At 41.6% G+C, this 282,148-nt stretch overlaps 29 protein-coding genes across 36 annotated transcripts in view; 16 read left to right on the top strand and 13 right to left on the bottom strand.

Annotated features, from left to right (window-relative positions):
* Positions 1-3,148, top strand: part of LOC108088735 (cytochrome P450 306a1) — a 3,246-nt gene extending 98 nt beyond the window's left edge. Inside the window, exons 2-4 of the mRNA XM_017186685.2 lie at positions 501-1,079; positions 1,135-1,283; positions 1,825-3,148. Of these exons, the coding sequence (XP_017042174.1) occupies positions 698-1,079; positions 1,135-1,283; positions 1,825-3,069 (1,776 nt within the window). The 5' untranslated portion in view covers positions 501-697 and the 3' untranslated portion in view covers positions 3,070-3,148. The remainder of the gene's footprint in view (positions 1-500; positions 1,080-1,134; positions 1,284-1,824) is intronic.
* A 429-nt stretch (positions 3,149-3,577) lies between these two features.
* On the bottom strand, positions 3,578-7,899 carry LOC108088716 (cytochrome P450 18a1). The gene is given in 6 exon segments (XM_017186660.2): positions 3,578-4,372; positions 4,374-4,734; positions 5,175-5,439; positions 5,543-5,972; positions 6,048-6,169; positions 6,991-7,899. Coding segments are annotated over 6 exon segments (1,617 nt in total). The 5' UTR covers positions 7,382-7,899; the 3' UTR covers positions 3,578-4,324.
* Positions 7,900-26,177: 18,278 nt separating this feature from the next.
* Positions 26,178-58,602, bottom strand: LOC108088556 (cholecystokinin receptor). Its single transcript, XM_043207385.1, has 6 exons — positions 58,532-58,602; positions 47,128-47,627; positions 33,432-33,632; positions 32,481-32,804; positions 26,720-27,059; positions 26,178-26,661 (listed from the first exon to the last, which is right to left on the bottom strand). Exons 1-6 carry the CDS (start codon positions 58,600-58,602, stop codon positions 26,244-26,246), a joined length of 1,854 nt encoding a protein of 617 aa, XP_043063320.1. The 3' UTR covers positions 26,178-26,243.
* LOC108088733 (probable cytochrome P450 308a1) lies at positions 28,272-30,806 on the top strand. Its single transcript, XM_017186683.2, has 4 exons — positions 28,272-28,462; positions 28,691-29,227; positions 29,340-29,810; positions 29,881-30,806. The coding sequence occupies exons 1-4, from the start codon at positions 28,272-28,274 to the stop codon at positions 30,164-30,166; spliced, it is 1,485 nt and encodes a 494-aa protein (XP_017042172.1). The 3' UTR covers positions 30,167-30,806.
* LOC108088734 (mitochondrial import inner membrane translocase subunit tim13) lies at positions 45,471-46,410 on the bottom strand. The gene has a single exon (XM_017186684.1). The coding sequence runs from the start codon at positions 46,283-46,285 to the stop codon at positions 45,839-45,841; it is 447 nt and encodes a 148-aa protein (XP_017042173.1). The 5' UTR covers positions 46,286-46,410; the 3' UTR covers positions 45,471-45,838.
* Positions 58,603-64,227: 5,625 nt separating the features above from the next.
* LOC108088585 (cofilin/actin-depolymerizing factor homolog) lies at positions 64,228-64,859 on the bottom strand. The gene has a single exon (XM_017186435.1). It carries the CDS (start codon positions 64,798-64,800, stop codon positions 64,312-64,314), a length of 489 nt encoding a protein of 162 aa, XP_017041924.1. The 5' UTR covers positions 64,801-64,859; the 3' UTR covers positions 64,228-64,311.
* Positions 64,860-74,484: 9,625 nt separating this feature from the next.
* LOC108088555 (pheromone-processing carboxypeptidase KEX1-like) lies at positions 74,485-74,978 on the bottom strand. The gene is made up of 2 exons (XM_043207384.1): positions 74,769-74,978; positions 74,485-74,697 (listed from the first exon to the last, which is right to left on the bottom strand). Exons 1-2 carry the CDS (start codon positions 74,976-74,978, stop codon positions 74,485-74,487), a joined length of 423 nt encoding a protein of 140 aa, XP_043063319.1.
* Positions 74,979-75,507: 529 nt separating this feature from the next.
* LOC108088577 lies at positions 75,508-76,704 on the bottom strand. The gene has a single exon (XM_017186427.2). The coding sequence runs from the start codon at positions 76,651-76,653 to the stop codon at positions 75,676-75,678; it is 978 nt and encodes a 325-aa protein (XP_017041916.1). The 5' UTR covers positions 76,654-76,704; the 3' UTR covers positions 75,508-75,675.
* A 14,137-nt stretch (positions 76,705-90,841) lies between these two features.
* LOC108088737 (cholecystokinin receptor type A) lies at positions 90,842-100,603 on the bottom strand. Its single transcript, XM_017186688.2, has 6 exons — positions 99,803-100,603; positions 92,769-92,969; positions 92,409-92,708; positions 91,777-91,827; positions 91,608-91,734; positions 90,842-91,533 (listed from the first exon to the last, which is right to left on the bottom strand). The coding sequence occupies exons 1-6, from the start codon at positions 100,332-100,334 to the stop codon at positions 91,053-91,055; spliced, it is 1,692 nt and encodes a 563-aa protein (XP_017042177.1). The 5' UTR covers positions 100,335-100,603; the 3' UTR covers positions 90,842-91,052.
* Positions 100,604-102,081: 1,478 nt separating this feature from the next.
* LOC108088686 (coactosin-like protein) lies at positions 102,082-108,588 on the top strand. The gene is made up of 3 exons (XM_017186627.2): positions 102,082-102,486; positions 107,937-108,260; positions 108,323-108,588. The coding sequence occupies exons 1-3, from the start codon at positions 102,436-102,438 to the stop codon at positions 108,437-108,439; spliced, it is 492 nt and encodes a 163-aa protein (XP_017042116.1). The 5' UTR covers positions 102,082-102,435; the 3' UTR covers positions 108,440-108,588.
* A 261-nt stretch (positions 108,589-108,849) lies between these two features.
* LOC108088685 lies at positions 108,850-110,962 on the bottom strand. Its single transcript, XM_017186626.2, has 4 exons — positions 110,728-110,962; positions 110,130-110,662; positions 109,301-110,063; positions 108,850-109,241 (listed from the first exon to the last, which is right to left on the bottom strand). Exons 1-4 carry the CDS (start codon positions 110,802-110,804, stop codon positions 109,160-109,162), a joined length of 1,455 nt encoding a protein of 484 aa, XP_017042115.1. The 5' UTR covers positions 110,805-110,962; the 3' UTR covers positions 108,850-109,159.
* Positions 110,963-111,375: 413 nt separating this feature from the next.
* Positions 111,376-131,622, top strand: LOC108088639 (serine/threonine-protein kinase S6KL). Its single transcript, XM_017186557.2, has 9 exons — positions 111,376-111,889; positions 113,322-113,425; positions 113,487-113,703; positions 113,762-113,885; positions 113,952-114,050; positions 114,113-114,271; positions 116,695-116,783; positions 130,921-131,211; positions 131,272-131,622. The coding sequence occupies exons 1-9, from the start codon at positions 111,692-111,694 to the stop codon at positions 131,377-131,379; spliced, it is 1,389 nt and encodes a 462-aa protein (XP_017042046.1). The 5' UTR covers positions 111,376-111,691; the 3' UTR covers positions 131,380-131,622.
* On the top strand, positions 114,281-116,445 carry LOC108088642 (autophagy-related protein 101). Its single transcript, XM_017186559.2, has one exon. It carries the CDS (start codon positions 114,757-114,759, stop codon positions 115,411-115,413), a length of 657 nt encoding a protein of 218 aa, XP_017042048.1. The 5' UTR covers positions 114,281-114,756; the 3' UTR covers positions 115,414-116,445.
* Positions 117,738-121,308, bottom strand: LOC108088641 (protein bangles and beads). The gene is made up of 3 exons (XM_017186558.2): positions 121,282-121,308; positions 120,925-121,110; positions 117,738-119,833 (listed from the first exon to the last, which is right to left on the bottom strand). Exon 3 carries the CDS (start codon positions 119,830-119,832, stop codon positions 118,516-118,518), a length of 1,317 nt encoding a protein of 438 aa, XP_017042047.1. The 5' UTR covers position 119,833; positions 120,925-121,110; positions 121,282-121,308; the 3' UTR covers positions 117,738-118,515.
* Positions 131,623-131,964: 342 nt separating the features above from the next.
* LOC108088638 lies at positions 131,965-138,190 on the top strand. Its single transcript, XM_017186556.2, has 13 exons — positions 131,965-132,737; positions 132,796-132,845; positions 132,912-133,107; positions 133,181-134,186; positions 134,459-134,593; positions 134,661-134,872; positions 134,934-135,005; positions 135,085-135,365; positions 135,440-135,620; positions 135,680-135,928; positions 136,004-136,447; positions 136,728-136,904; positions 137,000-138,190. Exons 1-13 carry the CDS (start codon positions 132,702-132,704, stop codon positions 137,150-137,152), a joined length of 3,192 nt encoding a protein of 1,063 aa, XP_017042045.1. The 5' UTR covers positions 131,965-132,701; the 3' UTR covers positions 137,153-138,190.
* A 601-nt stretch (positions 138,191-138,791) lies between these two features.
* Positions 138,792-162,886, top strand: LOC108087590. Of its 3 annotated transcripts, XM_043207372.1 has the most exons (11): positions 138,794-139,524; positions 149,609-149,908; positions 150,342-151,380; positions 151,448-151,544; positions 153,075-153,990; positions 154,261-154,773; positions 155,153-155,260; positions 156,424-156,732; positions 156,816-156,968; positions 157,607-158,704; positions 158,886-162,886. In XM_043207372.1, the coding sequence occupies exons 3-11, from the start codon at positions 150,733-150,735 to the stop codon at positions 158,944-158,946; spliced, it is 3,903 nt and encodes a 1,300-aa protein (XP_043063307.1). In that variant the 5' UTR covers positions 138,794-139,524; positions 149,609-149,908; positions 150,342-150,732; the 3' UTR covers positions 158,947-162,886. The 3 variants fall into 3 exon arrangements, with proteins under 3 accessions (XP_043063308.1, XP_043063307.1, XP_043063309.1); XM_043207373.1 differs by lacking the exon at positions 149,609-149,908 and having other exon boundaries at positions 138,792-139,524; XM_043207374.1 differs by lacking the exon at positions 155,153-155,260 and having other exon boundaries at positions 138,795-139,524.
* Positions 162,887-163,474: 588 nt separating this feature from the next.
* On the top strand, positions 163,475-164,956 carry LOC108087600 (zinc finger protein OZF). Its single transcript, XM_017185038.2, has 2 exons — positions 163,475-164,034; positions 164,156-164,956. The coding sequence occupies exons 1-2, from the start codon at positions 163,554-163,556 to the stop codon at positions 164,731-164,733; spliced, it is 1,059 nt and encodes a 352-aa protein (XP_017040527.1). The 5' UTR covers positions 163,475-163,553; the 3' UTR covers positions 164,734-164,956.
* Positions 164,957-165,625: 669 nt separating this feature from the next.
* LOC108087598 lies at positions 165,626-181,094 on the top strand. Its single transcript, XM_017185035.2, is given in 7 exon segments — positions 165,626-165,889; positions 174,602-174,892; positions 177,904-177,985; positions 178,055-178,078; positions 178,491-178,867; positions 178,869-178,976; positions 180,412-181,094. Coding segments are annotated over 6 exon segments (927 nt in total). The 5' UTR covers positions 165,626-165,889; positions 174,602-174,649; the 3' UTR covers positions 180,505-181,094.
* A 385-nt stretch (positions 181,095-181,479) lies between these two features.
* LOC108087586 (pneumococcal serine-rich repeat protein) lies at positions 181,480-195,866 on the top strand. Of its 2 annotated transcripts, XM_017185017.2 has the most exons (6): positions 181,480-181,859; positions 182,331-182,936; positions 183,004-184,279; positions 188,426-193,891; positions 195,121-195,372; positions 195,436-195,866. In XM_017185017.2, exons 1-6 carry the CDS (start codon positions 181,854-181,856, stop codon positions 195,624-195,626), a joined length of 7,797 nt encoding a protein of 2,598 aa, XP_017040506.1. In that variant the 5' UTR covers positions 181,480-181,853; the 3' UTR covers positions 195,627-195,866. The 2 variants fall into 2 exon arrangements, with proteins under 2 accessions (XP_017040506.1, XP_017040507.1); XM_017185018.2 differs by lacking the exons at positions 181,480-181,859; positions 182,331-182,936; positions 183,004-184,279 and adding an exon at positions 188,228-188,243.
* On the bottom strand, positions 184,609-186,963 carry LOC108087587 (sulfite oxidase, mitochondrial). The gene is given in 3 exon segments (XM_017185019.2): positions 184,609-185,540; positions 185,610-186,404; positions 186,407-186,963. Coding segments are annotated over 3 exon segments (1,713 nt in total). The 5' UTR covers positions 186,510-186,963; the 3' UTR covers positions 184,609-184,725.
* A 145-nt stretch (positions 195,867-196,011) lies between the features above and the next one.
* LOC108087588 (L-xylulose reductase) lies at positions 196,012-197,754 on the bottom strand. The gene is made up of 2 exons (XM_017185020.2): positions 197,369-197,754; positions 196,012-196,490 (listed from the first exon to the last, which is right to left on the bottom strand). Exons 1-2 carry the CDS (start codon positions 197,674-197,676, stop codon positions 196,070-196,072), a joined length of 729 nt encoding a protein of 242 aa, XP_017040509.1. The 5' UTR covers positions 197,677-197,754; the 3' UTR covers positions 196,012-196,069.
* A 630-nt stretch (positions 197,755-198,384) lies between these two features.
* On the top strand, positions 198,385-200,272 carry LOC108087592 (U4/U6.U5 tri-snRNP-associated protein 2). The gene is given in 5 exon segments (XM_017185024.2): positions 198,385-198,501; positions 198,565-198,615; positions 198,685-199,837; positions 199,903-200,003; positions 200,006-200,272. Coding segments are annotated over 5 exon segments (1,479 nt in total). The 5' UTR covers positions 198,385-198,479; the 3' UTR covers positions 200,158-200,272.
* A 103-nt stretch (positions 200,273-200,375) lies between these two features.
* On the top strand, positions 200,376-201,847 carry LOC108087594. Of its 2 annotated transcripts, XM_017185028.2 has the most exons (3): positions 200,376-200,683; positions 200,741-201,172; positions 201,295-201,847. In XM_017185028.2, the coding sequence occupies exons 1-2, from the start codon at positions 200,471-200,473 to the stop codon at positions 201,149-201,151; spliced, it is 624 nt and encodes a 207-aa protein (XP_017040517.1). In that variant the 5' UTR covers positions 200,376-200,470; the 3' UTR covers positions 201,152-201,172; positions 201,295-201,847. The 2 variants fall into 2 exon arrangements, with proteins under 2 accessions (XP_017040517.1, XP_017040515.1); XM_017185026.2 differs by having other exon boundaries at positions 200,741-201,847.
* Positions 201,848-201,851: 4 nt separating this feature from the next.
* Positions 201,852-204,408, bottom strand: LOC108087593. The gene has a single exon (XM_017185025.2). It carries the CDS (start codon positions 204,300-204,302, stop codon positions 202,842-202,844), a length of 1,461 nt encoding a protein of 486 aa, XP_017040514.1. The 5' UTR covers positions 204,303-204,408; the 3' UTR covers positions 201,852-202,841.
* Positions 204,409-205,176: 768 nt separating this feature from the next.
* On the top strand, positions 205,177-220,214 carry LOC108087589 (zinc finger SWIM domain-containing protein 8 homolog). Its single transcript, XM_017185021.2, has 8 exons — positions 205,177-206,830; positions 212,986-213,228; positions 213,296-213,459; positions 213,701-214,011; positions 214,077-218,936; positions 219,421-219,759; positions 219,841-219,990; positions 220,067-220,214. The coding sequence occupies exons 1-8, from the start codon at positions 206,596-206,598 to the stop codon at positions 220,131-220,133; spliced, it is 6,369 nt and encodes a 2,122-aa protein (XP_017040510.1). The 5' UTR covers positions 205,177-206,595; the 3' UTR covers positions 220,134-220,214.
* Positions 220,215-227,390: 7,176 nt separating this feature from the next.
* On the top strand, positions 227,391-231,228 carry LOC108087595 (ubiquitin carboxyl-terminal hydrolase MINDY-3 homolog). The gene is made up of 6 exons (XM_017185029.2): positions 227,391-228,016; positions 228,989-229,122; positions 229,185-229,926; positions 229,995-230,154; positions 230,211-230,370; positions 230,506-231,228. Exons 1-6 carry the CDS (start codon positions 227,665-227,667, stop codon positions 230,650-230,652), a joined length of 1,695 nt encoding a protein of 564 aa, XP_017040518.1. The 5' UTR covers positions 227,391-227,664; the 3' UTR covers positions 230,653-231,228.
* A 2,734-nt stretch (positions 231,229-233,962) lies between these two features.
* Positions 233,963-239,401, bottom strand: LOC108087596 (fl(2)d-associated complex component). The gene is made up of 5 exons (XM_017185030.1): positions 238,543-239,401; positions 237,417-238,059; positions 236,061-237,228; positions 235,207-235,615; positions 233,963-234,793 (listed from the first exon to the last, which is right to left on the bottom strand). Exons 1-5 carry the CDS (start codon positions 239,240-239,242, stop codon positions 234,198-234,200), a joined length of 3,516 nt encoding a protein of 1,171 aa, XP_017040519.1. The 5' UTR covers positions 239,243-239,401; the 3' UTR covers positions 233,963-234,197.
* A 722-nt stretch (positions 239,402-240,123) lies between these two features.
* LOC108087601 (succinate dehydrogenase [ubiquinone] iron-sulfur subunit) lies at positions 240,124-242,798 on the top strand. Its single transcript, XM_017185040.2, has 3 exons — positions 240,124-240,497; positions 240,795-241,650; positions 242,112-242,798. Exons 1-3 carry the CDS (start codon positions 240,248-240,250, stop codon positions 242,317-242,319), a joined length of 1,314 nt encoding a protein of 437 aa, XP_017040529.1. The 5' UTR covers positions 240,124-240,247; the 3' UTR covers positions 242,320-242,798.
* Positions 242,799-247,390: 4,592 nt separating this feature from the next.
* On the top strand, positions 247,391-258,982 carry LOC108087597 (dual specificity protein phosphatase 3). 4 transcript variants are annotated; one of them, XM_017185032.2, is made up of 7 exons: positions 247,391-247,547; positions 247,709-248,000; positions 254,644-254,703; positions 256,264-256,427; positions 256,517-256,645; positions 257,023-257,120; positions 257,802-258,982. In XM_017185032.2, exons 2-7 carry the CDS (start codon positions 247,983-247,985, stop codon positions 258,005-258,007), a joined length of 675 nt encoding a protein of 224 aa, XP_017040521.1. In that variant the 5' UTR covers positions 247,391-247,547; positions 247,709-247,982; the 3' UTR covers positions 258,008-258,982. The 4 variants fall into 4 exon arrangements, with proteins under 4 accessions (XP_017040521.1, XP_017040520.1, XP_017040523.1 ...); XM_017185031.2 differs by having other exon boundaries at positions 256,996-257,120; XM_017185034.2 differs by lacking the exon at positions 254,644-254,703.
* The last annotated feature ends 23,166 nt before the right edge of the window (positions 258,983-282,148 follow it).

The raw sequence follows: 282,148 nt of genomic DNA, 5'->3' as shown, positions 1-282,148 counted from the left end.
AAAGATATCTGGTAAATCCGAAAGGTAGCTGAGTGTTGAGGTCTCGGTGATCCGTTGAGTGGGTGTAATGAATGTGCATACGATATAAGATCGGGCAATGATTTCGTTTTCAAATTTTACTTTCGCACTCGCCTTCTCCTTGGAGGTCGCAAAAACGAAAACTCGGGATTTGGTGGAACATCTTGGTATATTGATGATACCATACCATCCCATTCCATACCTATACTATACTATATAGCATGCCATATACGATACCATATAGCATGCCATATACCATACCATATACGATACGATACCATTGTCTGGCGGCCTTCGGCGGTCGCTCTTCCTCTTCCCTTTCCTCTTTTCCCGTTGCTGACGTAGACACGTTGACAGCTCGCCGCTGCCCTGTTTTTTTTCCTTTTCGTTTTTTTCCGACTTTTTTTTCGGTGCTCTTTTTTTCTTTTTTTTTTTGCATTTCTGCGCCGCGAGACTCGTTTCAAATTCTAAAGAAATTCCAGTAATCGCAGAGCTCTGCTGGCGACTGGACGTCGGGATTCGATACCATACGATACGATACGATCGGAATTGAGAGCCTCTAACAGGGTAAGCGGAAAACACAAAAAAAAAAAAAAACGCTCATAAGTAAAGGCCAAGAAGAGAAGTAAGGCAACAGAAAGAGCCGCAGGAAAGTGAGAGCGAACGGAAATCGAAAGTGATGTCGGCCATCGAGTCGGAAATTGGCGGCACAGGTTGGTGGCCCTCGGCGGAGGTGCTGACTGCCTTCCTGGTGCCCGGCGTCCTCGTCCTGGTGGTTCTCTACCTGTGCGAGCACCAGTACGACGATATCCTGGGCGTTCCGCCGCCGGGACCCTGGGGCTTGCCCTGGCTGGGTTACCTTCCCTTCCTGGACGCGCGTGCCCCGCACAAATCGCTCCAGAAGTTGGCCAAGCGATATGGCGGCGTTTTCCAACTGAAGATGGGCAGTGTGCGGACCATTATCCTTTCGGACGCGGCGATGGTCAGGGAGTTCTTCCGCCGCGAGGTCATGACCGGCCGGGCTCCACTGTACCTCACCCACGGCATCATGGGTGGCTATGGTGAGTTGCAGATGCCTTTTACTTCCTTTCTCCAAATTAATTCCCTTCTGGCCAGGAATCATTTGTGCCCAGGGCGACATTTGGCATCATGCCCGGCGAGAGGTGACCGCCTGGCTGAAGGCCTTGGGAATGACCAAGCGACCCGGGCAGCTGCGTGCCCAGTTGGAGAAGCGCATCTCCAGGGGAGTGGACGAGTGCCTCCGAGTAAGTAACTCCGAAACCCCATTCCCCATTTCCCTTAACCCTTTCCTTACTCTTTTTACTCGGAAAACTAGGACATTGCATAAACTTTGCATTCGCCTTAGCGATTTCCCTTTCTTTTCTAACCAAAAAGCTGAATATAAATGGATTTTATATTTGTTTAGGCTACATATCTTCATTTCAAAGTTATAAGAAATTATTTAAATATGTTTGTCGAATCATAAGAAAAAAGTTAGGATCACATTCTATGCTCTACTTTATTTGATTGATATTATAAGAATATTGGCTTTAAAAAAGTTTCCTAATGCCTTGTTTTTAGAACACTTAGTTCATATTTTTTTTACTTCTAGTATAACATTTGATTGCCATTATCCTCTGTCGCAGCTCTACGAATCAAAAAGTTAGGATCACTTTTTTATGCCCCACTTTATTTGATTGATATATTAAAAATATTTGCTTTGAAAAAGTTTCCCTTCTAGAACACTCAGTTCATATTATGTTGACTTGTAGTATACATTTTAAATGTCATTATCCTCTGTCGCAGCTCTACGAATCGGAGGCGGCGAAGAACTGCAACGCGGAGGTGAACCCCCTGGGAGCGCTGCACCACTCGCTGGGCAACATAGTCAACGACCTGGTGTTCGGGATCACCTACAAGAGGGACGACCCCGACTGGCTGTACCTGCAGCGCCTCCAGGAGGAGGGCGTCAAGCTGATCGGCGTCTCCGGCGTGGTGAACTTCCTGCCCTGGCTGCGCCACTTGCCCGAGAACGAGCGCAACATCCGCTTCCTGCTGGAGGGGAAGTCCAAGACGCACGCCATCTACGATCGGATTGTGGAGGCGTGTGGCAGGAAGCTGCAGGAGAAGCTCAGGCTGCACAAGGAGCAGCAGGAGCTGGTCAGGCAGGAGAGGCTGAAGCTGAAGGAGATGGAGAAGGAGCAGAAAAAGAAGCTGGCGGAGGATCAGCAGGAAGTTAGAGAGGAGGAGAAAGATCCCCAAGATCTTCAGGAACAGAAGGCGCAGGAGGAGGAGGAGGAAAGTGAGGAGGAGTACGAGGAGCAGTACCAGCCGCATTGCATCCTGGAACAGTTCCTCATCGCTCGCCATCCGGACTCGCAGCTCTATTGCGACGATCAGCTGCGTCACCTGCTGGCCGATCTCTTTGGAGCAGGAGTGGACACCTCGTTGGCCACCTTGCGCTGGTTCCTCCTCTACTTGGCCAAGGAGCAGCGATGCCAGCGTCGCCTGCACGAGGAGCTGCTCCCGTTGAGTGGAGCACCCACATTGGAGGAACTGGAACCACTCACCTACCTGAGGGCCTGCATTTCGGAGACACAACGCATTCGCAGTGTGGTTCCATTGGGGATTCCCCATGGCAGCAAGCAGAACTGCACCATCGGCGATCACTTCATCAAGAAGGGCTCCATGATCGTGGCTCTGCAGTGGGCCATCCACATGGATCCGGTGGCCTTCCCCGAACCGGAGGAGTTCCGACCGGAGCGCTTTCTGGCCCCCGATGGATCCTACTTGGCGCCGCCGCAGTTCATCCCCTTCTCCTCCGGCAGTCGAATGTGTCCCGGCGACGAGATGGCCCGCATGATGCTCACCCTCTTCGCGGGCAGGATCTTCAGGCGATTCCACCTGGAGCTGCCGCAGGGATGCGACGTGGACATGGAGGGCGAGAGCGGCATCACCTTGACCCCCGTGCCCCACAAGCTCAGGTTCAGCAAGCTGCCGGGGAAGAGGATTCGCCAGGAGCCGGAAGGCGCTGCGGGATTAGCTAAATAGCCTCCTTTTCTATTCCAATTTTTTTTTACTTCCTCAAAACCCACATTATAAACTATATTATAACCCTTTGCGTATGGAATGGCCTAATGTGTTTTATTATTCCAACAAATCAAGTTACTGGAAATGAAAATATCGATAAATATGGAGAAAAAAAATATTTTTTTTTTATAAAATTGGAAACGGATTTACTCATCTCTTTTAAATTTTGATAAAAAATTCTTTAAGTTGAATTCAAATGTTAAAAAAAAAAATTTTAAGTAAACATTTTTTATATTAATTTTTGATAAAGTAGATATGAAATAATAAAATGATTGAATTTAAGTACCCAAAATATTACTTTTAAATAAAATATTTTTGACTACCCATTTTTTTGGATACAGTGCATTTTTAATTCCATTTTTTAACTGTTAAAATTCAAGAGGATTTCAGGATTGCAAAAAACCCAATCCCCTTGAAAGCCAGAAAATGTTAACCCCCAAAAAAAATAGTTGAATAGAAAGCAATTGTCTCAGTTTTGTTTAAGGTTTTTTCACAAGTTTTTCTTTATTTTCGAATTGTCTGCCTATTTTTTGATGTGTGCTTGTAAGACTAAACCACAGTTTGTTTTGTTGTTTGTTGTTTTGTTGTTGTTGTTTGTTGTTTGGACATTAAGCTAGCACTAATACTAGGAATAAACAAGAACGTTAGCTAACTACACTTAGGGCTAATCGGCCTGCTGGCTGTACACATAGCAATATCGTAAGATTACCGATAATAAAAATAATAATAATAATAATAATAATAAAAATAATAATAATAATAATAATAATAATATTAATAATAATATTAATAATAATGAAAAACATAAACATTATAGATAGAATCGTAACTAGGCTAAAACTAGGGGTGTAATTACAATTAGTTGAACACAGCTTCTTGGGGGTGAAAGAATAGAATTGTTTGCAGTCCTCGTTGTGGTTGCTTGGTCACAGCTTCCGGCTGCTCTGCTCTCACTGCTTCTAGCCAGGATCTGGCCAGGATCTAGCCAGGATTTCTGGCCAGGATCTAGCCAGGATTTCTGGCCAGGATCTGCTCCTCCCACGGGCGGATAACTATAAGCTTGAATGGCTAAACGGATCGCTCCGATTGGAGGTGGCGCATCTCGCTTTTGTGTTGTGTTGTTTTCATCTTGTTGATTTTTTCTCTGTTGTTTTTTTTTTTTTTTCTTTTGTGTAGGAACAAAACCGTGCTCTGTGGCGCGAACCGAAACTCCACATTAGTTGGCGCCCACGTTGCGCATGTGATGGGGATCCGCGGCAGTGGGGAGCCAATGGACGCCGCTTGAGGCAAACCTTGAAGGACTCCGGCGTGATGGTGGCACCCACATTGCCCTTCAGGCTGGGCAGCGGCTGGCCCTCCGGCAGTGCGATGTCGAAGCAGTGCATGAACGAGGCGAAGAACAGGAAGAGCTCCATCCTCGCCAGCACGTCGCCCAGGCACATCCTCCTGCCCACTCCGAACGGGATGAAGTACTCCGGCTTGCGCACCTTGCCCTCCGTGTCAATGAATCGCGAGGGGCGGAACTCCTCCGGCTTCTCCCACAGATTGGGGTCCATGTGCACGCTGTTGATCAGCGGGATGACATGCGAGCCGGCCGGTATGGTATAACCATTCACTTCCACATCCCTGAAAGCAGCAGGAGCAGAAAAGAGACGGGGGGGAAATTGTGATTAGTTTTATTTGCTTTTCTTGGCTCAAGATTATCAGCATTGCAAGTAGGGGCTGGGCCCACTGCGCATTGCCACTAATCACCAATCACTAATCACTAATCGAATCGAATTGAAAGTGGGCCACGCACGCATGCTCTTCAAGATTGGGGGGCTGTTGGTGTTCCGGGGGCACTCGGCTGGCTCAATGGAGTGCCACGACAATGAATGGCAATCGCCGTGGATCTGGTGTGAATGAACGGACCTCGCGGCATTTGCGTAGATCTCTGGAACGCCAGTGCGTAAGCACTCCATCTGCTGATTACCCGAGAGCACCCAGAGCACCCACAGCTGCCCCTCCAATCCCCCCCTGAAATCTAGCCACAATCTATCATCTATAATCTGTGTGGAATAGCTTACCTTGTGGGCGAGTGAGTGGTGGCCAAGGGAACGATGCTGGAGCGGCGCATGGACTCCAGAATGGTGGACTCCGTGATGGGCAGGTACTGCAGATCCTCGATGGTGGGCAACCGATGGCGACCCACAACCTGGTCCAGTTCGTCCTGGACACGACGCATCTCCTTGGGATTGCGCAGCATGAACACATTGATCCAGAGGAGGGTGGTCTTGATGGTTTCCATGCCGGCGGAGAACAGATCGATGATTACCTGAACCAGTTGTTCCTCTGCGAGATTCAAAGGAAAAACAATTAAGGGTTAGGAGGAGTTGCAAAGCCAAATGAGTTACTTATAAATACTAAGTAGATGAAGTAAGGGACTCGAACTCACCATGATTCTTGCCATCGAAGAGCTCGGCATCGGTGCCCTCGGCCTTGGCCTTCTCGATCTCGCAGAGGTAGAAGTCCACCAGATCCCGAATGTTGCTGGGATCGAAGCTGCGCTTGTGATCGTCGATCACGTCCTGGTAGAATCTCTGCATCTCGGCGCGATTCTGGGCGATCTTGTTCTTGGCCGTCGAGATGCTGGGGAAGCACTGCATCGTCGGTATGTAGTCCACCGTGTGGATCTCCCCGAACAGGCGCATGCCCTCCTCGATGAGGAAGTTAAACCTGCGGAACTTCGGGTCATCGATGCTGAAGCGCGTGGACATCATCAGGCTGCAGATGACATTGCTGACGGCCACCGAAATCACCGGTGACATGTCCACCGGTTGTCCGTCGCTGGCATGCAAGTGGCCAATGAACTCGTGCACTTCCGTCTGATCAGAAAGTAATGAGAGAGCAAAGGTCAGGGGTTGCTCCTTTGATTTCTGGCTGGGATTAGGGGGACTCACCATGATGCGCTTCTGCATCTGCTGCTTGCCATTGCCCATGTAGGTCATCCCGAACTGGCGGAGTTTGTCGTGCAGAAAGCGTCGCTGGTCCTTCCACAATTTGCCAGTGCTGTTGATAATGCCTGCAAATCGGACAAGAAATCGGTTTAAGCAACGGATTCGGGCTTATCTTTTTATTTTATTTATTTTTATTTTTTTTTTTAATTTTTAACACCGCAATCTTTACGCGCTTTAATTGAGGTAGGCTCTTGCCCTACTTCCCCCAAATTGTTTGGGGGCTTCGGCAAAAGCGAAATACCAGAAAAGAAATCACAGCGAAAAATGCAGAAAAACATACAGAAACAAAAGCCAGAAACGTGATTTTGCGGCAGGGAAACAAAAAGAGCCGCACTGCCTTATCATTGGCAACAATATGTGTTTAATAAGTGCAGCTAAAGGCAATCAGAAGTAAAGACAAAAAAGTGCAAAAAGTGTTTTTTTTTTCTTATTTTTAATTAAAATACAGAAAATAAAAACAAAATCGAACATCGAAAATCGAAAATCAAAGAGAGCGGAAAGAAAATAAACCGCCGACAAAGAAATGCCAGCGGAATTTCATCGCTTAATTGGGGGCTTTTAGGCACTTTTACGTTTTGCACTACATCGGGTACTATATAGGCATATTTCGATTATATATTTATAAATATATATATATTGTAAGTTCCTGGACTTGATGTGATGATAAGTTTTCGCTTTCGCAGCGGTTTTTGTGGGATATTTTCCAGAGTACAACGTCTATTTACTACATACTATTTCGTGGTAGTAAACAGAGTTGTAAAATCTAATACTGGACAACAGGTGAAGGTTATCTGGGTTCCTAGTTTATAGTTTACACCTTATAGCTTATATAGAACACCCCCTATTTTATATTTTCTATAATCCCACTGGGTTTTTCCCGACTTACCATAACCATTGAGGGTCTGCATGAAGGGCGTGTCCGGGCGACCGGTGAACTCCTCCCGCCGGAAGCACTCGCGTATCATCTTGTAGTCGCTCATCACGACCGTGAGCTGGCTGCCCAGTCTCGTGGAGAAGAGGGATCCGTACTGCTTGGCCAGCTCCATGAAGCGGGTGTGCTTCTCGCTGCCCATGAAGAGCAGATAGCCGATGACTGGCAGTCCCCAGGGACCCGGCGGCAGCTTCCGCAGCTCGCGGTAGTTGCGCACCAGCCACTGGAGCAGGCTGACCAGCGCCAGGAGTCCCAGGAAGACCATCAGCAGGTGCTGGGCATCGCCGTCCTGCTGCACCTGCAGTTGGCGCAGCAGGAACTTGATCAGGTACGAATCGGTCAGCATTGTGGCTCCTCTTCTCGATCCTTTGCTCTGTCCTCTCGATTGATTTCTCTGTGGGATTCGGTTATCCTCCTCCTTGCTAACTTCTTGGCTTTCTGCCTTTTGGCTTGGATTGGTTTTTGGGTCTCCTATTTACCGCACTGCTCCATTGGCCATTGGTCACTTTTGCTTTTCTTCGCCTTTTTCGGACTGGCACTTGAACCAAAAAAAAACAAACAAATCCTTCGGGCTTTCGGTCGAAATAAATTCGAAAAAAAAATAACAGTGTTCCGAATTTATTTGCAGTAATCGGTTGTGTATCGGTTCAGTATCGGTTGGCGTTAACGGTTGCGGTTATGCTTTAGGCTTAATGCTTAATGCTTAATGCGTTTAGCTTTTAGCTTTATGCTTTATGTTTATGTTGACGGAGACGGAGACCCGGAGACGATTTCGCGTCGAGCGTTTATAGTTTTCGACTAATGGCTCGACCGTATGTCCTTGCCACTTTTATAACAACTCGAGCCCGCTTCGAGCGCGCGAGTGAGCGAGCGAGCAGAGCGCGAAGCGAAACGAGTGATCGACGGCGATCGAAGCGCGCGGCGCGGCGCGGAGCGGAGCTGAGCTGAGCTGGGCTGAGCGGATCCGATCGGAGCGGAGCGGTTCGGAGCGAAGCGGCTCGGCGCACCGCGGCGCGGCTTATTGTGGTGCTGCTGTTGTGCTGTTGTGCTGGTGGTGGTGGTGTGCTGGTGGTGCTGCGGTGTGCTGCTGCTGCTGTTTCTGTTGCTGTTGCTGTTGCTTTTGCTGTTGCTGTTGCTGCTGCTACTGCTGCTGTTGCTGTTGCTGTTGCTGCTGCTGCTGGTGCTGCTGGTGGTGCTGCGCTCGGTTCGGTCCGGTCTCGGTCTCGGCTTCGGCTGCTCGGCGGAGCGGCCACAGCTCTTCAGCTCTACAGCTCAACAGTTCAACAGCTCAGCCGCCCAGCTTCAGCTTCAGCTTCAGCTTTAGTTTTCCAGCTTCAGTTTTTTAGCTTAAGCTTCAGTTTTTAACTTCAGCTTCAACCACACCTCTTCAGCTCCTCAGCAGCTCTACTGCTCTACAGCTCCAAGCGACCGACGACGTCTGTTTGGGGCTCGCTGCGCTCTGTCTTCTGGCTCTAAGGCGACGTCGGCAGAGGAGCTCTAACCCCAACTCCCCCTCCCCCATAGAATCCCACTGAGATTGGGGAAGTGTGATGGTGGGGGGAGAAGGGGAGGAGGGGGAGGTGGAGGTGGAGGTCACAAGCTCTCTAGACGAAGCAGCGCCAAACAGTTCAACAAGTTTCCCCCCGAGCAGCGCAGCCTCTGTCGGCGGCGATATACTATCAGTCGGTTCGATCGGACAAAACGGTTTGAATCCAACAGGTCGAGCCAATCCGAGCACTGGGCAGTGATCCAACTTCGAGCCAAGCCGGTCGAACATGTTTGAGTGGAGATCGGTTTGAGTGGAAAGAAGCAGCGCAGAGCACTCAAGAGATACGAGGCGGCACTCTCACTCTCTCTTTCTCTTAAGTTTGCAGGTAATCAGGGGATTTATTTTGTTAGCTGTTACTATAAGATAGTGATCCTATAAGCCGAATATTTTTGTAAGGCTTTACAGAAATCACTAGAAACAAACTAGTCACATCCTTATTTATACTCTTGATGAAGCAACTTTCATACTTTTAAAAGGGGATTGAAGATTTAAGTGGCTATACAATTTTCAAAAACTTTTCATTAATAATTAACAATTCATCTTGAATAGCTCAATTTTGATGTAACGATTATTTTTATTATTTTTATTGTATTTAATGCAATCCTATTTTATTCATACATTTAACATTCTGTTGTTTCCGTTTTTTGATTTCATTTTACATTTCGATTGTTATTGCGTTATTCTTCTGAGTACATATATAATTTAATTAGGCAAACCAAAACCACACGTTTCACTACCCAAATAAATCTTTGTTAAAATCTGTTAAAAACTGTTAAATACATATCTTAGGCAGAGAAAAGCATTAACACCCAAGCTCAAGAACTCAGTAACGTGAATCATCAAAGATAAGGCTTGAGGATATTATTTACTACAAAGTGCACTTGCTCTTGAAAAATGCCATTAATGAAGCTAAGATTAAAATAATTGTTCTTTGTAGAAATGTTCAAGCTTAAGACTTCAGTAGCGTGAATCACAGCAAAGATTTATGAATTGAATGCACTCATCGCTTAGAAAATTCCAAATTTAAAGCTATGAATGCGATTATTAATTATTAATCATTATTATTAATCATTGTTCTGTTTGCACATATTTTTGGATTCTGGAGAAGTAACTTCCCAACACAATTGCCGTTCGCAGCAGCCAAAAGATGCGGATACGGAGATACAGATACAGATACAGATACAGATACGGATATATGGAAATGGATACGAATCGGTTCTCTAAGCGGCTTCTTGTGGAAGACAGTAACCCAGAGCCGGAAGCTGCTGCACTGGGTGATCTCCAGTTCTTCCACTCCATCCACCGATGGTCTGCAGATCTTGGCAAGCGGAATCGAACGACCGAAATCCGATGCAAATTTGCATTTTGGGTCAATAGCGAAGCCTTCGGCGAGTGGCTATCGTCGGCCGATCTACAGATTCAGAGGCTCAAAAGTATTCGCTTTTTAGGGGCAGGGGGAGGGGAAGGGGGTTGGGTGGAAATGGGCGTAATGGCACAATCCCACTCCCACAAAGTGACGAGCTGCTCAACGGGTTTCTGGATACTCCACTCGAATATTAGTCGTTCAATTTGGCGATGTGACGTCAGCAGCCTGCACCGCATTCAAGTTCAGAAGCGATATTAAAACAATCAGCATAACGACAACAAAATAAACCATTGAATCGAATCGAATCGAATCGAATCGAATAATAACAACCCACCAGCAACCAACCAACACCTGAGCTCATTTTCGGAATCAAAATCAAAATTCAAATTCAAATGGATGCATCTGTAATCAATTCTGCAGAAGTTTCTGTTTCGATTTCAGTTTCTGTTTGTGTTTTTGTATCTTTGGTATTGTATAGTATATGGCTTTTGTTTGTTTTGTGCTTTGCGGCTGTTTTGGCTTTTAATATTTATCTGTTTGTGCCGGTTCTTTTGGCTCTTTAAGGACAAGGTCCGACCCTCAATTTAAAACTGACGTCGGAATACGGAAAATACACAGGCAGAGACGTCAAGAAATTTCGAAATATTGATATGCATATGAAAATGTTGTCATTGGAATTGGTTCGATTTCGGATAGCAGATGGCCAATTCAACCGGAATTTCCATTGCGTTGGGTAAGAAGTGGTCGCTGAAGGTTGTAATCGGTGGAAAAGCCGAGAAATTTCGATGCCTTTGACCCAGTTCTTCTACCTGGAATCGCTGAAGGCCATCGTACTTCGTTTATTTTAGATCCATGGCGTTAAAAAAAGCTAGGATCCGGTTGGTTCTGGACCCAGCAATTAGCAAATATTTATGCAAATTGCAGCTGGTTAAACCTTTTGCTCAGAACAATTTATAAAACGCTCTGCGGCCAATGAACTAATTTGCATCTGCTCAATTTTGAATCGCGTCTCTGTTCCAATCGCCATTAGAATACCAACGTATGGTATGACCCCCCAAGTATATCAACCCAACTCGCATCGAGTCATCTCATCTGATCTGTGAGCGTTGTCAGGGGATTCGGTTTAGATTCAATTCGATTCGATTTGATTTCGATTTCGATTTGGATTCGAATTGATTTCAATACAAGATGGCACGAGCCAGGGAGCTCCGTTGATTCCCGATTCGCAAAATGCAAAATGCCAAATGTGAAGATGCAAATATCAAGGCCAACACGCGCCGGAGAAACTCACTGAGAAACTGAGAAGTGGAGAAGTTGAGAAGGCAGCTAGGGAATATCTCTTGATAGTAGTTGCACACGCAAGCCAGTTGGCTTTAAGGATCAGGTAGAGATCAGGTAGTGGTTTGGGATGGTCGTTGAACCCTAGGACACTCGGAGGCAGGTTAACCAGTAACCAAGTGAGCGAGATCCACTCGAAGGCGAGACAATGGCCCCGGGGTCAATGAATGAATGAATGGTTGGCTGGTTGGTTGGTTGGCTGGTTGGATGGCTGGCTGGCTGGCTGGCTGGCTCTACAGGTCCTGATCGCCAGCCACCTTAAGGATCAGCAGCAGTGAAGCGCGATAGCGATATATTGAGTAAATGAAAAACGAGAACAGGAAAACTGTTTCGGCCTTGGCAACGGTCGTTGTGCAGAGGTCTCGCTTCCAGGAACCCAGGAACTGCTGCCAAAAGGCTAATGACTCTGCTAGTCGCCCTGCGATGCGATCTCCGCTCTCGATTTCAGCTGGCAACAGACTCGAAATGCGAATGATACCGAGAATGAAGATGGTGAGATGGTGATCCCAATGGAATGGTTTCTAGGCGTACAGTCATGAGAGCAATTCAAGGATTTCGTCCGCCGAACGGATGACTCACTGCTGCGGAATGCCTTGAATAAGGAACTCTGCGGATGGCTGAGGAATGCAGAGATTGCAAGTTATGGAATCCACGAGTTGCTTGACTCAAAGGGAAGCTTCCGCTTGGAAACAGAGATCACTGGCTGGATTTCCCATCACTTGGCCAGACTTAGATCGCCAATTGCCATCCGATCGGAGCGATCAAACACATCCGTTTTGATAACGTGTTTTCGCCACTCGCACTGCCATATCACTCGGCACGATTTATGCATACTACGGCTATATAGTATAGTAAGTAACGTGATTCCACACACAGCTCGTACGCCACAGTATTGTATGTGCAAACATTGAATTAATGCGCAAGTTAAGCCCGCCGGCGATTGCGAACGCAATTCTATCAATATATTCCGATGCGTATTATCTTGAGGGTACCCTCTACAAAGCGTATTGGGACTTAACCGAAGATAAGAAACAAGAAGAAGAAGAAATAAGAATTCTTTAGCTCCTAAGTACCATAATGAGAAACCGAAATTAAAACAATATTAAGACAATAACGTATAACTAAATAGTCCAAGCATGCTATCTATCCTATCTAATTATTTAAAATTAAAACCTGAAAATTTCTCATTTGATAGCTTTTCTAGTTGAGAGTGGCATTCTGGATTGAAAAATCATTGTATATAAGGTTGCTGTAGATGGAACTCCCCGGAAATTTCTCCATTCCCTGCAGGGTATTCGCATCTTCGAAGACTCTTTGTTCCCCGGCTCGTGATGCAATATTTAGAATTGTTTTCTGATGCTGACGGCGCTGCCTTAATGTGCGGCACGACCTTGGGAAAGCGAACAAAGCACCATTCTATACTTAAACACAAAACGCAATAAATAACAAATTTGCCACCGCCGAAAAAAGCACACTCGGAATTAACTACCACAAACGCAGATTGAAATCGGAATTGAGATGGGGATGGGAATGATAATGGGGATCGGGATCGGGATGGTATCAAATGGAATCAGGTGGAGTGGAGTGGAAGAAAGCGTACTGGACTCAATGAACTGAAAAAATAACAACAGTAAAGAAAACAATAATGAACAAAATACGTGCAGTCGCCACAGAACACGAACAAATGCAAAAACAATCATCGAGTGATAGTGATAATTTTGGCCAATATTTCCATATTTGCTGTTTGCATTGACAAAGCGAACCCCTCACAAAAGTGTTGTTTCAAGGAGCACAAATACCTGGTTTATGGGAGTTATTTTTGTATAAATTATATTGTTCACAAAGTAATGTTTAAAAATAGAGAGATTAATCTTAACGTCATATCTGCATAATAAAATTCTGTCACTGAACATCAAATACTCTCAACAATATATCTGCATTACCAAACTTCACTTTCTCAACATCATAACTATGAAGTATGATGCTTGAAAAAAATTACATAACAGCAATAAACACTTTTAATTAACCGAACATTAATAACGAGATTTTAAAGCTTATTAATAAACAATTAGGCTTTATTGATTCAAGATTAAAATGCAAGTCTGCTCCAATAAACAACAATGGGAAACTGAGCTAACCAATTCGCTGAATTATGTTATAAAAAAAAAGAAAACAGAGAGAAAATACTGATGCACACAAATTGAATTAAGCCACAAATTAAAAACAGCGGAAGGGGGTTATGTTTAATTGGCAGAGTGTGTTATTCATAGTTAACCAAACAAAAGGAGCTTAACGACCTGCAAAAATCGAATGGGGAAAAGCAACAAAAAACGCAATACATATGTTATGTTTGCATTCAACAGGGCATCAATTTTTCCACTTTAATGGATCTTTTGTTATCAGAATTCCAGCGAAGATTGATGTAGTTTCAAACGCGTTTGAGAGCCAAATCATTAAAGCCGCGTTGCCATGTTTTCGCATTTGGGGGAGCGAATCTATGAATCCTGGTGGCCAACCTTGAACCGGAGACTCTGTTGTTTGTTATTATTATTATGTATTAACCGAGGGTATGGGCGATGACCTCCCATTAGAAAAAAAAAGTGTGGAATTTGCCGGGTGACAAGTGTAAACAATTTTTTGCCGCGCTTCCCGAAAGTTCTGCGCAGAAGAAAGAGCCCCACAATACAAAAAAACAAGAAAACAGGCGATAGTAAATGGTCAATGGTCCTACCAAATGGCCAATGGTATGGTAAGGTATCTAATGGCCAATAACAATCGGCTCATACGTAATAGTGGAATATGCGAAATATGCTAAGCAGCCAGGCAGCAGAAGCGGCAGAAGCAGCTCATTATCGAGGTGCTCTTGAACTTGAAAAGCGACTCCAGCGAACTCCTCCTGGCCAGCAACAAAATCGTAAACAACGAAGAATTAAAGAGAAATATACAAATAATACAAATACGAGATACGAAAATAAACGCGGTGGCCTCATGACAACCAAAAAAAAAAAAGAAAAAAAAAATTAAAATGTCGCAGGCGGGTGTTTCTGATCTCTGGACATCGCGGAACGGGAATCGAGTGGAATATTATGAAATCGGCGACAAAATAACAATAACAAAAATAAATCACTACGTTCGATCCAAGCGAATCCAAACGAATCCGAATCGAATCCGAATCGAATTGGAATCGAATCACTTTGCTGCTCATCTGCATATTTAACCCGCAACCCGCATCCCGCACTCTCACCCAAAAGATAAAAACCAAACGCCGCTTCAGTTCATCCTTGTGGCCTTGAGCATTCATTAGTTTCCATTCACCCAAAAGCCAAAGTCCGCAGTCCAAGAGCCAAAAGAACCGAAAGCCAGAAGCCAGTAGCCAAAATCAGAATCAGAATCTTAAAAATGCCGCCACTCGAGACGTCTTGAGAATTTCATGGCATTTGAGCGGACAAAAAATGTGAAGAGCTTCGTGATGGCATGCCATCAGGTGTCGCGATTATACAATCACCAGACACCGCCTAGAATAATGCCGATTTCCCAGCAGGTGGGGGGTGTGAACCTAAGAAGGGATCCAGTGGCTATAAGGGTGTGTCCTTTGATTTGTTTACTTACGATAAATGATACATCCTATTAACGGAAATGTGTGACTATCTAAAGATTATTTCCTTAGCATACATTTATTATAAGTGCTTTGGCTTGTCCCATTTTGTAATCAGGTATAATCCATAATTAAACCAATAATAATAACAAATATATGTTTATGTGGAGATTGTTTGCAAGCAGTTGAAGAAATTGCACTTAGCCTTTTTTGTAACATAATAGCATTTTATATTTTAAATACATACCAAGGAACACCCATTACCAGCCCATAAAATTTAATTTATTTCAACAAAATAGTAATAGTAAATTAGAAATAAACATGGTGAAAAACCAGATCTTGTTTTCCAAGTATTGGTTTCCCTAATCCATACTATAATATCATAAATCACCGAGAACATCAGCGCCTCGCACTGTGCAGATTATTTGAACTACCTCCTGGGGTAGAAATTTCCCATTTCAGACAATAAATTCTTCTGTGGAGATTACTTTACCGAAAACATACTTTATCATGCCAAGTTTGTTTTTCCCAAGCTGGAAAAAAATATGGTGTGGAAATGCCCGAGGTTCCCAGATAAGCGCTGATTTTGCGGAGGTTATTTCCCCCAGGTGATATACCAACCCCAACCCTTTCCTTCTTTTGGCAACTTCCCAAGCCAAAATTAAAAAACCAAAAACCAGAAACCAAGAGCCAAGAGCCAGCGAAATCGGACACCCGCCTGGATTCGGTGGCCAAAACAAATCGGTGTCTGGAAGTGGAAGATATATATTCAATGGTGTTGTTTTACATAAGTCAAGTCATTCATGCCGGGCGTGAAAGAACCGAATTAAATAAAGTGCACGATCATCAAAATCCAGCGATATTCCTTCTGCATTTTGGCAGAGTTCTGTTTGTGGTTTTGCATTTTGATTTTAGCTCTTTTCCAAAACAAGCTAGGAATACGTGTGAAAATGCCTGCAATTCATTGAACTCGTCTGTCTGGGCGATGAATACGAATAAAAAAACCGTTTGCGCGGCATTATGCAACCAAAAAGTTCTGGTGGTGGGGGTGGGATCCACTGCGTCGTCCACAATTCCCGGCTAAAAAGTGAAAAATATAAAAAAAAAAAACACAAAAACGAAAATAAAAATAAAAACAGAAACAAAAGCAAAAAGAGATTCAAACAGAGCGGTACGCTCGTAAATATGCACAGAATATTGCGGTTCATTAAACTGGCAGCGACTGCTGCTAGCTGGTTGATTGGTTGATTGGTTCATTGGTGGATTGGTAGATCGGTCGATCGGCGTTAAGGGCCCGGCTAAAACCGTAAACAAAAACCGTGACTTCTCGAATGGCCAGAATCAGTTGAGAAGGGCTTGTTTGTGGAGGCTGTGGAACGGGGAACTTGGCTGGGGATAGACGTCACTGTTTTTAACAACCTGTTGTTGGCTTCGGCGTGACTGAGCCATGACTCACGGGGGATCCATTGGCCCTTGTGTCTGCGCGGCCTTGAATCTCTGTTATCTGCGCATCTGTATCTGCGTATCTGTATCTATTGGATGCCAAAAAGAATGGGAATTCAGAATTCGAAATGCGCATCTGAAGAAAGTGAACGCGTTCCCGGGAGAAAGGCCAATCGGAATTCGGTATAAAAGGTAAACACTTTTACCTTTTACCTAAAGTTTAAATATTATTTTGTTTGATGTTGACCCAGGGTCAAAATCTCATGATTCCCAGAACTTAAGAATTTAATTTTAAATTAATGTAGAATAAAATAACAAAGCCAAATGTATCGTGTTTTTGTCAATCAATTATCAAATTCAAATTAAAAAGAACAAAGTGAATCTGAATGTCGCATTGATTTTAAGAACACTTTGTATTGTAAAATATTTATTTTCGGTATTGATTTTTTCGGAAAAATTCCAAAAATATATTTTTTAAAGCTAATGACGTTTTTCTACTTACATTTAGGTTGATAAATTACGATGTTGATAAGTTAAGATAACAATTTAATTGTTAAGGCCTTAAAGTTCACCTATATCATTAAAGTAATATTTCCCAAATTATTTATGCACCACCGTATTTTATTTATTTAATTACAATTAATTTACTTTAATAAGAAAGATTGTTTTTTTTTTTCGTATCGAATCTGTAAATTCCGTACAATGTGTTTCTGTGAGAAATCTCATGTGAAGTTTGTGGTGGACTTGAAGCCTTTGATCCTTGGTCCTTGCAGAGGCGTTGAAAATTATGTGATATGTGAACCCCCTTGGGGAAGTGGGGGCAACACCCTAGAGTACAGGTTCTGCCACCTGCCACGTTTTGGAATGCTAGCCCCCTCCCACTGGAAAAAGGGCGCGTGTCTGGGGTGGCAATGAACTCTGGGAGGGCGGCACCACCCCCTCAAACCCCCCACCAACCCATGAACCAACCCACCAACCGACCCACCATTCGTAATTATTCGAAACGGGTTCGCGCTTCGTGCCGAAAGACCCATTATAATTACCAAATGAACTGCCGCCGATTATATAATATAATGGCAAGCGATGCAATGCGCCGCGCTCCATAGATATGGATACAGCCACAGATACAGATACAGATATAGTTAGACATATGGACATACTATACTATACTATATAGACATATAGAAGCACGGCCTTGAGCGCGGTTGCTGACACCTCCAGCCATTTGGAGCCGGACACCGGGCATCACCTCCGCCGCTTGGCTCGAGCGGTCTCCTCTCCTCTCCTCTCTTCTGCTCTCCTCTCCTCTCCCTCTCCTCCCCTCCCCTCTTCTCTCCCTTACCACCCCTCTTCTCTCTTCTCTTCTCCTCTCTTCTCGTCTTGCGCTGAATCGCCAGCTTGTGCTTGAAGAGAATGAAGAGAGGAGCAGAGGAGCTGGGGAGCTGAGGGGGCCAACGAATGCTTCATCATGCTTGAACCATTGGTGGCCAGAATTGGCCAGAGTTGGCAACACGTCAAATGCCCAATCTGAGCCGCAATCTCAGGCGGTTCGTTTAGCATTCTTGCCGTGGTTCTCAAACTATTGCGCCATAACCGTTGGAATATCTTGGCTGGAACCGATTTCAGTTTTTCGGTTCCAAGTTCTGGGTTGGCTTTCGAATGGGAGGCTCCGTCTCCAATCCCCCGATCCCGCCAAAAGCGAGGTTCAAACACCTTTCGGGGTGGCATTCCCTCCCCCGGCGACAAAAAAATAAGAATAAAGAGCGCCAAGCAACTCGCATAAATTTTAGGTATTCCGCAGAATCTGTAAAGCCGTTCGATTTGCGTAAATGGAACCGAATAATATAAAAACACCCCGCGATCATCAAAGGCAGCGATCGGATAATGGCGATCGGACGTATAGTCTAATCGAATATATAATGCGAATTCTTCGCTTGCTTTTTTTTTTTTGCCAAAACAAATGACATCCAATTTCATCGCGCATTCCTGTTTTTCCCGCCTCGCCGCGACAAAACATAAAACAAAACACGAATGGATGGAGTCTGATATGTGAATTTGATCACCTGTGAATGAGATTCGTAGATTTCCGGATTACGACCAACGTTCTCGGGCGGGCGGGCAGGTGCCATTTGCAGGTTCTAGCCATTCTAGCTGGTCATTCTGGCCATTATAGCTGGCCATTTTAGCCATTCTAGCCACCTGGCCAGCCCGCCAAAAAGATGACTAGATGACTGAAATGCTCTCTGGGTTTTTTGCCATATTCTTTGAATGGCGCTCGTAGAACCGCCTCCACCTCCCTGCCCCCCGGAATCCGCTTAGAACTAGAAACGATTTGCGTGCGTGCTCCATTGAAACTGCTCGTATTCTATTTGGTTGTAAACAAGAACAAAAAATTAAAAAATAACGAAGAAAAAGAAGAAAAAACTATCCGCTAGGAGACCAAAACAGAAAAGAAACCGCGTGGACAGCGATCGTCTGTGATGATGATGATGATGGTTATGTGATAATGATGATGGTAATAGTGATGATGATGATGACGATGGTCTGAACGGGTCTACGCATATCGAGTGTTTACGTTTTGGTTCTGATAGTTTTTTGGATTTTCGGCATTCAAGGTTACTCTTGTTTTCATGTCCATTGACCTATTTGGTTTTACAGGCATGCAAATGAGCTTTGCTTCTGACTTTGCCTGCGTCTTTCTTTTTCTGTTTTTGGGTTGTTTGCGTGTTGCCATTCTGGGTTCTTGGTTCTCAGTTCTGGGAATCTGGGAGTCTGTGAATCGACTTTGCCCAAAGGGGGAATAACCAGCCGACAGGAGCAGCCAAGAAACCCTTTCGAGGATGATGAAATTCTGCAAGGTTCTTGGTGATATGAGTCATGGGAAGCATAAGTAGACGGAGGGCAGTTGCACTCGAGCAAGTTCTGGAAAATAGACCCTTAGTCACTTAGTCACTGCGAAAGGTGCTTGGCTCAGCAGAAAGTGTCCGATTGCATTCGCAGTGGACATGGACAGTCCAGGTATATTTAGCTCTCAACTCGAAAGCCTTTGTTTTGGTTTATCAACCGCAAACACGTTCAATTGGCAGGTAATTACGCATCACTAGTGGCTTTTAATTTCGAGGGGGCAATTCGTAATCCCCCTGCTCCCAATCGGCTATCACTTTCATCTGCGTTATCATCTGCTCAGAGCTAAAAAAAAAAACAAACCAGGAACGTGCGTCAATAGTGAGTTTATGGGAGAGCCATTTCATGATATCATTTTATTAAGTGATGGAAAAGTTTGCATGAACGCTATTTCAGGTATTTCCTTTAATATGAAAGCCGACTATGAATTACTATATAGAAATTGTAATTCTTGTAGGTGGAGCTTACGCAATTATTTAATACAATCATTTTCTGCAATCTTTTAAAGAAATGAGCAAAGAAGTATGTGCATAAACGCTTATTCATGAATTCGCTTAAACACAAGCAACCAATTAAACTATAAATAAAATAAGTTGAACGACCATCTAAGCACAAAAATTAATCAGTTAAAGATTACCTAATGCAAATTTGTTTCGGATTTATAAACTAATATATTTTAAATATGTATATTGCAATAGTATATTTAGTCGCAGATTTTCATTTGATATTAAAAGCTTGGGATTTCTAACAATAATATTTAATGAATTGTCTTTATCACATAAACGTTGGCTATTTTGTTTTCACGAATTTAAGAATTGATAAGACTCAAAGCAAAATCAAATTATCTGTTAATTTATACATAAATATTTGCTAATTATGTATTACTATCTATTATAAATTCGTAGACTTCGCATACAAATTAGCTATTCAATAATTCATAAAGCTCATAGCATAAAGCAAGTAATGGGGTTCATATTCCCCAGTCATTATTCACTTAATAATCACCTTTTGGCGGCGCAAAACAGTCTTGGGAGTGGCAAGTATTCCGAGAAATGGCCAAACTCAAGTTTGGTGAGTAACCCGGGAGTCGCATCGAAGGTTGCTCCTTTGGCCGTCTGAGCCTGGCAATCCTTGGATTGCTCTGTTTGCTCCTCCTAATCGGATTATATCGACATGTGAACTCGTCCCTCGGTGCAAACACAATGCACACAATGCCCACAATCGACTGTCGGTGGCCAACAATTTAATTAAATTTCTATTGCAGACGATTGCATTTTTACAACAGCCCCAAGGGCCAACAATTTGACACATAAGCACCCCGAAATTAAATGATATCTGCTCTTAATTGGCAATTTGTTGCTGCTGCTTCTGCTTCTGCTTTTATCAGCTGCCTAAAAAGCAATGTAAACTTAAACAGGAGTGGAAGTGTCCATCAACATCACTCATACGCAGCGTTGAACAAGAACTGATTAAATTTATACCAAAAACACTGTGTTTAAAGTGTAAAACTGTCCAATATTTATCTTATTCTTGCACTTTAAATCCTTTGCCAAAATAAACAGCAACGAAACTTAAATGTGAATGTGAATATTTGAAATAAATTCTCTCCCCCCTTAGGAAAATATTTCACATCAAACTCTATCAGAGGAATTTCTTTTGCTTTACATTTATTTCTCTGAATAAATATTGCTTCTAAAATAAACATTTCACCTCGAGATAAAAACAAATGTTGGTAGATTTTCTATGATTTTAGGGGCTTCTGGCTTATGTTTTTCTTTGCCGAAAAACCCTCAACTGTCAGTTGAATTTCTATAAAAGGACTTGCAACATTTCAGCAATTCCCTTCAACAAACACACAGCGAATTGTGCAATTTAAAATGAGCTCCTTGATATCAAGCTTAAGTTCCAGTAGCTTTTAACTTATTTCCTAGAAAACACCTAAAATGGGTTGGTTTTAACCATTTAAGAGGATTGGGTGGTAAGCAAAATATTAGAGAAACTATTTATTGGAATTTCTTTTCAATTTTAAATTTAACTTTACAACTCTCTGTCAATAGCAACATCAAAATAAATAAATACACAAACGAAAAAGGAATTGAATTGAATTCCATAGGCGGTAAACAGCTCAACTGCAGATTCCATTCGCAAATTACAAACGTAAATTAATCCAAAGATAACTGTCTATTTCAATAAAACTGAAATTCCTTAACTGGAAAACATTTTGAAGTAACTTTGAAAATTCGAGCTGAATGTTTACTAATGTTTAAACATTTAAATAACATTAAACAACTCTTTATTTATAATGCGGAAAAAAGCTAAGGAATTGAATATTTTTAAATAAGGTTAAAGAATTGTATTATATTATTTGTTAATCTGTTTTCAATCGGTTGAAGGGAGGAGATCGTTGGAGAGCTTATTGCACGTGTATAATGTCACGTTCTACAGGTTCTGATCTCGGCTGCAGAACGTCCGCTTCACTAGTTACGCTTTCCGCCCGACAGGGGGCGCTGTGGCGGGGCAGGGGTTCTTCCCCAACCGACTTGGCCTCCACTCCACTCCACTCCCTCGAACCTTTATGCAATGCCACACCTTTGCAGGCAGGTAGTGTGGCATCTGGTTAAATACTTGTAGGCCTGAAAACTTTCACCGAATTTTTCAAGTGACAAGCACTCGGACTCGGAATTCATGGATCAAAGACGACAAATAATGGGTAGAGTGCACATATATAATATATAAAAAAAATATAAAGGCAACTATACACGTCTCTCCATTGGCAATTTCGCTTGTCCGAAGGTCAGATGAACACTTTGCTGTCGCAAAACTTCTCTCCCCCTTAAATAAATAAAAATAAAATAAAATGAAAAAAAAACCAATACGATATCGTATAGTATAGTAGATACTGGCGAGCAGCATTTCGAAATTCGGGCAGATAAACAGCATAATTAATATACAATTCGAAACCCGTTTCAACTGCGGTCCGTTAAGTAAACGGACCGCCAATTGTATAATTTTCGGTCAAAAAGGGCGTGTGTGCATTGCGCAAATCCGTCTTTGCACTCGCCTTCACCGTTAAAAAGAAGAGAAAATCAACTAAGGCAACCCAAAAAATACAAAAATACAACCAAAAAAAACAAAAAACAAAAAAAAAAAAAACCAATCGAAACCTGGTCAAGGTCGAAGTGGGTTGGAGCAGCCCTATATGTGCGGAGTACCAAACCTAAGCCCAAACCCAAGCCCATACTCAAATGCAAACCCAAAGCCAGACATGAGATACCAAATTCCAAATAGCAAATGCCAGACACCTAAGCTCCAAGCTCAATTAGCTGCGATTCGATTGTGGCCGACTTTGGCGATTAGTGTCTGCATGTTCGAGGGTCCGATTAGGTCGGCTCCCCCGAAGGTTGAGAAGAGATCTCCATCCTGGAGTCCATCGATTGCGAAGGGCAATCGGCGCAGGCATTGACCTGCTGGATGGCATGGATTTCCAAAATTTCGAAACTGCGACGCGGTTGCATAATCACATCGCTGCCTTCGTGCTCGTAATTTCATTTGGGCTTTGTACTTTCGGGCAGGCGGGCACGTGTGGAGCGGTTCCATTGTCCCTGGAGTTGGCCAAATCGGATGTGGAAGGTCCACGGTGACACCAGTGACAAAATAACAACAAATGGAGGCGCGAAAGGAGAACAAAGCACTCCGGCGTAATTATGAAAAACGAGAGTTTGGCCGGAGTTTAAAAGGTTCTCTGGAATTCATTATACAACACGTGGCGATGGAGTGACTTATGTGAAGCGAACAAAGACTTCTTCTGCATCCACATTACATTAAATGAGCATTTGTTAATTTAAGAACGTATTTTCCATCTTATTTGTTATAAAATATTTGTTTACAAAACCATCAGCGGTTTGCTAACCCCCATTAATTATTGAACGGCCTGTCAGACGAATTTGATCGATGTGCTCTAGGTTGAACACCTCCATGAGATAATGCTGGCATTTTCTATTAATCTCTGTTCCAATTTTTCCCCTCATTTGTGTCCGAATAATACCAGATTCTAAACTGGTTTACCTTTGAAAATGGGTAGTGTAAGTCCTAATTCATAGGAAATAATAATGAAGTAGCCTATAGCTTCTATTTTATATAGTAATGAACTCAGCCTTTGTGGTTCTACTCTCTGTTAATCTCTAATAAACTGTTTGAATTCCTTTCTTTTATTTGAAATAAATTATAATGAAAATATCCCAAACAATATAAATTGACTGAGCAATCGTTTTATCCCATTCGGCCAATCCGCAAAGCGACTAAAATTTCAAAAAAAAAAAAAACAAAAATAAATAAAATGAAAGCAAAAACAGTGCGGTCGAGGAAGTATCTGCTGTCAATATTTTTATTCGTTTAATAAATCGGATTAAGTCGGGCAATCTGTTACAGGGGCTTAGCAACAAGGAGATTGCTCTCCGCTAGAGACATTCATTTCTCAAACAGCTTCCCCAGTTGGAGTACATCAATGAAATTGCTCCCAGGAATCCAACAGAGAAAGGGGAATGTGAATGGGGATTGGGGATTGGGGAATGGAAATGGGATTGGAGTGGAGGCGCAGTCATCTGCGATTTACAGCCCCATCAGTGTCCCTCCTCGATGGCAGTTGGCACAACAATAAATACCTTATAAACTTCGGGGGAATAATGCCTGTTGTTTATTAGGAGCCGCCTGTTGTGTAGTTGGCCAACCTCCGATCGCCGGAGAGGAATACGTGACCCGAAAGGCGTAGAAGCCAGTTGACCATGATCCAAATGAAGCTCGCACTGAACCCAAAACATGGCCCGAATGTCAGATGGATAGATATATAGTACCAAATGGTGTTCCCTTTATTACGTTTAATGGCTGCTGCTTCAACTGTCACGTAGCAAAAACAAAGGAGGTCCTTTTCCCTGAAAGGGTGTGTGTTGCTTCATAAAACCTAATACCTGAAACCTGAAACCCGAAACTCATCAGGCGATTACATCTGCAGTTGCACCTTGCTTGTTGGCCGGTTGGCTGGCTTGTTGGCCCACAAGCAATTAGGCATTCGGCAATCATGAGTGATTGCCTGGCTGACCGCAGAGCACCGTGATTGCAGAACAGGTGAAATTCGCTACGGATATTCCCCGTCATTTTGCCGCACCATCACCCTTCAAATCGTAGTTCATCAATCAGGGTTCTCCGGCCGCAGAGCAATTCATTTGCTGTCCTCAAGAGTGGCAATTGATTTATCCCAGCCTATCGAGACTATCGATCCGGGCTCTGCACCTCCGCCGCCTTTCCCGTGCACCATTATCCTTATTTATGGGTGGAGATGTGACTTCCGGACTCCCGACTCCGGTCTCCACTTTCTGCAGCTGACAGCTCAATAACCAGCTGACTGAAATGGCCAACTCATTAGCAGCAAATGGCCAACAAAGCGGGGGATTTGCATCGCCTTTGCCACAGGAACTAATGCCGCTTGAAGACAAACAGGCAGGTAATCAATTAGCCTCTGACATTGGCTATAAACTGGATTTCCTGGCCAACTTGGAGAGCCAAAAGCAGCCGCCCAAAAGTATACAACACCTGGCATTTTTGGTGAACTCGAATTCAAATGTCGTTTTATTTTAGATTTGATGTCATCTTATTTACATTAAAACACTGAGATCTATACGCTTATATAAATATCATAATAATTGCAATTGCCAAGTTCGTTGAAGAGTTTTCATGTGTGAGTGCGTGTGTGTGTGTGTGTGAGCAGAAAATATATGTTTATTATTTATTCGTTATTCTAGGATTTGCCAATTTACATGTTATGCATTTTCTCGCTACATTGATCTACTTAAAATTGGATTTTCGACCCGGACCCACTTCAATTTTCGTTTGGGTTGCGGGTTTCTTAATTTATTTTTGGACTTGGAGTGGCTGGCACTCCACAAGCTCCGTCTGACAACCTTTTTTGAATGAGAGAATTCCGTTTGGAGTCCCTGTCTACCCTGTAAAATCAGCCTGCTGTCAAATGCTTCTTGATTCGTTGAAACCTTCCACAAAACTGTGGAATTTCTATTCTTGGGTAAAATGGATGGCCCATAACTGAATTTTTGCAAATACAGGTTTTTCTGTTGAGGTTTGGATGCAGCATAATGGGCAGAGTAGCTCATATTATGTATAGTTCTGTATATAGTTAATATTACGCATACGACACGTAGGACAGTCGCGATTTAATTTGAGCTGTTTTGAAGTGTTTATGCTATTGTTTTGGAAACAGTCAGGTATTTTGGTAGCATAAATAGGGTTTTTATGAAGGTTTGGATGTCTTTTAAGGCAATAGAATTTTATGAAATATTTTAGTTGGATCACTAACCATTAAAACCATTGTGCGAACTCCAAAAACCTATGTTTTTGTTATTTGATTTGTTTAAACCTTTTTATTATCAGTTGAGTGATGATCAGAATTTAAATTGGACTGACTGATTATCCCCACCTATACGATAGTTATGCACAGAATGCACAACGGTTTTAAAAGATTGTAAATAGTAAATATTACTCATACGACGCGTGGGATAGTTGAGATTTAGTTTGATCTTCTTCGAGCTATTGGTTTAGAGAGTGTATTAAATATTAAATATTTTTTTTGGTAATTAGAAGTTTTTAATAGAGTAAAAACTTTTCAAATGTTTAAATAACGATTTATAATAATTTGAAACCATTGTGCAAGCTGCAAAGCCAAAAAAGTAGTAACCTAGTTTTTATTAGATGTTTACCCTATTCCATAGCGTGTGGTGTTTTGAATAGACTGATTGCAGTTACTCAAAGGTGAACACCCTACTAACTCGCACTGAATAACGCTATCAAATACTAATTGGGAAGAGCAGGGGGCTTCCAAGGGGATGGGGAGGTGGAAAGGGGGGACAATCAATTTTTTTTTACTGCATTCTTACATTGCATCATCACAAATTGCTGCGTGACTAAAGTGACTCCGTCTCCGCGAATTGCTGCCTTCGGCTGCGGTCTCAGAGCCGCGGACTCTCCAGAATCGTGTGGCTCGACATAACCGAATTGGCCAAGGCAATCGAGTTCCCAGCCACCGAGAGGTTCGTTTCGTTCTTGGATCTCCTCCGCCAGAAGCAGCATGGAGCACACAACCGATCGCAGAGCCGCATCCCCTTGAAGGTGTCCACAAAGGCGCGTCGGAAGTTGGCGTTCATGAAGCAGTAGGTGATCGGATTGCAGCAGCTGGAGGAGTAGGCCAGCAGCTGGAGGAAGCTGATGGCCGTGTAGTCCACGTACTCGTATACCGCAGGTCCAAGGAGCATGGTCATCGTGTTGATCACGTACAGTGGCGTCCAGCAGATGAAGAACTCCAGCACGAGGACAAACAGCATCTTCACCACTCTCTTCTTGCTCTCCAAGCTCTTCGTTTCGTTGGATCTGCGATGGATTTATCACCTTGTAGGTCACCTAAGTGCTTCTGGTGGGGATTACTCACCTTCGCAGGCCCGCCTCCGTGATCCTTAGGCTGGGTTGCGACAACGACTTTCGCCGGGATTCGGTGTCGCCCATGTATCCTTGCTGCTGTTGTTGTTGTTGCTGCTGCTGTTGCATTTGGTGGCGCATCCTTTGCATGCGACTGCAGCACTCGGTGGATCCCACTCCAGATGCAGTTCCTCCTCCGTTGATCTGCTGCAGGCGCTGCGACTTCACGGAGGCACTCCTCATGCAGTACAAATGCCTTCGTCCTTCACAGGATCCTGTGAATCCCCCTCCACCTCCTCCTCCTCCTCCTCCTCCGATCAGCCTGCGTTTGCTGCCACAGTGCGTGTAATCAGCTGCATAAAAAGAATATAAAAGAGTATAATAAAATAAAATAATTTCCTGACTATATTGTTATTATACCCTTGCAGAGCAAAAGGGTATTATAATTTCAGTCAGAAGTTTGCAACGCAGTGAAGGAGATACCTCAGACCCCATAAAGTATATATATTCTTGATCAGCATCACGAGTAGAATCAGAATACGTCTGTACGTCTGTCCGTCTGTCCGTCTGTCCGTCTGTCTGTTTCTCTTTAAACTAGTCTCTCAGTTTTGAAGCTATCTTGCTGAAACTTTCCCAAATGGTATGTAGTTATTGCACGCAGTATATAAGTCGGAACGAGCCGGATCGGCCGACTATATCGGATAGCTCCAATACGAGAGAATGAAATAAAAAATTCTCACGCCTTTGTTTTTGATTAGATCGACTTGAATTCTTTCAGATGGCGTTTTCTAACTACTATTGAATTTCGGATTAAATTTTATCAAAATCGGATAACTCTATCGTAAAACTGCCATAGGAGAGATCAAAAAATATATATAGAATTATCGGAAATAAATTGATAACATCGTTGTTTTTTATCCCATGAGCATGATTTTTTGAATATCAAGTTTTTTAACAACTCTTATATTAAGAAAAAATTTTCATAAAAAATCGAACAACTATATCTTATTGCTGTCATAGGAAAGATCGAAAAATCTATATAGAAATAACGGAAGTAAAATTATAACATCGTGGTTTTTCATCAGACAAGTATGATTTTTGAAATATAGAGTTTTGTTACGACTCTTAAATTACGAATTAAATTTGATCAAAATCGGACAACTATATCATATAGCTCCCATATATAATATTTCGCACATCTAATAGCACGTTTTGATGAGTTTTCTATTAATCTAATAATTATTTACCGATAGTTCCCATCGCATATATTTATTCATTGTTTCAAGCCTACTAATAAAATTAATTGTAGAGAGCAAAACAGAGAACTTTGCATAACAAATTGAAACATTTTCACAGAACAGTGTAGTTTTTCAAACATTTTGTTTTGTGGCTGCGTTTTATCTTGCGTGATTGAACGACTTAAACAGAAAGATCACAAGTCAGTTGATTGATATACAGCTAATGAGCCGGAATAATGGAAACACGCAAGTTCGAGATCAGCTGCTTTTGAGGTAAATGCCAAGTAGAAATCATTTGGGACTGCATTTCGCATTGGAAGCTCGTCGATGTTGCTGCCACTGATTTGGAGCCTCCTCTCGGTGGCCACTCTGCTGCTCCTGTTCCTTTTCTACTGGCACGGAAACCACTGGCGAAGGAGGGGATTGAAAGGTCCTTTTGGCTGGCCTCTGGTGGGAAATATGGTGAACTTTGCCCTGGCTCGACGTTCCTATGGCGAGGTTTATGAGAAAATCTACAGGTGAGCTGGGTAACTCTTGAATTTTCGATATAGCTGGATATAATTCAATGTGCCACTTTAGCTGACCCATTTTATAAATGTTTTTTTGATACTTTCTTATAAAAATCTGACACACATTTAATAATATTTTAATATTGTTTTTTTTATAATTTGGATTACTATTATTTGCACATTTGTACATTGAAAAACAACGAACATGATGTTAGTAAACCTATTTTTTTAATACAGACAGAACCCTACATTAAAGTACGTGGCGTTCTATCGGCTATTCAATGAACCCGCAATTTTGGTTCGCGATCAGGAGATCCTGCGCCAAATCCTGGTGGGCAATAGTTTCGTGGACTGTGCGGATAATGTTGTCAATGTGGATCACCATCGAGATGTTCTCGCCAGTCACAATCCCTTCATTGCCAATGGAGAACGCTGGCGAATCTTTCGAGCCGATTTGGTGTCTCTCTTTACGCCAAGTCGAGTGCGACAGACTTTGCCCCACATAACCAAGGCTTGTCAGTTGCTAAGAGAACAAACCTCCGCGGAAAACTTTGAAGCCAAAGATCTTGCCACCCGCTATACTTTGCAGGTGATTGCCTCCGTGGTTTTTGGACTGGATGCTAATTGTTTGGGTGGCCAAAAAGTGGACAAAACTGGGAGTCAAAGTCGCTGGCTGGAGTGGCTGGCTCCACTTTTTCAACCAACTGTTTGGAGTTTGCCGGAGACTATGGCCTTGTTGCATTCCCCTCGACTGGGAAGACTTATTGGCCACAGGTGGGTATAATATTGATGATTATATTGACAACATTTTCATATTTTCTTTACCCCATTTATTGTGCACTATAAACATTGACTCTGATCTCTGATGAGGCACCTATTTTTGTAGATATGTACCCGAAAGCTTGCAGAATTGGTTCAGAGAATTGGTGGCAGCCAGAAGCCATGGAGATAACCTCCTCCAATGGCTTTCCGAGAGCAAAAGGACTTTGGAAAAGGACGAACTGGCAGGACATGCAACCACTTTGCTTTTGGAGGGTTACGAGACATCATCAATGCTTTTGGCATTCGCCCTTTACGAATTGGCCATAAATGAGGATATACAGAAACAACTTCAAATCGAATTGGATAAAGTGGCTTTCAATCACGATGGTGGTTTACTTGATCAAGTGGCACTGGGAAAACTGCGTTATACGGAAGCCACTCTTCTCGAAACCCTTCGAATTCATCCAGCTATGCAAGCCCTGCAGAAACGCTGCACCAAATCCTTTGCAATTCCTGCCCAGAAATCTGGTTGGAAAGGCGAATTTGAAGTCCAAATGGGAACGGTTTTAGTGGTGCCCGTTCAGGCCATTCACCTGTGGGTATTCCCTTACAAATGAGTTTAAATGACGAATAATTTATATTATATTTATATTTGAACCCTTTAGAGATCCTGAATTTTATCCACAACCCAACCAGTTTCAACCGGAGCGCTTTCTGAACCAAATACAAATGGGTTGTAAGTTCTTGGCTTTCGGCGCTGGACCTCGAATGTGTCCAGGAATGCGACTTGGTCTGCTCCAAACGAAGGCGGCTCTGGCCACTCTCCTGCAGGATCATCGAGTCCTTGTGGCGAATCAGGATCAAAAGCGGTTGCAGATCTCCCCCCTCACTTTTCTCACCGCCAGCAGACGGGGAATTTGGTTACGTTTTGAGAAAAGAACTCGGGATTAGGAAAACCGAATTCAATTTCAGTTGAAAGGTTAAGCCAAGGAAGAGTTTAATTAAGTTTATCCTTTTGCCACACAAATAATAGTGCCTTGTATATTCGTGTTAATTAACAGACTTTCAAGCTTCTAAAACCAAGAAACAACAAACAAATTTAGTAATTGCGCTACGAATTCAATTCACTCAGTGAAATAGTTTCCATGCATGTGTTATTTTGCTTGAAATTGAATTGTTAATTAATTTAAACAATTTTCGGCACAATTATACAATTGTATGAGACACCTTTTATTTAGAAATCATTTCAGTTAGCACAAAAGCACAAAGCCAGTGGTCTTGTGTGCACTTCATTTAAATTTAATTATCTGCAGATGAAAGCATATTTGTGATTTCCAATGTCCTTAAACAGCTTCGAATTCAGAATTAAATTGTATGGCAAACAATTGCTGATAGAAAATGCAACTGCCTAACAATTTAAATAATTTAAACGGGAATCGAGTGAAAATGAAGCGAGTTGAACTTTAATGGCAACGAATTGCGAAACACATCCTTCTGCAGTTTTATTGCCGCTTTGCGGTTGGAAAATAGTTAAGAGGAGCATAAAATAAATAGGCATTAAACGCGCAGTTTGTGTTTAATAGCATGCGAATTCTCAGTCCGTGTTGTGATGGGGTATTTAGAGCTTTTAATAATGCGGCAATTGCCACGACAGTGTTCGGTGACAGGACATTTTGCGAACCACACTCAGGCCTTTTTTCCACCCGGCCAGCAATTTATGACAGGGTGAAAATGCCAAGCGATGGCAAAAGTTTAAAAATTTAATCAAATTTATTGTCACACAGCAGCGTTGCTGGCTGGGATGTGTGCAAATATGAGTGGAGCTTTTCTTTACACCCTCCCCCCCACCCCCTTTCTGTTGGAAAATTCTGGGGGGTAAGACGGAGGTGGTAATAACGACATTTAACGAGCGCTTAAATGCTCGTCTCGTGCATAATTTACGGCACTTAAATTGACCTTTTCGGCAGCGCAGAGTGTCCTGCGGTCAGGCGACTAGAAGGATGCCCCGGAAACGAATCACTCCGTTGACCTCTGTGGGCAAAAGACCAAATGACCCCGCAGCTGTGATAATAGCACGTTCCCACTGCCGCTTCATGCTAATGCGCATTTCTCATTTCCGCCAAAGGGATTCGATGCGGTACCCTTTAATGCAAATGAGTAGCAGTTCCTTTACCTCCTCTTCCATTTCCCCCTCCCCCTCCTCCACCTTCTCCCTCCCCCAAGTTAATTGAACCAAGGACAAGTGTAGAGCATTCTCAAAGATGAAAGTGTCGACTGTCGCAGGCTGAGGGTGTAATTTCCACGGGGATTCCACGGATGACTTCTCTTAGTGAGCGTGCATTTATCATACGCCTCACGTTATCAGGCGAAAGGACTCAAGGACCAAGGAACAACAACGACAACGAAGATTCTCCACTGGGACTATGTTCTATATATAAATATATAGGGGCAGTCATTTGTGTCTATATCCCGCTGACGACATTCGCACTTTAAGTCGGTGGCATTAAAGGCGAATCACAGGAATTGATTTGCCTTGGGTGCCGAATGGAATTCCTGTGCCCATAATCTGGGGATTATTCGCAGCATTCGCATCTGGAAAGGACATCTAGCCACGGGGAGTACTCTTAAATGCAAATGAAAGTACATAGAAAAAAAAACAAGCTACACAGCAACAAAAATGGGCTGTAAAATGCAGAGCTTAAGGTTCAAAAGCTGAGTTTAAATGTTTTTTACAGTAAAGAAAAACACTTTAAAAGGGTTGAATATTAAATTTTTGTATTTGGCCTTCAACTTTCTTTTTATTTTATCTGTAGATATTGATTATATATTCACAGCGAGTTCATTTTTGGCATTAAATTATGAAATATTGATACTTGAAATTGGGTTTCTTCCACACTTCTTTTTCTTCTGGTTTTTATTCTTTAAGTAAAATTTCATAATAATTTTTTTGTTACTGTGTAAAAACGCCCAGAGCTCTCGTTTGGCATTGTCTTTCATTTTTGGGAAAACTCTTGGTTCCGCCAGCCTCCGATTTCGAGCCTCCGAGCAGTGAGTTTCGCGATTTAAAAGGTGCTTCTCGTGCGTGGCAAACTTTGCCGTGCAAATTGCGTGTGACGCAGTTTGGGGCTTTTATTCCCCTGCTCGTTGAACTAATCTCGGAGGACGCCTGCCCCGAGACTTAGTCGCAACTAATAAACCTCCGCCGCGCAAAACCCTTTCACCCTCGAAACTAAAATGTGAAAACTGTGCGTAAAAAACCACTCACCGTAGTAAAATTGGGAGTGCTGGTGGTGCTGCTGCTGCTGAAGTTGCTGATGGCTCGGCATCTGCTGGCTGCCATTGCCATTGCCAGCTGCAGAACCGGAAGCGGAAGCGGAAACGGAGGCGGCGCTCACTTCCGGTCCGCTGCTGCCGAAGTTCATGGCCCGCTCGTTGCGCATGCTCACGTACAAAGTGCGCGTGATGAACAAATAGGTGAAGCTGAGCGCCATCAGCGGCAGGACGAGCAGGGCCAAATCCAGGAACAGATTGTACGCCCGCTCGTAGTTCAAGCTGTCCGCCGGCCACTGCTCGCGGCACTTGCGCAGTCCTGCGGAGAATCAGAAATGGGAAACTGAATAGTGAATTCAATTCAACCAAAAAGGTTAGTTTAAATGGGAAAAACACCCCATCAAACTAAGCAACCACATCAATACCATCAGCTATCGAAATCGTTTCAAATATAAAAACTTTTTAAATTTGTGTATTATTCCATTGTTTTTCTACTTAAAATTTATAGAACCAAAGCTCATTCGTAAAGTGCTATTTAACATTATTTAGTCACCAGTTTTAGGTAGCTTATTAATTTATTAGAAAAATTTTTTACAAAATCAAATGTTTAATTTGCGTATAATATGTAGTAAGTAATTTTATTCTTATACCCTTTCAGAGAGAATCATAATTTCAGTCAGAAGTTTGCAACGCAGCAAAGGAGACACCTTTGACACCATAAATTATATTATATAAATTCTTGATCAGCATCATTAAATTTCTTAAAAATCGGACGAATATATCATATAGCTGTCATATGAACAATCTTTCTTGTTTCTATTTGAAAATATGAAAAGAACTCAAACATGTATACAAAATATAATAAATTGAGTTTCTTTAGCACTTTCCTTATTTTATATTTGTACTATACAATGTTGATTGTTTTGTTTATGCAGAACACACTCACCTGGTCGACTGGTCGGCATCAGTTGGCTAAAAGCGGCGATGGGCGTCATGCAAATCAGGCTTCCCAGCCAAATCATTGCGATGATCTTGTTGGCGTGGTTGATCGTCTGCCAGGTTCGAGATCTCAGCGGATGGCAGATGGCGTAGTAGCGTTCGCAGGATATGGCCACCAATGTCCAGGATGACACGGCCACTGAGGCAGCTGCAAGTGAATTCATAATTCAAGAAATATATTTTACAACGTTGAGCAAGAAACCGAAAGAATAAAGATATTTCGGGGAACTCAAGGTTCCGTAAGTCTTAAAATAATCAAATCATAATCATTAGTTTGTTTTTTAAAGTAATAAAATCACAATCATTTCTTTAAAGTTCTTCAATTGTTGGTATCAAAACTTGGACATAATTGCATACTTAAAAGAGGACATTCTACTAAGAAATTATTTATTCCATGTTAAAACTGGTTTTGGGATAACGAGATATTCATCCCATTGCTGATTATTGAATTGAAAATAATCCAGATGAATTATAAATATTCAATATATATTTTATTTTGCTCAAATGATTAAGAAACATGATTAATTATTATTAGCCAATGCAATAATTTTGTTAGCCATTTGAGAAGTGTTTATTTGCGAGTAAAAAAACCAATAATATCTAAATAGCTGAAGCAACACTTATTAATTTTGTTTATTTCCTGGAATAAAACCATAATGTGGAGGAGAGAAATGCGTTGAGTGAATTTGCGGGCGAAATCAAAAGTGTAGCTAATCAACGCTCGCTATTTGTTCGTTCATAAAGGCCAGCGTAAAGTTTGGACTTTTATGGTTCCGATATTAATGGCCATTTCCTGGCCGCCCTCCGTTGCCCCCATAAAGTTTTATTCGAGCACTCATTGGCAATTGTTCCGCTTGCTCCACGACTCCATTGCGACCCGGGAACAATTAAAATGTTAATGTCTCAGTCGGCTCCAACTTGTTACTGTTTTTGTTTTTGTTTTGGGGATAGATTGGGGTTTTTGGGAATGGTAAATGTGGCAGTGTGGCAGTGGGAGTGGAATGATAGCAGCAATGGCCCAGAAGAGTGGCGCATTTAATCAAAGTCCCCGCCGGCCTTCCAGCCAAAGTTCTCAAGTGTTTCCGGCAATGGGCCATCGTGGCTCTAATCGCCATCACAATCGCAGACCCGATCCCGATTCCCCGAATAATCCGGCACAATAAAGGCCAAAATAAACATACATACATAATATACATACATAACTTGGTAAGTGGATTCCTGGCAGCACCTCAAAAACGGGTTGAGTCGACGGCTTTTGGTTGGCCCCATTGGCGAGATGATGAAACGGGCAGAGCTCATTAACAAAATTAAATTTAGCTCCGCCATACGCACCCTTTTCTTTTTTCTGTTTTGTTTTTTTTTTTATGAAAGAGAGAGAGAGGAAAACCCATGGGGGAAAAACGAACTGTGGACCACGTAGCACGGCTCAGTGATTTCGAGTCGGCAACAAAAATGTAAATTTTATGGAAATGCTGAAAATAGAAGCCGGACCGCAATGTGGCATCCAACAATGAATTGAATGGAAAGGCAAATACTCAAATACTCAACAGCCCGTGGAAACTGAGGGGGTGGAAAGCTCTGGGAAAAGTGTCGCAAATAGAATCGTTGATTGAACGCAAACATCGCCAGCATCGCCAGCATCGGGAACTTTGACTTGACTAATTTTTTTCCCACTTCACTCTGAGTTTGTGCTCCTCCACACGAGATTTTCCATAATGCCGGCTAAGTCCGAACACATCTACCCAGATATCAACGATAATCGCCGTCCCGGAAAAGCAACCTGCTTTCCTTTTTCCATTTTTATCACGGGATTATTTCGTCGCAGTCATAAAACAAGCTAAGCTTTTGGGAGTCGGGGAAGCATAAAAATATTAAATATGCATTTCTTATCTGGCTGACACGGCTGTCAGCGACCTATTTCAAAAACCCTGACAAGTCGACCAAAGGAAAAAGAAACGAGAAACTTAGCTTGTTCTTGAATTGTGTTTTCAATTGTTGTTTAGTGATAAATATTTGCTGGATTATTCGCAGCAGCTTAGAAGCTGAGGATTATTCGTGTCGACACTAGACAATAACTTCGAACGAAATCCCACTTTAATGGGAACATTTTTTGGACTTTCTCATTCGAACACAAAATAAACAAGTGGCAAACCTTGTTTCTTTTTAAGTTGTTTGAAGTGCAGAAACAACAAGCTTTGTTTTCCCTTAAAAGCCATTTTTCCATATTGTTTTTTGTGAGAAAGATTTATAAGATTTATTTAAGGAGGCTTAAGCAATAAATGTTTGTAAGATCATTAAAGGAATTTGAAGTGATCAACTATATTTGTGATAATAATCTGATTATAAAAAAATATTACAAGCAACATCACTTACTTCACTTATTAACAAAGTGATATTTTAACATTTTAATGGACTAGTTAAAATCAAAAAGTGTTTGTTAGTTAATAAAAGCATTTCAAGATGTCAAGGACTACTTGAGTTGTTATTAAAAAATTATCCTGATTAAATGAAAAACCCAACAGTGATGTTAAATGAAATTTTTAACATTTTAAATGCCAAGGTGAAAGTGGTATACCTTTGCGTAAAACTGAGAATTTGGTGACTTTGTTAATGCCTGTGTCTACCTGTGGTTCTCAGGTGTTCAAAGTCAATGTCTTGGGTCAAAAATCACAATAGGTCGGGACTCATATTTCCCCCGTGACTAGATCATATCCTGGCGTATCCTTCCATCTCCACCCTCACTTTATTGCGTGTTTGAGTGACAAACTTCAAATGGCTTCGCCCTGCAGAAATATCCTGATGGTTATAACTTTATGCCTGTTGCAAGTTGCGGGTAACCGAAAGGAAAAGGAAAATAGCCGCCCTCTCGAAGGGAAAATCTGGCATTTTAGTTTCTTTGTTGCACATTCCACTCGGAGAAAGGAGAAATGACTCACAATTTCGTGGCACTTTCAAACATTCGAGCAATTTGGCTTGAGGTTGCAAGAGTTTTTCTGCCAGTTTTTCTGGTTTCCAAACTAAAATGGCACATCCCATACCTTGAAATCCATCTGTATATTGTCGCCCGAGGCTTTTGGTTAAATTATCTTCTTCCGAGAACTCGGCAACCGCAGTGATGAAAAGTTGGGGGAAAATGCGGTGCGAACTCCTCGAAAATGAAGTTTCAACTTTTCATAGCTGCTAATTGTGATGCCAGGTTGCCAGAGTTCAACACTAGCCACCTCAAAAAAAAAAAAAAAAACAGCCAAGTGGCCTCTCTGTCAAGCTTTTCCCACCCGGCTATTTGCCTTTCAATCTTTCACAGATGCCAACTCCCCCTTTTCCCTTTTCCCTTCAGCCTCTCATTTCCAGTTTCGCCCCCTAAAAGTTATACTAAATTAAACTAACAACCGCAAAAGCATAACTGGCCTTTGCCCAGGAGAACTGCGGCTGCAGTTCGACAGGATTCTTGTTCCTGGAAAGCCACCACCACCTGCCACGGGCGATTTGTCTGCACTTTCGGGGGGTCGGAGGTCAGCTACACACAGACAAAATGGGTAGGGTGACCCTTAGCAACAGTTATACCCCATTAGGGTGCTGTTAATTTGAAAAGTGCAGTCTACAGGCGATAAATACCTACATGTATAAATGTATTATAATCTAAATTAATGTTATAATATCGAAATACTAATAAATTTTAAATATAATGGTTATTAGATTTAAATTGGTAACTCAGTGAAATCTTTTCTTATAAAACATATTTTATCGGCTGTTATCATAAGCTGCAAAAATCTTTGATATTTGGATTTTTATTGTATTGCTTTTTGAAATTGTTTTCTTTTTAAGAACCTGGCACATCCTCAAACTGTTTATAGTGGCAGATAACTATTCTGTGGTGGCTGGTTTTATGCCTCGATGAATCGTAACTATTTTATCGGTCTGATTCGCCAGTGGACTTTTTAGTGTGCACATCAACAGCTGAACTGCAAAAGTAAAATGAATAAACGAATCCTTCGAGTGCGGTCCAGTCTCTTAAGCTTTTTAAGTGGGAAAAAAATCCAGAGACTTGTAATGAATGTAATTCACTCCCAAGCTGTGAGGTCAAAGTGGAAAGTTGAGTATTAATTAAAACTACTGACACTTCCAAGGATTCCCCTCTTCCATTTGCACCGATTTAAAATTATAATCCCGGACTGCATTAAGGTTTCGCCAGTTTAATGAGTGTAACTTTATGCAAATAGAGTTACGATGGATTTACCGAGCACAATGCTTCACCAACTAATTGCCAGCCCCTTGCTTAAGTAGCGAGGGTGGCTCAATATGTTCCCTGAATTTTGTGGTTTAAAAAGGAATGCCTCACAACTATTTAGATCAGCCTCCGAAATGTGATTTAAATGAGTTCCATTCGGACTGCGTAAATATTTGGCGAGCAAATAGAGCGCTCCATTGCGATTTGTTTGAACAGGATGCACAGAGGAGTCAACACGCAGGATACGCACTATATGCGCCACCAATAGCGTAAATATTTAATGCAATTTATATGCCAGAATTGCAATGGAATAGAGGCCTCATAAATAATGGTTATCAAACGGGAGGATGTGACTTTAAGCGGCGCATGCAAATCGGATGCCGAACATGGGCCATTTTCAATTTCCAGCCAAAATAAAAAAGCAATCCTCTACCACCGATTTTGAATGGTGGTCTTCGAATCCCCAAATCAAATCCAATCCAATTCCGGATTGCCCTCTGGTCGTTGTTTTTGATTTAGCGCCCCATTCGCTACTCAATGACAATAAGTCCATCTTTTGCCATTTCCAGTTACACAACTCGCCGACATAACCGAAAGTGGATTTTTATGGACTCACTCCGATACATACACATATATATATATATTCCTATATATATGTGTTTGTGCGATGTGCGTGCCAGAGTTCCCAATAAAAATAATTCCAAATTTGAGACAACAATAAAAAACGCTTGGGCCAGAAAAAGTTTTTGCCAGCCGACGACGCGGACAAGATTGGAAAAGCGAAAAAGCACAAGGATCCCGTCATGATATAAGCAAATCCCTACCCTCTACAGCCAAAAAAAAAAAAAAAAAAAAATACAAAAAATGATAAGATGTCCTTCCCGGACAGACAATGAGTATCAGATGGTCGATTTGCCCGTTTATTGTTATTTTTCCGGACTTCTTCCTTTTGATTTCGCCTCGTTCGCTTCGAAATGGTTAAATTATATAAAAAAAGATTGCGAGTCATTGTTTTCCCGTATTGATACGTCAAGTTATGGCCAACGAAGTGAGGCAGGCGGCTTTTCCAACTTTTCCGCCCGGGGTGCCACTGTCTATGTGAAAACATAAAAGTGCCATAAACTGAGCGAATTCGAGTGAAAACCCCAATTTGTTAAGGGAAAATTGCAGAACGCAACAAATGAAAATGTTGGAAGGAGTTCGTGGCCAGTGGGTTTGTTTTTAGTGGCTTTGCATTTTAATTGGAAAACCAGAAGGGCCAAAAGCTGTTGCATATTTTTCGGAGTAATTGCTCGAGGGAAACCAATAATTGTGGCGCATTTACCGAGAAAAGAAACTGTGCGAAGTCTTGGAGTTTACAACTAACAGTTTCCTTTCTAAAAGGGTGAAAACAAATCATTAAAGATTCACTGAGTTCCGTGAAAACTGCATTAAGTATGCATGACCTGTCCGTGTGAAAAATGTTAAGAGCTGGGAATTATAGTCACAGGTGTTGAGAGTGTTGAAAGTGTTGCAAGTGTTGCAGGTGTGGCAAGTGTCGTCCGATTTACAGACACTCAAATTGTCGCCTCTCTGAGCTTCAGTTCAAGTTGCTGTCGCAACTTTGCGTAAAACTCTTGAACTACGATTTCCTCTTTTGCCTTTCAGCGCTGCAAAAAAGACATTAAATTGAATAATGCATTTTCCCCATCCAACGTTCCGGGTCAAAGTTCACGGGACACCTTTATTTTGGCCATTTAACAAGTGGGATTACCCCGCACACAATTTATTGCAACATTTTCGAATTTCCGTCGTTTGCGGTTCGATTCCCTATTAGTCTTCATTAAAGGTGGGCTCCTAATTTCGGGTCAATTTGCTGCCCTTTTTAATGATGTGGTGACTCGAACCCTGACTTAATTTAAAATGATTTTAGTGTGGTTTAGTTCAATATAAATAGTTAAAGTAGCTTTTAGTGGAGGGTTGATTATTTAAGGCCCAACTTAATTTTGGGTTCATCTTTTTAAGCTCAACTAAAGTAATTGGGCTTCTCTTTGAAGTCTTTTTTTGTGTTTTTATTATTAGAAAAAAGCTAGCTAAAATAAAAGTAAATATTTGTTTTTTTTTATGGCTTAATTTATTGATTTGTTTTTTTTTTTTTTTGTAAAATGTTTCTTATGTGTTTTTATTTTAAAGATTTAAAAATAAAATAGTTGATTTTGGTTGCCCTTTTTTTATGAACTCTTTTTTTCTAAATTTATAATATGTGTTTCTTGTGTGGTTTTAAATAATTGAATTAATTAATTTTTTTCTCTTTATTTTTTAATATGGTTTTAATTTGCTCATTTACGATTCATAAAAAAAAAAAAAAATTCGCTTTGTTTTGTGAAAAGCACTAATTGAGCTGAGCTGCGACACGTACCTTATAGAATTCCATTATGTGTCATTCTTTTAGCCCAATTACGGTGCTCCGAAGAAAGAAGACTTGCCAATTTATTATAGCTTGGCCATCTTAGCTGAAGCGAACTACGAAAAATAAAAAAACAAGACGCTTTGCTCTCAAACGGAAGCAGATTTGCATCGCTGGGCAAAGTGGAGAGGCCGACTTAAACACGCCGTAATTGTTGCCATGGCACTGTTTTTTCAATCTCCAATTTTCCCCGCTTTGAAATGCCTTCATTGTACACTTTTTCCCCCGCGATAAATTGCAAAATAAATTGGGTCCAAGGAAATTCGCGGCACTTGCTGGGGGAAAATATGATGGCAACTTGACCCGCAACAAATAAAGAAAAAAAAACAAAAGTTATGTGTGCGGTTGACATCAATGCAATGGCATTTCCCAACGAGCCATGTTGCATATAAGCCATGTTAATTTCACATTAGAGCCTGTCAACCGCACTTTATGGTCGCCTAAAATGGTTTTTTTTTATTCCAAGGGAAAAGGAAAAGGGAGAAGTGGAAATCCTCTGAGGCGAAAAGGAGCTGAAAAATCACCTTCCATTTGTATTCCCTTTGTGCCGTGTTGTTCGCCCTTTAAGATGTTACCACCCACTTTTTCCTTTTTTCCCACATTTCCCTTCCCTCAGACTCATTAATTCAGCTCAAAAGTATATTTCATTTGGCCCTCGCACACACACAAACACGCACACACACACACGAACAACCATCGCACGCAAAAAGCGGAATTAAATACGATTTAATTTGCCTGGTTTTTAATGGTTTTCGTGCATTCCGCTTAATGGGTGACAGGTGTGATTATAATCTTGACAAATATATGCTTTACCCTCGAAATCAATAAGAAATTGAAAATTAAAGCTTGTATTTTCCATATCAAGGATGGTGAACCGCAGAAAAAATGTTTATTAGACACATTTTCATTTGGCACTTCAGTTTTTTCCCCTCCCCTCGCAGTATGCAAATTGCCAAGTGAAAACAATGTTTTATGGTGTTTTTATATTTGTTTTTTTTTTTGCGCCAGAAACAATGATGAAGTACAGCAGGGGTCATCAATGGCAGCAGATGCTTTTCCCCTAGTTGCAGAAATATTTAAATAATTGAAAATCAATAGCCATTTCAATTGTCTGTTTGGAATGGAATCAATTTCCCTGTGTGGTAAAGCGATTTTCACATTCAGATGGAGAGTGCGAAGGTCTGTGGACATAAAGTTGCATGATCTGTGGACAAACAGAGGGGACAATCAGTTCATTACGATTGAGTGGGATTAAGTTGAGTGCCGCATTCGCATTCGCATTCGCAATCGCAATCGCATTCATATTCATTGCTTGCTTCTGGAATTCTTGGAGTTCTCGCCCAGTTAACTCTCATTAAGCGGGGGAAAAAACCACAGAACATGTTGAGCACACACATAATTTCGAGTAATTGCTACCCCCGTGCAAATAAGGCACTTTCTTGGCATTTTCTCAGCAAACTTTCGAGCCAAATAACATGGGAGGTCAACCCCACTTTTCCACCCACAAAACGAAATAAATAAATAAGTTGGAAATGAGGCGAAGGAGGAGAAAAGGAGTGGTTAGCTTTTATTTCAATTCGCTTTTCCACTTATGCCATTTGGCCAAGTTTCTTGAGTATGTGTGTATGTGTGTGCGTGTGTGTGTGTGCATAAATCTGCTCATTACAACCATGCTTTTGCCCCTTGAAAAAGTGGCAAGAATTGCATTGCGGCATCTGTGGCAAACTCAAGACTCAAGACTCAGAGCTCAAGACCTAAGACTCTTTTCTCCGCCGCCTAATTAATGATTTCGTCTGCGTAGCTCTGATTTTTCTGTGGCTGGGAAAAGCGCGGCAATAAAAACAAGGTGGTTAGCAAAAAAAAAAAAAAGCCAGCCGGCCGAGAGGAAATTCAATTAATCATTAATTTGCTGAGCTGTCAGGCAGTTGGACAAGGCGGTTGAGAATCCACTGTATCCACAGGTCAGGGTTCAAGGCCGAATTCCAAATTCCGAATTCCGAAAGGGGCAACAAGTGCAGCCAGGTCGAGAGAGAAAGACCTCAATGGGAACGTGACCTTCGACCTCCGCAATAAAAGGCAAGTGGAACAAAATGGAACGGCTTGAAGCCATAAATGCTGTCAATTTGACCCTTTTTTCCCCGGACGTGAAATGTCGTTTTTAAATGGATTTGCCTGAACAAAGTGGGAAGCACAATCTTTACATAGACCTTTTCCTCTTTTGTTAATAGGTTTAACTGCTTAAAGCATCTTAATTGCTCTTCAAACTATGTTAATTGGATTCCGGTTTAAAGGCACATCCTTAACATTTAAGTTACATTTTAGGCAAAAATGTTAAAGAGTTTCATTAAGACAAAATCCATTTTAAATATGGTAAGTTTATCCAAAATGACATTTTGCAATCTCCGATCAGAATTATTAAAACATTCTTAATTGCCAGGAACATTCATACATAATCATGAGGTCTTTGATTAGCCAAAAACAAATCGAATTACCAACTTTGACAGTTTCCAAAATGCATTACCGTAGTTAATTAGACAAATCCGTTTTGCTTTATTTTCCTCACATAATTCAACAAGCCACAAAATTGGTCACCGAAAAATAACAAACCAAAAACACTAAATAATAAGAATATAGAAATAAATAAAATAAATACATGATATATATGAATATATGAAATAAATATATATGAATACTAAAATTCTAAATAATTCCAATAATTGCATACACAATAAGAATGCAAATTATTATTGTAATCAATCACAATATACGAGTATAGACCTAACTAGAAATTGTTTCTTGGAAAATCGGACAACAGTTCGCATGAAACGATTGAATTGAAACTACTCTCCCTTAGCAATGTCAAAGGTCATTCCAACATGTGGTGACCTATTGCCCACATGGATTTGCAGGAGTCGTCCTTCGATTGGAATTTGCATAATTAATGAGCATTGCCAGGAAAACTCTGGCAAGATGATGATGATGAAATCCATGATGTGAGTGGAAAGCCGAGTAAATGCCACTGGCCACAAATGCATAATTACGGCAATAAATCAAATGGTGTGGTCACATTGCCCCAAGGAAGAAGCCAGGAAGCCAGGAAGCCAGGACACCAGGACACTAGGACACCAGGATGTAGAACCCAAAAAGGAGCAAAGGGACACTGCAATTCCGAGCTGCACCTTGAAGTGATGATGGCCATAAATTGGCGCCGCAGTCGAGGGATGACATTTTCAGATTTACGAGCCAAGTCGACGCCCCGTGCAACAGATGGGGTGTCCTTGGGGAAAGGGGGGGGAAAAGGGGGTGGGAAAAGGGGGTGGGAAGAGGGGGTGGGAAGAGGGGGTGGCTGAGAAAACACAGAGTGCTTCACCCAACAAATTGGCATGTATGTGAGTGCGTGGAATGCGTGTTTGCGAGTTGAGTTGAGCACTCCAACTTGTTTGCCTGCCATTGTTATTATGTTGTTAATAAGTTAGTGCGGGGGCGGACAGGCCAAAAGCGGGCCAAGATGCCGAGAGCATTACCGGCATGTCTAAAAACACACGCCAGGAAACAGGAAACATCCTCCTCTTCATTTTTGTTTTTTTTTTTTTTACCAAGAAGGCGCTAAAGGGGGGAAACTGCGCGGATTCATATTCCACTCACAAATATTGCGATGCTGAAAAGCAAATGCTTAGGAAGGCTCAGGATCGATGACTCCATCGACTGGCAAATGGAAATTGGCAACAGAATGCCAAAGTGAACATTCCGGGTGATTTGCATGGGAAATCAGCGGATCAGCAGGGATTAAATGGGAGTATGGCACACTCCAGAATAGAATAGAATAGAATAGAAAGATATGCCCAAGGATAACCGGAATGTCCTCTGACATGCACTTTGATTAAATAAGCAAATTAATGCCCCTCACCTGTTCACCGGCTACTAAATGAACTGGCCAAACTGATGGGCATTTGTGACAGGTGTCGGGGCCATTTCACCCATTTCTACCATTTCCACCGTATCTGGGGCAACAGGACATGAAATCACGCCTCTGGCAAAGGCAAAGTATCACAGATGGCTGAACCGAGTTCATCGGATGGATATTTTGTGTGCTGCTGTCTCTGCCGGGGACACAAATTAATGTCTGTTTTCTCGCCGGACTTTCTCAAGGACCGAACTTGACTCAACGGGATTTTAAATGGTTTTAAAGAGTCTCCCCTTTCACTTACCCTTCACTTTCACTTTCACTTCAGACTCACACACATGTATGAAAACATGTTCGTGTGTGTTTTGTTGTGTTGACTGCGTGGGCCTATTTAATCTTTTGAACCCTTGAGGAACCCAAAACCGAAACCCCGACTGTCGTTACGCAGATGCGGGCCACCATAAAATACGACCATTGACAGGCGGATGCCACGTTGAGATACACATAGTGTACTCCTGCCACAGCTCCCTCGACTTTTTTCAGCGAAATATGATTTGGGCCATAAATAAGCGCGGAAATTGTGCGTAAAATCGATGGGAGACACAGTTTCGTTGAGTGGCAAGGCGATGTGCATAAGCGCTCGCAATCAAACTACTTAGTATGGTTATCTGAAAACTTACGCAACGAACATTTGCCATTTTGGACTGAGGAAGCGATTCCAGAGAAACTTCGAGGCAAAACGACTTTTCAATTTGGTTACAGCACACTCGAAAGTGAATGGTGATGCTTTTCTGAGTTTCGGAATTAAATTTGGATAAAGTTCAGTTAAAATAAAGAAGCGCCCTAGGGATTTTTATATAAATTAAAACAAAAATATGTTTAAAAAGTAAAGTCATTTTTTTTTTAAACTGGAAAATTTGTTATTAAGATAAATATAACATAGGAGATAAATGAAAAAAGAATAAATAGTTATTTAATTTATTTGTGTAAACGAATATTTATATTATTTTAACTTTAGAAAAAAAATCCAATGTAATTTAGAGCATTTTAATACGTAACGCAGCTCTACTAGCAAAATATGTTCTTGATTATTATGAAATTAAATAATTTTTTCAGTGGCCAACACTAATGCATATTTAAACTATTACTCCAGCAAGACTCCAGCTTGGCAGCTGTTACTTTGCGTAAATGTTAACCCGCGTTTAATAAGCATTTAAACAGACTTTAAGAAAAATAACCAACACAGTCAAATGTAATACAAAAAATTTGTTATATTTCACGCTTTCTGGAAAATAGTTTCTATGTAGAGGGAATTTCTTCAGAATTTATAGGAATTTAAAAAGCTTTACCTTTTCAGAGTGTAAATGGTTCCCCCGAAAATTCCCTTAAAGAACACTTAATGGCCGCATGGGAAGTAGAAAGGACAGCTTTATTTAGTGTCAATCTCCATTTACGAATGACTCTACTAGGATTTGTTAAAGACCAACACGAAGACATCATGAGCGGAGCCGCCAGAAGTAAATCCACTTTCTACTGCCCGCCGCACTTTCCCTTTTCTATTTCCATTTCCATTTCCATTTCCACCAATGTGGGAAGTTGCCCAAAGGAAAAAGGGGTGAAAATTGTTCAACAACTTTTTGGTTGACCTTATCCGAATCCCAGGTGGGCAATGGATTCAAACCGAGAGGTCAAAGGATCTGCGGTTGGCCAAACCAAACGGGGTTATCTGCAGACTTTTATCAGTGGGTTAATCCATTTTTGAAAGAGGAGCAACCATCATGTTCCCTCATCTTCTTTTGAAGAACTAGATGAAGATGCAGATGCAGATGAGGATGGGGATTCAGATGAGGATGCATTTGCAGATTCAGTTGAGGGTGCATTTGCAGATTCATTTGCAGATGCAGATGCAAATCCAGATTCATTTGAAGATGCACTTGCAGACTCAGTTGCAGACACGAATGCGGATGGGGAGGTGGACAAGCGGAGCTGCTGCTGGCGGTTCCGGCGCCGGAAGTACTGGCACGACACCACCTTCACCGAGTCCATGAACCGATCCATGCACGTGGACAGGCAGTCGCGTTCCGCGGAGCGCAGCTCGCATCCTGGCAATGCCACGCAGGCATTGAAGCACCGCCGCGTCATCTTCTTTAGCAGCTCCTGGATGTTGGCCAACACGATCTGCTGGCGAATGCGCTCCAAGTCGAGTTGGTGGTTGGGCGCCATTCGGTTTCGGATTCGGTTTCGGGTTGGCGGATGGACTGAATGATTGCCGGATGGATGATTCACAGTTGTGAGCGATGGAACAGCACCTTAGAATTTAGAAACGGACCAGACATGAATGGACAGGCCTACTTACCCGTCCAACTGACTAACTATTATTATCTAGTCTATGCTATAAGATTCAGGAAGTCTCGATTGCGTGGAATCGAAAAATCGCATTTACGAAAAAACCTAACACATGACAATTAAGTCACAATATCAATATCAAATTTAATTCAAATTGTTTTTAGTTCTTTTGTCACCACCAAATCGTACATATTAATATTTACCATTTTAACTGCTTGAAGAATTATGGTCAAACAGTCTTAAATTATTTCATGTTTATATTAAGTTGGCAGCCCTGTTTATAAAGGGTTAAGTTGGTTGTGCCTAATTTCAAGGTCATCCTCTCATGTTTGCAAATTTTTAAGAAATGTGCTAATGCACAGTTTCTTTTTGCTCATTGAAAAAAGTTGTTATACTTAATGACTACTACAAGTGCTCACAATATACAATTCCCAATATTTGAAAAGTTATTGTTATTCAAAATTCGTGTGTGAGTGATTTCAAGAAATAACGTGATTTATGTCCTGAAATTGCTACCGCATAAACTTACTACGAGAAGCTGCTGACTAGTCGCAATATTTAAACTCTAATTTACAATCAACTTTTGTGTTGGCAATTTCAGAATATACATAATGTTTATGCACGCACTTTCTTGTCCACAACATAAATTGATTTTGGCGGCATGAAGGGGCCACCGCATAAACATGGAGCATGGAATGTGGCAATAGAGAAGGACTCACCCTGTGCGAACTGGATGAGCTTGCAGAGCAGCTCGCCGAAGATGAAGTGCCGGAGGAGGGTGCCAACCAGGGTGACCGGCATGCAGAAGACGCCCAGCAGGATGTCCGAAATGGCCAAATTGAGCAGGAAGACATTCGTGATGGTGCGCATGCGGCGGTTCTGGACGAGGGTCAGCACCACCAGCAGATTGCCAACGACGGCACACAGCAGAATGGCCGAGTAGCAGGGCACCACCCAAATGGGCACATCCGCACTCACCCGCACCACGCTCCTATTTCCCGTTCTAATTAGTGGAGCCAGGGTGGTGGTGGTGGTGGTGGTGGTGGTGTCAGTGGTCAGGCCCAAGTCCAGGCCCAAGTCCAGCTCCACCCCGCTGTAGTTGAAGGTGAGATCGGTGCGGAAGATCTCCTGGCTGCCATTCCGCGGGATCACTGCCTCCCTGGCCAGCGGCAGCGCCTGGCGCAGGAAGCGATAGAAGGCGTCAATCGTGAGGCTGAAACTTCGGTTAATCACCACCAATTCGGATCGGATCCCCTTTGAATCGCACTTGTTACCCGCGGCACTTTGTCAAAACTTCACGCAACAAAAAAGTAAGAGAGTGTGAGTGGGCTTAGCTTGGGATTCAATTCGCTCACAACCGATTTCAGTTTCAGTTTCAATTTGAAGTTCGCGTTTCGCGTTCCGCGTTTATGTGTCGCGCCTCGCAATTCTCGCGAAGCACTAACTGGCAATCGGCGGCGGGTTTTGTGACCACCAGCCGGCGATGGGCGGCCGCAACATGCTGCCAAAGGAGGCGCCGCAATTCACCACACGATTCCCCGCAACATGTTGCCAGCGGACTTGTTGATATTCGCAGAGTGGATATGCTGTTACCCCGAAGAATCAAGACCTGTTTCGCAATCGTAATCTTTAATGGAAGAACTCAATCGATGTCTTCCATTATTAATATTTACAAAAAAGTGACCTTGATTTAGCTTTGTAACATCTGTCTTTCTCAAATAACGAGCAAATGGCCTAAATTGTCTCGCAAAAACGGAGACTTGATTGCGCCAAATCACCCAATTATTACTCCTTGTGGGAACACGGTGTCGGCTCATAAGCATTATCATTACCAACAAACAGCGACGGCAGTTTGGCTATCAAAGAGTCTTAGTAAAGGGGGCTAAACTGTAAGCTCAATTTAATAAGCACTTAATTTGAATCGCTCATGTGTTAGAAGAAGAATCAACAAAAGTCCCCTGTGATGTAAAAAGAAAGAACATAAAAAAAATGCTTAAATATATTCTAAAATAAATTTAAAAAAAATAAGTTTTCTATAAATAATATAAAAAAAATGTTATTGTAAAACATTATTAAAATCAAATAAAAATAACAAAAAAACCATAATAAATTTGCAAAAATTAAGATTGAAAAAGCGTATACTTGATTTTACGCGTATACTTGATTTTACGCGTATACTTGATTTTACGCGTATACTTGATTTTACGCGTATACTTAATATTAGTTTGTCCAAATAAAAGATCTAAGTTAGAAAAGGTATTAATTTTTCCCATACGAACTTTAAAAAAAATCTTTAAATAATGTAAGATACATAAACAAGTACGAAATCACCAAGTGTAGAATACGTATACTTAATGAAAAATCACATTTCCTGCTGTATTGATCTTTGATTATTATTTAATCGAGTGGCTAGTTTTTTTAATATTTTTAAGATCAATTTCAAAAGCTAAAAAAATCACTAGGAAAATAGAAAAAATAAATAATAAATAGTTTAAAATTACATTGGAAATACGTATACTTAATATTCTTTTTTTTTTCCTATGCTTTACCGCCTTGCCTCTTTTCATATTTAATTACTTTTGGGTAATTTTCTAAACAGTTTGCCCACTCTTAAGTTCATCAAATGCTAGAAACTTTCCAGCCGAGATTTGTCTAGAAATAGCTCAGGTTGGTACCAAAAAAAAAAAACGTAGCATACATTCCGGGGCAAGCGGACTGATTGAGCTGCCACAGTTTTTGGCAATCTTCGGGAGGCAAAAGGGGAGCCACAGTTGCCGGGTGAATAATTTGCATGGCTCCCCGGGGAACTCGGGGAATCCGAATCAGACAAGAGCGGAAAAGGCAACGAAAGGCCACATTTGTCAACTTAATTAGCGCACCTCCGGCGCCTTCGACTTCCACCTGCTTACACCGTTGCCTTATTATTTAAAGACTTTGCCGCCGTTTGTTTGCCTTGCGACCCGAGTGAATAAATCAGGAGCCATAAAGTGAAACCGGAGGAGCAGGCCTTAGGGGAATTTCCCCTTTCCCCCTTACTCCATCTTTTGGTGATTTTTGGCTTTGGAAGTTTGGCCACGAATCCACGCCTCTTGCAACCACAACAACAGGTTGCAAGACTGCAAAACTTTACTTCGGGGTAATCGACTTTGGCCAACCAAATGAAGCACTGCAAACGCATTCCTTGGCCAGGAAAGTTTCCGCGTAACCACTTCATCTGTAACTCTTGTCAAGAAACTCTTGCCGAAGATCGCTGGCGAAAAAGTTGACCAAACGAAGGAATGAACGTTTGCCTAAATTGATTAATTCAATTTCGGTTTTCGAGGGCCGCGCGAAAGACAAACTTTGGCGGGCGAATACTCGTAAATAATGCTGCAACATTAATTAAAGTCGCCGGAAGCGGCGGGCGAATTGAAAATGAGGGCTTTTCGCTTGCGGGTCGCCAGCACTTCGGCCTCCATTTATTTATTTACTTTGGGCTTTAATTAATTTTAATTATTGTATTTGCATTTGCTATGGTTTGCTCGTATTTTTGTTGTTTTTTTCTTGTTTTGGTTTTTAAAACTTGGTGGAGTGATTGCCAGCTGTTAATGCAATTCAGGCTGCCGAAAATTACAGTCGCCATCGTTAATGGCCAGATACACAAAGCACAAACAGAAACAAGGTTCAAGATACAGATACAGTTACAAAGTACAGATACAGATACAGATACAGCTACGGGTAATGCCAGTGATTTTTCCACTAAGAACAGAAGCAACAGATACATTGTGAATGCATAATGAGTCCGACGGCGAATGCGACTGAATAATGAATTAATCGCCCATTTCAGCTGCTCGTTCCCGCGATCCAAAGCCATTTATTATCGAGAACGCTTAGCCGGTGGTTCGGGTTCGGGTTCAGGTTGGACAGGCACCACTCAACCAACCACCCACTCAACCAACCACCCACCCAACCAACCACCCAACCACCCACTGAACCACCCAGCAATCCAAACAACCATCAACACTCCGGGATGCCGTCCCGCCTTAAGTTTCGCTGTAATAGTCCGAGGACACAAAAACCTGTAATAAACGAGGCGCCCGGAGTTTGCCATTTGTAAATTGATTGCTCCTCGCCGGCGCAAAAAAGTTTATGGCGTGAGTCATGTCAAAGCTGAATGTTCCGCCCGATTGACAACATCCACAAAGCCCCCAAAGTTCGCAGGACTTCCCATGAAAAAAAGGAAAGGACACGGGGAGACACACAGGTACTCAAAGCGAGTTCCAGTCACGTGTAAAGGGATTCTCAAAGTGTCTAAAAATAGTTGGAGTTCCAAACTCCTTTAAAGGCTTTACTAAGCTGTGTTAGAAAATTATCTCAACTAAAAATTTTTAAAAAAATCTTAAAGTGTAAAGGAAAACCTATAAATCTACAATACAATAGTTAACAAATTAAATAAACAAATTTCTTAGCTTTTTTTCCCCTTAAGTCGTTGGTAAATTTCTTTGGTCTACTTAATATTACTTACAAATTAATGACACTCAATTCGTAATTCAAGAATACTGCACATTTTTGATTTTTATTTATGTTAAAAAAATACTTCAAATTTGCATTCAGCCCAAAGTTGTAAGATCATTAAAAGGATATGGCAAGTGAGAAATGCCTCAACCGATTCGTGAAAGTAAAACAGGAAAGACTTCGGCGGGCACGCGACCATAATTAGACTCTAGTCGGCATTAAGAATTAAGGATGACCCAGTGGACCATCCCGGTGGCGGGAAAAAGCCCAGGAACGAAGGTCGCGCTCCTTCGACGGAGGATAAGCCATACCGGGATTCAATTGCGACTGTTGTCTGTGTGTGTTTTGTTTTGTTTTGTTTTTTTTTTTGTTTTTTTTGTTTTGTTTTGAGTTCCCGCATGCCGTATTTTGTTGTGTCCCAGCTGTGGGGGCGTGACAGCTGCGCCCCCTTCTGCTTATGCTCAGCATTACAATAAGCATTAGGAGCCAGGATCCAGGATCCGGGATCTGGGATCTGGGAAGGGAAAGGAACCAGCAACCAGAAGCTGGACACACCGAGCTCCTGGCAGGCGGCTTAGGGACACGCACTCCTGGCAGGAAGGGCGAGATAATTATGGCAAATGCTTTGGATTTTCCCACACAGCACAGCACACAGTATACAAAACACAGCACACAAATGGATATTAAATTTTTGGCCAAGTTCTGGGCTAATGGAACGCACATCTGGGCCCACGAAGAGTTTTTTTTTTTTTTTTTTCCCTCCGGGAAAAAAAGGTTTAAAGGTGTCCGGCGGACGTGGCTCTTCACAGCCGCGTTAATAATATGACCTCTTTCCTTCTCTTTATCTCAAAATAAATATCATTAGCCAGTTAATTTTATATATTTACCAAGGGCAGTAATTAGGCAGGTAGATGGTAGAAAGGTCAATACCCACAGACCAGCTCAAAAACCAAGTGATGGGTTTCATTCCCTCAACAACAAAAAAAAACAAAAACGGCCGACTCCTCGAAGTCCTTTTTAGCATTCCACCAACTTTTGGTTTATTGACTTGGGCGCAAATCCTTTTTGGCTTTCGCTCGAAATTCCTTCTTAACGCCAAAAAACTTTTATTTCACTTGGCACATTGTTGTTGTTATTGTTGTTGTTTTTTAGCTGGCTGCTGCAATATTTTACGAGCCCTTTGTTGCTCTAAACTCGAATTACGTTGAAATGAGCAATTGGCGAGCAGCTACTTTGCAGCTTCTTCTTGCTTCTTATTTGCTTTGTGTTCCTTGGCATTTGTTGTTATTATTATTGTTGTTTTTGCTGTTGTTAAACACATAAATCGAGCGAAGAAACAAAGGGAAGGCCCGCGGTGGAAAGGCAATCTGCAATGCGCCGGAGAAAAGACTGAGAAAGTGGAGGAAAGCAGAAGGAAAGCAGGAGGAAAGCACTCAGTTAGCCAGTTAATTAGACCACGATTGATTCAGACACAACCCAGGGCGGCATTCCCATGCAAATATCCTTTGGCGGGAGGCAGAAAAGGCAGAAGGACATTCCAAACAGGACATTCCCCCGCACATTTATTGATTGGGCAAAGGTTCGCTTTAATAATTCAAAAACATCTGCTAAACGACGACGGCCAGCCAAATCGAATCGAATCGAATCGAATGGAATGGCCAACCAAAACTGATAGATATTAATTGAGCAATCAGGATGCCAGCAAGGATGCTGACGGGTCGCCGCCAGGTTGGCCAAGCGCTTAGCTCGTCCTGTCAATCAGGAAATATATAAATTGGCCCTGCTCAGCGGTGGTCCAGCATCCCAACTTCCCAAACCAAAAACCCCGAAACCCCAACCAAAAACAGAAAGTAAACAGAAAAAAAAACAAAAAGCAAAAGAAAAACCCAGCTCGTTTTGGTGCTTTCTATAAATAAGGACAGCCTGTTGGCAAAATGTATTAATACCTGCGACATGGCTGCCATTTGTAAACTGTTTTCTTTTGCTCATGATTTATTTTTGGCAAGCCAAGGTAAATGTTGGTCCAGTTACCCAGTGCCCGTCACTCGGCCTCCTATTATTTTTGATTCGGGCTCTGTTTTCCCCATCACTGTTTGGTGTTTACTGTTTTGCCAGCCTTCTGCGGTGGAATGATTAATATTTGTGCACGCCCACCGCCCGCTTCTCAGAAATCAGGAGGGAGCCATTCTAATTCTGATTCCAATTCCAGCACTCGGCCTTCAGCCTCCAACATCCAACATCGAGTAACCAGTAAACCAGCATCGAACTCGATTCCTGTGCTGGCCAATTGGTCCTTTTTCCGACCAGATATGTCCTTTTTTAAACGGATTTAGGCGGAACAAATCGGAGAACATCAGATGCCCGTTGGGGCTCTGACTAATTTATTACCCCAGTCAGTTGAATATTCTGAAAAATGAAATATGGCTAATGGAATAGGATTTAAAAGTTGAAAAGGTTAGGTAAATCTTTATGATGTAAAAAAAAGAAACCAATAAATACTTCAAATAAAAATTTTGAGACTAAAAAGATTCATCAAGTGGATTTTTTTTTAAATATCTGCCATTTTTGAAAAAAGGACTTGCCGCCTGAATATTAAATTCTGAGTTTAAAGTTGCTCTATAAAAAAAATAAATGAACACTCTGAATCTTAAATAAATTGATTTGACAAAACCCGAAGAGTTTTAGTTATATTTAGCATTCATATAATTTTAACAAAATTAAAGTGATGAAGAGGTTTTTAAAAATGATATGATACCTACAAACTGTATAAAGATTGATTACGAATAATATTCAGAATACGCGTTTATTTTTAAAACGGAACAACAATGAAAAAGTAATTATAACTCTGAATCTAAACAAATATTGGTTAAAAAAAGCTAAGAAACTTTTGTTTATAGCATTCATAAATTGGTAATGCAAGAATGTGCAACAAGCTAAAGTGTTGAAATAGAATTTCAAAAATCCCTATCCCCATGTAAAATGCACAAAGATTGGTATGAAAAAATGCCGCAAAGTACGCGTTCATTGATAAAAAAAGTAGCAACTACAAGTGGATGTTTGCACACATTGTTTGTAATGAAATTTATACACTGCTTCGTCTTCCGATTTTTCGTGGCTGACGGATCGGCACTGTTCGGAAGTTCGAATGGCCACTTGGCAGTTGGGACACGTCTGATGGCCTACACACTTTCCTGTGCACGAGTGGCGGGTGATGTGGACGGGATATATCGGCACTCTCACACACACACACACACGCACAATCATACAGAAACATACACATGAAGCCCACTTTGTTTGCTGTGAGCCCTTTAAATTGACGTTACGCATCCGCCCTGTTAGCCGGCACGCACTGAAATCTTTATGAATGGGCTGGCACAGTGGAATCAAATACTCGAAATATTCAATGCTAATAATGGAATTCGGTATATCAAGATATCACCCACTGTGCCGCAGTTCATGTGTGATGGCAGTCATTTGCATTTCGCTTTCATATTTTGGTAAAAAATTACAATGTGTGCGACATGTGGCTGAAATAAATCAAAGGAGGGCCCCCGCCGTCGAGGGCCAAATTATGCGATGCTCTGATTTGTGGCCATTAGCTTGAAGCTTGCCAAGCAAATGTCATAAATTTCGGGCTCAAAATTAATGAAAAAGCTGGCAATTTATGGTGGCAAAGGTCGTGCAGAACAGCCGAAGATTCCTTCGATTCGATTCGGCTGCAAATATTTCAGCAACGTTGCTGATGTTGATGCTGCTGCTGGGCAGCAATTTGATGTTTAGAATAGGTGATGCGGTAGGCGGAATCTGGGTGTGGGTGTTGAAATCCTGGTCGAAAGACAAAGGCCCACTCAGGTGTCACCGGCGAAACGACAGCTCATCAAAAAGCCGGAACAAAAAACAAACAACAGCCATTTAGGCGTGTCATCGATGGGTGCTTTGATTCTAATTTTGACTGATGACATCGGTGTTTTTGGTGTATTTGGTGTAGTTGGTATATTCGGTAGATTCCTGCCATTCAACCAGAAGTTTTTCTCGGTTGCCGGGAAACACAGCTTCGATGGCTTAACGCTCATCATCCTCTCGCCGCGAAACTATTTGGCAACCTTTTGGTTACCAATCTCGGAAAATAGAAAACCGGAAATCCATTGAAATCTATTGTGATCTGATAAGCAGAAATAAAGCAAGTGGTTGGAATGGAATGAAACATTTACCGAAATAGAAAACTCTGCTTTTTTTTGCCAGTTGAATAGTTCAATCAGTGTTGTCTTTACTTTCTGCCAGTTCAGCATTTAACAAAAAACATTGGTAGTTGGTATTTATTTATGCAATATCCCATTGCAAATAGTATATATTTGTATATCTCTAGAAATTTATCTTAATCAATTGGTTTCCAAATTAATATACATTCTTAACTGATTTAAAAGATTATATTTGATGCAAGATTCGGAACGCTGAAGCCAGCTTCCTTTCTTGTTTTTGGTGATTCCAATTATGCACCCTCAACTTTCGGATTTTTAATTAAATATTTGTTATTTATTTTAAAACATAAATGTTCCCTTGCCTGAAGTAAGAACTCGCAGAGCCCAACAACCCACTGTTTTTGCACACCTATCAATTCCTGTCCCTTAATCCAATATAATCCGATTGTTGACCATGTATTTTTGGAATTTCGTTCACCAATCCGTTTATTTTAAGGGTTTTTATGTGGTCACTTGCCCAAAATGCAACCCACAAAATCCAATCGATTCCCATTATTAGCTGGCTGATTTGCGTAAATAAGTTTTTTTGTCCTTTTGCTGGTTTTAATAAAGCTTTACAACATTTATTTATTTTTAATTATGCGAATATGTGTTGAATAATGCCTAAGCCCTTATGAAAAACAACCCCTCGCCTGATTTATGGGCTTTGGGGTTTCTAATGGATGAACTTCTTTTTTATTTGTATTCCCCAACTCAACTCCCCTTTTAGCCCAGATTTCCAGTCTGATAATGCGATTAGTGGGAGAGTGCTGCCAGTGAATTTGGCGAGCGTTTTTTAAACCGTTTAAGAGCCACCAGGAGCTCCGTTCTGCCATCCCACCATCCTCACGAACATCCTTATGACGCCACTAAAGTGCAATTCAATTTCCTTCTGTGCTGACATGTGTGTCATGTGTGCCACACACAAACACAAACATACAAAGCACACACACACACACATACAGGCACAGCGAATCTGCAGCATCATTTCCCTCATCTCCCGGCTTTTGTTTGAGATTCGATTCATAACTTTCGCAGCGCGGACCAAAAATAAAGCCGTTCGACTGCGAAAGAAGCTTCACCGAGAAGCTCAACTGGTGCAAACAAGGAGCACTTACGAGGCGCCACTCTCCACTTTCCAATCCCCAAGCCCCACTCCTCAATCCACAATCCCCACTCCTCAATCCTCCAATCTTCAATCTCTACTCTCCACTTCGGCTGTGGCATCGTTATCTGTGTTATCCTTATCATTATCCTGCATGCCATATCCTGCAAACTTTCGAATGGAGCAAACAATGAGGGGAGAGACTCGACTCGTGGCTCCAGTGCAATATTTGGCAGCATTAATTTAATGTCTGTACATTGTACATAAGCAGAGCAATAAAACTTTGACCAGGAGCCACCTTCCATTCCATTTGGAGCCTGCAGCTCCTGCGGCGGCTTATCAATGTTTAAACAGAGCTGCACGACGGCCCAAAAAAACAAAGAGCCATTAACCACCGCCAAAATGGTTGCAGACTTGAGTCTGTTTTAAGACCGCATTTTTATTATGCCAAAAACAGCCAACGAGCGAAAGGGAATCGTTTCGGAACTTCGGTGGTATAAAAATTTAATAATTTCAGTACTTAACGGGGACAAATCGGCAATTAATTAGTTAACCCTCTACTTGGTTTCTTTCCTGTGAGTTCTCCTCTGTGTGTGCAACATTGTCTTCATGCGTTTTAAATAAACATAAATAATGTAAAACACATATAATCAACATGTAGTCTAAAATAAAACCATGAACTTAAATATGCAACTAAAATATTATTATATTTAATTAGTTAACCGTAATACTAAATAATGTAAAAGTACTTTTATTATTGAGCAGCAAAAACGAAAAGGAAAAATCTCAGCTTATAATAAAAAGCATGAGTGTTAAAAACTCCAATACAATCCAGCCACAATTAAATTGAAAACTCTTCACTTGATTACTCTCCAGTTAACTAATTAGTGGTTTCAGCTTCAATTAGTCACTATATGCATTCAAATTTAACTTACCTTACAATTAACTTGCATTCAAAAAAACCCTTATTTTAACAGCCTCGAATTATGATATTTAAATAGTTAACTCGCCCACTTGGTTAATTCTCCTGTAAGCCAATTAAAATCAGCGTTTACTGCACTTCAACTGCACTCGTGACTCTTACATTATTCACGAGGCTAAGTCAGTGACCTTCGACCCCAAAGGACGGCGGTGCATCATCCCAGCCATCAATTGATGGTTGACCACCTTTGTGGCTCGCAGTTCGCTGCCGGTAATTGAATCTGTAAGCCGCTTATGGGTTTCCTTATGGCTTCTGTCAATTGGCACGTGTCGTCACACACACACACTCATACACCCAGAACGACACACACACACACACACATTCGAAGAAACACACACCCACTTGAGGGAGAGAAATTTCCGAGTCGAAAGTCTGAGATTCCTGATTCCGATTCCCTGCAAAAGTTAATTAGTTGTTGACTCCCTGCTAATTAAAGACAGCAGTCGAGCATTTGAACATTCGAGCAGTCGAACAGAAGAGACAAATGCCGGCTGCCTTGGGAAAGAAGCCTTCTGGGCCAGCAATTTGTTAAATTTTAATTAAATTCCTGTTGGAATAATTGCATTGGCTGTCTGATTTTCGAGCACTACAAATCAAATAAAATAAAGTTTCGACTTTAAGGTTACTAAACATCTCATCCCACTTTGGCAACTTGAATGGCGATGCCAAGTGATTGGCATTACTTCAAATGCAATGGGTTCTTTTTTTTTCTTTGGGGTCAAAGGAGCACGCGTATTACTCAAACGGAGATGATGATGGTCGATTTATATTACAGGGCACGGAGGCAAATACTCAAACAAGTCCACACAACTCGCCATTCCAATGGACACGCAACAATTCCATTTGGCCTCGAGTCCAGCTCTTAAGCCAGTTCGGCTTGGCCAGCTTCATGATTCATTAATCTCGTGTGCACACGAGGCCATGTAAATTGGGGGCCCTTTCGAAAAGGAAGAAACCACGTGACGCGCACCCCTTGAACTTTCGCTTCAGATGCTCAAGTTTGTTTGCTGATATGTTGGATTTGCTGGATATGCAGCGTGTTTTTTGCGAATGTAAATGGAAATGGGACTAACGCGTAGCGAAAGTTTAATTGCTGACAGATCCCGGGGGACAACTCTTGGTCTAGATGATCTCCAGCTGGCTGGCAGGTCTATCCTCGAAGGATAGGCAACCCCAACCAAACGAAACGTTTCGAAGGACTTCCACTCGATTGGTCCTGCGGTTACGTGTGACCCCAATAGGGGGCGCCACATGGACGACGGCATGCGTAATTTGCAGACAGTTTGCTGACCCCCAAGGTTCACCGACCCCTCTTCTTCACCTCGAACTGCGAACTTGGTACTTGGAGCTTGGAGCTTGGAACTTGGAACTCCATGCCCTTCGGTCACATACACACATTTATCAGACTCGTGACCACATTTTTAGGCATTCGTCGGACCAAATATTCGCCGGCATATTAAATATTTAAGCGTCAAGCCGTAACAATGCCAATTTTCAAATATATAATATAAATGAACTTTCTTCTTCTTTTTCCTCTACTCGTTGTCTTTTTTTTTTATATTATTTGTTGGTTGGTTGGTTGGTTGCCTTTGGCCAGAATAACATTCACATACGAGCATGTGTATGGAAAAGTAGATGAAGGGGCAGTTTTTTGGCCTTGGCTGTGTAGCTTTTTCATCTGGCATCGCTTTGCAATTCAAATTAAGCTTCGAGCGGCTCACGCAGCTCCCCAAAATTTTTGTTGGCTGGCAGACGAACGTCTGGAGCAGGACATCTCGGGTCTGCCAGTTGCCAGACCGAATTCCGAACCTTTCCCCTTGCTCATCATCACTGCACATTGGGTCCAGTTTCCCAGTTTCCCAAATGTCCGAGAGCCCAGAAGCTCAGAAACCCAGAAACCCAAAACAACCAGCGAACAGCAGCGAACCTTTTTCCGAATAAACAAACATTATTTACATAAATTAAGCCTTTCGGGTTGTTATTTCATAACTTGGCCAATTAAATCGCGATTTCAAAGTGCTACATCTCCGAAACTTGATGGCTTAGTTCTCTATAAATCAGCATTAAAGTATAATATATAATCTTTGTTTTGGGCGCCTTTCTTCAGGAATTAGTCGAGTTGAACTTTTTCTTAAAATATGCAGGAATAGTGTTATTTTAGGTTTTAATGGGAAACGTTCTACGTAAGTTGAGTTGGCTAAGTCGCGCAAATCTTTTAACTGACTACATAGAAGTTCGGATATACATAAGTTCAGGTTATTTAAAGTTTAGTATAAGAGACTTACAAATATTCTTCTTAGAGCTGCGAAACTGGACTTCCAAGCCCTTAAATGCACTTTTGTAATTTAAAAGTATATAAATATTAGGCAGAAAAAAATAATAAGTTACTTGAATGAATGTACTTGCATATTTCAATTTTATATAGTTGTTCCTCTTCCTGTTACTTTGCTAATTTAACTTTTGAATAGGGAAAGCTTATGTAATCAATTAAAAGCCAATTTTATTTATCAATTTCTATAACTCAAAGAGTTGAGTTACATAAAGTTGAACAAACCTAGCTCTAAGTAAATTCGCCCACACGTTCCTCAACTTTGAAGCTCATTCTTGTCCTATTACCTGTCAAGAAAGGTAGCTTCCATCAAAGAGGCACACTCAAACCCCACCTTCACCCCAATTTCCTCCGGCTTAAGGTCAATGTGCTGGAAAGAGAGACGAGAGATCCAAATAAGGGGCATCCTCCATCGGAAACAATTCCGTATCTGCTGTCACGGCACTTTGCATACACTTAGCATATTCGAATTCGCATTCGCATTCGCATCTTCGATGGCTCCTCGGACTTTGGACAGGAATTGATCCTGGCGGGGAATTGGCCTTGTTAGAAAGGACTTATAGCATCGACGAAGAGCCAATTTGAGTGCTATTGAACGGCGTTCCTGGAATTTAAAACTTGCTAACAAAGCATCTTGAGGGGTGCGCCAGTGAATAAAGTTTTCTTTCAAGAATTCTCTAAATATTTTTTATGGTAAATGCAAACCATGTTGAATGCACTTTAAAAGTGATTTTCTTTTAGGAGTTTGCAAAGAAATATTCTGGATTTTATGAAATATAAAGCTAGGTTTGCCGTAAACTAAAAACATTTATTCCAATTAAACAAAAATTGTATAGTAAAGAACTTCAATCATCCAATTTGTTTGTTTGTAAAACCTTTCTAATAAATAAACTCAACCAAAAGTGTTACTTTTTCCATTCCAAATATTCTACGTATTTTCAGTTCTCACTAAAACATGGTTATTTGGTTTGGCCATCAATTAAACCCATTAAAACTTAGCTTTTCAGCTATGCCATAAATTAGAAATATCATTTTCAATTAAATGGTAGTTTTCAACAAAAGAACTTCAATCAGCCAATTTATTTGCTTTGCCAAAACGTTGAATTTCGGAGCTGCGTGTGCGAAAATTCCCACATGGAGCGGGAAAAATCGCATCCTTGCAGTTGTTTGCCAGTTGTTTGCGTTCCAAATTAGAAAAGCCAGAAAGCGGCAGACCTGCAGAGCTCGCAGTTTTGTGGGACATGTGGACAAGATGCCCCAGATAACTGGCTTACACGGGGTAAACACAACTGCGAACAGCGAGTGGCTGCAACATTTGAGCCGTGCTTTTGGCCGCCCAAAGGCAAAAACCCGCTTATTTGGTTATTTGCCTTGGCATAAAGCTTGTGTACTTTCGCGATTTGCCTTTGAGTGGAAAGGATGTTTCGAGTCAAGGATAAGGAACCCGAACCAGCCATTAATGGCTGAATAAGTTTGCCACGCGATGAGTGGCCAAAGGCAAAAGTTTGACAGCAAACATCGACTTTGGCTAACAAATTCAATTTCATTGGCACAGCAAGCATAATTAAATAGAAGACAGCGGCTGGAAGGGAAAGTGAAAGTGAAAGGGAGGTGAGGGGGAAGGAAAGTAAGGGAAAGTGAAGTGGTGCACTTGCAAATTGAGATTGGCAGTGGGGATCCTCCGGAATGTGCGATTCCAGGGAATCCTCGCTCCTGGTGGCCAACGACATCTGTCTCGGATTTTGCCGGCATTTAAGCCGCTTAGCTGGCTAGAAATGGACCACTCTCTCTTTCTTTCTTTTTTTTTGCTTTTCGGCTCGAGGCAAATTGAAAATAATAACGAAAAACGGCGAACGGCAAAGCAAAGTTTTGGCCATTGACAAACGCATTAAGAGTTAAATCGTCGTCGTTTGTCGTCGACGTCCCACTGATCCGTCTCCCAGCCAATGACTAATTACATTGCCAACAAGATGTCGCACATTACTTTTCAAAAAGTGGTTTCCCCATCAACTGTGAGCTTAGTTTCCAATTCCTCAGCTCAAGTTGCAAAATATCGCAATTTTTAAAACGGCCAATATTTGTATTAGTCCGACTTTATTTAGTTTAAAGTTAGAAAATAAAATAAAAATGTATATTTTAAGTAAGAATAGTGTTTTGTTTTTATTGAAGCAATTTAATTAGTATTTTTACAACTTAATTTTATTTATGCATATGCATATCGACCAGTAAAATTTAATTGATTTGATTTTGAATAAAAAAAAAGCCAAATATAAATACTTTAAATTGTATTTGAAGAGTAAATAGCAATTTTACTACACAGAATTCTAAACCAGAATAATTTCGAATTAAAATGCATACTTGAATTTGTAAAATATATATTAAGTTGTAAATCGAGAACTAATGCAATTTAACTCTAATTGAAGAATTGCAGAAACAACTGCCAAGTTTTGAACTCAGTACTTTCATTCTTTTATTGTTCTCCAACTTAAGCATTTTTGATTTAAGTCCGGATACCCACTTCGTTTAAGTTCATTTTCGTATGAACGTGCTTGGAATTCGAGGCACCAGATTGCAATTGTGCTCCGAATGCATGATGTTTTTCCTAAGTGTATACAGTCCCGTTTTCGACCATCAGCTTCTCAGGAAATTGGTAGATAAAGGGGAAGCTCCTATGACTGCATTTCACGGAACTCTGCAGGAGTGGCCAAAGTGGCACTTTCTTGGCCAACTTGAGGGCCAAAACCCAGATGCATTTGCATGCAGGTGGCGCCCAAAAAAGCTTCATATCCTGTCCAGGATCGAAGGTAAACTCATTTCCGCTGCCAAAGTGCGAACTCGCCGCGAATCTGATGGCCAAAATCTTAAAGGGTTTTTAGCCACACTCCTTCGTTTCTTGGCCAAAATGTGCGTGCCCTTTGCTTTTGCTTTCCGATATTTTCCAACGTTTTCCGCCTCTAACGCCTCGCATAAATTGGCAAAATTTTAATTTTCCACTAGATTTGCGTGGATTTCCTCGGGTGTCGCATTCGCTCCTCCACTCTGTTGTTTCCCTTTACTTTTCCTTTTTCCTTTCGCTTCGCTTTGCTTTGATTTTGCCACATTTGTTGTGGCATAACAAAAAAAATAAGAAAAAGATTGAAGGAGGCGGCAAATTTATGACTGCATCTCTTTGAGGTTTCTTTTTTTATCTTTCTGTTTGCCTTTCACTCGCTTCATTTGGAAAACTTTGCCTCGGCTCGCTTTTCCTGGTTGCCAGTTTCCCACTTCCCCCCTTCCACCTTCGGTTTCTTCGAAGGACATCGGTGTCCTTCCAGCACCGCCTCCTTTCGCCAAGTGATATCAGTTCCTCCTTTATATTACCCGGGCATATGACGAATATTTGCACCGTTGCCAACGACAGTTTGGGCACGCCGATTAAATTGCCAGGACAGTGACGACCGTTTGTCCTTTTTCCGGTTGGAAATGTCAGGTTTTCAGTGGTTTCCTTTCTCAAACGAGAAAATGGTTGCACTTGTTATATAATTGTGACAGTTTAATTTGCATAATTGCGAACCACAGTCCTTTTACGTTGTGGTCATAAAATTTAAAAATTCAGACAGGCGATAGTACTTTGTTTTAAAAAAGTAAGCTATTTTATGTGCCTACCTGTAGCCTACTTGTAATTATTTTAATATTACAATTGCCATTTACGAAAGAAAAGATAAGGAAATAATAACAAAATCAATTTTAAAAAATATATTAATATATATTAGACCAGCAAAAATTAAAGCAAGACCTAAACCACAAAAGGATAGAAGTAATTTTTGGTAAAATCTCTTTTCAATCGAAGCTTAACATCTTTTGTTCAATAAAATATATTTTTTGCGTGAAGCTAACTAATAAGTGAATCATCTAAAATCGAAAGTCATTCATTGTAAGAAGAACTTTACAAAGTACTCCTTGCAGCTTAAATCGCCAATTTGTTAAGTGTCAGCCTTTTTTTGAGGTGGTGGCCATCTCTATCAGAAGGAGTCCTTGCAAGGACGATGTCCGTGCAGTCGATGCAAACTGCAGCAGGAGGCAGAGCGGGAGATGAAGGCTCACAGAATGGACTGTGGACTGCAGTCCGATTGAATTGAGTGAATCAATAAGCAGTGCACATCCAATTCGAAATCCTGTTTGAAATATGGCAATCGAGGCCGGTGACGTGCTCCTCGTCAATTTGATTAATTCCCAGACCCCCAAGCCAAATGATATGGAAAGCCGCGAGTCAAGGGAACGAAAAGAGGGCGTTTTTCAACTTGGCCGTGATTTATGGACGAGATAAAAAAGTCTGAATGTCGAAAAGTTTGCCCTTACAGAGAATCAGAATCAGAATCAGAATCAGCGGCAACAGACTCTGTAGCATTCAACCGAGGCGAAAGTATTTTTAGCCAGGCCAGGATAATGAGGCTCGGAGTTTTTGTGAGGACGAGGGGACAAAACAAATTACAGCTGATACCCGTGGCAGGCAAGTCAAGAGGCATCCATATGCCAAATGGTCTCATTAGATGCCCGGCCAAATCAAATTAAATCGGAGCCCGTGGCAACGAAAGTCGAAACGGATGCGGATGCGGATGCCAATGCGGATGTGAATGGACAGCAACTTTTTGGAGGCGCCACAAAGTCAGAAGAACCCGACACCGTAGGCAATTTAAACTGGTGGGCCGGACTGATTGGCTTTGCTGTATTTCAAGGAATTCAATGGAGGAATGGGGAATCGAAAATAAATAAATACTATTCCCTGTCCAAGGATCTCAGCTGCTCCTCGACGGCATTGCGGCATGCCTCGTCCAAATCGGTGGCCTGAATGCACTTTTGCACGCCGGGAAACTCGCGTTTCAACACTGCAAATGTGCTGGAGTACAGCATTTTATCCTTGATCCTGGCGAGCGTGGGACACCAGAGCATCAGGAAGAGTCGCTCCTTGAGGCAGGTGGATGAGGCGCCCTGGCACTGATGCTGATACGAATAATCGTAGACTGCGAAGCGGCACTGATTGGCGCCCGCTCGGCGAAGATCCTGCAGGAAGTCGTCGTAGCTCGCCTCCCGCACTCCCAGCCACTCGACCTTGATCTCCCGCTCCTCGCGAATGTCGAAGATCGCATAGCGATGCCTCTTCATGCGGCGGATCTGGTCGAAGATCTGCTTGCACTCGCGACTCACATCGATTCCGGACGCCATCCTCGCCAGCAGTTCGTTTCGTGTGGCAACTCCTACGAGCATCCCAGCCGGGCCAGCAATTTGGAATTCAAATCGGAGTCAAAACGGGAAGCTATCGAACGCCGCCGGCTCGGCCAACTGCGAGTTTGAGTTGAACACGGATTGAAAAGGCGATATCATGTGATGGATTCCCTTGGAAATGCAATGTGTTGCCACGAATTTCACTTAATATGCAAACAATATTGTTTCACAATTTTAACACAAGATAATTAAGTTAAATACGGAAACAAGTATGTGAGAACTGTAAGTATTTTACTCTTTCATTTGCCACCCTTAATTAAATTGTACACAATTGTGCCAACGTCCATTGTGCATTAAACAATTCATTTTTCACAAGGAAATAAAATGTTGCAACTGTAAAACTTTGGGACTTTCAACTTGTATTAAAGCTTATTAATTAAATTTGATACAAATGTATTTGTTGCCCTTAAACCTGACAACAGGAGAGGGAGATACACCATAATAATCAAAATTTAAGTACTGCAAATAATAACAAAATAATAATAGCAAAACAATAATAGCATTAAAATAATAAATCCTATAAAATATTGTAGCATCTAAAATATGTTTTTTACGTATTTATTTATTGCTAAGAGAATAAAAATTTGTTGATAATAAAAATATCGTTAAAAACAAAAGCAAATAAAACAACGTGAAATTTATCCATAGTCACCGAAAAATAATTTCTATGAATATATAACTTTATTTTCGCTGCATTTCTCGCTGTGCACTTAAACTGGGCCATGAATATTTATGGGTCGAGCACCTTCTGCTGCTCCTGGGCGACAAACTAATCACATTCAAATAAATTTAGAACTGTTTCAAAGCACTTTTTGGCCCGTGACCAGGATCGAGAGCACATCCTGTGGATGCAGCCACAACGGATGGCTGAGCGCGTGTTTGTGCATGCAAATCTGCTAAATACCTTTTGTCCACCGAAACAATGGATACTAAAAAGGGGGGAAGGGGGGCCTAAAAGGGGGAAATAGGGGTTAAAGGTCGGGGGAGGGGTAGAGGGAGTAGAGGGAGAAGTGGGAGCGGAAATCGGATCTCTTTGTGTATAGTTTAAAGCATCATTTTATTCCGACTGCCGCAAAAGTGGGAACATGCGGCAAAAGGACTCGTTGGCAGGACACACACATATGTGCACGTATGTAATGTATTTGTGTGTGTGTGTGTGTGTGTATGGCTAGCGAGTAGTTACGACCTGCTGAGTGACAGGAACACAAAGGCGGTGGGCCGCAGGATGTCAGGATCGCAGCAACTGCATCTGGCGGCTCCCGGAACGCAATGAGTATTAATGGTTCCAAATGGGGGAAAAGATGGAAAACGAGGGAAAAACAGAGCACCCACGACCCCAATGAATGAGGACATAAATGTTCATTAGTGCGGAATATACCATAACAACTTTCCGGATGTCGAGTTGACAGATTCGCAGACACATTCTTTTCACACGCCATCTTACTTCAAAATGTTTCCAAATTAACCAAGACTTTCTATTTATAATCTATCTTGCTTTAAAATATTTTATTTGAAATTTATATAAATATTCTTACTTTAAATTTTTTACTTAAGAACTGCACTTCATAAATAATTTAGCAATCTTTGTCAGAAGCTTCTTTTTTAGCGCCGTTTATATTAATTAAGTTTGAAAAAAGCTAATGTTCCTATTTACCCAATTTTAAGCACATTTAAAACTGAAATGTATTTTTTTCCCCCATTTTAAACACCATTGTCAAAAGAAAACCATTCATTTTACTTTCTGAACATATGACAAAAGATTAAAATTGAAGTTAGTAATAAAGAGTCTTCTTGAATTCTGAAATTGAATTTTGAAATTGCATTTCTAGTTCTTCTTGTTTGACTTCCGAATTTTAATTAGTAAATAACGAAGAGTCTCTGCAAGGAGACAGTTTTGCTATCAACCAAGTCTAAAAATTAATAAAGTGACAAAAAATTTTCATCTCCCATCGTATATAAATACATATATTTTATTTACTACCTTATTTTATTCCCTGTAAGGAATTAACCTCTTTTGCTATCGAATAAGTCAGAAAATCTCCCAACCAATTTCTGAGAACATTCTCAATGTAAATCATTGAACTGCCAAATTTCAATTAGCAAATAATGCCGGAAATTAACCACTTTTGCCATCGATTAAGCTTGAAAATGTCACAGACCTCGAGTTACGCTGCGCCTGCATTAAAATATTTGAGTTTGAAACTTAATTAGTAAATAATGGGCAGTCTGCTGGCGGGAAAGCGCACCACTTTTCCCATCGATTAAGTCTGAAAATGCCACCCAACTCGAGACTCTCGCTCTCAACTGACTGGCGAAACTCGAGTGCGGCGTTTGTCATGCACTTAATTTCCTAATTAATCTGCAAAAGAGCCAAGGGGATAAACATTGAGGGTGCCCGTGAAATAATACCACTTCCCCCTTCCCGTCCATCGAGGAATGAGGATCCATCTTGAGTTGCGACTGGAAATGTATTTAACTTATCCACTTTAACCCCACGAAGCTGGCAGACTTGATTCGCATTCAGTGCCTTGGCGCCACTTGCGAATACTTCTGGTTAACTTCTTGGAACGCCAGATACTAAGGATACTACGGTGGATATTAGATTCCTTGAGGGCGCTCTATGCGTTTTAAATTCAATGCGCTTTCGGCTCATGCATATTTAAGCGTCGTTGCCGCGTAATCAACATGTATGGCTTATACTTTTATGCCATTAAGAGCAGGCAGCACTTCCTCGAGCGCTGAATTCCCCGGGGAGGTTGAGCTGTAAATTAAATAGAAAATAACGTAAAATACACTTGAGGCAGCCGCAAAGTACATATACGAGGGGAAAGAACAACAAGTTATGGGCGTGGCGGGGGTGGCATGCCCCCTTCCCCTCTCTACTCTCCACTTTCCACACTTTCTACTTTCTACATCCACTTTCCACTTTGGCTCGTTGCTGCAAAAGCCGCCCGGCGGCCATTGTTCAGCGGAGATTTCGTTTTTATTACGCGTAAATGAAAGACATTTGTCGTGAATGTCGTCTCGGTTGGGGGAAGGCGGTCCAAATAAGGAAGGTGCCCCTCGGGGCGGAGCTCATCTCCACTCTGGGTGCTCCAGAGAAAAATGCCTGGGTATTATGTCTACACTAAGAACAATCGAATCAATACCACTTAGCGTGTGATCTATTGTGCTGGAAATCAAGGAGGTTATAAATACAAACTAAAGATCAAAAGGTCAGCCTCTTGAAAATCGAAATTCGCCTACTGAACAAATTACTACAGCTAAATAAAGTTTTGATATCAACACGAACAGTTATGTGATGATCTTATAAAACGTAAAATTAAATTACATGTAAAGTAAAGTAACATGCATACAAATGCAAAAACTAAATGAACTACGAGTAGTATTAAAAACTTTAATTAGTTTATAGTCAACTACAGAATTACAAAGAAATATATTTTTAGCTAGTTTCGCTGCCTTTGTACTTGCGTTTTGTTGTGTTTATGCCAGCAGAAATCATTTCTTACCAATTGCCTAAGGGATTTGGAAATGCCAAGCAGTTACGTAATCTTGCCACAACTTTAATAGGTTTATGAATAATGTTATCCCTGAGCGGAGGAGAACACTTGCATAGAAAACATTGGATTGATATCACTTTATTAAATTTAAATATAATTGTCTATTTTTTTCTCTTTTTGTTTCAATAGGATTTGCTTACAAATCGAACAACAAAACCAAAAAGCACTTTTAATTATAAAAATTTCTAATATATTTGCCTAATTAAACAGTATTTGTATGTTATAGTTTGATTTTAAATTCAGCAGTAAAATATTCTAATTTTATCCATTTAAAGAAAGCACTTAATAAATATATTCTTTTTACTAAAAAGTTAATCTTTCTCGTGTAAAAAATACAACAATCATTTTTTTCCCAGTGTGCACTTTGCATAAGGTTCCTGCGAAGCTAAGGCGATAAAATCGCTTTACGGCTGGCGGCGTCGTGTTGGCCTTCATGGAGCAGAAGACATTGTTGACCAACATGCGAATGATTAACAAGCAATCGAAGCAATCACGAGGGAACCAAACCCACCACCCACCGCCCAACGCCCACCGCCCACAGGCCACGCGAAGGATTTCCCCTGACAAAACCTTGGGGAAACTATTTTAATGGAAAGAGCGTGTTTGTGCCGCTCGCAACTTAGAGGTGGCATGTGGCAGGGGCAAGGGGAATGCGGGGGGCTAAAGGGGGCATGGAAATGAAAAGCACATTTTTGATTTAATTATTCTGGAGAAATTCATGCAAAGGCGAGTTCATCCCGCATTTTATCCATTCAGCAACCATTTGCTTACTCAGTTCCATTGATTTGAACAGTTTTACTCTTTCATCGTTGTGTTGTTGTTATATTTGATTGCCCTCCGGAGAATACAGAATCGAAACAAAGGAATCTGCGAAGGGCTGCCTTCATTGTTTATATTATATGCTTTGATTTCAACAAGGAGGAACTCGCTGATTCAAATCCAATTAGTTATGAAGACCCCAACAAAAGCGGGGCGAAGAACATGCTGCCGCAACATGTTGCTTCCTTGGGGCGTTGCCAGCCAACGAGTTGCCTTATGGCCAGGATCCCAGCAAAGGGAGCAGACTCGGGAATTGTAAAGGGTACAGAAAGAGGCTCTGTTCCTCGCTGCTGCACTCAAAACACACAAAACTTTCGCCAGCTGCATGGCAAAAGAGCAAAGTTTACGACGGAGGTGGAGCAGTCAGCCAACCACCTTCGACGGCACTTAAACGGATGATAGCCTCGATAATGACTCGATGGCCTGCTCCTGTCGCCACACTGAGAAAATTCAAGCCTTGCTAAATTCAGTTCCCTAATACAGTTCCCAAATTCAGTTTCTAAATTTGGTATAAATGTTTTTGAGCACGAAAATTGCCATCACATTTACAATTAAATTTGGAATAGAAAAACTTAAAAATTGAATACCCTTACACAGGTTATTATAATTTCAGTCAGGAGGTTGCAATGCAGTGAACGTGATACCTCTGAAGAAAAAAAAAAAAAAATTATTAAAAAATTAAATTTAATTAATTGTTAGAGACTTAAAAAACAAACTTAAAGAGGTATGCCACTTTAAAATCTGATTAAAATTAGAAAAGCTGTGGACTTAGAATTAGTGAATTTTTGTAACTTTTCAGCAAACCCACTTTTTGGGAATGGTTAATTTTCTCTCAGTGCACCTGTGACCACAGGGATGGAGCGGGCTCGCAGTGCCATCGTCACTTTCCTGTCGACACTTGCCAACTGGCGCAACTTCAGTGTCGTCCATTAAAGCCGCTCGCTCGAAGTGAAATGAGAAAGTGCCCGCAACTCGTTTCAGTTTACTTTCACCCGTGGAAGACTTTCACTGTTGGCAGGAACAATGGAAGTCACGGGTCGATGGATCCTAGACCAGGTCAAAGCCAGCCATTCTGCACACTGTTTGTGCTCCTTTATGCATAATGCATGCATGTGTATACACATAGAGTATGTACATACAAATATGAGCATCAGCCGTGTTAGCGACATCAAAGCCCATCCGAAACGGCTTAAAAACTCATAAATTAGCCGCAAATGTTGGGCCATTTGAATTCAAGACGCGAATTCACATTACTTCTGTGCGAATGCCATGGGTTTCCGCTTCCGCGACGCGAGAAACTCAAAATTGCCGAAGGATGTCGGCGGCAATTGATGCACGGGAAATGAGAAACGGCAATTAGCGATTCACGGCTGCCAAAAGAGCAGATATCGATTTTGAAACGCTTTTCTTTTCTTGGTGACATGAATGGATGGATGGATGGATGGAAAGATAGATAGATGGATGGATATCCATTCCGAGACACTTGATTGAAGAAAGACGAGTGAAGGGGAGGGGAGGGGAAAACGAGCGTGAAGATGACAGGCTGTAAATGTCCAGGGAGCAACGGTGCGTATGAGCAATTCGAAAATAGTTTGTGTCCCAGGCACGTGCCACATGCCCTCGAAAGGGCTCCCAAGAGCTCACTTGCCACAGAAGCAGCACTGCAAGGGCGAGTCCGGCATATTTGCAGCAACTATTTGGCCTTTTGAAAAGTTTCTCTTGGCCAACAAACCAGCTGTTTGCTCCTTCACTCGAAACTAAGCCAAACGAATCGAATCGAATGGCCAATTCGATTGCGACTGCTTGAGGCTGCATTCGAGTGGCCCAGACTTTGACCAGCAATGCAAATTACTGCCCAACTGGGGCGTTCTATAATTGGCAATCCCTTCGATCGATTGCCACACGCAGTGGCGCCACGGCACGACACCTGGCTACCTGGCAACCTGGCTACCTCTCTCCACCTGGTTGCACTCAATCCTCGGGATTGAAAACCGGAGTACGGAGACTGGAAGACCGAAAGAGCGCTGGAATTGGTCCACTTCGGCAGTAACTGCTCCAATGGAACCCAGACAACCAAAGAGCAAATGAGAATTCGAGCACTTTAAGAAAAAGTAGCCTTGGGAAAATAATTTACTTCTTTTTTGCTTGTACGAATTTTTAGAAAATGGGAAAAGCTTCAGTTTGACGATTTGATATTATTTTAAGATGGTAACATTCATTTATTAAATTCCTCAGTAGTTATATTTCAGAGCACATAAACATACCTTTGAGAAATTAAACAAAATTCCTGTGGTATTCCAGATTATTGCGTACCTTTTCCATCATATCCCCCAGTTTTTTCTGCCAGTGTCGCTTTCCCAGGCAGATCCGATAAAGGGAATTGCAGCGCATTAACACAAGCGGTGATTAATGCGTATTGCCTGGCAGTAAATACTTTAATCGCACCGAAATGAGTTGCTGCCCTTCATCAGCTGCAGCAAATCAACGAGGACTCAACAGATGGCCCTTGATTACAGGAATGGTTCTTGGTCCTTGGATTGCAGCAGCTTTTTCAACGATTAAGTAGGATACTTCGGGACGTCATCCTCCTTTCCTTCCGCCTTTGGGAGACTAATCAAAATGTAACAGCTATGGAGCAATTAAAGTCGCAATGGCAGACAGTTGCCGCCTTCCATTTGTATTCATGAATTTCATCCGAAAATGCGCCGTGCTCCTGGCCCCGTTTATTTGGCACATCATCATCTTCTCGACGCCCCGAAGTGTTTGCCTTTGCCAACGTTTTTTCCTTCTGGTATGCAAATGAATGACATGGCGATGACACGGCAAGTTTAGTGACTGCCGCAGACGGTACAACTACTACTACAGCCACGATGGCTATATAGTACCTACATACTCTATATATGTATACTCGCATATAGAACACCCAGTATCCTCATTCGCACATCCTCGTCATTCCCGTGAAAATCGTCTCCTTTGCCGTCAAATAACTGCGACAGTTGCTCACTTTTGCCGCCATTAACATGCCAGGCACAAAGAAGGAATAACAGATATTCAGTTGGGATATACGCAGCTGATATGCCCTATTTATATGGTTTTGTACTTTGATTTAATTTAGTACTTATAAATGAAAAATATCAACAACTTTGCATTGAAATCATAGATCTATTATTACGAATCCATTGATGAATTATTTACAATTTTGTCTGACTTAACTTTCATTTAATAAAGTATCAACAATTTTGAGAACCCAAAAACTTTTACTGAAAGGATTTGTAATGCATTTAAAATTTCTAAAAATTCCAAAATATAAAATAATATTATAAATTATTAAGAGACTGTGTAGTTATAGATTATATTTTAATTGTATAATTATATTTCAAATCAATAAATCAAATCATATTAATACCTTTACCAACATCATACTTGTTTGACTAAAAATAGGATTTAGAACCCTCTTATAGATTAGTCTGTCAAATAGTTTAAAGGGCAATTCAGCTGTGGTTAGAATCAGTTACCCAAACCTTTCTTTTCCAACCCTTGAAACAGAAAATTAGCTGATAAATCAGCTTGTGTGTGGAGGACTTCAGGTGAATTAACACTTTTGCGTACATATTTTGTTAGCGGTTGATGAAAGAAAGTTGAACATGATGACTTAGCCAACAGACAGTTTGGTTTTCTGTACTTTCCCTCGAACCTGAGTGTATAAACACCTTCGGGGTTTTCGGTTCTCGATAGAGTGCCAGTCATCGTGTCCTTATCTGTTGACTGGCATGCCCAAAAGTTCCCTAGATATTCGCATTCGCCATGAAGAGGCGGAAATAATAAAATGCAAAAATATTATTTTTTAATTAAGTCATAATAGCAATGTCTGTCGAACAGGACGAGGGCTAATCGGGGGATCTGGTCCCCTGATTCCCTCCATCGCCCCAAATGCCCGGGGAATGCTAATGACCTATGCTGGAAAACCGGCAGGAATAATTCTGTTTTTAGACTCTCGCCAAATGGGAAGACAGCCGAAACGTGCCCACAGTTTTTTGGAGAACGCGCACGCAGTTTGCATATTTTCACATCATTTTGCATTTCTTCAAGGACAAACTGGAGTTCCGAGTGGGCTTGAACTGAACACAAGGATTGCCTCAAAATTGCAGAACCATTACGCGATAAAAGCCAGATGAAATGCCATGAAATGCGATGAAATTTCTTCTACCATAGTAACTACGTATTAACCAAAGTGAGTAGCCATCAAAAGCGTAATTACTTGTATCGGACCGACTCGAAATGGCCAAGAAAATCGAGGGACTGCGAGTCCTTTTTGGCCGGGATATTCGTCACTCATTTAATCAATCAATTAATCAAAAGTTACCCAGCAAAAGCTGCGGGGATTGAAGCGATTGAAAAGATAAGGACGGCACTTAAGGGGTTTATTGAAAGAAATTAAATTAAATTCTCACGCTAATGAGCACCGCTTTTCGGGTTTCGGGAAGTGGGTGAAGTGGTTGGGTGGTTGAGTGGTTGAGTGGGTGGGGGGTAATGTGGTTGAGGGCCTAAACTGTTGCCTAATCCGCCGTATGTGCACTTTATGCGAGTAATTTCGTAATTTGTTCTGGCAGCCAAAAACTAATTTCGTCGTTGGTTTTTGCATTTGCGGCAAGAAGAGTTTGCAAGTTAGCAAGTTGGCAAGTTGGCAAGTTCGCAGCTTGGCGTATAGACTTTTCATCATCATTCTCGGCTAATTCATAAATCATGGCTGGACGAACTCGTGGCGCTCCTGCCGTATCTTTCCACCTCATTTGGCCAGGCTCGGGAATTAATCAAACTTGAAGGAAGGAGCACTTTGCACACGGCGCGGCAGAGAAGATGTCCTTCAACAATTGTATCGAAGGCACCAAAGGTGAGATAAGGAGCAAAAACACATACTAACCCAGAGGAAAATAATTAATACAACTTAAACAAAAGAGGAGTTTGTTTACATTATCTGTTTGTTTGTCTATACATATGTTAATTCTTGAGCTAAAACCACTCTGGAAATGGGGAACTTATTGATCACATATTTGAACATCAATAATAATAACAACAATAGTATTTAAAGTACATATGTTCGGATAAGAAATAAATACAAATGAAGCAAAAATAAAAAAAGCTAAGGAATCTCGCTCCGCTTAAAATGAAATACCATAGGCATCCAATCAAAATTTATTGAAGGAAATATTGCCACGGCTTTAAAGAGCTATCCATAAAATTAAGTTATCCATACTATTTACAAGAAACAATATATATTTTGCAGCTCTTAGAAGCTGTCGTCGTCTTCATCGTCTGTATACAATTCATATTCCTCGAACTCGAATTCCCCGTCACTGGTTTCATCATCATCATCATCAACATCTTCAGAGACGGAGTCGGATTCGCAATCTTCCACGTCCTCCAAACCGTACTCCTCATCAAAATAATCACCTCCTTCCTCGTTGTGGGTTTCCTCGCCATCGCCGTTATCCTGATTTTTCTGGGATTGGGATTCGACTTCCTTCTCATCGTTGGCCACGTTGTCGTCGACGTTCTTCTGATCTTCTAAACCTTCTTCTTTTTCTTTTTCTTGCGCTTCGGCTGACCATCATCACTAAGATCATCCTGCGATTCGGAATCCGATTGATCCTCATCCTTGGCCACGTTCTCGTCGACGTTCTGCTGCTCTATTTCATCCTGGCTATCATCGTCACAAACTTCCAGCTTCAGCCTTTTGAAGGGATTATGGAGTGACTTCACCGAGATGTAACGTGCATCCATCACTTCGATTAGGATATTTGTATACTATATATTATCCACAATTTTTCTCTGCTGTTCAGCTTGTCAGAATTTTTAAAACTTTCTCGACTGTTCAACTTCAAATGACAGAGTGTGTGGCCGAGATTATGAACAGAAAAAATACCTACTGCGATTTAATCAGTTTCAAAGGTTTTTGAACCATCACTTCGATATGGTGGGAACCCTTCATATTGAGGTTTTTATCAATTATATAATATATAATCGTAGGAAAAGGGAAGAAACACATAAAGGTTATACCCGGGTATAAATTAAAAAATATTTTCAAGAACTTTTAAAGCTTAAGATATGCGAAGTTTAAGTTATTTTTATAAGACAAACTTTTTAGTTAGATAGGTAAAATTGGTATCGTTTTTGTGTTGTTGTTTTTAACTTTAAGACCACATATTTTATTGGTAAAGCCCAAAAAAATAATTATTACATATTTAATCATAATAATAACACAATACTAACTTGCTTGCCTAGATGACTAATAAGAAAAACAACTGGAAAGTTAAGGAAACCAGTTAAGGCATATTTTATTTTAGCAATTTAGGGGTCCACAACCTGCAAGAAATATCGCCAAAACCTAAAATTTGCTTCTAATAACTTGGGTAGGTAGCACTTGATATTCTTGCTTTAAACAACAACGGAAACAATTCAATGACTTGGGGAATGGTTTCTAAAAAATATCTGGAGATGGTTCGTTGGTTCGGGAGGATCGGTGGCGTGTTGGCAACTTCGGTCGGTAATCCTGTCCAGGACGAAGGGAGCGCTGCTCCTTGCGCACATTCCAGTGCATATTATACAGATCCTCATCCTCAGATTGCACTTCTCCCAGCGAAAGTTGAGCCATTTTGGAGGTTGTTGGCTGCTCACCACGACGATTCCTGGATAGTTGCTTTGGATCCAACTTGGTTTTGGACACCGAGTCGCCAGGACGAGCCTTCAGTAGTGGTGGCGTCTCGGAAAGGACCTCAAACGAAGTGGCAGAAGCCTTTCGCTCCAGCACACGATTCCTAATAATATCCTTTTGTATTTGCGAAATCGAAAGACGCGGCATGGTGAAGTTGAGTGGCTTCATTTGTGCCTCCGCCATGCGTTTCTTAACCATTCCAAAGATGCTCGTTTCAGAGCGATGATGATCCTCCGAGGATCCATCGTTCGCCTCAAATTTGGCAAGGGACTTCTGTCTGAAGCTCGACCAGAATTTTGCATATCGCTCGGCGGTGGAACTAGTTTCCGATTCAGTTTCCCGATTCGATTCTGGTGTCTCCAAATCAGCCGTTGAGTCGAGAAAAGCGAAGCTGTCGATGTAGAAGGGCTTTTCCGGTGGCTTCTCCACTCCGGGAGTTATCTGGTACTCGAGCATTTGCAATTTGTAGACATTTAAGTGATACCGCATCCGGCGCATTTGGCTGCGAACGAATTCGGCACTGAGGTGGCTGCCCAACTGGCCGGCAATCTCCTCCCAGGCGATCTGCTTCAGCTCCACATCCTTGTACTCGGACGAGGAGGTCTTCCACAGGCAGGGACGCTCCTTGTAGAGCTCCACCAGCCGCAGGGTGAACTCCTGCCTCTGGGTGGAGGGCAGCGATGGGGCAGCACTTCGCATCGCCAACAGGCGCTTCTGCCTTTCAAGGCGTTTCTCCTCCATCATTTTGGAGCCGTCTGTCTATCAGTTACTTTGTTACTTTCGGGGGAAGGGAGAAGTGTTTGCCATGGCCTTCCATTTTTAGGACAAATTATCGAGCTCATCGCATACTATTCACTTTAGTAGTATTTTTTTTTTTTTTTGAGAAAGTGCAAATTGGCTGCGGTAGGGAAACGAGATAAGTCAAGAACACAGAGCTGATGGTTTCACAGGTAAATGTTGGATGCGGAGGAGATGTGGAGGGGGCGAAAATTGCATGCATACCCGATGCCATCACTCACATTCCCCACTGCATCCGCATAATTTGTGCTACAGAGCTTGTGGCTCAAAGACATAAGAATGTGGTAAACTGTGGTAAAAATGTGGTAGTCGGCAGAAAGGAAGGAAAGGAAGGAAGACGGCACAGGCGGATGCAAATGCATCCCATGAAAGCCCCCACAAAAGGTGCCACCCACGAAGGGAATGAGAAGGAAATGGGAAGGGAGTGGAGAGGAAATGGGAAGAGAATGAGAGGTGAATGGGAAGGCAATGAGAGGTGAATGGGAAGGGAATAGAAAGCAATGGGAAGGGATTGGGAAGGGGAAGGCTCTGAGAAAACCTGCCAGTGCTGTCAATTTCTCGTTTTAATTTTAATATGCAACCCAGTACCATAAGTACATGGGAATTTATGGTTTTTTGTCTTTTGTTTGCAAAAGCATAATAATGTTATGAATGCATATTATGCATATAATAATGTGCATTGAACAAGTTGCTCTCTAGTTTTAAGGCACTCGTTGGATTTGGGTAGTACATATTCTTTACAAGCTTTCTCATTATAAATTTTAAATGAAAGTACCATATAATATATAATATAATATATATTATAATAGTCTTCTCAATCAACTAAATAAGAAATCAATAATAAATAAGTATAATTACTTTGCTTTAAATTTTTGTATACACAATTCAAAGCTAAGTTTGCTAATTCGAATATCATTATTCTATTAATAGTCCCTAATCTAGCCATCTGTTGTCATCTCTACGGCTCACAAGATTAGGTAACTCGAGTGGAATTAAATCGCTGCTCAGGCCGAATCCGTCAACGCCAAGCATTTGTTGTCCTGTCGCATTGACGCCTGAAGGATCCATGTCCGGTAACTAATCCTGGTCGCCTGGGGTGGTGAACTTCAGAAGGAGAGGGGAGGGCATTTAATTAATTTCCACCACCACCGCCACGCGACGCCCACACGTGCGTGGCACTATGGTATAGTATTTGGAGCGGACACCCACGAAATGCCAGAGATTGCGACACTCCGGATTGGCGTCGTTCGTCAAATGCAAATGTTACGCACTTTACGGCAAATTTGAATAAACAAAATGTTTGCCAATTAAGCGGAGAAGCGAAGAAGTGGAGAGCCAAAGGGAAGTGCGCCGAAGTTATTTGCTGGAATTTCGTATTCGAATTCGAATTTTGCAACTGTGCCGCCTAACGAACGTGAGTAATTAGGCCTAATTGGCGTTGGGCCTTCCACGTTTGCATAATTCAACAATGAATATTGGCCAAACAATCGTCCGGGGAAAACTGACAGCATTTGATTTGATCGCTTCCACAAGAAATCCACTAATTGCCCACAGCTGGAAGATTTTACTAAAATTTTAAACAGAAAATAAATGAAGTAAATTACTTGAGACTTCAAATTATTTTTTTGCAGAAAGAAATGTTTGCTTTTGCTGTTTCGAAAAAAAAAACCAAATATTAATATTCCAAATTTAAATAAATATATAGAAGTTAATAATCATAAAAATATTTAAATATAGAAAAATGATAAAGAAAACTAAGTACTATAGAAATTAAATAAAGTAAATTACTTGAGACTTAAAATTATTTTTATGTAGAAAGAAGTGTTTGCTATTAATAGTTTAATTTTCCAAATTTGCTATTAAAAAATGTAAATTTTCAAAATTTAAATAATAATGTAGAATTTAATTTAAAATTATGGTAGAAATCAGGCAACTTTTTATCAACAAAACAAATTTTTGTATGCTAAACTATTCCGTCTTGCGAATTCCTGAGTGTAGGTACAGGCTTTGACAGATTTATCAGATTCACCGACGTAATTAATGTGTATTCAAGCCTCGAAATATCACCGGTTGAAGGAAAGTCTCGTTCCAGGAGCAGAATGATTTCACGTTGACAGTTTTGGGTTTGAAATATGCACACGAGTGATTAATGCAGGTTCGCATGGAGCGTGAACTTGGCGGCTGATTTGGCCACTTGTGGATTGAATGCCACCCACTGTGACGCTAGATGTCAACTGGAATTGGCCTGGCAACCCAAGGAACTCATTTGCCAGGTTGGATAACTCATAAGCCGGATAGAGTGCGGCTCCATTGAGCTGGCTTCTGCTGGCTTGCCAATCAGGGACATCGGAATTAGTTTTCTCTCAGTTAATTACAATGCACAATCAATGCGACATTGTATTTTGCGGTTACGACTTCTATAAGCCGATTAAAAGGAATTCCGTTTGAAGAATTTAATTGGCCAAAACATTTCGATTAATCGTATGGTCAATTTCCGATGGACAAAATCACTTTGTTTTTGATGACAAGGATTTGCATGGCCAGCCAATTATCTAATTCACTGAACCATTTAAAAGGGCAGCTGGAAAAATAGAAAAATTAGAGAAAACATTCCTTGAAATTTATATGGCCGGAGAAAACCTTAAAAACTTAATTGAAAGAGAAAATGCAACATAGAGGAAAAATTGAAAGACAAAGCTGCAAATTGAGTGCAGTGAATATAAAAATGTAGAGGATGGAATGCAGATATGTTTTAGCGGAAAAATATTGCGCTTCTTTATTAGTGAAGATACTCTTTTCAATTAAGTAACGTTTGACATTTAGCCACGACCTCTTTACGAAGAGCTGGAAAACTTTATTTCTTCTATATATAAATATACTTTTTTTGTCGACTTTTCAGCTAGAAGTTTTGGCCAATAATTTGACCGCCAGGTTGTGTACATAATGCCCAAACCCTCGCTCCTCGTTGTTCCGGAATTCCGAATAGACAAACGAAAATTTAATAAAGTCAGGCCCAAAACAAGTGCCCAGTGCGGTAATTGAGTTTTGATGGTCGAATGTCAGTCGCCTCGTCCTGCCACATCTGCTGTCAGCATGTAAATAAGGGCCTGGCCGCAAATAGCCCATCACAGATGCCCATCCATGGCCATCCCATCCAGTTCCAGTTCCAGCTCCGGTTGCCTAACGACCACCATTTGTTGCCATCGGTCCGCAATATTCAAGTCATCGTGGGGTCGGGTCGCCCGTTCGCCCATTCGCATCCCCAATTGCTGAAGGGCTCGTGGCCAGTCATGCTCTCCAAATGAGTGCGAAAAATGTTGCAACTCTTGTGGCGACTCCAATCAGCCAGGGCTCCCTCCAATCCTGCCCAGCAACCAGTGGCCACAGCAGAGGCATCCGGATTCGGTTCCCAAATGGGCAAATATTGTGTTGAGTGATCGACAAAAAAATTACCACCTGCTACTACAATTTTTTGCAACTGAAAAAGGTAAATGTTTTCACTGAATTTTTATGTAATACGTTTTTTAATATACTATTTTAAGTACGGCACATTTTTTCGCTAAGAATGTATTTTATTTTCATCGCAGACGGTACAACCCAAACATTTTATTTTTTATATTAACTAACCTTTTTTTTTTGTGATAACACTTTGTAATGTATTACATCGCAGACATCAATCGTGAATTTTTCAACAGTTTTTGTCATTTCGGGATTATTAAATTACAAAGGTTTTCTTTTTTCTTGATTTGTTAACTAGCAATTGATTTCAATTTAATCTCAGACCGATTAATACTGTTCAAACATTTTAGCCCATTAATTATTTGTAGGCCTTTAAATAAAATATAAATAATACTTTTTGTTAATATTTTTGCAGGTTTTATATTTCTCACATTAATGTGAAGCTTGCAAAGGAAAAGTCACTTTTGAATTGCAATGCTACCTTAAAACGTATTTAACCATTAATTTATTATTAGGGAGCAACGACAATGCATAATCATAAAAATAAAATAAATTTAATATTTATCAAACAGGTTGCATCCTGGTTAATTTTCTTTCTCTCTGTGTAGCTGTGTGTATGTGTGTATGTGTGTATGTACTCCCGGCGGAGAACGAGGAGAAGGGAGGCTCGTGTCCTGTTTGCACACAGCAAATTGTGTTTAGAGTTGATGCAGTGCGTCACAAGGGATTCGACAGCCATTGCAAATGCATTCGGGCAGAAATCAAGCGATTTCCCGGCTCCATTGTGCGGTGTACCATATTTACTCGTGTCGGTTCCATTTTCATTAACAGTTCTTGTGGCTGCAGGGCAGCCGACGGGAAAAGATTTAGAGTCTAGACCAAATAAACGTTCATAGGGTGCTGCACTTAGAGAAAAATGTCTACCTTTACGTTTTATACTTTTATTTTAACTATTTATTTCAAATATTTAGAACTGCTTAAAAAAACTCATTTAAATTCTGGTTTAAGAGTGTTGTAAACAACACCACAAAGAAATTAAAAATATTATAAAAATAATTTAATTAATTTAACCTTTTAACTAAAATTACTGAAATTAAAATGGGCTAATTTAATTTCAGTAATTTTAGTTTTACAACAAGGTTTTTTTAACTGTACATAAATATTTGCTGTGGCTCTTTATGATTTCGTTGCAATTTGGCGAAATATTCGAAAAGGTCATTAAAAAAAGATGTGGGTTCACTTGTATTAAAAACCTCATCATTTGCGATACGCGGATCAAAGGCTTTATTTTCCATAATATTTTGCAAAAGTCGGAGGTCGAATCGATTCATTTTCCAGCATAAAGATTCTTTTCTGCTATCGAGATTATTGGGTATCCATTAAAGCCGCCCTTTAATGATTAAGTGGGGAGCTTAAGTCTTCAACCGAAACGACTTCCGAAAGCCTCCTTCGGTTTTATTAAAGTAAGCCCTGTTCTGCACCGATAATTGGCATATATACACCATTAGGCCATACGGAACGGGAATTGAATTTGACAGCAGACAGAGACCTCCACGCCAGGTGTTGACCCAAAATGGAGGAAAAAAGGGCGTTTTTTGATAAGGGGACCCACCCAAATCCGAATCCATGGCAGGAAATCAAAAATACTCCCAGCTGGCACCTTAAATGAGATAACAAGTTTGTAATTTCGGCATAATTGTGGCCTTCGAATTCAGAGGAGAGGAGAGGAAACATCGGGGGAAATTCTGGGCAGGATGAGCCATCCAGCTCGCATTTTCCCATTCCACTTTGCCGGAGTTGCTGTATTAATAATATTAAAATCAAAATCGCATATTTTTGTGTCTGTCGCTGACTGCTGCTCTCCGCACACCGAATTGCCAAAAAGTTTGTTTTTCGTTTGCGGGTTTTTCGGAATCAGAATACAGAATTCAGAAATCACGGGGTCGGAGTTCGAGGTTGGAGGTTCGTGATTCGCGTTTCGAATAACACCGAGTTCACACACACATGCTGCCAACAAACCAATTAAGCAGGAACAGCGAATTAGGTTGGCAAGCTGTTTTAACCAGGCTAAATGCTCGAATATTTGATGGCCCACAAAATTTGACAGCCTTTTAGCCAATTTCAGTATTATCAACAACCACGAATGTGCAATGAACGCATTTGTATTAGATTTGGATTGAATTTGATTGTGTGTTTGATTTGAGTGAAGTTTCAAAAGAAATTACCATTCAGTAAATTATTATTCAAGTAGTGCATAACTTTATCTTAACTGAAAATACTTTAAAGACTAAAGTCCAATTGCAATATTGTGTAATATTATTATTTGTATATATTTGTAAATGAAGTGCATTAAATGTGATTGTGAGGATATGCTTTTGATTTAAGTTTAGTTCCAAAAGAAAATAATTATTTAATTTATTACCACTCAAGTACCTTACTTTATATTAACTAAAGCTATTTTAAAGACTCTTTCCTCCGTAAATGGTAAACTTTTTCACCCAATCCCCAGCTCAAGTCAGTTGATTTCCATTTCAGTGCGTTTCGTACACTTCGATCCCACTTGATGCCATTAAAAACTTTAATGAAAACTGTCTTTGCCGACAGCTAGACAAACAAGCCAATAAACATTCTTTGACCCCGGCGATTCAAGTTTTTCCAAGCTTTTCTTAACGCTTGTACTTTTCGCAGCCTTCGTTGTTCTTTCTTCGTCCTGCGAAGGAAAACGCATCAATGGCAAAGGACACTTTCAGCCATGGGCAATCGCCAGAAATATTTATTATATTGTAAATATAATAAACAGAAAGGCCTTTGTGCGCATTGTTCGGCAAAATCAAAGTCGACTTTCTCCCCCCCAAGGGTGTGTACATATTGTGTATGTGTGTGTGTGTGTGTACACACACATTCTCCAAAAAAAAAAAAAAAAAAAGAAAAGAGGAAAAGAAAAGGTATTTCTGTTGTTTTTACGTCGCAGCTGGCATCATCGCCCTTCACATGCTGAAATTGATATGTCATTGTGCGGATTTGCTGGAGATTTTCGAATTTAATTGCGCTTAGTGTGTGCGAAATGTGCGAACCCGATCCGCATTTTCAGCCACTTCAGTGCAGCACCCATTGAGTTATGGTATCACCTACATAGTAATTAAGGGAACGCCATACAATTAAATGAAATAAAAAAGTGAGCGTGAGTTATTTCCCGCAAAACGATTTATTGAAGCTCGTGTGGCGCTTTTTTTTTTTTTTGGTCGCCGCTGTGTGTTAGGATCTCATTAAAAATTCAATAAATTTATAAAAAAAATATGGGGATGTTTTTTTTTTTTTTTTTTTGTGATGTTTATTTGGCCGCGGGGCAAAGGGCAAGAACATTTTTGCTCGCAATAAACGAAAATAAATTGTATCCCACCAACCAACAACTCGTTTAAGTCCTTACATACACACACACACACACACACACGCACAGGCATTTGGCATTAAAGTCGTGGCAAGTGAAAAGGAAAGGAAAGGGAACGGAAATGAAAGCCTCTTGGTTACCAAACAGCGAAAAGCTGATGAAAAGCCAAGCGACAGGCAGTGAAAAATATCGACGAAAAAAAAAAAAAAATAACACGATTTTGATTCCGCAGACAGTGTTTAACGATGATGATGTTGATGTTGATGGTGTTGGGTGTTGATGTTGCTCTTCATGTTGATGTTCATGGTGATGTTGATGTTGATGTTGATGTTCGTGTTGATATTGATGTTGTTGTTGTTGTGGTTGTTGTTGTTTTAGATGGCCAGAACACGATGGTCTTCCATCCCAAAGTTGATTTATCGTTCTGCTGGCACAAAGCATCCGTTGGTCTGTGTCAAATGCTCGCTGGCCAATGTCCCAGGAAGCCGCACATTGGTTCAAAGGCTCAAAGGAAGAACCCAATCCCCTTCCCCCCCCCCTTGTCCCTTCCCCCTTCCACTCACTTGCAAACTGCCAAGTTAACACAAAACTGGCCATAAAACCACATCCAGCGATGAAAATGTGTGCCAATAAGTACCAAAAGTAGCGAAGTACACGCGACAGTGGAACAACTATTTCCTCGGCATTTTTATCAAAGGCTTCTTGGCCAAGTGTGCCGACTTCGTTTTGGCCATTTCCGCTTCCGCCTCGCTGGCTTTCGGCTCTTTGGGGCCACTGGCGAAAAATACATTTTCGTCCCGGGCGCGCATAAAAATGTTGTAAAACAAAGCGGCGACCCAGAGAAAAGCAGTGTGAGGTTGTCTTCCGGAAAGAACCATCAACTAAATGCCTACAACGTGACGTAACAATGACAAACGGACTTCCATTCCAGCGACAGCGATTTCTGGCCCCTAACTTTGCCAATTGAAGGCCTTTCCTGCTGGGTTCCACTTTAAAGTTTTTCATTCAACTCCCTCAGAAGTTTAACTAAAATCTTTGGTGCCTAAATAAGCCTTTGGAACAAATATTTAAAAGTTTGAAGAGGCTGAATCGAAATACTTTAAAAGCATTAGAAAACTGTACTTTGAAAGTTCTTACAATAAAATAATTATTACCAATTAATTGTATTGCATGGTGTTAAAGCCATCAGATTGAAACACAATTCATTAAAATGGACACCTTGCTAGTTTCTTATTTTTCACTTGCAAAAATTGAAACTTAATTAGTTCGAATATAAAACACATAACAAAATCAATAACAAAGAAATGCCAATTAAAACCTGTGTGGTTTTTAGCTCTAATACTTTTACACAAAAAATATTGCTGCCAATAAAATAAACTTGCCGAGTAAACATTCTGAAAATAGAAAAGCAAATCTACCATGGTTATGATATGTGGCTGAATTATTTAATTTCGTTTCAACTGTTTCCCACACTTATTACATTGTGTTTTCCGCAAAAAAGAGGTGGAAAACAAGAAGTGAAAACCAGGCAAAAAGCCATCATGTAAATCACGTGCCACTTAGTTGGCAAAACCACAAGTCCGTCGGTCATTTTGTTCAGAAGGCGTAGAAAAGCGTTTTGTCCGGATTAAAGCACTTGCACATATGTCACAAATGTCCGGCAAAGGATACATGCTATATATATATCCTCCTTTGCACTTAATACAGTGTTTGCTGCACAATTACAACTTCCTTTAGTTCCTTTACTTGGTTTATTTAATTGTTTACACTGGCAGTTACCATGTTTAAGTTTGTAAACTCTTATTGAGCAAAATGCAGTCACAACACAAGTAACTTCAGGTTAGTTACATATATATTTATCTCTGTAAATCCAGGCATCCCTTCGCCTGCAGTAACTCAATCTTCGTAAAAATTTGTCGCACTGGCATCTTACTTATTCTGTTCACTTTGACTTTGTTGTGGTTGGCCATCAAGAGCAAACCACCACCAGCCAAACACAACCCACAAAAAAACTAACGAAAAACGCCGACGGCGAAACTATTTCTCAGAACCCTTGCAAAACGAAAGTTGAAAACTTAGGATAAATCGTATTATTTGCAGCCGAAACTTGCCAAACTTTGATCCAATTTAGAGACCAATTCAATTGTTTAACTTCGAATATTCCAGTCGATAAACTGATTAAGCCAAGAACCACTCGATTTCGCCACCTGCAAAACAAAAAAGGTATAAAACTCATTGACAGCTGAGAGGGGAAAAGAGGATGCTTGTGGATGGGTGAGGGATTTATCCTTCTGTCTGCGACTGCGAATTAAAAATCCATTCCCCGTCGTGACTTTTCGAGTGGAAGAGCCCCTCATTATCGAAGTTGGGGACTGCGGCTTCAAGTGCACAATCAACAAATGCGAATCAAATTGCATGGACGTCGATGCCCCCGAGGAGCAACCACTGGCCACTTGGTTATTTTTTTCTATTTTTTTTTTTTTTGTTTTTTTATTTTTTTAGCCTAGACAACAATTGGGGTTCATCAGCGGTGGCTCTGCGTTGGTTCGATAACCCCTCGCACTAAGGTCAAAGTACTCATCTTGAAAAAAGGTTACAACAATTAATAAACAATGATGACGTGGCCGCAGGACTTCAAACAAAGTGTCCGAAAATTAGCCGGATGTGGCATCTGGCATCTGGACACCAATTGAATTCAATCAAATGGCATCTGATTCCGCCGCCGGCGACACTAAAGTTATTCCATTTTATTTTATTGCGTTTATTCTATTTATTATTAGAACGGTGGCAAAATGGGGGGAGCAACGGGGGAGCGAGAATTGTCCTTCATGGTGTCAGGCCAAAGACATTAGGCCGCATTATTTAGGCTTTGGCTTTACATAATCCCCCGCCTGTCTCTCATCGCCAGTTGAATTCTCCAGTCTGCGTGGCTGCGTTGTATCTGTCGCCTTTTGCCAACGGCTGTCAGCTGTGTGCGGCTCCTTCTTGCCAGGGAATTCCAAGATGGCCAAGAGGGAAGTGAGCACGAGGGCACGGGAAGGGGGATATGAGATGTGCGTGATGTGCCGGGGAAACTCCGACTTTGGCGAGGCACAAAACACGTCAGCAGTGTCATGATGGGATGGCCACCATATCCGGAACAATGAGCCGACAAACCGGATCCCTATAGCACCACCCCTACCCACAATCTATCCCCTCTATCTATCTCCTCTTACAAGCTGGATAAATTAACAACCCAGCCGAGATGTTTGATGGGGACCACAAGCCACGGGAACCGCTGATGAAAAATGCCCCTAAAACGAGAAGTGAAATATGAAGAGGGCGCTTTGCTGTTGGCTAAGCAATCAACAAGGAAAGTCTCCTTCAAGTTCTTATAATAAATTCATCGATTTGCGACTACTGCTGAAAGATTTGTTGAGGAAACCATTCCCCCCCCCCCTTCCTTTCCCCCAAAGAAATGGAGAGCGCTTTCATGAATATTCAATCATTTGGCAAAAGTTCATCGAAAGGCAACAATTCGATTATGCTCGTTATTATTATATTTCCTCGAACCGGATAAGTTGAACTGGAATTACGAATAGTTATGATGATTTTGGCCTGGCCAGTGAAGAGGATAATAGGGAATAGCCCACGCCCAATTATCCTTGGGGGGGATGGGAAGTTAATTCACACAACACTCGCTTGTCTCCCATTTTTTTATGCGAGAGTAATGGCCATCACTTGTCGGACGGCAAACGATGCAGGAGGCCCATCACTCCACGGGGGAAGTACGAAACCTGTTCAGGACACGCTGTTACCCAATCCCCATCCTCACCCATTGTCCTTGCCGCCTGGCGGGGCTTTAATCAGGCTTTTATAGCCGAGAATCCTGGACGCCCGGGGGCCACAAAGCTCACGTCCGTCGTCATCGAAAGTGAAATTTGCGTGCGGTTTTGATTGTTTGCACCACTTGACCCCTTGACCCGCCCGTGTCATCATCATCGCCCTCATCGCCGTGGGTGGTCCTTCCACAACCTGTCTCACGATTCTCCGACTCTCCCGATTACCCTTCCCTCCCGTCACGGATCGTCAAAACAAACCACTGAGCCACTGAGCCACTGAGCCACTTTCACGGACAGCCATCCATACTGTGTGTTGTTTGTGTTCGTTGGCAGAGGAATGCCGATGGCCAACGGCATTCCACTGGCCATCCGGCCAGGTCAAGAGCGTGTCGTGAATATTTATACGTGTTTGATTGCAGTCTCGCCGGAGAAGGGAAACAGGAGACTGGGAAGTCGACCTACCCGAACATCTGCAAGTTTGATTGGATCAACTCCCCCGACGCTGATGAAAACTGAATTTATCGTTTAACGTTCGCTATAATTGAGAGGCAGTCGTCTTAACTTGGCGACGCCGCTTAAAGTGACATGTTATGACCCAGTTTTTACACCAGTCACCTCGAAGGCTAAAAGGGTATACTGTATTTGCCCATAAGTATGTTACAGCTAGAAGAAAGCACTTCTGCATATCATTGTGAATAATAACGCAGGCTCAAGTGGTAAATAAACGCAGCGGAAGGTGTTTTTAAGCATATGCCCCGCCCATTTTACGCGCTCTCGATCTTGAAAACTAAATGAGTTTGAATTATGGGATAGGACGAACACATTCTAGTTATATTTATGCAGCACAAGTTTGTTTCAAAATAATGCCACGCCCACTACACCAAATCATAAAATTCTGTGGCACCCACAGTTTTGATAGTACAGCTAAAGCATTTTGTATTGGCTATACAGATTGTAATAATAAAGGTGTCTTCCACATTCATTGAAACAGCAACTCAGAGTAGCAGGTACCTGATAGTCTATTCACTCGAGTTAAGCTTTCCTTCTTGTTTTATCCTCCCTTTTCTCCTTTTTTTAGATAGTCAAGAGCAGCTACTCACCTAGGAGTTGCCGCCTTGAGTAATCCTCTGTCAAAACTGTTTGAGGCTGCCAGTTGCAGTTTGACAGCGAAGACACCACCAACCCGAACTCACGTATCCTTGGAACGTGAAAGTTGCCGCCGCCTTAACATAAGAAGTCATGAATAAAATAGGACGGCAACCCATCATCATCATCATTGGAGCTCCTTACCGCCCCCCAAACCCCCCCCTTGAATTCCCCCGCTTCACCAGAGAAGTTCCTCTTGTCGGGGGCGTCACGAGACGAGATTGGTTCATGTCAAAGTCGCCGCACAACTACGAGTTGAGCATGGCTATAAAATAAATTAAATAAAGCCAAACTAGACGCGGTCCGGTAACGATGTCATATGTATCTGGTCAGTAAGGATATCCTGGGAAATGGAAAGTGTTTTAAGCTGGCTAACAGAAGAGTACAAAACCAATTTGGTTAAATAAATATACATGTTATTTACATATAAGTAACTTATTCGCCCTACAATCTTTTATTATCAAGACCCTCTATAAAATATTATAGATATAAGATACATATAAATAAATTCTTACAAGATCTATATAAATAACTAACAGATACTAATTCATTAAAACAAATAGCATTTCTCATACATTTTGTTTATATTTTTATGATCCTGGGTATCCCTTAGGCGAACCTTTTGGATTTTTTTTTGGGCTGTGGCTGATTATAAGGATGTGTCTCGCATGTTTTGTGCGGGCAGGCGGTGCAGAGCCTTCTGCTGAGGGATTCGCCATAAATTAAATTACCCAAAAACCCAAAGCAGATTTGCTACGAACCGGCTGACAACAGCTCGTTTAGGGCCATACATCTTCCGGATCTTTCGGGCCATTCGGATTTCACGAGCAGAATGGAGGGACGAACAGTGGATGTTGGATGGTGGGTTGGTGGGTTGGTGGTTGGTGGATAGTGGGGAAGATGGTGGGTCGGGTTGTCTTCTTGGCGACTTTTCTGCATACGACGGCAGTTTCGCCGATTGGATGTCAGTGCACATTTGCCTTGGCAAAGTCAAAGACAAAGTTATGTGCATGAATAAAACAAATTGCAGCTCTTCGCTCCGCTTCATTACTCTTCGGCCACGTTTTTAGCCAATTTCCTCTTGGTCGTGAAAAATCGCATGGAATTTCTTTTCCGCACGCTTCCGCATAATGCGATAATAATTAAGCTGTCAACTCCCTATCGCAGCCACAATTAATGCAGCATTAAAGGGGGCGTATAAATATGTATAGAGTAAGAAAAAATCTACTTTAAAAATAAAGCAAAAAAAGTATATATATATTTATACATAATAAATGGTAAATAACGCGTTTTAATTAAATGCATCATAGGAGTGTAGAGTATTATAGAATATTAAAATCAAATCATGTATAAAAAAACGTGCAACCTTCTTTTGTTTGTTTTTATAAAAGGAAATTAAGTTGATAGTATTGATAAACATGAAAGCAAAATTAATTATTTAATATGAAAAATGAATGCTGAATGGAACCTTAACAAAAAAAGCCCAATACCATAATAAAGTTAATAATAAAAATAAATTAAATACGTTATAAAATGTTTAATGCAAAGAACGCTTGTTCCTTGGATTTATTAATAAAACTATTAATGTTGATACAAAAGAAAAAAAGTTACAATATTATAAAAAAGAAAGAGCAGAAAGAGTTCATTAAATTTTTGTCAAGTAAACAGAATACGTAATCATGCTTTAAACCTCAACTTATAGCGATTATTATAATTTATTTACATATAGGAACAACCAAATAAATTTAAAATTTATGAACAGTCTCTTCCTCGCAAATAAACACCATAAAAGGGTCGAAAAAAGAAGATGGTCTCGCCCTTTGCACTTCCACTTTAAAATAATCACGATGGCCCTCGTTTTGGCCAGGATGCGGTGGCTTTAAGCCTTAATTGTCGCCTCGGTTGCTCTGTGTGTGTGTGTGTGTGTGCGTGTGTGTGTGTGTGTGTGGGTGTTCTAGAGAAGGCGACGAACCGAGAGGAGGAGCAGCTCATGTAGGACAGCACATTCACAGCAACATAATGAGAGGACGACCCATGGCCAGGACTTAAGCGGCTTCTGCCCAACTCAACTCAACTCAACTCAACTGAAATCAACTCAACTGTCGCCTTTTGGTGGTGCAATTAAAACGCTCTCCGGGGTCCCATAAATTGCGAACGAACGAGCACTCCTCGCCGCATTCAGCTGGCCAGAACCGAAAAGCCAAAGCCCTTTAACGAGTTCCACTTAATTTCTAGATACTTACTTACTTAAATAAGGGCTCCAACTACAGAGGCACTCGAAGGGATGGCATAAGTTTTACTTTCTGTTTATTTGCGGCAACCTTAGGAAGTTCAATTGAAACACCAAGTTATTTTACGAGTACGATCAAAATCACAAGTAGGTAAAAAAAATACTAATTAACTCTGGCCTTACACAAAAAAAAAATACATTCAAATACACATTGTTTTTCTTTTTTTTTTTTTCTTTTTGTTATCATACATATTTACACCGATCCATGGATAAATCGAATCCATTTTATTGAATCCACAGCTTAAAGCTGCGGACTGTCGACAGCAACATTGCTATTATTTGTGTGCACCACCGAATTGAGGAGCTCGTGACGGGATCTGCTCCGCCAAGTGCCCATTCCCATGGCCAGGCCGGGATTCAAGCTGATGTTGGTGGCATTCGGATAGGTTCCCACACCCGCCTGACTGGCGGAGAGTCCGGCTGCCGCGGCATTCGCTCCTCGCCGAAACGGCAATCCCTTGAAGGTGTCCACGAATGCCCGTCGAAAGCTGGCGTTCATGAAGCAGTAGGTGATTGGATTGCAGCAACTGGAGGAGTAGGCCAGCAGCTGCAGGAAACTTATTGCAGTGTAGTCCACGTACTCATAGACCACTGGGCCAATGAGCATGGTCATCGTATTGATCACGTACAGTGGTGTCCAGCAGATGAAGAACTCCAGCACGAGGACAAACAGCATCTTCACCACTCTCTTCTTGCTCTCCAATGTTTTGGCCTCATTGGATCTTTAAAGAGGGGAAAAGAAAACCAAATTGGGTTTCGTTCTTCGGGATTCCCATTGGATCACATTGCATCCCACCTGCGAAGTGCTGCATCGTGAACTCGAATGCTCGGCGAGGAGTTCTTGGCCAGAGTAACAGTTGTTGTGGTGATCACAGTTGGATTCGCCGATCTCGTTGTCAAAGTTGTCGTTGCCGTGTTGTTGGCTGTTGTTGTTGGTGTTGTTGTTGTTGTTGTTGCTCCTCCGCCGCCGCCGCCAGCAGATCCCTCTGCATTGCCGTTGTTGTTGTTGCTGTTCTCTGGTAAACAACAAAATCAAGCATCAATTAGAGAGCTATAGAAACCACTTTAAAGTATTGTCAAATTAATTATCAGCAGTTTGCTTAACAGAGTTTTCTGGGGTAAAAAGTTGGTAATAAAATTCTGCCTACTAATTGCATACTTACTATATTTACCTATATATTTTCTGATTACTTTTTATTTTTCATTTGAAATATAAAACAATAATAAACCAATTTAAATTGTTACAAAAGTATGTATGTACACATTTTTTAATTTATTAAATATTTTAATATAATATAAGTACGGGAAACTTTCAGTTTGAAAATAATCGTCCTCTTAAGTTTTTATTTCATGTAACGTTTAAAAATCAAGCATTGACTCGTAATCAATAATTTATTTTGTTACAACGAATGCATATTAAATTAGCTATTAAGCTTGATTGAACCTGAAAGATAATTTTTGCATTTAAAAAAAATAATTTTGATGCTCTCGTAATTTTTAGATTTTTCTTGGCTGAAAAGGCATACATTTTAAATGTTGTCATTTTTTTAAAAACCCAAGTACACCACATTTTTTGTTCGGCTTAAAAAAAACCTACCATTATAGACAGCCGTTTCGGTGAGGACCAAGATGCAATTGCTGCTGCTGCTGGTTCCCGGATTTGTGGCTCCTCCTCCGCCGCCGCCGCCGCCGCCAGTTGTTCCGGCGGAAAGTGGCACTGCCTGCTGCAGGATCCGCCCGCTGTCCTTGGCCATGCCCACGTAGAGGGTCCTTGTAATCAGGATGTAGGCCACACAGAGAACGAGCAGCGGCAGGACGAGCAGCAGGAAGTCGAGCAGGATGTTGTAGAACAGCTCGTATCCCTGGTCTGGCCAGGTTTCCCGGCACTTGCAATAACCTGTTGCGATTTTTGTTTTGAGGGGGAAATAGCAAAAGGAGGAGTGAGTGCACCACTCACCTGGTCGACTGGTGGGTATCAATTGACTGAACACCGCAATGGGAGTCATGCAGAGGATGCCGCCCAGCCAAATGAACCCGATGATCTTGTAGGCGTGGCTGATCGTCTGCCAGGACCTAGAGCGGAGTGGATGGCAAATGGCGTAGTAACGCTCGCAGGATATGGCCACCAAAGTCCACGAGGACACGGCCACAGAGGCAGCTGCAAAAAAGGACACACAGAGAAACGTGAATCCTTGAAATACAAACTCTGGAATAGCCGCACCCATTCGCAAGGATAATGTCTTGTCCGCTTTGGTAATAAATCGCTTTCATTAGAAAGTCCTTTCACCCGCAAACGTTGCATTTTAATTACACAATTTGCATATTAAAACGCGACAGGCTCTCCCACACAATTGAACACTTTTTGCTGCTCATACACAATGCAATTTGCTGGAAGTGCAATTAAATGATTCCCTCGCCGCTCCTTTTTCCTTTCACCTTATCTACTTTGGTGTCCCTGTCCCCCCTTTTGGTGTAAACCTATTAGGGAATTCCCTATCATAAAGCAATTCATCCCCACACATTCCCCCGCGATTCCGAGTGGTAAGTATCGATGGCACGATACTCAAACCAACGCCATTGCATATTCATGAGGAATAAAGTAAACTTGTAAGATATTTTATGGAAATGCTACATCTGAAAATGTTGATAGAACACTGCCAGAAAAAGTGAGAAGATGTTGTTCATATTTGTAATAGTAAAAGTATATGAAATTCGTTTAATTGATATCCCAATGATTGATCGATTAATGCATATTTCAGAAAGTAATTATTCGATTTAATAAGTCAACGAGATATATTTTTGGAAATAAAATGTTTACCTAAATATAGATTCAATTTAAGATTTTTTCTTGTGAGAAAATATACTCGATAAAAATCATATAAAATAGGTTTAATTAAACAACAACATTCGGTAGATTAAAGCTTCTCTAGCAGGATAGTAATTAAATTTGCTCATTAATAGGGAAATCTTTCTTTAAAGACAAGGCAACAATGGCAAATTGCAAGACACGAATTCAATTTGTCTGGGCAAGAACCCCTCCACGATTTGAACCAGTGTCCGATCGAATTTTCCCGGACCTCGTGCTGCATTGAGACAATTGTCTCCCGCCGAGCGGCGTTTGTTGAGTTAAACCTCTGAAATTGAAGTTTACTTTTGATTGACGTCTGCTGTGTGTAACGCCTTGAGCCAGAAATACTTGCATTCCCGCGCGTTAAACTTAAAACAAACACCCAATTCCAATTGCTTTCTGGAGTGAACTTTAAGGCTTTTCGGCTGAGCGGCTTTGATTGATTCACAGCCGCCTTGGCAGCCGCGAAAAGTCTTGACAACTAAATCGAGATGATTCCGGGATGCCAACACACAGCACACACACACAATCCATCGGGGGCTTTCCACATTCACATGTGTGTGTGCTGTGCCGCCACCATTCCACCAAATGCGTAATTCAATTGGCAAATGCAAAACTGACGGCAAATAAGCAGCGTCGGCGGCAAATGACGAACCCAAATTGAATTCGATGCCAGCTCCCTTCGACGTCCAAGATGTTTTTCTTTTGGCAACTGATTGAATTTGATTTGTGCGCGGAGAGTGGGCAATACGCCTTTAAGGCCAGCAACACAGAAAAAAAAAATAAAAATAAAAATAAAAAAGGACGAACTGAGAACTGTGGAGCAGAAGGATGTGGATCCATCCGGGCAGCAGACGTGTTGAGCATATTACGCATACGACACGCAGTCCTCAGTCCTCAGCAGCCCCGCATAAATATGCGACTCTGACAGTCCGGAATTTATAAGCGTCAGTTGGGTGATAAAATTTGATTGCCGCAAATAAAAAGGGCACACTCAGCAAAAACTAAAGCGATACTCCGACACTGGCCTTCATTTGTGCAAAGCGGCTTACTTGTTTTTTGGCCTAAAAGATTTTTCTTTCATTTAACAAAGCCATTCTCTGTTCTTGTCAACTGAAATTGAGAAGAGAGAAACGCTAGAAAAACGTTGGCTTTAATTCGTGTCAGTTGATATTTTCAGTCTCTGGTCGGAAAAAATATAAATGAGGCGAAAAGACAACAGACAAATGAAATTTTAGAGGAAAATTTGTCATATAAAAAAGAAAAAGAAGAAAGGAGAAAGCGCATTAAATTATTATACTTTTTTTTGATGCCAAAAAAGCAACATAAAACTTGGGAATCCTTTGAGAGATTTTTGGTGATATTTCCCAAAAATTTGGTGTCAATACTTTTTTTTTGAGTGCAAAGACCTGAGTTCTGGCAGACCGCAAAATCTCACTTTGACCATTCCCAAAGTGAAGTAAATACAGTGTATACATATATATATTATATATATATTTATATATGGAGTACAGTGGATTGCGTGCCTGTCGCTCACTTGAAAGGAAGCTGGTCCTGTGATTACAGCTGCAGGCGTTCCAGGATCCTGTCGCCTGTCGCTCGACTTAGCAGATTGAGTGTTCCTCTCGGCTGGTGTAACATATTGCCAAATGTCCTTCCGCAGGAGGTATTGCACAAATAACAACAAAAAAAACAACCTGGCCAAAAACGAGTGGCAAAATAAGTACTTCTCGAGGCGTTCTTTTTTTTGGTTGTTGTTGTTGTCCGGTAAGTCTTTAAATTAGTTTGGCGTCATTCCGATTGACTGACAACTGGATGCGGTCGATGATGGAAAAGTGACAGGATGGAAAAGCAGAGATTTACCAATCTGACATGACCACACTCAAAAAGTTGTTGCCCAAATGTTCAACTGCCAAAATACAAAATGCCAATTTCCCTTGCTAATTCTGCAGAGTGTCGACGAATTTGTAGAGTATCAGCGCTCGCAATTCAATATCCCTTGGTAACAAACAACTTTTGTTCTGGGGCGAGGCTCATTTAAATTCAATGATTTGGGCTCTCAAATGCATTCGTTTTAATGCGGGGATTTCCACACGCGAGAATGAAAAAGTTTGATGAGACGAGACGAGACGAGGCGGGACGGGAAACGAAATCAGAGTTTGCCCCAAAAATTCTATTTAAGTTAAAAGTGAAACAAAGTTGCTTGCCTTTTTATTGAATTAAGTACTCCAAAGTGGCTAGAAGGTGGGCGCCACAACTTGGCTAAGCCAACATGAAGGTGGGCAGAAGCCTCATCCTCATCCTCATCCAATTTCACATGTCTGAAGCAGATTCACTTGAGTATCTCCTATCTCGTATCTCCTATCTCGTCGGTGATATTAATATTGTTTTCAAGTGTTTCATTCTGAATCTTTGCCGCTCTTTTGCACACGGCTTTTGGCTCGAAATGAAAGTGGCCGGATTCCCGGGCTCCGAATGTGCATTAATTAAAAAACTTCATGCCCAACAAATCCCGGGGGCACAAAAAGTTTTCTCTAACAAAGCCAAAGCGACAAAACTTGAGCCAGTTGTGTAGGTAAGTTTTGTCGGTCAAAAAGGGAGTCCTTTTTTGGGAGTTTTCTTTATGGAAAACACTCATTCTTATACAACAATTAGCCAAAGAGTAGTTAAGTGTGTTTGTGTGCGTTTGGCCTTTGGCTGTGGGCTAAAAACTCATCAGGCAAATGGTGCAGCAGGAATTTCTCATGCAGGCCGAAATTCCCAGCTCGGCCAACCGGAAAACTTGCAAATTCCTTCAACGGACAGGTGGCTTCCGCACCTTCCACTATTTCTCGTTTGAAACACGAAACATGAAGCGCCGAGGTGCAGGACACTTTTTCCCAATGTTGGGCCAATGTGTACATAACGCCCAGAAAATGCTGTCGAACACATGTCCCGCAGCTTGTACAGCCCAAAACGAATTTTAAGGACCAGCCACAAATGGCTAACAAAAAAAAAATGGAAAAAAAGGAGGAAAATTCGGGGAAAAAACAACGAACTGCCTTGAAATTGGTTTTTGCGCTTAACATTAAATTTGACTTCGTTTTTGGGGAATGAGTCAAAGGACATGCTTCCCAAAATGTGTCCTTGTTCCTTGTCGATCGCACTTGAAACCGTTTAAGGTCCTTCTGGCCAAAAGTCAAACCTATTTCCCGATTTTATTGCCAACGACAACTGTTTCTAGCAGTGTTGCCAATAAGAAAGAACAACGAAAGTCTGACAAGTGTAACAAAAATTGTGCAAAAATAACCGAAAGGGAGGAGAACATAGTTTCTTTTTGGCAAACAACAACAGAAATTCTTTGGCTTGCTTTTGCTTTTGGGTTCAAACAGTTGCAGTTCAACTTTCCTCGCTCAAAGGCAAACTTGTTTTTTTGGCCATAAGTGCACGAGTGCGTGATGCATGATTTTTATTTCCAACATTATTTTGTTGCATGCTTCAAGTAAATTAATGTTTATCTGGGTCAATTTGAATGTGTTTTTCTTATAAAAACATTTTCTGATGCTCGTATTTAAATTTTAAGTTTGTGGCAAAATTAAATGAATTCAGCAACAATTGGTTGAAACAAATTAAAAAGTCGAAAACTGGTTGTTAATTAACTTTTAAGGAAAAAGTTGGAAATTAGGAAAATTTAATTTAACAAACTGAAATAAAATAGAATGCAAGACTCAATGAAAGAAATAAAAATAAACCGATTTTTCGCCATTTTATGCAAGTTTTTCCGAAAAAATGTGCAAAAAAATGAAAAAGTCGATTTTGCAAAAAAATCAATATCTAAATTCTCTAAAAAATCCTTTTATTTTATAGACGAAAAGTCAAGCAGTCACCACTAAATGCGAAAAACTTCGTCACGAAGACAAGGACCTTCATAAAGTTAGGCACTTAAGAATGTACTTTATGTGTATTTTGTTGACATCATTTATTCATGAATTGAAAATATGTAATATGAACAAATTTTGAGATTTCTTTGATTTTATCAGAAAAAGGACAAATAGGCGGCACTGTTTGGAAGCAAGGATCTTCAATCGAGTAGACCTGATTTTCCCAGTTCTTCAGCATCGTAAGAATTTACTGTACGTATATTATTATATATTATATACATATATATATAATAAGAAGCCTGTATTGCAATTAAGTAAAATGGAACAAGAAATTGGAAAATTTGTAAGTGAAACGTTTGAACCCAATCGCAAAAAAGGGACAGACAGTCATCACACCAACTTAAGTGGAAAGATCTCTATCAAAGGGATATTGTTTTACCAGTCCATTCGCTTCTTATGAAACGGTACCAAAAGTACTTAAAAATATATTTTATGTATATTCGCTAGACATCATGAATAAACCCAATTGAAACTAAAGTGGAACAGCAATTTAGGTGAAACGATTAGATCTTATCCCGGAAAAGGACAGACAGGCTTCGCTGGTCTTTGAAGGCAAGGACCTTCCACCGAGGAGGACTCATTGTCCCACCAGGCTCTAAGCTCTACCCACTGGCTCCACATTTAAGCACCGCAATTTGGGGAAAAGGTCCGGACTCCGAACTCCGGAAAAGGTGACGTCCCATCGGCGTCACCCACGCATCGTTTGCGGCCCAATGAGCTCCGCTCTTTGCTTAATTCCGCTCACATCTCCCACGGGCATCCAGGTTGCCATTAGGATAGAGGTGGTTCCACCTGAAGTTGCACGCCAACCGGAAGCTCCTCCCGCTCCCCTTTGACCTTTGTCGCATGCAGCATGTTGTTGCATGTTTCCCAGGTGCGTGGCGCTTGTTTCGAATTTCAGATTCCGTATGGCTGTCACCACCGGGGTATTGTTGCTCGACCCACACACATTTGTGAAACCGCCTCCGCAAAGTCCTGCTGCTCCATATTTATCCACCCCCCACCAAAAGCAGCGATTCATCCTCTGTGGCTATTGAAAAGCGAAAATGTTTATTTAATTCACAAACTGTTGCGGCGAACAAAATCGGGAGCAAAAAGTATGCAACGCCCTTTGCTCACGAAACGCTTTAAATTGCTCAGCGGAGTATGCTACGCATTTGCGTTTGTTTCGATTCTATTTTGTTGATTTTCCAGCAAAGTAGTTAGTTTCCCTTTTCGGGTTTTCCTTTGCCATTCGAGAGCACCATTTCCACCATCGCCATTGCCATCGCCATCACCATCCATCCATTTCGGCTTTTCCTCCTGGCTCTTTACGCAATGAGCCACAATTTCTTGTTGCCAGTTCGTAAATAAAATTTCCCTTGTCCGAAAAATCCTGAAAAGTATACACAACCAAACACACACTCACTCACTCACTCACATATTTATGTGTGTAAGAGGAGGCTTTGCTGCTAATGCGCCATCCACATAAACGTAAAGAACGAGGAGCTGGCCGAAATTCCATTTAATTGTCCCCAGCCTCTAAATAACGCCTACAAATGTCTTTTTAATCACGTCCAACTGTTGTCCTAACAACGTTTTTTGATTCCAAGTTATGTAATGGCAGGACTCCATCTCCATTTTCCTTTTCCTTTTGGATGCAATTATCCTGTCCGCCAGACAAAGGAGCACTTTCCTCCAATAACGTATCCCCCCAAAATATTATGATTTGAATTTTTTTTTGCGTCGCCGGGAAAAACACGCAACTATCTATAGATACAAAGAGGCAAGAACCCATTAAAAAAAAAAAAGGGGGTTAACAAAAACCAGGGAGAAACCAGGACAATGTATGCCCACCTTGGCTTGATTTTCCTGGCTTTATGAGCTTTTCCCCAGAACAGAGAGCTAATAAAACGATCCACATGCGGCGATAATCGTAAAAAATTATTTTTAATGCTCCCCCCAGCCGAAAAGCAAAAAGGGAAAAGGTGGAAAAACGCCACTGGATTCCTCCAGTCACACGCGGCATTAAAAGGGCCAACTCAACTTATGCATTTGTAATTACGGCTAATTGAAGACTGCTGCCGAGGGCCAATAATTGGGCCAGCTAAGCTAATATTAGAATATTATTTTTATTGTGTTTCCTACGGGACGACAGGTTGTTATATAAAACCGACGTTTAAGGAGGCCACAAAAAAAAGCCTTTATTGAATTTGTTTTTTTTTTTTTTTGTGTTTCACTCACCTTGCGAGAATTGGAAGAGTTTGCAGAGGAACTCGCCGAAGATGAAGTTCCGGAGGAGCGTGCCCACCAAGGTGACCGGCATGCAGAGGACACCCAGAAGCATATCCGAGATGGCCAGATTGAGCAGGAAAACGTTCGTGATGGTGCGCATCCGACGGTTCTGGACGAGCGTCGAGATGACCAGGAGATTGCCCAGAACGGCGAACAGCAGGATGACACTGTAGCTGGGAATCAGCCAGACGGGCATCCCAGTGGTGCTGCCACCACCACCGGAGGATCCAGGACTCGCTGTGGTGGAGGAGCTGGTGCTAAAGTACAGCGACGCCTCCGTGGCGAAGTAATCCTCCGGGAAGGAGGTACTGTTCGTGCCCACCAAATAGGATCCATTCGAACCCGTTTCGTTGTAGGGACCAGCGGTCAGGGACACTATATGTCCCGATGCACTGGGCGCATTGGCATAGTAGTCGAGCAGAGCTCGATACGCAGCCGCCACCTGGTCGGCATCGCCCTGCTCCTCGTTGATGAACTGCATCCCGGATAACGGGACACGATGATCACTGCCTGTCGGTCATTTCCCTTTTCGAACACCCGAAAAAAAGTAAACAAATACGGGAAAAGCGAAGGTAAAGTCACTGCAATTCGCGATTTTTTAGAGACTGCGACGCTTGCGCGCTGGAAAACTCGAACTTTTCTTTTTGTGTGCGGGGGCGAACACGAGTAGGCGGCGGCTTTGGCCAGGAGGAGATTGCTCCTCGGCTGCTACCGTTGCGAGGAACGCGTCGTGGGCAACTGACGGCCGAGGGCGACTGATGCCTCCGCTCCACTGAGGCGATGCCCCAAACATGTTGCGTGGGCGACGCCAAGCGGCGCAAACTCACCACGGCAACTTGTTTACCGGCAGCATGTTGCATGTGTTGCATGTTGCCGTGTTGCCCGGCGGAAGAGCCAATGTTGCCATAGGCAACTTGGTCCTCCGTCATTCTAATTGTGGACAAATTAACGGAGCAACTGCATCCCAGGAGGGGAAAAAAAAGAAGAACGCAGCAGAAGCTACTGCGCCCACGCTTCGCAGCAAATCATTGAATCAGCCGCATTCCAACGGCAGTTGAATCCAAGAAAATAGCTCCTCCATCTGCCCCCTCTCCAAAAAAAAAAAAACCCGGCTTCTTATTTGTACAAATGTTCTGCGCTAATTCCACGGGTTGCATTCCCAGCCGACGGCAACGAACAGTGCTGGCTTAGCCGTATTTTTTGGATACATATACATATATGCACATAAATATATATATTTACTAGATATACATATATCTAGCACTTTCGAGGAAACCTTACATGATTTTCAGATTATACCATATAATACCAACTTATTCTTTTGTTTGCTTATTTTATGAAGTGGTGACCCCGAGTTCTTATAAATTTGCACATTTTTGCTTTATAACTGAAGCTAAATTTGTTAAAATTTTAATTCTAAAAAATATAGAATGTTCTTTTGAATAAAGAAAAAATTATTGAACACCCGTATGACACCTTTTTTCAAGACAATCAATAATTTTTTTAAATCCGAGGACTAAAGTATGTTAATAAAATTAATTCTTATGGGAACTGGTATTCTTTTTTCAAGTTTATGATTTGAATTTAAAATCAAACACAACTTAAAATTTTTGTTTTCAAAGTTTTTAAATTTAAGCCGCAAGCTTCTAATTCTCAACTTTTTGATGTTAATTAATGAATTTTTATTTTTTAATGATTTCCTAAATCCAAACTGCATATTATCATTATTTTTTGGAAAATTTATTGTTATTAAATGTTATTTTTTATCATGCTTATAAAGAAGATTAAAATGTTTATATATTTGTTTTAAAGGTATTTATAATTGTATAACTTTTGATATAGCTTTGGACAAGTTTTAATATTCTGACGATGGTGTTTGGTAACCCCGATCTATGATTTTTAGTAACTTATTATTTAGAATTTTTTCGCAGTGCATGCCTATTAACACTAGCCAACATCTGGCTTTTTTTGGTGTTCCCAAATGGCCTGCACTGAAAATGAAATTGAAAATAAAGCCAAATGTCTCTCTTTCTCTCTCTCTCGCTTGCTCCCCACTCTGCTATCTCTTTCCGGCCCGCTGGATTGTAATCAGCTGCCGTTGGGGCCTCTGCCGGAATCTCTGCCGCCACCTCTGCCGACGCAGTGCATCTCGCTCGCACGCATTGCGACTGCGCCGCCGACTTGGACGGTCGGCACTTCGTTGGAGTTGCAAACGCCGGCAGCGCCGCATTCGTGAGAAACAACTCGTGGTAAACGGACCGAAAGCAAAACTCAGCGGCTGCTCTGAAACTCTGGAACTGTGCTGGTTCTGTTCCTCCTCCTCGTCTTTGTGCCTGCCTGCCTGCCTGCCTGTTTTTTTTTTTGTTAGCTCCCTGCTCTCTGTGTGTTTTTGTTTTCGTTGTCACCCTCGGCCACTTTGTTACCCCGCCGGATCAGTCCGCCACGCCTCCCCCGCCCTTCGCCTTCCTTCGAGAACCCCACTCGCGCAGATCCGAACAACCGAAGAAGAGGGCACCAGCATCCACATCTAAATCCAAGTCCAGAACATCCAGTACTCCCGACCCAGAACCCAGAACACCAGCATGTCGGACGGCATCGAGGTCGAGCAATTGGTGGAGACCAAGCCAAGAAGGGTGAGTAAAGGGGCGAAGGGGGAAGAGGGAGGGAGGGGGAAGAAGAAGAAGAAGGGGGAAAGGGGTAGGGGGAAGGGGTAGGAGTCCTGCGCTCCAGGGTCCACGAAATGTGTGTGTATACGGGCAGGGGACGACCGAAAATTAAGAATTACAAAAGATCGAATGGGGCAGACTGAGAGACCAGAGAGCAGATATCGCTGCAAATGCACAGAAAGAAAAAATGCATGCAGAAAGGAAGGATTTAAAGCCATTGCAAACTCCTTATAAGCAGCAGCATTTAAAATCAAAATTGATTTATTACGATACGAATGATCGAACTTTATTATTATTGTGATTTTAAATGTTCAGGTTAAAATTGGATACTTAAATATTTAAATTGATATATTGGGTATTAAACTGTTTGAATTATTTTAAGCGAAAATAATCTACAAATTTAAATATACATAGTTGAACTCCCGTCAAATGCACAGAAAACAGTTAATATATAAAAGTTGTGCAATTGAGCACCGTAAAAGAAAAATGTTTTCAATTTTTATTTTAAAATGTAACAATTTTTATTGTTTAGTTTAAATTGCAGTACATTTTAAACGACCTTCAGTCATATGCAAAAATTCTAATAATTTAATATTAAATTTTAATATTTGAAAAAATATCGGGTTTTTCTCTCCGTGTGGAGTTGCTGTAGCCCATGGCCCCATGGCCCATGCGGCGTGTGTGTATCTCTGTGGGCATGCGTGAGTGTCTGTAAATAACTCTGACATTGGTTCGCCGGCGACTCCGCAAGAACCGGCTAAGAGTGCTGGGGTCCAAGGAGAGCAGGAGGATGGAAGGGGGACCCTTGTGTGGACTGTGGGGTTGAAAGGGGAAGGGATGTTGGGTTTTTTCTTTTTTTTTTTTTTTTTTCGAGAGAGAGAGACACATGCACAGTCGCCGCGTCACAGTCACAGTCGCCTCAACTCGGAAACGAGATGAATGCGCGGGGGCGGATGCAGATTGCGGGGGCGACTCCAACGCCTTCGACGCGACGCACTCGATGGATATCAAGTTCAAGTGCGTTTTCGGTGCGGTGGGGAATAAACCGCTGCACTTGTTCGAGCGATACTTGGCCGAAGCCAAAGCCAAAGCCAAAGATGCCCTGTGGTTAATGCGGCCGCCTCGTCTCCCTGGCAAACACGTATACTTTTCCAGATTACGCTGTTTAATTTTGAGTGCCCGAAGTGGGGAAAACAGTTGCAATTGGCTGGCCCTTATCTTCCTGCGGGGGGTTCAGCTGATCGCGCAGATTCATGTGACTCTCGAGAGCAGTACACTCTAAACCCCTAATCTCCTGGGTTTCCAACAAAGAACTTTCCCAACCATCCCATCGATTTAAAAAAATATGCATGCCAAGTGGCAGACCGAAAAAAGATTATAAGTATCGATTGGATGCATTTGGTTTGGTTTGCTTCCCGACGCGCCAATTTTGGTCATCCACTCCCCAAGTCGTCGTCACCTTCGGTCGGCATGAATCACGCAACCCCATCCCATCCCATCCCATCCCATGCCATATACTCCTCCCTCCGCCATCTGAAAAATTCCCCAACTCTGGCGACTTTTGGGGCGTGAGCGGCGACAAAAACAGTTTGCTCCTTTGTTTCCTGCACTGCAGTGAATAAATAAAAGCCCCGCGAACTGAGAATTGAGAACTGAGAATGGAGAACTGAATACGGAGAACTGAGAACCGAAACATCAACGACTAAATAAAAAAAAAGAAATAAAGAACATTGGCATATCGGCGGAGCAAATACGTCATTGCGACTGCGCCAATGACAACTGGCAATTTGTCACTACACATCAGTATTATTTATTTTATACATACATATATCCTTTATATTTTGGCCTGGCCAAGGCGAAGCGGTTAATAACCGATTCGAGGTCCGATTCATTGGTCATTTTCTAATTGAACTCTTCGTTCTGTGAGTCAGTTGGATTTCCACTTCTCGCCAAGAATACATACCGCATTATGCAGATACAGATACTGTATCTGCATCGGCGTCTCCTTTTGCTTCCTTCTTCGATGCGAGCGCATTATTTCGAGTTATTTTCTGTTGCTTATCTGAAATTCATTAGTCAACATAAAACAATTTCAGTCCACATGTACATAACGAAAACGAATAAAACACAATATGAACATTATGGAGTACTAATCGAATACCCTAACTCTCTGTTCATTCACACTTTATTGGGTTCGTTATGTGCACAATCGGAGTTATTTTGACATAATGCCACAGAATATTATGATAGATTACGCAAAGCGAAAGTAGATAGGAAAGTAAAGAAGGGAAGGTTGGTTCTGCTTGGTTCTGATAAAATTGGGACTTTTTGTTTCTTTGATTCATATTAGGTCACGGAAGTATTTTCATTTCTATTACTGTTTTTCGTTGGAAAATTACCTGAGGTTTTACTTTTTCTGATTAAAAATATATTACGGACTTTTGTATTTATCAAATCATATGAGAACTTCAAAAGGTTTTAAGTTTGATAATTATTTCTAGCACATACATTTATGTATTTCTTTGTTTACGATATCTAAGATTCCTTGTTCAATACTTTTCCCAGCTCTTAATATTTTCGAAATGTATTATCATCATAAAGGCGTTCTTACTTATAATTCCCTATATGTTTGCGATGCTTTAGCTTCCCTGTTCAATGGATTTCCCGGAATTGCGATACCTTTGGCAAGGGTATCCACATTGGGCTGCGCGGCAATTTCAGTTTTGAGCACCTGGCTCGGATTCAGTTTCAGTTTCGTTTTCGTTAGCAATTTTTATTTGCAGTGGCGTATGCTCGGTTACGTTTAGCTGCAGTTTTAGCCATGTCGATGCAACGTCTGTAGCTTCATTGCCAGCTTTACAATACGGCTGATATTGATAGATACAGAGACGCACACACACACACACCACATAAATTATATATTTGCAATGTGCAATGTGCTATATGAATGCACATATAGTATGGTCATATATGGCTCATTACGTATCTGTCGGACATGGTCGCCTGCCATTTCAGTGGAACGAAATCTGCCAGGCAGATGGCTTTCCCACCAAGGGGGTGGTGGTCAATACCCACATTAATGGCTAATAATTATTTTGGAAACCAAAAGAAGAAACTATTTGATTTCCTGTGAGAAAAAGAAATCTGTTGATTGATTTTTTGAGTGCAAAGATAAAGTATAATCAATAATGGCACTGCCCCTGTTCATCGCTTGCTATATATTTGTAAAGTAAATCTATAGATCGTGACACACGCTGGTTTTCCTTGGAAGCAGGCTCTCATTCCCTCGGAACAAACCCTATATCAATTGTGACTAAGCGCCAACCTCGAGTGGATTTTTATGGTGTGTAAAATTAAAAAAAACACCGAGCCCAGCAGATTGCCAGATTGTTGGGATGGCTCCATTTACTTAACACTAATTGCCCCAAGGAACGGCAATCCTAGGCGAACGATCCCCCAAATAACTTTCCGCAATAAATCAGTTTCGAGGTTTGTAGCACTATTTTCTTATCTCCCAAAGACTTTATTTTTATTTTGGGGCATTTAATAGTGGGAGGGGGGGATATTCGGTTGGATCTTTAAGGTGCAGTTGCCGCAAAAACTGGAGTGATCTAATTTGTCGTGTTGTCAGCGAGTGCGGCTAAAAGATATGGCCGCGTATACTGTTTGCACCACCGTTATCGGGCTTATCGGTTGTTAACTTAATATCAGCTAATTTTAGCCAACAAATTGGCTCACGTACACCTACATACTCGTACATATGACATATGTATCTCCTATCTGGTTTTTGGTTTTTTCTTTTTTACTTTTGGTGGGGAAATTCTGATTGTTTGGCGGGTCATTTGCTGCAACGGTTTTTTTTTTTTCGTCGTCGAGCCATCCGCTCATTTTTGGCACAGTTCTTCGCATTCGCATCTTTTTCACATTTTTTTTTTTTTTTTTTTTTTCATTTTGCCTAATTAATTCACAAGCACGAAACGGGAGCTTCCGAGCTGTTCTATAGTTCTATGTATATATATACTCTATATATATGTTTAGCCGGTTAAATACTCTGCGAACGAGATGCGTTGCGTTGTGAAAGTCGTCGCCCGAATCATCTTTTGGGTTTAATTGTTTGGCTTTTTGATATTTTCGGCAGTCGTCGCTTTTCTAATTGATTTTTCTCACCAGACGCCGTACTCTCCGGTCATTGAACGCATTATAAACCGGGGCTCCACTTCCAACTTCTAAATTCCAACTTCCAACTCGATCTCTATCTGTTTTCGTATCTCTGTATCCGAATCTCTGCTCCAGTCCCCAGTGTCTACTATTTCTTACTTGTATCTCGTCTCGTTCCCGACTCCAAGCCACACACTTTGTGGTCAGTTGGCTTTATTTGTTGTCATCCCGTTCCCCGAGTCGAAGTCACTTATCAAATCTGTGACCTGCTTTCTGTCGGCTGCTGATTGAAAATTGTCACGCGTAAATTGCTTTTAATACAGCGATCCGCTTAAGACAATAAGAGGGGAAAAAATCAGGCGTCTGCTGAACTGCAATTGTTGGAAAGGGGCGTTTTTCGAACCAATTGAAGATTAATACTATATATCAAGGTCATCGATCCCATTCCACACCCTTTCTACGCTTTCTAAATTGGTAGTTGTTTCCCAATTGCATTTCTTAATTTTGAACTGAATGCATTTGAATCTCAACAAGACAAGGGCTAAGTAAATAAACAGATCGGGTTCATTGGATCATAATAATCCCATTAAAAGTAATCTTCGACCATCCCAAATCTTACATTTTGATAATTTGTTGCCCCAGAAAGTAATCACTATAAAATATATAAAAGAACATCCTATCAAACACTTTGAACTATTTTAAATATCAATGAAGCGGAACCCCCATGAAAATCAAATGCGGTTCAACCCTTTGATATGATTATCAAAGCGATATAAACAATATCGTATGCGGGTATAGTTTCCGAATTCATCTCGTCATTAAAAAGCTCTCCCTATTTTACGATTCCAAAATACGTAATGCTATTTATACAAGGGTGGTAATTTTAGTGGTAAGCTGGCATTATGTTCATGAAGCACTTAAACCCCAACAAATTGCTTTCGTGGATCTCCTTGGATAATTGCAAGTGGGCGATGCAGTGGCGTGTGTTTTTTTAAGTTTCCTGACACGGAAACGAATCGAAATGAATTGAATAAAATATATAAAATCGAAAGCGAAAGCCCCGATCGAAACTGACTCATATAGTAAATGAAAATTAAATTCATTGTTGCTCATTACCGTTGGCCAGTGATGAGTCGCTTTGGCGGAACGAGGAGCACTTGGAATGCATGACCAGATGGTTGTTCACATCCGTTCGGGGAACCTGGCTAGCCAGCTTATCAGCCCACTGACATCCACCTCCTCCTCCTCTTCCTCTGCAGATGCCGCTGGCCACTTCGCTGGAGAAGGACTCGATCCGCGAGGCGTACGAGGATGTGCGCTCTGATCTCACGGACACCGAGTGGGCGGTGTTCAAGTTCGATGGCGCCCAGATCATTGTCCATGGTCGCGGTCAGTGCTTCGAGGAGTTCCGACAGCAGTTCGGCGACTCGGAGCGCGCCTTCGGCTACATACGCATCCAAATGGGTGACGAGATGTCCAAGCGCAAGAAGTTCATTTTCCTGACGTGGATTGGCCAGGAGGTCGGCGTCATTCAGCGGGCCAAGATGTCCACGGATAAGGCGCTCATTAAAGATGTGCTTAATGTGAGTAGTTATTAGGTAGATATATCCTTTCAATATACTATATCCTTGATATTTTCCTGCAGAACTTCGCCGTGGAACTGCAAGCGGGCGTGGAGGCCGAACTGGACATTGAACTCTTCCGGGAGGCGTTGAATCGTGCCGGCGGTGCCAATTACGGCACGGGCATCCGGGACAATTGAGCTGCCTTACTCTATACATACTTTTTTTTTTTTTGCATCTCTCAACCGCTTACCAAACTGCTCCTTTCTCTTTAATTATTATGAATTAATTTTATGAAATTTAAAAACTGTACATTTTATGTAAAATTATACAAGCAATTGTAACATTACTGAGCATCTGCTTTTGTCCCTCACATTTTTACTTACTTTTAAGCCAATTTTGGACTTGGCACTTGGGAGATAAGACCACCGAACTTCAGTTCTGAAATCAAGTCACCAGATCTAATTTCACTGGATGCTACATTTTAAAAGAAACGTATTATTTAGTTACCTAAAAGAACAACAAAATAAAACCCTCAGTTAAGCAATATACGTTTTGGGTTTGATAAAATGTTCTGTTTGGGGAAATCGACATTCAGTAGACGAACGGGTAATTTAAAAAAAAAAACACATTTATATTTATGTATTGTTCTGTTTTCTTAACTATTCATTTGGATTCGCAGTCGACTAAGACTTTGATGCTAAAGAAAACCTGTGTCGTATAAACTTATTCAGTTTGCCAACAACGAAATTATGGACTGATTCGTACTAGACAAAAAGCGCCTAAGGAGTAATGATGTTATTTGTTTTCTTAATACTAAAGAGATGATGAATAGAGTAGGATGTGTCAGAATGATTTCAACGGTGTCTAGTGGAGCTGGAAAATTGCCTAGTTGCCTCTCAGTTCGCGCTCGCCACTTCCTAGCGGTCTCGGAAGAGCACTGAGTGAAGCGCATCGATGTCCACCTCCACGCCGGATGAGTTGGTGGTCACGGTGCGAGAACTGTGAAAGAATCTGCGTTAGCCAATGCCCCAGTTGTTGGTATTATTCAGTCAACTCACCTGGCGGAGGGCGCCGAGCGGTGGGAGGAGTGCGGATTGACCAGAACACAGTGCATCGGCTGGTCATCGAACTCACGGTGGTGATAAGCGTCCACGGCCATCTCGGCGTGTTCCAGTGACTTGTAAATAACCTCAGCGGTGCCCGGACGCACCACATGTGCATGGTACATCGGTCCAATATCACTGAAGAGCTCGCGAATGTCCGCGGTGGTCACGTTGGCATGGAGATTGCTAACCAACAGGCGGTAGCCGGGCTTGCTGTTCGATGTTCCCAGCGGCAAAGTGGGAGGCGAGCGGCGCAAGTTCATCGAGCGGGTCAACGATGAGGGACCGGCACCACCTAAGCCACCACCTCCACCTCCACCTCCACCACCACCAGCACCAGCACCAACGGTCTGTCCCCTGTTTTCGTTGGCGTAGATTCCATGGGAAACGCGACGATCGGGCTCACCGCCAAAGAGGCGAGCTCGCAAAGATTCCGGCAGATTGTTGGTCTTTACCATGTTGCGCTGCCGACGCTCGAAGAGCTTTTCGCTGGTATCCGAGCGTCCAACCACTAGTGGACTCGGCAGCGACGGACGCTCGATGCGATTGCGGGCCACCTCGTAGATGGCAAACGGATCGCTGGCTATGTTGTTCTTAAGCGGAGCCGTGGACATCTCGACATCGTCGTCGCGATTCAGATCGAAGCCACCAAATGTGTAGCGAGGCGGCGGCTGCTGAGTGATGAAGTTGCCAAAGTGCAGTGTACGTGTGATCTCCTCTGATAAATAAAAAAGGTTGTTTTGTAAGAAGGGAACCTGAACTGATGTTGATTTAGTGCGCTTACCATCCTCTAAGTCCTGCATATTATCGTGATCAACGTAGCCGTGCGGAGCAAAGGGTTTGCCCGGCTGATTGGGTCTGGAGTTGTAGGGACGGCGATGGCCGCCCGGTTTGTGACCACCACCACCACCACCCAGACCGACGGTCTCCTCGTCGGAGTCCCACTCCGCCTGAATTGTGCCACCCGGGCGGTTAGACATGGTGATGGTACGCTGGCCAAAGTGGCCCATGTGCACCGATCCGCGTGCGTGGCGCGATGTGAGCAATGGTTCTCCGTCAGCACTGGTGGTCGGGCCCAGCGGACGACCCTTCTTTCGCTCGAGGAGCACTTGGCGGGCATCGATGCCCGAGTCGCGCATACTTTGGTTGAGCAAGTCCCGAGCGTCAGCTATCTTGGCACGTGTCTTCTGTATGATCTTGTTACGCGCGTCGAAGGATCGCTGGGCCGGCGGATCCGATAGGGATCCACCTGATCCGCCCGAGGCCTTGAAGGCCGGCTTATTAAGCACCCGGCGTGGCTTGGAGTAGTTCCCATTGCTGTAACGAGAAATGCATGAAGTTGGAACGCCATTTTTTCCGGCTTTGCTGCTATGAGGACTTACAACTTCTTCTCCATGGGACGGCCGCCATGTCCGCGCTTCCGCTCAATAATCTCGTCCAGACTTAGTTCAATATCCATTGCTATCGGATTTTACGTTCACTTTGCGTTTCGCCTAACGCAGTGCAAAAGAAAACAAAAACACTTCCTTTTGAAAACGGATTACAAGTCTATTTCAGCTCCGTTTGTAAAAAAAATATTTCCCGAGCGCTGGCGTTTTAGTGTTGAAAAACACGAACAGTTCGGGGTGGCTGTCTGCACTATAGGCTGGCACTATCGCTTATCCGATTAATTTAATTTTTTTGTTTATTTTGTATTTTAATCATAAAATCACTCTGACAACTTCTGAAAATTTGAAAAATTTCGTAAAAGATACTTCTTTTATATAAACGCTCATGTTGTTTTTCTTGTAATAAAAAATGCCAAATATTTCTTGACTTCCTGAGGAAGAGAGACATTGTAACTGAAAGCTAAATTTCAATAAATACAAAATCAGTTGTGATTGTCAAACTGGCTATAATCTGCACTCTTTCTTTTTGTTAATACATTAAGGGGTTAATATTCCCACTGAGCAAAAATAAACAGGATAGCCCTACTATTTAAGTGTGACCTTTTTCAATATTCATATCTTTTTTCGTTATTGCCCCATGCGCCGCTTGGTCACACCTCTACCTCATTCGACCCGCACAACAAAAACAACAACAACAAAGCGTAACACAGCAAAAAGAAAAACACAGCGAAAAAGAACAAGCTGCCAAATACTTGTGTTTGAATTTCACTTTCCGGCGGAGAAGTGCGTGTCTTAATTGCGATTTTTCGGCTACCCCCACACACACACACGCACGCACACAGTGATTGCGCAATTCCAGTGGAACGAGGTGAGTGTGTGCGGTGTGTGTGTGTAAACAACAAACAGTTGGGACAAAACGAAACAACGGGATTTTCGTGGAGAACGAGTGGAACTTTTGATGGGCAACTCGCAAACGCGGAATTCGAGCAGCAGAAGCCGAAGGCCCCAAGGAGCAGCAGGTGAACTAGGCGCCACCACCGATCATCAGGAGGAACATCAGCAGGAGGAGCATCCAACCCCCAGTAACATCCAACTCCAGGCAGAGGCCCCAATCCAATCCCTTCCAGCCGAGGAGCCACCACTACAATCGCAGCAGGTAAAAACAGTTACGAGAGGTGGAGTGGGTGGTATTATATAGGACAGACTGATAAGGCAAACAGATATGTATGTTTGTATGTATATACAATATATCGACGTAGTGTTGACCATAAATACTGCGTCATTTTCGTTCGAATTTTCCCCTTTATTCAATTACGACGCGGCGGCTTTTGACCCCTGACCCCCCTCATTCCACCCCTAAACACTTTCCCGCCCCCAAAAAACATAACAGCACGTGTGTGTGGGCGCCTTTTTCCGCACTTTTCAAATGCCCCAACTATTTCCGCATTCGCATACGGAATTCATGGTCGTGCCAATTGAGCCTCCCGCTGCGCAAATTCTGGCGCCCCGCTCTCAAAACACACACACACGCATATGTAAATGTGTCTCACTAAAAGCCGTTATCAAAACCACCCTCCCGCATCTTGAACTGATTTTGAACCTGAGGATCTCGCATTGCCCACATGGAGATCCGGATCCCAAGAGTTCTGTTTAATGTGCGTGTGTGTATATAACCATACGCAGTGGTGACCCTCAAGCAAAGAAAACGCTAGCCACAGTCTTGGGTAAAATTATTGGTACACCATAATGACAACATATCTACTTATGTATGTATATATTATGTGAAATTCAACAGTGGTTCCAAAGTGTATACAAAAAATACTCACCACTAGAAACAATGTTTATACAGGTATCAAAAATAAATTGTACATACATACATAGATAAATGTACATGTGTTTAAAAAAAAGGTTTCGGAAAACATATCGGCATATACCTTCAACAACATACAATATACCTGTAGATTCAATTGTTTAGGAACTACAAATCCGGATTTCCCAAAAACTCGCGTTTTCCATGTTGAAATATGTTTGTATTTGTTGGTAAACCAAAAAAAAAGTTTTGTATGTGTTTTTAAACGTTGAATTTTGACTTTAAAAATGTGTATTTTAAAAGGAATATTTGAAAATTAAACTATCACATAGGCCAATATTAGTGGTCGCCACTGTATGGGCTGATTTCGATTCGCTCTCTCGCTCTCTTTTGCGATCCAGTCCCAGCTGTTCGATCATCACTGGCGTTATTTGTTTGCAAATATTCACAGGCCATAGCGCACGTGTCGTCGCCCAGTGAACATCGTAGATTCTCCCTACGCCTTCGTAGAAATTCATAGATAGATAGACAGCTTTCTGCAAATTCGTTAGGTTAATTTTCCGGCGAAAACGGGTCGATTAACCGTTGAAAACGACGCAGGTAAGCCGTAATAAATCCGCTGAGCCGCGTTTGTACATCGGCAGTTTTGGTTGGCTTCAGCCATTCAGCAGACAGCCCGCCGCGTGTTCAGTTTACAGTATTTCTGTACATGTGTTTACCCGGACTACAAAGAGCCAGTGCTGTTCCCGAGTCCTAAAGATTTGTCTTGTTTCTGCAGCTCTCCACCTGGAGTCTTGGCAGTCTTAGCGGAGGACGACTCAACTGGAGTTTCTCCGGGGTCCGCAACTCGTTTCGTCATCGAAACAAGGCCACACGAAAGAGGTAGAGTCCCTTTATTATTGTTTTAGTATTCGTTTTTAACAGCAGTTTCATTATCTTGCAGCTTGACATCGCTTCATGGCTCTCGTCGCGGCAAAACTCAGTGGCACCGGCCTCTGACCAACTCAATATTCAATTCGCACTTCAAGGAGTCCAGCCGGAGCGATCAGTACCGCATCGAGCATCTGGTGGCCAAGGGAGCCTTTGGTGTGGTCTTCAAGGTGTGCAATAAGAACGACAGCAATCTGTGCTACGCTTTAAAAGTTCTTAAAAAGTCAAAGGTTGTGAGAGTGTGTTTATATGCCCGAGGTTATTTAATAACACCTACTATGTTTGTAGCTCATCGAGGACAATAGTGTGCGGCAGATTAAGGACGAGGCGGATATACAAAAGGTCTGCGGCCATTACCCGTTTATTGTGAGGCAAATTGATCTGTGGCAGAACCGACACAACCTTCACATTCGTACGTCATTTAAGGGATTCCCCATTACTATTTAAAATGTATACTAAATACATAATTTAATTGCAGTATCGGAATACGTCCCCAACGGCGAGTTGTTCTCAAAAATAACCCACTTCTCAATCGATCTGGTTCGACTGTATGTTGGCGAGATAGCACTTGCTCTGGGTGAGTTGACAGGTGGTAGTGCATGCCCTAATCTCGCTTAATACGTGTGTATGGCTTTACAGATTTCCTTCACAACGCCGGCATTATCTATCGCGATGCCAAGCCGGAGAACATCCTGCTAACACATCAGTTTCACATTAAACTTACCGACTTCGGCCTTAGCAAGTGGCTCAAACTGGGTGCTAATACGCGCACCATGTGTGGCACTTTCAAATACATGGGTACGATCTAATCCAACTTAAATATAACAAAAACTTAAGTAATACAACTAGTTGTTAAGAGGCGCGCCGATCCATCGCAATCCAAATCGTTCAAAGGCATTTCGAAAAGAAAGCCCAGCAAAAAGCAACTTAGAAGCAAGGGGAACAGAGCAGTATAGGAAAATAAAGCATATATATATATATATGCATATATAACCACCTGTTATGCTAGGATACTACCACTTAAGTTATAAAACTATGTACATTTGAAAAAAGAGACAGGTTATTTTACTATAAAAAGCAACTGTGAGCGGTGAAAAAAGTTAAAAACAAAACTAGAGCAGATTAACCAGATTAGAATCGAATTAAGTGGGCACAACACAGCAGGCAGGCAGAAAGACAGCAGCAGGGGAAATCAAAGGGTCACAGTCACAATATCGACGTAACACTGTACATAGCCAGCCCGAAACACAAAGCTCCCGAAAGCTCCACACTTCAATCTCAAGATGAACGCGCGCTCGCAGGTCTTCGATCTGACGATGGAGGGTCGTCAGGTGGACGAGGCGGTGGCCACCATCTTTCACACCGTGCTCTTCCATCGCTGCCTGGGCAAGTACATGTACACGGGCGATGCCCAGTACTCGATCGGAACGGTCGGCTACACGGACGTCGACTGCAACTTCATCGACTTCACCTACGTGTGCTGCACCTCGGACAGTTTGACGCACAAGGTGAAGCGGGCCATCAACTCGTTCAGCGAGAAGCTGCGCTCCAACGAGAGCTGCGGCTCCGGCCAGATCAGTCTGGAGTTCTTCCAGAAGAAGAAGAACCGCTGGCTCTTCCCGCAGGAATCGATTCCCTGGGAGGTGTGGACCGTGCACCTGGATCTGATCAAGCACGAGAACGAGGACGAGCGGCAGTTGTGCCGGGAGAATGTCTCCGATTTGCTCACCGAAAAGGTAATCTACATCACCGAGCTGATGAACCGGCACGACTACGTGCCCAAGACGCCCAGCCAGAGCGAGCTGGACCTGATCTTCGACACATCCTTCCCGGACGTGCAGCCGTATCTGTTTAAGTTCGACTACTCCACCTCGGGATCGGCGGCTCCATCCATGGGCAATGCCATGAAGAAGATCATCAAGGAGACGCTCGCAATGTGACGGGCTGATGGAGGCGGAGGAGAAGGAATAGACATCTTGATCCTGGCATCCGAACTAGTTGCCCTCGAGTTAATTTATTTGTACTTTCACTTCTTTTTCGTCCGTGTTCGCATACTGTAGTGTTTTTAGTGCCAGGGATGAGTCATTTTCCAAGGGTGATAAGAAAAACAATAAGCAAGTAGTCCAATAATTATGGCATATCCCTGCTAAAGTAGAGAGTTCGATATACACTTTTTTGTCTGCCTTAATATTTTTTTAGTTGTTATTGCTTTAGTTAAACAATAGGTTACATTGACCACCGTTAGCATGATATGATATCAGTGAATCCTTTTGAATTGGAAACCACGCAAAAGAGCAGGAGGGAAACATGTGTAGATAGACGTGTAAAGTCAGAGGAACAAGGACCACAGGGTCCATCAAAATTCGACACTTAATTGCGGATTGGGTTAGAGGAATAGCTACCATTTAGCTGGCCACCGAACTTTCCCTGCTCGAAGGCAAAGTTATTCCGATCAATCCATGCAAAACGTTCCAAAATCAAGCTTTGAGCACCACTAGCAATCAATTACCTGTCGCCAGAGCAAATATATTGTGTTAATTCTATCTTAATCGCCATTGTGTAAATAGCGAAAACGATGCAAGCTAAGAAAATAATAATTGTGCGGTGTGCAAGAGAAAACAAAAGGCGAACAGAAATGGAAAACCGAATGAGAAAAACCAATAACAAATTGAGAACCCATCAAATCAAATCAAATCAAATGAAATGAAATGAAATGAAATGCTTGAGGGATCGAGGCAAGTAGCGGTGGAGCGGTAGAGATGTATGTATAAAAGATTGTGATTGTACTTGTAGTGATTAAACGATAGTACCGACTCTATGCTGTATCCATAGAGATCCAATATATAGATGTGTATGTATGTAAATCAATGTTTATCTGTATGTCCAAGCTATAAACGTAATCGATAAATGTACTTTACAACTTAACTAATATTGTAAAATCGAATTAAGCAGAATAAATCCTTTGAAGCACACGTTCAAAGTGGAAATGTAATTGGCCTTTCGAGCATTATCCCCAATAAACCATCAACTCATTTTCAATCTAGGTCCGTTCTTCCATGTGTAGTTCTATATAGTAATCTCTATATAGTTATAGCTATACCATCCCTCCCCGTATCATCCGAATTCGGCAGGCCGAAGATCGATCGCATACATTTTTTTTGTCTCTGCACCATTTTGTTTGCGGGTGGGTAAAACGTTCTCCCCATCTCGTCTCGTTTCAGCACCGGAGATTCTGTGCGGCGAACCTTATGGCCATGCTGTGGACTGGTGGGCCTTGGGCGTTATTGCCTGCCAGATGCTGACGCAGAAGGTAAGCGACCAAAGCCGGTAGTAGTCACTAGTCGGTAATTCAATCGGTAATAACCGATCACAATGCGAGCATGCGCCACCTCGGCAAATCGAATTTGTTTTCCATCGCAGCTAGATTAGATGCTGGGTAGGTGCCCTGTACTCTGTAGACCTGGCTGATCCGGGGAACTGGTTTGGCACTGCTTCTATGCATCTATGCATCTGTGCATCTGTGGGGAATACTTGGAATTGGCCAGTCAACAATGAAGCTCTATAATCCAAGCTAACTACGTATATAATTGGCATAGCCACCAGAACTGCATAATCAAGTGTTGTCCAACCGAATGGTATTACGTTCTGTTCAGTTCATAGGGTTCTGCCAATGTGAACACCTTAACTTCGGGCCACTTGGTATAGGGCAGTCAAACAGAATGCTTTACAATCGATTATAAAATATTACCCAATATAATTTATCAACAGATAAGCAATAAATCTTTATAAACCAATGAAATATATAATCATCAGAAGGGAATCATCTGCTGTCTGTTCACAGGGTTTTGGGAATATAATCGCTTTCTTTCGACATTGGATTTCTTGCAATTGTTTATCGAATAAATGATTTGTTTATTAATTTGACACGGTCATCAGATTTGTATAGTTAAGTGCTGTCTATATGCAAATGGTTTACCATTTAGATCTTATTAAATATTGAACAGCTTTTAATTGTCTAGACTAAAATGAAGATTTTCTCTCAAATATAATAGGAAATTTATATTATACAACTCACCAATTAAATAAAGAATTATAATTGGTTTAACCATCTGAACTATGTAATGTAAGAGCTCCTCTATCCAAGTAGTTTTACAATCAAATCAGTCTATCGGTTATTTTGGAAACAGTTTTCCTTATATGTAATATCAATCCCCCCAGTGAAATGTTATTACCCCAAGAAATCATTCAACGAGCCCATGCTGTATTTTAGTTTTTCGATTTTTATTTAAGAATTTTCTCAGTCTATATAAAATCATATATACTTCTTCTCATATATACGTTATAACACTATCGTTATTAAATGTAGTTTCATTATGTTAGAACTCAGATAAAAAAAAAGGATTTCATTTATAAGGTATCATAGGGCGATACGATACGATACTCGAGTGCTGGCTTCGTTCCGGGGTTATTGAAGATGGTTATCGAATGGGACAGGCTGATCTAGGACTCTCGGGTGTGTTTTTTTGCTTTTTGGGGTTGGTGGTGTGTTTGAGGGGCTTGTGGGGTTCGGTTCGGTTGTCTTGCAATGACTAAGATTTAATTAAAATTACATTAATTAAATTATAATTATAAGTATTACTTTATGCCATCTTAGCGGTTTGTCCTGTTTGTTGTGTGTGTGTGTTGTTTGTTTTATATATTTTTTCCTTTTTTTGTGTGTGTTTTTTTTTTTTTTTGCTTTTTTGTTCGATCCACTTGGTTCTATTGTTCCGGGCGCCTCAATGTTCAGCTCTTCCCTTCGTGTTCGGATTAAATGGTTGTGCGACTGCTCCATTTACAACTAAGGATACCACTAACTACGATCGTAATATTAAGACGCTGCCAAAACGTAGCAGTGGTGCGATGTTCGGAAGATTTCTTTCCTGCCTTTCAGGATTCAGGTTTCGGATTTCGGATTTTGGGTCTTGGATTTTGTTTTTTTTTTTTGGGCGGGGAGGAGGGCGGGGGGGCAAGGTGGTTAGACGGTAAAGCTCTTACTATCCCTAGTTCTCCTTCGATTCGCTGCTCTCCTCGGACTCCTTGGACTCCGACGAGTCATCGGCCTTCGAGTCGGTCTTGTCGGACTTCTCCTCCGACGACTTCTTCGGCTCATCGGCGATCTTCTCGGCTTCCGGGCTCTTGGCTTCCTCGATCTTCTTGGCCTCGGGAACGGCAGCAGCGGCAGCTGCTGGTGCCTCAGGTGCCACTGGAGCCGAAGCTGCTGCTGCCACCTCCTCCTCCGATTTCTTCTGCTCGGGCAAGGCCTTCGGTTCGGCCGGCTGCTCCTTCTCCTGCTCCTTGGCGGGCTCGTTCACCTTGGTGGCGCCAGCCGGTGCCAGTGGTGCATTGGTCTTCAGCACGGGAGCGGTCTCGGCCACGGTCTCGGTGTTCTTCTGCTGGTCGACGGGCTTGGGTGCCTCACCGGACTTGGCCTGGGCAGCCTGGGCAGCGGGAGAAGCAGCGGGAGCAGCAGCAGGAGCAGCAGCGGGAGTCGATTCAATGGACTTCTTCTCGGGGGCAATCACCTGGATGTTGCTCTCCGACTTGGCCGGTTCCTGAGCAGGTGCAGCTTCGGCGGACTTGGCGGGCTCCTCAGACTCAGCAGCAGCAGCTTCCTTCTTGGCATCCTTCTGCTCAATCTCATTGATCCTCTCCTGGCGGGCGGGCTGTTCAACGGGAGCAGCGGCGGCGGCGGCGACAACTGTTTCCTTCGCTTCGATGGCAGCGGGAATGGCTGGCTGCTCCTCGGCGGACTTGGCCTCGCTCTTGGGCTCCTGGGGCTTGGCCTCGTCGACAACCTGCTTCTGGACCTCGGCATTGGCGGCCGGTGCCTCGGGGGCAAGTTCAATGGCCTTGGTTGCCTGCGGTTGCGGTTGAGTTGCCTCCACGACGGGTTCCGCCTCCGTGCGCGCAGTCTTCTCCTGTTTCTTGTCGGCCTCGGCGGTGACTTCCTGGACGGGCTTCGCCTCCTCGGGCAGGTTCTTCTTCTCGGGTATGGACGGGGCGGTCTCAACATCCGGCGCACTGGCCTTCAGCTCGACCGTGTTGGCGATCTCCTTGCCGGAATCCCCACCAGCTGCCGGGGTAATTGGTGATTCCGGAACGGAATTGGCCTTGGCTTCGATCTTTGGCAGCTCCGGTGCCTTCTCGGTGTCGGGCTTCAATGGTGCCGGCTCAACGGCCGTGGGCAGCACGGTTTTGGTCAGCAACTCGGCCTTGGCGCCGTTGTCCGGCTGGATGGCCACCTCCTCGTCGGGAACCGGCAACGCCCAAACGCTGGCCAGGCACACGGTGGCCACGAAAAGCAGTTGGCACTTCATTCTACAAAAAAACAAAAAAGGAATATGCCAAACAATGGACTTGATTTAATACATTCAAGAAAAAAAAAGAAAACTGGCACATGGAAACCATAAAAAAAATGCTGCACAATGACCCTCAGTGAAAGATTTAATTTTTTTTTTTTTTTTTTAGCTGGACTTTCTATTCCTCCGCTTTAATTCCCCAATTATCGTTTCGTTTTGGTTCTTTTGTGATTCGATTAAGTGAAATTCTACCTCTGGATTAAATTGACCGTCGACGGGCAGTTCGCAGACCCTGTTTTCCACTCCTGAATTTTGAACCTCAACCTCCTCCCCTTCCCCCTCCCCCTCCAGCATCCCCTTAATTTTCTCTCAACCTTTGGTTATTGGCCCAGATTTACAGCGCTTAATTATTCAAATGCGCGGCACTTAAATAACGATCACTTAAGTTTTCGGTGGCTAACTCGAAATAAAAAGCCATCTGATAACGGCTGACTTGCAAATTCACCTCTTGAAACGGCCATCTGCTTATTTCCTTATGCTAATCAATTCGGCCGTTTAATGGCCTTATCGATAAAGCCCAATTTATTGGCCACAGCCTGGAGCCTAACGGTTCGGGTTCTTTAACCCTCAAAACCTTAAATATTGTGTGCATGTATTATGATTATTTAATACCCTCTATTGTATTGTATTTTGTATTGCTGCCAAACGATTGCTGCATATATTTTGGCCATATTTTCGCGGGCGTTGCGTAACCTTTTTTTGGTCGCGCTGGTCGAGAAGCCGGGTCCCCAAGAGCTCCGAGATACGATCTTTATAATTTACGAGCGGCTCTTGTTGGCCAAAAGAAAAAAAAAATAAAAAAAACAAAAACTGCATTTAGGTCCCCGCGCAAGACTTGGCAATCGAAACTCGTTAAGAAATGCTGGTGGAGATTTGCGAAATCGAAGCCCCACGAAAGAAAAAAAAACAAAAAACGGGTGGGGGGTGGTGCACCACCATTGGGTGGTGGTGGCATTTCAATGCGATGCAGATAAGGCAGGTTTGAGAACCCCAAAGGACCTCTTAAGGACCCCAATACCATTTTCTTTCTTCTAACCTTGGCTCACTCACCTTTTGAAGCTGAAGCAGCAGCTAAAAACGTCGGTTTAAAACTTGTCTTTTTTGCTTTGGCACTGCGTGTATCTCACAGATACACTTATTGTTTTATCGGTTGTTTTTTTTTTGTTGTTTGTCTTACAACGATTTGTCTTGGTTGTATTTGGGGGAATATTCTGTTCTGGAATTTCGTTTCGCGCCCTGCAACACACGCACAAAATTGGATTTTTAGAAACAAAAAAAATGTTTAAAAAAATAAATGGGGGTTATATTAGGGGGAATATTCTATATAGAAATCTATATGGTTATATATGGTATATATATGTTCTTAATCCAGTGCGCTGGATTTGCTGGCCTGCCGCGTGTTCTCACCGGTCAGTTTCAAGAAACACTTTGAGTGGATGCCAGTGTGCCGGGGCGTTTATATACGGTCGTCGTCGGCGGATCACGAACGCCCGACGACGACGTCGACGTCGGCAGAACGAGCGGAGCGGCAGAGCGGTATAGCCATAGACAGCGTGCTAGGCACGAACGTCGCAGCAACAGCAGCAGCAGCCGCAGCAACAAAAAGCCGCAGCAGCAACAGCAGAAGCAGCAGCAGCAGCTAAAATCATCAGCGGATGGGACATCGAGAATGCGTACGTGAGCCTCCTCCTTGGTTTCTTATTATTATTTTTTTTTTTTCCTGCCCGCAAGGATCCCCGCCTGAAGTTGGGATATTTTTAGTATCGCCGCTCTTCTAAGCCAAGAACCCTTTCTCCATAAATAGTCTGTCTATTTTTAAAGCGAATGCAATTTGTAAGTCTTCCAGACCTTCTGCAGACCATCCTATACCATACCATACCATACCAATACCATACCTTAGCAAAGCAACGATTCCAGCAATGAGACCAAAACCAGACCGCAAGAAGACCGAACGATGGGGGATCTATTTATAAAACGAAACTGGCCAGGATCGCTGCTGATCGATTGCCATAAGCGTCATTAAACGCAGCACGATTTTCAAATGCAGTTGGGCGACGATAATATCAGCAATCAGCCAGGGCCAAAGAAAAATGCTTAATTGTGGTTCATTGCAATATTGGCCGGTTGGCGGATGGTGGTTTGCCTGCTGGTTGGTTTGCTGCTTGCTGCTTGCTTTGCCGGATGGTTGTTGGCTAAAAAAGAAAACCGGTATCGAGACAGCATTGAATGCCTTGCTGTGCCTGCTGCCTGTTGCCTATCTGCTAGTTTCCAGCCGGGCCAAGAACTTTAGCAATCGAACCAAGCCAAACCAAAGACAAAACCCAGAGGACCAAGCTGGCCAAAGCCAAAGCCTGCCTGCAGTTCCAGTTCGTTTCGTTTCGATTCGTTTCGAGCGCGGAGGAGCATCATTAACATAATCAAAGCAGGGGGTTTCCGATCGTTGATTATCTTAGAATGATAAATGCCTTTGGGCAGCTCGCCGACGAGCAGGGCCTGCGGATTCTTTTTATAGACTGCCACCAAGATATATATGTACATATATGAAATATAAAGCCGAAAGGATAGATGCGTATCCGTGGAAAGTTCCATTCCAGAAATCTGAATTATATATTTATTATATTGTGGGGGTGAAGCCCTAAATTGACCAGCCGCATTTGTCGCTTACAGAATCCACAACCATCGCTTTTTCGGCTCCTCAAAATTGGGCAACCAAAAGTTAAACAGCCACCAAGACACTTGTGCACCCAAAGAAAACAATTTACAGCATAAATATTTTATAGTTCTGTCCCATTTTGGGAATAATGATTAATTATGATTAAGATATCTTGGTAGATTTAGGAAAGATCATTTAAATTTTAAAATGTTTTTATTCGAGAAAATTCTGATTAGATTCAATTCAATATTTGATAAATCATTTTCATCTCAATTAAATTTTACAGTAAATTCAATTCTATACACTAAAATCATAGGACGTCTTTCCAAATATATAATTTTTAACTCAATGTAAGACAACCAAAAGTATTAGATAAATCTCTAACAAGATTCAAGCAGTAAAGGATCATTTTGCAAGATCCTTTTTCATATTTTCATTTTCTACAAACCTATTAACTTTGTTAATTAATTTATTTATTTATATTCTTATATTAGTAAATACCTACATTAGATAAAACTTTAAATGGATTCAATTCCTACATTTTATTATTATATTCATGATTTTAATTTTACTTAGTCTCTTGATTATATATATAGATATATATTTTTTTTAAATCGTTCTCTCGAAGTGAGACATAAAATCGCATAAAGCGTTATTGCATGACATTTTTCTTTGCGTGTAGCCGTATAAATGGAATGCCTTATAAAAGATACTACTGCTCTAAGGTCGGAAAGACAGACAATCGTTTAGCGGAAAAGTTCTGGGAGAGAGAGCTCTTGGGTTAGACGTGCTCTGATTGGATTTGGAAAGACTCTGATTCGAAAACGAGCATGACACGGCTAATGGTGCGAGATAGTAACCGAGATGAAAACGATAAGCGAGGGAAAGCCACTTTAAGTCCGCTGTCCAGAAAAATATATTTGAGCAGCGACCCATCTGTTTATTTACGACCGACCACCAGTTTTTGGGTTCTGTCATTTGGGTTTTTATGGGCCTATGGATTATCTATCTATCGGAATGCCGTCTACCTGTTTCGTTCGTGTCTATATTTATTTTCTGAACAGGATTCAGTACCGTTGTTGCGTACCTAGGATTGAATACCTGTAAAGATCTATGCAAAAAGGTGATAGCCCAAATACCAAGAACCCGAAAACCATTATGAACCACCAACCAACCACCAACCGGCACCACAATACACCATCAGTCAGTCGGTCGTTTGCTAATTTTGAAGGTCGATCTACGGCGCCGCAGTAGATCTCGTCACGAAAAATGAATCTCATAATCTTTAGATGTTTACGTTTAGAAAAATCATGCATAATTGCAATTATTAAGTTGCTCAATGATTTCCATGGATGACCGGCTGAGAAGCAACAACTTTAGCCAATGTGAACTATGTGTTCATGGAAACAGTGTGTTGCCGCCCAAAGATGACGTACTCCAATGGAGTACGGAGTATTAAGTGCTTGTACTTGGACATAACTTGGTTTCCAAATCGGATTTAAACGATTGAAATGCCAGATTATGTTGAATCTATTTTCTGTTTACTTGTATACCCTCTGAGGTATCTAGAAGCAAGGCAGGTTGCCCCATAAAATACTTTTAAATGTTCATTTGTAAAAACAGAAACCCTTCACAAAATGCAACTTAATAAAAAGAAAATCAGGGGTAGACTTTAACCACTGAATTCCTGGTTTTCTCCTTAAATAAATAATAAATAGCAAATATAGTAAGACGATATTTGAATACCCCTGTAAATATTACAATTATTAAGTTGTCTCAATAATTCTTATTAGCGCACTGATAGTTAAAAAAGAATTATTTCAAGAGATGAACATTTCACAGATTTACAAGACTTCAGAATCTATGATTCTTTGGATTTTTGAATTGTATCCATAACTTTAAAAATGGCATACTGATAGAATATATATTTTTTTTAGAAACATTCTGCGAAATCTTAGCATCAATTCTGGATTAGACACAAATTGGATTAGTTTATGAATGCATAACTATGTTAACCCCTGACCCATAACCCATTTGCAGTGGTGAGCCACAACCTTCGCCGAGTCCCCTCCTCCAGCAGGTATAAACCAGCGAACAAAGTGATAATATCCCAAGCCAATGGGTGTAAAATGGGAGTTCCGAGGAGAGACGCAAGAGGCAAATGCAACTTTTTGGCGCTGAGATGGTGGAAAATTGGCCCGCCACGAGATGGCATTGCTGCTGAAGAGCTCTTCCCCGATTCTCGCGTGTCTCTGGGCTCGAAAGCAAAAAAAAAAAGAATCCAAGTTGGTTAAGAGAAGCTGATGGGGATGGGGATGGGGATGGGGATAGGAAGGAGGTAAAGCACTTGCCTGCTGGGCCAAGTGGTCAGTTAATGGCTGCACTGGTACTGGTCTGCTCATTTTCTTGCGACATTTTTATGCTCTTGACTTGCATAAATATTTGCGAAGCCCGCAAAAGGCGAACGTGGAGCGCATGGACGTAGATTTTCTGCAGGCCGGCTTCTTCGTCGCCTTCACAGCAGCGAAAGCAATAAATTTGTGCGCCGCGGACACGACTTTGGTTGCCTTGCCTCTTTTGCCGCCGACTTTGGTGGAGGTCTTTTCAATTTTCGGTGGGGAAGGGAGAGGGGGAGGGTAAATGGCCACGAACACTTGGATACTGGTCTGCTATCATATAATGTAATATAAAATGCACATGCGTTGCAATCAACATCAACATTGTCCTGGTCGTCAACACAAAGGCGCAAAGGGAGTTGGCCCAGCGGAGCTGGTATAGCATAGCATAGATCGAACCAGGAGGCAGGAGCATTATCATCATCACTATCATTATCATCCTGAAAGGTAATTACACAGGACAACAAAGTCTCTATTTTGAAGTCAGCCAAGGAGGAAACTTAGTTTGAGGTAGTAATTCTATTTAGTTCTTTCCTTTATTTTTGTAATTCGATTTCCAAAAACTAAGAAACCAAATGCAAGTCAAAATGATTTAGATCTAGTAGCTATTTTATTTTGGTTCTAATTTCTATATTTCTTCAGCATTATTATAATCCTGAAAGGTAACTACACGGGACAACCAATCCTGCTGCTTGAACTCTATCTAGAACACAAACTATATTGCGGGGTAGCCTTTTTACTATGAACATCTTCTGTGATTTCGAAAAAGGACTCCCAACGGGGAACACCTTGTTGCCGAGTGTCTGCGGCATAGGCCATTGCTGCTGCATGCCACATCCACGGCGTGGCACATACACACTCTATACTGGTACTTCTAGTAGTAGTAAGCCAGCAGAGCTGCGAAGCCACCAAGCTGCGGCCGAGTCGCCTTTGTATCTCATGGATACATAACTCTTTGTTATTGGCCTTGAATGTCCTAAGCACGGAAAAGAGGTCATTGTCGCATAATACACCGCCTGTCGTCCAGCGATTGCCAACCAACCAACCGACCAACCAACCGACCAACCAACCAAACCGAACTCAACTCAACTGAACTGAACTGGTGGACAATGACAGTGGCGACTCCATATATATCCCATTCCCCCCGGGGGCAAAAATGCTGCGAAATCTATGCGCACTTTTATCCACCTCGGCGGCGTTCGCCTTTTCTGCTGTTCTTTGCTGTTTTGAAATTTGTAATTAAAGTGGACACGCATTTTAATGACTGTAATTGAAAAGGGCCCATCCCGTCCCATCCCATCCCATCCATGGTCATGATGGTGATCGTCGGGTTCTCGAGGCGATCAAAAGAAACCTTTGGGCTTTGGCTTTGGCTTTGGCTTTGGCTTTCCGATTGAATAGATGCAATGTATGGTACATTGGCATGTCCACACACAAATATGGTAAAGAGTGCATTCTCAATTGAATCTGTCTTTAAAGATTTAAAGGGTTTAAACCATTGACTTGGGCAAAACTATTACACCAATCCACCGGACTTTCGAGCCAACTCATCGCGGCTATATCCCGGATCACTTCCTGTCGCGATTTTTTTTGGGCGTTTTGTGGCCTCCACTTTGGATAAAACCGCATTGGTCATATGAAATGAAATCTTGCCGATTGTTTTTCAGTTTTTTTCTGCTGCTGCGCACTTTGTTTTGTCAATCTGTGTTCTTACCGATTGCTTTTTTTTCCTTTTAAATTTTTTCTGCTTTTTGGCTGACTGTGCAAGAAACGATGTACAGTCGATTAAGACAATTATCTCGGGACATTAATTCTAGGAAATATAAAAATAATAATCACTATCAAGCTTTTTTGATCGCACTAAAGTTTAGTTTGTCGCAACGATAATTGGCCAACCGAACACAACTGTCGGCGAAGAAGGAAGGCGAAGGCGGTGGCGGTGGCGGTTGATGACCTATGATAGTTCAAAGGAAAGATTCATTTCAGCAACCCATCACTGGGCCAGGGCCAAGAGATGATGATTCTCTGGTCTAGTTGGCCAAATCAAACGCAGAAACCAAATCAAAACTATTTGCCTACACAGCAAAAAAGAATTGGCGCTTGTGCCTGATTTGTTATGGGTGTAACAATTATAATAACATTATGTTAAAAATAAATTGAATAGGTCCCAGATCAAACTTATTAATTCTAACCATTCGCCACAATTTAGGGATTCTTTAAACAAACCAGATCACTATTTAAATGGGCTCTACAATTTAAGTGCTAACAACTACAAGAAGGTAAAAGCAAGTACCACTCTTTAGGCAATCTAACTTAGTAGGTCTTAATATTGAAACCTTTTACTAAAAACGTATCTAAATTTTCATGTTCTACAGTTTATTTTATGCAACAGTAAATTTGTAAGTAAATATGGGGCAAAAATAACAATTTTGGCAGCGTTAATGTACGTTCTACCTTTCAACTTTTGACCATAATAAGGTAAACACTCGAAACGAAAACAAAAATAAATATAACTTTGTCAACTTTTGATGGACGATTAAACTGAATTTGAATGCATTTATTGCGTCGTTGGGGAATGGAGTGACACTTAATTATACATACTTAATTTATTTGGGAATTTTTCAAGTAAATATCAAGTAATGATTCAAAAATATTCAACTCAAATATTCTTTCCAAATTCATGAGCCCTTGCAATTTTTCACCATAACAAATCAATAGACAAACAAATCACCAAAATAAATAATAATAATAAGACACCTTGAAAAATATATCAATTCTTTTGTGGAATATGCCATTCATTCAATAGTTTTTGATATAAATTTAAGGTAATAATGCTGATTAATTCTGAGGGACGCATTTTCCACTTCAGTTATCCCTCTTGTGTGTGTAACCTTTGACTGCTCCAATCTTTATTCAAAATAGACACTTGTCACCTTTGGATGGGCATTTGAAATCGATCCAAATTCTTTTGTAGTGTAGTTTGGGGTTCTGATGGCGGTCAGGCCAGCTCGGTCCGACTCACGTGCCGGCAATTACAATTACCATGCGTCACATTGCCAGCGATAAAACAGATATACATAATAATATGGGCAGCGATTGCCAGCGTCTGCGGGAACCAGAGCAGAATCAGTGGAGCGCTCGTCTCATTTCGCAACTTGTTTTCGAATCAACGAACCAGGAAGGTGGCATGGTCGCAGTAGCAGTCGCATTAGCAACAGCAGTAGCAGCAGTAGAAATAGCAGTAGCAATAGGAATAGAAATAGCAAATAGCAAATCCCTGCTCTCCGTTGATCATTTACCTCATGATCATCCCCGACCCGCTTGGCATCATCCCCAAGAGTCGTCTTTGCTTTGCTCGTCTGTGATTTAATTTAATTTTTCTAAGCACAACCCAAACTGTTTCACTTTGTCAACATTTTCGTTGTTTGTCAGTTGGCGGCCGCAGCCGCAGCAGCAGCAGCAGCAGCAGCCGCATTGATTAAGCTTAATTTGTTGCTCCAAATGCAGGTCAAACCTTTCGAAATCTCAGCGACATTCGAAGCCAGCGTTCACTGCATCCTAACCGACTCTGGTTTCTCCGGGGCAGCGATGAACTTTTGCGCCTCATATATACATATGATATTAAACGGCTACCTTGAATCTGGAATGACATTTTCCAAATGCCACCTGTTGCATTTTTCCGTCGTGAAACGTGTAAGTTTCACTCTCGGATCACCAAATGCCAGCTGTGTGTGTTCCGCCTTTTAGTTTTTGGGTCATGTTCGAGGGGAACACCCGCACTTCCAGATCCGAGTTAAGTTCAAGTGCGTGCATTGCTCGGACTCGGAATCGCACTGGCATCATCCCAAATCCCAACCCCATCCTCACCCATCATCCATCCATCCATCATCCCCATCGCCATCGCACATGTACGAGTATTCAAGTGCAGCAGCTGTAATTAGCAGCTAGTCAGTGTCAGTAAGTGGCTTTTACATGACAATTGCGTTTGTCAAATTAGATTTGCATGATTTTCGCTATTCTATTCAGCAGGGAGTTGCTGTGGGTTTCTACGAACCTATATGATCGACTGATCGAAGTGATATATACTGTGTTTCCAACAAAGGAAATCTTTTGAAACCCCCCAAAAAAAACTATATGGTATTCTAGAGATTTCCATGACAGACACATTCTTCTGGCGATTTCTCAACCTGTTACCCCCTACCCTCGTTGAGTTGCTTGATAAGTATTTGCCCGTCGATTCACCATATGTATCCCCGTACTTCCCCCAGTTTTCCCGCAAATGGATCCGCAGATTTAGAATGTACTCGGCAAGTGAGAGTGCGAGTATTACAGCACTCTCCATGGCGACAAACGACAATAAGTCCAGCATTAGCATCCAGTATCCAGCATCCACCATCCAGTATCCAGCAGCATCAGCAACTCAACGAAAATTGTCTATTTCTATTTTGAAAAGTAGTCGGTCGCTAATTGAATCCAATTTGCATGCATTAGCGTTCGTGGAGCCGAGCTGAGATTTGACGGGCTAGTTGAGCACAGAGCCGATCTTAGAAATGGGCATTATTATAATCCAAGTTGAGTGTCCAGATTTCCACCGCCATATATGTATATCTTTTCGTAATCACCCTAATTGCAGCTTCTTTTGCAGACTCATTGCAGCCATTGATTGAAATAGAGCATTCGAAATACACAATTCTGAAATTCTAATGGGGTACTAAATGGAAAATGGAAAAGTTTACTGTTATGCGCTTCCTGATTAAATCACTTTTCTTTATGATTAACTTGCCTTTATAATATGGTAACATTTGCAGACTTATGTAATGATTAAACTGCAATAGGTTTGGCATTTCGTAGCGGAGTTATAATGAGTTTAAGAAATTAATTGGTGACCCCAATTTTTGTTTGGAGCTTTCTAGAAAGGTGGAATTTTTCAAAACCCTGTTTTAAATGGAAATTCTAATTAAGAAATGGAAATTTTATTTAAGTTTGTTGTGTTCTTGGTGACCACAAACTTGAACCTCTTTGCACTACTTAAGGTGACCCAAATTTTCATTTTCGAAAGCCAATTTCGACTATTTCCCTCATTAAATATAATTTAAATGTTGAAACAATTTTGAAACATTAAAGCAAATATTTATTTGTCAGGTTTACAGTGCACATATTACATTAATAGAAAATTTATCCAAGAACTAAAAGGCAACCCTTTGTAAATGATGATTATGTATCATGTTTACCTCATGCACATCATGTTTTTGTTTGTAATTACTGTCGTTAGACACTGTTAAATGGATATTTGTTGCCTCCCCTCATTTTGAAAAGCGAGTGATGCAATTCTGCAAAATGTTGCACAAGCAGTATCAAAGTCCACGGATAGCTAAACCGGCAAGGGTATCCAAAGTCTCGTTTCCCGTTTCTGTTTATTCTGGCCTATGTGGTTGGCTCTGTCAATGAGCCGACGTTTGTGATTTGCGTATTTGCGTGCTCATGCGTCTGCTCCAAATTGTTTGGTTATTTAGATATGATTCAGGGCGCCATTAGCATTGTTTGGCTGATCGTGTTGTCACCGGACGCTAATTATTATTTTTTGGAATAGCTGACAAGCGGAATAAACAAACAGAGATGCCTCATCGGCTCGGTGGCTGTCACATAATGCCCGCAAACCTTGAAGATACAGGTGTTCAGTAATAGAAGATAGGTATTTTAGATGTTTACGATTCTGGGTTCTATTTGATTTGTAAATATTTTAGAACACATTCGCAAGATGCCGGTTAGCAAAAAGGTTTGCGACTTCGCTACTTTGGGATACGCACAAAAGTATACTTTGAAAGAAGGTTTTTCTGGTTTTCTGATCTTTTGATTATTAATCTTATTAGAACATTTAGTATACTGGCTTGCTGAAGTCCATTTCAAGTGTAACCATTGGTAGAAGGTTTTTCTGTTTATTATTTGCTGAGGAATCTCTAAAGATATATATGTATTAAATATAAAAACTTGTTGCAGTCGCCAAACATAAAACGTCATCTTTTGCGACGCCGTAAGGAAAGTTTGGAACCGGAGGACGGGCTGTCCAATGCCCCCTCCATTGCTCAAATCAACGGCTGTCTGCAGGACAGTGACGCCGACAGCGAGGACTTTCTGCCGGAGGAGGTGCAGGACCTCTGCCACGAGGGCAAGGATGTGCTCCGCAAGCTGCTCACCATTGAGCCGCGCCAACGAATCCGAAGTGTGATGGCCCTTCAAAGAATCGCCCTGTACAAAGGCTACAATCTGACCTCCAAGCAACTCCTTAGCGTGAGTTTCTATTTCTTAGCTGGGTATCCTTGCAATTTCGTTTCACTTCCTTCCTTCCAGCTCTCACCACGAGAAATCATTGCCAAGGATAGAATAAGGATCTATGAGGATAGACAATACGATCAGGTAACCAGTCGATGTGCCATGAACGCATTCCTGGACTTCTAGCAACCGAATCGAAAAAGCTACTTAAACAAAACCAGAAGAACAAAGTGTTCAGCCATATTTACTATCCATTCCACTTGTTTTTGGTATCACTAAACCCGCAACCTTCCATTTAAATTGCAATTTGTGAAAAGATGTTTTATTAATGTCTTTATTTTGAAAGTATTTATTCTTAAATTTTAGAACAAATGTTTTGGTAATTGTAAAAAAAAGTGATTCAATAAATTATGCCTTATTCGATGATAATATTAAATCTAAAAACTTACAGTGATACAAATTAAATTATTTGAAATGCAATTAATATGTTAAATACCGTTTGAAGCGTGTCCACTAATTTTAATTCGTTTCGAACTCTACGAGTAATTTTAAAAAACGATTGATGGAATCCAAAACGCCAAAATTAAATGTTGTTGTTGTACTTTTAAATAAGATGTGGTATTAAATTTGATATATGATAACCCAACCCACAAATCAAAATAAAACAGTAACCTGCTAGCAGCCATTTGTTCCTTATTTCCATTTCCAAGTCATATTAGTCTCTATGAAACGAAAGATTCCCCGTATGAAAATGTTGTGTGAAAATCCGTTACGTCAATAGATAGCGGTAAATGCGTTTCCTGTCGAACGTCATGAGGTGCGTGCGTGGTGCTCGCCCAAACATTCCACGGCAGAGTAAATGAAAAGCTCGAGCACGAACATCGGACGTGGGTGGCTATGGCTAGAACGGTACATATGTAAACCGTGCCACCCACGCACATTTACCGCTACTCCCCAGAGCTTTGGTGTCGCCAAGCTTTGTCAGCTGGCTGCAAAGCTCGTGCGGTTTTGCGGACGTCAGGATGTGAGAACAGCCGGGAGGAGCGAGAGAGATTCGCCGCTGCAGGTGAGCGAGGGAGCAGGCGAGCGAACGAGAGCGAAAGGACTCGCTGGAATCCGTGCAGAGGAGGCAGCAACAGCGGCAGCGCAGTTACAGTTATTGGCAACAACAAATACATACACACATGCACACTCGCACATCGATAACCGTATCCAGAAGAGGTCCTTTCTAAAAAGGCAAACGCGGAAAAAGTGGACGCGACTCCTTGGAGCATCGGGCGGAGCATGGAAATTGGTCACTTGAGCGGTCCACCGCTGTCCCAGTGACTCGCAGGACTTGGACAACAACTGCAACCCACACAGAAAGCACAGGAAGCCCACACACAAACACACGCACAACACCCACTGGAGCCCACACACATACACTGGCAGAAACACACACGTACACATGGTCAGGATACATGGACTCTGTGCAAGATTAGGCAACTAGCTGGTCAGGAAAATCCGCCATGGCACTGGTGCACACATTCCTGGGCACTTGGGAGGTGAGTTACTTGGCTATATAATCGGAAATACATATATATTATAATATATACCCTTCAGATTGTCTGTTGCACCTTCGAGGGAAAGCGGGAACTGTCCGGCTTGGAGGGGTGAGTGTTGCAATCCTTTTAAGAGGAAGCATGTTCCTAAAGTCCACACTCCACTTCCTCGATTAGCATTAAGTTTCGGTTGGACGACACTAGCGATATCACCTGGTACAATGACCTGGTCAGTCCTCTGCCGGAAAGCAAGGACTGCGGCACCTTCTGCGAATCGGCCAGTGTGCTCTTCAGTTGCGAAACCTTCGATGTGCACGAGATCAATCCGCGTCTTGTGTTCGGAGCCTTTGCCGGTCACAGCATTGAGTTCAGCGTGAGTACAGGCCAAGATCTTCTCCAGGAAATTGCAATGCCCCTTATATAAATCTGAAATCCTCTCCTGACAGACGAACACCCTGACGCCCACGGATACGCTGGTGTTGAGTTGCGAGAATTGGTACGCGGTCGAGTGCAAGCGATTGCAGGATGGCCAGGCTGCCGGCCAGGAGAAGCAGCTGAGCTTCGCGGAGGCGCTGCAGGAGTCCTACTTCAGTGACGTGATGGTCAAGAGCTCCAGTGGCATGGAGTACGCTCTGCATGCCTCCATCCTGCGGCTCAATGGCTTCGATTGCAGCATGTGCGTGAATAGTGCTCCCGCTTCGGCTGCTGCCCGTCAAGGATCAGCCAGGACATGTCACAGTGGTCCGAATACGCCGAACCCCATCAGGATATCCGTGGCTCCGGCCAGCGATGAGGGACACGACAAGTCGCTGCCGCGTCTGAATCTCTCGCCCATTTACCTCCAGCCGCCCTGTGACTTCCAGTCGATGCCATCCTCCGGTTTGGGTTTGGGCGCCCAGCGAGTGCATCAATTCAGCAGCAGCTTCAATTGCCTGAGCAACGGCAATGACGGCGATTCGGATGCAGGATCGGTGGGCAGAACCGCCGGCTTGCTGAGCTTGGAATGCGGCGGTGGGATGTACCGACTGCCGCCCACCTCGCACTCGGACTCGCATCTGGAGACGTCGCAGTCGCACTGCAAGAACATCTTCAACTTCTGCCAGGATCTGATACTGCAGCCCACGCCCACGCCATTGCCGCCGGCCACCGGATTGGCCATCTGCAGCATCCGGCGACCGCCGTTGTCCCCGTACCGTGCCCGCAGCCCCTCGCCCTTCCCCAGCTCCATGGACACCCCGCCCTCGTCCCCGCTGACGCCCGTCGGTGTCCTGTGCAACCTGCCCACCTTCCTGCTGGGCCCCATCCTCCACTGGCTGTACACGGAGTCCCTGCTCCCCGATCTCGACGAGGATGTGTGCGAGAAGCTCATCAGCTTCGCCGAATCGCAGCCTTCGCTCACCAAGCTGGTGGAGCCGACTCGCAAGTACCTGCGACTAATAAGACTCAAGAAATGTAAGCGTAAAAACTATACTAGGAAAAAGTTAGTTGGAGCACTCCTATAGTTATTCCATTCCGAATGAGAGTACCTTCAATATAAACCTATCCAATTAAGAAAGGTCAAGTTGTGCAAGTTATCTAAAGTTTAAGGTATTCAAATAACATTCCATTGATAATGAGTTTTCCAGTATACACGAACCATTAACAAACTGAGAAGTATTTTCGGGGTTTTATAGTAAAACATTTCATATTAAAATAATTTTCTTAATGCCTGGGCATAATTTCAGTCGTGGTCAACGTAACTATGGATCTGCATGGAATACTAAATCGGGTCATACAGTGCTTAAACCCCGGAAACATAACCCGCGATCCTGCGCAGCTCTATGCCACATTTCAGGATGCCCTGCGGGAATGTGCCATAGGTGAGTAACCAATTTCTAATTTTAGTTAACAAGTTACACTGAATTATTACTGAATTATTTTGGGAAGGCTGCGCCAAGGTGCTCCAGTTCTGTAACATTTTTATTACGGACGCCACACACATGACGCGATATCAAAAGAATGAGATTGTCAAGTACATTCGAACCCGCATCCCAATTTTTATGTCACAAGTTCAGCAGCTGCTTCGCAACGTACTTGGGGTCTTTGTGGGCCTGAGTGTCGATGAGAAAGCCGACTTGGTGAACTATCTAGTACCTGAAGTAGGTTATCACTCGGTTGAAAGTGATGAAGCTATTAAAACTAATTGGCATTATCCAACAGATCGAATCAACCTTATTTGTATTGACCGCTGTGATAGAGGAAATCAAAAACTCATTGGAAATCATGTGTAAGGTGAGTTGGCATTGCAGTTTTGGAGGTTTTTTCTTCATAGCATAAAACTATGTATTTGATATTTTCGATATTTTTTAAGGACCTTAAATGCTCCCACTTGGATCTTCCACTGCAACAACAGCAGGCTGAGGACGCTATTGTCATGCAACTGCAGATCGCGGATGCTGGCGGCGAATCATCGCCACGTCCTCGTCGCGGTGCTCCCGTGGGCCTAACGCTCTACGACAATCTCACGGATAAACAGCGCCTTAGTTCGGCGGAGAATGACCTTAAGTTCGTGCTCTATATGTACGAGGTCCGGAAAATGCGAGACATTTACGGCCGAATTGTGGCAGCACTGGAAATAATCAAGGATAAAAAGTGAGTGCGAATGCGGTGTTGGGTGATCACTGATCACTGATCAGTTATTATAACCTCTTCTATTCTTCCAACAGGAGTACATTCTGCGAAATGGATTTTCTGAGCAAAAGTAGTACAATCAATCAGAATCTTGAGCAACTAATCATGGACATTCCCGCTTACATCTTCATTGTGGAGAACTTATCGGATCGACTGGACGACAAGCTGGGTTGGAAGGAGTTCAAGTTCTGCTTCAAGCTGGCCACCAGTCAGATAGTGAGTAACCCAGACCCTGGTTGCATCTTTATCATTTATCCTGATTTTGTACCCTGCAGAATGGCGTTATTGCCAAGTTACTGGATCACAAGGATGCCCTGGGCGATGCCATTACACAAATCTGTTTGCTGGTGCGAAAGCAAGAGTTCACACAGTCCGTAATTGAACTGGGATTACTAGATGGGTCGAGTCGAGTGACGAGCAACTTGAAAATGGCCGATCATGAGAACAACCTAAATCAAGGGCTGGGCGACAAGGAGGCGATCTATTTGGATCGTAAACAGTATTACGACTACAATAGCATCAAGGTAATATAGCGTCGTGTTAAGTCAAATAATAATCCAATTGCTTTGACTAACAACTTGTTGTTATGTAACCCATAGCTAAACCTCATTCGACATCTCTGCGAGCCACCGATTGCCGCCAGTAGCAATCTGTCGAAGAACGCCCTGCGCCTGCTGCACTCAACCCAACTGGCCGACATGGAGTTCGAGGTTCACACCTATGCCCCAGCTTCGAGTGCTTCGAGTGCTAATGGGAAATCGGAAAATGCCTCCGCAGAGGCGGCGACGAAAGCCCTTCAGGTTCATAGCTTCAAGGCTCATCGGGTGATCGTCGCCGCTCGCTGCGAGTGGTTCAAAAAGGCTTTGATGTCCGGGATGCAGGAGTCGATCAACCGGAAGGTCATCATCACAGACACCTCACCCGTAATATTCCGCCGCCTGCTGCTTTATCTCTACGGTGCTCCCATCGATAGGACAGTCGGCGCCGAACAGGTGTGCGAGCTAATGCTTCTGGCAGATCGCTACTCCATCGATGATCTCAAGGTAGGACATTCAAAAGAAGCTTTACAGATAAGTCAAGCATACAGATAAGGATGAAACAGTTAGGTGGTACGATTATCAGATCATTGTAAAGAGATTGAATAGGGGTAAGCAATCTCCAAGCTAACTTACTCAACATTATGAGTGATAATGAAGATTTGATGATTGAACCCCATAAAAACAAGTCAAAACGATAATATAATACCTTTTAAAACTGCTCAAGCTAAATCAAGCTGTTTCCTTATTATTTTTCTACTCTTTCATGCAAAAAAAAAATCACCAGGAATTGTGCGAAAATACCCTATACTCTTTAATTGACGAGGACTCCGTTGTATGCCTTCTGGGAATTGCGGATCGCTATATGGCCACCGCTTTGAAGTCGAAATGCCTTTCTTTTCTCTCGCAACACGCGCAACTGACCAAGTGTGAAATATTCAAGGAATTGCCTCAGACACTTCAAGTAAGGATATCTGAACCTCTACAGGATCATTAATAATTAACTTTATTTTATTATTTATTTCTTCCTTTTAATATTTTTTATTGTTACGCTTTCAGCTGGAGGTTATGGATTTGATTCACTGGTTTGGACGCGTCTCCGAGCCGTGGAACGATCGCGGATTCAAGCCGCGGAGCAGCTCGCGTCACAGTTTGAAGAGTCCTTCGAAGCCGCGCTCGCGATCCCGCAAGTCCTCGCCCTCCTACATGTGACGCCGACAAAGCGCCATTGAACACACGAATGCCAACTTCTTGTGATAATTTTAGAAGACTTCGCATCCAGACGGATAAAATAGTCAGTAAGGAAGGAGGAGCATATGGAGTAGTATATGGAACGAGGATATCGCGCGAATATGCCATAAGACCTTTACAACGGGGCGAGGAGATTGTCAAAATCAGTTACAGGAATGACCGGGACTCTGACTCTCGTATCTGTTTCGATGGATTATCAGCGGAGCAGAAAGACTAACCACAATATCAAGCCAAATAGGAAAAAGGCAAACATGACCTGATTTTAATGAGTTTTACTTAGTTCACTAGTAGATAGATAGGAATTTGACGTACGACTTACATTTACATTTACATTTCTCTCTCTATCTCTCTCTCTCTAATTATTTGTGTAGGAAACCCTTTTTTCGAAGTGTTGTAAAACGACTTGAATATTTTCAATTTCCGGTAACCAAAATTTTAACAGCAAAAGATCAAATAGGTTTTTAGGACAAGGATCGGTGTCACAACAAGCAATTGTCAGGTTCGTTATGTAAATACACAAATGAGTAGTTTAGAATGACTTTTCGAAACCACTTCTTTTTTTTTTTGTTCGACACTCTTCGTTTTGTGGTCCACTTGTGAGGTAGGTTAGTTGTACACTTGTAGTCTGACGGGTAGGTAGAATTTAGTCCTTTGGTAGAGCCAAAGTGTATAATTGTTTTGTATTGGGCGAACGGAATATTGACAAATTGCATAATACCTAAATTTCGGTCCACCGAAGATTATACGGTACACTATTGTAAACTATTAGTGTATTTTGGCATATAGACACGTATTCAATTTAACATTAGACTATTAACCGCGTGACGTATCCTCATATAGTGTTTATGGGTAAAGGGCGGATTTTAAGTAACGACAGCAGCGTATTTTTTCATTCGATTTGAAAGCATATTAAATTAACAAAATATGTGTACAAATATTATGTGTAAATTATATTATTGTACTAATTCAATACATTTCTTGTTGTCTTTTTAAAACATATCACAAATTAACTCTTTTTATTAGATACCGATAATAAAATGTACGTATGTAAGTAACGGATGTAAAAAAAACCGAGTTGTTACAAATATGGTTTCCCCGGTAAGCAAATGGTTCACCAAAAAATCAAAAACCAAACTATTTATTGTTTTCGCCGTTACCACTATTTAAATTACTAACGGACATGGTTTGGTAAAAGTCTGTAACTAATCGTTGATAGTAATGTTACGAGTACTAACTCGTTAAATATTAATTCAAAGCTCACAGTCAAAATAGTTTTTCTAATTTTTATTTTTCTTTTACCCTGCAATTTAAAGTTGCATTGTTCGCCATCAACAAAAATGTCAAAAAAGTTTTTAAAAAACTACTTATTTTTATGAAAATTGTGATATAAGTCCAAGACCAAGGGTGTGTTATTTGTGAACTTAAAATAAATTCAATGTTGCAGAGCAAATCCTTTAAGGGAGTTAGGTTTTATAATTTTGTTGACATAACATTTTTGAGCTTACCAACGGTCAAGTTTAGAGATTGGCAATAACGAGTAGTATAATTGCCATAGAGATGGTCGGTGAAGCGATAGTCACAAGGAGCTGTGTTTTCTTGCCGATTCTCCCCGTTCCAGTGCTAAAGTTTCGGGCTCCCTCGTTTTCCAGCGGGTTGCGGGCAATGAATTTCCCGACAGCGTTGCCAAAGGGCTGACCGCAGCTTTTCCACCCAATTGCGCGAATAGGGAAAACTTGACGCTCTCGCTCGCTCTCCCACACTCTCTGGCGGCGCCATTCTCTCACGTTTTTACTTTAGCTTTGCTCTCGCTCGTTGGCTCTCGTATCGGAGAACTGCTGGTGGCGCAGGAAAATCCATTTTCCATTTTCCTACACGCGGACACTGGCTCAAACTATCGTGTGCGGCGGACGTCCTTGTCGTGCGTGCGTCGTTTGCTCGCGCTGACGGTGTTTTTTGGGTTCAGGGAGCACACACATCTCATCGAGCAAACATGGAAACATAACTGGCGAGGCGGAATAACAAGAAAGTCCCCCAGCTAGAAATACTACCTAGAACTCTTCATTTTCGCAATCGCACACAATTCCAATTTCGAATCGATTGAGATTGGTGCTGCATTTCTAATACGACAAGCATAATAATAAGATGCAATTTTTTTTTCTGTGAGATTTTGTCCTATTATTTCCATAATTTTCGGTGAGAGTGCTGTGCAACGAAAGGGAATACGCAGAAACTTTTTTTTTTTTTGTGTTAGAAAATCGCGAGAGTCCACGAAGGAGAAGGCCACATAGAAACGAAAAGGAAAAGCGAAAACGAAGGAAAAGCAGCGCAATAAGGTAGCAAAAAAAAAAAATGTATTTGTTTGTGTGCAAAAAGTGCGAACACCGTTAGTTATGCTAACATTGACAGTGACAATGTCGAAAATATAAAGAAAGAAAAGAAACGTTGAAACGAGAAAAAGTGCCAAATAATACATTTTCACTTGACCCAGACGCTACTGTGTGTGTGATTCAGTGTGTGTGTGTAAGTGAGTGTGCACACTAACACACAATATGGTGTGTGGAGAAGAGAGTGAGAGTTCCGGGAGAAGTTGCGAACCAGCTGCTCGATGGACGTAAATATTTAATTGCCCACTGAATATGTACATACACACAGTTGTATAAAAATACGGAAATGTGTGTACATGGTGGATTTTGTTTATTGTATATTATTGCAAACGAATTTCGACACCGAAAGGTGTGCGATAGTCTAAAAAGTTGACTTAAATTTTAGGCCGACTGTAACTGCAAAAGTGAAATAACTGTTTTGTGCCCAAGTTTTCTGTAATTGTTGTTGTTGTCCAAGTTGGTTGTTGATATTGTTGTTTCACACAGACATCCTCGGAAAATCATCATCAATTACATACCCTCCATAGGAAAACCGGAGTGTGTGTGTGTGTGTTTGATATCTTTGCGCCTATCAAAGCTCTCTCTTCGCCCACCCACACACACACACATGCACCCGCACACACATAGTCCGCCTAGGCGCACTTTCTCTGATACTGTACCGTTTTAGTTTATTAGCTTGTATTTCCCCTCGACAGTGGTCTAGTTGGCCAAAAAGTCTGTAAAAATGAGCGGCGGCTTGTTTGTTGACTCGATCCACAGTGGAGCCTCTTTAATGTGATCAAAAGCCCTGCTTAAGTTGTTTACAAGACCGTGGTTTTAACCAGTGTTAAATAACCGATAAAAGACAGGAAACTCAAAACTTTTTCAAGATTTTCTTTTTCTTAACTGAATCTTTAAAGAAACCTCCTAATCAATTTTAAACAGCTGTCTTACTTACTGATTAGGTCTACAGCGAATTAATCTGATTAATGACTGCATTTATTCCACCTTAGTCTAAAATAATTTAAAAATGCTTCGTGAAGAAGACACAAGAACACATTTAAAGGATCCCCTAAATATAAGAAATAAGCTTAAATACAAACAGCCCAGTCCCGTTTATATAGTCAACAATTTTTATTGTTTCGAATTAAAGGAATAGGTTTATATATAAGAAACAGTTCGAAGGATACATTCCAATATATTCATTTAAATATAATAATTTAAAAAAATCTAAATACATACATATGTATATCCCATTGTTATGACTTCATATGGAGTCCTCTTTAAAAAACAATTTTGGTTTATTCATTTTTAAAATCAGCAAATCAATAACATTTAGCTAGGATTTATATTCGCAATGACATCTTATAATTTAGCAATAATTTCCATTTGAGTTCAGTATCGCCCCTTTTAGACAAATCCCATTTTGATCGACTTTGGGTTTTGTTTATCTTTTCCTTGTACGCACGTGAAATATTTTTCAACAAATTCTGAAATGTGTGCGTGTGTTTATAGGGTATAGGAAACAGACTGTTACTCTTTCTGTGTAAAAGAAATTAAAAGTCTTTAATTTGCTTTAAATTGAGAAACAAAAGACGTACATCGAATCACTAAACCAAATTTTATAGAAGGTCAAAAATGTTTGTCTGCTTAGCCCTAATAATTGATAGTCCATTCGAAAGGGTACAAACATTTTGGCTAAAAGCAAAATCAAAATGTGGAAGTGTTGATGCCCAAGTGTACACGGCGCTGTTATTTTCGCATTTACTGCGTAATTACTCAGCCAGATCATGATGGAAATCGCCGGAGCGATCGCAGCTACATATGTATGTATATATATGTCTGTTTATGACAGCCGTGTTCACTTAAATAGTTCCCTGCCGCCCATATCAGATGACAAGAAGATCAAAAATATACTTCAAATCAATTCGATTTCATTTGACACAAAGGTGTTTTAAACAGTTTCAATGTTTAATGTTCATTTCATTTTTTATTAAACTACATATAAGCATTGAAGCAATATCATTTACATAAAATAAAGCAAGACTATATCACAACACATCTTGAGCAGGTAATTTAAGTATACACTTGAACACTTGATTGTCTTTTCGTGTCCTTTATAGTGGGCAACACAGGTGGCTCTTATTCGGTGATTAACGGGCATAGCTTTGCTAATCAAGGCCAGTTTAAGATGCAAATGTTGGGATTTGTATTTAATCAGGTATTAGACAAGCTTTCCGGAACAGACCTGCTGCAGTGGTGCAGTGGTGCACTTGAAATAACTTGCAAGGTGGGCGTAGTAGGCAGTTGCGCCAGGGTTCCAGCGTTGGCCTTGACCAAAGTAATGTGTGGGAAGATTAAATCCTCAAAAGAACGTAAACAATGGGGCATCTTAAAGTAATCCTTTAACAAAGCCCCCTGCTTATGGCAACTCAAGAGCAGCAAGAACAGCAGCAGCAGCAGCAACAGCAGCAGCAACAGCAGCAACAGCAACAGCAGCAGCAACAGCCAGCTGTAATCGCATCAACTGCGCTGTGCGACTTTCACTGCACCGCTCGGGATGGTAATCAATATCAATGCAAAAGATAATCTCCAACCACTGCGAACCATGGCCGTAGGCATCTTCACAATTCAGTGTTTAGTATTTTAAGCTTCACTGCTTAATCCGACTAAATATGCGTCTTCAAACTTGATTTGCATCGCATGGCTGTGTGTGCCAGGTTTAAAAAAAATGAGTGAGTGCCCCAAGCCTTTTGCCAAGTTGGCTAAGACATATGCACATACTTGGGAATGTAATAAATATAGGAATTTGGGGTCGCAGATAAGATCAGCCTACTTGGGCGGCTAGTTACAAAACTAGTTTTTTTTGGCAGCATATGTCATTATCAAATTGGTAGTTAGTTTCAACTTACAGCTGCCTGTTCTTATGGTTGCCGCTGTACTTATGTATAATATTTTCCATGCAAAGCTTCCAGCTCATTAAGCCTTTATTTATTTGTTCAATCAGTTATTAAGAGGTCCACAGGTGTATCCAGACAAACGAAACGAATATTTGTTTATTGTTCTTGGCAGTTTTTCATTTGCTGCATAAACTTCAAGTCCAGTTGTCGAATGATATAGAAGGACTTGGAAAATATGACAGCAATATAACATAACATATGTATATTACAGAGCAATACAACATTTCTATTAATCGCTTGCGATTAACAAGGAAAAAACCCCTTGGGAAACAGATTTAAAAAAACTTACGTTAGAGTTTTAAAAAATGAATTCATATTTCGTTGAATTCCTAATTCAATTGTTAAAAACTACCATGTCCTGCACATTAAAATTAATTTCGCCCTATTCAACTTAATAACAAACTGCAATAGCAACAAGTATTTAGCTAAAGATGATGACTTTAAACAACAATTATAATATTAAATAATATCAGGACCATGGCCAACGTGCAGCAAATGCATTAACTTTTACTCATTATTTATGAGAATTTCTCATTGGTTGCAAAAACTTCACCCAAAGTCGAAATGATAGTTAAAGGTCAAATTAAATTACGCCAGTTGGAAGTTGAGAATTTTGTCAAAAAACTAACAAATATTTGGGGTGCACATGCATATTTGATAAAAGTGGATAAGAGCGAAATGCAGCTAATTAATCAACTTTTCTGTGCAACAAGCAACGCAGAAATAACAAAAGGCAAGCGAAGAGCCAGAAACTCCAATTAAAGTCGAAATTGGTGAAAAATAATAAGTTCAAAAGTGAGACCAAGCCACATGATGTGGTTGTTCAAAAACTATATCAAAAATTATAAAATAATTGGCTACACATATACGCTTATTTAACAAAAGTGGAAAATACCAATGTGCAGCTAATTAATAAATTTCTGCTGCAATTTTTAATTTGTTGCGAAAACTTTTCTTCACAGTTAATTAAGTTGTCAAAAACAAGACATAATTAAAAAATATTTGGAACTCATGCATATTTAATAAAAAGTTTACAAACCCAGTGTGCAGGACATTTATGTATAAACTTATGCTACCTTGTTGTTCAACTTTTTTCTTCTTCTGTATGAACTTTAATTAAACCGAAATTTGTGGAATGATAAAGTTGGATACACAAGTGTATTTAATAAAAAATTCAATTCCAGCAAATGAACTATGTAACAAACAATTTTGGTTTATTCATTTTTAAAATCAGCAAATCAATAACATTTAGCTAGGATTTATATTCGCAATGACATCTTATAATTTAGCAATAATTTCCATTTGAGTTCAGTATCGCCCCTTTTAGACAAATCCCATTTTGATCGACTTTGGGTTTTGTTTATCTTTTCCTTGTACGCACGTGAAATATTTTTCAACAAATTCTGAAATGTGTGCGTGTGTTTATAGGGTATAGGAAACAGACTGTTACTCTTTCTGTGTAAAAGAAATTAAAAGTCTTTAATTTGCTTTAAATTGAGAAACAAAAGACGTACATCGAATCACTAAACCAAATTTTATAGAAGGTCAAAAATGTTTGTCTGCTTAGCCCTAATAATTGATAGTCCATTCGAAAGGGTACAAACATTTTGGCTAAAAGCAAAATCAAAATGTGGAAGTGTTGATGCCCAAGTGTACACGGCGCTGTTATTTTCGCATTTACTGCGTAATTACTCAGCCAGATCATGATGGAAATCGCCGGAGCGATCGCAGCTACATATGTATGTATATATATGTCTGTTTATGACAGCCGTGTTCACTTAAATAGTTCCCTGCCGCCCATATCAGATGACAAGAAGATCAAAAATATACTTCAAATCAATTCGATTTCATTTGACACAAAGGTGTTTTAAACAGTTTCAATGTTTAATGTTCATTTCATTTTTTATTAAACTACATATAAGCATTGAAGCAATATCATTTACATAAAATAAAGCAAGACTATATCACAACACATCTTGAGCAGGTAATTTAAGTATACACTTGAACACTTGATTGTCTTTTCGTGTCCTTTATAGTGGGCAACACAGGTGGCTCTTATTCGGTGATTAACGGGCATAGCTTTGCTAATCAAGGCCAGTTTAAGATGCAAATGTTGGGATTTGTATTTAATCAGGTATTAGACAAGCTTTCCGGAACAGACCTGCTGCAGTGGTGCAGTGGTGCACTTGAAATAACTTGCAAGGTGGGCGTAGTAGGCAGTTGCGCCAGGGTTCCAGCGTTGGCCTTGACCAAAGTAATGTGTGGGAAGATTAAATCCTCAAAAGAACGTAAACAATGGGGCATCTTAAAGTAATCCTTTAACAAAGCCCCCTGCTTATGGCAACTCAAGAGCAGCAAGAACAGCAGCAGCAGCAGCAACAGCAGCAGCAACAGCAGCAACAGCAACAGCAGCAGCAACAGCCAGCTGTAATCGCATCAACTGCGCTGTGCGACTTTCACTGCACCGCTCGGGATGGTAATCAATATCAATGCAAAAGATAATCTCCAACCACTGCGAACCATGGCCGTAGGCATCTTCACAATTCAGTGTTTAGTATTTTAAGCTTCACTGCTTAATCCGACTAAATATGCGTCTTCAAACTTGATTTGCATCGCATGGCTGTGTGTGCCAGGTTTAAAAAAAAAAGTGAGTGCCCCAAGCCTTTTGCCAAGTTGGCTAAGACATATGCACATACTTGGGAATGTAATAAATATAGGAATTTGGGGTCGCAGATAAGATCAGCCTACTTGGGCGGCTAGTTACAAAACTAGTTTTTTTTGGCAGCATATGTCATTATCAAATTGGTAGTTAGTTTCAACTTACAGCTGCCTGTTCTTATGGTTGCCGCTGTACTTATGTATAATATTTTCCATGCAAAGCTTCCAGCTCATTAAGCCTTTATTTATTTGTTCAATCAGTTATTAAGAGGTCCACAGGTGTATCCAGACAAACGAAACGAATATTTGTTTATTGTTCTTGGCAGTTTTTCATTTGCTGCATAAACTTCAAGTCCAGTTGTCGAATGATATAGAAGGACTTGGAAAATATGACAGCAATATAACATAACATATGTATATTACAGAGCAATACAACATTTCTATTAATCGCTTGCGATTAACAAGGAAAAAACCCCTTGGGAAACAGATTTAAAAAACTTACGTTAGAGTTTTAAAAAATGAATTCATATTTCGTTGAATTCCTAATTCAATTGTTAAAAACTACCATGTCCTGCACATTAAAATTAATTTCGCCCTATTCAACTTAATAACAAACTGCAATAGCAACAAGTATTTAGCTAAAGATGATGACTTTAAACAACAATTATAATATTAAATAATATCAGGACCATGGCCAACGTGCAGCAAATGCATTAACTTTTACTCATTATTTATGAGAATTTCTCATTGGTTGCAAAAACTTCACCCAAAGTCGAAATGATAGTTAAAGGTCAAATTAAATTACGCCAGTTGGAAGTTGAGAATTTTGTCAAAAAACTAACAAATATTTGGGGTGCACATGCATATTTGATAAAAGTGGATAAGAGCGAAATGCAGCTAATTAATCAACTTTTCTGTGCAACAAGCAACGCAGAAATAACAAAAGGCAAGCGAAGAGCCAGAAACTCCAATTAAAGTCGAAATTGGTGAAAAATAATAAGTTCAAAAGTGAGACCAAGCCACATGATGTGGTTGTTCAAAAACTATATCAAAAATTATAAAATAATTGGCTACACATATACGCTTATTTAACAAAAGTGGAAAATACCAATGTGCAGCTAATTAATAAATTTCTGCTGCAATTTTTAATTTGTTGCGAAAACTTTTCTTCACAGTTAATTAAGTTGTCAAAAACAAGACATAATTAAAAAATATTTGGAACTCATGCATATTTAATAAAAAGTTTACAAACCCAGTGTGCAGGACATTTATGTATAAACTTATGCTACCTTGTTGTTCAACTTTTTTCTTCTTCTGTATGAACTTTAATTAAACCGAAATTTGTGGAATGATAAAGTTGGATACACAAGTGTATTTAATAAAAAATTCAATTCCAGCAAATGAACTATGTAACAAGCAACACAAAATTTCAGAAAGGCAGAAAAATGGTAAATAAAGTCAAAAAGGGTCAGCTAAAACTAAATAAAGTTAAAAACTTAAATTAAAGTCTAATTAAATGGTTAAATATGAAACGGTCAAAAACGAGTCAAAGCCACATGAAGTATAAGTTTAAAACTATAACAAAAATTAAAAAATAGTTGGTTGCACTTGAATATTTAATAAATTTTGGACAAAGCAAAGCAAGTTAATAGTTTTATTCTGTAATTTGCCAATTATAATTTGTTCCAAAAACATCAATTTTGTACAATTTGGCGAGTTAAACAAACAATTCGAAAATTCGATAAAGTGACAAAGTTTTCAAAAATTAACAAGTATTGGGTTACACATGGATATTTCGTAAAAGTTTAGAAACGCAGGACATTGACAAACTTCTGCTATATAGTTTAAAAGCTGCATTTAGAATTTAAATGGCAAAATACTAGGTAGATAGATATAAAATCCTGTCGCAGAAAATAAATGAACATTAGCTGAGTAACAAGCTTTTAGAAAAGGCAGCTAAATGGTCAACAAAAATAAACCGAACTCAAGTATCAATTGGCGAATGTTGAGGAAAGTCAAAGCTGAGGCAATGCAATGCCACTTGATGAAAATTTGATCGAAATATAGTTTGGTACTCATACGTACTTAATAAAAAAGATACGAAATCAATGTGCAGGACATTTATTTACTGTAAAGCTTTTAATAATTTTTATTTTCGCTGTAAAAACGCCAATCAGGGAAAAATTTATTGAATGATAAAGACAGTTGAATGCACATGTGCACTTTCAATATAAAATTCAATTGCAGTTAGAGTCAATAACAACCTGAACTCGAGTGTCATTTGCCGAATGATGATGGGGAAAGTCAAAAATGGGGCAGAGCAATATGGAGAGCCACTAGATGAAAACTTTATCGAAAAATAGTTGGATACACATGCGTATTTAATAAAAAGTGGACAAAACCGATGCGATGTGCAGCAAATTAATAAACTTCTGCTATGGAACACAAGCGATGAACAAAAAACAAAAAAAATAAGAAAAAAAAAACCAAAAGGCAGCCAAAGAGTCAACAACAAGAACAAGAAGAAGAAGAACAACAACAACAATAACGAAGGCAGGAAACCTCCCTCGCAAACGGAAACTCATTTGCCAACAGTTTGAAACCAACTTCCGGCCCAGTAACGACGACAACGACAAGGGCAGCCGCCTGCGACAAATGCATGACAAAAGTCACATTTAAAGAGAGAGTAAAAAGCGTGGGAGCGGGTAGCGGGGTGCGGGGGAGAGGCGCCGCCAAAGGTCGTTCGTTGAGTGGAGAGGAGAGTGGGAGAGGGAGAGGCAGAGGCATTGGGAGAGGGGTTCCGTAAAGAGAAGAGAGGTGAGGTTGTTGGTGGGTCGAATGTATCAACAGCAGGAACAAAAGCCCAACAAAATCAGCGCTACTTATCAAAATTAGAACAGCAAATCTCGCCAAACAAATTAAATATAGTAAAGCAAACTTTCTACGTAATGCGTTGTTTCACCCCACGCAGTGTTCCTATATATTCTGTATACTGGAAACTGGACAGGAAACACGTAAACCCCATTATAACACCATAATTCTGGTGAGATATGGCTTGCAATGCGATTCGCGGAGGTATTGCAATATCTAGTGTGTTACCTCTTAAAACAAGTTATAGATATTAAAGTAAAGAACCCCCTTAAGTTTTTACTTTAATTTATTTTAGCCTGCAAATTAAACTATTTCCCCGGAACAATGGGATAAGATAATCAATTTTATAGCTGCGGCGTTTTCCGGAACGTCTCCGGTTAGCGGGCAAATCGCTGTGCGAGTATGTACCCCCAAGTCCAGGCTGTCCTTTTAGCTGTTAGCTGTTGGCTGTTTGCCGGTGAAAGCCTTTCGCTAAGTACGCACAGCACAGCACAGCACAGAACAGCACAGGGTACATCTTACATAATTTAATTAAATCCTTTTTAATTTGCTGGAGGCAGGGACCCCCCCTCTTTGCCTTGCCTCGCTTTGCTTTGCGTACGAACGGCGCCTTCTGTAGTAAAGCTTTGCATGAGCTCGGCTTGATTGACAAATGAATGAATCGATGCGGAAAACCAGCGGGGAGAGAGTGCATTATTGATTGGATTGCCCTGCGGATGTTCAAATTGACTTTAAAGTGCCCCACTCAGCAGGAATCCATTCGCTCGTGAAAGTGCCTTTAAAATGCTTAAAGCCATCTCCCAAACTGACTATTCAATATCTTAGCTTTATTTGGTTGCAACTCCGGTGTAAACCATATTTTGGTGTCGTTGTTAGTCCAACACTTGGTAGGCAGGCGGTCTTTGTTATATTTTTAAATGCTATCATTAAAGGACGCCCAGTAGAGCTGGCACATTCGAGTCGCACGCAAGCGGTTCTACTTCTACTTCTAGTTCTACCACTGCCTTTACTATACTTGGCTAAAACGGAAAGAGGTCGATAGGGCAAAGTGCGTGTGTTAATGACAAAATGGTTACACAAGTTCGCGGCGGGCACGCACAAACAAATAACGAAAAAAATAAAGATAGCTTTGCCAAACAGAAATGCAGATACCCTTGAAGATATAGTATTCGGTATAAGAGAATTTCCAAACTATCCCAGAAATCTGTCTCATTATTTTTAAAGCAATGAAACCTTAAGCAGATTCAATTTTAAATTGAAATTATGTAAAATTTAAAAATCGTATTCAATGGATTTTTATGTTTCATTTACTATAGATTTATACATATGATGGATTACATATTTTCCATCAAATTATAGGACCTTCCACTTGGATATAAAAAGAGTATAAATGCAAACAAACTACTTTACCTATTTTGTTTATATTTTGATTTATATGGGAAGTGTTGTCATTTAAAACAAATAGTCCTACTGCTTAAAAGAAAAACTGCCTTAAACCGAATAATGTACACACAGAAATGCATTGAAGAACTGACTGAAACTCAAGTTGAAATGGTCTCTTGTAGGTTTTCACCTGCACGCTCCGCGCTTAAGGAGCTGCGAAGGGAAGGCCAGCCCCTAACTGGGTGGCGGCCATGAAAGCGTGCTATATATGGATGGAAGAAGTAAAAGGAGCCCCAATCAATTTGAGCATCCATTCAGCGTCTTGCGGTGGCTGCTGAAGGAAGCTGGCCGAGAAAAGGGGCACTCAAGCAGGGCTTCGCCGGCGTTATTGGGGGCGTAACCTTTAACGGAAGGAAACGAGAAGCCAGCCAGCCAGCCAGCAAGCCAGCCAGCCAGCCGACCCGACCGAATCATGAAACATTGTAAGTTCCTTATAATGATGATGATGTGCTAACCGCCTGCTGCACGGCTATTTCCGTGGTAAACAAATTCTGCAGCCTAAGGTTAAGGTCCATCCAAAAGATACTATTTCATTCACTGCAGTTTTTGTGTGCGTTTAATCAGAGCTGCTCTTAATTAATACCCTTGGTATTGCGCAAATTCAATTAAATTCGCAAACATTGAAAAAGGCAGCCCATGATAATTAGGAGAGATTTAATTATGGTTGAAAAAGTGGCTGCCAGTGTAATTGAAAACGAGAAGTAATGTCAATGAAAACAGGCAAATAATTTGCTTAACAATTTCGCACACGACAATTAAATGTAACTTTATTAGCAGCGACTTTTTTAATGCAATCATTTCGCACCTTAAAATAGCATTGAAGGTAATTCGTAATTAAATATGAACTATTTTCAGCAAATATTTCCATACACAAGGACATGATGGAATTCGGATAACTGCAACAAGGAAACGCAACGCAACGCACACAACTTAGAAATAGGACACTTTCACCGAGTACTTCATTTAGTGGCTACAAACAAGAAGCGCGTTCCAGAGACCATGAGGCGAACCGATACTCTCAGCAGTCGAGGAGCGCGTAAATGAAAGCAAACAATCAAAGGCATCAACTTTGATATCGAACCACCCCGAACCGGGACTCTTTTCCCCCCTCCGTTGGACTATCAGAGGTAAGGAGGATCAGGGGAGGAGGGAGGAGGAGGAGCAGCTCCACCAGGACCGGGAAGACCGGCGAGACCGGCGAGGTCCGCTAACGGGACCTTAGAGCGGTCAGGCAAAGCGGTCGGTCATGGAACCACCCGGTGGTCTGCCACCGGACAGGGACAGGCAACTGGTGCTGCGCAATCAGTCGTCGGCCCTTGTGCCCCTCGTGGTTGCCACACCAGCTCACCCATCAGGAGCAGGAGTTCCCCCAACAACAGCAACAACAACAACGGCTAATCCACAACCAAGTGGAACGGCAACGGCAACGCAGCCCAGTAAGCCAACGAGCTTGAGCCTCCAGCCGCATGCCGTTCTGCAGGCGATGCAACAGTTGTCCCCATCGGGGGCGGGCGGGAACAACAATGCCAGCACCGGTGGAGGTGCCACCACGGGTGGTGCAACGAGCAGCAGCAGCGGCAATGCGAACAGCGGCAGCAGTCCCGCCCTGGCCTCCACCGCCACGGCCATTTCGGCCACCACGCAGGCGGCGACCGCCTTCAGTGGCAGCTCGGTGGGTCACCACCACCTGCAGCAGCAGCCGCACCACCACCATCCGTCGTCACATCCCGCCGCCGCCACCGCCGCCGCAACCTCAGTTGCAGTTCCAGTGACCCACCATCAGCATCATGGCTCCATATCCATGGCCGCGGGATCAGGGGGACTCATCGGTTCTGGCAGTGGCAGCCAGCAGCAGGCCATCGAGAAGCTGTCGCGACCCATGGCCTTCGATAAGGTGCGTTCACTGTACTCCATTCCTAATAATAGAACTATATTGTATATATATTTCCGTACTCCATTAGATGGAAATGCTGGTGCGCGAGATGCAGGATCAGGAACACGGCGTGCCCGTCAGGCAGCAGAAAATGTTCCTCACATCCATACCATATGCGTTTATGGGTAAGTTGGCTGGGGAAGCCCTATTTTCAGTACTCCAAGTATATAAAAAAAAATAGAAGAAAGAAGTGAGTAGCAGAGTAAGATTGCTATAATAATCTTGAATTCAAGTAAAACATTGTTTTTGATATTTTAAATAAAAATATTCACAAACAGATAGTATATAGGCTTATATTCTTATATATTGAAATGCATTCAAGATTCGATATCCTTTACCATCTTGTGCCTTAATTAATAAGAAGAATAGGGATAAAATGAGTTCATATAAAATCTTGTTTTCATTATGTCAAAGTCTTCATAAATCTTGAGGAAAAGGAAATGGTTATTATGATTCTTTCCAATAAATGTTATTCTTATGAGGGTTGCTTTCAAGTGCTGCAAGTAATAAAACTCACAATTGACATTTAAAATTAAAGACTTTCAATATTCCAACTTCCTAAGTCATAGAATCTTGTATGTAGGGGAATGTTGTCAGGGTTGGACCATTTTCAGCGTTGGGTCATCTCAATATTTCGAATATTCGTTCTAGTACCTTCTGTTTGTGGGTCTTTAGAAACTTCTATCGGTCACTCGAAACTTTCCACGTGACTACTTATTTCGGGATTTCATTTTTCTACGTGTCGTTGTCCTGTGAAAAATAAGTGCTCGAAAAAGTTTTTTTAATCTGTCCGAAAAGGTGGAATAACACAAGATTACAACATGTCATCCGCAAAGTGAGCATAAAAATACGTTATATAGGTGTTATATTACAAAATACTAAGATATAGTTTCATTGATAGATATAGTTTGGCTATATCATACCATAATAGATTAATACCGCATGTGGTCAGGGTTGGGCCACTTTTGTAGTCAGGCATGGGCCATCAAAATTTGTTTTTTCGTGTATTTTCGATTTTTGTTGTAATATTTAAGTTTTTTGTAGCAAAAATATGCAAAATAAATTAAATAGATTTCCTTAAAAATATATTTCGATGGATTGAAAGAAGATGAATCATTTTTATCTATTTCTTTAGTGTTTCTCGCTACAAAGGAAAAAACAACTCTGAATAATTTGATATTGACTGTAATCCCAAATAATTAAATAAATGAACAAAATTATGTCAGATTTACCTGAATTAAATTTTATTCCACCACGTTACGATATTGTCAACGATTTTCTGAAGGTGGCCCAACCCTGACTACATGGCCCAACGCTGACTACATTTTTTTTTTCAAACGCCTATAACTTTTTTTGTTTTTGTTTTTTTATTCTCTATTTTTGGTGAACCTCTTGCTTGTACCTTTCCAAAAATGTATAAACTTATTCTGAATTGTCATTCGTTCAGAACTTATGGACATAGGTCAAAAAATGGCCCAACCCTGACAACATTCCCCTACTTATTCAAACCTTTTGCCAATGGAATAAACTTGCATGAAACTTCTACGAATGAAGAACCCTAACGAAATCATATAAGTCAGCAACGAATTGCAACGAAATATACTTTTAAAAAACCATTTTAAAGCTGATTCAAGCACACTTCCGCTATCTTTCAGGATACGATTTGATTGAGTGGCTGATGGACCGCCTGCAAATCGAGGAGTCGGAGGCCCTGAACATTGCCAACCAGCTGTGTCTGCACGGCTACTTCTTCCCGGTGAACGACTCGAAGACGCTGACCGTGAAGGACGACTCGTCGCTGTACCGCTTCCAGACGCCCTACTACTGGCCGTGGCAGCACAAGGCGCCGGACAACGTCGAGTACGCCATCTACCTGGCCAAGAGATCGCTGCGGAACAAGCAGCGGCACGCCCTCGAGGACTACGAGGCCGAGGCGCTGGCATCGCTGCACAAGAACCTGAAGGGCAAGTGGGACTTCATCTCGATGCAGGCGGAGGAGCAGGTGCGCCTGGCCAAGGAGCGCAAGAAGGGCGACAAGATCGTGGGCGATTCGCAGGAGCGGGCCTACTGGCGGGTCCACCGTCCACCCCCTGGCCAGTTCACGCCGCTGGAGCCCTGTCCAGTGCCGTCGCGGGATCGCCAGGGCCTCAAGCCGAACAAAAAAAAGACTGTCGATGACATGCAGCGCGACGTTGACTACTTGGCCAAGTCGCTGAATCGCACCAGGATGAAGATGTCGCAGGCCTGCGAGTCGCTGGTCTGCTATTCGGAGACCTTCACCGAATACGATTTCTTTCTGCAGCCGGCACTGCCCTCCAATCCGTGGGTCACCGAGGACATCACCTTCTGGCAGCTGAACAACACCTTTGTCGACATTCCCACGGAGAAGCGGGTCAAGCGCTGGGCCATCTCCATCGAGGAGCTCGTCTCGGATCCCACTGGCCTGCAGGAGTTCACCGGGTTCCTCGAGAAGGAGTACTCGCACGAGAACATCCGCTTCTGGATCGCGGTCAACCGGCTGCGTCGATCTGCCCACTCGCAGGTGGCGCGGAAGGTCAACGAGATCTACGAGTGAGTGTTCCTGTTAAAACCTAGTAATATAATATAATATAATATAATATAATATATATAATATAATATAATATAATATAAAATAATATAATATATATAATATAATATAATATAATATAATATATATAATATAATATATCTTTCAGTTGAGCATAGCCTTAATGCTTATTACCAATCTAAACCATTCCTGATTTCTATCTAGTTTCTATCTTTCGCATACATTATCTTGTTAATCTTTTAATCTCATATCTTTTATCATATATTTTATAGGGAGTTTTTGAAGCCCGGAGCCCCTTGCGAAATCAACATTGATGGCAAGACAATGGAGAGCGTGCTGCGCGGCCTGAAGAACCCATCGCGATTCACCTTCGACTCGGCCTCGGAGCACATATACATGCTGCTGCTGAAGAAGGACTGCTATCCGCGCTTCATCCGCTCGGAGCACTACAAGCGCCTCCTGGACACCGGGATCCAGCCGTCGTACAAGAAGCGCTTCTTCAACTTCGGCGGCGTCAGCGGAGCCAAGAAGAAGATGACGGCGGCGCTGAGCAGTCAACCGAACCTGGGGGATGCGGCCAAGGGACCAGGTGGCGGAGGCACCTCCTCCGGCAGCTGTTCGATGATGCAGGCACCGCCGCCCGGGAATTTGGCACGCCGACGTGGCAGTGATCGCAGCCTGACGGGATCCGCTCACGAGCTGGCCGTGATTGGGGTGAACAAGGATGCCGGGTCCAAGGTACCGCACTCTCATTCCCAGAGCAATCTCAGCGAAATTCCCTTCAGGTAAGTAAAGATCTTCGGACGGCAGGAAGAGGTGTGAGTGAGTCAGTTTTCAAATTATATTTTATTTTTATTGAGCGAGCTAATTTTCTAATGATTTTTCGCCACGTTTCATTTGCCTGAACTCGAAATTCGAATGAAAAAAAAAGCGAAAGAGCCAATCTAAATACATCGTCTTTTTATTTGACAAAGCTTTTAGTTTTCAACATTCAACATATATATACTAACTTTTTCACAATGCGCACGAGACCCCAACCAAAAAAAAAAAAGAAAAGAAAAAACGAGAATAAAAACAAACAACCTGATACCCAATTGAACAATCGATACTATAACAATTGATTACTATATATCATATATGTCATACGTCACACACGCACTGCAGTAGCGATTCAATTTATCGAGGCGATATGCCACAGCGCCACATGGCGATCATGGATATTGGGATATATGCGGCCTACGGGAATCGCGAAAGTAGTTTGCAGGCACTTCCGTAAGACATGTTTATTGATTGGTTTTGCGAAACGCTTACCACTTGTACCACACACAATCTTTCCAAACCCAAAACCGTATTGCTAGTTTAATCTCTCCATCTGTTTTTCTCATCGTTCGATCTGTGCCCTAGTCCCAAATACAAAGTAAAACCTCCCAAAACTTCAGTTACTGCCTTCTGTTTCTCTCTCCTTGTCGCCTTTTCTACCCGATTTTGAAGACGATTAACAGGTCTTTGAATTTAATTTGAAAGCCTGGAAAGACTATTGATTCAGTTAAAACTAATGGGTATCTTGTAATAAAGACTCTTGGCATCTATTTCTTAAAAGAAAGTTATTTAAAACGAAAGGATGTCTTACAATTTCTGGGGAACGGGCGACACCAAATTCTTTTGTAAATTGACTTGTTGTGTAACTTTTTTTATAACCGGTACTTCGGTCTTTCGCGGAGAAATAATAGTCCGAATTCTTAACTCTTTTAATGCTGATCTCAGCCCGTCCAAACCGACTAATCAAAGAGAAAACCTTAGTTCTATACGGGAACCTCTAGAGACACTCAATATATAATTCCTAATTAATGTATAGCATACTTTTAGACGCCCTTTAAAGTGGTTTTAAAATCTCGAACTGTTTTGAAAGGTTCCTTTTGAAGTGAAACTTCTTTTTTTACTAGTAGAGTACCGGATATCTAAAAGTCGGATTCCCCGACTTTGGCAAACCCACCTGTTGTTTCCTGTCATCTGTCAAGCGAATTGTTAGTTGCCCTCGGGCTCTATATATCACCACTGACTGTCACTGCTGCGATCCGCCTCTTTTCTTGACTCTAACAACTGTCTCCGAATATAGTTTCAATCGTTCCTATGCTCGAATGTTTGCTGTTGTTCTATTGTGTGTGTTCTCTACTGTTCTGTACTCGAAAAAAAACAATATAAAACAAAACCATGGCCGATTTGACTGTTTGTTTTCGGATGCTTTTCCCCATGCGCCTCTTAAAACCCTTTTCTGTTACCAATTGTACATATTGCATTCGAGTATATGTAAGTCTTAAGTGTTAAACACCAGCATTCCTTTTGAACACCGTCTAAGTGTAAAGACCAGGCTTCCACTGGCAAATGGTTCTAATGCCTTCTTCTTTTATATATATTATATGTGTGCTGACCCGCAGAGAAACGCCAAAGACGAAGTCCACCGCCTTGGAGACCACGGAGTCCACAGCGTCGTCCACAGCCTTGGTTGTGGCAGCGGCGGCCAGCAGTTCCGTTTGCCCGTGGGACGATCCTGCCGAGGAGCCAGCCGCACCGCCGCCTGTGAAGCTATCCGTGTGTCCCTGGGATCTGGATGGTGGTGGTGGTGGTGGTGCTGGTGGCACCACAGAGCCGGCATCGCCGGCGGTTTCCACTCCGGCCATCGGAGCAGGCGGACCAGCGAAGATCTCAGGCACCGCCGGTCAGGCAACACCACTGCGATTGAATAGGTAGGCGCACCACTCACCCACGGACGCTTCGCCAGCGAAGTTTCGGCCAAGCCAGTAACCCAAACCAACCTTTCAATGCGCAGCACTTCCTCGGACAACAGCGACGTGAACGAGCGGATGCAGCGGAACCTGGGCATTCGCCACCAGAACACCGTGGACAGTGGCGAAGCGGGCGTCAAGCGTTTGATTCCCAACTTCCAGGAGCAGCGCCGGGCATCGGTGTCATTTACACCAAGGTAAGCACTGGGTTTTCAATGGAACTCCTCCTTAAGTGCAATCAAAGTTGAAATAATGTAGAAAAGTTTTCAGTAAGCCATGAAAATTGAAATGGATCAACTTGTTGCTTACTCCAAATATAATATTATATATCAAAAACAGAACATTTCAAGCTCTAGTAAATTTATTTCAGTTCTATTGATTTAAATTAGTTAATTTAACCAATTCACAGTCCGTTGGTTGGAAATCAGTTTCAATCACACTCCTTTCTTGTGTAAAAACCTGGCTTAATTGTATCACTTGAATTCAGGAAAATATACCCTTTGCAGTATGCAACAATTTTTGAATGTTTTTAAAATGGTAAACCAAGTCCAAAGCTATACATATATGATTTGTTATAACCTTAAACCTTACTAGTCAATTCTATATTACAAATATATACATAAATATAGGTTAATTTTTATTGGTTAATAATTTGTTGTTACTGTTAAGAACCTTAATTTTTGTAATGATTAGCATAAGCCCCTTAAACAATACTTTTCCGATTTGAAACCAAAGGCACTTTTGTAGGACTCTAGTCTCATTAGGTCCTTAAATTATGAGTGATGTGGTATGTGTTCCATATCTAAAGGGTTTCCCATTTGCTGTTTATTGCCAGCTGTACTCCGGACTTCCAGCTAGGAAGGACGCCGACGACCACCTCCTCACCCACTGTGATCGCCAGCAGGTCGGCACCACTACAAGCGCGCAGTGCCGTTTACGGAAGTGGCTCGGTCATTGCCAAGGATCCGCCATCCGGATCGGATGTGGATGCCGAGCTGGAGGAGGAGCTGAACAAGCTGTCCCTTGGCGAGTCCTCGACCACGGAGCTGCCGCTGCTGGTAGTACCCACCCCCACGCAGACCCCGCCGCCCATAACCAAGATCACACCGCCACCGGGAGAGTCCGAGTCCGATGACCAGGTGGCCACGATCGCCGCGACAGAGCCGCCCGATCCGCTAACTCCGCAGCCGAACGAGATGCAGCAGGCCATTGTGAAGGAGGTCCAGATCGAGCTGATCGAACAGGAATGCAGCAGCATTAGTGGTGGTGTTGGTGGTGGTGTCCACACAGAACCAGGAAGTCCGCCCACCATCAAAGTCCTGGAACTGGAAGTGATTACACCCGGTTCCGCTGAGTTTGCAGCAGTAACAGGAGGAGGAGCAACAATAGCAGGAGGAGCCATCAGTGGAGTGGACCAGGAACAAGTCGATCAATTGGATCTGATGGCCACCACCACCACCGAGGATTCCCTGCTGGCGGACGAAAGAGAGCGGGAGGCCGGCGAAATGGATGCGCCGGTTCTCGACGAACTCTCACCCACCACCGACGAGTACCAGGAGGGATTGCAGTTCGGCAGCGATGCCAAGGATGCGGTCGACGACTTCGACAGCATAGACGTTGGCTACATACCGCCTGCTCCGACTCCTGCCCCCTCGATGGCGCCACTGGCCGAACTGGATGTGGACACGGTGGACGATGAGCCGTGCGAGGTGGCGCCACCTAGCAGGGAATCGACGGCAGCGATGGTGGTGGCGGCGACGTGCTCCTCGGCCACGGCCACGCCCACTTCCAGCAACGAAGAGGCGCGCAAGAGGCGCAAGAAACGGAATGCGGAGGGCAAGAAACTTAGCAGCTCGCAGGATGAAAAGGATAAAGCCGGCGGCAGCAGCAGCATGGATACTGATCACAATGCCGTGTGTCCCTGGGAAGATGAGTTAGTATATAATACAGTAGAATCCCGATAATTCGTACCCCGCTAAATCGAAAATCGCGATTGATAAATCGAATTCCCGTCTAATTCGTAAAAAAAGTGATCCCCTTGCCATTTCGAATTATCGGGACTCGACTGTATTTCATATATATTATACATTTTACATTTTACATTTCCGCTGTAGAAACGTCACCACCAACGACGGCACCTTCGTGAAGACGTACGCCACACTGGGATACTTATGAATAAAGCCAAATCTGTTCAAGACGGTGGTCAACAAGTTGCTGAAACGGAAGCCATACAAGAAGTAGTAGGGCATGGGTAGCTAAGTTTATTATACGGAGTATCTATTATATAATACGTACATGCAACACATATTATGTAAATGTAAGTATTTCAATAATTGAGTGTATATGTAAATGTTAAACGCTTCTCATGTTCTTGAAACCACCAAACCCAACGAGGCGCAGTGGTTTATTGCTGAAAATTTCAATATAAACTAACAGAAAAAAAAAACACAAACGGTCTACGAACGCTATCAAAAATGAATATATATATATATATACATTTCATTTAAATGAGTATATATATATATATACTTTATCTACAGACGTACATACTTATTTACAAAAAGCAAAACAAAAAATAACTAAAAAACAAACGAAGTGGCTATGGCTAACTAGAATTACGAACAAGAGAGAATCGTTTAAATGAAATGCACAATAATGCGTTAAAAGTTGAACTAACTCCAGTCGAAGAATGCCGCCTTCTGATCAGTTGTAAAAAACGATAAGTGAAACGGAGCTTAGATTCGGCGACAGATACAACCTACTCTAATGTATACAATGTATATGATCTTTCTGCGCATAAGAAGAACCATTTTCCATAGTTTATTCTCGAAGCTACATATTATATATAGCCCCCCTTTCAACCGTCTCAACCGTCTTAACAAGCCAAGACCGATAATAAATAGCCCCCTGATTGTACAATAAAGTTAGGTCAAACTTGAATTAGCACAAAATGTCTGCGATAGCCACATGACTTCTTAGTTCCCCCAAAACAAAAACAAAAACAAAGAAAAACAAACATAAAAACAAAAAAACCCAAACATAAAATTGTGCAAATTTTACCTATAGGCAGGGATGTTGGTAATGGGCAAATTATTATTTAGAATACCCAAATTGTTTTAAAGGTGCCTTGAGCTAAACAAAAAACAAAAAAAAAAAAAAAACAAGAAAGAAACCTGCGATTGGCGGTCAATAATGGGGACAATACCAACCTATGCTATTTAAAATTGTGATGAAGATCTGTTTGCGCACTAAACGCCCTTTGCCAACTCAAAAGCCCCTGATTTATTCAACTAGAAGTACAAAGTCTTAATGCGGATGTGACATGGCCTATAAACTAATACTTATTTCTCTTTTTTCGATTCAGCCGCAGCCAGTCGTCACTCACAAAAACATTTTACCAAAATGTCCCTTGGATAATTAAATGCACAAGTTAAAGCGCAAGTAGTTTCCATTTGATAGCCTTTATTTTTTGCTTTGTTTATTTCTCGCTTTAATAGTTAATATTCGTTTCATTTCACGTGGACATGCCAAAACTCACGAGCCCCTAATAAATGTGCAGTGAAAATGAAACACAAGCTAAAAAATTAATAACTAAATAAACCGATTTTTAAAATTCTGTGCCACCAAAGTTTAGATTTCTCCTGGAATAGATTAACCCAGAAAGTCTTAAGTTTGTTTTTAAAAGAAACTAACTTGCGCCAATAACTTGTGCGTTTTAGATTATAAACTACGTCCTATGACTACTTAGTAATTTTCTCTATTTGACTAGAAAAATGTATTGAGCTGCCCGCCCAAACAATCGCAGAAATCGAGCTATGCTGTATAACACTAACAACTAAAAACAAACAAGCAAAAAAAAATAAAAAAAAACCAAAAAAAGAAAAAGAAAAACCAACATCGATGGAAGTGAACCGTGATGGCCCGCATCTTTAAGATCAAATTACTGTTCCATTCGAACGTGTTAACCTTAACAAAAACCAAAATGATTAGAAAATCAAATTAAGATGAAATCCTGGTTGTTCGCGACTAATACCTTTATATGAATCGAAAGAAGATTAACTTATCGAAGAACTATTACAATCTAAGTATATTTCTATTTTCATTGTGCATATGAATTAGCTACTTACTGTCGATGCCCGTTTTGCTGGTAAACAATCTTTATATGGGATGTCTCTGAATTCTCTTTGTGCTTTCTATGCTAAAAAAAAACAAATACATTTTTCAACTACTTCAATTAACAAAAGCAAAAGCAAAACCAAAAATAAAACCAAAACCAAAAAACTGTATAACGATATGTACCAAAATGTACCAAGAAGCGAGTTAAATGCCGAAAACCTAAGCAAATCAAAGCAAAATGTTGCATAGATATTACGAATCCGAGGGGTACATACCGAGTATATAGAGATATAGGGACGATTTGCCGAGTGTAGGGCGTGCGTACAAAATATGTACATGAAACCACCGTTAACTTTGCTTAATGCGAGCCGAGCAATTAAAGAGTTAAAAAATAAATAAATAAATAAAGAAATAAATAAATAAATAAGATCAGCAGCAGCAATAGTTTCAAATTGTTGTCAAAATATAATAGCAGCTTTTAGAACAACACCAAAGAAGTTGTAGTAAATGCGGAGGAAAATTGTATTGTTGTTGTTTTTTATGTACATTTACTTTTTTGTATTACCGTTGTTGTAAGTCAAATATGCCAAAAAAAAATAGTTTATTAAGAGTTTACAACAAAATTTAAACGCAGGCAAGATATGAATTACTTTATCGCAAATCGCAAGAAAAAGTTCCGAATGTTTTGAGTAGTCAATGGTGAATATCTTTTAATTGCTTATACTACGTGTTCCCATACATATTTATGGGATCCTTGCCGAAACAGAAATCTTTACTAAATATTAAACAAGAGCGGCTGTCGACTTTACTTTTCCCGGTACTCAAAAAACCTGCATCCCATTTATTTACTGATTCAATAAAATGACAAAACACTAAGCCAATTAAATAAACTGTTATTATATAATAATTAATAAGGTAACAAATGAATACGATATGTTACCGTTTATTTAATCTGTTGGCTCTTAGACATTAAAAAAAAAACCAAGTTAATTTATGGCTTACAATTTAATTGCAAAATATTACATATATCCTCTCCTTTTTTTAAATCCATCATGCATATGAAGATGTTCATTGCTTGAATAGAAATATTCATTTCAAAAATTTTGTTTTACCAATCAGTACAGTATTTATGATTTTTGGAGCGATTTAGTTTTAATAATGAATGTTTAAATTCTAACCAAACTTATACTTTAAAAGCAAAAATGTTTATTTAACTGTATTATATATGATTTTTTGAGTGCCGGGTAAATATAGAACTAAAATACCATAAAGGGTCCGATGAAGAGATTAAGCCGCCACAGCGCCATTTTGATAATAAACAAAACAGAATTCGATAACTAATGTATGTATGTTTAATAAATTACATAAGTACGTACTACTTCACGCGACAGGTGGGTAGCATTGCCCTACAAATATTTACTTTAATTTCTGGATAATTAGTGCTCATATCACTGATTAGAGAACAGGAATGCGCAAAACAATATGCTTAATACATAAGATTCCAGAGCTTTTAGTAACGCCATGTAAATTCTGGGTCATGAATACAGTTGTGAAGAGTGTAACCGAGGCGTTTGTTATTATGTATTCAAGTCATTTACTATAAGTGTATACAGCTTATACTATTATAAAAGTGTTAAAAACATGAATTATTTTGAGAAAAACAAAAACACAAAAAAGAATATACAACAAAAATGTTAGTCGGTAAAAAAAAAATCAAATGTAAAACAATTTAATGTAGACTGTACTAAAGAATTCAAGGAAAATTGAATATCAACACTCCATCACGCAAATAACTAAAAGGAAATTCGCAAATTGAATAGAAGTTGATGGGAAAATTATTTGCACAGTGCAGAAAAACGTGTTATAAAATTATTATACTATACAAAAATATATATTATTGAATTATGCTGATGAAATTAAAACCATAAAAGTATGTAAAAAAAATTCAAATACAAAATGATTTAAATGAAGTACAATAAATATTCAAGTGACGAAAATGTAAGCGTTGTTTTAATAACATTCAATAACCCAAATGGATTGGAAATCTTCTTTTCAGAACGAGAACCAGACTTCGAAAAGGTATACCTGTTTTATTTCTTTGTATTTTAAAAATCGAAAAATTTGCTTCAACCTTTTAAATATTATTTGTTTTAAGGTTTATAAACCTTATAGTTTTGGAACAATTTTTAATTTGCAAAAATAGATATTGTTATCAAAACATAGTGCGTGGCGAGAAATATGTTAGGAATTAAAATTAGGAATATATATTTTTTTACATTACAATTATTACATTTAAAACAAAAACAAAAACTTGCATCATTATGAGTTTACAAATTATTTTGGAAAGAATCGAATAAAATTTTAATTTGTTTTGTAGAAGCAACAAAATAAAGTTAAGGAATCAGTTAAACTGTCCGTTTAAGTCGGAATAATTTTATTTTAACAAGTGAAGTAAAAATTTTTTAATTATAGCAGTTAACTTTCAGTCATTGATCCGTCCCGATCCGTTATTGTTTAAATATTTTAGCGCTTGAGGTACGGCCACACTGTGTAACATTTAAGCGCCATAATAGTGGTCAATCGATATCACTTTTAATGTTATCGATAAGCAGCAAGTGGTTTTGTTTTGATGAAGTAGATTTAAATTTATAAATTTATCCCGATCCATGGAACCAGTGGCCATCCGGCCAAAGCCGCCGGGAGCTGGAAATCGTGAAGTCCACCGGCGGGTAATAAAGAAACCGGGAAAGAAGCGGATTTACCACTGCGGCGTCTGTTTGACGGAATTCTCGCGACATTTGGCCACCAAAAAACATGAGGCGCAGTGTGCGGCCAAATTGAGGCGTCTTTTCGTCTGCCGCCACTGCCTGACGCTCTACGGCGAGGAGTCCCGGCTGGAGCGTCACCGGAAGCGGAAGCACGCCGACGGACAGTTCCTGTGCCTGCAGTGCGGCAAGCGGTACGCATCCGCTACCTTTCTGTATCGCCATGTAGTCAGCTGGCACGGCGAGCAGTCCCTCTTCTACTGCGCCATGTGTGCCAACAACTGCAACGATGCCAAGTCCTTCAGTGGGATGCGGGCGCTGCAGGAACACGCCGAGGAGGTGCACCACCTCCGCTCTCTGGAGTCCACGGCCAGCGAGACAGGTGGGCCCAGTCAAATTCTTTCTTGGATAGCTGTTATATCAGTATAATCGGCGTTCCAATTGGCCAGCCACACCAGTTTACTTAAATTCGCATCTGGAATAATGTAATTCAATCTTTGTAGGCAGTCTTATCGACGAAACCGAAGACCTGGAGATGCTGGAGGAGAACATCGAGGACATCCTGCCCAGCGTTGACTGGGACGATGATCTCACCTTCGGCTGGCCCATGGACCTGGATAAAGAGTCGTGCATGGTGGACGCCAAACCGAGCGTTTTTGTTTGTCCTTTCTGCGCCAACGGGTTCTCGGGCAGTCTGGCTTTGGTCAGGCATTTGGAGCAGGTCCACGAGCGGAATCCCTTGGACTGCTGCTACTGTGGAAAGAGTCATGGCAACCGGGAAGCCCTGCGATCTCATCTTAAACGTGTCCACGTTCTAGTGCGTGCTCATGTGTGCACTGTTTGCCAGGCGGACTTCGCCACCGCAGATCACCTGAAGAAGCACATGAATGGTCGGCATGCGGACCACAAACCGTATGTGTGTCCCACCTGCGGCAAGAGCTTCGCCCAGCGGTGCCATCTCACTCAGCACTTGGCCACTGATCGCGGACACGGACAGGGAAAGTACGTGTGTCAGCTCTGTTTATGGCCCTTTTTTCGAGCCATCGACCTCGAGCGCCATGTCAACGAGAAGCATCCGTAGGAGAATAGAAACGCCAGTCCTTTGTAAGGACTTTTAAGGTATCTTCGATTCTATGACTGCCTCTCACCTAAGATTAATATTAATATAATAATATTAGCACAATTTAATTTATTAAACATATTGGATTTATGTCTTCTAAGTCTACAATATTTTCGTTCGATGCGCCAAATTACTATTACTATTACTTTTCACTGCAACATAAATTTTTTATATTATCATCAGACCGAATTAGTTTTTATTAAAACATATATCTTTTTTTAATACCTTAAACTGACTCTAACTAATACCAAGATCAATCAAAAAAAAAAAAAAATAGCTCTTACAATTTAGGTGATGTAAAGGTGCTATATTAAATTATCATGGTTTTTGTTGCTATGTTAATGATACTTGCCATTAATATAAAAGCAAACGTACTAATTAAGTGCTCTTAAAATAAAACAAATAATTGAAATGGATTTACTACCGAAATCAAATGAATCTCTTGAAAAGTTAATAGGTTTTCCAACTTATCTACAACACTTTTATAATAAAAGGGCTTAAGTTTTCAGTTAAGATTAGTAAGGCGCCAAACGGATATTTCTATGTTAAAGTCTATATGCTCCTCAACATATTGAAGTGCTTTAGGATATATCCCAACGTATATTTTTATCCTCTTACGTCTTAATGGGTATCAGCATTAGCAAGTAGATCTATTCCGCCTGTGCAAGAGTTTATAAAATTAAGTCGGGGTGTTGTGGGCTAACAGTGGATCGCGAGCAGCTGCTGTAAGCTATTGGCTGTCAGCTGATTGGGGCTTACAGCAGCCGCAGATCGGGAGAGCGCTGAGCGGCTCGGAGAGAGCGAAAGAGCGCAGCGTTACGGCCGAGCGTTACAGCTGTTGTGATAACTTGGCCCATACCGACGACACGACAGTTTTGAACGGAACTTGCTGGTGCTTGGATCGCAGTTCAGCCGATCTCCGCGAAGTTAACACCAACTCTCGATCGTCGCGCTCAAATATCTGTCTCAAAATACAAAACATTATCTGTGCGTTATTTTTTTTTTTTCTTGTTTTTCACGTTGCATTTTAACCCGATTTGTGCTGGTGATCCCAAATATATATCCATATACAATTTTGTTAAGTGATTTCTCGATTTTCGAGCAGTGTTTGCATAGAGTAAGTTTATTCTCTTTAACTTAAGCGCGTGCAATCGTAACAATTTAGTAGCAAAAACAAATGAGACAGCGACCCTCAGGTTCGGATAACATTTAAACTAAAACAGCTTTTTGTTATTGTTTATATGTTTTTCCACTTTTGCCCCATTGAAGCCGGGCCTCAAAAAAGCTCTTTATAGCAAATAGCCTTTTGTTATTTTTTTCAAACAGCTTTCGACCGAAACCAGAACAGAGTTTTATCATTAACTAATGCAAAAGCAAATCAAAAAGTACAATTGCAATTAACGTTTGTTTTTTTTCGACGTGAATGTTGTGTTATTCCGATAGTACTGTGGAAAACCCCCCGTGAAAATTGTTGCGCTTGAGTTCCCCCTGCGTTAAAAATAATTTATAAACCGGGCTTTAATCGTTATTCAAATCAAACTACGTCAAATCGCGTGCGATTTCAGGATCACTGAATCACTTTCGTATTAGGCCATTAAAGCAGCTGAATTTTATTTGAATTGATATCTTTTCTGCCCTTAAGCACAATATATCAACTTGGCAATAATGTTTAACAATATATTGACTTGTCAATGCGTTATAAAGCACACGTTTTCAAAACGTATATACAAATATAAAAAGAAAAAAAGTATTAAAAACATTAAACACTAATTAAAATACACATTTAAGTTCTGTGCTTCTTCAATAAGACTTACTTTAAAAAGGCACATCTAATACAATATTGTATTTTTATATAAACCATTGTATATTGATTTGCAAAACAAACACGTACACCGTCAGGAAATTGCAGTGGACATTGGTTTTTATATAAATTGAACGTGTTTAATTTAAAATATACCCTAAATATATAATTAAAAGTAAACGAGGCTTAAAATTTAAAGCGGTTTGATGGTTTTTGACTAGGTTTATGTAGATCAAAAGGAGAGAAATTTGTGATAAGTAGTATTTTTTGAAATATATACTTATTTCTTGTGTACTTAGTTCTCAAGAGATTTGTTGTTCGGTTTGAATTTTAATTTTCTTAAAAAACCTTTAATGCAGATCTATGGTATATATGTTCTACTACTTAAAGTTGAAATTGGTTAATCTTTAACTCGCCTTCCAGACGTCTCTCTTAACCCGATCCCTTTGGGGGGCCTCAAATCCATAATTTATCTTGTAGAACATATTGCCCTCCTGTCGTCCCAACTTTTGCTGTTGTTTGTTGTGATGCTCCCCATCAACTGTATTCCATGGGTGCTGTGGAGTTATTATCATGTCTACATATATTGTAATTGATTTGCCTGAGCGAATAGCCAGACGAGGAGACAAGCTCTGGGCCTCTTCCCTGATCTGCCACGCCCCCCCGTCACCGCTGCCGCCCCTCGTCGCAGGCTTATCATTAGCGCTTGGTTATTCCTTTTGTTTTGGAATTCTTCTCGCGGGGAGCAATTGCCTCTTCAGGGCACTCCCTTCGCGTAATTGAGGACCGCCCAAGTGGGGATCCCAATCCCGAGATGATTCCTTTCGATTTCTCGCCTTTTCCCCCTTGATATTATCATATGAATCTTTTATCTTATTCGATATCGTTGTGTGACGCACCTAAAAACAATGTCTCGAAACTGGGCAAATAAGAGTCGCTGACACCTGCACGAGCTAAATTAAGATCGTTTAGGCCATATCTATCGACTATTTGATACCTAATCGGAGTTGTATTAAACTAAAGTTTAAATGCTTATACTGAAAAAATTTGATTACAGTTAGTGTTTGCTATTCTAGTGGTTTAATATATCTACTGTATATTTAATGGAGTATTTAAGAGTGGTTAAAATACTTTGTATACCATGACTACCAATGTTCCTTAACCTTTTTTTACATAGATGCATTCAAAACTAAAAAAAAAATTTGTTAGCTATTTAGTCATTGATTTATTTTGAAATAAGTCAACCCTCCCTTTGTAATTGGAATAAGTGCTGGGTATTAAAAACAATCCGTAAACGCAGTTGCAAAAGCCAGTTGCTTTCGCAATAAGTATTCGCATTCATATTTATAATTTTAAAACGTGCTTAATTTTGTAATCTGTACGCAGTCGGTGTCTCGCTCCTTCCTTCCCCACCCCCTGTTGCTGTCTCGCTCTATCGATCTGTAATATCTGGGCTGACGAAATGCTTCAGTAGCAACAATAGCTGATAACACTTGGCTAGACGTGCAATGTTAACCGTTAAAGCGGGTTAAAGAGACCTTCATTGTGACAGGTTATGCAATCGTTGGCTTAACACAAGGACCATTCATCGATCTCAGGATCGTACCGATTATAGTTTTACTTATTAAAAATAAACTCATAAATAAAACTCCGAAATTCGAAAACTATATTACCAAATTTAAATAAATACCTTTTTGAGTAGTTTACTATTTTTATGTTGTTAAATTTGTTTTAAATTTATTTAACTGCCAAAGAGATCTCTCTTTAAGTTCAATAATTCATTCAAAATTCTCCCGGTATTTGCTGAACCCGCTGTTAAGTTAACCGTAGATTTTTAACATTCAAGTTTGTGCAGCAGCCCGCCCCAAAAAAACACAGAAAACACGAGAACAACAAAAACAACAACAGGGGGGGGCAAAGGAATGTCAAGATGAATCACACAGGTGTGCGTGACACCTGGCAACAGACAGAGAAACACTGCGAGCGCCAAAGAGCGGGAGCCATAATAATAAGAAAAAGAAAAACAATAACAACGGTTGGTCTGTCATATCAATCGGCATTTGCTTAACTGTTAAAAACAGCCAAGAAAAGGGGAAAAAACAGAAAGGAAAACATTGATAGCAAATGTGTCGTGGGTGTGTGTTGATTGCACCCAACAAATAAACGCATACATACATACGTAAACAAATTACACCTAAAACACAAATGCAGAAAAATACACAATTAAAAAATTAAAGAAGCGCACACTCTACTGGTCCCGTTACAAGGCGAGCTTAAAGCTATTTTTAACACCATCCGATCTTCCACTCCATTCCCCATCTTCCCCACCATCCTTCATCTTCCCCACTTTCCGCTATCTCCTTTCCTGTGTTGTTGTTTGCACTACTCTTTTTTCCCTTTACTCGTCTTCGGTAGCCCCTTAAAACACATAAAGAAAAAAGATCATTATTTAAAATGTGTTCTTATTGTATTAAAAAACTTATTCGTAATAAGTATAACTTAGTGGTATTTGTTTTGCTTTTTTTCCAATTATCTGTTACCTACAGAATGCGCATTTATACAAGGTTGCTGCTCACTTTGTTACTGGTTACTGTTTAACTGTTTTTGTTTTTAATCCTCAATTGGTAATCACTGGACTTGCTTGATTATATTCATTTTATTTTAAAAATGGATCATAAGCTGGCTTTTGATGTCAGGTAATATTATTAGATTAGAGTTATGATGTTAAGATTAGGTTTAGTAACCCCAAACAAAATGTTGTTTACCCTTTAAAAAAGGTTACACAGATCAGCAGTTCCAGACCAAACAGTTATGAATGTACATATGTATGTATATACTGTGCATATTACAAATCTGAAAAATGTTTAACCTTCTTCTTCGATATCAGACCAGTCTTTTTATTTTCCATCTTACATTTTCTGCCCCATGGGGAAACCGATTTCTATGTTTACTTCTTCCTTGGCTTCCTCATTTCTTGATTTTTTATTTGCATTTTAATGAATGAATGCAAATGCTGATGTGATTTTACGCTTGCTTATCTTTTTATAATACTTATTTTTTAAGCTGATAAAGCGCCTTGACCAGTCGCAGCTAAAACCATATACATATGTATACATGCATGTATATACATATGTAAGTATGTATATCTGCAACAACAATTACATAGAACCCAGTACTATCACTAAGCGTGCGTTCCGTTATCGACAGCCCAACAACAAGTTGAGCAGCTGAAAGGGAAACGCGAACTGACCTATAATAAGAATTTTCATATTTGACCAGTACGCAAAAAAGAATAAGAACAGGGCAGCGCAAGGGAATGGCGAAAATAAAAGCAATAATAAAATAAATTAAGTTCCACAGCCAAAGTGGAACCTGCACTCGGATAAAAAATGTATCTTGAAGATTTTATACAATTTTATAAAATTGTATAAAATTAGACTGGCTCTTCGAATGTATTTCAATTTCAATTTTGTAACTGCAAATTCTTGAGATTTGGCAAAGATACCGAATCTAATACATACATACATACATATATCCCAATATCAAAGAATTTTGTAGTTAAAAATTTAGATCTTTACAAATGTGTATAGTCTTAAGTTACTTAAAGTTTTACCCAAGTGCACGATCAGTAACTCAAGTTTACTTCGATATTCAGGGAATGTAAAACTCCTTACGCGTTCTGCATACGAAATGCAGTACCAAAGGTTTTCGATGCAGACAGGAAATCGCGTGAAGTTTTGCCCTGAAGACTTCCCACTTGAAACTCCTTGATTGCCGCCGATTATATAAAAATCCTGTCGCCCTTTGCCGGCTCAACGGGCTTTATTGGCCACAAATGTTTCTGATTTATGAGTCAGGGCATGGCCATAATAAAAGAAACGGGCAAACAACCGGCGAACAACGCGGTTCATTCATAGCCAAAAGTGGCAATGCATTGTTTAATACCGTGTAAACATTTCAGATAGTAAAGCATTTTGGTTGGCTGACACAGTTGGTGACACATCTTTCTAGTTTACCCTGCTTATTAGTTTAGTGGATTTATTATAGTTTGTTTTTATATAAAATTCTCATTGAAGTTCATATTTATATTATTAAGAATAATATCCTATAATCTAAGATCTTGACTTTTCTAATAGTTAGTTATGTTGTCGTTCTATGTTCTTTATGAAGTGTCTGTTTCAAAAAACTCTTTTTATATAATGGTCCACAAATCATTACCGCATTACTTAAGTTGCATTGCTGACTTACTTTATAGAGTTCTTCATTACGTTAAATATCTTTATGAGTGAGCACCTAATATATATCTTCATTATAATAAAGATTAATTTTTTAATATCATTTTAAAATATTTATGAGATTTGTAATGAAGCGAAAATGGTGACGAAATGCTTAGGAAATGCTTACAGAACAAGAAATGTTGCACTACTACTGTTCTATAATCATAGCTTTTTATATGTTTATGATTATGATAGGGTCTACTGGCTTTATATAAGGCTGATCGTGAGTAACGTTTGACTTCCTGTCCTTACAACGTTATTGTCAGGCAATTGGCTGGCCGATTGTCTCATTGATATGCCTGACGCACGTTTTTGTACCCTCGAGTGGTGTATGCTTATGATAAGAGTTTTTGTATCAATGTCAAGTTAGCCATAAAGAGGTTTTGCTGCCTCGCTGGTCGACACCGCATTCGTTATTAAACTGACCCCGATTCGAATTGTGAACGTGCCCGCCCACCTACCACCTGCCACCTACCACCTTTGGATACCCACACCTGCCGGCTTTCTCAGGCCCCAAAGAATTGACATTGTAGATCGAGAAGCCAGAACAAGAAAGACAAATTAACCACCGCACAAATATTGTAAGATGACAAGCCCAAGGAAAACAAAACAAATCTCTGACACTGACGTTTTCCCTATTTGCCGTGTAAATCATGTCGTAAATCTTTTCTTGAAGGAACTCCTAAAGAAGACATGTGTCTTCACACTTTTCACCATAAAAATGTTTTCTTTTTTTCATTCGATACGGGACGTTAAGAAATAAATACCCAACTTGTTACACGGAGTAGATGTTTTAGTTTCCGGATATAAAATTCCATAGATAAAAATACAAAACTAATATGACTCACATATGTACTTATCGTTAAATTAAACAATTATCGCATAATTATTCGGAGAATCAAATTTACGTAAAAGAGTTTTTGCTCAAAATATAATGACGAAATACATAGCCCTATAGTTCTGGGAAACATCTGTATACCCTTGCAAAGGGCATAATAATTACAGTCAGAAGTTTGCAACACAGACAAGGAAAAGCCCAAAAAATTAATTAAAGCATTCATGCATTTTGCTCGAAGGAAAAGCCCAAAAAATTAATTAAAGCAGTGTTTCCCAAACTTGTCGGGACCGCGACCCATCTACACAAAAAATTGAAAGATCTATATGGCAATTAGTACCCACCAAAAATCTACACGCGACCCACCAGTGGGTCGCGACCCACACTCAAGGAAATACTTACGATAATTGATATTAAAAAGTTCTATAAAAATATAAAGAAATGAAAAAACTGGAAAACAAAAAAAAAATAAACAAGAAAGTCAGCTATCTTCGGTAAGCCGAAGCTTATATACCCTTGCAGTCATCAAGTATGTCGATCAAAATGCATAAAGGCTAAACAACATCGAAGCTCTGACGATTTTTCTATACATTTTATATATTTTCGTCTATTGTTCATATGACAGCTATATAATAAAGTTGTCCGATTTTGATCAAATTTAATTCGTAATTCAAGAGTCTTTATATTATAGATTTTTCGATATTTCCTATGGCAGCTATATGATAGCGTTGTCGGGTTTTCATGAAATTTTTTTTCTCGATTCAAGGGTTATTAAAAAACTCTATTTTTGAAAATCATGCTCAATCATTTTTCCATTATTTATATACATATATATATTTTGATCTTTCCTATGGCAGCTATATGATGGAGTTATCCGATTTTGATCAAACTTAATCCGAAATTCGATAGGTGTTTAAAATCACCATCTGAAAGAAATCAAGTCGATCTGATTAAAAACAACGGCGTGACAATTTTTTATTTCATTCTCTCGTATGGGAGCTATCCGATATAGTCGGCCGATAGGGCCCGTTCCAACTTAAATACTGCGTGCAACAACTACACAACTTTTGAGAAAGTTTCAGCAAGATAGCTTCAAAACTGAGAAACAAGTTTACAGAGAAACGGACAGATTATTTCGATTCAGATGGTGATGCTGATCAAGAATATATATACTTTATGGGGTCTGAGGTGTCTCCTCCACTGAGTTGCAAACTTCTGACTGAAATTATAATACCCTTTTGCTCTGCAAGGGTACAATAGGGAAATGCCTGCATATATTGACATTGAAAACTTTCATTAAAGTAAAGAGAGTTTTTATACCCTTGCAGAGCAAAGGGTATTATAATTTCAGTCAGAAGTTTGCAACGCAGTGAAGGAGACACCTCAGACCCCATAAAGTATATATATTCTTGATCAGCATCACCATCTGAATCGAAATATGTATGTACGTCTGTCCGTCTGTCCGTCTGTCCGTCTGTCCGTCTGTCCGTCTGTCTGTCTGTCCTCCTGTCGGTTTCTATGTAAACTAGTCTCTCGGTTTTAAAGCTATCTCGCTGAAACTTTCCCAAAAGTTGTGTAGTTATTGCACGCAGTATATAAGTCGGAACGGGCCGGATCGGCCGACTATATCGGATAGCTCCCATACGAGAGAATGAAATAAAAAATTTTTACACCGTTGTTTTTGATCAGATCGACTTGATTCCTTCCAGATGGCGTTTTCTAACTGCTATTGAATTTCGGATTTAATTTTATCAAAATCGGATAACTCTATCATATAGCTGCCATAGGAGAGATCAAAATATATATATATAAATAATGGAAAAAAATTATAATGTCGTTGTTTTTAATGCCACGAGCATTATTTTTGGAACATAAAGTTTTTTAAATACTCTTAAGTTGAGAAAAAATTTCATAAAAATCGGAGTACTATATCATAGAGCTGCCATAGGAAAGATCGAAAAATCTATATAGAAATAACGGAAATATAATTATAACCTCGTTGTTTTTAATCAGACAATAATGATTTTTGGAATATAGAGTTTTCTAATGAGTCTTGAGTTACAAATTAAATTTCATTAAAATCGGACGACTATATTATATAGCTGTCATATGAACAATATGGAAAATTAATAGAAAAATCCTCATAGCTTCGATGCTCTTTAGCTTTTATGTATTTTGTTCGGCATATTTAGTAACTGCAAGGGTATATAAGCTTCGGCTTGCCGAAGCTAGCTTCCTTTCTTGTTTTTTATAAATTTAAGCATACTTATGGTGTTAGTAACAATCAAATATTGCCAGAACGATTGCATATCAATATATGCTTAGTTGGAAAAAACCATGACGTCCAAATTTCTATTAATTTAAAATGATTACGATACCAAATTTGATAAAAAAGAAATGCGATAAAATCGGCATGGAGCTTCATCAATATATAAACCCCAGCAGCCGGCGTTTTAACTTCAGTCAGAAATCTGCATCGCAGTGGCATACACACATTTAACTCAAAAAGCATTCTCATAAAAATCCTTATTTAAAAGGATATCAAGTTGAAACATTACCCAAAGACGTGTTGCGATTGCTTAGTATTATATATATCTAAGCGGCAGTAAGTGATCATATTTTATAAATATATTCCATAGAAAAAATCAAAAAACATATATAAAATTCATAGAACAAAAATTAATTTGTTGTTATTATAATGTGAAAACTCATTACAATGTAATTTAAATCAAAAAATCAAGGAAAATTCGTTTTTTAAACAGTTTTGTGTTCAAATCAAATAGTTAGTATCGATCAGATTGGATCAGAGCAGATCTGTTCCTGATCCTAGTTGTTTTACAGATATAATTGATTTTTATCTTTATAATAATTGTATTAAGAGTTTTTAATAAATTATTTTTTATACTTTTATTACAGATTCCTGAACGTAACTTTAAAAACAGTAAATTAGTGAACTTGTCGGCCATGTCGAGAACGCGAATCCACAGTGCTGGGCAGCAGTCCCTGCTCCTTCTTTTGCCGGCGGTGCTCCTCCTCCTGATGGTCGGAAGAGCAATGGGCACGGGTCTCATAAGTCAGACCAACAAACTGCCATCGCAGCGATTCTTCTACGCCTCCTCGCCGTCGGGATCCTCAACGCAGACGAAGGATGCAGCGAAGGGCAGCTGCTGTCAAGGAGCAGCCGCCGAGCCAGGAAAGCCACTCACGGTAAGGGTTCCCAAAACAGGTCCTTTCACTATCCCCTATTCAAAACTAAGGCAACGATCTAGCGCTCGAAATATTTAAAGAATATTTTTATAGGTTTCTAGGCCTTTATCTTTTGTCCTTTATATTTAATCCTCGTTTAAAGAGGTTTCCACTTATTCAACCTATGAAATTTCTATGGTTTGCAATAATAAATTGCGATTATTAAAAACTTAAAAATAGCAACATTTTAAAATAGACCCCGAATCGAGCATTTTTTGCAACTCATTCTCATACGCGTGCCATAAGCTTGCGCGTACGCCAAGTTTCTTATCAACGAAATATAATTATAAAAATACAGTAGAATCCTGTTATAACGACTCCGCTTATAGTGTCCGTCCGGGTTGTGCGTCGAAAACTCGATGGTTTGGTTGGTCCCCATACAAAGTTATATGAAAGGGCCTCCGCTTAGAGCGTTTCCGCTTTTAGCGACAAACCGCTTATAAGATTGAAATTTTTCAAGAAAATTGAAAAATTTAACCGGATATTGCGTCGTGCCGGAAAAAATACAGTGCCATAGTTCCAAATTTAAGCATCAAAACATGCTGTTAGAAATGTATGTATTTGCCAGTGATCGGCACCCTTGCTTGTGTGCGTAGCAGCGACACGAAGGATCTTGCACTGGCACAACTCTCTGTTAGTTTTAGCTGTCGCCTTAACAACGCTGCTGCGAGAGAGGGAGAGTCGAAGTGCAATGCCGACGTCACACTGTGTGTGCAGACCTCATAGTCTATTCCATGAGATGTGCCGTTATATTTTTAGTTTTTTCTGTTTTTTTCCGAGTAAAACTGAATGTTTTAATTTGCCAAATGCAATATGTGCAATAATAAGCTCATTCAGTTTTCAGTATTTAGAAAAACCTATGTTTTTGAATTTAATTTATTAAATTTTTCATTTTAATTAAAAAATTAATTTGATTTACTTTAAAAACCTATTACAAACACAGCAACCATAAAATAATCAAAAAAAATATTTTTTTTCCTCCGTTTGCTTAGTGCGTCTTCCGGTTATAACGACGAAAAATGGTCGGTCCCTTGAAAGTCGTTATAACCGGATTCTACTGTATTTTAACGAATTCAACGCTTGATTCATTCTTCGTTTATCAAATTTCCGAAAAAAAAAAAGGTTAAGCACTTGAAAAAAAGTTGTCAGAGCGTCTGTGTGTAAATAAGTATTAGTTGCTCTTAGTTCCCTTAACTTTTAATGATTCTTGTTACCACTTTCCGAAAGTTGGTTTAATTTATAGTTTTATTTGCCTATAACCCATGCTGCATCCAGATGGCGCCACTGTGCCGTCTAGAGACATTGCTTATTTGGGTCAGCGTCATCGCTGCTGTTTTGTTTGCAGTTTGATAAGGCCCAGCCTCCCCGATCCCAGCACCCCAGCTTCACAGCACCCCAGCTCCCCAGACCAAAGACCCTAGACCCCAATCCCCGACCCCCAACTCCCACTAAAGATCGGGAGCAACCGGTAAACAGTGGCGTCCGTTCACATCTTCTCACGTAGCGTACAACTGAAATCTAAACTATTATTTCAAAACTAGTACATTTCATCGATTAGACCTCTTCATCTTTAAAGTAACGAAAGTTTTAAATCGAAATTAATTTAAATTTTATTATTCAAAGGATTTATAATATTTCAAAGTCCAAAAGATCTTTGCTTACTAATAAGGGCAGCATAATTATAGAGACCTATTAAGAAATATTAAATCATCAGCTATTAGCAATTTTTGGGCACCAAATAATTCTCTGAATGAGTATACAAGTACCATACAACTTTTAGAAATTGTTAGGAGCTTCTTGATAACTAGCATGAATAATATAAAATCCGGTCGGTTATTCTCTCAGTGAATCCGAGTTCCGAATTTTGCGTCTGGCTCCTAAGCATTGATAGTGGAATTCCAAAACAAATAATTCGCTTACGTCTTTAATTGGGTGTTACTCACCCGAAGCAACACCGATATCGTTTCTACTACCAAACCAGCAGCCAAAAATTCTGTTTGCGTCAATGAAAAAAAAAAGATAAAAGATTTCCTTCTCGGGTGGAAGGGTTTAGGCATTACGATGGAGTCAAGTGTGCTGCGTAAGCCAAACAGAAGTTAAAACAATAACAGTTCCGATATCGAATGATATTTACAATTGCGAGTGCACAAAAATGCGATCGCTTCCTGGAACAGCAAATTGCCAGATTAGTTTTATCAATAAGAAATTGAGCTGGTGGCTAATTAATAATTTTCCTGTAAAAGCCTTTAAGCCATGCCATTTGTTTTTCGGTTTAATTGCTTCAAGAGAAGAATTGAGCAGGTGAATAAATAATATTATTTTTATTAAAACTGAAGCACCAATCATGCGTTTGATAAAAATGCAATATGAACAGCGAGTTCTTTAACTAAATAAAATATTTTTGGTTAAAATCTAGATCAAAACAATTACAGACCGATTATAATGGAATTTCCACTTGCAATGATAACTGTCACTTCCTCTGCGATTGTTTGCGATTCGCCCTTGAACTTTCTCCGCTTTGTGACGCAGCTGGTGTTTGGTATTATTACTATGCTATACCCCTGATCCCTCAGATCGGACAATTAGCAGCTTTAAATCGCAAATGTCGCTAATGAATCATTGCTGGGAGGGACATGGCTATATGGCTATATGGCTACCGTCACATCTACGTGCGAATTGGCCAAATTCTGAGCCGAATCGACGGCGCCGAGAACTCGGCACGTGGCCACGGAACACTTGCTCCTCTTCCGCGCGGAATGACAACCAAGTCGTGTTTAAAATCAGTTAAAATACCTAGATGACGCACCATAGCTTTGTTATATATAGAGTATTTATTCAAACCATTTCCATGCAGTTGACGTCCGATTTTCAATGGAATTTAGGGGGAGTTCGATCCAAATGGGCAGTCGCCTATGACTAAGTTTGAGTGAATGTTTTGGCGTTGGTTAATCTATGTCCCATTTGTATTACAGATTCCGCTGACGGTGGTCGCTGAGTTGAGCAACGTAACCACCAGCGATTACGACGCTTCCGGCGAGAGTCTCTCCTCCAAAGGTTTGCATTAAAATCCTGTTTTGCCTTAGGATAAATCTCTAAACTATTTATTTTCCATTTTATTTGCAGAACACGTCAAGCGCAGCACTAAATGTGAGTCCAGCAAATATCACAAAACAATTTGTTTTTACAGGATTTAAATGGCTTTAGAATTCTTGGGGTTTGTCATAAATCATATGCAGTTAAGCTTCACTGATAGAATGTTACAAAAATGAAACGGAAATTGTTTTATTTGCATCATAGCTTCCCTAAAGAAAAGATAATTTTTAATTCATTTTAAAATTCTTCTTCATTGAAGCTAAGTATACAGATAAAGACTCCCAAATTTTAAAAACAAGCCAAAGTAACTTAAAAAGTAAAGGAAAACAGGAAGTGACTAGCTGTATAAAGATTAATTTCAAACTCTTTAGGCTTGCTCATCAAGGGACAACGCCAACTTTTAAAGCCTTCCTAAATCTTAGTTTCAAATGAGACAATATATAAAATGAAAATATCTTCTCTTTAGCCCCGAGGAATGCGACGCCGGCGACTTGCTCCCCTCAGCCGACGGTGGTTGAACTGAAGCCATCGAATCCGGATGACGAGTTGAACTTCTACTACATTCCATCGTGCACGCGGATCAACCGATGCGGCGGCTGCTGCGGATCGAATCTGATCTCCTGCCAGCCAACGGAAGTGGAGAATGTGGAGTTGCGCGTGCGCCAGGTGAATCGTGGTGGCGGTCGCCAGCCGTTCGTCATCATCAACGTGGAGGAGCACACGGCGTGCCGATGCGATTGCACGACGAAAGCGAAGGACTGCAATGCGTATCAGACGTACCGCGAGGATCTGTGTCGCTGCCAGTGCAACAACAATGACGCCAGGGAGAAGTGCCTCGAGCAGGGGGGACACCAAGTACTGGGTGGACGACAACTGTGCCTGCGTCTGTCGCTACAATCAGAGCTGCACCACCGGCACCTACTTCGATGAGACGCAGTGCAAGTGCACCGACGTGAGTGACTCCGAATAGGAATACACTCTACACCACACCCTTCATCTATCCATCCTGAGCTATTGTCTCTCAGGGATTGAGATTCTGGTCTGGGTATATTGGTTGTGCTCGTCCTTGGTTGGTTTGCGGTTCCTGGTGGCTCCTGGTGGTGGCTCCTTAGCTTAAGGTCTCCTTTCCGCACTGCCAGCTGGGGCTCCTCATCAAGTTCCTTACTTATTTATCTTATTTATCCAGCATAGCACTTAACGTTATTTTTTTTTTTGATTTTAATTAGGACAATGCAGATTGCATTGGGTTTACCCGAAAATATTTATCTACACATATCTAACGAACTCATCGAATACTTCTCAAAAAGTATAAAATATAATCTAATTATAAATATTTTGTAAACCTATAGGTCAGAATATTGAATATATTAATCAAGTATTTTATAAACGTATTTATTATTATAGCTTTTATATATTTTATGCCAAAAACAATTAAACAATCCTTGCAAATAAAAGCATATTTATTAATAAAGTTGTCTCAATGAAATGTAAACTTCCTAGCCTCTCGAATTCAAATATATTTTTAAAAGTGCTGATAGGCTGATATTTTTATTTGAGTTGTACAATTTCAATTTGACTTACTTTTTAACCTTCTTCCAATGGACGTGATTTTTGTGTAGAAACAATTTGTTATGATTAATATTTGATTGATTAATATGGGACTTTTTATTGTACCATTAGCTTGTTGTTTTAGAATTGACCAATTTAAGCACGAAACCTAACACTTGTGCTATCAGTATTCTCGTATTACAGTGTTTTGTTTTTATTTACTCAAGTGTTAAAATCTAACTCCGACTGTTGATATTATTTGTTTGAACAACAGTTTAAAGCTTTTGAAAATTTTACTATGCACACCTTATTTCTTCCACCTAATTTAAGTTTGTCTTTGTCTCCATCACTTTTTATATGTTCTTACTTCTGTTTCTTTCGTGTTTCATTTTAGATCAAAACTTTCGAGTATTATTCTTAGAGTCTTCGAAACAAAGCACACCTACACAGAAATTTGTTTGATTAAAGAAAACTAAAAGCTCCTTAAATTTGTGTGATACTGTTAAATTAACTTTTTTTGGAAAACTAACTCAAAATTACCGTCATTTGTTTAGCGATTGGTTAAGGATACAAATAAATTTGAAATATTTTATGTAAATTATAGCTGAGTTGAGGCAATAAAGGGAGAAGGGAGTTGTATTGTGTGAGTACTCGTCCTGCTTAAATGCTTATTGAACCCGCTTAGAAGTATATATCTGCATGCCTAACCTTCTCCTTGCTAACAGAAAAATGTATATATTACGCCCTCTCCAATTTTCCGCTTAAAAAACTGATATTTGATTACACTAATTAGTTACTTATTATTTTATTAAATTATTTATTTATTTTTCCTCATTTAGCCTTTCGCTCCTGTTAGTGCCTTGGACCGCAAACGCTTCATTGTGCAGGCCGTACAGGTTGACCCCGATAACACCACCCTGTACAGTGTTTAGTGGCATTGAGGTCACCAAGGAGTACGAAGGAGAAACGCCAACTTCCTAGAGGGGAATCCCCGAGTACTAAAAAGAAATCACCCAAGAATGGCACTAAGCTAAAATGCCCATGTACTTTATATTATTTATAGTTATCGATTAAACCTAGGCTATAACCAATACCCCCTTAAAACTAACTCACAGTATTTCTACCTTTTCATCTGCGGCACAAAAAAAAAACACTTCAAGGAAATTCTCAAAAATCGTTGAGGATTCAATATCATTTCTAAATGTTACTTAAATGATAAATTTCTTTGTCTGGATACATTTTTAAATGAATTTAAATCTTTACTAATTTTTGTGCAACGCCTGTATATAATTTTAAAAAAATTTGTTTATATTATATTTTAAGCGCATTCCCTTTGTCGCTGCCTTGTGCACATTTGTTAATTTCTGCTTGTTTAAGTTTTAAATCATTCAAAATCAATTGTCCAAGAATTAAATGCAATCCACCGATTCGCCGTACTTTATTTGTATGTAACTTTTTTTGTAAAAAATGTTAGTCTTAAGTTTACGAAAAGAAAATATAGACAAAGTATTGAATTATTAAATGTAAATGTGTTTTTCATTGTATTAAATTCACTTATTTCATTTGTGAAAACTAAAGCACAAATATAAAAAAAAAACTATCATATTGACAGGACATTTTTAAAAATTTAATTTGCAATATAAAACTCAAGTTACTTGACTTAACAACGTAGTTATTATTATAATAACAAGATATTTTATTTTTAAATTGGAAATTAGCATGTTGAATATTTTATCTTCTATATTGATAATATTCTTAGTTTCTAACGTTTGAGAAAATTTAAAAAACCGTTAAAAATTTGAGTTTGTAAAAGCGCCATCTATGAGTGAGGTTACTATCTAGTATATTTTCTTTACTCCGAGTACGGTAACACTGTCCATGCATTTACCGATAATTGTTATCGATAGTCGGCCGTCTCTAGCGAAAATTTCATGCGCCAAAAACGTAAACTAAAGGAGTTTTGTGGGAATTAATGCGGTTCCACGGACATTAAACTGGTAAATGCACTGCACAAAGTGAACATAAAAGCGAGGACACCAGATTCCCGGAACTGCTGCAGTGCGTCCTGCGGAGAGGCGGAGTGCAGTAAAATATTTCCTCCTTGTGGGTGGTACAGCAGCGCAGGAAGAAGAAGAACGGCAACGCTGCACTCCATTTGATAAACAAAAGTTAAAAACAAGGAAAATAAGAGTTAAATCAACAGCTGGACAGGATGTTCAGCTATAGCAAGTGAGAGTATAGCTTGCACTTGACCCCGAAATAGAAATACATCAAGATTAAGATGCAGGTGAGCAAATACAAACAAAACAAACCATCTCAAATGCCAGTCGATTGCACTTAGTTTTTGTCCCATTTATTGGGAGCAAACCAGGAATGTCGTGATATATTTTATAACCGCGCATAATTCTAATGCAAAATAAATATAATACTTCAATGTTACCTAATTTTCCGAAAATTAGTATTTCGCAACTTCAGTTGTTTCTAGAATTTTATTTAATAAAGAAAACTGTTTTCAGCAAGCATTGAAATCTTTTTCAAATTTGCCAAAGTGACTTAACATTTTGTTTCTACATGAGAAGCAAGTTACTTAGCTTAATCATTGAAATAAATAACCAAAGAAAAAACAAGATGAAGGTGATTCATACTAAAAAAATTAACATTTTCAATAGCTGGCAATTCTTTATATTTATAAAACAGCAAGAACTTACCATCCTTCTAGAAAACACCCCAAGTAACCGAACCATTCTCTACCTTCCAGCAAATGGACGACCCGCCATCGCTACCCGTGGGCACGGAGGTGAGCGCCAAGTACAAGGGCGCCTTCTGCGAGGCGAAGGTCAGCAAGGTGGTGCGCAACATCAAGGTGAAGGTGGCCTACAAGCAGGGACTCGGCTCCGGCATCGTTGCCGATGATGCGATCAAGGCGCCGACGGGCCAGTTGCGTGTGGGTGCCCAGGTGGAGGTGCGTCATCCGGATCGCAAGGAGATCGTGGAGGCGACCATCGCCAAGATTCAGGACTGCTCGCAGTACACGGTGGTCTTCGACGACGGCGACATCACAACGCTGAGGCGAACGGCCTTGTGCCTGAAAAGCGGTCGCCATTTCAATGAAAGCGAAACGCTGGACCAGCTACCGCTGACCCATCCGGAGCACTTTGGCAATCCCGTGGTGGGCGGACGGCGGGGCAGGCGTCGTGGCCACTTAAACGAGGACAGTTCCGAGGACGACGACGAAAGCGATGCCAAGGAGGTGGTCAACGAAAAGGAGGAGAACATCGGCAAGGTGGTCTGCGTGGAGACGGAATCAAAGAAGAAGGACAAGGAGAAGTGGTTCCCCGCTCTCGTGGTGGCGCCCACCGCTCAGGTTAGTCCACTACGATTACAAACCAAGAAGAATCTCCTAAGCATACAATGTTTGCTTGATCTTTTAGGCCACTGTGCGCATTCGCGTGAAGGACGAGTACCTGGTGCGCTCGTTCAAGGACGGCCGCTACTACACGGTGCCCAAAAAGGAGGCCACCGAGTTCACGCGCGAGGTGGCCAGCAAACAGGATGTGCCTGCTGTGCAGGCGGCCCTCGAGTTCCTGGACAGCAGCATACTGCCGGCCCACTGGGACAGGGACTCGCTGTTCGGCCTCTCGAACATCTCGAGTGATGACGAGGGCGAGATCGACTCCGATTCCTCCGACGACGAGCCGCACGAGGAGAAGGATCGCTTTGTGGCGCAGCTGTACAAGTACATGGACGATCGCGGCACGCCGCTCAACAAGGTGCCCTCCATCCAGAGTCGGGATGTGGATCTCTATCGGCTCTTCCGTGCGGTGCAGAAGCGCGGCGGCTACAACCGTGTGACCACGCAGAATCAGTGGAAGCTCATTGCCATGCGGTTGGGATTCACGCCGTGCACGGTGAGCGTGATGAATCTGGTGAAGCAGGCGTACAAAAAGTTCCTGCAGCCGTACGGCGACTTTCACCGCAAGCTGGGCTGCTCCATGCTGATGACCTCACGCAACTCCAACCGCAGCAAGGGGCGCAGCCTGGTGCGAGCCAATTCGGTGGCCTCGCCGAAACCGATGGAGACCACCAAAACGGAGACAATCAGCAAGCTGGCGCAACCCAATCAAACCAACGCAGCGGCTTCAACTTCGAGTTCCGCATCAGCGTCAACAGCTGCGGCAGCATCTTCGGCCACGCCGGCCAGAGCCATATCCACCGCCTCGCAGTCGGCAGCCGAGGAGTCGGGCAACACCAGCGAGTCCAGCGTGGTGGTGGAGCCGCCCAAGAAGCAGCGGAAGGGATCAGCGGCCAGCAATCAGCAGGGCAAGGTTAAGAGTTTGGTGGAGAAGTACGAGGAGAAGTCCACGGCAGCTCCAAGCTCCTCTTCGGCGTCTGCAGCTGGCGGATCCGTAGCCAGTGGCTCATCTGCCACCGCATCAGCAACTTCAGCCGCAACCTCCGCGGCAGCTGCCTCCGCATCAGCAGCAGCCACTTTCGGTGGTTCGGCCGCCAATGCTTCGACAGCTGGTAGCAGCAAGGATACCGAGGCGGATCTGCCGCTGGCCAAGATCAAGGCAGCGGCTGCGGCGGCCGCTTCCACCAGGCACAGTTCGGAGAAGGAGACGAACATCAGTTCGGGTAGCAGTGCCTCCGCCTCCAGCAAAGCGAACTCGGCGGAGTTGCAGCGCAGTCGAGATGCCTCTCCAGCGGGTGAGTTTAATTGGATTAACATTAGCTGCAGCCTGCAGGGTTAGTTGGAATCGGTAAATGGTTTTCATAACACCATTTTCTATTCTCCCTTTTCCTTTTAACTATTTAAAACAATTGGTTTAGGTCAAGCTTAAAATCAGTTAGAATCTTGTTCTCAATCCTCCACTCTTCAATCGCATACAAGCTAAAGATTGCTTGTCAGACCATAAGTCTTTATTTTCCATCTGTTTTATTGAGTTATATGCTAAAATTATTTCTCTATTTGAGTTCTTTTTACTCGAGCTAATTTTCCTTATTTAGAGAAGCTCAGCGATTGTTGAAAGTAAGCATTTGTTTTTTATATATATTATTTATTCATTCGCATTTAGACAATCTCAATTTCGATGCTCCATAAACCTATTGGATCCTTCCCGTTTCTTGAGTTCCTGCAAGAAATTCGCTTCTCTTCAGACAATCTTCACCTTGACCTTGTGATAGGCATTGGCCAAGACGCCACGCAGGTTCCAGATGTGCTCGAACTTCTCCGGCTGAACGTTGTACGCGGAGTCGACGGCCTTGGCCCAGATTTCCACGTCGCCGGCTTGCCTTTGCGCCTCGGAAACGGGAAGTCGAGCGGTCCAGAGGGACCAGCCGTAGTGGCGTCCATCTGGGTTGTCCTCCTGCTCCAATTCGGCCACGTGCCAGCTGACACCCTCGTCATTGGTCAGGTCCACCCGCACTATCTTCCTGCCGCCGCCACTCCACGCATAGCCCCTCACAACAATGTGTCCCTCCTCGTCGTCCACTTTTACTCGCGATCCCGGCTGCGGTGTGCAAATGGCGGAGGTCACCGGCATGGACTGGATCGCGTCCGACTTGCTGAAGTCCACGGTGTCCCAGTCGGTGCTGGGACTGAAGCCCTTGTAGTCGTTCTGCTGCCAATGCGAATCGGACTCCCGCTCCGCCACTACGATCCTCGTCAGCCACTTGACATTGCGGGCGCCCACTGTGCCGGGCACAATCACCCGGATGGGATAGCCATGGTCCCTGCTCAGCGGCTCGTCGTTCATCTCGTAGGCGAGGATGACATCGCCACGGGGATCCAGAGCCTTGGACAGGGGTATAGACGCTCCATAGGGATGGGATGTGGGATCCAGATCGGCGCCTTCGAAAATCACATGTTTCGACTCGTCCGGTTGGACGCCCTGTTCTCGGAGAAGATCGCACAGGCGAGCACCCGACCACTTGGCATTGCCCACGGCGCCAGCACCCCAGGAAAGACCTAAAGGTTGGATTGGATTACAGATTAGATTGAGAAGAGATCGAAGAGTTTTATTAGTTCGATATTCACCCTTTACGGCTTTCACTTTTGTCATCTCCGACCGGCGGTTGCCACCGCACATGATGGCCGCTGTAACGGAGTGCTTCGGAAGGGCCTTGATCCCCGCCAGACTGAGGGACCGCTCCTTGCCGCCGCCCTCGATCTCCAGCTCGTAGTCCTCGGGATCGATCACCGGCACTGGCAGATGGTTGCGCACGTAGAAGAGTTCGTTCGGCGTGTAGAACTTCTCGGCCAGCATTCCGATTGGTGGCTCCGCATTGAAGGGCCTCTTGGAGGCGGGCTTGAGCAGGGCGTGGCGTTGGGGTTCCTGGGACCAGGGCGAGCCCAGTTCATCGTCCACACTGGCCACCAGTTCGCCCTCCAGATTGCCAATGCGAAATCCCTCGAGGAGCTCCAGCACCTCCGTGGTATTGTGCTGCTGGTAGATGGCCCAAAATGGATCGATGGCACTGCCGGCGGCCATGAGGATCTTATCGCCGCCCGGGTGATTCTCGGCAAAGTCGGTCACATCGTAGACACCCAGACCGTAGGTGACCCATATCCGGTTCTCGGGACTGTTGTGCTGCTCCACCTGGTCCGCTTTGTAGGTGGGCAGCTCCTTTCGCAGGGTCACGTGCCAACTGCGAGCCAGTGCCTCCTGCTCCTCTTCGCTGGCGGCTGGGCTCTTCTGCTCCTCGAGCAGCACTTGGCGGTTCCTGTGGGTCAACCAGTGGTAGCCGAGGGTCAGGCCACCTGCCCAAAAGGCGGCATAGAGCCACTGCTCCGCTCTGCTGCCCGGGGAGCTCCACTTGTGTTGCTCCTCCCCCGATCGCCATTGCTCCCTGCTCCAGTGGTGGTGACCAGAAGACGATGGTGCCGCTGCCTCTGATGGTGGAGCAGTCCCACCCAGCTGCGCCTCAGCCAGCGCATGATTATGTAACCGACAGAGCGAACGCCGGCAAAGAAGAACACCCGATTCCGCAGAGGAAGTCCAAACCAATCTCAAGTTTTCCCTCGCGTTGCTGCCGCGAATCTCTGTTTTGATTCGTGATTTATGTGGTGATTCGATGATATGTCTTGTGTTTGCCCACTGGCGACATTGGCCCCTTCAGCCTCTGCCCCCCAAGAACAGCGTCAGTTGTTGGTTTTGTTGATAAGCAATCTGGGAAGGCGCTAATTCGGCTGTTTACCATCTGCTTGTTGACAACCGAAAACGCAGACTGTGTTCCTTGCCAGGCGATACTTCGGTGGCTTGACAACCCTGTTCGCGGTTTGTTTTCATACCCTTCAAAAGGGTTTCATCATTCTGTCGGGAATTTATTACGCATTATAATCCTTATTCGATGGGGTTATGCTCCTTTCTGGATAAGATCACCTGATAAATAGAGGTTTTTAAACCGGCCTTTTAATGGTTTTTCAAAAGTTCTTTAATATTACTTTTAAAACGTTTTACCACTTATTAACCTTATTAATTATTATTAACTGAATTTCTAAAAATTATTCGAACCCACTTTTTGGCGGAAGTGCAGACTGTAACTCCAACCGAAAAACTAAATCAAATTAATTTCTTAATTTATATTCAAACTGCAAGGGTGTACAAGATTCCACTTGCTTTCCTCATTTTTTGAGTACGCACAAAGTAAATTCACGCGACTATAACACCCGCAAGTATCGATACTAGTATCGATACTTCAACAAAAAGAGTCGGCTAAGAGTAATTAATTAAAAATGCAAGATAATAAAGCTACTAAGCTCGCACAAAAACTCCAGTTTGTAAATAAAGAGCTTTGACCAAAGCACTTGTTGCTTTTTTTTTATGTTATTGTGTCTGTAGTTTTTTTTTACAAGAGGAGAAATTATCTGCTATCTCCCTCTGATTCGATGTTGTGTTTATATCTCTATAGATAGATATTGAAAACAAGCGGATCGTAGAATGCTAGTGGTTGTTTAGATACTTTATAAATACACTTTTCACTTGATACCCACCTGTTTGTTATGAGTTTTTGTTTGGGTTTAATCAATTAATCATCGAGACCTCTCTTTCCAACTGGGAGAGCTTTTCAAAATGCCTTTTAATCAAAGACATTTCCGTGTATTATGTAGATATATCAACAATAAAGCAATATACACAGATAATGCTTTTATGTTGTTTAGTTATTTGTTGTCTTTAAACGCAGATTTCCTTCCCATATTTTCTTCTCTTTTCAATCTGCATAGATGCCTCAAAAATGTTTATTTATAAAGTTTTGTAATTCGCAGAGGTTGTGTTTATTGTTTTGGCGTTGTGTGTTAATTTATAATTGAGTGCAATTAATAATTGATAAGAAATTAATACAAATACATTCAATAATAAATAAAAATAAAAATAGGTAAAGATTTGTGTACGATATAGTAAGATTGTTTTGTATTTCGCGATTCCAATTCGTTGAGTTCTGTACTTTCCCACAAACTATATATTTTTTAAGCTTTTATTGCAGATTCATAGATCAATGAACCACAAAATGTTGATGAATTTTCGCTTCACAATAAGGATAAAATAGAAACAAATGTGTTATTTAAAATGCCATCTAAATATTTGGTTACTATTTTTTTTTTGTATTCAAAGAAGTGCTGTATTTTCGCAGAAAATAGATCCTTCCGCATATTATAAATAGGTTCAGGAAAGTAAGAAAATCTTAAGTACAAATATTATTATAAGTTAAGGAATGAACATAAAAAAATCATCATTATTTTTATTATTAGGGAAAGTAAAAAAATCTTCAGAACATGGTTATGATCTCAGTAATATATATATATATTTTCCAAATAATTAAAAACCCCAACTGATTATCCCCTTCTCCTTTTAGTGGCTGCACCGCCCTCGTCTGGCGCAGGGTCATCCGCTCCAGCCACCGCCTCTGCTGCCCAGCCGACGACGACTGGGAAGAAGGAGAAGCACCAGCGGAGCAAGCAGGCGGACAAGGAGAAGGACAAGGACAAGGACAAAGACAAGGAGAAGGATAAGGAGGAGAAGCAGGCGGGCAGTGGGAAGCGCAAGAAGGAGAAGATCAGCGTGGAGAAGATCGACACGGGTGACTTCGTGGTCGGGATCGGGGACAAGCTGAAGGTGAACTACCACGAGAAGAAGTCGCCCAGCTCGCATGGCAGCACCTACGAGGCGAAGGTGATCGAGATCAGCGTGCAGCGCGGAGTGCCCATGTACCTGGTCCACTACACCGGCTGGAACAACCGCTACGATGAGTGGGTGCCCCGCGAGCGGATTGCCGAGAACCTGACCAAGGGTTCCAAGCAGAAGACGCGTACCATTAGCACCAGCAGTGCAAACAGTGGGAGTGGAGGAGGAGGAGGCGGCGGCGGAGGAGGAGGGGGAGGAGGTGGTGGTTCCAATTCGGGACCGGGTTCCCTGCCTCCTGGAGCCAAGGATAACGGCTCCAAAATGCCACCTTCAGCTGGAAATTCGTCGGGACCAGGAGGAGCTCCCTCGCAACCAGGATCCCTGGGAGGAGGTTCCAGTTCCAGCTCCACTCCCTCCCTTCTCTCGACCGTGGTGAAAACGCCGACCACAGGTGGTGGAGCGAAGCGAGGACGCGGACGCAGTGACTCCATGCCGCCGCGCTCCACCACGCCCTCATCCGTGGTGGCTGCCCACTCCGGGCGCACCAAGTCGCCGGCTGCCTCGCAGCCGCAACTGCAGCAGCAGCAGCAACAGCAGCAGATAAAGAAGCGTCCCATGCGCATCGTGCCGGGAGCCACCACGCCACGTCGCGTCTCCGATGCCTCGATGGCCTCCGAATCGGATTCGGACTCCGATGAGCCAGTGCGTCGGCCCAAGCGCCAGAGCGCCAAGGAGACCCGGCAGCAGGCGGGCAAGGCGCCGCCACCGGGAAAGGGAGGACGAGTGGCCAGCAGGGCATCCTCGACGGCTCCCGCCGTCCGCGATGCCAGCGATGATTCCGAGGAAGAGGAGGAGGAAGAGCCACCAACCAGATCCGCTTCCTCCAAGCAGCAGCAGCACCAGCAGAATGCCACAGTGCGGGGATCTCGAGCTGGTGGGAGTCGCGCCATGAGCAGTGGCGCCGCCTCCGCCAAGGGACGCGACTACGATCTCAGCGAGATTCGCTCCGAGCTGAAGGGATTCCAGCCGAAGCTGCTAACGAACGCCGCCTCCAACGAGATAAAGGAGGGCGTGGCAAAGAAGGAGTCCCTGGATGAACCAACCACGCAGGACATCAAGAAGGAGCCCAAAATGGAGTCCAACAAGAGCAGCTCCACGGAGCTCTCATCGGAGACGGAGTCGTACGTGGATGAGGATTCGCAGTCCTCCGATTACCGCAAGCAGGGAAAGGGCTCGGGATCAGGAGCAGCCAAGAAGGAATCAGCAGCCAGTGCCTCCAAATCCCATCACGAATCGGTGACGAAACGGGAGGTGAAGGAGGAGTCACTCAAAGTGGAGCCCAAAACGGAGCCCAAGGAGGAGGAGCTCAAGAGCAAGCCCTTCCTCTCGGGAGCGGACATCAAGCCCACCACTTTGATTGCGCCAGCGAGATTCGGAAATGCCTCAGCTGGCCAAGCAGGTGGTTCCTCCACAGCAGGAGGAGGCTCCACCACAGCGAAGTACACATCGGTGATTGTGGAGAAACCACTCACGATTGGCGGCAAGAAGTCAACGGAGCAGCATGCTCCGCCCAAGAAGGCGGAGTTGCTCAAAAAGCAATCGGGAGGAGCCACTGGAGCGGGCACTTTGCTGGCCAGCCAGCAGGAATCGAAGAAGTTCGCCGAACCGGTGGCCAGCTTAAAGGTGGAACTGCCAGCCGCCTGCTCACCCTCGTCGTCCTCCTCCTCGTCCAGCTCCTTCTGCTCCACCGCCTCGGGCGCGAGTTCCAGCTCGGCGACGCGATCCTTGCCAGACATGAGCAAGCTGGAGATCAGCAGCGGCACTGTTCCAGGAGCCACTGCCACATCGGCTCCAGTGGCCTCCTCTCAGCCGGGGAATGCCACGCAGCTTGGATCAGTTGCTGCCACTAAGGAATCGAAGTACAGCAGCAGCAGCGGAGGAGGAGCAGCAGGAGGAGGAGGAGCAGCAGGAGCGGGATCTGGCATCAGTATGCGCAAGCTGCTCTCCTCGGATGTCTACGAGTTCAAGGACACGGAACCCTTCGAGTTCGAGAAGCGCATCTCGCCGATGGCCTCCGTTGGAGGAGCTGTGGCAGCGGGAGCACCTGGTTCGGCAGCAGGCGCAGTTGGAGCGGGAACCGCCTCGGTGATCACAGCGGTGATGCCCACACCAGGAGGAGGAGCCGCCACATCCGGTGGAGTGGCAATGGCAAGTGCTCCTTCGGCCGTTCCAGTGGCAGTTAGTTCCTCGGCCAGGAAGCTGGCACTCAAAGCGAGCGCCATGCAGCAGAGTCTGGAGCAGCACCAGCTGGCACCGGCGACTCCTGGACACGAACGTGCTGGTGGCTACAGTGGGTTAGCAACGGGTTCCGGTGGCTTGACGGCTGCCAAGGCCAAGAAGCGTGGTTCTCCCTTGAAGGAGCCACCGCTTGGCTTGGAGAAACCGAAGATCTACAAGCTGGACAAGGAGCAAGTGCAGCAGCCAGCGGACCAGAAGAGCCAACAGCTGACGCCGCCCAGTTTGAAGGTGCTCCAGCCGGCAGGTCAACTAACTCCCTCGGCTGGCAATCCAGTGAAGATGCACACGCCACCGGGAGGAGCTGGATCCACCAGTGGAGTGGGAGCGGGAGGAGGATCCTCCGCCAGTACCCCAACCTCGAGCGGCGGCCACTCGCTGCTCTCCACCGCCATCGCCTCCACTTCCAGTCAGCTGGCTCCTCACCATGCCACGCCATTCGATGCCCTCCGCAAGTCGCCCAGCTTCAATCTGAACATCACGGCACTCAACGAGGAGCTGGCACAGACCGTCCAGGAAACCACGCGAGCCCTCACGGACGCCCTGCAGCCACCGACGACTCCCCAACCACCTCCTCCACCGCCACCAAGCTCGATTGCTTCGCCAGGAACGCCAGTGATTACGCCAACTGCCTCGGCAGCCGCACTGAGTTGTCCAAGCACTCCGCCCACGGGCTCCAATTCGGTGCTGGCCTCTCCCAAGTTGAGCACTCCCCCGCAGGCAGTCAATGCTGGGAAACAGCCACCGGCGCCGCACATCGTGGGCAGTCCCTTCATCGAAACCCGCAACGTTTTCGAGCTGAGCACCTCGAACGAGGGCAGTGGCTACAGTTCCGGCGAGTCGAAGGACAACAAGCTGGAGAAGCTGGAGAACGTCAAGATCCTTCTGGCCGGAGCGGCGGGGCCCTTCGATCTGGATGCGGGCAGCTACGAGCAGAAGACCAGCTCCATTGCCGACAAGGTGCTGAAGGCGATTAGCCAGAAGAAGGAGGAAGTGGAGAACAGCAAGAGCAGGCCAGCGCCATCGCAATCGCAATCGCATTCCCAGCCAGCGGTTGTTGCGGTGGAAGGAGCTACAAAGGCGACGCCTTCCGGCGAGGAGCCAGTGGGCAGTGCGAGCGCAACGCCAGCGAAGCTATTGGAGCTCGGCAGCAGTGCCATCAAGCTGGACACACTGAAGCTACTGGGCGAACCACTCAAGATTCAAACGGGTCCGCTGCTGGGCGAACTCTATCGACCTGGACCGGCGACCAGTAGTCCCGAAACGAAGTCCATTCTGGAGTCATCGCTACCGGCGAAGAACAGCGAGCTGAGCGAGACCATCCAGAAGCTGGAGTGCGCCATCCAGCAGCGGAAGACGCCGGTGGGCGGAGCTCTCTCGCTGGCCAGCTCCACGGCGGGCACACCGCCCGCTGCCCACACTCCGAACTCGACGGCGACCGCGGGAGCCGGTGGCTTCTCCGATGAGTCCATGGACAGCACCGATTCCGAGCAGCGTCTGGTCATCGAGGACGTGATTGCCGAGGAGCACACCACCACCACCACGACGGGTGAGCAGAAGAGTCCGGGCTCGGGACACGACGAGGGTCAGACCACCACGGCCACCATGGCGACGGCGATCACCGCGGAGACGGAGGGCACCACCACGAGCAGCAGCACACCACCGGTGTCCGCACCAGTTAAACTGGAACTGGGTGGCAAGGCGTTGCCCGGAATCCAGGCACCTATTCCCATTAAACCCTCGGAGGGCAGCTCCTTTGCTGGCAAGATATCGGCGGTCACCCAACCGCCACCGCTTGCCAAACTGCAACAGCAGCAGCAGCCACCGACGGAGGAGCTGGTGACTGCCGGCGGTGGTCAGGGGAAGGGCATCAGCTCCTTTGGCATTCCCATCGTGCTGCCCGAGATCCCCGCCTCGGTGGTGGTGGCCACGCCCGCTCTAATGGTCGCCTCCGCCGCTGCAATGCGCCAGAGTCCGGGATCCACGCCCAGTTCGCCGGCACCCGTGCTGATCTCACCCAAGGCGTTCCTCACGGCGCCAAAGGTGGGCGAGGTGGGTGGCCTGCTGCTGAAGGCCTACACAGGAGTGGCCGGAGGAGCAGTTCCCGGCGGAGCAGCAGTGGCAGCTACAGGAGGTGTTATAGCAACAGCCGGAGGAGCAGGAGCCGGAGCACCCACTGTCATCTCCAACTACAGGCAGTCACAGCAGCAGGCGCCACAGCTGCCCACCAGCAGTGCTGCAAGCTACATACTGGATGCGGAAATGGGAGAGGCTCCCAACAGCAGCACCTCGCCAGTGGTGGCGCGTCCATTCGTGATGCACGCCGTCGGCAAGGAGCTGTTCAATGTGGTGGCACCGGCGGCCAGTTCGCCTCTGATCAGTGATCCCCACAACGAGTCGATCAACCTGCTGTGCGAGGAGACGATACCAGGCAGTCCGGCTCCCAATTACGGCGGCACTGAGCAGCTGCCCGCCGCCGTTGGCTCCTCCTTGGCCATGGTGGGCATAACCCCGCTCCCGCCAGATACGCCGCCTCCAGGCGCCACTGCAGTGGTTCACCAGCAGCACCAGCAACAGCAGCAATCGCATCCACATCATCCAGGTCAAGCTGGGCAGCCGCAGCAACAGCAGCAGCAGGCTGGAAAGTCAGCGGAGGTCAATCCCTCGGCATCGAACAGCTCACCGGACTCGGCCAGCCAGGATGAGAGTGGCGAGGAGGGCAAGAAGAACGCCGAGCTGGAGCACGACGACGCCACGGGATTGGGTGCGCTGAACAAGCGGAAGCGAACCCGCAAGCCGCTGGTGATGACCGCCACGGCGATCACCAATCAATTCCTCACCTACACGAAGAGGCGGCGCCAGGTGTCCGGAATGCGCAGCCAGAAGAACGCCGCGACCACAGGTGAGGTTCTAGTTCACTTCGGGGTGTACTTCTGCATACGTATTTGATATCTTTAAAATAAGTTTTCGTGGCAGCAATGATTATTATTTTTTATTCATTTTTTTATTTAACAATATTGGAATTCTTAATTGCAACAGCCTTCTAGGCATATAGTATAAACATAAATGTCTCGAAACGGAACTGGTTAAAACAGCATTAGTATTTAAAGAGAAGGAGGAACAAGGGGTTAAATTCGCACGTTAAATTCAATGAACAAAAAATCGTAAAAGCTTTATTGTTCAGAAAAATGATAATAGTTTTTAGTAATATCAATTAAAAATGTATGGCTCACCTAGTCCCTTTTTGGTGGGTAAATTTGAGTCATGAATAAGTTGTAAATTGTTTTTTAATAACCACCCATAAAAGTAAGGACTGCAAAGGAATAGATGTTCACCTATTTGTTTTTAACCAGGGACCGCAAATAATTATTATGAGTTTAAAAAAATTGAAGCCCAAAACAGTCTCCAAAAAAATTGGAAAAAATTGTCATAAGTTAAATTTTCATGGCGAATTCAAAAACAAGATAAATGTTTTTTTTTTCAATTTTTACGAAAAAAATTGATTTTTAATACTTAAAACTAATTTTAATAATAAAAAATTAGTAATAATTATTAAGTATCAATTTTTATATAAAAATTACGCAATAACTTTTATTTTCAATTTTTATTATATAAATTGAAAAATAAAAATTATTCAATAACTTTTATTTTAAAAATTGAAAATAAAGATTGAATCTATATATATATACATACTTATTATATACCATCTGAAAGGTATTGATGTGTAGTTCATATATATACATACACATTGGATCTGGCTTCTACGGATCAAAAGATATATTAGATATATATATAGATTCAATCTTTATTTTCAATTTTTAAAATAAAAGTTATCGAATAATTTTTATTTTTCAATTTATATAATAAAAATTGAAAATAAAAGTTATTGCGTAATTTTTATATAAAAATTGATTCTTAATAATTATTACTAATTTTTTATTATTAAAATTAATTTTAAGTATTAAAAATCAATTTTTTCGTAAAAATTAAGAAATAACTTTTATTTTGTAATTTTTTGCTTTTTTAATTATAACCGTTACAGTCCCTGTTTTTAACCATTTCCTTTAATAATTTAAAGTAGAATATACAAAGACATATTTATTCAAACAAACTTGTATTTAATATTTCCAGCTGGCTCCGATACGGACGACAACTCGGACAACATAGCGCCAACGGCGGGAGGACAGCAGCAGCAGCAGCAGCGACAAAGTGCCCGCCAGCAACTGTTGCCCCAAGGAAACGGGCAGCAACAGCAGCAGCAGCAGCAACAACAGCAACAGCAGCAGCAACAACAGCAACTGCTGCAACAGCAGCAGACGCAACTGCAGCAGGGCGTCCAGTCGGGAGTGCGTCCATGTCCGTACAACTTCCTCGTAGAATTGGGTGAGTGCATCCTTAAGTTGCTTCCAATGTTCGTACTCTAAAGGATACCCCTTTGTCTTCCAGATCCTGCGCTCAGTTCCGATGAGTGCATCACGATCCTGCGCAAGCAGATCCAGGACCTGCGCAAGGCCTACAACACCATCAAGGGTGAGCTGAGCGTCATCGATCGCCGGCGCAAGAAGCTGCGTCGTCGGGAGCGGGAGAAGAAGCAGCAGCAGCTGCAGAGCCAGCAGCAGGGCAAGGTTTGTGCCTAGCTCGAATGGGACTCGCCTGCCTCGCCATCGAACGGGGAAAGCAGCAGCTTCAAGTGACTTTAAAGCCCCCGAAAAAATAAAAACAACATGTGAAGATCGGTTGATCTAGGAATACTTTGAGCGTAATTTGTAAATCTACGAAGTGTTACTTTTTTCTATAGGCTAAGGACAGTATCTGTATAAATACATTTCATAAGATGTATGTATCTCTAAGAATAAAAACGCATTTTATTTACCATACTTTGATCAGTTCATTGAGAACAATTTCAAAAGAACATTTCTTTATTTATATTTGATGATTGAATTTCAAACTCTATAAGAACTACTTTTAAAATCTCGTTTTTATAAGGTTGATATCCTTCAAAACAAATCCCAACACACATTATTTACTTGCTTTATGTTTTATTTAATCGAATTTCGGGATTAGAAGTTAAAACAAGTTGTTAGGAAACAGCATATCCTCCCTCGAGCAGGATGTGGTGTCCATTGACGAAGCTGGACTTGCTGCTCAGCAGATAGCCGGTGGCATCCACGACTTCCTGCACCTCGCAGAATCGATTCAGCGGGATGTGGGCCAGAAGGGGTCCGCTCTTGGCCGGATCCGACCAGTTATCGGCACCCATTTTGGTCAGCACCACGGTGGGATTGACGGAATTGACACGGATCTTGCGCGGACCCAGTTCCAGGGCCAGTGACTTGGTCAGCGAATCGAGGGCCGCCTTGGTGGCACTATACGCCGTGTGGCCACCAAAGGATCGGCTCGAAGCAATCGAGGAGACGTTCACGATGGAGGCTCCATCCTTGAGGCGGGGCAGCAGTGCCTGGGTGACATTGAACACTGCCTTGATGTTCACATCGAAGTGTCTGAAATGGAAGCAAAACATAATATTTTTTTCAAACACCAGAAGTTTGGCAAGAAAACTTTCATTTGGAAAATAACATTTTTAAAAAATCACATAATTAATTAATTCTTCAATGAAAATTTATCAAAATATACTCGGATTGGTGTCAATGCTGGAGGTCAATTGAAGTGGCTTTCTAATTGCCCTTTCGCACAATCTCATCTTGATAACTGTTATCATAACATATTTATACGCTGATCATGATCTGCCAAAAAGTAGTGGAACTTTTCCTCGATAAGAACGCCAGTTCTAATCAATAATTAGAAAGAACTTGACCTACGGAGGCTTTTAGATTGGTAAATGTTTAAACAATACATTTGAATAAGATTTTTACAAAACCAATTGAGATATGCATACATAATCAACACTCGAAGAACTATAAGTTTGTTTAAAAAAATCATTGCCTAACCTAACTCATTTTTTTTTATGTGTATAATCATTTTCTTAGTACTAAAAAGAGCGTTTCAAATAAATAGATTTAAAAATGTTTGTTGGAGTTAAATAGTCGTAAACATTTAGATAAGATTACTGTTATTGTTTTGTTTTTCTCGAGCTATTCAAATTCTTATTTTCTTTTTGGCAAACTTTTTCAGGCTCTACAAAATATGCAGTTGCAATTATAATTGAATAAATGAAAAAGGTATGAATAAGATTCCTACACAAACCATTCAAAGATCAAATATTAAATCTGAACCGAAAGAAAATACAATCTGATGATGAGGATCTATATCATAAAAGAAAATTATAAAATAATGCTACTAAGAAAAGTTTTAAATTATATTTGAATATAAATTCAGGCACTCTGGTATTCCGTTTTTGAAACTGACTCTTGATTCTTACGTATCGAAATCCTGTTCGGTGAGCTCCTCGAACGGCTTGATGATGGCCACGCCGGCGTTGTTGACCAGTCCGTCCAGCTTGGGACCCTTGGCGAGACCCTCGCGCACCGCCTGCCAACCACTGAGGTCCAGCTGGAGCGGCTGGATGTGCACCGGATCGAAGGCGACCAGCTCCTGGAGCTGCTCCGGCTTCCTGGCCACCGCGATCACAGTGGCTCCTGCGCTGGCCAGCTGCTTGACCAGGGCCTGGCCAATTCCGGCTCCAGCTCCGGTCACCAAGATCACCTTGCCCGCGAGATCTGCCCACATGTTGTTTACTATAGTATATCCCTTAATTGGAAAATTCCGCTCCGAGTGCAAGGCGATCGCTGGCAGAACTGAACTGGAAATAATGTTTACACCTTATCGAAGCATTAATCGCCGGCCAGAGCTTTCTTTCCCTCTTTCTCGGAGAATCACAATTCCATGGAGCTTTGGCTCTCTTCGCTAGGGCGTTTAAGGTCGTTTCTCGATCGCAGATTTGCAGCCAAAGATCTCCCACAGTGGGTGCCAAGTGGGGCGGAGTGGAGTGGGGTGGTTGGGTGGCAGTTTTAGAGGCCCCCTAAGCTGATAAACCATTGGTTATAAATAGAGCCACCGATAAGCTCAAGATTCCGGATTCGTGAGCGATACTTCTTCAAGCTGAACCAGTTTCTTAATTAAATTGAGCTTTCATTATAATTTGCTAAACAAGCTCATGATTTAAAATATGATAAGTTGTATACCAGCATTTTCAAATTTCAGAAAATAAAATTTTTCCGAAAATTTTATAGGGGTCCCCCTTGATTTTATTGGAAAAAAAGGGAAGGTATTTCATCAAATACCAATTTCATGACTTTATTTTCTGTTTGCCCAAAATATTTAAATAAAAAAACGTTGAAAAATTTAAATTTAAAAAGTGAGTTAAACGATTAAAAATCGTTCTAATGATCTATCGGTGTGGCTATCTTTGCATGCAACAGTTTTGCAACACTGCGCCTCCGCGAACTGTTCAACACAAAAACAAGCAAGTCAACAATTTTATGTTTTAGCTTAGAATTAAATGAATTACTGACTGAAAGCAGAATTAAGAGATGGCGCAAACGCAACCAGCAGGTAAGTGTTAAGCGATGTCATGAATGCGGATTCTTTTAAGTGCTTTACACAATCAATTATCAGCCAAACGAGTGAAGCTGGAGAAAAAGCCGGTTAACCCCGCCGAGGATGATGGTAAATAATACCTCTAAACCTCATTCCAATGGTTTTTTTTTTGATAATAATAGCCTTAACCATTGACAGAGACGCCGTCCGTGTTCAATCCGAAGTACAGGGTGTGTCCCTACTTGGACACCATCAACCGCAATCTGCTGGACTTCGATTTTGAAAAGCTGTGCTCCATTTCGCTGACCAGGATCAATGTTTATGCGTGTCTGGTGTGCGGAAAATATTTCCAGGGGCGTGGCACCAACACCCACGCCTACACGCACTCCGTAGGCGAGGCGCACCACGTGTTCCTCAATCTGCACACGCTGAGGTTCTACTGTCTGCCGGATAATTACGAGATCATCGACTCCTCCCTGGACGACATCAAATACGTGCTGAATCCAACGTTCACGCGGCAGGAGATCAGCAAGCTGGACCAGCTGCAGCCGAAGCATTCGCGAACCGTGGACGGAGTGCTCTATTTGCCCGGCGTCGTTGGTTTGAACAACATCAAGGCGAACGACTACTGCAACGTGGTGCTGCATGCACTGTCCCATGTCGGTCCACTCAGGGATTACTTTCTGCGCGAGCAGAGCTATGCACATGTCAAACGGCCGCCGGGCGACTCCATGTTTACGCTGGTCCAGCGTTTCGGCGAGCTGATGCGCAAGATGTGGAATCCGCGCAACTTCAAGGCGCACGTTTCGCCACACGAAATGCTCCAGGCGGTGGTGCTGTGGTCCAGCAAGCGATTCCAGATCACCGAGCAGGGCGATCCCATTGACTTCCTGTCATGGTTCCTCAACACCCTGCACCGTGCCCTCAAGGGCAACAAGCAGCCCAACTCCTCGATCCTCTACAAAATCTTTTTGGGCGAAATGCAGATCTATACGCGCAAAATCCCTCCCGTCGAGCTGGACGACACGGCCAAGGCGCAGCTGCTGGCCACCGAGGAGTACAAGGATCAGGTGGAGAGCACCAACTTCATCTACCTCACCTGCGATCTGCCGCCGCCGCCGCTGTTCACCGACGAGTTCCGCGAGAACATCATTCCGCAGGTGAATCTCTACCAGCTGCTGGGCAAATTCAATGGCAGCGCCGAGAAGGAGTACAAGACCTACAAGGACAATTTTATGAAGCGCTTCGAGATTACCCGCCTGCCGCAGTTCATTATTTTGTACATCAAGCGGTTCACCAAGAACACGTTCTTTCTGGAGAAGAATCCCACCATCGTCAACTTTCCCATCAAGTGAGTTTTTGGCTGCGTTACTTATTATGGATAGATAATGCATTCAAATGCTTGCTGCTTTTCAGGAACGTGGACTTTGGAGACATTCTGGGCATGAGACAGCGGGACAAGGACGTGAAGGACACGAAATACAATCTGGTGGCCAATATTGTGCACGATGGCGATCCCAAAAGGGCACCTACCGCGCCCACATCCTGCACAAGGCGAACGGCCAGTGGTACGAGATGCAGGACCTGCATGTCACCGAGATCCTGCCGCAGATGATCACGCTCACCGAGTCCTACATTCAGATCTACGAGCGGTGTGCGGACTCCTCGTGATCCACCTGACTTGCAGTCACTCCTAGCTGTATTTCGATTAACAAACTCCACCATCCAAAAGTAATATATGCTGTAGTCGAGTGTAGCGACTATGAGAGGCCCTTCAATAGGACAATTTTCTGTGTGTTTTAAATGATTATGAGGAAACCAGCGGAATAAGCTACCGCATATTTTAATTTTACAAGCTTTTTATTTAGCGTAAGAACTTTGTTTATTTATAAGCTGTAAGCCTCGGGCATCAGCTGTGCTTCAAAATAGCTAGCGATGCGCATGCGTTGAGCCCACTCCACCGCTAAATTGGCGGATTGGGGCCATGACCAGCAAAAAAATCGATGCCCTGCGACAGTCGTTGGGCGACAGAGGCGTCAGAAGCATGTCGGAGCAGACGGAGAACACCAGCTACGAGCAGGAGTGCCAACGGGCGGAGCTGCTGGGCCTCCAGCCGCCAGATCCCGAGGAGTTCGAGCGAAAGCGCCAGGCGCGACTGGAGCACGAGTTGGCCGAACAGGAGGCCGCCGAGGCGGTGGTACGTAGTGGTTAGAAGGCCAGGTGAATCGCCACCCCACTCACCCTCCCTCTCCAGCTGCTGGAGCAACAAGACGAGAGCCTGGGCAACGTGGGCGGCAAGCTGGGCGAGCTCAATAGCATCCTGTCCAGCACGCAGCAGAAGCTCAATCGCTTCAAGCAAACGGCATGCGGCAGTTTGACGAACATATTTGCTCGAGCCAGCTCGGGTTCCGTGGATCTCTCGGCGGGCGTGGGGGGATCGGGAACGGGTGTAGCAGCCAGCAGCCAGGAGGAGCGCCCGCCTGTCCAGGATCAACCGCTGGCCAAGCCACCGCCAACGGCCGCCGAAGTGGCCGCCGCCAAGGCGGCCAAGCAGAAGCGCATGGACTCGCAGCTGGACAAGTTGGACGCGTTGATCAACCAGGCGGATAATGCCCAGATCGCGATGAGCGAGCAGACCCAGCAGATGCGCCGCCTGGCCAAGTGAAAGGGTTCCAAGGGATATAAGGTGATCCATCAGCACTTCAATATTCACACGAACACCACAACCGAAAAAAAGAAGCCAAGCACTCGCTAGCATTTGTGAAATGAACATCTATGATTCCAACTTTATTTACCCTCACTCTTCAGGTGATCCTCGTCGCCTGATCCTGGCCAGCCTTCTGTCCTCTTCTTTGTTTGGATGAACACATGAGTTTCGCTTAAAACTAAACACAAGTTGAGATTACCCAAAGCGTCTTCAATCACATTTATCGAGTGTGCGGACAGTGCGCGCCATCACTCTTCAATGAGTCCGCAGAGTCTTACATTCCCGGCGCGCACTGCTCTCCCTTACATTCATCTCGTTGACTTTACACATAAATATAATTAGGTATTTATATAGTTTACATCGGAGTTTTCAAAAATATATAGAGTGTTTTCTCGACAATTCGTTGTCATAGTTCAAAACTGAATTACAAATTTGACAATAATAGTTTCGTTAAAGTATTCGTGTAGTTGAATTTATAGTCAACGCTCTCCCTAAATTTTGATTTTGAATACAGTGTTACTGAGTTTGGGTTTCTTGAAACAAATTATAACATATAGAGTATATATACAGAAAGTATGACTTCATTTCATACACATTGATTTTTCTAATTTACTTTTATTTTCATTATACATTTTTTTTGGTAAGTCACATTTGTGGAAAACTTATTTTTTCAGTTCTTTGGATATATAATATTAAATTGAATATTTTGAATATTTCAATTCCGCTTTAAATATTTTGCTACTTTAAAATAAAAAGGGAACGTCAAAGTGTATAAAGGAAATAACTACTTTTTGATTACATGCGCAGTACATTTCGGAGCTGTAATTATCGGCCTTGGCCTTACAGTCACGGGACTCACTGTCTTTGTGCTAGCGTACGGAAGCATTGTCCACCACTTAGAAATTGTTTATCCAGCTAATACTTGTTGCAAACCGTTTGTTAAACTATATCAAAATATATACGAACCGATCGAGAGTCAAGTAATAAAATCAAATTTTTCTCCACAACAAACAAAGGCTGACTTAAATAAATAGTCTAAGAGAAAATGTTCCTTGATACTAATCTAATCCGCTTGGTCTTATCTATCGTTTTTATACAACCATCAACAAAAGCAAAAGATCAGAAGGATTTATCCAACAACTTATAAAGGTATTATAGGATGGATGTGAAAATTATATTCAACGTAAATGTTGGTTGAATTATACAAACATAAAAAGAAGATAGCTTCGGCAAGCCTCGGAAGCTTAAATACCCTTGCAGTCGAAACTAAGATCTAGATTCATTTATGAACTGTGTGTGAATTTATGTACATTTTTCCATTAGACTAGAAACAGCAGACGGACAGATCAAAAATATATACTTGCTGCATTGCAAACTTGTGACAGAAAGGGTCTTTTTAGAAATAACTCTTCTTGAGTAGGATATTGAAACTCATAAGCAACTGTCGCTTCTTATGTCTACAAAGTTAAGGACCAGGACGGTTGGTTAAAAAATATATGAGAGGGTAACTGGATACAAATTAAATGAACTTTCAGAGAACTAATATCCTTTGCAGATGTGTTTGACCAAGTTAGTTTTCAATCAAAGATCAGCAGCCATGACTTTCGACTTACGAACTAAGCAGAGGATTGTAACCAAGGTACTTGCACTACTTATCCTCCGAGGAGGCGGACGAGGAGGAGGTCGACATCTGGAGGCAGGAGCGCGGAGGTGTGGGACTGCGTTTGAGCAAGCTCATCCGCTTGCCAAGCGCGTGGACCTCCAAATCGCTGTCCGTATCGGAGTGCTCATCGTCGCTCTCGCTGGCATGTCCTGCATCCGTCTCGTACTGATCCTCCTGCTGTTTCTTGTCTGGCGCGAGACTCAGGTGCTCCAAGAAGGCATTCGTGGTGATGGCCACACCTTCGGGTTGCTCTTCGTTCTCGTAGAAGAAGTACGACAGCTGCAGCTGCTCCTCGGCGGAGTTCACGCGCCAGGCGTGCGGAATCAAGTGTCCATTGAATTCGAGCCGTTGCTGCAGTGCCAGGAACATATCCGGCGAGATCTCCATCTGGGGCAGCGTCTGCTGGTCCTGCCACTTACTCAGAAGCGGCGAATCACTGCCAAAAACTCCGTAGTACAGCTTGCAAGCGCGATAACAGCGCAATCGTTTCGAGTCCGGCTTCTTGCGACGCAGCACGCGCAACTGCGACTCCACCACGTGCAGGAACATGCACTGCTGCCTGCGACTGGGCAGCGAGGTGACCAGCACCGCGCGACTCGTGCTCAAGCAGAGCTGGGGCATCGGTTGGGGCCACAACGAGTGCAGGAGTCGCTTGACCAACTGCGTCAGCGTGGAACTCTGGAAGAAGTGCCGCTCGGGGGCACCTGCTGTCGCTCCCTCGGGCAGCCAACGCACTGCATCCGCCCAGAGGCGGGCGGCGGCCCCGTTGAACATGGTCAGCCCCAAAAACCGCATGCAACGCTTGCAATACAAGTGCTCCTCTCGGTTGAGGATGTACGGATTGCTTGCGCTATAGTTGATGACCACATAGTTGAGGCCATAGAAGAGATCGGCTTCGGCGGGCACCAAGCTAACTGGTTGAGCATTGCAACCCGCGCCATGGTTGTGGCAGAAGAACTCCCCGGGATCCACCACGCAGCTGGGGAACTCCCTCAGTCGGCGGTAGATCCTCGGCTCCACCAACACCGCCCGGCAGTCGCGGCAATTGAGCGTGACGGAGTCCTCACCCTCCCGGCAGGAGAGAAGCAGCGGCGCCAACGGCACCTCCACGCAGCCACCGTCAACGGCGGACAAATCAATCTGGTTGTAGTTGAAGCGGAAGCTTATGTGGCGACCGCTGACCATTAGGTTCGATATGCAACTGATGTCCATGCCGAAGTGATCGTGCCGGATGAGCAGCATCTCGTCGGGGTCCTCGCTATCGCTCTCCGAGTTGGAGTCCTCCGGATTCTCTCGCTTTTCTGGTTTCTCGCTGATGTAAACATTGCATTGCCGGATGACGATGCGCGTTTCGTGGCCCTGCGAGATCTGATGATCGAATTGCAGGAAGGCAACGCCGCTGCGCAGATTGGGACGCAGCTCGATGCACAGCCCGGTGATGGGCATCTTGTCCTGGGCCCGCAAAAAGCTCGGAAAGATCGGGGAAAGCCAGAAAAATATTGTGCGAATCTTCTAAAGCGCCAAAAACTGTGTTACCGTTTGATTTATGTCTGAAAATACCACAACTTGAGTGCTTAACGGTGCGAGTCTCTGCTTGTGTTCGAAGGCATTCTTCCCAAAATAGGGGTTTCCCCAAAAATATAGGGGAATTTCGTTGGCTTGTAGTGCATTTTAAAATAAACTGTTATTAAAAAATCTGTTTTTAAAGTGGGCCCCATAATTTAATCTGACAAATATCAATTTTGTTTCAGTTTTATGAAAACCACAGAAGGCTTTTATTAAAAACGCACCTGTAAAAATATAAAACAAAATTAATGTTGTATGAATTATTACTAGTGAATTTACTAATGAAATTATTTTTAAATAACAGTGTGCGCTGTTATTTATTAAAGGAATATTTTCATTCTATTGTACACTCTTGACCTAACAACAATCTTTTTTCTTTGATTTAAATATGTACAATTATTTTCAGCAAAAATTATTTTAATTTTAAAACAGCGAGTTATTCAATCGAGGATATAACCGTCATGGAGACTTAGAAAGAAGAAATTTTGACTAAGCCCAGTCAGAGCTGCACTTACAGATTCAGTTAAAGGTGAAGTCAGAATCTGAGAGAAAGCCTGGGAGCAGTCTGAGGAGAAAGACCAGAAATGAGAAAAGGGTTAAAAATCCCTATTATGTTTATTGCACAAAGAATCTTTGAAAACGATCGATGGCGCGAATAAACGGGGCAAGTCCGACCCTTGAACCTTGTGCGTGGAAAATATGGGAAGGATTTTTTAGGGCATTCATTATTGGTCGAGACCACTTGAGGAAAAGCCATCGCGAGTTATGGTAACACTGACCGAAGCAAAAGAGTCGACGATGGGTAAAAACAAAGCCCCGTGCAAAAGTGTCCGAAAACCGTGCGTATCATCAAACAAATCGTAACTCGGCCAGAAAACTCAAGAGCCGCAGTTCTGGTGGCCGCGTGTGCAGTGCCGTTTTAATTGTCGGTAAACGCGTAATCCACTAAAAAAAGGATTTTTTTTTAAAAACGTTCCCCTTAAACGCATTTCGTTCACACTCACTGACACACACACTCGCAAACAGCAGACAAACACAACGCGCAGCGCATATACACACAAAGAAAAGAAGTCAGTGAAAATCGACAAGCGCACGCATGCACACACAAACACACATAGACATACACGCAGGCGAAAAAGTGTTGATATATATCCAATATATTGATGTTGTGTGCACCGTTGTTGTTGCTGCTACTGCTGTGTGAGTGAGCGAGTGACAGAACAGCAAGAGAGAAAGGGGGAGAGAGCGCGCAGGATAAAGCGAAGATGAGCCACAAAGCAAAGGAGTGAAAAAATAATTAACGGCGAAGAGAGTGGAAAGAGGAGTGCGAAGTAAAAATTAGCAGCAACAACAATAACATCAACAACAACGACTAGGGGTCCCCTACAACAACTACAACTTCTACAAAATTGGCCCTCTCATTTTGGCAGTCGCATCGCCCCTCTCGCTCTCTCTTTCGGTGGGGGATACGGATACGAAAAAGTTCTCATGCAACAACAACGACAACAAACAATAGCAGTCGCAGTCGACGCGGGCAGAGGCAGAGGCAGCGACAGAGACCGCGGCGCACTGAACGTATTTTGTACATATAAACAAAAATAGTTTTAAAGTCAAAAATCTAAAGTTACAACTTAAACTAAAGGCCCTAAGCATATATAAATCTACAGTTAAATAAGTAAATTAAAAACGGCAAGCAACTCGAGCAGATTGAAAGGAAGAAACACAGAGAGAGAGTGAAAGAGAGAGAGGAGAACGCTCAAAAGAAATTCGCCTTTTACACGATTTTTAAATTGAGCGTTTTGGCAGAGATCCATTATACATCCATCCAAAAAGAGAGGAGAAAGAGGAGAGGGAGCAAGAGAGAGTGAAGAGCAAAAACAAACAAGGAGCAACTGTAAACACACACAATCTCAGCTTCACGCTGGCGAATCGCAACGGCAGCAACAACAACAGAGGAGGGGGCGGCGACGCTGGGGGCGGGGGAGCAGTGCCCGCCGCTGCCCGCAACAACAACAATCAGAACAACAACCAAAACGGTAACAACAACAACAACAATGGAGGCGGAGGAGCGGCTGCAGTCGGCGCTGGCGCCGATGGAGCAGCTGGCGGTGGCGGAGGAGGTGGGGGAGCGGGACCTGCAGGAGCACCGGGCAACGAATGGAATCCCGAGGAAATGGACCGCTTCAGCTTCGACGACTCCATCCGCTTCGAGGAGGATTCATTGTGCAGCTGGAGCTCCGAGCCCGAATCGCTGTGCAACAATTGGCGCGGCTGGAAGAAGCCCGCTGCGGGCAGCGGCATGGCGGTAGGAGGACCCCTTCCCTTCGTGGCAGGTGCCTCCGGTTCTTGTACACCGGGCGGCACTGCAACGACCATGGGAAACATATCCACCTGCGGCAGATATTATGGTAAGTACGCCTCCCCCTGGGACTCTATATTTATATGTCCATACAAGGTCTTGTATACAATTCCTAACTTGTTTAGTTTACTAGGGATATGTTCTATTAGTTTGTGGCCAGATCAAATTGAAATCCATAGCAAAACAATAAAACAGTAGAAAATAATTATGGTTATAGAACTATTACAGTGTCCACTCAGTTTTTATGAGAAATATCTAAAGGATAATACAGGTCAATAGAGTAAGTTAATACTTCAATTTGCAGTAATTAGTTTGGTAGTCAAAGAAAAAACAGCATGATTGATTTCGATGTTTTAAGAGCTCTCAAATAGTTTCTGTCTTATAAAAATAGATTAAAAGAAGCACAAATAAAACGGAATCATTATCTACTTAAATATCGTTTAAATATGTTGTGGAAGACAGATAAGACTGTTTTTAACCCAGTATAAATACATAAAATTGCGAAATTAAAATTGTGTTAAGGATTTGGGCGCACTTTGCTTGTCTGCAATTATACGCGTTACCTTTTCGCTGTTGGTAAATTCTGTAAAATTGGCTTTAGCACAATAACAACTAGCAGGCTGTAATTGTTGTTGGTCCGTCTGCAATTGTCTTTTTTTTCGTTTTCCCCTCACCTTTCCCCGAAGTCCTCTGCTTATCGCTAAAGTCAAAATCACGACTTAGCTGCCAACGTTTTATTTTCTTTTACCTTGTTTCTTTTTACCTTTTTGTTGCGTCTCCTTTGTCTTTTTGTGGCTTATTACGTTTGTTTGTGTACGACGAGGGCATTGTTTTTTGGCCTGGTAAATTTTTTTTTTTTTTTGCCTTTACACGGTATTCTGTGCGCCGTCGCAGCATTATCATCATGTAATATCTGGATTTCTGGCTGCGACTGCGCAGTTCGTCCTCGTCCTCATCGCTGTTTTTCCTCTATTCTTCTTTGTCATTTACCCATCCACTGCATTCCGTTTGCTTCTTGTTTGCACGAGCATTTTTTCGTTTGGGAGAGAACAAACAGGACTATATTTGGAAGGGGGAGTAAAGGACTACACAGAGCGGGAGAAATGATTCTCGATCCATTAGGTTATCTTCCCCCGCTAGCCAGGGTTGCTAAGTTTCTAATTAAAAGATTTTTTAGAAAAGAGGGACTATTTTAGTTATTTGGATGAAGTAAAACAATATTTTAAATATAAACACTGTTAGTTAATTGAGAATAATATTTACTTTTCTAATCATTAAAACAAACTGGAACGGAATGAATTTCTTTTTCCATTTCTGGAAATGACTATTTTGATCATCACTAATCGAGCATACCATTGCCATTTTTTAAATTGTTAATGCAGAATAATTAAGAACTGAATCATCAACGGTTGAGGGGGCTCCACATAAATTGCTAACGTGATGGGGCTTCTTTTTGGCGGGGAAATAGCTAAAGTGGTAACCCTGCGGCTAGTTGTGTGTGTAAACGCAAAGCCAGCTGCATTTTCATGCTCGAAAGACATAATAACCGCAACAAAAAACTATATAGCCTCAAAACGATGTCGCTGCTGCCAGCTGAAAGACGCTGACGTCGACGTCGACGTCCGATATGCTGAGGCGTCTAGAGCCTCGCTTTGTTGTGTCAAAGAACCTTTTCAAGGATACCACCACAACCTGCCCAGAGGGGATGTAATAAAAATAAAGACGGCTACGCGGACGAGAGTCCATTATTCCCTTCACACCTTGCAGCTCCTCTGCTCCCGATTCCTCTGGCTCCTTAGATGTACGAATGTATATATAGTTGTGGTTCTTATAGTTGACCGGAAACTGACTGATTTGATCCAGAGTTGTCATTTCTGTGATTTGATTTCTGCGGCTGAGGTTCTTTTAGGGTTTGTTCGCGAGTGCGGATATTGAATGACAGCTGTGCTTAAGGATTCCTTTATATAATATTAAATACGAAGGAAAGTGACAAGATCTGCCCTGTTGAAATGATTAGGTTTGATTATCAGTAGTAGTTAATAGTTTGGTGTGTTAACCAAATTTATCTTAAGACCTCTGGAAATCGAAAATTTTATTGCTTCCCTTAGTGTATATAATGTAAAGAAGTTTGTATTCAAATCTAATAAGGTCTAATCTGTTCTTATTAGGATCATAGATGTGTAAGGTTTATTGTTTAACGCTTAATATATGATTTGGTGACCTCGATTTATTTGAACTCAGTCTGCAGCTGTTGCATTAGGAACCCTGATGATTATAGTGGAACTTTTACTTTATTACTTTATGAATGTGCCTTATATTAGGTTTTTTGTGACCCCAATCCGTTTCCATTTAGAATGTAGGTCTTGTAAGACCCCCGGAGCTCACGAATGAAGTTTGTTCGCAGTGTGGGAGCGACGAATTTGCATCTGTATTTAGGCAAGTGATTAAACGCTGATTTTAAAAGTTGGTGATCAAAATCCATTTTGTTTCAATCCATAACTCTTGCAACAAGACCCCAGGAGGTCCCAGAATGAGTTGATTCACAGAACGAGCCCCGCATGAACTTAAAGCGTTGTCGATGCGATGCAATGACCCCGAATAAACCGAAACCGTGGAATGGTCACGCTGCATTGCTGACAATGCAACTCCGTGTCCGTGAGAGAGGTGTGTGCGCCCCAGTGTGTGTGTGTGTGTGTCGTAGTGGTGTGCGTGCCTCGAGTGACTGGCGGCGTTGCCACATGTCATCATCTAATTAGTGGGTCGAGGCTCGGTGTCAATTTCGAACTGAAACTTAAATAGCGACCAGCTGAAGCCGAACCCACGGGGCCTGCAATTTCATTTTTCACATTTTTTCCGCCGTGCATATCAGTTTCATGCACTTCCGCAGCCAAAACAATTGCACCAACATATGCAGCACACACGTGCAGAAATGCTTGTTGGCACTTTGACCCCTTTTTTTGCGTCAGTTTATTTCGTATCCAAGCGAGCTTTTTTGCCCCCGAACAACCTGAATTTTGTCGTTGGAAACACAGCGGACAAAGCCAAAAATATGAGGGCAAAGCAAAAAGATCATTTTCAGCACATTATCATATACAAAAGTCAAAAGAGTCAAAGGACTGGATGGTTTTTGTGCTCTTGACAAAGTTTTATTTACTTTAAACTTTACTTCAAATACCACTCTATATTTTTTTTTAGTGCACGTGAAAAATGCTGGTGACTCAATTTGGTTACCCAAGCTCTTTCAAAGATTAGCCAATTATCATAAGCGTGTGATAAATGATTCTTTCATGGGTTTGAGAAATCTTTTATAGAAAGCAAAATGAAGTGATGATAGGTTAATTAGACTTCGAAGTAAATAAAATGTAGTTTTAAGTATGCGATGTAGGTACAATTATTGTTCAATATTTATTTGAAGAGTCGGTACAAAATAGTTGATGCGTAATGAAAGGTTTATTTTATGGGGGGATATTTAATATTTGCTAAATACGGAGTTGGGGGTCGTAATGGTAACCGGTAACTGGTGTGGCGAATGCATTCGCTGTAGTTGGGCACTTCAGCACCTCTTGCTCAACTTTGGCGAGTTCGTTCAGAAATAACAGAAATAACTGGAGCATGAGGCTGTTTGTTATGTATTCTCCTTTTTTTTTTTATTGTTACATTTTTTGTTAGTGCGATGCACGGAAATGGAAAACAAATTAAAATGCAAACAAAAACTCAAAAAGGGAATGCAAGAGCAAGCCGAGTTCAAGCCAAGAGTAAACCAGTTTGAAGGGGAAGCAATAGCCTTGAATCCGCTAAAAAATAAAAGAGCACGAATAAATACACGAATCGGTTATTAAACCTTCTTCAATCAAATCAATCTGACTCATTCGGAATCGGCTAAGCCCCTTACCTGCGGGCTTAGCCGATATTTCAGCTGAAAAATGCGTTTAATTCAATTCTCTCCCCGCTCTGAACACTAATATAATTAAATAAATTTATGTTTACAGTGAAGATCAGAATAATGTATGTATTTTCGGTAACCATAAAAAAATATATTAAATGTTTATAATCTCTATGTTCTCATTAACCCACAAAAACATTTGTAACAAAGCTCCACAAATGAAGCTTAGCTTATTAATCTTTGATATTGGGAAAACGTTAATCTTTAGTTTGCGGCATCTACTATTTTTTTGACCACAGCTGTAGGTGTATGTATGCATAAAGGACAGGCGTGAGCAATAAGTTAGCGCTTGCGGAAAATGACTTTGAATTAAATGGTGCCATAGTGTCTGAAAATCAAGCGACGACAGAGCGATGCAGGAGGAGAAGTGGGGCGAGGGGGAGCCACGAAGAATGGGAGCCGGCAAACGAGCCGACGAACAAGCGAAAGAAAACAAACAAACAAACAAAACAATGCTCTCTGCCGTTAAGTGCTGGCGATTTGGCTTTAAGCCAATGCCACCTCTAGTTTAATATTTTAAAAATTTCTTAAACATATTTTTTTAAGTATTTCGAATAAAATTTTAATTTAATTATTTTATCACTATAGAATTTTTAAAAATACAAACTTGTATTCTCAAAAGCATGTTAAATTCGAAAGAAATAATTTAAACCATTTCTTCAAAGAAAGATTAGATTTTATATGAACTTGTGGATTTAATTTGTTTAAATGAGTATAGAATTTTACAAATATAGCATCCTTGCTTAGCTAGAACTCTTAAAAAATAAGAAACCATTTTTAGCTTGCACGTTGTTGCTCCAATAAAAGTGAACGCCAAGATAGAATCCTTAACTTGTGGTCGATACCCAATTAGTTGACTCACCATATCGTCCAGGTCTATCGATTTTATAATTGAAAGTGAAATGTGTGGGATCTGGTTATGCTCCTGGTCGAATATTTAATTCCCGTGGGCGAACTTGAATCTCGGTTTTTTCTTGGCGGCTGCATCATCAGCAACACCATATGCACCATATAATAACAAAGCTCGCTATTCTTTGTTTTTCTTTTGGGTTTCTTTTTTTTTTTATATATATATAGTATATTGTGTTGGCTCTTGTGTTTGTCTTTTGTGTTTTGCGTTCTGCGTTTTAAAGGCAATGGGAACGAGACCTTTAAAATGCAGGTCCCCTCTTCCATTGCCATTTGTTTATTTGCATGCCAATTCAGTGGATTTCTGTTTATCTACAGCTCAATTGCGCTGCAAAGATAATGACATTGGTTACGCAGGAGGAAAACTGCGTGGCTAAGATTCTCGGGCATTTCCCACGACTCCATCACTACATAACTGGGAATCGAATAACTTAACTATTGGGTTTATTTACTTAATTACGCGCGCAGTGGGGTAAACATTGAAATATAAGCTGTGCAGATTGCGGTTTCGATTGAAGTCTCAGTTTCCTCGTGAGTTGTAAATTTGTTTGGTTTAAAATTGAAAAAAAAAATATAGGCAAATAGGCATTTCTTATTATTCTTAAAAAAAACTTTTGTATATTTTATGTTAATATATTCGCAAGGATATTCTTTAAAGGATACATCATTTAATGGCAGACTAAAGACTGTTTGTTTGCATTTGAATTTTACCTATGATATTGAGATAACATCACTTTAATCTAATGTGCTATATCAACGCGGTATATTTAAACTAATTTTGTTAGCTTAACTAATTTGCATAGTTGTGCGGTTGTGCTCATTTCTCTGTGACCCTTACAAAAACCTCGTTGTTGACCTCTCTCTTTCGCTGGTCATTGGCCGTTCGCTTCAGAAAAAGTTCTTTAATTAATAAAACGAACGACATGTGTAGAAATGTGTGTCTGTGTGTATCTGTTTGTGTGTGCGAGTGTGTGTGTGCATGTGGCTTTTCCTCGCTTTGTTTGTGTTTAATTATGGTGGTTGAAATATGAAATTAGTCATTTGGCAGCTTCTTTAATTAATAAACATTTCGACTGCTTTCCTTTGTTTGGAAAGGGATTGCTGCCCGGTTAAATGATGTGCTTAATGTTTCAATTTTCCGCTTTTGAGGTAGGAGATTGTTACAAGGTAAACAAATATGTATCTGTATCTGGTATAAAATAATGAATAATGGTAATATAGGATACTCAAGCTATATCCCTAGAATAAAGTGTTCTCTCCTGATACGTTTTAAATAATTGTAGGAGTCACTTCTGCACTTTCACTTATTGTAATTGGTACTATAAATTATCCGTATCTCTTTCCCATTGCAGAAGTTTCCACATTGGCCGAGCTGGCAGCCCGTTGCGTGGCCTCCTACATACCGTTTGAGCTGGTGGAGCACGTTTATCCACCGGTGCCGGAGCAGCTGCAGCTGCGCATTGCGTTCTGGAGCTTTCCGGACAACGAGGAGGACATCCGGCTGTATTCCTGCCTGGCCAACAGTTCGGCGGACGAGTTCAATCGCGGCGATTCGTTGTTTCGGGTGCGAGCTGTCAAGGATCCTCTGCAAATTGGTGAGTATCCAACCTAATGACTCTCTGAATGGATACTTCTTAACATCCAATTCTAATCCCATTCCAGGCTTTCATCTGTCGGCCAGTGTGGCATGTCAGGCGCCGCGAGCCTACTTCAATGTGGCGGTCACCTTCGACCGGCGTCGCATCTCCTCATGCAACTGCACCTGCACCTCGTCCGCCTACTGGTGCTCCCACGTGGTCGCCGTTTGTCTGCATCGCATCCATTGTGTAAGTCCAGAATTGGATAAATACCTACAGATATTGTAGCTTATAAATTAGGAACCCTTTCTAAGAGCTCTTCGACCATTGCACTATTGATTGATTTATTGTTTTGTGCTTGCTCATGGTTTCAAATATTGATTGCACCCAACCTGATTTATTATTAAATTAGATTATTAAATCTAAGCAACCTTTTGCCTAAGCTTCTCACAAAAACGCTTTGTAATAACATTTTACTATGGCATTTCAGCCGCAGGAAGTCTGCTTGCGGGCTCCCGTTTCGGAGTCACTGACCCGATTGCAACGCGACCAGCTGCAGAAGTTCGCCCAGTATCTGATCAGCGAGCTGCCCCAGCAGATCCTGCCGACGGCCCAGCGGCTCCTGGACGAGCTGCTCAGTGCCCAGCCGACGGCCATAAACACGGTGTGCGGTGCACCCGATCCAACGGCTGGGGCCTCCATCAACGAGCAGACCAGCTGGTATCTGGACGAGAAGACGCTGCATAACAACATCAAGCGCATCCTCATCAGGTTTTGTTTGCCCGCGCCGATTGTGTTAAGGTGAGAGGATTGCGAGGTTTACCCTTTGCCGAAACCTTTGATTAACTTGTTTATTTCATTTTTAGTGATGTGAACTATCTGACGAACTCGGCTCCTCCGGCGACGGCCGAGTGGAGCTCCCTGCTGCGACCGCTGCGAGGACGAGAACCGGAGGGCATGTGGAACCTGCTGTCGATTGTGCGCGAAATGTACAGGCGATGCGACCGGAACGCAGTGCGTCTGCTGGAGATCATCACGGAGGAGTGCATGGTCTGCGATCAGATCCTCATCTGGTGGTTCCAAACGAAGCTGGCGCTCATGATGGGCTCACACGGCCATTCCGGCGGGAAGCATTCGAACACGCACTCCAATTCGACGGCTCTGCAGCATGCCTGCAGTTCGCTGTGCGACGAGATCGTGGCTCTGTGGCGATTGGCGGCGCTCAATCCCGGCCTGGCGCCGGACGAGAGGGACATGCTGCACGCCCAGTTCACCACCTGGCATCTGAAGATCCTCGATCGGGTGGTCAAGAGCAGGATGATGCCGTCTTCGTACACGAACAAGCACCAGCAGAATTCGCGATCCGAAACGGAGCTGTTCATCGGATTTAAGCCGGCCATTGAGGCGTGCTACTTGGACTGGGAGGGCTATCCCATTCCGGGTGTGACGCACACCCATGACACGAATCCCATCTATTACTCGCCGTTCACCTGCTTCAAGCACACGGACCTCAAGGGCGAGTCCAGCAATCCCGGCCAGCTGAACGCCACCCAGGCGCTGATGACGAACAACAAGCACTACAACTACTTCAGCGCCTCCAGCGATCACGGGATGCATGCGGGCGCCTTCAAGCAGCGCCTGGACAGACCCTTTCGTGAGTCGCGCTTCTACGCGAATCCCGCTGATCTGGAGGCCTCGGCATCACTGAATGGCGCCGGCAGCGGCGGAGGAGGAAGTGGTTCGGGCAGATTCCCCACGGGACTGGTTATTGTTGGACCCTGTCCCGGTGGCGTTGGCCAAATGAGTGGCGGCGTGGGCAACGCTGTGGGAGGAGCGGCGGCCGAAGCGAATCCCGTGCAGCAGCAGTTGCCCAGCGGATCGGCGGGAGTCGGTGCCTCCTCGGTGGCCAACTCCAAGGTGTCGACGGCAGCGGGCGATGGCAATCGTTCGAGTGCCAGCAGCGAGGGATTCTGCGAGAACGATGACTTCGGCGGCGACACCAGCAGCAGTCACAACTACTGTCCGCCGGGACAGGCGGTTGTGCCCGGCCAGAAATCGGCCCTGACGGAGTCCGATTCGCAGAGCAGCTTCGATGCCGTCTCGCAGCAGAGCAAGGACGAACCACCGGTGGTGGGCGGAGTGGGTGTGGGTGTGGGTGTGCCAGTGGGCGTGGAGCAAACGCTCTCCACCTCGGACACCTCGTCGGCCTCCTCGGCATCCTCGTCGGCGTCAACCGCATCGGGTAGCTCGAACAGCTCCACCTCCTCCATGCTGATGGCCGGACAGGAGGCGACCGTTGGAGTGGGAGGCGTTGGAGTGCAGCAGACACCGCGTCGCCTGAGCAAGGATGAATCCTTCAGCAGCAGCAGCGACGAGTTCAACCAGGGCGGACCAGTTGGCGGACCATCGAGCGGAGTGGGTGGCGGCGGTTCAGCGGCGGGAGAAGCCACACCGGGCGGAGGAGGAGGAGTGCCGGCTGGAGGAGATCTCACCCCAGTGCCGAGCACATCGGCGGCTGCCCGGGCAGCCATGGCGGCCACCGGCTCCTCGGTGCCCGCAATGCCCAGCAGTGGTGCACCTCATCTGCCGGGTGGCGCGGCCGGCGGCTTGGGTGTTCTGGGATTGGGCAGTGCTGCGGTGGATCAACCCTGCAGCTCGACTGCGCACGCTGCTCGAGCTTTGGCCGCTGCCGTGGCCATTTCCAGCGACAAACCGCACGTCTTCTCCAATGTGCGGCCCACGGAGGATGCCTGGGACATACTCCTGGCCAGAGCCGAGGGTCTCCATGCCCATGGCCACGGTGGCGAGGCCTGCATCCTGGCCGTTCGCCTGGCCGAGCAGATGCTGGCCAATCCGCCAAATCTGCTGCTGGAACTGCCGCCCGCGCCGAAGCGCAAGGGCAAGAAGCAGAACGTGAATCCCATCTCGCACCAGCTGACGGTGGTGGCCTCCGCCACGCTGTCCAAGTGCGCCTTCCTGTGCACCGTGCTGTCGGAGAACTCGGAGCACTACCACATCGGGTTTCGGATATGTCTGTTCGCGTTGGAGATGCCGCGTCCGCCGGCGAGCACCAAGCCGCTGGAGGTGAAGCTGGCCAACCAGGAGGCGGACATACTGGCCCTGCTCAAGCGACTGCCGCTGGGCGCCGCCGAGCTGCAGGTGATCCGCGAGCGAGCCGAGCAGCTGCGCAGCGGCACCTTCAAGACGCGCGGCGAAGCCCTGCTGCCCATCAACCTGGCCACGTTCATCTTCGATGCCCTGGTCACGCTCAGTCCGAGCGGAGGAACTGCTTCGGCCGTGGGAACAAGTGGAGTGGCCGCGACCACCAGTGGAGGAGGAGCAGCTGCTGCCACAAGCAAAGCGATTGCCACTCCCGGACCACGTTTGCTGCTCTACAAGCACAACAGCGACGAGAATCTGGGATTCGATGCGGCAGTTGCTGCCCTGGGATTGAAGGCCAACGTCTCGGAGGCGGAGCATCCGTTGCTGTGCGAGGGAACGCGACGACAGCGTGGTGATCTCGCGTTGACGCTGCTCTACCACTACAAGGATGAGCCGCGCAAGATAGCCAAGATCATGGAGAAGCTGCTGGACCGGGACATCCACACGCTCCTTAATGCACCCCTCCTGCCCGCCTACTACTCGAGCAATCCGCCGGTGCGGACGCCCAGCAACCAGCCAACGCGCCGCGAGGAGCACGATTACAGCGGCTCCGGGTGCCCCTCATCCAGCTGCAATCCGGTGGCCAATCTGTGCGAGCTCCTGCCCGCCGACTATGGCAGTGTGGGCGGGAACAGTAGGCCGCATAGCTCCACGAGTGCCGAGCTGGAGCTGAGCATGTGTGCGCTGAGCATGGCGAGCAATGGCAGCCAGTCGGGCGGTGGACAGGGCATGGTGCCCACACCGAATGCGGCGGGAACCACTGGGACACCGAACTCGGGCAGCACCACGGCCAGTGGAGGACAGAATCCCAATGGGAATCCCAGTGGCAGTGGCAACGGCGGCGGCGGAGGAAATGGCAATGGAGGAGGAGGCGGTGGTGGTGGTGGCGGTAGCTCCAGTCGGAACAAGGAGAGTCGCTACAAGGGCAAGCGGGCGTATCCATCGATACCCAACCAGCCGTCGGAGGCGAGTGCCCACTTCATGTTCGAGCTGGCCAAGAATGTGCTGACGAAGGCCGGCGGCAACAGTTCCACATCGCTGTTCACCCAGGCGAGCACCAGCCACAATCACCATGGACCCCATCGTGCCCTCCACATGTGCGCCTTCCAGCTGGGACTCTATGCCCTCGGCCTGCACAACTGCGTGAGTCCCAATTGGCTGTCGCGCACGTACTCGTCGCACGTCTCCTGGATTCTCGGCCAGGCGATGGAGATCGGAGCGCCGGCGATTAGTTTCCTGATCGATACGTGGGAGGCGCACCTAACGCCACCGGAGGCCGCTGGCATGGCGGATCGGGCATCGCGCGGCTGGGACAGCAACATGGTCTATCCCGCCGCCGAGTTGGCCCTGTCCGTTCTGCCGCATGCAGCTGCCCTCAATCCGAACGAGATCCAGCGGGCGATCCTGCAGTGCAAGGAGCAGAGCGATCTGATGCTGGAGCGCGCCTGCCTGACCGTTGAGACGGCGGCCAAGGGCGGCGGCGTCTATCCGGAGGTGCTCTTCCAGGTGGCCCGCTACTGGTACGAGCTGTACATGCGCAACACGCCGAACAACAGCGAGCACGAGCCGCACGACGACACCATGGACCACTCGGCGGTGAGTCTGAGTGTGCTGATCGAGTCGCACCAGCAGCACGAGCTGCAGCAGCAGCAGCAGCAACAGGCGGCAGTGCAGCAGCAGCAGCAGCAGCAACAACAGCAGCAGGTGGTGCAACAGCAGCAGCAGCAAGTGGTGCAGCAGCAGCAACAGATGGGCATGCCCAATCCCGGAGTGCCGGGTGGTGTGGGTGTGGGTGTGGGTGTGGGAGTGGGAGTGGGTCCCGGACCTGGACTATCGGTGCCTGTGCCACCGCCCGTCGTGGGATCCGTGCCAAATCCGCAGGGCCAGTTCCAGCCGGTGGGCGTGGGATCACTGGCCCCACTTGGACTGGCTCCCTATCCGCCGTACAGCTTCTGCCAGGGCTTGTACGCGCACCACCACAACCTCAGCTACTCGCCCGGCCAGATGCAGATGTACATCTCGGCGGGACCGCCGCCACCGCCGCAGGGATACGGCGGTTACCAGCAGGCGCCGCCGCAGCAGCCGCCCAATCCGCAGCAGCAGCAGCAACAGGTGGTGCAGCAGCAGGTGGTGCAGCAACAGCAGCAGGTGGTGCAGCAGCAAGTGCAGCAGCAGCAGGTTCAGATGGCCGGCCAGGCGCCGCCTGGTCATCCCGGCCAGCAGGGTCATCTGGGACAGCCGCCCACCGGCTTCCAGCAGCAACCGCCGCCGGGAGCTTTCCAGGCGCTGCCACCACAGGCCTACCAAGCGATGCAACCGGGTCCGCCGGGACCACCGATGGGTCCGCCGCAGGGCTACTACGGCCCTCCGCCACCACCGCCTCCGAACGGACCCTCCGTGGGAGTGGGCGTGGGCGTGGGAGTTGGCGTAATGCCCATGCGCCAGCACCAGCACCAGCATCCCGTCTACCCGTTCATGCAGCAGGCGCCGCCGCCGCCGCAGCAGCAGCAACAGCCGCCGCCCTCGCAGCCGCCGGTGCGACAGCGACAGCCGCATCAGTTCACGTGAGTAGAAACTCCTTCCCTTCCCTGTCTTCCTTTTCAGTGGGGTGATCAGTGATCACAGTAGAAAAAGGTCCACGACGATTATTTTCGGTATTCAGTCTACAACCAAAATAAAAGATCCAAGAAGTTTGGAAAGAGTACAAAGATCATAGGAGAAGTTACTCTAGAGTGCAAATCCAATTCAATCAATCAATTATTGTATAATTTTAAAACTCCTTAGCATGTTTTTATTTTTAATGAGGAAGTTATCTTCGCTATATTGTATACTTTCAAATTAAAAAAAAGAAGCTGGTTCGGGTAAACATCAGTGTAAGAATGTATTATAGATGGGATACATTGCCTTGATATGGAAATTTTCAATCCATCGTTTGGTGTTTAGATTCATTTAGTAAAGATAAAGAACTAAGACAAAATCTGTAACTGCTTTCAGTTGATCTTAAACCAAACATGACAATGTTCTTATATGTTTATATTTCCTTTGCAGATCCACCCAGCTGCGCTATCTGCTGGCCGCCTACAACGTGGGCATGCTGGCGATGGAAACGCTGGCGCGACGCGTCCACGACGATCGGCCGCAGGCGAAGTACGCCAGGAATCCGCCGTACGGCGAGGACGTGAAGTGGCTGCTGCGGATCAGCAAGAAGCTGGGCACCCAGTACCTGCACCAGTTCTGCATCTGTGCGGTCAACTCGATCGTGAGTCCGTTCGTGCTGCACGACGTGGCCATCGAGTCCGCCCACTATCTGGGCAGGAATAACCACCAGATGGTGATGCAGCACCTGCGATCCGCGCTCACGCCTCTCGTGCAAAAGTGCCAGCAAATGTAAGTGTTTCTCGATTCGAATGTTAATGCAATGACCTTTTACTAAAGTGTGGATTATTTTGTTTTTCATTTGGTGGTTAGGTACATCCAATGCATCCACCAGAAGCTGTATCATCTGACGCAGGGAGACTACGAGGAGTTCGCCAGCATTGTGGTGGCGGCGCGCGCCGCCTTTCAAATAACACCAGAGGGCAGCGCCCAATTTAAGGATTGGCTGCAGTCGATCAAGCGGTAAGATCTTTATTTCCAGAGAGCCAAAAGCTGTTACTTATTGCTTCTCCATATATATATATATTTATTTTTGCAGTTCAAAATCCTGCAAGAAAGAGCTATGGACCCAGATCAATGCGGCGCTGCAGAGCAACTCCAAATGACAAAGACTTGACTCCTGCAATCTGATGACGGCAGTGGCAACAGCGAATTTGGCAACAACGGCAGCAGCGGCAGCACCGGAATGCAAATCAACAGCGACGGCGGCAGTTGGCAGTGGCAGCAACAACATCATCAACATCAACATCAACGCCACTGGCAATCACAATCACCACACTCACAACAACATCGTCGGCAGTAGCAGTGGCCCAAGCAACAACAACAACAACGGCAACGGCGGCAACATAAGCATCGCAGGCATCTCAGACTCGGTGGCCGGACACAATCACCATCATCACCACCATCACCACAGACATCATCATCTGCTCGAAACGCCGGTCAACAGCTCGGCGGGATTGAACGCAGCAGTAGCAGTTGCAGCAGCAGCGGCAGCTGCAGCAGGAGGAGGAGGAGGTGTAGGATCAAACGGCGGACTAGCAACACCAGTTGGCAATCCGCCGGCAACAACAACAACAGCAACAACTGTGGTTGGCGCAACAACAGCAGGAATGGTGGGAGCAGCAACAGGAACATCAGGCACTGGTGTCGAGCGATCGGAGCGGCGACCACCGCTGCTGGGAGCACCGCCGCCAATGTCAGCGATTAGCAATAATAATAGCAATGGGAGATCGGCGGCAGCCGGGATGGCTTACCACTCGCTGATGCCGAATTACTATCCCAGCACACGGCAGATGCATATGCATAATCGGAGCCATGGGCATCCGCAGCAGTCGCAGCAGCAGCCACCTCCGCCACCCGGGCATAATCATCCTACCCACCAGCAGCCGCAACCACAGCCGCATCAGCATGCGCACGCGCACGCCCAACCGCATCCCCACCCGCATCCGCATCCACATCCACATTCGCATCCGCATCCACATCCACATCCGCATTCGCATCAGTACCAAATGCAGGCGCTGAGCCATTACCATCAGCAACTTTAACAACGTGTCGTTGGCACTGCCCTCCGCGGGCACAGGCCTCCAGCGGCTGGTGCGTCTGCTGATCCTGTTGCAGCTCCGTCGCTTTGGCGGACCCAAGCCGAGCAGCAAGTTGGCGGCGACGCCAGCGCCAGTTGTGCATGCCGGCGGTGAGCCTGCGCAGGAGCAACCCATCGCCTCCTGGTTTTGGCTCTGTTTCTGGATTTGGCTTTGGCTGCTGGCTTAGCTGCTGCTGCTGTTCGTGATGCTCCTCCTCTGATCCGCAGGTCCGCTCCCGAGTTCCCCTTCATCCTCCCGAGAACCACCGCACTTAGTTCATGTTAAACATAGTTTTTTATTTTATAAATTGAGTTTTCGTTAGGGTTTTTTTTCGTAATTAATCAAGCTATATATTTATACTTTACATGCATGGTGTGTGTGTGTGTGTGCGTGTGTGTGTTTGTGTTTGATGCGTACTTTTAGACTGATATATTTGCCAACAGCAACAACAACAACAACAACATCAACAACATCGGATAACCACACACAAAAGCATACACACACACACACCCGCGCATAGGAAAACCTATAAGATGCAAAGCTCTGTTTGATTTTTCAGAAATGTGTTCAGTTAAACTAACGTATTTATAGACGATCTATCAAATATTTTTCTACACCTACAGCTATATAAAACTCGGACTTATACATATATGCTTACGATCCTTTAACCCTTTATACCTATTACCTACCTACCTATATATAATTGAAAGTAACGCGACCCCCTCTTTCATCAAAACATCGGCATCGCGGATCGCAAAACACACGAACCTTGTCTAGTTTAGGCTAACGACTTTTCATTCATTGTTTCTATATATATTTTTAGTGTTAAGTAAAAAAAGATGAACGATTTATATACCTATGTACACCCGTATACATATTTAATACCTGTGGTTAAGCAATTTTTTAGGATTTTCAAATTTATTTGACCAACAATATCCAACACACACACACACACACCCAAACACGAGCATAATCGATGCCGAAGAAATTGTCAGCTGTGCAGTTTGTTTTTAATATTTAACTAGCAAAGGATCTCAACGAAAGTTCGTAATAATTTTTTAACTAAGCAAAATGCAACTAGAGAAAATGTGTTTGAAAAATTAGTAAGAAAAAAAATTATACCGAATGTGGGCAATGTGTGGTTGGATAAACTTGAAAGTCGCTTTAAAAATAACTAAAAGGTTTTTAAAACGATTTCACAGAGCCAAGTTAAACGCACGCCCACTGCCTGCAAACAGCTGCATCTGAGGGATATATATCTAGGTCTATACAGCTGAACTATAGATAGCAAATATTTCAGACAAACTGCCAGAATTTCTTATGTTTCGACTGAGGTAAAAAAAATGATACCTTTCCCCTTGTTCGTCTGCCTCTGTCTTACGCAATGTTAATGACAGAGCAAAGACAACAAATCGAACAGATTTCTAGATAACGCAAATCATTATGTTCACACACCCACACCCACACACACTTTTTATGATGTACAACTTTTAAATATATTTTTTGTTGGTGAAGAAAACAAGTTTAGCATCATAGGAGTTTCTATTTTTACAATTAAACAAACAAAAAAAAAAAAACAACACAAAACATGAAAAAAATATGTTTTTCGCTTTACAAATTTTGTTTTTACTTTGAAACATTTTCAATTATTTTTTTATGGCTTTATATAAATCCGTATATAAAACATACATATTATTAAAACATTAGATTCTTTATATTTATACACACAAGAAAAAAAATGCAAAACAACAAAAAAAGATGAACAAAAAAATTTTTTTTTATAATATACAAAAATGCTGTTTTGAATAAATATGGTTTTTTGGATTTATTTCAAAACGCAAATGAAAAGCGACAAAAAACAAAACAAAAACACAAAATAATTAATGTTTGTTTTATTTTCGTAGGTTTCTTTTTTCTGACCACATTTATGCTGATTTATTAAATAATTATTTCCTGCTATGGAAAGGCTTCGTTCAGTCGAAAAAATACAGTTTTCTGTGTTTAATTTATTCATTGCCTTATTATTAAGTTCTTTTCTCGTTCTTAAAATCCACCTCGGTTTTGCAGCCCATCCATTCTTTCCGAATCATTGCATCCAGACTCCATCCTATATTAAAACTATAAAAGGAAACTGCCACTTTCTTGAGGATTCAGTAATGTTACATAAATATTAAAAAATAAATAGTTATACACGATCGCAAGCCCCTTAAAAATCCCTGAGTGCAGGCGGTCAAAGGTTCTTTCAATCCGTGGATTTGTATTCGCCTCCGCCGTTAGAACGCCTCAGTCCCCGCTTTACGGTTGTAAATACGGACGATGTCTTATATAAGTATTGTAACTTCTTTGTGTTTTTGTATTATTACGAGTAGAGAAACCAGAAACCGAAAACCGGAGACCGGAAAACCGATGCCGATCCAGATCGATTCGGATTATTATTCAGATTCGAGTTCTGCAAGCAATCGCGTAATTTGTAAACTTTTAGTAGGCAGTGTTTTATACAAATACCGAAATGAACTTAATCTATTTATATAGTGAACGAACGCAATCTGTAAATTAATATTAACGAGATGTTTTTAAATTACATTATACATAGCTGACTTTTTCCGTGAAAAAAAACCAAAAAAAAAATAAGAAAATTGGAAAGGAGGAAAGACGACTTCTCGCTTTGTTCACCATTAATATTTGTAAAATATCAATAATCCCAACTAGCAAACTGATCGAAGAACGAATTGAAGAATATAAATATAGGAATGCAACCAATAGACAGATGGTGACCATTAACCCATTGACATGAACCACTCAATAACAATAACTTAAAAGCAAAACGAACAAAAACCAATAACATACAATTAAAAGTAATAATAAATGCGAACATAATGTTAACGTAGCCGATTAGCCTTTAGATCACATATAGCGCATATTTTAAACAAGCGTAGTGAACCAATTTCCAAATTAAACTTAAAAAAAACCCCACAAACCCACAACGCACAGATCAGAAATCACCGCCTTCACTATGACCTTGCCACAAATCTAGTGGCCTGAGGAAAACTTCAATTCCATTAAGATTAGCAATTCAGCAAAGAAAACAATAACTTTTTTTTAGGGTATTTATTTAAAGTTTATTTTCTTGCCAATTTTCCTTATTTATTTTCGGAATGAATTTTAATTGATGTTGAACTTAAAGAACTCTACTTTCTAACCATCTTTTTTTCTAATTTTTACATAATTTCAAACTAAATGAAAGATGTTTTGAGAAATACTTTTTTCATGACTTAACTTCCTCGGAAATGGTAATAGGATTTTATGATTCCCCCACACAATCAGCATAAAGATATATGCGCACAAGAAAGGCGTGTATAAAGCCATACACACCCACACCAACATGGACTCAAAATTTTGGAGATGATCGGGGTGTGGAAATTGTGCAAATTAGATTCCCGTTCAGATCTGCACTATATAGACACCTCTCATATATTTACAGATACATATATTTAAATTGACACGGAAATAAATTAATATTAATCTTAAGTCGGAAATAAAGCATTACCTCATACTTTAAAAACTTATGAAGACAGTTACAAGTAGAACACTCGAAAATATATAGATTATATACATTATACACATTAAATATAGGACATTTTTTTGTAGCAATCAAATTTAGGCTTTATGAAATTCTATCATTTATGAAACGAATTTCGAATATAATTTAATTGTTATAAGAGAGAGGGAGAAACGAAGGAAAGTGGAGTGGCACCGATTGAGGGATCGCCCAATTAAACCACAGGAAGAAAAGGACACTCGGTAGAGATCCCTGGCTTTCCTCTCCCGGAAACGGAATCCACCATTTTCTGGAATCGTTGATTGGCTCCATTCGTTACTCGCGACTCTTTGTACATTTTTGCACTGTAAAAACTAAAATATTAAATATATAAATTGCTTGCTAAAAAAAATTTAAACAAACGAATGGAAAACGCGCAAAAAGTTTATCATAATATATATACATACATACACACTTATATATATACATATATATATATACAATGAAGCGTCGTTATTTATATATACGCCTACAGAACATGCAAAAAAAAAAAAAACAAAAACTATTATATACAAAATATATACATACATATAAAAATATATATATATACAATACTTATTTACATTGCGTATTTTAGCGTTTTATTCGACATCAGAAAATAAAAAATAAAACCAAAACCAATTGTAGAGACGCTACAAAAGTGTTCTTTTTAACAAAAAAAAAAGTAAATAAAAAAAAAACGAAGAGCGGAAAATAGAAAATTAAAGTAAGCGACAGAAAATATTTATACACAAAGACGCAGCGGCAAGTTGAAAGCTTAAATATAAACCGATAGGAGAACAACAAATTTTTAGTTTAATAACTGGTTTACAAAACATAACACACCCTTTTTTTTACCAATCGCTGTAAATATCTAGCAAAAAAATAAAACACTTTTCTGGCGGGCCTTTTGGTTTCTTAAGATTTCATTTTGAAACTGTCTCCACTATTCGGCCGCAGCCCCCAGCCACGCCCCCCCGGAAACTGACACCACTACAATGCAAAGCTTTAATTCATTGCCACACACACATACAACACAACACCCACACTCACACACAGCGATGCTAAAGTGCTTTAAACAAACACGAACAATTACACGAAAGTAAATAAATACATTTCTCTTAAGTAAAACTAAAAACTTTTTACGAACAGACGAAAAACACAAGAACAGAAACTCTGCCAAAATCAAGCTAATAAAAAACTAAATTAAAAGCGAGGATTGCAACAGAAATCTTCATAAAAAATAGCAACAAATTGTAAACAAGAATATAATATGGAACTAACTAATTATACATAAATAATTAAAGTACTAAGGAAAAAGCAGTACGAATAATACGAACGGAAATTAAAAAAAGCTTATTTTATATATTCAAACATACAACAATAAAATAAACGAAATGACCATTAATGAACTAAATTATATATGAACAGATTATAAACCGAAATATAGTGTATATGAATGATTTTTAACCATGTAAAAATTGAACGTCTTTTTCGAATTTTAATAGTTTTCAAATGGTCCGAAGAAGGAGAAGAAGCAGCAGCGCACAAAGTTAGTGACCGAGCGAGAGGAGAAAGAGTTAGAGCAGCGCATTATTATTAACTAATTTAATATGCAATATATCTACTATATTAAAAAAAAAACAATACAAATAAATGAAAGAGGAAAATTAAAATATACACCGCAAAGGAGATCATAAAATGAACACATTTTAAAAACAATGAACATGAACGGAAGAAAAACAAAAAACACTCAAATAAAAAAACTGAAGAAAAAAGGAAAAAAAACTTAAAAACGGCTTGTTTTTTTTACTGTGGCGTACAAAGTAAATTTTGGAAAACTTAAATAAACCTAAATATGTATGTTTAATTTTTTGATCGCGAATATTACAGACCAGTAAATCAGTTATAAGTATCTTTTCTAATTTTCCATTAGGATTAGTATTCCTAAAATTTTTAAAGTTCTGCAAAAATATTAATTGGACTAGGTAAATTTATAGGTTAATTACAGTTTTGAAAATGCATACATTCGATAAGCATCGATGTTAATAGCAAATTGCAGAACACTAACTTTGAAATTTCGTATGTCTTTTTATTTGCCGGAAAATGTAAATCTAAAATCAGAATTACGACAGATTAAAATGTCGGGCTTCATTTCCTAATTCTTGTATTAAGCTTAAAAAATGAAACGTATATTTTCTTTTTTTAAACAAGTGAATAGATTTTTATGTTTTGGAGCCGAATTTCTAGGATTTCAATTTAAAATTGCCGTTTCCCAGACTTCCGGCACTATTTATAAAACATTACAAAAATTGGAACAGATTGATGCATCCATTTCATCCCCAAAAAATCGTCGCCATGACTTTTCATCTCTAACTCTGGTTAAAATTAATAACGCGCTCCTAAAAACTGCATTCAACTTTGATTTTATTTTTTGTTTTCCAAATCTAAAAAAAATTTAGTAATTAGTCAAAAATTAGTTTTGGCGCTCATTGTTAAATAATAACAACAACTTATGGAACAGCCCCTGTGTTTCAATATTAGCAAAAACCAATATTATATATATTGTCTTTAAAATATGAACTGCGACTTAGGTTAAAGATGCAAGCAGTTTATTAATAAGTTTTGGGTATATTTGCAGTATATTTCGGTGCAGTGCCGCTAATGACCCGCCCAATCTTTGGTATTTGCCGCATTCGCGCACGTTGGCCACATTAGTCCTACACTGTTGCATTTGCATTTGCCCCCACTGTCGAAAAAAAGCGAAGCGAAAATAAAGCTGAGCGCAGAAAATGCCAACCAAATGGTAGGCTAAACTAACCAACACGAGTCGAATCCCGAACCAGGCAATCCAGCGAACAGAAGGAGCAGAACGAGGACCAGCAGGTGACCACCACTGGAAAAGCGGAGCGGTATAGAGAAGCGCACTTGCAGTTTGCAGTTCGCAGTTGCAGTTGCATTTTGCATTCGCTGGCCGACATGAACGAGGAAATCGTGCAGCGTGAGCAGCGCGGCGGCGAAGAATCCGCCTCCTCCGTCTCGCCCAAAAAAGCAGCGGCAGCAGCAGCGGCAGCGGCGGCGGCCTTGGAATCCCAAATGACGACGACAACGACCGCCAGCAGCAGCAGTAGCAGCAACAACCCTGCCCCCGCGCCCACCACCAGTGGAGCAGGTGCATCTGCGTCTGGATGTGGAGGGCAGGAGAAGCAGCAGCAGCAGCAGCAGCAGCAGCCCCAGCTGAATGCCACCGATATGCGCGAGCTGCGCGATATCAAGCAACTGCTGTGGGGCGACAATGTGCGCGAAGATGTATTCGAGCGTTGGTCTCAAGGTAACCACCCAATCGACCCCACCACCCTTCCCACCAATAACCCACAGTGCAGCAACCCACGCAGTGCATCACCACCCCCCACACCAAGTGTAGACCAAAAAGCGCGCCCTTTTTTTTTGATACTAGCAAGGGGTATACCAAATTCAAGGGGGAACTTGACGCGCGACAGCTTAATTTATGTTTTCACTTCTATCCCTTATTGCTTAAAATATTATTTAATATTGATATTGATTACTGTTCGTGCTTTTGTTTGCTGTACCAATTGCAAATGTTTCCAATTTGAATGCTAATCCAGTGTGAAGGATATATAAAGAATATTTACTAGTCTAACTAGAAAAACCAGAAAGCCAACTGGGAAATTGAAAATATTTTTCGGGCTTAATTAAAATGCATTCCTTGGTAATTCAAGCAAGCAAATAATTAAAATTAAGGGCATACAAATTCGGTTAAAGACTTTGGCCTCATTTGTGTTTACTTCTCCTTGACTGATCAATCTGCTAATTTGAATGCTAATCAGAGTAAAGAGCATGTCCTAGTCGAGATTTTTCCAAGACTATCAGTGTATACATTACCAACGAACAAACGAATCCCAAGCAAAATCCTTATCAAGCACCACTCCAACTTATCCCAGGTCAGGTTTAATCTGTTTCTATTTTCTTGTGCCAGCAAGCAAGTCAACCAATAAAATTTTATAATAAAAATTGCCATTTTCTTTTTAAATTTCATAATCTTGTAAAATAGTTTGTTCAAAAAGGAATTCCTTTGGCATACTTGCATTACTTCAAAGTTATCAGTTTATTCAGTCATGGAATGCAATGAATGATAAATATTGTAGATATATGTACAATTAAGCATGTTATGTTTTCTTTCTTTCTTATCATCTTACATTTATATAGCAAAAGAAACATTCAAGTGCATAAAGCTGAAGTATATACAAAGTAACCTATTAACTGATATTGTATCCCCATTCAGGATTCGAGTTTAGTAAAGTGGAACCGTCGGCATTGGTGCAGAAGCAGGGCGGTCCATGTGCTGTGATAGCGCCGGTGCAGGCGTACTTGCTTAAGATAATTATCATGGACATGCCAGGCGTCAAGCTGTCGGAGGTAAGACTTCTGTTACTATCATAAAAAGAACCCAATATAATCAATCATCTGCTTCCATTTAGATTCCCCACGACAAAAGCCAAAACCTGCTGATCCAGGCCCTGTGCAACATCCTGAAGAACTGTCGGGCGCCACGCTACCGCATTGTCCATCTACTGCGCCGTCGTGGGAATGCCACAGAGAGTGGTTTAACCAAAGAGCGCTCGCCGGCCGCCGAGGCAGGAACTGGACCGGCTGGTCAACTGCTGGACGGCGAGGAGGCAGCCGGCGGTGCAGTCGAACTAGCGGCTGAAGCAACGCCAGCCTCGGTCAACGAGTTGTCCCAGGACTTGCAGCAGGAGTTCGACAACGATCCGCATCGCGAATTGTCACCGGATGAGTTCCACGAGCGCTTGCACACGCTCCATTTCGAGGATATCGCCTCCGTGGCTGTCTTCTATATGGAGAACTACGGCCAGCTGGCGCACACGTACGGCGTTCTGTTGTTCATGTACTCGGTATTCCTCACCAAGGGATCGGAGCAGGTGGCCGCCGACATATCCGACACGTCGGAGCCGCTGATACACAGCACCTACGGGTACGGCGGCCAGTCGCTGATCAACCTGATGCTAACCGGACGTGCGGTGGCCCATGTCTGGGACAATGAGCAGGATGTCGGTGGTCTGAAGCTGCGCGGCATCTGTGAGCAGAGTGACATCGGTTTCATAACGCTAATGGAGCAGATGCGCTACTGTACTGTGGGTTCCTTCTTCAAGAATCCTCGCTTCCCCGTTTGGGTAATGGGCTCCGATACGCATTTAACCGGTGAGTCAACCAGTTGTCTGTCTACCTTTGCTTCTCCACTACAACTCATGGTATTTTCTGCCCCTTAGTTCTGTTCAGCAACGAAAAGAGGCTTGTCTCACCGGAGACGCCCTCGGAGATTGGTCGTCGCATCTTTAAATCCTACGATCCGGAGGGCAACAATTTCATATCGACCACCATGCTGCGCGAAGTCCTTGCCGCACTGAATCTGGTCAGCGAGCCAGCCTAGTAAGCTTATTCACCTTTTCACTTAAAAAATTTGTTGATTAAATGCTTTCTTTAAGTGTGGCACTTATGCAAAAGCGTTTGGATCCGGAGAACTTGGGCATCATTCTGCTGAACGCCTTCATGGACGAGTTCTTTCCGCTGGAGCGTCGCTCCACTCCGGATACCTTCGAGCTGATGCACTACAATGGGATACCGGGCTCCAATGAAAACAATAGGGTGAGTTTGTTAGGTATAAAAAATATTTAAATTGAAAGAAATGGCGAAACTATTTACTCAGTGGCTTAAGCCAATTGAAAAGTTTTTATTTAATAAATGTAAGGTTCATAATTTATATATTATTCTTGCCTGCAGGTGCGTTACTATTGCGGGTCGGCCATTCTGCTAGAGGGAGATCTGAAGTCGATCTGCACCTCGAATCCAATGGTCACCTGCCTGCAGACCAAGTGGCCGAACATCGAGATCAACTGGCACGACGCCCATATGCCCTCCCTGAATTGACGACGTCAAGGGGGCCAAGGAAAACCAAAAGGAAGAAAGGCGCACCCAGGAGCTACTGGGATGGAGAAATTACAGCTGTAGACGCAAATGAATGCGATTGCACACTTTTATTTGAATCACCCTTCAATTGTTTACTTTTATTTATTTGAGAATGTTTATGAAACTGCTGGAGTGGAACGCACGAACCAACCAACCAACCAACCAACTAACAATCCTACAAGGAAGAGCCCGGCAGCTAAACACTAACAAATGCGCTTTTGAAGAGAGCAGCAGCCATGTTGAAGGATCCACAGGAGAATAGAAGATTTACGCCAAGCGTTGACTCACACAAAACATCAAAAAAAAAAAAAAAAACAACAAATATGATGCATAACTGTATGCAACATGGAAAAAATGCAAAAAAAAAAAAAAAAATAAGTGAAAAGGAGGGGAAAAGAAAAAGCATACATCTTATAAGAAACTAAAATTTAATTTCAAGAATTGTAAGTTTAAATTTGCATTGCAAAAACGAAACTCAACTAAAAATACAGGCAACACAAATATACCTTTATGAATAAACTAAAACTAAAGAACAAATCGTAATTGAGAATTAGGCAAAGCGAAATCGAGGCGACGCAGAAAGTGAGAGTATAAACAAGAATTTGTTTTTTGTTTGTAGTGTTAAAAAATTTAATAAAATTAAATTAACACACAGATGCATTAAAAAAACAGGGCGAAGAAGGGGCTAAATATTAACATCAAAACGAAAGAGACAGGGAATAAGAGAGAGCAAAGCAAAGATTACTTCGACATGAAAGAAAAAAAAAACTAAGATTAAACTAACAGAAATAATTCAATTTAAAAATAAACAAAAAACCGAAAATCTCAATAAAATGTTGTGCATTTTTTTGTATTGCGGAGTAAAGTGTAATTTTTACGACCACCTTTCTCAGCCGTTATTTTTGCTATTTCCTATATTTTTTTCTAATATTTCAATGGTCATAAATAGCGTATGTGTATGTACCACAAATGGCTTAATAACTCCCCTGTATTTAAAGTCCTTATCTTTATCGACTTTTGGATAACTACATCCCCTTCTTTTATTTTAGGTATTATACAAGATCGTTTGATTTAATCTACGATAAGCGAACATTTGGACCCAAGACTTGTTTTGTTTTTTTTAGAATAACTTTCCCATTACTTGTGATAACCCAACACCAAACCTAAATTGATTCAGTTTAAGATCGTTGCGCATAAGTATTAATACCGAAAAATTGGCCAGAGTTAATCACGTAACCAAATCAGAGATGAGATCCTAGAACTTCTTAAGTTGTCGTAAAGTGTTTACAAATTATTCCATGTTGCCTGAGTTGCTTATTACGAATAACTAAACATAAACAATAGCCATTCTGAATGTATTTATTGAAATAAAATTGAATTTAACTTTATTTTCGGCAATAGGTTTCTTATAAAACTGTTCCAACAACGATATAATAAATCTACTATTGAAAATACAAAATATTTTCTATCCTTTTTCGCTGTAAGAGCTCTATAGTTTTATTGGTTTTGCGAAAGGGTATACATATGTGTAGGCATTTTCCAGATCAAAAACTTTTATTTAAAACATACATACAATTTGTCACAAAAGTGTTTTCGCGTGAAGATTTTTTTATAAATTTCCCATTCTTATTAAGAAAAAACCACTATGCAATAAGTTTTGAGTAAGATTTTTTTTTATTTTACATTATTTATGTATTTCTTAAGAATACACAAAAAAACAAAACCTAAATTTTCCAACTAACAAAAAAGATATAACAAAATCAAAAAAAGTCTACATAATCTCCACTGTCAAATAAGTGTTTTCGTTTTTACATTTCTGGTGTTTTCTCGAATATTTTCTTCTAGAATATGCATTTTTCTTCTAGAATATGCTCTTAGATGATATAAATATGCACTTTGAGCTTTTCAATGTCAGTTCTCCGTACTTACATACGTTAATAGTCGTATAAATACATAAGTGTTTTACAATGCCGGGCAAAAGAGTTTCTTTTGATGTGATCCAATTGGTATATTACAACCATACCATTGGGAAAAGTACTGCAGACATTGCAAATATGTTTAAATTAAGTATAAGAACTGTCCAAAATATAATAAGTCGGGCAAAAAATGAGAATAGACTCGAAAATAAGCCAGTAAATGGTCGGCCGTGTAAGCTCTCAAACAGAGCTATTCGGATTATATTGAAAAAAGCAGACCAGAACCCCATGATCTCAACAAGAAAACTGGCTGAGGAGGTAAGGGAAGAATGTGGAGTGGATGTTTCTCATGAAACTATTCGCAGAACTATTAGGAGCCATAATTTCACATCCCGAGTAGCTAGAAAGAAACCCCTGTTATCAAAACAAAATGTTGAAAAGCGTCTTTCATTCGCTCAAACTCTTTTGGATGAGCCTCCAAGCTATTGGAACGACGTGATTTTTTGTGACGAGTCGAAAATAATGTTACATTATAACGAAGGACCCAACCGAGTGTGGAGAAAACCGTTGTGTGCCCTACAAAACAAAAACATTATACCGACAGTAAAATTCGGCAAGCTGTCCGTCATGGTGTGGGGGTGCATCTCAAGCAAAGGAGTGGGTGATTTAGTATTTATCGAAAATACGATGGATGCTAAACAATATCTTGAGATTTTAAAAACCAATTTGGTAAACAGCGCGAACACATTTGGTTTTGGGCGCAGCTTTAAGTTTTACCAAGACAACGACCCAAAACATAAGGCTCACAGTGTACGAATGTGGACGCTCTATAATTGCGGTAAGGTGATTGAGACTCCAGCCCAGAGCCCGGATATCAACCCTATAGAGAATGTGTGGGCGTATTTGAAAAAGAAGGTCGCAAAAAGGCATCCCACATCGCGACCAATGCTAAAGGAATTTATTTTAGAAGAATGGAATCAGATCCCAATAGATTATATAGAAAAACTAATTAATTCAATGAAATTACGGCTTGAAGCTGTTGTTAAGGCCAAAGGGCATCATACCAAATATTAAATAATATTAAAAAATATTATTATTATAAGATTAGCGTTAAGTAATCACCCAGTTCCTTAAAACGAAAACACTTATTTGACAGTGTTTGACTTTGTTGACTTTTTTTGTTTTTGTTATATCTTTTTTGTTAGATGGAAAATTTATGTTTTGTTTTTTGTGTATTCTTAAGAAATACATTAATAATATAAAATAAAAAAAATCTTACTCAAAACTTAATGCAAAGTGCTTTTTTTTTCAATAAGAATGGGAAATTTCTAAAAAAAACCTTCACGCGAAAACACTTTTGTGACAAATTGTATGTATTTCTATGCAGTTGATATTCACAATTTTTAGCAAAAAGAAGAGGAATCCACATCAAGTAATATAGTTTACAAATTAAACTTATTGCCTAAAAATAGTCTAGTAGAGTTCTCGTGCACGTTCTCTACTTTGCTGGCGGCCCATGAAGACCTGGACGTCCAGTCGATAGTGACGTGGCCTGCGGTACCGCCTCTCCAACGCGCCCGGCCTCCGATCTCATTTGACATCGAGGAGACTGCGCTGGAACATCTGCATGGCCAGGTTGCGAAGTCCTTCGCCGACGATTGGAACACTTCGCGGGAACTCGCATTCGCGGGCGGGCAGGCCGCATAGTTGGCGGCGCAGGCGCAAATCCTGGCGAGCACTCAGGGCTCGACTGCCCGGACCGCAGACATTGCCCACCAAACGCTGGCGCTCGGCGGCGGCACTCCGGAGACCCATTTGCACGCAGGCCAATGGCTCCAGTTGCTGCGGACTGGCCAGAAATTCACGGTAGTCAAACAAAGGTGGCGTTATCTTTGCCGGTGGCTCTTGGTCTCCCTCCAGCAGTTCGCGTTCCCTTTCGCGCTGGCGGCACTGCTCCTTCTCCAGGATCAACTTCTGGCGGGCCTCCTCCATGACGCGACGAGCGTAGCTTTCGCCAGCCATGCCGAACGAAATTCCCATGTCGAGGAGCACGCGATGCGGCTGCCAACGTTGCTTGGCGGATGTGCCGCGATCCACGCCCTGCTGCGCCGCCTGTGCCTCGGATGCCTGCTGCCTTGTCTCCGCTATCAAACCCTGCCAGTCCACGCCCAAAGCATCGCCAATGCCTGTAAAAAAGATTGAGTATTTAGTAGGTAGGGTTTCCAGTGCGTGAGTCATCGAGGTTGTCAACTCTATTGTTCCCAAAATGATATCATCAGTGCCAAATGCATTTGTTATATTTATAGACTCTATAAAATATTTACGATAAGTTACGTTCGTGACTTGCCTTGCCTTTTAAATTAGTTTGTTTTCGTTATAAATAAAATAGGTTAAACCTATTTTTAAATTGTTTTTCTCACTTTGCGGAAAACCGATGTTGAAGTGCATTTATGTTTTGCACCGAAATATATATGAAAATATATATATAAATTAAATACAAAACTTGTATAACTACTAACAGAAAATAAGTTTTGACATTTCTTTGAAAATGCTTGCAATCAATCAAATTTTTGAAGCGAAATAAATAAGATTTTCTCACCTTTGTGTCGGGCATCCTCTTCTAGTTCGCCATCGGATATCTCCTCGAAGTCCAGCACCTCGTCGATCTCCTCGCCCTTAATCGGATGACCAGCAACACCAAGGAGAGCCTCGCTCTTCACCTCATCCCCGTTGGCCTCCATCTCCTGGTCGGTCTCCGTTGGCAACTCACTTTTAGGGCGCACCTTGTCCGTTTTGTTGAGGATGTCGTCGTCGCTATCGCTGATCTCGCTCAGCTCACCCTCGACGGCGCTCGAACGCAGTGGCTCCAGCTTGATTGGATTTCCCTCGGAGGTCAGCGAGTGGTTCAGATTCTGCGAAGGCGAATCCTGGGCGCCGAGTTCCGGTGTGCCGGCGGAGTCCTCAGAGGCATCTTCCTGCTTAATGCACATCGTGTTCAGTTTGCTCACCTAAAAGAGGTTTAGAGGGGTTTTAATAATTGCAATCAAAACGAAACCAACGAGGAAACTATTACTAAATTAGTATCTTTAAACGTTAGTTTTACCATGCTTTTAAAATAAAAGGAAAATTAGCTAGAACTTTGGGTAACTTGCTTAGCACTCCCTAAATGACTGAACAATTCGTACTGAGAAGCTAAAGCTAATGTACCCATGAAGAAAACCGAAACCATTGACAGTAAATGCTTTGGTCAAAACCTATTTACACTTTTGGCCAATCAGAAGCTACCCCACATCCAGTTACGAATGTAAACATTACAAAATGAGAAGAGCATTGTGAAGAGTTGAGTGACGAAAAGGAAAGAAAGAAAGATATGGAAGCATTTAATATTCCACGCAGCTTATTCAGTACATGTTTTTGGAACGATCTCCGAGTCAAGTAAAAAAGCAATCGCACCTGTGCGAGTATTCCGGGATTTGTGGTCGCATTGGCGGCACTTTGAGCCGCCGCCTTGGCAGCTGCCACAGCAGTTGTTGCCGCAGCCACGGCGCTCGCTTGCGCGGCAGCATTGGTCGGCTTGCCGGGATTGAGGAGCGGGTTCAGCAGCGGCGTTTGTGTGGGCGAGACGAGCGGTGCATGGATGTGCTTCTTCAGGAACAAAGTGGAGCCGGGTAGACCGCCATCCCTGCTTGCCAATCCGCCGCCTTCGCGAGTTCCTCCGCCGCCACCACCACCGCCGTAGGGTAATCTCTTGTGGGGGAATCCCCTGGAGTAGCCACCCGGCGGCTGAACGGGCAACGTCATCAGCGGTGGCGGATGGGACCGATAGCCAGGTCGTTCGCCATGATCCCCGTGTCCGTGGCCACCGCGTCGGAATCCTCTGCCAGATCCCCTTTCGCCTCGCGGGTGAATGTGATGAATCGGCGAAACGGGACGCGGATGGGAGGGAATGGTCGGCACATCGTCGCTGTCCCGCCAATCGCCGCCAGCGTTGGACGACTGCTGCTGCTGCCAGGCGCGTGGCTTCTCCCGCTGATCGTGCTCCAGCCAAGCGGGCTCGTTCTTAATCGACGGCCTGTCGCCGCCAACGCCTCCGCCGCCGCCAGTGTCCGAACGATCCTCGCGATCACGCTCCCGTTCCCGGTCGCGTTCTCGCTCCCGATCCCGCTGCTCTCGCTCGCGATCGTCGGCATCCCAGTCGGGCTCCGAGGCGGAATGATGCTGCTGCTGCGACGGTGGACCGCCGCCCGGATGCGTTGGCGGTTTGCCACGCTTGGGTCCGCCCACGAAGCCGCTGGGTCGTCCAGGCGTTCCACTGGGTCCACCCGGACCACCACCACCGCCGCCGCCGGCGGCTTCATCATCCCAATCGCGCTCCCAGTCCGGTCGGAATTCGCCACGTGGTCCTAGATTGCGTTCGCGCTCTCGGTCGCGTTCCCGCTCCCGATCCCGCTCCCTGTCGCGGATCAAGCGCTCCCGCTCGTCCGGATAGAGCCCGTCCTCCGCCTCCAGGTCGCGGTACTCGCGTCCCTGCAGCTCCCGTTCCCGCAGCTCGCGGGCCTCCAGCCAGGCTTCCCGTTCTCGCGAGGAATAGCGGGCATCCAGATAGGCGCGCTTGTAGGCCCTAAAAATGGGGATTTCGAAATGTTGCTTGCGATTAGGTATTTGATGATTTCAGCACAATAAAGGGTTATAGAGAAGGTAGAGTTTCCGCTACCTAAGATCAGGTAAAACATACTTCTCCCGAAAGAGGTTGAGTACCAAAATAAACCTCTTCCAGGAAACAGATTATACAGCCATTGGAATACTCACCTTTCGCGCTCTTCCTCGGAATACATTTCCCGGGGATCCCGCATCCGAGGTGGATAGTGTTCAGATAGTGGACTGAGATCCCTCCGTCGATACCTTCGCATCTCGTCGATCAGGCCGTGTCCATGCCGCTCCTCCAGATACTCCTGCTCCCGCTCATAGGGATCCAGTTCCCGCTTGTCGCGCACATGGCGACCGCCACGTTCCCGATCTCGCTCCCTGTCGACGGTGTCCAGTGATCGCTCCCTGCTGCCGTAGGGCGGCAGATCCAAGTCTCTGCCGGGACCGCCCCGCTTGCCGCCCTCCTCCTCCTCCTGGCGACGCAGCTTCTCGCGCGCCACGCGTTCCCGCTCCCGCTGACGCTCCTGACAGCGGGCCAATGCCTCGGCACGCTCCTTGTCCCTCGCCGCTTCCCGTTCCGCTCGCTCGCGTTCCCGATCCCGACGATCGCGTTCCCGCAGCGAGAGATCATGCCGCTCGCGTTCCCTTTCCCGTTCTCGCTCACGCTCCCTTTCGCGTTCCCGCTCCAGGGAGGGAGTGCGTCCGCGTGCCCGCGTCTGGATGATGATCTTCTCCCGCGACATCAGCGCGTGGTGCATGCGCGAGGATGAGCTGCTGCCGCTGCCGCCAAGCCCCGAACCCAAACCTGAAAACGAGGTAACGAGGTAAGTTCAGTTGGTTAAACACGTTGCACTAATTTGGATTTGTAACAATGTGGATTAATTTTGCAAGGAATGTGGATTTGTCTTTACAGTTTTATACATTTAAATTGTTTTATGAATGCAAGGGTTATAAATGTTTGACTGTTTTTGGAAATATCCAAATCATTATTTGTTTAAAACCAAACATTCTTCATATAAAACATACTTATGTATGTGCTGTTTGGAAAACATTACTGTGTTTCAAAAACTTTCAAAGTATTTTCAGACATTCAACAGGTTCGATTCTTTCAGAAAAATAAATTTCTTTATCAAATTATATTTTAGGTTAATTTGCAATATAATTTTTGATTACAAAAACTAGGTTTCTTAGTTAGGTTTTAACAAAAAAAAACATGTATTCCTTAAGAACAGTGAATTAGGTTAATGTTTTCTTAAATTAATATTTAAATAAAGTTTGAGTTAGTTACCTGGACTCTTTTGCCGCTTGCCCACGATGTCCTGGTGGATGCGTATCTTAGTGGTGGTGGTGGTGCTGCTGCTCGGCGGACTCCGACTGCTGCCCAACCGGTGATGGTCGCGCTCCCTGTCCCGCTGAACGGCCCTCAGTTTGTCCCGTTCCCGCTGCTCCTTGCTGGCGGCCCTCAACCGCTTCCGTTCCGCGAGCTTCTTGAGTTTGGCCCGGGTGGTGGGCGACAGGGAACGGTGGACGTGGCCACTGAGAGCGGCGGCCGCTCGCTTCTTCAGACGCGCCTCCTTCAACTTGCGCTTAATGTGATTCCGCTTGGCCACCAGTTTCTTTTGCACATGATCCCGTTTGTCCCGCTTCCGACGCGATGGCTCATCGCCGGACGAACTGCCGCCGCGTCGAGAGCTCTTCTTCTTGCGGTGATGCCGCTCTGCAGAGCGCTGATGATGTCCATGGCCGTGGGGATGTGGATGTCCGTGGATGCTGCCGCCGGGACCGCCGCCCACGCTACCGGGACCGCCCACACCACCCCCGCCGCCGCCACCTCCACCGCCCACGCCACCCTGCTCGCTGTCCGTACTGCTGTACGAACTGGTCCCGCTATCCGAATCCGAGGTGGAATCCGAACTGCTCGAGTGCGTCGCACTGTGGCGGGCGGCCTTCTTGTAGCGGCGCAGCGACTCCTTGGCCTTCTTCTCCATCGCCGCGATCTCCGCTAGCCTGCGCGCCTCCGTTTTGTTTGTTTATTTTCGCTTTTTGTGGGGCAATAATATTTTTTTCTGCTTTGTTGTCAAGGTTTTCGCGTTTTTTGGTGGGTTTTTCTTCTTCTTTCTGAAGAGCTACCGATGCGTGATTATAAAACAACTCTGCGGCGGTAGCAGTGTTGGTCAAGGCGCAAATTATCGATTGACCGTTACCAGCCTTTTTGAAAAAAAGAGTATCGAAAATATGATATTTGTATAACAGTTAAAACAAATTATATTCAATTAAAACATTGTATTACATTAAAATGCATTTTAAGTATCTTAAGTATGCCAAACCATAACCTATTATTAAATTATTAAAGATTAGTATGTTTTTGATAATTATCTCTATCTGTGGACTATTTTTTTATACCCTTGCAGAGGTTATTGTAATTCTAGTCAGAAATTTGCAAAGCAGTGAAGGAGACAGGAAAGGGAAAAATATTGTCTTATTCATTGAAGAACGAGTGCAGTTCGAAACCGAAGGGCATGGCAAAGTTTCAGGCCAGATTCTTCGAGGAGATCTTTAATAGTATACACAGGCGAATAATGTTGCATATCTTAAGGGGCTGTGGATTTTGGATTTCGGATTTTGAAGCCATCTTCTAGGCATTTCTGTTCGCCTGGTATTTCGGCTGTCGGGACTGTCGGGATCTAATGCTCATAGTAACAATAAAGTACTCTTAAAATCAATTTCTTTATTCAAATTGCATAAAGTAACCTTTTGTGCGACTTAGAGTTTCATATCAAACCATTTCTTTAATGAAGGTATCCTTGATTTTTCAATCAATTCGTACTACCAGGCCCATTTCTGTCGAACCCCAGTTTTATTACACACTTCGACATAACAACACCTAACATAAATCTCTCTATCAAAAAATTGTACAAATATATTTTCTACGTAAACTCTGAACGGCTCTTAGCTTCTTCTCGAGATCTCATTCGAGACTGATCCCTCCATCCATGAATTTACTGCGCCGGCAGCCTCGGCTGCTCAGGAAACAGGGCACGTGGCTGCTGAGGAGTCACGTGATTTCCGAGGATGTGTCCAAATCCGTTTCCCGTTTTGCGGCGGCTATGTCCTCCCTATCGATATCCGGACCAGCGATGGCTGCCGCCTCCACAGTATCCGCAATATCCGCCGTATCCGTGGTATCCCAGTCCCGGTACGCCCTATCCACAGCCCAAGGAGGAGGAGAAGGACAAGGAGGAGGTGGGTTTTGCAAAGAAAAAAAATGAATTATTTTTTCCAGTTTCCGATGAGCGAAACTGTACCCTCCTACCTAATATATGTATTACAAATTTCAAGAGATTCCAAACATTTGAATTTGATTTTCTAAACGAACTGCCTTAAAATGTGTATTTAATTGGATCTTTCCAAACTTACGATGGTTTCCAAAAATGCCATCCATAACTATACCTCCACAAACCAAAACTTTAATCACTTTGATCAGAGTTCCAAGTATTACGAGTATATAATATAATTTGTATTATATATTGTTTGATCTAGGAGGAAGAGACTCCAGAGGATCAGCCCCAAGAAGGCGATACTCCGGAGGCGGAGGAGGAGGAGGACCAGCCCCAGCCCCCTCGCCAGGAGGAGGAGGTGGACCAGCCGCAGCCCCTTCAACGGGAGGAGGAGGAGGAGCCCCCAGCCCCGCCCCCGTCCCCGCCCCCGCCGGAGGAGCATCCGCCGAGCCCGGAGGAGCGGCCGCCGGAAAGCCACCTGGGGACAGTGCTGCCCCGCCTCCACCTGGATCTGGTCTTCCTCCGGCACCTCCGCCGCCAGCCGCACCGCCCCGATCCAAAACTCCGCGGATGAAGAGCTTCGAGATCTACCGGTGGAAGCCAGGCGATCAGCCGCAAACGCAAACCTACACCGTGGACTTGGAGAAGTGCGGAGCCATGGTGCTGGATGCCCTGATTTTGATCAAGAACGAAATGGATCCCACGCTGACCTTCCGGCGATCCTGTCGCGAAGGAATTTGCGGCTCCTGTGCGATGAACATCAATGGCACGAACACGCTGGCCTGCGTTTCGCACATCGATCAGAACGAGAGCAAGTGCTGCCGGATATATCCCCTACCCCATCTATATGTGATCCGTGATCTGGTGCCGGATATGAGCCAGTTCTACGAACAGTACCGCTCCATTCAGCCGTGGCTGCAGCGGAAGGATCTCAAGCGGGAGGCGGGATCGGCGCAGTATCTGCAGTCCGTCGACGATCGCCTCGTGCTGGACGGGCTGTACGAGTGCATCCTGTGCGCCTGCTGCCAGACCTCCTGCCCCTCCTACTGGTGGAACAGCAACAAGTACCTCGGCCCCGCCGTCCTCATGCAGGCATACCGCTGGGTCATCGACTCCAGGTGAGCTTTAATCGGTGGATCTATATACTATATATAATAATAGATAGAAAAAGTAATGAAAGGACAGATTTATGGGAACAAAAGCTTCGGTCAAATTAAATGATCGGAATATAAATTTATCGCAAACTTATAACTTACCTAATTTCAAGTAGTTTACACATAGTTTCTTTTGAGAATTTTTCCCTAGCTGAATAAACTCAATATATTAATTAAAAATATTTTTTTTACAATGATATGATACACATATTGTTTTACATTTTATTTGAACATTATACGTAATACATTCTCAAACTTTACAGCTCATACCTTTTCAAATGTAGCTAATTAATTTAATAAAATGGAAAATTAATGTAAATTAATGCAAAATAGTTATATTAAAAATACAAAAAATATAAAAAGTAGTGGGAATTGTTTACAAAATGTTTTTGAATATATTTACAATTTTACAATTTCTTTTTAAGGGACGAGGCAACCGAGCAGCGCCTGGACTTTCTGAAGGACCCGTGGAAACTGTACAGGTGCCACTCGATCATGAACTGCACGAACACGTGCCCCAAGCATCTCAATCCGGCACGAGCCATCATCCAGCTGAAGCAGCTCCTCGTCGGAATGAAGAAGAAGGGGGCGCCCCAACTCAAGACGGATGCCCTTTTCCAGGGAAAAGGGTAGCAAAGGCAACGCACTCGACATAACGTTATTGGGATATATTACACATCAAACACAACAACAACAACAACAACAACAACAAACACGACGAACTGATCTGATCACGTTTTAACATATGTACATAATGTGGAACTAGGTTGAAAAAAGTCAAAACGATTTACCTGGGAAATAACTTGGCAAAGAAATGATTAATTTTAACATTTCCTGAATGATTCTCTTAAACTCTCCTAAAGTTCGATAATATAAATATTTATATGATATATTTATATTATTGATATTGGCACACCGATGTAGGCATGCAAACTAAACAGGGAAATATATATTAAATTACAAAAATAATTAGCCACACAGAGAATATATTTTAACACAGGACAAGTGGATTTACGCTTAAGGGACCTAACACAACTGTTAAGTTATAGAACGTACAATATATATATCTAAAAAAAAAACACAAAATAAAAATTAGATAAATCGCAAATGGACTGAATATTTTGTAATCGAATTTAATAAAAAATTTCCCTGGCCCACAAATGACAAATATTTATTATTTTTAAAATCTTAATTTGTCTAGAATCCTTAGATTTATATGAAAAGGCAATTCTTGTTTTGTACTTCCTTTAAAAATCATCCTATTAATTGATCAATCGAAGAACAATCTGACAAATGCCAGGCTAAAACAACATGAGATCGTAAGGTAGATGGATTGCAGTTGGACAGATGAATCGAACTGATCCCGATTTCGATCCCAAACACTGCCACGAATCTCCGGAATTTCCATCCCCTCGATTTAGACCCAGGGATCCCGGGTTCGTCTGCTATTTCTGCACTTCTCGTTGCAATTAAGTTGGAAAATGCTGTAGCTATGTGGATGTTAATGTTCGTGTCTGCACCAGAGCAATCCAAACAAACAAATAAAGAATGAAAGCGGATGAAATGAGCCACTTCCCACACTGGGAAAAATTTTATAGCTTTTTGAATCATTTTAAAAAACTACAAAACCAAATGCAACAGAAAATATATACAAAATATAAAGAGATAAAGAAGATCTTATTTATTATTATGTACAATATTTTTATTGTGAATGAATGAATCCATAAAAATTGAAAACCTTTTTTACAAAATCTATATTTATGGTAGTTCGATTGATTGTTTTAAATATCTTTTACTTGGTACCTGGTACAGTTCGAATGCGTGTTTAAAAATAAACTAGATACTTAATTTGCAACCTTAAAAATTGTGCTAGGTGCATACTAAGCAGATTGGTTTTCCAATTGGCCTGCGGAAGGAGTTTTTGGGGGGCAGTGAATGAAGCCAACTGTGAAAACGGTCCAAACGTCTCGCTCGAAGTCTATAAATAAAGCCACCGCAAATCTTCCGCCGGGCAGAGGAATTGGAAAAGCGGAGTGACTCGAGTTCGAGTTCGGGATGGAATACTTCGATGTTGTTTTCTTTAAAAATAACAAGCCCCTCCGAACTTGTCAGCAGCCGTCGCGAAAATGGGGAAATGAAAGCAAGAAAAGCGGGAAATCTTGTCACGCTCTCATTTACACAACTTGCACTTTTCATGATGAGTGTTTTTTGTTCTTTTTTTTTTAAATACTCTTTGAAGGAGTAGTTTCTTACTCTTGTTTGTAAAGCTGATAAAAAAAACTGATAAAAATAAAATTTGTAATAATGTTTTACAAATATATCCCTAATTTACTTACTTTTTATGCTATTTTATTACAGTTTTATTTGATTTATTTATTTTTATCCCAAAAAGAGTATCTAAATCCAGGGCTTCCGCACTTGACATGCAGTTCGTGTTCATTTCTTTGGCCGGCGACAACACTCAATCGCCTTGACACGAGTTGACAGGCACAAATCAGATGAAAAGCCCTCGGCAAGAAGCCCCGTCCAGATTAACCAAAGCCAGTTGATCCGCAGCTTCCCATTCGCTCCTCTGCCACTGGAGAACCGTTCCCGCGATTCTCGAGAAGCTTAGGCCATCAGGAGCTGCGAGGCGAGCCGAGGAGACAATTAAAAGGCAATTCCAGCAATGCGCCTGTTTGCACCTGCCGTCCAGATATCAGCGACAAACGACATTGTCAACAATGAGCCACAAGAGCACGATTGCTACACTAACCAACAGGGAAAATATACACTTAGGTTTACTTAATAAAAACATAAGGATACTACGCCAAACAATTGGGAATGCTGAACCAGAAAAGAATACTTTCCAAAGTCATTATCTCAAAAGATCTTTGTCTTGAGTATAAATTGTATTTCAAATATTTTAAATGAAAAAAACAAACAAAAGTGTTTAAATTTGGCAATGTTAAGAAAAAGTTCTTATTAATCTACAGAAATTCAGAAAACGTGTTTGATGTAACTTCTTATATTTATAAAATTTCTAGACAATTTCCTAATTATTAATATTAATTATTAATTAATTAATGATATCCACGTAAAGGTAAATCAATTCAGGAGAATATGATTTTCTATCTACTAGTCCTCTGAAAATATACAAAAATCAAGCAAACTTATTTAACAAATTATTTTCTTTCAAAAGGCTTTTAAAATTCATGTTTTGCTGCTTAGTGCTTTTTTAAAAATAAACTCATCTCACACATGCAGACGAACGCGTTCCGAAATACTTAAAGCAAATTATGTTGGGCTGGAGTCTGGTGGAGTCTCTGGCTCCTTTGTCGCATTTCCAAGGTGTTGAGGCCGTTGAAAATGTGGAGCATTTCCCCAGCCTCTTATAATTTAAGCTGCTAAGCCGCCGCTGACGTCTGACAGGTGGCAAAAGGTATCGAAGCATCAAGCAGATCCAAGAAACACGCATTTCCCAAACGCATTTCATCATAGACGCGTGCTGGAATTAGTCGTGTGCGAACGAGATAGGAAGTCCGGGGTGTGAGGGAGATAGGGAGATGAGTCTGGCCAAAAGACAATTGATCTATTGAGATCTTCATTTATAAACTATGGTTATAAAACAATAAACAAAGTTAATATCACAAGCTTTTCTTTTAGAGTTTATTTTCTATTTCTTAGTTGCCTTAATTAATCCAGAAACAATTAATTTATGAAAACTATATTATTTTTATGTAAATAATTTCAATTTATACAAACTGATTAACAATTCCTTGCAATAAATATCATCTTATTTAAGCAGTTAAGATTAAAAAATGTAAGATATTTCATTTAAAAAATAGTTTTAAAAATATCTCACGGACTTTAAAAAAATATCAAAATCCGTTCTGAAAGAGCAAAGTTATCAGCACTCTTGGGGATTTCTTCCTGCATCTTGGCAGTTAATTTGATTGCCACGCTGTTGTGGCCATAGTTACAGTTGATATTAAGTCCCCAAGATTTATGGCTTTTAAATTTCCATTCATGGCGGGATCTTGCTGATTGCTGGCATCCAGGGCCAAAAGCGGATGCACAAATCAATTGTCATGTGGCACTGAGAGTGGTCGCTACTTTCTGGTTAATCGTAAAAATTAAGTTTTCAATAAAAAAGTGACCACCGCTGATTGTCAACTGCATTTCTTGATTACTTTCCTAGTGGTTCATCAACATTTTCCTTGATGTTTACAAAATATAGAGTGATAAACTAGTTACTTTATGCTCTGTATGTTCCTTAATCAGTTTTAAAATGTATTGAAATTATCTATAATTGCGTTGGATAATAACGATTTCGAATAAGTAGTGATTGCGATCAGTCATCAGTCGACAATAGAAAAAGCAAGCCACATAAGCTACCTAATCTCACCTCAAATACGTTTGCCATTCTATTTTCGAATCCCACAGTCATATTGCATAAAGTAAGAGAACCTAGACTGAATAATAATGGAAAAGCTTTCATTGAGTTCTCTCAGAGTGTTTTGCTTTAATGAATCACAGATGATTGATGCTCTTTATGAGGGCGGAATGCCTAATCATTTCAACAACGACAACAAGATATTAATATGTAATTGGTATATAAATTGCTGATAAATATAAAGACTAATTTAATAATATGTATTTAAGTACCTTGAAATTTATTTTTAATATTTTAAGATTTATATGATCTTATAAGAAGTAGGAGGACCTTAAGTCCAACTAAATCATCGCTAAGTAGGAGATTTACCCAAGGCGCAAAGCTCTTGTTTCCTTGAAGGCGAGCCCCAGTTTTCAGGTGGGCGAGGGCATCTGAACTTGGCCGATAACTTTTTGGCCAAAAGCTTTGGCCCCCGTCAGGGCTGTTTATCTCTCTCTCTCACTCTCTCGCCGATTCCTCTCCGGCTGAAACGCTTGGATATGTAAATGAATTACTCGTAAATAGCTAATGTAACTACGAAAATATTTACATATGCGTAAGTGGGTGTCGGCAACCCACACACGTAATACACTCCGCAAAAGTATCTTCAGTACTTTTTAAGGCTTTGTAATTATTTATAATTTTAACAAGGAATTTGGAAAGTACAAAATACTTTAATGATCAATCTGTGTTTTTAAGATGAGATACTATCCTTTTTATAGTTAACCTGCATTAAAATTGTTATACAATTTTGTAGAAAATTCATGAAAGCAACTTTCAGAGAAAGTTTAAACAATCATTTAATATTTTGCCAAGATATGATGATGATGATATATTTAGATTAAGGGGATTAGTAAGGCGAATGCTGTTTTGGCACTTATGAAAAGGATTTCCATTAATTTGACCCGCCAATTTGATCATTTGGATTTACAAACGGATCTTAACGTTTTTTTAATACCGAACGATCATTTAAATCGTAAAACAGATCGTTTCAAGTACTTTGAGATACATTTTAGTGATATAACGAACCTTTCTCTGCATTTCTGCAAACTTTAGGGATTTTTAGGGAAGCTCTTCGGACTATTGGATAATTTGAACCTTCGCGATGCGATTTTCTCGGAGTGCAGTGAGCGTCTTCGCCACGTGCGGAGCGTGGCAAAGCTCCAGCTCGAAAGAGAGCGGAGCGGCGAAGCTTTGTGGCGGCGCCTACGTCACTGGGCCGCTTTTTGGGGGCGGGCGAGCTTTCGGCGCCTAGAAAACAACCCCAAAGCGGCACCGCGAATCAGTCGCAAAAAAGTGCCCGTCGCCAGAACGCTGAAAAAACAGCCAAACAAATTGAGAGGGATAAATAAATAAGAATTCAAAATAAAATTACTAACTGAGTGACAAGACAGCAGCCGAGAAGCGAGCGCTGCCGCAAAATCCAATTTTTGTGTGGCAAAGAAAGGTAGTTAACACACTAATTTCTTTTTTTTTTTTTGTTGTGAGTGCTCCAGTGTGTTTCTGTGTGCGTGTGTGTGAGTGTGTGTTTATCTGGCAGAATCCTCTTCCTGTTCTCAGTTGTTTGCATTTTGATCCTAATACTTGTAACTATTTACCTGAATCAAGGAAACCGCCGAGAGGATAACGAAGGCGCAGCGCAAGGAGCAAACGTGCGACCCCCTCCATCAGTCCATCAATCCATCGGTCTATCCAGCCAGCTATCCAACTATCCAACTACCCATCCAAAGCATCCAGGAAACATCCCGAGAATCCGCGAGAGAAAGGTGACGAAAGAGAGCGGAAATAGGAGCAGGAAAAGGAGCAGGGAAAGGAGCAGGAGCAGGAGCAGGATCCACGCAAACCGAAAACACAACAAACTCAAAACACACACTCCACAAAGATGTCATGGAGATATGCGGTAAGCGAAAGGACAAAGGCGCCGAGCGGGGGAAACAGGGTTAAAATAAAAAAAAAAAACAGGAAGAGTGGGCGGTTAAGGGTAGTAATGAAGGACACTGAAAGAAAAGTGCTTATAAAAAAGAGCTTGAGAGTTTGAATAGTTTTCAAAAAGGACTACAGTTCGCTACAACAATAATATTCGTGTCTCTGTTAAATATTATAAAATGATCTATAAAATTATACAAAGTATCTAAAATTCTAAACTGTTGTATATTTTTTGAACATGAAATTTTTTTTAATTATATTGCTCACTATTAGGATATTACCAAACTAAAATAAATTTATACCAAGTAAATTGTTTCGGTTTCAAATGAATTAATTTAATAATTTTTTTTTTAAATATGAACAGTAAACCTAGAAACCAGAAACCTTTTCTCTGCAACTGTTCATTCATCAGAAGTTTCTAACACATTTTTGCCCAGTGTATTAAGGGGTTGGGGGCGTGGCGCAGGCTGGTTTGTCAAGTGCCGCGTGGCAGACTTTTCGACGCTAGCTTCGGGCATCTGTCAAAAACAGCTGATGACGAGCGATGATGACCTTGACTCGCCTCAATCTTTGGCCATGTCCTCCTCCTCTTCCTCCCTCTACCGTTACTCTGGTGACCCAATTTCCACCACCCCTTTTCATCCACCCACCCAACCACTTCACCTATAACCCACAAAGAACAACGACATAAAAAATCAGGGTAGGGAAAATAGAATTTGTTCTATTTTCTGTGGGGACAGAGGCCTTGGCACATGTGTGCACCACCCAGCGCACCACCCACCCACCGCCTATTTGAAGGCCTCTAAATGCAAATGCAAAGTTCAAGTGCCTTTCCAAGGCGTGGCCACCAGCCAAACCACCGAGCCACCCAACCACCCAAAAGAACCCACCGAACTATTTCCCAACATGTGGGTCGTTAAATAACCATCTTTGTCTGTGACTTTTATCGGGCGATTATCCTCGCATTAACTTGGTTTTGGCGCCTCATATTTTGGGTCACCACTGCAGGTTGTGCTGGGTCACCATTCGGTAAGAGTGGGGATTGTCCTTCGAATTAGTGTTCCCAAAAATGTATCCAAGCCTTTCGATTAAAAATGTCAACCGAAATAGCTAACCTTTTCAAAAAAAAGTTTGTAGTAGTTTTTAAAATTATAAAAGCAAAGTTATAAATTGGGTAAGAAGTATTAGGTAAATATAAAAATCAATATTTTAAATTTTAATTAATTACATTTAAAAGATTCCCTTCTTACGTTTATCACTTTCTTTATGATTTACCAATTTAATTATTATTTTCATAGCGTGGTTAAGCGATCTTAACGAGCTTAAAAAATCTATTTGGATTTCTTCTTATAGAAACTCAAAATTTTAAAGATTGTTTTATTTGAATAATTATTTTTCCTATCAGGACTTAAGACTTATGATCAAGACCATACTAGTTCTGATAATAGCTTATAAAAAGTGACATTAGTTTAAAACTCAGTCATTGCACATTACAAGTGGCCATAAATCTCTTTTCGCAAATATGTCATTTAATGGGGAGAATTTCCACCTAATTAAAAACTCCCACCAAACCAACTACCCGCCCTCGAATTAGTCTAACCGAATTAGTGACGCTGCAGTGGATTTGATTGACCCAAAAACGCGGATCGGTGGTAATAGGCTTTTGGCCATTGTTCGCTGGCTAAAGAAGATTACTCATACGCCGAGTGGACCAATTAGGTTGATTATAAAACGCAACGCTAAGTGAGCCAAACCGAATGAACTTGAGATTCCAGCCGAATCGAATGCAAAAACTTAATGAATTCGGAGGCAGTGAAGCGAATTGCGATGCCGCCTCTTCCGCCAAAAAAAAAAAAAAAAAAAAAACAAAAAAACGACAGTGGCTCAAATTAATTGCCCGGCTTCCGTGTAATGGCCATTGTGAAGTGCTGCAAAGTCCGCGCAGCAGATAAACATATATATATATATATATATATAAATATATATAGTAGTACTGCCAGTGGTATAAGTACGAGTATGAGCCCCCGGAGCTTAGCTAAAATGTCAATGTCATCGCCGTTTTCCGCTGCCAGTGCTGCTGGCTCAGTGTCAAGCCCATCGAGAGCGCTAATTGAACAATCGATAGAGCACTGTTCGAGCCCACATATTATATATATATATATTATATATATATGTTTATATTTATATAGGTATATGTGTATTTGTATCGTAGTTAAATACTATATATAGACGCTTTGTGCCGATTGTGGGCGTGTCGCATCGCAGCTGTTGCGCCTGGTTGAGCAGAAAGCGAAAGGCAAACGCTTTGCACTGCACTGAGAAAAATGGTGGAATTTATAGAGATTCCATTCACGTTTTACCAAAAAACTTACCTCAAAGTAAGATTTTTTTAAGAGTACTTTTTTAAAGTAAAAAGTCGCAAAAAAGGTTTATAATATATACAACATTATTGTTCAGGAATAACGTAAGATATTTAATCTACAGATTAATTGATTAACATAAAATTCCTAAGACCCATTTTCAGAAAAATTTTAGACAATGCTGATAGCTTGCAAACTTAAGGAAAAACGAATAATTAATATTTAAAAAATATGAAATAAACTGTAAATAAAATTTATTTAATATTTTTCTCTCAGTGCCTCAGCTGAAGCTGCGGCAGAAGCTGAAGCCAAAGCGGCAACTTAAAAGCGTTTCCCCATTTGGACCAAGCTGGAAACCCACCCAAAATGGGAAACGTTTTTTCAAGCTCAAGGTCGATCTGTGATCTGCTTTTGGCCTTGGAAAATGAGGGAAATACTGGGGAAGATAGGAGGCAAATGGGTTGGGAAATTAATTGAATTTCAAATTGTATAACAATAATGAAATTGTGACGATTTACTTAGAGATTAATTGCTTTTAAGTGACAGATTTCCTTATGGCAAGCGTATGTTAAACCCTTTTAGGTTCACTTATTTGCATTGCAGCTGCATAATTTTGTGGATCACAGGCAGCCAGCAATCTGATGGGATATAGCGGATATAGTGGGATAGTGCGATAGTGGGATAGATATTTCCCAACCCATAAACGTGGCCGCCTTAAAAGGCAAATAAGGCATTCACTGAATTGCGCATTTAATTGAAAATTTAGTTTTGCAATGTGAGAAAATTGTTTTGGCTTTGTTTGTTGATTCGCTGGCTGCCAAAGTTTTTCGCGCTCAATGTTGGGAAATCAGCTGTGGAATGTCTCTTTCAGCTTATTTTTTTTTTTGTTTTTCATAATTATCTGGGGAATTTCGTATTTTGTTTACATTTTTCCTTTTTTGGTGGATTGGGGGCATTTCGCTCGTTGGTTCGTTGACTGTTTAATCAATAACAAAAGAGTTACTGCAGGATACTGGCTTGCATGTCAATGCGATTTGCATTTGTCGAGTGCCCGAAAAACTATGCAGATTATGCAGATATACTTCTATATCTATATGCGCAGACAGATAACTATATGTGTGTCAAATATGTATGTAGATTTGTCAATGCCAAAGCCAGGCGAAACAGCTTGTAAATTTTGTTTTGGCCGAACATTAATTGTTGCTCTTCATTTTGGTATTCATTAATTTCCAACAATTTCAGACTAGAATTTTCACACTTGAAAAATGATTTTGGGGAAAATTGTTGTTGTTCTCGTTTCTGTTTTTTTTTTCTCGCTCTCATGTTTCTATTTCTGGGAATTTCTGTGCTCAAGGCCGCAAGCAAGTAAATCGCAAATAAATTAAAAAAGTTTTAATAAATGCTTCGATGGAAAACGTACGGAGATGCTGCAGGGAATTACTTTTATAGTGCGCATTTGTATATCGTTTTCTATCTTAATAAAAGTAATGGAAACATGAATTTAGCCTTGAAGTGAACTAAAAAGTAAATAATTATTGTACATGTATTTTTTTAGTTTTATAAAATTTTTGAAAATGGTTTCAATTTTACGAAAGGCAATTTTTCTGTACAAAATTGTATTTTTTTAAATATTCTATACTCTTATCTAAAATAAGAGAGCATAATACAGAAAAATAATAATTGTTTCTTTAATTTATTCAGTTTATTAACTGAATGGTTTTAGAATTTAAACTCAAATCCTTTAGGAATCACATGAGATTGTTTGAAATTTACAGCTGACAGAAACACTGTTGATTAGTAGCAGTTTAAAAAATAAATAAATCACCCAAGCAGAAGCACATAACAATATTAAAATTCAATTAAAAAATGCTCTCGAAAACCCTTTGGTGGGTTTTCAAATATTGAATAATAGCGAGTGGCAAGTGCACAAGGCTGACCGCATAATTTGCTCCACGTCCTTCCTAAGTTAGTTTAGTTTATTTAGCTGATTGCATTGTCTAGCCGCCACAACCTCTTCCGCCACTCCCCTCCTCCCCATTTCCCCCCTTCCTCCCCCTTTTCTATCCACTCTGTTCCACTTTGCGGCAGGCATTGTTTTTCCATTTAGCCTGCTGCACTTCCTGCAGATAATATGGCATGGTATATGGTATATTATACTCGCAAAGGAGGCGAACGGAACCAGAGAAGTGTGTCTGGCCCAGAGGTCAAGCGGTGGCCCAACTGTTGCCACCTGCAGGCCGCAACATGTGGAGCGGATGTGGGTCAGGTGGTGCAAGTGGCAGTGGTTCGCTGGCTCGCTGGCTCGCTGGCTCGGTGACTGACCCACCCAGTGGTGCCAAAGGACATCAATCGCAATCGAAACGAGATTATGACATCATCAAGTGGCTGCTGCAGTGGGGAAAGGCCTCCATTGAGAACTAGTTTATGTGGCTTGGGGGGAATATAATTCCAAATGAGGTTTTGATGCAGTCTTTTGACGGGGCAAATGGGTTCAATTTATGGTGGGAAACAATTATAATTGTGCTTTAAAGCACATTGGAAAAATGAGTTTCGTTGTGCAAAGTTTTCTTATTTAATGGTGTTAAGAAATTGTCATTTATCTTTCAAACAAAGTAAAATAAAAGAATAACTCGTTGTTTCAAGTACTTATCCACTGAACAACAGGTATTAATATAGCTATTATTATATAATATAGTAAAATTTATTAATACATATTAATAATTAATGAATACATATGCATTAAATTTAATAATAAAAGTATTTAATATGGCAATTATTGATGATTGAAATTATTAATTAGTGGCTTCTATAAAATCGTAGCCCTAATTTATAACATATTTCAATTAATGATTATTGGAACTACAAAAAATGAATTGTATTTATTAATTATCATAGTTTCAATATTTCAATCTGTTTGCTTGAGAATTCCCTTTTTTCCCCTACAACATTAAAATGTATGCTTAATATTTTCTTTGCATAGACAATCAGTTAAACGAATTTGGCGGAAAAGTTTCGAGTGGCCCCTTATAGTTTCCTCCCCTCAACACCCTGAATAGCCTAAAAACACCTCTCAGGTATTCTGGCCCCTTGGCTGTCGACCGTTTTCAAAGCGGCTATAATAAGATACGAACGCTTTCAAAGTTGCCAATAGATTCACTCACACGAATCGCTTTGCCAGCGGAATCGGGGGGAAATCGGAATGGGAATGGGAATGGGAATGGGAAAACGCTATATAGATGCCACGACTCTCTATATCGGGCTATATATGCTGGCGATTAGACGGGGCAAAGCGTTCCAATCATTCGCTCAATCATGCCAGTGTGTTTTCCCCTCGCTTTTCGATTTTGTTTCCATTTGGCGTATGCATTTTGTTTTGTTTTTTGTTTTTTTTTTTTTTTGATTTTCGTATCTGGCATTTTGTTTTTTTCCCCTTTGGATTTGTCGTGTCCAGCTAATTGTCTTGTCATGCGGGCTTCACATATATATTTCTATATATTTCTATATACTTATGGGTGGGAGGGAATTGGCTGGGGGCGTGGGATGAGTCACAGACAACAAATTCGTTGCTGGGTTCCACTTGCTCCAATATATTTTCTCTTTGCATATTTCGACGTGTTTTTTTCATGCTTTGTTTTTCACTGTACATCGGTGAGTAATTTTTTTTCTATCGAGTATTTTTAGATGAAAATCAGTTTGGCGGGGGAGGAGGAGGAGGGGGAGAGTGGGCGGGAGCGGGAGCGTAATTTTCTTGGCAAGGGGGACAAGGTCAAGGCGCAGCTTCACATTCACCTGAGCAAAAGCTTTCCCTCTATTTCCGTTTCCACCTGATACAGCAACAGTTAATTGGGATATATTTAGGTTTAGGATTTTTTTTTCAGCGCAGATATTTTCCGTATTGTGTTACCCTCAGAAATGTTTTAGGTTTTATTAATAAATATGTTCCTTGTTTGGGTTAGATTTCGAATATGAAATAATGTATAGGATATGCTCAGATTTGTGAAACACAAATTTTAAAATGCTTGGTTAATTTATCTCTCATTTAATATATATATTTCTTAATATTTTTGTTTCCATTGGTTAAATTTCAATGCTTATTTAAATTACGTTTTCGGGTAATAAATTATTTTAGATTTCTTATTTGGTTACTATAAATAAATAAATTGTGATTATTTTTCCAAAGTTTCGTTTTTGTTTTGTCTACCTCTGTTTTTATGATTTCCATTAATTTTAAATTTTATTTAAAACCACACTTTTCAGCTTCTCACGGACAGATACACCAGCAGCATCGGCGATAGATATAGTCCCCACTATTATCAGGTTTGTCCTATCCATCAAGAATAGCTTCGCATGAGGTTTCAATGTAAATCTGCCAATCTGTGTTTTAAAGTCTATGCTGTGCTGTTTCAACTGCTACCTTTTTGTAAATATTTCACATAACCTTTGCTGTTTTGTGAGAGCAAAAATGTTAGAGCTCCTGAATTCCAAACTAACCGAAGTTTAAAACTAATATTTGCTAAATGTGCCGCACATAACACTCGTTTTTAGCAGATATATGGGCCACGGCGAACATAATGCTATAAATAATGTCCACATTTTGTGCGCTTTTCATCAACCGAATTAGAACAATTAACCCGCACACACCTTGCGCCAAAAAACCAAAGAAAAAAAAATAGAATTTCTCGCTTATATATAAAGACGTGTTCGCCGAGAGCTACTATGTATGCCATAGATCAGTCACAATAGATCAACGGCAAAATGTTAAAGAACTCTGGCGACAGATGCTCAAAATCGTGCATTTGATTTTTTCTCTCGATTTCCCCAACATTTTTTTGCTTTTTGTTTTTTTTGGGGCCGTTCGCCTTCGTTTCGCTCATTTTCGTTTTCAGGGTCGCATGCCGCGACAAAAAGCAAAAGTTTTCAGAAACGTGAACCAATCCTATCCACCCACCAGACCCTTCCCCTGCCCCTTTCCCTATTTTCCCAGATGATGGTATTATGACAAGTCAGACAGCCGATAGCCAACAAAAACCTATAAAATAGGGAAAACAAAGCACAGCAGGCAAACCGAAGTTTTCACTTTCTGTCCCTGAGATTGTCAGACAACGAAAACCATACAGACATATATATACTATATATATATATTATATATATATAAATATATATAAGGAGGAACCCTCTGAGGCGACCTCCCTCTATCTGTCTGATTTGTCATCTTTTGTAACCAAATTGCGACCTTCGCCTTTCCCATAAATCTGCAAGCCAAGGCATTTTGTTTCCTGAATTTTCCTTTTCCTTTTTTTTTTTTTTTTTTGGCATTTGGCGCTGGGCCTATGATGTCATGTGAAATGTGGTGGGGGAGTCCTCGGAAGCCTGCCGAAATGTCCACAAAATCTAATTATCGAAGGACTTCTGCTGATTTATATTTATACTAATTTTAAAGGCAAAAACTTATTTCTTTTCTCCATTTTCTCAACTCCATCGTGAGACTTGTAAAATAAATCTTTCGGTTTGAAGGGTTTTTGACTGGCGTGCTTAAAAAGTAATTATAAAATTATAAGAATAAATATAAATAAAATTTAACCTAAAATTTTGTTTACATTTTCAAACTTACTAGTTACTTTTAAAATAATAACCTATATTTAAAGCCAACAAATAAAACGACCTTACAAGATCCGAAGGTCTTAAAACCAAGGTCTTAATAGTGCATTGAGTCATAGGGACAATAGTATACTAAAACCTTGATGAATTGTGTTTCGTTTTATTTGTGTGGCATGAAGATATCGCTGGTTCTCTGGGGCTTTACTCCTTTCTGTGCTTTCAATTACTACTCAAACATTAATTTACTAATTGTGTGTGTAATTTTGGACTATTCTGCAGTCGCCCAGCCGCTTGGAGACCTCCGAACAGACCACAGGCCGTCAGCTGCAGCGAGTCCTTCACTACTCGATGGCTCCCAGCCGGGCACTCCCAGGACTCAGACTTAGACCAATCCACGACGTTGACTGCGATGAAGTCTATCCAGGCATCTACATTGGTGATGCGTAAGTAATCCTTTCCCTAAGGGAAATATTTCCTTCAAATATACATACTATATATATAAATATATAATAATAATTTTTATGTATCTTAGTGCGGCGGCCAAAAACAAAGTTTATCTGCGGATGATGGGCATTACTCATGTTCTGAATGCCGCCGAAGGATGTCGCTATGGTCAGGTGGACACCGGACACAGTTACTACCGGGATATGCCCAGCATCAGGTGAGTCCTGCGATCCAAGGATCCCAAGGATCCCATTCAACCGACAAGAGGCAACAACATGAACAATCGAAAGGAGTTTCGAAATTCTTAAATACTTTCGCTCAAAATTTGTTCATATTTGATTTTGTTTTGATTTCGGCACACATTTCAAAATTTCTTTACAACAAAATTCTTGTTTTTCTTTCTCTTCTTTTATCTTTTCTCTGCACTCCAAAAATACCATCTTTGTACATACGATATTTCATTATAATTTTCACAATCGAAAATCATCCTTCATTTTCACATCGATTTTTTGGCTCAACTTTGTTGTTGCTGTTTTGTTGTGTGATGTGTGTTTGTTTGTGCAATAGACGCAACCATAAGGACTGTGTTTTTAGGTACATGGGCTTCCCCATGGTCGATGCCCCAACGACGGACATCTCGCGCTACTTCTACGTGGCCTCCAAGTTCATCGACAGCGCCATCAGCAGCGGCGGTAAGTGGTGCGGTAATCGGTTCGGAGTAAGCTACAGGATTCCAGATTCAATTCGAAATACAATATGTATATGGAAATTTATAAGAAACTTTTGGTAGAATGGAGGTTAGGGAGCCCAGCACATTTTTTTAATCTTGCTATTCTATTATCTATTAGATATTCTTTGATTACAAAATGTAAAATATACAACAAAATAAACAAAAAAGAATATGAAAGGGTAATAAGGCTTCATAGATTGATTTGATATGTTAGCATATGGTAAATTTATAATTGTATAAAAATTAAAATAAGTCCAAGTTCTTCTGTCAGTTTTGCAGAAAGGATAATTTCTAAAAAAAACTCTTTGAGTGCTAGTTAAAATCCAGTACTTTTAGAGGATAAAATAGAATACATAGTAATATTTATTTATTTATTTATTTTACGCTGTATGCCTATGTTAATATACTTGTCTTAAACGTTGGCATGCGGTTCAAAAATCATTGCCATAATTTTTATCTTGTAAATATCTTTTTAAAGTTTTAAATTTGGAACATCTTTAGTTTAGAGCTCATGTAAGAATAGTTTCTTGCGGAGCACTGACTTACTTAGGGAGATTTCCGAGTGCAAGCTTACTCTGGACTGCTTACCCCTTATCAGACCTAATCAAGAGCCATTACTTACCCGAATTTGTTTGCTATGCAGGCAAGATCCTGGTGCACTGCCTGGTGGGCATGTCGCGATCGGCCACCTGTGTCCTCGCCTACTTGATGATCTGCCGGAAGATGTCGGCGGTGGATGCGATACGCACGGTGCGAATGCGACGTGATATTCGGCCAAACGATGGATTCCTGCAGCAACTGGCCGATCTGGATATGGAACTCAAGCGCAAGAACCTATATCCGTATTAGTGCAAATATCGGGGAAGTGGGCGGAGCCTAAGATACAACCAAAGATCGGGAATGGAAATCGGGGGGAAAATGTGACGTGGTTCTTGAAAGGATCCCGAAACTAACCAAAAAAAAAAAAAAAAAAAGAATATTATATTTGAATGAAAATGAAAATCGTTGTTCTAAACAAAATTGAAGCCTACAAAGCTAACGACTTATAATGGTAACTTGGTCTTCTGATATATAAACTGTTCATCCCCAAAACTGTATAATCGCGGCATACCCATTATTGTAGGACTAATATACACACAGACACATATATATATATGTATATATATATATATATACAAACAGCCAGAAGGGAATCAAGTTATCTCCACTCCCTCACACACACACACTTATATACACACACACACTCACCAGAACACACACTTAGAGACCTAGATTGGTAGAGCCACGAGGATCGAAGCAATACGAGGCGATCAACCTATATACCTTGCCTACTATATACCTAGACATACAGATTTATATACATGTATTCCGGACCCACATCTATCTACGTATTTTTTGTAAGGCTCATCTGTGTTAACGTTCTGTTCCATCTCCATTTCCATATTCTTGTCCTTATCCCCAATCTTCCACCCCCAAAAACATAGATATATATATGTCTACATATATAAGAAGAGCTGAAACTAGATCATGAACAATGTTCGAGGATACAAACGTAACCAGATGCATATATACTGATATATAACTGTGTAACGGATATACAAGCATGCGTTATATACACCTATACCATATATATATATATATACTATATACACCAAGTGTGGACAATGTAATAAAACCAAATTCATATTTTCTAGAACATGTACGATGTTTAAGAGCAGACGAAACAAATAACTAAACCAAATCAAATGAGCAGAACAAGTAACTAAAAACTAAACTATACTTAAGAAGTGATTAATAATAAAAACAGACAAAACTTGAACAGAATTATTATTGAATCAGTCTAGTAAATTTATTTTAAGGCCGTTAAATGGTTTTATGGGATTTGTCAATATCCTATATATATTTTGTTTCATTTTTATTTCCTTGCCGAGGGTATTATAATTTCAGTCCGAAATGATTCTAAGTGCATAACTTTTCTAATTTTAATACGATTTTAAAGTGGCATACCTCTAAAAGTTTATATTTTAATGCTTTAACCAACTGCATCATTAGAACATTTTTTATATTTTTTTCAATTTTCCAAATTTCCTGAAAATAGCTTTCCTGAAAATTGGTCAGAATTCACTAATTCCAACTTTTAATAATAATAATAATAACTTTTTTTAAATTTTAATAAGATTGTAAAGTGGCATACCTTTATAAGCTTGTATTTTAATTTTTTAATAAACTGCATCATTGGTTAAGTTTTTAATTTTTGATCGATTTTTTTTTCAATTTTATGATACATAACTAGAACAATCTAGTTTAATGGCAGCAAAACAAACCACAGAAAAGATATCGCATTATTCAGGAAACTACTGTTTTTAATTTGTGGAGAAAGTAGAATGCCAACTTCAACGGTTAGAAACCCTGAAAGAGTTTCGGTTCCTAGGTTCCTCTGATTTCTTGGCGAAGTGTGAAGGAAATTGAATTCGATTTCCCCCAGTTCCCACCCTTTCCCCCTTCGATTTGCCGTGGAGTTGTGGGGTCTCGGACATTAGCTGCGCCTGCTAACTGCCTGGAAACACCTGCGGAGGCATCTTCTTATCGCGGTGCCTACCTTTCGGACTCACCTCTGTGCGTAATTAAAACAGATGATATTGACTACCTACCTGGAACTGTAGCTGCTGCAGCTAGAACTTAAGCCGAATCGGAATCTGAGCGCCCTGCTAACCGCATAGTTGACCCTAATTTGGAACTATCAATAACCGAGGCGAACTGATCGAAAAAAAAAAATAAAAAATAAATACTAAGGAGGAGAACCCAGCAGAGCCACCACAAGATGGTCCAAAAACAACGAGGGCCGCGAAGATTTCGATCGTGCGCACAGTCAAAACAATAAAATTAATGTCTCCGCTCGGGTTCACGGGGTTCACGAATGGTTCGGGATCAGCGGGTGCCACTTAAGTGATCCCCGAGTGGAATTCCACTAAACCCTAAACAGGTAGCAGTTGTTAAAAGTCGTTGAACAACAAATGGAACAACACCGTTTTCAAGGTACAACCACTTCTTCGCATCCACTTCTAGACTCCACACCACCGCTCGGTTTATAGTGCACAAATGGCTCTTAGATATGCAGACTAGTCCAAAGGAACTCGACTTTGGCCGATACGATATCTACGAAAATTGGTATACGGGGTGCTAATACACGAAAATGTGTTATAAATAGTAAATCAAGGCACTGTGTGTGGTTCTGAATATTATGTGGCATGGGAACTTAACCCAAAGTGCTGGAAAATCTTTCAAAAATTTGTATATATCTTGCTAGTTCATAAAAGTGTAGTTTTACATACTATCCTTTTCAATATTGCTTGTACGTTATAAGTTTTTATTAAAATATAGTTAGTGATTTACAATTTGGCTAAAAAGAGAGGGATATATCATATAGTACTTTACAATCTATTTCAAATCCCTCAATTATTAACACTTGAATGACCTTCAAAGTTGAATGTAGCTATTGTAAACTATAAGTTTGATATTCCTAAACAATAGCAAACTATATAGCTAGTGTATTTCGTATTCGGAGGAGGTCTCCATAACTTCTTGATCTGGTCAAATGGCAAATGCGACGATGTCCAGCGGCGTTGTTGGTTTTTTTCGGCTCACTTTCCACGGAGTGGGGATGGCTAAACTAGTTCTTCGGTTTCCCAGGCACCGAAGTAAGCCGCTAAAAATCATTTTTCAAAGCCCACACTTAAGACCCGCACTTCGTGGAACAGCTGGCCCCCTTCGAACCCCGAACCCCGAACTATATCCATAAATGTATACCGTTCAGTTAATATCCCTCAGCTCCAGAGGGGTGACACATGCTCGGGACTCGGATCGGGAATGGGTAAACGGATGAGGACTCTATGCACATGAAACAATTATTATTATTAATAAGTTAGTTTTGCTCCACGTGCCACCATTCTTCCCATTCCCTTCGTCCCCGAAATTGCGTTATAAGATTAAGCATGAAAAATGTTACGAATTTTCCTCTCTCATAATTAATCTTCATCTGGCGCTATGTTTGCCTCTTCGTGTGTGTGGAATGGGCCAGGGGATTCCGCATGCAAAAGAGTTAAATAATTATAAGTACACACACTACTGGCGAAAAGGGTGAGGGTTTCGAACCCTTTTGGTACACGGCAAAATATAAACTATTTTCTAGGGTTAAAAATGAATTTAAAGGCATGAATAATAAAGCAGTTATTTTTATATAAACACAGAATTTTATTAAACGCATTAAAGCCTTTTTCCAAGTTCACAAAATAATTTGTTTGTTTGTTTAGTGTTGATTATATGTTTATGGAATATTAATTTATTTTATTTTAGTTTTGAAATAAATTTTTATATATTTACAGTTTTGTATTTAATGCTTTTTCTCTAAGTTCACAAAATAATGGTGGTTATATTATCTTTCAAAGGTATTGAACGATTTCCAGATAAAGACAATTTAACGTTTGAATTGAAATTTCTTGATATATGTGATGTATATATATTTTTCCCCTGGTGTATTTACTCTGTTCGGTTCCCCTTCGAATCGTCCTTTTAAGCTCTACAAATAGTTGATGGCCCAGCAGCTGTGTCCTGGCGAATCAGGAGCAGATAGATGGCGATGGTGAGTCCAGGATTCTGGTGGCAAACGGGGGGGAATTACCTTGTTACGGCTTTGTTTGAGCACCTGCAATTGTTTGCGAAGCCAGCAAGTGTGTTATTTATATCCCTTTTCACACACAAATATTATTTAATTTTTATGGCGCTAATTAAATTGATAGAACATAAAATGTGTGGTGTTCTGCTGTAAAAACGCATGTTAAAAAAAAAACCAAAAAAATTCCCTTGTTCATTTAGTTTACTTTAAAGTAATATGTTTTTCCTTTTGTACGAAACTCCTTTTTATTTGTTCAATGGAACCTTTAAAATTTAAACCATTACTTTGCCCATTCAATGAATGTCGGCATTTTGCACATTTTTTATTTATATCCCTGCACTCATTTACAGCCAATGCTGAAATGTTCAATTGAAAGCGTTTAATTAAATTTACCCACAAAATAATAAAAGTTAAAGAAATGCCAATTCATTTTTACACTCCAGCGCTTTGGAAAGCACTTTGTTTTTATTTTTTATTTTTGTTGTTGTTGTTGTTTTTGTTGTTTTTTGAATTATTAATGAGCTCAGGAGCTTTGGGAGTCGCAGCAATTTGGAAGCGCTTACAGCACACAAACTCACGCAACTTAAGCAAATATTAAATGCATTTTGGCCTTTCAACGAAAATGGGCAAATTCGAAAAGGGAAAAGCCAGATGGAAGTGCAGAGATGGGAAATTTGTGGCTGCTCGACGGAGTGAAAAACAATAAATAATGCAGCCAATTAAAACTTTGGCTGTTTGGCTTCAAATTCAACACCAACACCAACAGCAGTCACAACAACAAATGTAACAACAACAACAACAACAACAAAAAGTAAAAGCAATAACAATGCGTTGAGGCAACAACAAAATGTGTGTACATATAGCAACAAATGCAATAACAACTAATTGACAAACAACAGAAAATTGAATGCAATAAAGCACATGGCATGTGGGTTAACTTATACATATACGGCACAGTTCCGATCCAGCTCAATATATATACATATATGTACGTATATTTGTGTGTATGCAACCATCGGAAACATGCACTTAGCCATAGATACACGGATATATGGTATGCTATGGTCATCTATCTGGTCGGTGTGATGTGATGGACAGACAAAAATCAATTAAAAAAGAGAAGAATAGTTGGAAACGGAAAGGTAGCTCGACTGAGAGATACCTAGTACTTGAATACCCTTGAGCAATTACAGAAAACTGGGACTGAATTAGTTTCTGGTTATTGGAAATTATTGGTTTCAATATTGGTCAATAGATTCGAATGATTGATTGGCAAAAAGTATAGAAATAAATAATACAACCTCTTTTGTATAATACAAAAACTAAGGGAACAGAATTTAAATAAATAAGAATATCATATTCGGTATTAAAAAAATAAATTTGACTAAGAGATTTAAATACCTTATTCATAATACAAATAATTGAATTAATAATAAGATGATAGATTTTTCACATATACAAAAAAGAACTTACTAAACTAGAAAGTAATCATAGAAATAATTTTATTAACGAATAAATTTAAATAAATAAATTGAAATTTATGAATTGAAAAAATAACTTAGTTTTCAAACACCGAGTCAAAGTAATCAAAAATAAAAGATCTTAATAATCAGAGCCACAAGTACATTAATAAAATCTGTCATTATCCCCTGGTAAAATTAAAGTCCTCCCCCTTTTTTTATAAAAGGGTATTAAAAGAGGAAGGAAAACCAGAAAAATCAATGCAATTTGACAGGAAAACGGCGACGCAGCGGCAACTGACCGAGAAAAAGAAATAAAACCAGCTACGGGTTGTCCAGCCTCTCGGCTACTCGAAATTATTATTATAAACTTCTTCACTTTTAATGGAATTGTTATCAAAACACATTAAAAACGACAGACAAGCAGAATGAGTGAGTGAGTGCCGGGGGGTTTGGGGCGGTGAGGGGGGATCGGAAGGGGGTATTGCATCAGTGGGGCGGTAAAAGGGGGCGGGGCAGGGGAAGCTGGACGGACGGACACGCAACCCGAACGCATCGCACCGAGAACCAATCAAATGCACTTTGTCAATGCCAATTCACACAATAAATCTACAGGCAGATAGCAAAGTGCCAGACAAGACCGAGGGGAAAGTGGGGGGGGGGACCCGAGGGGGGTCCACCAGATATACAGAGAGAGAAAATGGTGGTGACTTTTATGATAAAAATAACATTTGGATTCTCCTGATCTCATAAAGCAGGTATATTTCGTTATTTAAACCACTTGGTTTGATTTAAATTTACTTTATAAATTCCAAACCCATTTATTTATATTATTATTACCAAGCTATTAGTTTAACATGATTATTGTGTAAACTATGAAACTACTTAATAAAATAGCAGCATAAATCTTTTTTATTGAAATATCTTGATGAAGATCTTGTTTAGTTACTTTTTCTTTGGCTGCGCAGACTTTTTAGTGATTTTAACTATTATTATTATTTTGTTATTATTTTAACTATTATTATTATTTTATAAAAACTTTTTCTAAGTGTAATACAGAAAGCATGAGGGGGCAAGAGGAAGGAGAGGTGCTGGTTTGACAGAGTGAGGAGCAACAAAAGAGCGAAACATGAGAAACGATTTGGTACAAAAAAGAGTCTCCAAAAAAATTAATGCTAACTTAAGCGCCAAGCAGCAACGCTTCCAAAAAAAAAAAAAAAAAACAATAGCAACAAACCACTAAATCATGGATATATCGGATACTTTTTAAGCTATCTGCAAGGGTTTATATAATAAACATACATACATATATGTATGTATTTTTAATAATCTTTTAATTGCTCAAATATCTCAGCAAATAAAGCTTCATTGAAATATGTGAACAAGCTTAATTTGAATCGAAATGTTTTAATGGATGCTTAACATTAAAAGTGATTCGGTAAATTGAAACTACTTAAAATAAATTTTATGTATTGTTTTCATTTAATAATTTGCTAGTATTAAAAACCTTATTAGGTCCCTTAAAGTTTAAACAGCTTAGAAGGCTTTAGGAAACTACAGCCCAATTGGAAATTAGAGCCTCTCCAAAGTCGGGATCCAAAACCATTGCCAGGCATTGACCCCGAACCCAAAGATGCCACGTGCCCCAAGGCTAAAGTGTTTTTGGTGGGGCAAGCAGGAGTGCAAAGTGGGGGGAGGAGGGGTAAACCGAGGGGAGCCTGCCACATGGCATTTGGTGGATGGCCGATGGTGGAGCTCTTTCTACCTGTGGATCCTCGCAGCAAGTAAATTGCGACCACGCCCACCCAACTGGGCGAAGATCAGCCTGCTGACACCTAACTTTTTGGGCCATCCTGCATCTAGATCTGGATGAGGGACATGACATTGGACAGCTGCTGCCATTAGAGCTCATTATGATCTCCAAAACTCCAGCCTCCTTTCGTCTTTTTTCGACCGACACTCTGTTGATTTCTGCACTGACATTTTGTGGATTTTGCACCGCTCATTAATTTATTCTTACTTTTTTTTTTTTTTTTTGTTATTTCGTAGGTGTCTAACCAAAACTAACAAAACAGAACGAACCAAAAAAAAAAACACACAAAAAAAAATTGGACACGCTTCGTCGCCTTGGAAGTGGAAAAAAAGAAGAAGAAGAGGGAGAGGGAGACATGGAGTGTGAGGGAGACAACGAATTGTCTCTGAATTAATGTTGAAAATTAAAAACTTCACACGCACCTTTCTCGACCATGAAAAAACGCGTGCGACAAAGCGATATAAAATAGAAGTTAGGGAAAACTAGGAAAATAGGGAGAGAAAAACTGAAAAAATAGCAAGATAGATGTTGCTGAGTTTCTGAACCCACCGAAGTTTGATCGACGACGCCACCAGATAAGACCCATAAACCCAGGAACCCACGGGAAACCCACAATGGCAGAGGGCATTAAATGAGATGGATATCTAAGTTTAACCAGAAACAGACAGAACTTTTTGGTGACCCTTCGGGCGAATCTGGAAATTCTTTAAGCAAGTAATGAAAGTCAAAAGCGGGGAAGTTTTCGGGGGAATAGAACTCACATCAATGTGCCATGGAATCACTAAAATCGAAAGCAAAAAACGGGATTACAAAATACTCCCTTCTCAAATTCAAAGTCATCTCTCCAACATACAAGTAGTATTCCTTGCCAAACTATTTAAATTAGCTTTTGAGGTTACCTGCAAATTTTATGTTCTGCCCAAGGCTTTGAAAACCCTCCCACACTGTTATAAATGTTTTTGAATTTATTGGATTAAAGGAAGAATAGCTATAAAGCCTTCTAAGAAACTTACATTTGTGTGACCTAACATCTTATGAAAGCAGTTTTTAAAAAAAGTTTTTATAAATACAATATCAATCAAATCAATTGTTTTTATATGTAAAATATACAAATACGTTTCAAAAGTGTTATAAAAAAAATCATTATTCTTGATAACTTTTTCTAAATATATCTTTAGCTTTAAAAGTACTTGATAGAGAGCTTTAATTTAATGCGGGCTTGTGAAGTCAAAAGTAATATTACAAATATTTTACGAGTACGAAAATTATTTAACTTGTTTTTATAACTTTATCCATTTATCTCACTCCTTGTGAATGCACATTTAGTTGCTTTTCTATATTTTTTCCGTGTACGCCTTGAGCCTTCTTACGCTTACTAATTAAGCAAATCGACGCCAAGTGCGTGTACCGCGTTCACATCCGTCGGCGAAAAAGGGGGGTGAGTGGGCATGCATGGGTATGGCAGAGGGGGGTAAGCGGCGAGGTGGGGGGGTCATGCGTCAGCGGAGCTTGGTAGAAGACGGGGGGGAGGGGCAGGGGAAAGGGGAGGAGAAGGGGAGGTGGTGGAAAGTCGAGAAAGGGAAACAATGAGAATGCGTGGCTGATGAATTACTTGCGATGCGGAGTGTGAACTAAAAGGGGGTGAGTGAGGTGCTGTTTTCTTTTGAGGGGAAGGGTGGTTTGAGAGGGGGAGGGGGGTTAGAGCCTGGTCAAGTGTAGAGCTAGAGCACCTAATTCCCCTCCCCTCTGTGACGAATTGCCAAGCTGCCCCTGAAATGCAGTTCAGCCTTTTGAAAAGTGCAACAAACGCAAGGAAAAGAAAATAATGTAAAAGCCAAAAGGACGTTGCCTTCTAATGGTGATCAATCTTCAGGGCTTTGACTGGCTTCCATGCGTCCAAGCTAGCATTAATATATTTATAAGCACTAATACTCTTTTTCAGAGTTTGGATAATTCCAAAAGCTAAAATATAAAATAATAAAACATAAGGAACCTTTCTAAAAGCAAAATAGATCGTATGAAATTTGTTAACCTATAAAATTCAAACTTTATTAAGCGTTTTAAATTTAAAAAAAAAATACAAAAGGCAAGAAGATATTTTGGAGAAAAGAAAGTATTATTTTACCATTCCTGCAACTCTTTAAAAATTATTAAAAATAGGGTACTTAAAGTCCCATAAAATGAGTTCCTAATCTTTGTGGGTGAATCCTTTTGGCCGGAGCTTCTGGCATATTTCACATGTCCGCGTAACGCTTAATAATTTGACAGCTCGCTTGACAGATGGGCCAAAAACGCAGAAGAAAGAGCGGACTCTCAATAATAAATTAGCTAAGGAAAAAAAATCAACTGAGACGAAGGGGAAAGGGGAAATTGGGAGGGGGGGTAGCAACAAAATGTAAACTGTAAATGGAACAAGAACTCAACGAGCGACAAATGCAATTTGAGAACGCATTTCAGCATTTCGCGAGGACTTCGGGCTCCCAATTCGAGTTTTGCCGTTTTGCCGTTTTGCAGTTTGCCATTCGCAGTTTCCAGCTCGCAGTTTTCAGTTTTCAGTCTGCCTTAATAGCCATTAGCTGGGCAATTTTCTCAGCGCACCAACACACACGGCCAGACGGACTCACACATGTATGAAAAATTGGCAGAAACGCATAAAAAAGAGCGCGAGCAAGAAGCATAAATCCGGCGACAGGAAGCGGAAATTGATCGAATTGTCTGATGCTGTGTGTTAGAGCTGTCAAAAAAATCATACGCCACGTTGCCTGCTTCTTCAATATAGCAAAAAACAAAAAACAAAGAGGTTCATTTTGTTTGAAACAGAAAGCTATAAATTAGCAACATTTAGAATATTATTTTTATTATTATTTTAATATTAAATAAATAGAATTGCTAAGCATTGGAATGAAGCTTTTGGGATTAAAATATAATTGGAATAAAGGTAAAAAAGTGTCCTACCTTTTTTCTTATTTTACTTGAGTATAAATTTATCTAAATTTATTTTGATAAGCAGTCTTATTATTTTTATTGTATTGTTGTAAACTGGAAACCAAGCCAAAAATATGTAATATTTGCTTTTGAAATGTAACCTCTGGTAAATCGAACACGATCTTCATGTAGCCTTTTTAATGGGTATGCAAACAGTTGGGGCAACCAGATACCCTCGACCAGCTGCAATCTATCAACCGACAAAACGCCTGCAGACAGAAACAGAAGGAAGCGAACTGCACACAAAAATTAAAAACAAAACAGCAAATAAATACCGAAAAAAGGCGAAATAAACAAGCGACCCGAACGAAAATTGCGGGCAACCAAAATAAACGAAAAGCTGAGCAGAAATGGATTTATGTAAATATTAATAAAAAATACGGCCATAACAATTTGTATTCAGTGTCCGTCTGTCTGTGTGAGTGACAAATATACCAATTAAATAAATGCCAAAAAATAAAGGGCTTAATGCCAGAAGAATATGCAAATAAACATTTATTAAGCCAAATCACGCAGCAGAAATAAATCGAAAAACAAAGCGGATGGCCATTAAAAATTGAGCGATTTGTGAGCAAAAAATATTGTTCATAATTTTGATTGTTATTATTCGCAATCGAGGTTACAGCGCCTTTGTATGAAACGACTTTGAATCATTGCCAAATTTTATTTTGAATTTTAATGATTAAAAATGTGTTATTATAAAAAAGCAGGTGATAATATCTGGAATTTATAGCAACTTGAATGCATTTTCTTACTTTCAACTTGGAGTTCTTGGAATGAATTTATCATGAGATATTCTTACCTAAAATAATATATAAAAAAAACTGCATTTCTTGATATCAAAGCTCATCTTTTGTTCCATGTCAGCATCTATTTTTGCCTACAGTTCATTAAGAGCCAACTTGGAGTCTTTTTTTTTTGGCGAGTATCTGCATCTAAGTGCGGCTATAGCTTTGGCTATATCTCTGGATATTTGCGAGTGTGCGGCTGTCATTTGAGCACCATTTATGCGCCACATTCAACATTATCAGCATTTATTCGACTCTCCTGACTCCTTCTATATACTCATATAGGTTTTTTTTTTTGTTTTTGGTTTTTATTTCGCTATTTTTCCAGCGTACTTTCATAGCCCAGTTAACTTGGGGAGAAGAGTGAGGAGGGGCTGTGTTGTTGTTCTTGCTGTTGCAATTGTTGTTGTTGTTATGGCCGCCAACACTGATAACAATGTTGGATGATGAAAGCCATTGACGGGACCTGCAGCAATGACGTCCACGATGATGACCAAAGGGAACGATGATTAAGCAGCCGATGATGCTCATCACGATGATAAAGATGATGATGATGGCTTTGGCGTCTGGCCCACACACACTGCTAGAAAGAATATATCCGTATAGGATAATTAAATTCATTTTCTAAACATGAGAAGTTGTAGCTTAAACTGATTCGTATTAAAAAGCTATAGATTTTGTTTTGTACTATTATTATTATTATAATTTATTTACTTTTTATCTGCTCAATGTTTATATGCTGTATTGGTAATATCAATAAGTAATTATATTACGCATGAAAGTGAATAATTTTTAACTACCAATTTGGTATTGTCAAAAATAGATTTAAAAGTTTCTGTTTTGTAAAAATGTATGGTTATTTTCACACAATTATTAGGGGATTTGTAACTCCAATTGTTATTATTCAACATTTAGATAATTAACTTTTACTGAAATTATTTACTAACATTTCAGACTCCTATTTTTTGTTGGTAAACCATTTGGAAAGAACAAGTTAGATGATGTTTTTTCTCCGTGCCCACTTGCACATAAAACGCACACAAACCCACAGAAAGCTTCATATAAAGCATATAAAGTTGCGCTTTATCAACAATGTGTCCAATTTATGGTGGGCGAATGGCATCTGGGCAGAAGAGTGGCGAAGGGAAGGGAAGGGGGTAAGGGGGGAAGGGGGAAGGAGGTGTCCACATAGATGGCGATCCCTTCCATTTAACAGCCCCCTCCCTTCCCACCAGAAATATCGCACTCTTTCGTCTCGTTCTTATTATTTTTATTGCTCGTCGGACGCACTTAGGCAAAGTGCAGTAACCCTGTTCGCTTGTCAGAAACCCCCTTCCCCTTTTCTACTCCCCCACACCCCCCTTAGCTCCTCAATTTTAGGGGAAGGGGGGTTGGGAAGGGGAGACCCAAAAAGATAAGCAAGAGCAACACGAAAAATCTGATTTCATTGTAATTGATTTCTTTGATGCACGAGTCAGGAAGACGAAAATCGAAGTCCAATATTGACGACTCGTAGATACCCAGGTTTTTAAGCTTTTTTGAAGCTCTATTATTTATGTGTAATTTAAACATATTGTTTATACAAGAATAATTACAAAATAAATTTAAAAAGCAGAAGCAAGTAACAAATAAATCAGTTATTATTATTAATTGTGTTTAAGATTTGTTTCCCCATAAATTAGTATCACTTTTATATTGTTTGATTAACTTTTGTGAATATATATTTTTTTGAATGTTTTACTATTATTACATAAGAAAATATATTTAAACATTAAAAAAAAGGTAAACTAAGCAAAAAGACTAACATAAATTTACAATAAAATCTTTTTTTATAAATAAGTTAACAATATCAACTCCAAAGTACAGGGTATAAAAAGAAGAGTGTTGGGTGAGCAGAAGAAGAAGATAAGGATTTTGGGAGGGGGTGAGAGGGAGGGGGGGGCATCGTTTGGGGTCGCCGGTACTTTACACCTTTTTTTTGAGGTTACAATTAAGCAAGACAGACTTAAATTAGAGCAGCGATAGACAAACAAGTCTTCAACGCCTTCGCTTTTCCGCTATCCCCCTCTTGCTCTCTCTCTCTAGCTGACTTCCCTCTCTATCTGTGGCTGCTGCGACGCCTGCAGCGACGTCGACAGAGGCTGCGACTGCGGCAGCGACGACTGACAGATGCCGATGGCAGTTTGTCGTGGCTGCCGCTGTCAATTAAGTCAAATATGATCGAGTGCGCGGCGTCATAAATCTCATACAACTGTCAAATTTTAGACAACTTCAGACTGCGACACAATCCACAACTTACACTGCGAGAAAACTCGGAAAAGCTATGGGAAAATGTAAATGTAATAAATAACAAAGATTTTTTAGCAATCCAAATAAATTAATCAGTTTTTAGAATTATTGTAGTTTCTCTAATTAAAAAAGAATTATTAAGCTTTTTACAACAAATTTAATTTATGAAATAGAAATGAAAAAAAAAAAACATTACATACATAATAATGCCTGGAAATAAATGTTTATTATGAGAAAAACTAAAAAAGTAATATTACTATTTTAATAGATAAAGATTGAAGTGCTTGTAAGTGAAAAAAAAATACTCGTAATGTTGCTTCAGCAATATTTAGATACATTTGAAATGCAAACTGAAATATGTTTCCAAATTTATCGCGCAGTGTACGAGTGTGTTGGTGTGCGTGGCGAGAGTGTGTGCGAGTGTGTCCAAGTGCAACACCCAACTATGGGCAGGCAATTGCAACCGCGACTCCAACTGCAGCCGCACATTTACAGCAATTAAGCCAAGACATAATCAAGGGAAATGGATGGGGGGCTCTTTTGGGGCCAAAGGGGAGTGTGCAGAGGGGGAGGGGGAGGGGGAAGGGGAGTTAGTTGTGGCATGGGGGGTGGCACATATTGTCTGGGAATCAAGCCGAAGAATGTTTAATTGTTTGCCTTTGATTTATACTCGCGGTTCAAGCGCGTTGCGAATGCTCGCCGCACTGGAAAATCAAAAATAGGGAACTAAAAACCAACAAAAAATTGAATAAATATTGAGATGGCTTGCAGGATTCGTTGAATTGAATAAATAAAAATAAATTAATACTGATATTGCATTAAAGATACTGAAAATAGAAGTGAATGCATAAGAAATGAATGAATAATATGATTGCATTTGGGATACTTTTTAATCATCGGATTATTTATTACTATTTTAAATTAGAATTGAAATAATTTGGGGAATAAACATATCACTTTTTCACTTTCAGTTAAATTGCTTTCTATTTAATCATTACTTTATTTAGTAGAAGAAAAAGTTTAATAAAAATGAACACTAGTAGTTAATTAATTTTGTTTGTAATTGAATTATGAGTACAACCCATGAATGGTTTTTTGAAACACTCGATTTGAGTTTCAGATTCGCTTTAATTTATCATTTACTTCTCTGTACTTCCATTTGTGCTTCCATTTCACGATTTCTGTTTCGTGTTTGCCCACCAACTCTAAAAAAAAAAGCGACAACAAGCAACCAAAAACCAAGAAAAAATCCAATAATAACACCAACAACTTGTCAGTCTGTGGCTCTATTTTTGGTAAACTTATTTATGTTTTCGGTTCCATTTAGTTCCATTCACTAAGCCGAAACGGAAAGCAAATTTCGGAGCACTTGTCGAGCGACTCGAAGTGAATAAAAACCGCTTGACTCCGCTTTTTCCCCCTTTTGGCCAACCGAAGCGATCGGAGTAAATTATACAATTTAGTTGATAATCATATGGTGGGATTGGTGGGCGTGACGAGTGAATGGCACACAGGTGAAAAAAACCAGGAGTGAGAGTTCAACTAAGTGAATATTTGCTCTGAATAAATCAGCAGTTAATTCTGAGAGTGGTATTTAGTTTTTGTTTTATGGGGAAATAATTTAATATTTGCTTTGAATGAATTAGCAGTTTACATAAGAATGGGTTACCTATTAGTAGGTGTTTCTCAGCACTTTGATATTTTGCTTTATGGGATGTGAAATATTTCGCTCATTAGAAAACTAAATAAAAAGGGTATAGGGAGCCTAGTTTTGGAGGGGGGGAACCTAACAACGGGGCCAAGATCACAGCAGCCACGATACCGATCGCCAAGTGAGTAAGCCAGGCGAAAAAAACATCGGCGAACGGCGGCCAATTCGGTTTTAAGCCCAGCCAAAACTAAAAACCAACTGCAGTGCAAAATGCGATGAACGGATTGATTGAATCGCATTACACGAACTTCGAGTACAGTGGTTGCTGGCCAACCTAGAACTTGAATTCTAGAACACTTGAACACAGTCGAAAGCCAAAGGCTTCCATTGGGCAAATAAAGTTCAAGCTGCTCTGCTCGTAAATGCCTCTTCGTAATCGCTCTTGAGTGGCATTTAAACCCTCAACATTGGTTTACTTTGCCAACAAATTAAATAATAAAATATGGACCTCTACCTGTAGTCTAAATAAATACATACATAATAATTATAACATTATAATAAATAAAATGAAAATATCAAGATGGAGGGTTACAGCAAGTTTCCTTGAATTCAATTTATGATTATTCATTTTGACATTTTTAAAAAATGTTCTACTAAAAACCAACTTACTTATTTTGATTTCTGAGATGTATTTCTTTAATTAAGGTGTTCGACAAAATAAGCTATTTTGAGCCAGATTAAAGTTGTCTTTTTATGTCAATAAGCCATGCTTACAAAATGAATGAAGTGGGAAGACAAAAATGTTCACCATTCATCTAAAGTCCCTGAAAATATGGTAGAAATACATATAAAAAGTTTCGCTATATTATTTAAAAAATGGGTCGCATAAAAATTTGTCAAAACAAAGGTAACTAAATGTTAAACAAAGTTGTAATTTGCAACTTCGTTGTTTTATTTCTGTCCGAATTGCCCATTTCGCAAACTCAACTATTAAAATTTAATATATTTTTAAGGATCTGTTAAAAGAAACAGTTAAAAATATTTAACTTTAATATTCGACCATTCGTGGTGATGTTGTTTCTTCAAACTGCAGCTTAAATGTTTGATTTATGTGGTTTCTTAAAAGTGTCACCGAAAAACAATTACGAAAAAACATTTTAGTTTTGAAAAAACGCATCTTAAATTAATGTCTGCTTTTAATTGCTAGTTTGTATTTGTCTTAAGTTTAAAATGCATGGGTTTTAAACAAGGTGGCGTTAACCTTATGTAAGTATTCCCATTAATTTGACGAAGTCTTGGGATCTTTTTTAATTTGTATCTTTCCACCTAAGCTCCCTCGTAACCATCGTTTGTGGCCATATTAGGCAACTTTAATCTGGATTAAATGGGCTTATTTTGTCAAATACATTTCGTCAACTTTAGGCCCGGCTTATTCACCTAATTAAATTTTCAATTTGGATTTTAGTGTTATTTTTGTGTCGCTCGTTTGCCGGAGGTCTCGGTTTTTTTTTTTTTTTTTTGTGGAATGTGTTTTTAATTTGTGTGGCAGCACACTGTGCGTGGTTAAGGCCACAAGCCGAGTGCCCCAATATGCATAGATCTCCACTCCACTCGACTCCACTTCAATCCATCCCCTTCCCCGCACCGATTTCCCCTCTGAGTTCCACTTCATCTGAATAGTTTGCATCCAAAAATGTTTGTAGATTACTACAGCGGCTGTGAACAGCGTGATGCCATCAGCCAGAAAAACAGAAAAAACATTGACCGCGACTTGGACTCCAAAGTCGGGCCTGAACTGCGACTGGAATCGGGCGGAGTTATCTCCGTGCATTGCTCAGTGGCCTTCAATCGCCGGACTGGCCGACTGGCCGATGCAAATGAACGAAATGAATTGTGGCCAAGAGAGCGATCGGTGGCCCAAAAGAAAAGTTCTCCCATGAGGTTGCAAGTGCACTGAACGAAAGAAGGGCCCAACAAATCGGACCTCAAATAGTTTTTATACCTACTAATAAATAGATTGCTTTATAAATGTTTTATAGAGAAAGTTAGGGTTGCAAATACATAAGTTATTTCTAAGTATTTTAATTTGTAAATTTTAGGTTTGAAAATATATGCATTTTTTTATTCGTAATTCCTAATTCCTAATAATTACATTGAAATCTATATATAGTTTTTATATAAAGTTAAAATATATATTAAAATTTAATAAATTTCTGTTATCTATAATATGTTCAAAATGAATGTTTTAAGAAATAATAATTTACTTTCAATAATAACTAATTTTACAGCAAAAATATTTCTTTCCATAAGGGAAATTAATTAAATTTTTTCTAATTGTGCAGCTTACAACTTTTTCTCTCAGTGCAGGCTGAGGTGGGGCCCTCTCAACTTGGTGTCGAGTCAAGGCTCCGTTATCGCTACGCATATTTGCATGGCTACATTTTCCACTCCACTCTATTCTTCCCCAGCATATTTCCCATAATTTCTCAATAACTTACCGTATCTAAGGTTTGAATTTTTTTAAACATGAAAAGCCATTGGTATTTAAGAAAAACCGAAGGCAGAGAAGGAAATCTTCCAATGAAGAAGTCCACAAATACATAAATAGATTTCTCTATAAATGTTATAGGGAAAAGTTAAAAGGTGAACTTTTATTGTTAAATATTGTTATTAGTTACATAAATCGATAAGCTTTACAACTTTAAATTGGATGCCCCAAAAATGAATTTCCACATCAGCTATGACTTATTGAAGGTGATTAATTTGTGAGTAATTTTTGTTGCCATTCAAGTAATTCGCATTTAGCAGGTTTAAATGTACAAATTGCCTAGGGCTGTTTTTTATATGGCGCCCATATGATTCACACTTCATCGAATGGGTGTGCGAAAGAGAAAGCAATAGGGTAAGAGGGGGTGGGGAGGGGGCAAGTGGAGGTTGGGGAGCCTAAAGCAATTTGCATTTCGTTTGGAACAATTGACAAATGATTCATAGGCTCGGAATCGTATTGGAAATCGGTACAAAAAAAAAAAAAAGGGGAAACTGAAACGATCGATAAGCGTTTCAACGGGTTGGACAGCTTCAGTCAACTGGACGGGACCCTCCCCCTCCCCCTTTCCCCTCCCCCTTTTAAGTACAGTGTTCGCCCCCCCTTTGGCCACAAAGTCAGACAGCGAGTGCCCTTGAAAATGGCAAAAACACATGCTCCATGGAGCTGCAGCCATCCATCGATCCATGGCTCTTTTGTGGCCAGTCGCCAGTCCATTTGAAGTTGAAGTTGATGTTGATGTGGCTGTGGATGTGGATGTGAATGTGGATGTGGAGTGAGCTGGAGCTGTAGATGGAGCTGGAGCTGGAGTGAAGTGAAGTGAGTGGCACACAAAAGATGCCTGGCAAAGTGAGCAACAGCAACTGCACAGTGGGTAAACTGGCTAAAAATCGAATTACATAACCAAATGGTTACAATACCATTCCCATACAATTTATCACCATTCTCGAAAGTAAGAGGATGATTACCAAGAAGCTATTTTTAAGTGTTATGAATTGGTTCTGAAATATTTAATCATTGGGCTTGCAATTTATTCCAAAATCATCCCTAAGAAATTATCAATTACATTAGATCAACCTAAGATACTTAGATACTTTATTTAGCAAAGGAATTTATATGGTAATACATTTAAGTTTAAAATCAATCCAAACAAATGATTAACTATTAACTATTATCTAACTTTGGACGGAGTATCAGCTTTATGATTTATAATTACCTTGAATGTATTTTTGTATGGATTTTAAATGCTTGATAATCATTTATTTACCCACCTCTGATTGCCTTTATCTTTGTTATCTAAAGAGCTTAAATCACAATCTAATCTCCTTATTATCTCTGAATACGGCTCTATTAAGCATATTATTTTTTGAGCCACTGTACCAGTTGGCAACATCATGTGGCAGCGAGTGGAAACCACAAAACGGCAATTACGTTGCCACATTGCCATTGAGGCGACGTATCCGCTCGGACGAACACAGAACAAATACAATCATAAATAATATGATTATGATACCACATACTGCATGTAAGACAAACCCCCTTTTCCCCTCCCTTTCCTCCCCTTTCCTCCCCATTTCCCTCCCCTTGGATTTTGCTCTGCGCATGCGCAACTTGCATTCTAAAGAGGAGACCCCAAAGACCCAACAAAGTCGCAGTCGCAATCGTTTGACAAAAAGGAAAAATGTATATAAAAAAAAACAAAAACAAGTCACAACGAAATATAAAGAATGCCTCTTGCGTTGCTGCACGTTCCTTTTAGCTGGTCTCTGACCAAGAAACTATGCCACATAAAGTCACATATTCCAACTATATACACAAGCAATCCATATAGCATAAAAGCCAACAAAAAGCATAAGAAAAGGAGGCGCGTTTCGCTGGCACGAAGTTTGAAATACACTTGTTTATTAGGTCAACTGAACTTACATTTATTAAAAGGTGTTTATCACATATTCAAAAAATAATAATAAAGTTAATAAATGAGGATAGGATTGCTTACCGATTGGTAAACAACTTTTATTTACATCACAGTTGATATTTGCTGTTATAATTTATCTTGGGTTGGTAAGAACTTGTTTATGGGGATATTTATATGTATATATATATAACATAAAAATATATATACACAATTAACTCATCTATTTTATAAAAATCTCCAATGAATAATTACTAAACCATGAAGTATTTAGTACACAAATTATAATCAATTATTATTATTTTCATTGGATATTGATATTTATTATGATTATAATACTTGGGACCACCTTTAATCAATGAAACATTTTGAATATTTGTTTTTCTCTCAAGAATTTCATTTGAATATGGATAGCTCTTGCTCTCCCATTCATTAATATTTGCCCAACATTTCAATTAACTTTTGTGGGGTACTGAAAATAGTTATATAGTCATGCAGGGACTATCTTTCGGTGAGGGTATGGAAATGTTATTTCATTATCGTGCCATGACAATCAGTCAGCACAACTTGAAGTCGACTTTGGGTTTTGGCCGACTTCGCCGCTCGTTGTTCGTCGCTCGTTTCGTTGTCCGTTGTTCGCCGTTGGTTGTTCGCTGTTCGTTGTTCGTCACGTTGTTCTCGGGTGTTAGCTATGCTGTTCAACATGATCGGGCCAGGCCAAGAGCCATGAGTAATATTTGTTCAACACACGGGCCGCAGCGGCAGCAACGCCCTTTTTTGTCGGCCCGCCCCCGCCCATTTTGGCCAAGTTAACCCGAAAGCGAGGCGAAGCCACAGCCACAGCCAAAGCCAAAAGATTGAAAACCGAAACACAAAACTGAAAACGAACCTCGGCCAAGAGATATAACAATTCCAAATATGCTTTTAAACTACTGATTTTAAAGTGTATTCAAAAGTTCGTTCTTGTTTTGAACACTTGATTTTCGTATGTGGGTTTCTTTTCATTTTTTTAGTAATAGGTAACAAAGGGCAGTTGGGGAAACTAATTGCGAAGTGAGCTGGCATACACATATTCACACGTACATCTCAAGTTTGGGTTTGTTTCGGGGAAATCGATTTAGTTGCTGGAGAAAATTAAAAGATTTGTATTGTACTTTAGCAGATATAAATTAAAACTTAAAAAAAATAATGTAAATAATTATATCTTTAACTTATCAAAGTTAAATTTTTAGAGAAGTTAGAGATCTCAAAATATGTTAAAGTGTAAAGACAGTGTAAAATTTTTAAGAGTAAGAGATAGTAGTTCATTTCATTGTTTAATTACAATATTAAAAAAAAATGTGTTTATATCACAGTGTATTTGTAAAATTTATATACAATATCTTAAGTTATTGAATAATTACTGAATAACAATTGAAATAATTTCCAAACCCTTTAAAATGCCCAATTTTTTTTTATCGAGTTAGAAGAAGAAACCTCTTCGATTAGAGTATCGATAAATATGCAATGAGAACTCTGCGTCGTAAGGCCCGCACTTTTTTTCTTCTTGAGGGAGGGAGGAGTGGGGGGTGGGGGGTTGGGTGGATTTCTTGAAGCGCAGCTGCTGCCATTGTTGTTGCTGTGGCATTTTTCAAATTTGCGCATTTGTCTGCGCTTTGCATAATTTTCGTCTTATTTATTTTGCGGTTTTTTCATTTTGTTTATTTTTTTTGCCGCTTGTCTCTTTCTTATTTCGGGTCATATTTTTGTTTTTTTTTTTTTTGTGGTGCGCAGCAAATTTGCGCCGAGTGCCGCCGAGTGTTTTGTGTGGCGGCTTCTAAGTGGCCAAAAGAAAAGAAAAGCGAAACAAACGGGCAAGCGGGCCACAGTCGATAGGAAAACAAAAACCGCAGAACAATAAATGAGACTCGTCGAGTGATACGAAAATACCAGCCAGCAGAAACAATAAAGTTCAGAGTTCGGCCTCCAAATGAGGCTTAAATGGTCACCCAAATAGCAAATAGCAAATAGCAGTGGGAATCGAAGGCGGGGGCTTGTTGCATATGCCAATTGTGCAGTTCCATATTATTGCTCTTTTTTAATTTGATTGCCGATTGCCGATTGAGAGGCATGGCATTTATATGTACAACTCCCTAATAAGATAAAAACCAAAATTAATGACAATATCCAATAAAATTCAGGATCCATTTTTGGTGAACTTATTTTTCACAATAATGAGCTCAAACTTTTAAGCAACTAATATGAAAAACTAGGAAACAATTGAAAAAGGTATGAAGTAAATAAAAAACAAAACTGTGACAAAAAACCACTTGGTCAAGGGTTAAAAAACTGGCATAAATAAATCAAATATCAGCTAGCACATTTAGTTCAACTACATTTTTTGTTAAGCTTAGCTTAAATTTGATTCAGTTTTGCCCCAAATTATGCCTCATTAAACGAAATATGATATGCGAGAGACCCCAATTAAAACTCAGATTTGTCACAACTTTTGACTCGGTTAAGTGGCTCTATATTTTTTGTTTTAATTATATGTTGGTTATAATGAATGGTTCCTGCTCTTTGTGTTGTAGGGTTTCTTTTTTTAGAGATTGAAATTAATTTAGACGTAAACTTAGATGTACTCAACTAGTTAAAATACAAGTTAAATTTTGTCAATTGTTGTTTTATATATGTATAACATTTGATTAATGAAAACATTATTCATATTTTTATTTATCCTGAAATAAAAATATAAACGGTAGGAAATGAATAATATGCTCGAAATGTTAACCGTTTCTTTTAATTATTAGGTGATTGAATTTTACTTAGTATACTTATTTATACACTTGTTTTATATGGATCAACAAAATGAGCAACAAGATAAAAATGTAAACCATTTTGTACTTTTTACAAAAGCAGTGCTAAACCGCCTTACAAAACAAAAAACTGAAGGTATAGACAACGTAATATATGTTATTATTCAACACCTTTTTGCATTGCAAACCCGTTGCTGATGCCATCTCCCTCTTGCCTTGCCCCCCACTTGCTATCTCTTTTCCGCCTTGCCGCATCCGCTGATTGCTTCCCACCCATTTACCATTTTCGGGGTGACTCGAGCAGAAGTCAATTCACCTACAAAAGTTCGCGGACCGCAACATTTGACCCCATGTTGTTGTCTCCCTCTCTCTCTCTCTTCATCGCTGTCCCCCCTTTCGTTCGCTGTCCCGCTCGCACCTTTTCGTGTAACAGTAATCCAGTTGCAGGCTTTTGAGCTTTTGTTGCAACACGCTTTTGTGGCACGTTCGTTGCCTGAGTCTTTTGTTTGCCACGCAGATTTATGTCATTCCTTTTGGTTTTCTTTTTGCATGACCAGCGAGGGGGTGGGGGCAAATGGCAGGGGGGTTGCCAACGACTCTAACTGACCGAAGTCACGGAGTACAGTGTTACTTGGACTTGTAAAGATAATGATAATTATAGTATTAATTTTTTACATTACATCTTAAAATAAGTAAGAACGTTATTAATGTTATTTTTGTTTATCAATAAATTTTTAATTTCATTTCATAATTGTAGTTATCATTGTTAATTATTATTTTATAAAAACAATTATTTAAGCAAGTTTAAAAGAGCTGCTTGCGTTAGTTTTCTTTTTACAGAGGCTTGTCTGTACTTCTTCAGTTGTTGCCTTGCGCCTTTTGCTACTTTTTCTTGCCTTGCATTCTGCTGCTGTATCTGCTTCTGTTGTTGTTGTTGTTGTTGTTCTTGTTACTGCTGCTGCTGCTGCTGGAGTTGTTGTTGTTGTTACTTGCTTTAGTTATATTTATTTTTTTTTGTGCATTCCTTGGGCGAACGAACCTCAACCGGTTCTGTTTGCCATTTTAGTTACATTTGGCCGAGCCAAGAGGAAGAGAAGTGGCGAAAATTGTTGTCAGGTTGGTTTGCTCTTTGGCAAAATGCAAAGAGATAGCCAGAGCGAGATGGCGAATGGTGAAGCACAGAGACAGAGACAGAGACAGACAGAAAACTCTTCTCCTTTTTTCTCCCACTTTTGTTTTGTTTTGCTAGCGATTTGCAGTGCTCTCCTGCATCCTGTTGAACCGGTTAGCCGTCCACTCCTGCCGACAGCAAATAAAGCCACAAAATTGACACAAGTCACAATTCCATGGGAGCATTTTCCGACTCCCGGTTACCCAGTAATCGGATTTTAATTCTATTTAATTAGCGTAAATAGTAATTTAAAATAAAAGGTCATGAACAAAAGTCATGCTTATTTATTTAATTGTTGTTCCTAAGAAAAACATGTGTATTAAGGCATACACATTCAACAAACCTAAAATTTATAAATTCTATTAATAGATAATTTTGTGTAAACATAAAAATTAAGAAGAAATTACATGTAAATTAATTTTTAGCCGGTTATCCTAAAAATTATTTTCCCCTGTTTTAAGTGCTACATATACCCTTTTTTTCTCAATATCATGGGGTGCAAAAAAACATTAAGAAACTGAGGCGGCAGCTTGTTTTTCGTGTTTTCCGTTTGATTTTTAGTTTATTTTGGTTGATTTGGATTTTCCCTTACAACTCCAGTTTTTACGGTCCACACTTGCAACTCCAACCTGGAACCTGTTGCAACACAAGCGGGCTCTGTTCGAGCCTCTGCCCAACCACTGTTAAGAGCCTTGCTCGCTCGCGCGGCGCCATACAAGTTCGGTACGATCTTCGACCTCTAGCGAAGCAAGTGTTCGATCGAACATGCTCTGCCCCTTTCAACAGAATTGTTGGATGCAATGAACAGTGCACACTGGCCCAAAAAATGAGTTTTTTGGTCAATATACCAAATTTTTATTTCACAGGAACTATAAAGCTTAAATTCCTTAGAAATATTTTCTACAAAAA

The sequence above is a fragment of the Drosophila ficusphila genome, unplaced genomic scaffold (genome assembly GCF_018152265.1).
Source record: "Drosophila ficusphila isolate 14025-0441.05 unplaced genomic scaffold, ASM1815226v1 contig_198, whole genome shotgun sequence".
In the NCBI taxonomy this organism is placed as follows: Eukaryota; Metazoa; Arthropoda; class Insecta; order Diptera; family Drosophilidae; genus Drosophila; species Drosophila ficusphila.
Note: the sequence above shows the minus strand (reverse complement) of the source record. Positions and strands in the feature narration are given on the sequence as shown.

Excerpts from the sequence above, each read along its gene's own strand:
- LOC108087589 (XM_017185021.2), top strand. The coding sequence starts at position 206,596 with ATGGACCGCTTCAGCTTCGACGACTCCATCCGCTTCGAGGAGGATTCA. Across the intron at positions 206,831-212,985 it reads CACCTGCGGCAGATATTATG|AAGTTTCCACATTGGCCGAG; the intron begins GTAAGTACGCCT and ends TTCCCATTGCAG. Across the intron at positions 213,460-213,700 it reads GTCTGCATCGCATCCATTGT|CCGCAGGAAGTCTGCTTGCG; the intron begins GTAAGTCCAGAA and ends ATGGCATTTCAG.
- LOC108088556 (XM_043207385.1), bottom strand. The coding sequence starts at position 58,602 with ATGGAGTTCCAAGTTCCAAGCTCCAAGCTCCAAGTACCAAGTTCGCAG. Across the intron at positions 47,628-58,531 it reads GAGGTGAAGAAGAGGGGTCG|TTTCAGCCTCACGATTGACG; the intron begins GTGAACCTTGGG and ends GATTAACCGAAG. Across the intron at positions 27,060-32,480 it reads GCACTCCCAATTTTACTACG|CTGATTACACGCACTGTGGC; the intron begins GTGAGTGGTTTT and ends CTTTTTATGCAG.
- LOC108088733 (XM_017186683.2), top strand. The coding sequence starts at position 28,272 with ATGTTGCTGCCACTGATTTGGAGCCTCCTCTCGGTGGCCACTCTGCTG. Across the intron at positions 28,463-28,690 it reads GTTTATGAGAAAATCTACAG|ACAGAACCCTACATTAAAGT; the intron begins GTGAGCTGGGTA and ends TTTTTAATACAG. Across the intron at positions 29,228-29,339 it reads GGAAGACTTATTGGCCACAG|ATATGTACCCGAAAGCTTGC; the intron begins GTGGGTATAATA and ends CTATTTTTGTAG.
- LOC108088642 (XM_017186559.2), top strand. The coding sequence starts at position 114,757 with ATGAACGCGCGCTCGCAGGTCTTCGATCTGACGATGGAGGGTCGTCAG.
- LOC108088641 (XM_017186558.2), bottom strand. The coding sequence starts at position 119,832 with ATGAAGTGCCAACTGCTTTTCGTGGCCACCGTGTGCCTGGCCAGCGTT.
- LOC108088585 (XM_017186435.1), bottom strand. The coding sequence starts at position 64,800 with ATGCTCGTAGGAGTTGCCACACGAAACGAACTGCTGGCGAGGATGGCG.
- LOC108088737 (XM_017186688.2), bottom strand. The coding sequence starts at position 100,334 with ATGCAGTTCATCAACGAGGAGCAGGGCGATGCCGACCAGGTGGCGGCT. Across the intron at positions 92,970-99,802 it reads ACTCTTCCAATTCTCGCAAG|CTGCCTCTGTGGCCGTGTCC; the intron begins GTGAGTGAAACA and ends CCTTTTTTGCAG. Across the intron at positions 91,735-91,776 it reads GGGATCTGCTGGCGGCGGCG|CCAACAACACGGCAACGACA; the intron begins GCGGAGGAGCAA and ends CAACAACAACAG.
- LOC108087595 (XM_017185029.2), top strand. The coding sequence starts at position 227,665 with ATGAACGAGGAAATCGTGCAGCGTGAGCAGCGCGGCGGCGAAGAATCC. Across the intron at positions 228,017-228,988 it reads ATTCGAGCGTTGGTCTCAAG|GATTCGAGTTTAGTAAAGTG; the intron begins GTAACCACCCAA and ends ATCCCCATTCAG. Across the intron at positions 230,371-230,505 it reads GCTCCAATGAAAACAATAGG|GTGCGTTACTATTGCGGGTC; the intron begins GTGAGTTTGTTA and ends TCTTGCCTGCAG.
- LOC108087590 (XM_043207373.1), top strand. The coding sequence starts at position 150,733 with ATGGAACCACCCGGTGGTCTGCCACCGGACAGGGACAGGCAACTGGTG. Across the intron at positions 156,733-156,815 it reads ACACCACTGCGATTGAATAG|CACTTCCTCGGACAACAGCG; the intron begins GTAGGCGCACCA and ends TTCAATGCGCAG. Across the intron at positions 156,969-157,606 it reads TCGGTGTCATTTACACCAAG|CTGTACTCCGGACTTCCAGC; the intron begins GTAAGCACTGGG and ends GTTTATTGCCAG.
- LOC108087586 (XM_017185017.2), top strand. Across the intron at positions 193,892-195,120 it reads GAAGAACGCCGCGACCACAG|CTGGCTCCGATACGGACGAC; the intron begins GTGAGGTTCTAG and ends TAATATTTCCAG. Across the intron at positions 195,373-195,435 it reads CAACTTCCTCGTAGAATTGG|ATCCTGCGCTCAGTTCCGAT; the intron begins GTGAGTGCATCC and ends TTTGTCTTCCAG.
- LOC108088639 (XM_017186557.2), top strand. The coding sequence starts at position 111,692 with ATGGGCAACTCGCAAACGCGGAATTCGAGCAGCAGAAGCCGAAGGCCC. Across the intron at positions 113,704-113,761 it reads AAGTTCTTAAAAAGTCAAAG|CTCATCGAGGACAATAGTGT; the intron begins GTTGTGAGAGTG and ends CTATGTTTGTAG. Across the intron at positions 116,784-130,920 it reads GCCAGATGCTGACGCAGAAG|TCGCCAAACATAAAACGTCA; the intron begins GTAAGCGACCAA and ends AACTTGTTGCAG.
- LOC108087601 (XM_017185040.2), top strand. The coding sequence starts at position 240,248 with ATGAATTTACTGCGCCGGCAGCCTCGGCTGCTCAGGAAACAGGGCACG. Across the intron at positions 240,498-240,794 it reads AGGAGAAGGACAAGGAGGAG|GAGGAAGAGACTCCAGAGGA; the intron begins GTGGGTTTTGCA and ends TGTTTGATCTAG. Across the intron at positions 241,651-242,111 it reads CGCTGGGTCATCGACTCCAG|GGACGAGGCAACCGAGCAGC; the intron begins GTGAGCTTTAAT and ends TTTCTTTTTAAG.
- LOC108087600 (XM_017185038.2), top strand. The coding sequence starts at position 163,554 with ATGGAACCAGTGGCCATCCGGCCAAAGCCGCCGGGAGCTGGAAATCGT. Across the intron at positions 164,035-164,155 it reads GTCCACGGCCAGCGAGACAG|GCAGTCTTATCGACGAAACC; the intron begins GTGGGCCCAGTC and ends CAATCTTTGTAG.
- LOC108088734 (XM_017186684.1), bottom strand. The coding sequence starts at position 46,285 with ATGGCGCCCAACCACCAACTCGACTTGGAGCGCATTCGCCAGCAGATC.
- LOC108087588 (XM_017185020.2), bottom strand. The coding sequence starts at position 197,676 with ATGTGGGCAGATCTCGCGGGCAAGGTGATCTTGGTGACCGGAGCTGGA. Across the intron at positions 196,491-197,368 it reads ACCGAACAGGATTTCGATAC|ACACTTCGATGTGAACATCA; the intron begins GTAAGAATCAAG and ends CTTCCATTTCAG.
- LOC108088555 (XM_043207384.1), bottom strand. The coding sequence starts at position 74,978 with ATGGATGCACGTTACATCTCGGTGAAGTCACTCCATAATCCCTTCAAA. Across the intron at positions 74,698-74,768 it reads AGAAAAAGAAAAAGAAGAAG|AAAAATCAGGATAACGGCGA; the intron begins GTTTAGAAGATC and ends TCCCAATCCCAG.
- LOC108087597 (XM_017185031.2), top strand. Across the intron at positions 254,704-256,263 it reads ATAGTCCCCACTATTATCAG|TCGCCCAGCCGCTTGGAGAC; the intron begins GTTTGTCCTATC and ends ACTATTCTGCAG. Across the intron at positions 257,121-257,801 it reads CAGCGCCATCAGCAGCGGCG|GCAAGATCCTGGTGCACTGC; the intron begins GTAAGTGGTGCG and ends TTTGCTATGCAG.
- LOC108088686 (XM_017186627.2), top strand. The coding sequence starts at position 102,436 with ATGTCGGACGGCATCGAGGTCGAGCAATTGGTGGAGACCAAGCCAAGA. Across the intron at positions 102,487-107,936 it reads TGGAGACCAAGCCAAGAAGG|ATGCCGCTGGCCACTTCGCT; the intron begins GTGAGTAAAGGG and ends CTTCCTCTGCAG. Across the intron at positions 108,261-108,322 it reads TCATTAAAGATGTGCTTAAT|AACTTCGCCGTGGAACTGCA; the intron begins GTGAGTAGTTAT and ends ATTTTCCTGCAG.
- LOC108087596 (XM_017185030.1), bottom strand. The coding sequence starts at position 239,242 with ATGGAGAAGAAGGCCAAGGAGTCGCTGCGCCGCTACAAGAAGGCCGCC. Across the intron at positions 238,060-238,542 it reads CAAGCGGCAAAAGAGTCCAG|GTTTGGGTTCGGGGCTTGGC; the intron begins GTAACTAACTCA and ends CCTCGTTTTCAG. Across the intron at positions 234,794-235,206 it reads AGAGGATGCCCGACACAAAG|GCATTGGCGATGCTTTGGGC; the intron begins GTGAGAAAATCT and ends TCTTTTTTACAG.
- LOC108087593 (XM_017185025.2), bottom strand. The coding sequence starts at position 204,302 with ATGCCCATCACCGGGCTGTGCATCGAGCTGCGTCCCAATCTGCGCAGC.
- LOC108087594 (XM_017185028.2), top strand. The coding sequence starts at position 200,471 with ATGACCAGCAAAAAAATCGATGCCCTGCGACAGTCGTTGGGCGACAGA. Across the intron at positions 200,684-200,740 it reads AGGAGGCCGCCGAGGCGGTG|CTGCTGGAGCAACAAGACGA; the intron begins GTACGTAGTGGT and ends CTCCCTCTCCAG.
- LOC108088638 (XM_017186556.2), top strand. The coding sequence starts at position 132,702 with ATGGCACTGGTGCACACATTCCTGGGCACTTGGGAG. Across the intron at positions 133,108-133,180 it reads GTCACAGCATTGAGTTCAGC|ACGAACACCCTGACGCCCAC; the intron begins GTGAGTACAGGC and ends CTCTCCTGACAG. Across the intron at positions 135,366-135,439 it reads GAAATAATCAAGGATAAAAA|GAGTACATTCTGCGAAATGG; the intron begins GTGAGTGCGAAT and ends TTCTTCCAACAG.
- LOC108088685 (XM_017186626.2), bottom strand. The coding sequence starts at position 110,804 with ATGGATATTGAACTAAGTCTGGACGAGATTATTGAGCGGAAGCGCGGA. Across the intron at positions 110,663-110,727 it reads CGTCCCATGGAGAAGAAGTT|CAATGGGAACTACTCCAAGC; the intron begins GTAAGTCCTCAT and ends TTCTCGTTACAG. Across the intron at positions 110,064-110,129 it reads TATGCAGGACTTAGAGGATG|AGGAGATCACACGTACACTG; the intron begins GTAAGCGCACTA and ends TTTATTTATCAG.
- LOC108088577 (XM_017186427.2), bottom strand. The coding sequence starts at position 76,653 with ATGATGGAGGAGAAACGCCTTGAAAGGCAGAAGCGCCTGTTGGCGATG.